Source organism: Leptidea sinapis, chromosome 18, assembly GCF_905404315.1.
Source record: "Leptidea sinapis chromosome 18, ilLepSina1.1, whole genome shotgun sequence".
NCBI classification, from domain to species: Eukaryota; Metazoa; Arthropoda; class Insecta; order Lepidoptera; family Pieridae; genus Leptidea; species Leptidea sinapis.
Genome location: NC_066282.1, coordinates 9,065,442 through 9,314,657, shown reverse-complemented (window position 1 = coordinate 9,314,657; position 249,216 = coordinate 9,065,442). Strand labels below are relative to the sequence as shown.

Below are 249,216 nucleotides of genomic sequence, written 5' to 3'. Positions count from 1 at the left end.
AAATGTTGTACTGAATTTCATTACAACACTCGTTTTGATGATGTAATGGTTATTAGGACATGGCTGTTTTAATGTTGGCCATAAGCTAACTGTTTTAGAATCTTTAATAGAGGATTTAAAGAATAGGTGTAGGTAAAACATTATTATTACATCTGCGTTTGCAAGGCATATTCACCATGCCTGCTCCCCTCTCTGCCCGCCCGCGCGATCGAAAATTGAGACACAATTATTGTTATTCCAAACTTTTTGCCTACTCGTATACATAGAAATTTGACTATGACATATTAAAAGTATTAGACACAAACATCTTAGTACCAAATATTTGTTGCTACATAAAATTAAATGGAATATTTAGTACCTACATCCAAGGATAAACACACTAAGTACAATCGGCGTTAAAATGGCGATTATTAAATCCAATCTGTTTAGCGACAGCATGTCCAGCGAAAGAATTCTGTCAGTGCTACAGACCTATAAATAAAGAAAATAGCTTTCTCTTTCTAGAGGGTTATCAATTTCGTGCGGGCATTGCTGCATATCTTTGTTTAAATCTCTATGTAATTTAATATGTTTTTTTATTTATCAATATTTGCTCAAACCATGCTTATAGCAGAATTGTTATGCCTATGAATCATTCATAATAATTAAGGCTCATAACTATAAGAATTATAACAGTTAATAGAAGCGATATAAAAATGTGCCTCAATGAGTAATCCTAGTTTTCACTATAGATGTAATAGCGCGGTATCAAAATACTGGCTTGGCGCCACTTTTGTTAAGTTGCATACAGCCACGTACGAGTTTTTGTTAATAAATAACTGGGCCTAATTAATCAATGATCTACAATCTACATCACAAAGAGTAGAAATCGATAAATGGATATAATTTGTTGCCAATTTCAGAAAAGCCAGAGCATGGCGCTAACATTTATATATTTTCTTCGTTACATTTTTCTATAATTAATGATGAAAATGAATACGAAATTAATTTGATCTTTCCTACTGGACTATTGTAAGTCTGTGCATGTCACACGGTCCTTATTGATATTAGTTCGTACGAGCATGCCTTTGTAATTAGCAAGGAAGGGATTTAATTAATTTTCAATCATCTTACCAAAATTATGGTGAATTGTTATCTGTCAATAAAATAAGAATAATAAAAAAAGGTTTAAAAAAAAACAAAAAAACATGCTTTGGTTACAAAGATAATGGTTGAAATTTAAAATGAATATCAATTCCTTATAGACGATAGATGAAAAAATTACATAAATTCACAAAAAATTTATTTTTCAAATAGATTTTTTTTATAATTTCATCAAATTAATGTATTGTCATCGCTCCCCGATGAATCTACGAAGTTTGGACGAAATCTGGCCGTTTAAAGTGGCTCAAAATCGCGCCCAAATGAGTCGGTTACAAACAAACATACAGTGAAGCTAATAAAAACCGTGTAAAAATAGAATTATACTATAAAATTTTGAGCGATTTCTACATAATTATGGATGAACAAGACTATTTGACATGTAAATTTAAATAATGAAATCGGCTGATTTTGCGAATAAATGCCAATTAGGACAACTTTAATATAAACATGTTCAACAGAAAGTTTGCTTCTGGACTCTTTAAAGTAACCAAAACTCGTACACAAGCCACATATACTAATAAGTGTTTAATTTATTATGAACCAGGTATAATATTATGTTATGATGTTTATGAAGAAATTATGTATATTATATAATAATCTGTAATAAATTACGAAAAAGATAAATAACCTCAATTTTGTAATGATGCCTTAGACTTAACAATATGGTAGATTAAAGATATCATAAAGTATTCATAAGCTTTTACTTATTTAGTAGCAAATTTTTGTATGTTCCAGTAATTTGTTTGTTTTCTTGAAATTACTAGGAAAAGTCTACGCCTGATTCTGCCTGATCAATAATTTCTGTATTGGATGTCAAAATAATGTTAGCGCTTGTCGCTTGCTATATCTTTACCTAGGATGAAGTATCAACTTGATTTGCCGTACGCGTTCACAAGAAGGAGACAAATAGTCCTTCAACCCAGAGAAAAATTAAAAAGCAGTGGACAACCGTCGCTTTTGTTCCGGGAATGATAATTTGAACTCATTATTGATTTGTTTCAATGATGTACTGATTATGTTTATGATAATTTACATTTTTAAACATTATATCTAATGTGGAGTTCTTTAACAGGCATTAATATGTTACTTATGTAAAGCACGAGCAACCTTCGCACGGCTCCGATCCGTATGGCAATCACGGAAACTGACACGGAGAGTTAAGCTCAAAATATTCCAACGTGAAGACCGTATTGATGTATGGGTGTGAGACGTGAAAGGTCACCAAGCTCATCTCTCATCAACATCAGGTCTTCGTTAGCCGATGCCTTCGAAATATCCTCGGTATTCACTGGCCCGACAAAATTTCCAATGATCATCTTTGGCAACGCTGTCATGTAGTCCCAATCGACCAACAAATAAAACGCCGCAAATGGAGCTGGATAGGCCACACACTCCGGAGGGATCCCAACCACATACCGACACAAGTTCTAGATTGGAACCCTCAAGGAAAACGCAAACATGGCCGTCCAAAGCCAACCTGGCGGCGGACTGTCATCGGAAAGACCTGGAATGAAATTAAGAGAGATACTCAAGACCGATCGCGATGGAGATGTACTGTGGATGACCTCTGCCCCACCTAGGAGATACAGGAACTTAATGAATTAACGAATATGTTACTTATTCTATCAATCATTTTCAAAAGCAAAAAAGTAAGAAAGGAGTATTTGTACTATATATCGTACTTACGTGTAAGAGGTTATATTTTTTGGTCTCTGCTTAGTGTGGCTCTTGGCCTAATATATAACACATCACAATGTTTCTTGAGACGACTTATATGCAACACTAAATAAACACAACTTCACCACTTAAATGACTCAATTAACTCATAATCACGGAAAATTTACAGAGAAATTACGATCACAACCGACTTGTTGGTTGCAAATTTCACTTACGTGCAACAAACAAAACAGAAGCTCTGACAAAGACATAAATTATTTTAGTAATGAATAAAAATTCATAACACTTTTTGTATCTTACGCACGGTATTATTATTTGGTTGCCACTTCCAGGTATACATGGTGCACACTAGAACTTTTGCACTTCTAGCTAATCGGAACTATTTGAATTTCAAATGTTATATTTTTTGAAACGTTGCAACCTTCTTAGTAATAAATAAAACAATTGGCTGGAAATCATTTGTCAATAATTGTTTTTTATCACACATCAAAGTTCTACGTACGCAACGAAAATGCAATGAAGTCGAAAAGATTTTAGAGCGATGATTTTTTATGATTTCAAAAGTTCTCTCTCTCCGCAAGACTGTGCCGCTCGTCTTCAAAATGCTTTTGGGAGAGAAGCACCTTGCTTGAGCACCACCGTGAAGAGATGGTTTGCTGAATTAGAGAGAGGTCGGGTTTTCTTCAACTGCTGTCTACGAAAATAATGTGGCTACTGTTAAGCGGTTAATTGAAGAAAACTCGCGAATTACCTATGAGACAATTCGAGGATTATTGGGGATTGCTATGAGTCAAATTCAGAAAATTTTACACGAAGAATTGAAAGTTCGGAGAGTTGTTGTCGTTCGTCGGAATGGTGCTCACAGTTGCTAATGAAGTACAACCACGGACATTCTAGTGCTGTTTATGACATTATCACAGGAAACGAATCGTGGATGTATTGTTTTGAACCAAAAAAAACAGCAATCTTGTAAATGGGTGTTTGAAAATGAGATCAGGCGAGAAACGTTGGTAAAAATGATCGCATTGTTTTGCTCAGGTACGGGTCCTATCTGCACAATTCCACTTGAAGATCAAAAGAGTGTTAATGCCGAGTTCTACCATTTGTTTACCCGGTGTTAAAAAAAGTTCGTGAAAGATGACCAAAAAGCCGGGTTCTCCTACATCATGGCAACGCTTTTTCACACACGGCCAACAAAACTAAGTGATTTTTAAGTTCCGAAACTCGTCACCCATCCTGCACATAGCCCCGACCTAGCACCCTGTGATTTCTGTATTTTCCCCAAAATCAAAGATTTGATTAGAGCTTTAATTTTTTATAATTCCGAAAAGGCAGTAATAGCGTTCAATCAGCACGTAGAAAACATGCCTTCAGACCTGTGGTCCTCCTATTTTAAAAAATGGCTCGATCGCATGAAAAAATGTTTAAAATGTAAAGGAGAGTATTTTGTACAGCAATAATCATAATATTTAACATGATATTTTTCAAAGTTACGCAAAACTTTTAGTGTGACCTGCGTATACTTCATCCTTATTTCTGTTTTATTATTATTTAAGTAGGTACTGCCTGCACGACATCTACACAAGGGTTCCTTCAATGACGTAAGTAAGATTTTTTCCAAATTTCGACTACATGGAGATGGACGGAAGCACGGCAGTCCGTCATTTTCAAAGCAATTTGTTAAGTAAAGTTGTCACAAATACACTTATGAATGTAAAAGATGCCACCATCTCGGAAAAGTTGAGCTTTGAGAAGAAGTGGCAAGAAACTCGTTGCCAATTTTTAAATGTAGATATGTTTGAATTTTCAGCATTTTACACTATTATTTATACAATATTATGTAAAGTGATGCACTAAAAAGCGGAACGCAAGAAAAAGGTTTGATTTTTTTTTGCTATAATTATTATTGTGCGTAATGACTGGAGCCGTAACCTGGAGACTTTAGTAACTCCGAACACAGACTGAAACACAGTAAGGCTTACACATTTCTGCTTCACGGCAGAAATAGGCGCCGTTGTGGTACCCATAATCAGCCGGCATCCTATGCAAAGGAGCCTCCCACTGGTTTCACCATTATCTTTTGCCATTCTTATAATATATATAACTTTCATGGTTGTCTATGAACAGAATGAGAGGTTGTTCTTTGTTAGGCTTTACATATTTGATAGAATGTTGGAAGAATATCACAAACATCACCTCGCTTGACCAACCGTATGGATTGGCTTCTCCAATACTGCCTTTCGGAGCTCCAATCATCATAGAATCCTTAGGCTGCCAGTCCACCAGAGCGGAGCGAGGCAGCGGAGCCGAGAAACGGACTAATGCGGAGTGGAGTTGCGTACTGTGACTGTCCACCGGAGTGGAGCGAGGCTGCGGAGCGGAGTGAGGAAGTAATGCGGAGCGGAGTTGCTGTGTTTTTCAATATGCGGAGCTAGGCAGCAAGTACGCGACGAGTGATTTCGAGCTCCCGGCGTGGGGCGATTGGTTTAATTCTACGCGAAATGTCACTGATAGCAGACATGCCATCGAAAAAGTTGATACATTATTACCTTACATTGCTTGAGGAAGAAGAGTTGGAGTCAGAAGAAGCCGAAATACTTACCATATACCATTTGAACAATTCTATGAGGAAACATAGATTTTGGTTAAGAAATCATATCAAACATCGTTCAGAACACAGTGAATATTTTACTTTTTTCCAAACAGCTGATGAAGAAACTTTCGAAAATTCTTATAGAGTTTCAAGATGTACTTTTTATGAACTTCACTCCCTGATTGAACCATATATTCGGAAACAAGACACAAATTACAGAAATTCAATTAGTAGCCGTGAAAGATTAGCGGTGTGTTTAAAGTAAGTACACATTTTAAATCAAAGTAACTTTTATTTTTGCATACAGTTATAGAAGCCATGTTATATTAATTTAAAAATCGTAATCTGTCTCAAAATTGACCGCATTTTCATTGGGTTCTGTTGGCTCTGCTGCAGATGTTTCAATATCCTGGGTTGTTGGAATTTGTAAAGCGCTAGGATTAATGATACTAGTGTTAATATTATCTGAAGCACTAGGAATATTGACACTAGTGTTGGTATTATCTGAAGCACTAGGAATATTAAGACTAGTGTTGATATTATCTGAAGCACTAGGAATATTGATACTAGTGTTGATATTATCTGAAGCACTAGGAGTATCGATACTAGTGTTGATGTTATCTGATGTAGGTGTTGAGCCTGTAGAATAACCATAATTATTCGGAGAATACCAACTATGTTGAAGATTACTTTCTTCAGCTGACATTACCGCATTAAAGCAGGTTTTTTTAATTTGAAGTTGAAAATAATACGGCAGCTTTTTTGTCGATGCAGCCAAATTTAAAAAAAATAAGTCTATTTCATCGTATTTATCACTGGCTGACATCATGTTTTTAAGTTCTATCCGTTCTCGTTCCAACACTTCGCGGCGTTCTTGATTTTTTTTTAAATAATCTAGAATTTCATCGTTCTTTCTTTTTTTGGATGTTGATGGAAGAGATTCCGAAGCTGTTGGATTCTTAGGATCATCGGCAGAAGGAAGATTATTTGAATTTGATGGCAAAAAATTGCATGATTCCCGTGAACTCTCTTCAATGGTATTTGGCGGATTTGAAGTTTCGCTTACTGAGTGGTCCAGGGGCGTAAAATTTGTTGACCGGTCTCTGTTACTCATGTAAGGCAATAAAAATGACATGGCTTTTTGATATTTCCATTCTTTTCGTTGTTTTCTAGCCTGTCCACTCCTTGTTGCATTTTGTCTTTTTAAGGCATCCCGATGGTTATCTCTCAGTTGTTTCCATCGCGACTTGGCAGTTGTAACTGAAACAATCAACAAACACAAAAATGTATTACATGGTCTATTTATGACAAAAATATTACATCACTTACGCGAAGTACAATTAAATACGTTTTTTTTTAGGTATTTAGCAACCGGCCAGTCATTTACAACGATGGGAGAGAATTTTAGAATTGGATTGAAAAGTGTATCAAGAATTGTTGAGGAGGTTTGTGATGCTTTATGGAATATATTGCAACCTCTTGTCATGTCACAACCAACAGAAAACGACTGGAAAGAAATCGCAAAAGATTTTGATGAACTATGGCAATTTAAAAATTGTATAGGTGCTCTTGATGGCAAGCACGTATATATCAAGGCTCCCTCGAAAACCGGGTCCTCGTTTTTCAACTACAAAAAGAGATTTTCTGTAGTATTGATGTGTTTAGCTGATGCCAAAAGGAAAATCATAATGGCTGATGTGGGATCTATGGGAAGATTTTCTGATGCAGGAATTTTTGATAACAGCATTTTCGGAAAGAGTCTAAAAGAAAAGAGATTGAATTTACCTCAGCCGGTACCATTTTATCAAGGTGGAGCAAAAATGCCGTTCGTATTTATAGGAGACGAAGCTTTTCCATTAATGGAAAATTTTATGAGGCCTTACCCACGTGATGGACTTAACGCAGAAAAAAAAATTTTTAATTACCGATTATCAAGAGCACGTCGTATTGTTGAGGCAACTTTCGGTGTATTGACGAGAAAGTGGTACGTGTATCATAAAGATTTTGAATGCAAAATAGAAACAGTTGACAAGGTAATAAAAGCAACATGTGTTTTGCACAATTATTTAATTCAAAGACAACCTAATTATATAAACAATATTGAAAATAACATGGAGCAATCATTATTATCAGTTGGTGATATTATAGAAACACAACATTCTAGTAACGATGGTTATCAAGTTCGTGAAATGTATTGTTCATACTTTAATAATCAGGGGAAGGTACCATGGCAAGATACTCGAATTTTGAAAAGAATCTATAATAGTCAGTGATGTGAGACAGATATAGATAATTTGGCCAGCTGCGGACATTATTTAACTATTTAGGCTATTACATTATATAGGCTTTTTTGTTAAATAAAAAAAAAGATATCAATATGTACCTACTAGAAGGTATTATAGAATAAAGATACATATTATTTACCATCCGATATGTTTGTTTCAATGATAATTTGGTCCCACGCAGCATCTTTTGTTTCGTTGCATTTGTAAAATTCTGAAGATGTGTTCCAAATGCACGGAAACTTTTTCACACTTTCAATAAGTTTTTCATCCATTATCTTCGGTCACATACGCACTGGTCGGAATACGGCGGCACACTGCCGGCGCAAAGTGCGCCCGCGCCCGCACTCGCTTCCCCGCTCCGCATCCCCGCACGTTTCCCCGCTCCGTTTCCCCGCTCCGCATCCCCGCACGTTTCCCCGCTCCGTTTCCCCGCTCCGCATACCGGTTTTATATGAAATTTTAAACTAGCTCGCAAGTCCCTGTCCACTTAAGAGGAGCGGAGATTTTGTGCAATCCTATTGGTTAATATTTCTCCGTTTCTCGGCTCCGCTGCCTCGCTCCGCTCTGGTGGACTGGCAGCCTTAAAGCTTACACAAGGGAATATCAGAATGGTTGGAACAAAGCCACCTCTTGCATTGATAGCCACTATCATTGTAACCATCGTTCTTCTTTAAGGCGAAGAGTAAGGAGAAAACTCCAAAACTAGGTGTTTTTAGACACGTTTTATGGTGAATATATATCATTTGGAGCTATGAACACTACTTTATCTTGTTACACATACCCTTAAGTTTTATTCTTAAGCTACCAATGCTTGCTGTTGGTTATAGTTAACACTCCAGAGTTATTTTTAACTACCATTTTTATTTACAGTTACGCACGCTATTTCTCGGTATGACGCATTTGTTTAGTACGAAACTCAGATGGGTTATTCTTATAGTTTGTACATTTATTGTGTAGGTCCATTTATTAGGATCAGTAATCAATAACAATGATTATAAGCATATTACTGTTTGCGCCTTACTTTTCGACAAAAGTAAAGTAAGAAAGTATTCGCTCGTAAAATATGATCAGGCGTTTCATTTTTCATGCTTTGCAAACCAGCCAATTGCCAGAGTCCAGACATCATTTACACAGAACTTCCCGACTGCCGACTATTTATTCTGTGTTGGTGTAAAAAATAATAATAATGGGAAATAAGACTGGACGTAAGCCGAGAAAATCAGTGAAGTTGTCCAGAAAACGTAAATCAGTTCTTGCAAACGACGTAAAAAGACGACTCCAGCTAATGCGTGATAGAGTTCAGTAAGTACATAACTACCTATGTATATTAACATAACTAATATAATAATTGGCATTTTAATTGATAATGATTTTAAAACCAACAAATTCTATAATAATATTGATATACCGAATCATGCTATTTTCGTTTGATAAGAACACCAAATAACAAATATTCTCAAGTCTAAGAGTAAACTACACAGCAGCGTAGTAGGTACCTAAGAAAAGTTCGAATTAGAGTTACAAAAAATACCTATGCGAGTGCTGATATTGGCATAGTAGTAGGTACTTATAGCTCTACGTACGCAAGTAGCATGACCATGAGATTTTATGTTTAATGATAATATCTTTTATTTCAATGACATAATTGATATTTTTTTAGGGGTATACCAAATAACATTGATTCTCGCGAAGACAATCCTGAGACGTGGTGAGTATTGAAATATAATGTTATAATTTTACAGCATTATAATACTATATAATATGCATTATATTATATGGTAGTATCACTGCATTAAATTATATAGGTAGTCAGCATTACAAAAACATATCAAGTGCCGGTATATTTGTAGGTATAGTATATTACGCACAACTAGAGAGTTACCTTGGTACCTATTTATTATAAGTAGTAGGTACAATTTTTTCGCCCATGCGTCCGTCCTTTATTTAGCGCCCGTGCCTACACTTACTTAAATTTAAATATTTTATATTGTAGCTCTAGTTGGACACAACAAGAGGAAAATTCAACACCAAATATAGAAAATGAAGACATGATCGCTGACAAGTAAATTCATACTTTTTTCAATATTCCGATTACAGTGTTATTAAAATCTTATTTACTTATCAAAATATTTAACGTAGCGTAGCCACCTATTATGAAGAATGATTTAATACACATTTTATGTATATAAATCATTATTTGATTGTTGTAGTTATTGTTGCTGTAGTAGTTTGTTGCGAGTTGCTAGTTAAGTTGTTGTCAAATAAAATCCAAATTCAGTCTTACATTGTTTGCTTTTTGTAAATATGTTTCAGATCTCTCGTTTCTGAAACAAAATTTACCAAGGAAGAATTCTTTCACATAGAGACAGAGTCAGCCGCTATCAGGTAAACTTTTTATATAATTTCATTTATTTTCAGTAAATATGTAAAATACACTTAAACACACAAAATATGAAACTGATGTGATGTGAAACTGATCAAATCAAAATATTTATCTATACACAATATAATAAGTATTTTTTTTCAGAAGGAACGAATTTGTAGTAGAAGGGATGCGAATACTTAGCATGACAAATTTTTTAAAAGACCTTCAGGAAATTTCCTCACATGGCAATATAGACTGTGGATTGCAGTCTGTTGAAATAATAGCTGAAAGAAAATTAGGGCTAGTTTCTTTTCCATCCATCCATTTATATTAACGGATCCATTTGTTGCAATGATCCTGAAATCGATTTAAATATAAACACAATTGCGGGTGGAGTAGGAATAGTATGTGGCAAAACACAATTAAATGAATTGTTAGCAGCTTTGGATTTGGCCCAAATATCTTCTAACATATTTAAAAGAAGAATGGACACAGTCCACAAAGTTTGGGAAAAAGAATTAGTCATTTCAATGAATGATGCTGCTATGGAGGAGCGTCGGTTGGCTATTGAAGATGGCAAAGTGAATGCAAATGGTATCCCACTTATTGACGTCATAGCAGATGGCTGTTGGGGGAAAAGATCATACAAAAAATACTCATCTCTACCAGGTGCAGCTGCAATAATTGGGAAAAGAACTGGAAAAATTATTTTTATGGCTGTGAAAAATAAATACCTAAAGAGCACGAATGTTACAAAAATTATTCTGGTAAATATCTTAAATATTTTTTTATTTGTTTAGAGGAGAACAATTATTTGGGGATTGCAATAATAACATTATTTTCAGGTACTTCGACTGGGATGGAGTCTTCAATTTTAGTAGAAGGTTTCAAAAATAGTATAAATATGCACAATTTAATTTATGCACGATTGATATCAGATGGTGACGCAAATACGTATGCAAAATTATTATAGGCAAGGCCCTATGAAAACTTAACGATAAAAAAAATTGAATACCGGAACCACCTGTTAAGGAACCTTTGTAATAAATTACAGGCACATACTACTGACACAAAATATTTAATTAAATACAGAAAATATTTTACAAAAAAAAGGATACTGTCCATTAGAAAGGTAATCGTTACAAGTATTAAATATCATAAGAAATCTGGCAATATTACTAGTTTACACAATGATATTATGTTGGCCGCAGAACATGCCTTTGGAGTATATAATACTTGCAAGACCTACTTTTGTTCTAAGGTAGGAGAAGATGATAAAATAGACAGAGCCATTTTCACAAACAGCAATATTGTAGAGAGATATTATAGTATTGTTGCAAAATTTAAATAAAAAAAAGTGTAAAATTTTCACAAAAGTACTAATATCAGATGCGGTGCAATGCAGCAGTTTTATCATTCAACACACATAAACATTTATCATTGCTGCAAAAATCAATAATAGGCAGATGTCCGAGAGGTGAAATAAAAAAGTTGGAGGCACGCAAACGAAAACGTCTTGAACTTTCAAAAAAGTATAAACAAAATAAAGAAAAGGTTATCACACTGTCACAGCACTGAAACTTCAAAAAATTATGGAGATCAATGTTTAAAACCGGACATGATAGAAGAGATGCTGGAACAATAAAAAAAAAATTTTGAATAATTTAGCGGAATCTGCAAGGAATAGGGATCAAATAAAGAGAGCCACAGTATTACAACGCGGATCTAGTGAGTGGTTACAGCTAAGGCGACAAATTTTAACTGCTTCAAACTTCGGACGTGTTATTAAAAGACGTAAAGATCTGAGTTGCAGCAACTTAGTAAAAGATATTATATACAAAAAGTCTATCGGGCACGTCAACTCTATAAAACATGGACAAGTAAATGAAAATATTGCCAAAGATCAATTATCGAAACAAGAAAATAATATTAAAATAGAACCATGTGTACTTTTTATTGATAGAGTCTTACCATTTCTCGGAGCATCACCAGACGGCATCATTGATGAAAATACAATAGTAGAAATTAAATGTCCAATAACAGCTTATCGGCTAGGTGAAGATGAAGCTATTAAGGAAAAAAAATATTGTTTTATAAAAAAATGCCAGATGGTAATTATACAATTAATAAGGAACCAAATACAAGGACAGTTGCATATAACTGGTAAATCTAAGTGCTGGCTTGGTATTTGGTCTGTGGAAAATTTTCCAGTGAAAACGGAAATAATTTATAAAGATGACGAATTTTGGAATACCAAAATGAAAAAGTAAAGTAAAGTAGTCAAAGTAAAAAAGAAAGGAGAGTAAAAAAAATCAAAGTAAAAGACGAGCGGTAATGGAAGTCAATAATTTAAAGAAACACATTGTGATAAAAGCAATCAAGATGCACATCGATCGAGAAACGATTCTGTGTGTGTAACCGTACTAAATTTTAAGGAATTTTAAAAGCAATCAATTACGTTAACTATTCACAAATTTTCATTCAATTAAATCATTCTATATTTTATATTACACTAGTTGACCCAACAGACATTGTTCTGTACTTAAATTTACTTTTTTTTTACTTACTTATGTAAGCCTTTCTGTTTTTGACGCTTGAGTATTTCTGTTGCGTTACTTTGCATAAATTGTAATTGAAATGATTTGTAAATTGCATTAAAAATAAACACTTGTAAAACCTAATCTGTTTTGAAAAGAGCAACCTTAGAGTTTCTTGCTCATAGGAAGCTCTGAGGAAAACTGTCTTCCGAATGAGCTGTATGAAAAAAAAATTACATATTTCAAGTGTAATATGATTTACCTATGAAATAAACATATTTTTGATTTGATTTAATATAAAAAATTCTGTTTTTTTATGAATTTCTCAATAATATTTTATAACATCAAGAATTATTTCGTAAACTATGCTCCCTGTTTGATTAATGATATTGTATGATATCAGAACTGTCAATTACGTTATATGGATGTTAAAAAATGATCGATTTTTATTTAAATCGATTATTAGAAAATAAGATTTTTTATTATCGATTTTTAGTATATCGATTATATAAATTACGTGTTTAAATCGATTTTCAGAAACAGCTCGTATCTATGAGAAGATTAACGAAAGATTGTTTTATATTTTAGTTTTTTAGACCATAACATAGTTGTTCAGGATTTTTGCTGATCCTTTTAAGTATTTTATTTTAATACTAGTCAAATGTAAAATAAGACTGGACATTTGTGTAAAATAATTATTATTTTATTGTTTAAACTTGAAGATTAACGAAAGATGTATATTTAGTTTTTAAGACTATAGAGTAGTCGTTAAGTATTTTTAATTCTCATTTTACGTATTATATTTTAAAACTAGTCAAATTTAAAAAAGGACTGGACATTTATGGCAATTTGTATTTTATTTATATTTTAGTTTTTGAGATAATAAGTTTATCATTTTTTTGGGATGCCATTTCATTTTTATTATAATAAATAAAACGTTTAATAATACTTAAATTTGTATAAATAATGCAATTTGGTTTCCTTATTCCTTACCTTGAAATTTTAAAGGAACATTGCCTTTGTTTTTTAGATTCGAATTGGTTGTTTTTTTATTCATATTATTTTATTTGATTTTTAATCTGATAAATTGTTAATATGAATCTCTAAGGATTATTATTGGAATATGAAAAGCATGTACTTTTAATTAAAACATAAATATCGTTTGTTTTCGCAGAAATCGATTATTTATTGTTACTATAATCGATTTTTGACAAATCGATTAATTTTGAATCCAGAAAAATCCATTTTCTATTTAATCGATTCTTTTCCATTTATCTCATATCCTGTGCTTCAATAAATTCTCTCATAGAAAATATATCCATACAAAACAAATATTGGAGATAAAAATAATTATGGGTCCCAAATCGTAATAAAAACTATGCTATCTCTCAAGTTGGACTAAACTGCACTCCATGAAGCATTCCATAATAAAAACCGTTTATTCGTTTAGGACTTAATTTGAAACAAACATCAAGACACTTGATTTATATATATTAACATTATATTAAGATAAATCGTAGTACCTGTGACAAACAACTACAATTAATATATTTTATATATGAAATCATGCCTGTTAGCCGTAATAGCTTAATTCAAATTGATTTGCTCTTAAAAGTGTGTTTAGTGTGTATAGCAACTAGCAAGCATGTATAAAAATATTAGCTTTCAAAAGAACAATTTCATAGTAAGTACTGTACCTACTCCGAGTAACGGGATCGTAGATAACTAGCAGTTTGTAATAATCTTAATTCTTATTAATTAAAAAACGCTCAGCTATTGGAAGAATTTATTATTGGTGTGAAAATTCCTAATTTGTTAATAATTACATGTCAACAAAATATGTAAGTAGTTAATTGCCAAAATAAATTTAAGCATTTTTTATCTCATTATTATGTATGAGTGTAGTCGAAAATATATTCTTCAAGTTTTTAGGCAGTTTTATTTACTAGAGAAACCCTGAGTCTCTACATAATATTATATATACCCATGAACCTTTTTCCCAACCATAATATACATAATAAATGTAATATTTCATATCTGTATACCTATTAGTTTTACTTACTACATGCAAATGAATCACATATTTTTTTTTATAATATATAGAAGTTTACTTATACACATAATTTTTTAAATTACCAGTAAATTAATACACATTACAATATAAATATTTAGGATAGAAATTACGATCACGTATAACAGTCGATAATACTATTTGAAACGTATGGTTACTCTACGAAGCCGTACGTTGCGGCAAAGAATAATATAATAATACTAGCTGACCCGGCCAACGTTGTTTTGCCATATAAATTGTATTGATCTTTTGCTTGCTAGTTGATAAGAGATGGCGCTAGTTGTATTCATTAGTAACAATCATACTTCTTTTATATTTTGTATAATTCGCACTATAGTTTTATAAATTGTAGCCTATTTGTTATTCTAGTGTGTAAGCTATATTATTATAAAGTTTCATCAAATTAGATTTTGCGTTAAAGAAGTTCAAACATACAAACTTTCACATTTATAATATTAGTAGGATTGTAATAGTACAAGGTCACGAGAGTCGGTACGTTGTGCCACGGGCCACGGCAATGTTCGTTGTGCGGTCGTTAGTCGTCACTCGTCGGGACTCGGGAATGAAACAAGCTCCTCCCATTTGCTCAAGGTTGCTAGCATTTTGTGTCGCCTTAAGCGCTAGTCATTGCCCCAACTTTATTTGCGCTAAAACGTGCTAATACCTTCGGAGGAACATGGACAGTCGACAATCCAGTTTCGTCCAAATTCCAGATATCAGTCAGGACATCGAGTAAAGGACTTTCTTTGAAATGTTGCCAGCACATAACGTACCCAAGTATTGAATATCTAAAACATTTGCATTAAGAACTGCAACTACTCCAAAATGTGGTAACGTACTAAATGTTTATTTTCATTTTTCTTGTAAGATTTTATAGTCGGTAAATTTTTCAGCAACACGACTTTTCTATCTGCTAATCTAAATTATAGCCGATTTAACAAATCAGTACACATACCGGAAACATTCGTACATGTGAATAGTATGAATTATAAGATAACTTCAAACTTATGTAGAATAAAAGGCATAAAAGGCCTCATTTTCTCAAAATTTAATTCTAAAGAATTCTTTTTGATTTCATTTCTAACATACTAGCTACTGCTACCGCTTCGGAACATATGACGCTCTGAGAGAGAAGAAGCGGCTCAAGAAACTTTCCCAGCATTCCTTTTTTGCGCTCTTTTTCATAAAATATACAATATTGTACTGTTTTTGTTATTGCTATAAAATAATCCTAATCTAGTCCCTGGCTGTCCGATCACTTAGATATTCAGCCGTGGAGTAATAGGATTTACGACAGAGACATTTCTTAATAAAACATTTAAATTTATTAATAGATAATGCCTGAACAGTAGTTGGGACTTTATTATAAAAGTGTATACTTTCACCCCTAATGCTATTATGTATCTTAAGAAGCCTACTAGAATTAGAATATACAAGCAATCCCTTATTTCTAATGTTATAATAATGAAACTCACTATTAATGGTAAATAATGCATCCAATAAAAAATAAAACTGCTGTGAACACACGATGCTACTGAAAACCTAACGTACCTATATCGTGTACGCTACAGCGTGAAATACTTTCATAATTTTGTAATTTATAGCTCGCATTAAATGTGACAGTTTTTCGTGCAGATCCCAGGTGAACGGTGTACCCTAAAAGCAGTTTCGTGTAGTGATGCCACGACACGACTCATTTATCATGAACGTACAAGCGCCATTATGAACGTTAAGTGCGCGACTGTACTTCAGCATTACCGCTGTATATTCTAATGCTGCAATTTAAAACAGTTGTGAATATTCAAAAACTCGCATTTTGAGTTTCATATGTGTTTTGTTTTTGATGAAAACTTAATAAGAAAATGAGTACGGGCTGATACGCTGTTATGTCTGTCAGAATACCAAAAGGATTGCTTTATAAATGCAAATGTGAGTTCTTTTTGTTTATCTGTTTGTTTATTGCGCTTTACCATTTCCCATTTCCCATGTCGTATTGTCCTTGAAAACCGCACTGTGAAGGAACCCCACATCTAGATGGTGGGGATGATAACATCCTAATTTGTGGCGTTTCGTGCCAAGGTGCAATTCGGCGGCAGGAATCAGGTCTTTGGAACACTCCCCGTTATTAATGTGGTAGAAGACACACAATGAAGCGACGTCTCTACGCAACGCCATGTGATCCAGCCATTCACAGAGCAGTGAATCCCTGACAATTCGCAGCTTTGCGTTGCACGCAGTCAAATGGTTCGAGCTGATATAATCTAATTGCGGGAACAGAGACCCCCATAGCATACCTTTCCGTCTGGTGCGATAAATTAACGCACCACACAGTCGATTGCAGCCACAGGCGGAGCTTCCACTAACTTCAACGCAACCTCGAGATACATGCAAAACCCGAAACAATTCTTACGTAGCCTTCGCTTAATACTTAGACCGGCACAGTAAGAGCCTATCACATGTAGCTCCACTCAGTTGTGTAGCAAACTAGCTACTAACTATAATGTCTTTGCAGTCTGACAAACAGTCATAAAACAGGTGCCAATCATATTGTCGGTACTTACAAAGAGAACATTCGGTAAAGCAAATTCACCTCACGTCATTCAATCACCAACGTCTCCATTCACCAAGAACTTGGCATAAAACATGGTGTTAGTACACAGTCGCATTCTTAAGTTCTTCGGAGACGTCTCCCGGCGCGAGAGTGAATCCATTGAGCGCTTTGTCGTTCAGGGCAAAGTGGAGGGCACCAGAGGGAGAAGAAGGTCGCCCATGCGATGGACCGACCAAATTAAGTCTGCTGTGGGCGGTCCATTGAACGAGTGTACCAGACTGTCGGCCAGCAGGGAAAAGTAACGAATGGTCGTGGGGCGAATCAAATCTGTCCCAAAAGATGTCACTTCGTGATGACCACGACCGCTCTGCTCCGCTCGAAGTGTGTGACGAAGAAGAAGAAGAATTCATCTGAACAGATGTCGCTGTCTACACTATAACATAAAAAACTACAAATATTTGTGTAATTTTTGATAGGAATAATAATCCGTCCACTAGTTACAATATGATTTTAGCAAATTAACAGAATAATTTTCTTGCGAAACAAGTGAAGATACTAACAAGATGTCCACCTGGTGGTAAGTATAAGTCTATTATAATGCAGTACCGCACAATTCTCGATTGAACCCAAAATTCGTCACTGAGACATAAGATGTTAAGTCTCATTGGCCCAGTAATTTAACTAGCTATGGTGACCTTTAAATCGATCAACATTACGGATAGACTTATATCATTTATACGTCTAGATAGATCTATATCGCGAGTGTAAGACGTACTTGTCACGCACACTAAACTAATATTCCTGGCCTGTTTTAATCGGTTGTATAACAGCAAGAGACTGTATCTAGACGTATAAATTACCTAAGCGGACACACAGTAATGCTTGCACATTCCATCTAGCTAAGTTTCAATTTTAGAAAGATGTAGTTTTATCCGTGTTTTAATGAGAAACACCTAATGTTTCGCATAGGTTAGTGTCGAGGACCGGAGGCCATCCCCCCCCCCAACTAAATATGAGATTGAGAATGGGTACCGGCTCTAGCAGAGCCGGAGAATCCCTCCCCGAGCACTCTCGCCCGGGCTGCCCTTCGTATTCTGGGGTGGGCACAGAATCGCGCATGACCGAGGACAAACGAGGCAGTAACACCACGGCACCCCGCTCCACGCTCAACGTGGACTTTTGCAATATCAGGGGAATTCACTCCAATTTAAACGCAGTCCACCACCACCTTGAGACGGCGCAGCCGGCCTTGTGTTTCCTTACGGAGATGCAGATATCTCGACCTAGCGATACGTCATATTTAACGTACCCCGGGTACAAAATTGAGCACAACTTTTTGCCTCATGCCATCATGTGAGTACGTTAGGGAGGATATCTGCTGTCGCCGTCTCGGCAATTTTGAGGGTAGGGTACCTGTCTACTCTCTGGCTCCGCGTAGATTTAGACGACCGCGTCCGTATCTATGCGTGTGTCTACAGGTCCCATAGTGGTAATGCAAAAACCGATCATCTCATGGGCTGCGTTCAGGCGGCAATTGACGACGTGCTTGCACAGATCCCCTCCGCTGAAATCGTAGTCTTGGGTGATTTCAACGGGCACAATGCCGAATGGCTTGGATCACGTGCCACAGACTACGCAGGGCGATCTGTGCATAATTTTGCATTGGCGTATGGTCTGTCCCAATTGGTTGAGTCGCCAACGCGGCTCCCGGATGTGGATAGCCACGTGCCATCCTTATTAGATCTTCTGCTGACTACACATCCCGATGGTTACCAGGTCTTTGTCGACGCCCCTCTCGGAACGTCCGACCATTGCCTGGTCAGGAGTGTAGTGCCTATCCGACGCCAACGTCGCAGACCACCAGCCACCCGCCGCGTTTGGCACTATAAGTCAGCAGATTGGGATAGGATGCGTCCCTTTTTTGCATCCTACCCTTGGGGCAAGGTTTGTTTCCCTTCGGATGATCCTAGTGCCTGCGCCATTGCAGTAGCCGATGTGATACTGCAGGGCATGGATATTTTTATACCAAGCTCTGTAGTACCGATCGGTGGCAGATCACAGCCCTGGTTCGATGCGTCAGTTAAAGCAGCATCTGACTGCAAAAAACAGGCGTATCGAACTTGGGTTGCGGCGCTGGGCACAAAGGATCCGAACTGCAAAGTTCTTAAGAGGAAATATTACCGTGCTTCCAGATTTTTTAAGCGGCAAATCGCCCGTGCGAAGTCTAAGCACGTCGTCAAAATCGGCGAGCAGCTTTCAAGTTACCCGACCGGAACACGCAAGTTCTGGTCGTTGTCGAAAGCTGCTCTTGGTAACTTCAACCAGCCGTCCATGCCGCCGTTGCACATCCGCCGACCATCCCGCGGTGTCAGAGCTCTATGCCTGAAGTACAGTTCAGACAGAAAACTGTTAGGCGAGCTCTGTTTTCGTTGGACGTCAGGAAGTCGAGCGGGCCGGATGGCATTTCTCCAATCGTGCTTAGAACGTGTAGCCCTGAGTTGACGCCGGTGCTAATGCGTTTATTCCGGCACTCTTATTCCAAAGGCGTAGTCGCTGACTCATGGAAGTCAGCCCTTGTCCATCCGATCCAAAAAAAAGGAGACAGTTCGGATCCGGCGAACTACAGGCCTATTGCTATCACCTCCCTGCTCTCCAAAATCATGGAGAGCATAATTAGCCGCCAGCTTTTAGTATACCTAGAGGGTCACCAGTTGATCAACGACCGACCGTATGGCTTTCGCCATGGACGGTCGGCAGGTGATCTTCTGGTATACTTAACACATAGATGGGTGGCGGCTATTGAAAGCAAGGGGGAAGGCCTGGCAGTTAGCCTGGATATAGCGAAGGCCTTTGATCGTGTATGGCACAAGGCGCTCCTCTCAAAACTTCCATCATTTGGGCTTCCCGAGAGCTTGTGAAAGTGGACCTCCAGTTTCCTCATTGGGCGTAGCATACACGGATATTGCTCGAACCCGAAGCCCGTGAATGCTGGAGTGCGCCAAGGCTGTGTGCTATCTCCTTCGCTGTTTCTGCTGCATATCAATGATATGTTGGACACCTCCAACATGCATTGCTATGCAGATGACAGCACTGGTGATGCCGTATAGACGGGCCATGCAGGTCTCTCTCGGGAAATCGTCGACCAGAGCCGGGAGAAACTTGTGTCTTCTATCGAGTCCTCTCTCGAGAAGGTCGCGGAGTGGGGTAAATTGAACCTTGTCCAATTTAACCCCCAGAAGACTCAAGTTTGCGCGTTTACCACTAAAAAAACCCCATTTGTCGTATCACCGCTCTTCGAGAACACTTCTCTTAAAGCCGCGCCTAGTATCGGAATATGGGTCTCGAAATCTCGAGCGATTGCCAATTCCGTGGCCATCTGGAGGGCAAAGCCAAATTGGCTTCGAAGAAGCTGGGCGTCATCAATAGAGCACGGCAATACTTCAAGCCGGCCCACATTCTAGCGCTCTACAAAGCGCAGGTCCGGCCACACATGGAGTATTGCTGTCATCTCTGGTCTGGTGCACCCAAGTATCTGCTCGATCCATTTGACCGCGTGCAACGTAAAGCAGCTCGAATTGTCGGGGACTCAGTGCTCTGTGAACGGCTGGATCACTTGGCGTTGCGTAGAGACGTCGCTTCATTGTGTGTCTTCTACCGCATTTATCAAGGGGAGTGTTCCGAAGAGCTGTTTAACCTGATTCCTGCCGCCGAATTTCACCTTCGCATGACACGCCACAAGTTAGGATATCATCCCCACCATCTGGATGTGTGGCGGTCCTCCACAGTGCGGTTTTCAAGAAGCTTTCTCCCTCGTACTACAAAGCTGTGGAATGAGCTTCCTTGTGCGGTGTTTCCGGGACGATACGACATGGGTACCTTCAAAAAAAGCGCGTACACCTTCCTTAAAGGCCGGCAACGCTCTTGTGATTCCTCTGGTGATGCAAGAGAATGTGGGCGGCGCTGATCACTTAACACCAGGTGACCCGTACGCTCGTGTGTCCTCCTATTCCATAAAAAAAAACATTATAATACAAAGGTAAATTTCGCCACTACATACAAGACTATAATAGCTCAGAAGGGTTGGGTGATCCGGAAAGCAGAAGACCCCGGTTCGAATCCAGATTTCCTATTGGTTTTTTTTTGTTCAAAGTTTTGTACATTCTTAAAAATCCGAGCAAGGCTCGGTCGCCCAGATATTGACTGTATAAAACGAACAGTTGCTTTTGTATTCAAAGCTGTTATTTTCATGTTAAAGCAACAGTTGTATTTAGTATGTACTCATCTATATCAAAAGCGCTGGCAGTTCAAATGAAAAAATACTTCAGTTATTGCTAAAATATATTTTAGTGTAAAAACATACGCATTTTAATTACGCTCTATGAAAGTAATCAGCTTTTGGAAACTTCTGTTGTTAATTTCGGGTGAAGCCAGTTGTTCACACTCATATCCCGTGGCTTAATAACGGGCTGAAATACCGGCTAATAGTTTACCTTAACAAAATGCTATGAGCCGGAATTAAAATAAATTTAATCTATAGGAAAAAGCTATTGTGTAGTTTTATAAAACCACGATGCGTGTCAAACCTTTTTTCACAAAATAACATATTAACATCAGCATTATATTCGAAAGAAAAATAAAAACAATATTATATACTTTTATTATCTATAACTTATTCATAATATTTATATCTAGGGAATCAGTGCTTGGATCTTACGTCTTAGATAATTTTTAATTTATTGTTGTGAGTGAAAAAGCGCTGTCTTGCTGTCGCCTTCACTTCATAAAAGGCCACCGCGCGTTGTTCAAGCCTGAACACTGACTATTGATAGCAACGACCTGTATAGCCGAGTGGTTAGCGATCCAACCTACTAAGCTAGAGGTCCCGGGTTCGAATCCCGGTAGGTGCAAGCATTTATATGATGAATATAACAATATTTATTAAATTGACACACTTTACACAAATTATCTTGCCCCAAATTAGGCATATATAGCCTGTGTTATGGGTTGCAAGACAACGATATATTTAATACAATATACTTACTTAAATATACATAAATACATATAAACATCCATTACTCGGAAACAAACATCCACATTCATCGTATAAATGCTTGCATCTACCGGGATTCGAACCCGGGACCTCTAGCTAAGTAGGTAGGATCGCTAACCACTCGGCTATACAGGTCGTCAGTTAATATGGATGTTTGTTTTCGAGTCATGGATGTTTATATGTATTTATGTATGTTTATATGTATTTATATATGTTTGAGTAAGTATATTGTATTAAATATATCGATGTCTTGCAACCCATAACACTGGCTATATTATATGCCTAATTTGGGGCAAGATAATTTGTGTAAAAAGTGTGTCAATATTATTATTATTGATAAATTCACATATCTCTGATGTATAAGTAACATACACAATAAAGAATATATCACATTATTTGAGTTAAATCCAGCTTGAATGGCTGCCCCTAGCATTTCACTAGTCCGGAGAGATGAACAGTTCATACATAAGAGGCTTTTGTCACGACGGACGCGTCGAACAAAACCAAATATACATACAATAGGAGTGTTACGAAAATCAAAATAGAATGGTGTAGTAATTTTTTGTACTTATGTACAAATTTAATTTATCTACAGAAGAATATGGACGTTACTTGATTCAAACCTGCGCCTCTGGGTATACGCCCCAGCGCTGCTTCGTCTATAAATTTATATTTGATTCCAAAAGTGAGGTAAATCACTTGAAACAAGAAATTATTATATGTACGTTAGATTGCGTAGGTTCACAGTTAAGTTCGAAAAAAAACGATATTTTTTTATGGGTAACAGGAGGACAAATAAACGCGACGCATCAGCCGTGTGCTATTTAATATAAAACATTAAGTAGAAACATAATGTAGGAACAAGAAAATGTCTAAATTTATATTTTAATTTTAGTTTTATATTGAAACATGAACACATTTTTTTAACTACTATTTCAGTGACAGTATCTACATAACTGAGCACTAATTTATATCCATTTTTTTTAATCTCATTTGATCAATGTGCAAAGAAAAAGTAATTCCATCTTAACCTTATTTATTCAACGAAGGTCCTACTTGACAACAATCTTCACGGATACGGTTGGATTTTTCACAGGGCTATTAACATTTCATATTATAAATTTCTTCTTCCAGTTGTTTTGTTAGGACAAATTAAGGGATACATCAAGAGGAGAGAGAGGGTAGTCCGATGCTGAAATGAAGAGGGATGAATTTGATTATGCGACTCTAGGAAACACTCTCCGTAAAGAATCTGTAAAAAGAAATCTAATAAATAATGAATCCGTAAATCTGTTATTACGGTAAAAGGAACTTAACTTACGAGGGAATTCAGATTTATAACAAACATCCAAATACCATAAAAGAAATTAAAAGTACGGCATTATTTAAAAAAAAACTAAAAGCACATATTATTATAAACAACACTATTTAATATGATAATACTACTTCATTTTAAGTATTTATAGATCTTAACTTTGTTACGAATAAAATAAATAATATGATTTAAAAAAAAATGCTCGAATGCACAATCACTCATATGTACTTACTTGTTTTAAGTTTTCGTATTTGTGTTATTGTTCAACCCGTAGGTATTATTTTAGTTTACTTCAACTGTTATCTTTATAAGTCGTTAGCCACATCCAGTCCTTCTTATTCCGGATAAATATAAAATATGTTGATGTTCTTTTGTTGAGAATTATTTATGTACCTTCATTTTTTGTAATTGTTCCCTTTATTTGTTTTGCATGCTTAGTCATAGAAACCTAAGGTAATATTATATTGTATATTTATGTAAAATTCTCATGTAAGTGATTTTATGTTAAATCTTATAAAAATAAATGTCTTTAAACCGAAAAAAAAGCCGATAAGCTGTTTATCTATCTTGCGTCGGTGTACCAAACATTGGGGTCTTCAATCGACTATTTACCGATTATCTTTGTTGTTCGGAGCTCTGCTCTAGCTGGTATTTGGCAGATGCTTTCAAAGATTGTTTACGTGTTATATGTTTAGAAGCTATGCAGATATAAAGTGTGGAGTAACCATGCAGTGCACCAGCACCCAGCGGCAGAAGTTGGAACCAGGCGTATATGTTACAGAAATAGAAATATATCTATTTACCGGGAGTGACAATCTAATATATAAAATTCTCGTGTCATGGTGACTCATCACTTTGAACTCCTCCGAAACCTGAACTTGGGTAGGTCTGGGAATCGGACAACAACAATTTTTCATCCCCCTAAATGTTAAGGGTGGTCCACACGATTTTTTTTAAAATTTTATTGACTTTTTTTTTAAATTTGTTTGATTATAAGTCAGCATTAAAAAATACATACAACTTCAAATTTTCACCCATCTACGATCAACAGTTACTTTTGTATCGCGATTTTAATATCGGCAGTACAACGTTTGCTGGGTCAGCTAGTAATAGATATAACTTAATGCAACTACGCTTATTGGTAAACGTTATGAAGCTACATCAGTTTGTAAAGGGGCTTTAACATGGGGAGAAGATATTTGACATATAACAACCTTGATCATTTGTACGTCTAGATAGACTATTACAGGTGTGAATACGTCGAGAAAGGTAAGAAAATTGAGTTTATTTATTTATTTAAAGGTGCTCCAACAACACATGCACAATACACTCTTAAACTTAAATATTGCACAAAAATTGTTCCAGTGTATGAGTCAGTTACAGGTGCACACAATATAAATGAGAATCATTTATATTGGGCACTTATATAACACAGAGACTTATACAGTATATAAAAAAATGAGGTAATAAAAAAAATATGGTAATAAAAAAATATGATGTAAGTAATTAAAGAATCACTATATTATAGTTGCAATACCTTACGTTTAAATGCTATGAAGTTATCGCAAAATGGATCAGCCCCGGATGTCTCCAAAATATTATTTAATGAATGACAGACACAATATAGTGGCGCGTTGCTGCCAACGTTAGTTCTTACGGTGGGTAGATAGAAAAGTTTGTGTTTGCTTCTTGACCCTTTAGAATCAACCTCTATTTTGAGCAATGCATGCACACTAACACAGTGTCATACAAATCGCGAGTGTGCCTAAGACGTAGCTTGTCACGAACACTAAAGTATTAAAGCTGGCCTGTTGTAATCGGTTGTTTAATAGTAAGAGACTATCCAATCAAATCAAAATCAGTTTATTCACGTAGGTCACGGAAATGACACTTATGAATGTCAAAAAAAAATATTTTTCTTAAGCAATCTAGATGTATTAATTATCTAAGATAACAACTTTGCCTTTTAAATATAATCTATACTAAACAATATGTTATGATTTTTAAAGTGATAACCCTCACTTCTAGGATTAATACACAAATAAAATTTGAAAAACAAAATTTTATGAACGATGCGGGATTCGAACCCATGACCTCCGGCGTTCCGTGCCGGTGCTCTAACCAACTGAGCTAACCGTTCGAGTACCGCCTCGTTATAATACAGAATTTTATTGTCAATTTCCTAATATGCATATATTGGGGTTGAGCAGGTTATCAACTGTAAAGTAGATACAGTAGATGAAGCCACAACCTGAGAGTTGAACAAAGCAAACAAGATTATGTAACGAGGCGGTACTCCAACGGTTAGCTCAGTTGGTTAAAGCACCGGCACGGAACGCCGGAGGTCGTGGGTTCGAATCCCGAATCGTTCATAAAATGTTGTTTTTCAAATTTTATTTGTGTAATAATCTATACTAATATTATAAAGAGGAAAGATTTGATTGTTTGTTTGCATTGAATAGGCTCCGCAACTACTAATTCTTTCACTGTTGGGAAGCTACATTATCCCCGAGTGTTATAGGCTATATTACATTTTCAAAAAATTAGGGATCCCTACTAAAAATCCAGTAATGTAACCCAATTTGTAAAAATACGTACGCGTACGACATCGCGGGGTATCAGCTAGTACTATACAATTTTAGATGGCCAGCACAAAAGCAAACAAGGTAAATACTTATATTAAATTAAACTCCAGAGAATGTGAACATAAAAGACATAATTGAAATGTGTATAAACTGCTCGACAATTTTTATATTATTACTAGCTGACCCGACAGACGTTGTTCTGTATATAATAAATAAAATAATGTTTTTATATGAATTTGTCAATAATATATCATAACATCAAAAATTACTTCGTAAAATATGCACCCTGCTGTCGTTATGAAATTTTACACCTTTTAAACCTTCTCTGAACTTCCACAAATAATTCAAGAGCAAAATTAGCCAAATCGGTCCAGCCGTTCCCGAGTTTTAGCGAGACTAACGAACAGCAATTCATTTTTATATATATAGACTAGAAAGCAATGTAAGCTAAGTAATGTAAGCTAAATGAAAACAAAGTACAAGGTAAACGTTAAAAACCAGCTTTGATTGTTATTTTAAATCATAATTCACAGAGAGCTTTATTGTTTGTGACAATCTGCTCCGACATTATAGAGATAAATTCATTACTCGTTTTATAAGAATCGTCTAAACTCCCAACCACAATATGAGTGTTGTAATAGTTATTTATGCAACTGTTGTGTAATAAGGGGTATTAAAACACGAATGTGGGTTTATCACATGAGTGTTTTAATACCTAATTATCAACAGTTGCATACAAGACTTTATCTACACCCAGAATATGAATCCTTTAAAAGATTCTGGAACAGTTAGCTTACTGTCCAGTAGTCCAGTCCTAGTAGTAACCTAATATTATACATTACTGATTTTATACAAATAAATTAAGTGTTAATGAAAGAATTATTTATTTTAGTAGTAATTTACATTTTGTATAGTGCAATTATTAAAATTCCCTTGAATATTATGTTCTTTTGCAGGGTTTAAAATATCCGGCGGTGTACTGTCAAAACTTGAATCGCTCATTTCATAACCTACTCTTTTTTTTTACGGCGCGCCACGTTCTGGTAGCGTGGAATGTGAGTAAACGAAAATGTTCTTTTTTTGAAATTCATACAGATACCACGCATCGAGCAATAAGAATGTGGATGTTTGTTGATACTATGCGCATGAAGGGATAGAAAAAAAAACCAAGGAGTGTTGTTATGAAATTCAGTACAACATTACAACACTCGTTTGGATGATGTAATGGTTATTACGACATTGGGTGTTTTAATGTTGGTAATAAGCTAACTGTTTCAGAATCTATAATAGAGTATTATAGTAGTATAGCATGGGTGTAGATTAATATAAATACATTATGTTTTTATATTCGCATGTTTGGGAGTTCATTGTCGTCAGCGGAGAGTTAGGTAGATATGCTATAATTTCTAAAATGCATTTAGATTAGGCATGGATTAACTGAGTGGTAATTCAGTGGTTTTACACCAATACTAAATAGGGTGGGAAATAAGCATAATGTTTTTTTCAATGTAGGTTAAGTTTTTGCATAAATATAGTCTCAAATGGTATTATATTATATACAAAAAGACGTCTATATAAAATAAGACACATAGAATAGTATATTGTTAACCTAGGATCGAAAGAATCAATTCCCGAGGTATTTAGACGCCCGAGCGCAGCAAGGGCGGCTGTAGTCCGAGTAGGAATTGATTCTTTTACCCGTGTTAAGCACTTTACTTTTCATTTCGATTATGAGGAAAATAAAACTAGTTGTTTATCTAAACTATTTATTGATAATATTAGTAGTATATATTTAAAATTAATTGTCAAATTAGAGCAATTTATGACGACTTTTTAAATGTTAAATATGGAACTTACCGCGTAATTGTTGCTGCTTATTCCGCACAAAGAAGTTTGCGCAAAGTTTATACTGGCTGTTTAGAAAGTCACATGGCCGCAGCTTTTTGTTTAATTAGTTTTTTTCACATAAAACTCTTCACAGCTGAAAGCAGTTCTATTTTACAAGTTCATTCCGGGCCTTAGGTGGGAAGTAATTTGTATGAGTTTTTCCCTTTCAATGGAGGGAAGCAGCATTTTCCACCCAATAATCAGACCAAGACAACATTACTATCCGAGTATGAGAAATGAAAACACATTAACGAACTTTCAAAAGAAAAGGCGTCATAAGGCAGCGTTTCAATTACTTTCATCTGAATACTCTTCAATTTCATGTTTATCAGTCATACTTTAAACACACTTTAACTCCCGACGCAAAAGAGGAGTGTTATATTAAAGCTTAAGGTGTGTTTCTGCGGCATCAATCATCCATGCTAGAAATTTCATCGAGAAACTACAAACCAGTCTCAAATTGCTGCAAATTCTATCTTCTTCCAATTCAAATTCAAATATTTTTATGCAAAATAGAATTTTAAGCCAAACACCCATTCGGAAATTTATGCAATCAGACCTGAAGAGAACGTATACTTAGTGGTTACGTTATATTAACCTTTACCACTCATCATGTGTTTCGATTCGAAGAGCTTCGTAGTTAGTGAAATTAGTAGGCCAATGAAACTTAACATCTTTTGTCTCTAATTGACGAGCGAAATTGCATTGTCATAGGTAGAACTAGTATCACTTACCGTGAAGGTCTTCCTCGGTTCATCACGTTTTCTTTAAAAAAAAACAGGTGTTTCGCCTAATACATGGTCACACTACCGCATAATTGGGTCATGTGTGACCTAGTTATAAAATATAGTTGACTTTATTAATACAAATTTAATTAGTACCAAAATTAATGAACGATGCGGGCCTCGAACCCGCGCCTCCCGGGTACCGTCCGAGCGCTCTTACCAACGAAACCAACCGTCCGAATGACGCATTTATCGTAAATCTTGGTATGTCATGTTCAAGACTCTGGTTGTGGCTCCATCTACATGATCAACTTTACAGTTTATAAACCTGCTCAAGTCTAATATTTAATTACTACATATTACGAAATTGACTTGAGATGTCGCTCTTTCAAATCTAAACAGTTTGTTATAACATTTCTATATTTTTTAATAATGTTAATATATTCTGTATAATTCCATCAAAAGAATTTCAACGAATTGCCAAATAGAAGGTTATATAATGTTACCAAAATATCTTACTTGTATAATACAAACACTTCCAAAAATAATTGTCAAAACCGGGATAAAGGAGTCTAAATATATTCGAGGGAAAGTACGGAGTGGATCGATTTTATCTTAGGAGTGGTGAAACACATTAGCGCAGTCAAAAATTATTTGCAATAGCCGAACACATGATTAAAGCCGGCACCAACCACTTGATCGAGCTGCATAACCCACGAGTGATTTCTGCTGAACGCCAATACATCCCACGGCTTATTAAGGAAGCTATCGAAATTTAAAAGCATGTATTCAGTCTACCGTAAACGTAGAATCCCGTTGTCTCACTCTGCAGCATAAATGAAACAAAAAGACCCGAAAGTATGGACGTCGTCAGTAGTGTGTGTCGTGAATTAGGGAATCAAAGACCAAGACGAATTAGGCACCACGTGGACAGATTGATATACTATTAGTGTCAAGTGTTAATGAGTCAAGAGTTTCTCGCCGCCTCCACAGTTCCGCCGCGACCACGATTCATGCAATTGGATCGAAATATCGGCATCAAATTAATAAAATATATATCGTAAGTACCCCTCATAATAATTACAGAGTTGGAGAAAAATTGTCAGAGTGATTTTTACGATCCGCGCGCACACGGACACCCAAATTCGACACCCTGCCGTTAGCTGGCCTTGTGTGACCAACGTGAGGGTTAAAAATAAAAATTGCTTAGATTTGAAAAAGCGACATCTCAAGTCAATTTCTTAATATGGTATTATTGGAGTTGTGCAGGTTATCAACTGTAAAGTAGAATCAAGATGGAGCCACAACCCGAGAGTTGAACAAGATATACCAAAAGTTACGACCCATGCGTTCTTGAACGGTTGACTCTGGTTGTTACGCCAAAGAAGATCTTCTTTAGTACGTACATAGTACATACACAGACACTTTTTTATGGTGGAGAAGCATAAACGAGCCTACGGGAACCATACCATCTAATGGGAAGCGACTTATTTGCAACACCAGGGGAATCTCAGGAACGTAACCGGTCTATAAGGTAGGTACACGCTCCTTATGAAAGTATCCATATTTGATCGTCCTGGAAACACAGCACAAGGAAGAAATATCCAAGATCTATTGAATATAATCAGAATTCTTAATAAATTTAGAGGTTGTACCGAAAGCGGCTTTAAGACGGTACTTAACCTAGTTTATGAGTTACTTCGAAAAATGATTTGGAGAAAAAGATTCAGGTCGATTTTATTCTATAACAAGTGATTTTCAAGGATTCACTTGACATTAGAAGTGCACTTGGCGGAGATATCGAGACCTTTCACTTGTCGTAGCAAGGTGAAACTTAAGTAGGTAACAAATTTCTATAGAAATATATTGTACGAATAATATTTGACGCAACGTAATCTGCTGCTTATAATTCATTAATATTAAACAATATATTATGTTTTTAAAGTGATAACCCTCACTTCTAGGATTAATACACAAATAAAATTTTAAAGATTACATTTTTTTAAGATTACATCCATACATATACGCAAGCACACACACACACACACCCGCATACATCCATACAGACGTACGGACACCATCGCGTGAATAGTCAGGGAAGCTTCCTAGGACCTTAAAACGTCGAGATCTGATGAAAACTCGATTTTCGAAAAACTGGGGTAAAACCCTGAAAACAAACGGGGTAAAAACAATTTTTTAAATTTTTTATTATCTCTTATAATCTTATAATAAAAATATTATGCATTGAGAGTTTACTGCATTGTGATGTAATTGTGACAATTTTTGGCGCTAATAATTAACAATAGATGTGATGATTGTTGGCATAATATCTAAAATAAATAGAAATCGAAATAGATTTTTTTAAAAGAGAATTTATGAAAATTAGTCCAAATACTTCATCAGAATTCCTAAATGCGAGTTAGCAATTTTCGACGAACGTATACGACAAATTTTATACGACTCTGCACTGGCAACTTTCCAATACTTAAATAATGTTTTAGGCTCTGTGGGTTCTAATCGACGGCTATTTCATAAATTGCGTTCGTCTAATTTTCATTCTCGTGATGGTATCGAAAATGGCTGAGTGCGGTTGTAAGCGGTCTTGTCATTAAAATGCAACGCTGGCCATTGCGCAAAGCTATTAAATATTGCCATCTCAATGCTCGAATAAGCTGTTTCCATTCTTTCACTGGCGAGTCCTTTGTCTTTGTTGAAAGGAAATGGAATTTATCGTCCCTAGCAACAACAGCTTTCAGGGATTTAATATAACTCCGTGATGACGACTCGTAAAACGTATTTTATAAATGGTACAATTCAATAGAATTATGTTCATTTATAATTTGAATTAAGCTTTACATAAATATCTTACAAATTTTATATAATTTTTGAAGTGATAACTTCTCTTAGTTCGGTACGCATATTTTTGGATGAGATAAAATCTCTGGACTCGCGACACCGTTACGAGACGCAACTATAGTGTGTGCATATATGTACGTACATATAGCAGACCGCAAACTCATTTAGATAAATAAAATGTAGATATATTGCTATGATATATTATTCGGATTGAAATTTTTTATTTCCTATTTTAGTTACCATGAACCTATACTTTATATTTTATATTGAACCTAATAATTTTAATGATAATGATGATGACACAAGAGTTGTCGAAATTGTTAACGATTATTCGTAAAAGAATATTAAATGTATTTTAAAGTTTCTAATAATTAACAAAATACAATCCATAACCTAATAACCCTAGTAGCCATCTAAAACATGTCTAACACGCCAAAATAAGTTTTCACTTGTGTTGGCAATCCCGGAGTGCAACCCGTATTTTTTTTATATAATATGTTAAGGTTATTTTGTTAATAGCGTAACAATCATTTCGCTTTCCATGATTTTCCACCAACCGACTTCAACCCGCAAAGTTGTTACATGCAGATCTCAGTTCAAAGTATATTTAAACTGTGCTTTCAGATATGAAACTTATTTTTAGCTTTCAAAGTAAGTCCCGCGAACACAACACTTGTAACGAAACGGAAATATCTATCTATATAGGGTCGAAAATAAATAATTATCCTGAAAGTGAATTGTAAATTTAATGAATAGGGTTAGTGTAGTCCCTAGAATCACCTTAAAGGTACACATACACCTTCCTTAAAGGCCGGCTTGTGATTCCTCTGGGGTTGCAAGAGAATGTGGGCGGCGTTGATTACTTAACACCAGGTGACTCGTACGCTCGTTTGTTCTCCTTTTCCATAAAAAAAAATCAACTGATTGGTACATTAAGGAATAATTGAGAGCCCCTGCTAAATTACGCTTATTAAAAATATCATAATAAGTGTTACCTACCTACAAAAAGTCCCGCTTCTTCTAATATATCCGCAAAAATATTTAGACGAATGCCGCACTAAGTCAAGAAATTAAATAGAATTTGTAATTTCATCTAATGAGAATATTATACAAGAGCTCTCAGGTCTAGTGATGTAACTAATTGAACCACTCTGTAACAGCCTTATCACGAGCACGAGGGTGGAAAGTGGGAAGTGGGTAGGCCCGCCTGCAACGCTACGCTGCTACGAGCTACGAAGCTCCCAGTTCGCGCGCGCATGTTGATGTAAACAGACGTGATATGCAGAGCGATCCTTCGACGAAACTTTCGACGAACATCGAACTATGCTGAACTTTAGTGTTGTGAATAATGATTAGTGAAGTGATTTTTTTGAGGACTGGGTTTGTGTAATGGGTGCGTAATGAAAGGTTAGTCTATGATATTTTTTTTATTAACGCTAGTGTTGCGGATTTAATTTAAAAAAATACTAAGGATTAACAATTAAAACGCGTCTACCTGAAAAGTTCAGGAAACGTCAGAATCAAGAAGTCATAAGTACAGTATTTTATTTTAAAAAGGTTAGTTTGTACTTTATTGATTACCTGTAAGTACTATTTTCGTTAATAAAAATCAATATTTGTTTTCTAATCATCCGTATAAATTGATCAGATTGTGAAGAAACATTGATAAACTGTTCTTGGGTTGCTGGATCAAAAAAAATATAATTGAATTTGATTTCGGAGTTTTCTTTCTTAATAATTAACGTAGTATTGAAATTTATAACGGACGTCGGATACATCTAGTTTGAAAAAAATAATATCGCTAAAGGTAACAAATGATTTTAATGGACATAGTAAGAAGTTAATAAGAGAAAAACATTTTATTAATTTAAAAAGACAATTCTCAATGTTTTAAATGAAATCATTCACGTGAATGACTCGTGTGAAATTGATTACTATTTTTTATGTTCCGCATTTTGACCACGTTTCGGGTTTATTCGAGATTTAAAAAACATTCAACGATCGATGCTACTTGCTCGATCGCATTCGCATAAATAAATACATATATAAACAAAAATACATCTATGTTTTGGTATATATAATATAATATTTTGAAAATTCAACGTCAAGCCGAAACAGGATGATAGGCTAGATGGTAAACACCGTCAGAGAAATCAGAATAAAAAATTCATGTTCCTAACAAATTATGGGTACTTAACATAAAAAGCAGATTTTCTCCATTTTTTAACAATTTTCCGGTTATTGTTTTTTATTTTTGTCCATTTCAAACGTGTCACCATAATCTTAAATAATATATCTTTAATCACAATCAATAATAATAATACAATTACCCCAGTTCTTTTTAGAAATAACACATTTGCCGAGCTATGAATTTAAATTTTTTAAAATATCTCGACTTTGACAGAGCCTCCTGAAAAAATAAAGTAGTAGAGTGCTTTTGCAAGTGCCATCAAAAGTTGTCGCCTTTAACCAGAATCCCAAAATGGTACAAAGGTTGATGGCTTAATATTAAAAAAAATATGGGTACAAAATAAAAAAAACTTGAAGTAATCCGATTTTATGCGAATCCAGTTTGCTTAGCTAAAATGGTTTTGATTGGCATAAATTATTTGATGGTCTTTAAGTTTACGGCAAAATAATGAGAGAGATGGATTACATTAATTATTTTGTTTTTCCCTGATCTTGTTTCTTGATCTTCATCGCGGACAAACAACGTGACACGAACTTTTATGTATTAGTAGCTGACCCGACAGACGCTGTTCTGTCAATAGAAAAAAAATGATGTTTACGAGAATAATGTAGTCTAAAGGCAATGTGTAATCTAATTTAATAAGTTAAAATTGAAACAAAAACGTATATCTGAATGAAGATATACATATACCATTGCGGGCTATTCTCTAGACCTATATAAGAAACACAATTCCACCATACATTAATTTGTTTTAATTTCTCAAAGGGCTTAGACAGCGTTTTCGTTGAAAGCTCCCAGACGACTTACTTTTTTCTGACACATCTATCAATCATCGTTAATGTATACAAAAATCTATACAAAAACTTAACAAATTATAAACTAAAACCTTCCTCGAAAACCACGCTATCAACCTATCCATTGGTGTAAAGAGCATGAAAATCAGTGCAATAGTTTTTGAGTTTATCTCGAACAGACAGACAGACTTGGCAGAGGACTTTGTTTTATAATATGCAGTGACTACATAAATATCAATTGATAACATTAAAAAACGACCCGTAAATTTTTTCACAGTAAAATCTGATCTGTGTCATAATTTCTTCTTTGGTATTGTAAACAAACTAAACATTCTCAAAAACTATAGGTACATGGCTAATTTTATTGAACTTTTAATATTAGGCGTCATGGCTCTAAACTAAGCAATTCAGTTTTCTCACATCCTTGTGTAGGAAATAATAAATTAATTATTTACGTGTATTTTATCATATCAGACGCGTCACGGCAAGATTCTCCTCGAAGTGCTTCTACACGGTACTGCGGTCATTTATGGGTATCTTTAAATACAGCGCCTCTAAACGTTGGAATGATTTGCCTCCACGTATTAGTGATCAAAAAGTTTGTTCTCTCTTAAAAAAATACTGAAATCTTTTCTATTAGAAAAGCAAAAGGCTTCAGAGGCATAAAAATAATAATAATCAGAAAATAAACTTAAATAATTGATAATAAAATGCAACTCAAAATAAGTATTATGTTCTATAATTCAATGCAATTCAAAAAATCTTTTAAAACATAAATTACAATTCAATCCTTTTTATTTTTATCTCTTTTTCTACTATTTTTAAGACTTTTATAACAAAAGGGTGATTTTGTGGGTTCGTGCTGTCTACGGCCGACGACTTGGTAGGTACCTACTTAAAATCAGTCTTGGAATTGGGGTAATCTCAAATCTAAAAATGCTGAGTGGGTGTCCTTTTCATAACACTATGTATATTTTATTATGTATTTAATATTATCTTATATTGTAATGTGTCATAAATAAATTATTACTTTACTTTACTTTATTATTAATTTTCCTTAGTTTTAACATGTATAGAAAGTATTGCACGCTGGAATGGTTTTAACTATCAAACTCTAACTTTAAATATATCAAAATTAATTTCAGGCGTTTGATTTTACCCCTTAAGCCTTATGTATACAATATATTTTCAGGGCACGTTCAATTACTGGTAATATTGCTTGCCATTAGTCAAGCAGTATGTACTGAGAAGCGGCCTCAATTCATTACTGAGCCACCTCCCCGTGTCCTCTGGCCTGCTACCAGAGGAGCCCACGCAGTATGTCGGGCATCAGGTCACCCCGCTCCTGATGTGCACTGGGTCACATCAGAAGGACAAGTTATTACCACCATACCGGGATTGAGGTAAGGAACACATTAAAATTCAAAATTCAAAAACACTTTATTCATGTAGGTCACGGAAATGACACTTATGTATGTCAAAAAAAAATAAAAATATGGTTTTTATTGAATTTACCGCTACTTCGTAAAGGGTTGAGCTAATGAGAAGAAGTAGCAAGAAACTCATTGCCACTCTTTTAAGTCAAGATTTACATTTTAATTGTTTTACAAATCATTTCAATTACAATATATGCAAAGTGACGCAACAAAAATACTCAAATGTCAAAAACTGAAAAACGAGTAAGTAAAAAAAAGGAAAAATAAAGTAAATTAATACTTATAAACACAAGAGTTATTGAGTATAGTAGATGCATCAATCCACACATACCGCAAATAAATAGAGGCATTGGGTGAGCATTTCATAAAATAAAATATATAATAACTTTAATCAAGCAGACCTCCCGGTAACAAGATCATCCAGCCACCACGAGTAGCATCTCTCACCATCTTTATTAGAATTAGCGCCCTAATGAGTGGAGCACCATCAGACAATAACCTTAGAGCCAAACTCAAACATTTTAACACTTATTCGGTCTACCACCTATTTGTATATATCCATAAGACCTGAGAAAAACGGGCGCTCTAGTGACTCATCTAGTGAGACTACAAAATGTGTGAGACAGTGGAACAAGTTGACTCACTGATGAAAATGTTGGAAAAAGTCAACCAATACATACATTCTGCGATCAGGTTGGAGATGTATTCAAAATGAGGCAGGGCAATATTGCCGAAAAGATCAGGGCATCATCTCCATTTAGCCGAAAGACGTTCACTGCTGGACAAAGGCCTCCTCCAAAGATCTCCACGACGAACGGTCCTGCGCTGCGCTCATCCAACCTACTCCCGCGATCTTGACCAGATCATCGGTTCATCTTGTGGACTATCAACATTCCGTATTCCAGTTCGTGGTCACCATTCGAGGACTTTACTACCCCAACGGCCATCTGTACATCAAGCTATGTGCCCTGCCTACTGCAACTTCAGTTTCGCAATAATCCGGACTATGTTGGTGACAAGATTTATAGATCATATAAAAGTTTGATACACTGATAATTTAAAATACTTCTTGGATTGATTACTTACTTCCTTAAAAATATTTGGATCTCAAGGTTTTTAAGAAACAATTTATTTTTATGAAATTAAGGGACTAGACGAGTAGTACGTTCAGTTGATGGTATTTGATACGCCCTGCCCATTACAATACAGTGCAGGATTCATGAAAAACAGAAAAATTCTGAGCGGTAATACAATAGTGCTCGTCACCTCGAGACATAAGATGTTAAGTCTAATTTGCCCAGTAATTTCACTAGCTACGGCGCCCTTCAGACCGAAACACAATAATGCTTACACGTTACTGCTTCACGGCAGAAATAGGCGCCGTTGTGCAAAGGAGCCTCCCACTGATAAATTAATAAATATAGGTAACAATACAATAATATATTTAATATTTGGCGATCAGCATATCATTCGAAAAAAAGCAATGACCCACATACCAAATTGAGAGACTACGTAACGATATTAACTCCATTACGTAGACAAGTTCGACACTTCATCGAATGTACTACGTATATTGTATATTGGTAAAGTTTTCAGCTTAAATCACTTGTAACGTTCGGACTTTAGCTAACACGAACGTCCAACAAGCCCTGATTCGATATTGGATACATGCCCATAGTAACACTATTGTGTTATGTTTGTTTAGCATCCACATCCGTTTTGTGTCAAAGTTGTCAAGTTGTCGTAACATCAGAACATAATGAATAACGACTTTCTTTGCTTAAAATTTTATATATATATATATATATATATATATATATATATATATATATATTTTTTTTTTTATGAAATAGGAGGACAAACGAGCGTACGGGTTACCTGGTGTTAAGTGATCACCGCCGCCCACATTCTCTTGCAACACCAGAGGAATCACAAGAGCGTTGCCGGCTTGCCAGAAAGTGTACGCGCTTTTTTTGAAGGTACCCATGTCGTATCGTCCCGGAAACACCGGACAATGAAGCTCATTCCACAGCGTTGTAGTACGAGGAAGAAAGCTCCTTGAAAACTCTGACATCGTGTACTGGTTTAGCGCCAATAACTTATTGTTAAATAATCATAAAACCAAATATATTAAATTCACCGCGCCAAATGTCAAAAATGTAGATGCGAATATTTTATTAAATGGAGAGGTGGTAAAACCAGTGGAATCTGCTATATTTCTTGGCATTACTCTTGATTCCAAATTGCAGTGGGGCCCCCATATTGAAGGATTGGCGAATAGGCTTAGTTCTGCAGCATATGCGGTTAAGAAAAACAGACGGTTAACTGACATAGATACGGCGAGATTAGTATAATTTAGTTATTTTCATAGTATTATATCCTATGGTATATTGTTATGGGGCAGTGCGGCCGATATTAATACTATCTTTGTGCTGCAGAAGAGGGCTATTCGCGCGATTTATAACCTAGGTCCTAAAGAATCATTAAGAGAAAAATTTAAAGAAATAAACATTTTGACTGTTGCTTCTCAATACATTTTTGACAATGTTTTGTATGTTCATAAGCACATTGAGGAATTTTCTAGAAACTGTGACATTCATAATGTTAACACGAGGAACAAACATAAAATTGTTATGCCTACTACTCGGTTGGGTCGAGTTAGTAAGTCTTTTGTTGGGCGATGTATATGCTTCTACAATATGATCCCAGAAAATGTACAAAACAAATGTGTTACGAAATTTAAAAGAATTGTTAAAAAACGTTTGTGTGGGAAAGGTTATTAAAGCATAAACGATTTTCTTAATGACACCACGGACTGGGATTAAAGCGAACACCCTCAGGCTCTTTAATTATAAATGTTTATTGTACGATATTACATTGTAATCCATATTTTATATAAAAAAAAAGCCCGCTGAGTTTCTTGCGCCCATTCTTCTCAGGTCTGAGGCAGTCTCTTTTGAATGGGTAGATTTTGATGTTCAATAAGTGATTATAAATCCTATTTTGAATAAAAATATTTGAATTTGAAAACCGCACTGTGGAGGACCGCCACACATCCAGATGGTGGGGATAACTTGTGGCGTGTCGTGCGACGGTGGAATTCTATTTTATTTTAAGAATAAGTAAAATTTATTCCATGTTATTTATTCCATTCCATTCCATTTACACATAAAAATACAATATAAATACTTAATAATATATTCCTAATCCTGTCTTAACTAAATGAAAAGTCAAAAGAAAAGGCTGATGCTTAGCTTGTGCTGTAAACCAATACTGGCTGCAGCACTGATTTTCAGCATCTACCTATTTTAAACACTAAAATTAAAAAAAGAAAAAAATACACATTAAAAAACACTTACATGCCTGCCATCTTTCATATGAAAATAATGTTGTAAACATATTTATGTAAAATACTATATTAAATATAATGAATGTGATAGAACAGAAATATATTAAAATAATATTAAAGTAGTGTACAGTGTATCTGCGATTTTTATATTTTCAGTATAGCTGTTTTTCGTTGAGAAATAGCTGTTTTGTATGGAATTCGTTTATTCGGTTGACACTGTTTGAGATCACTTGAGAATAATCCTTACGGATGTAATATATATATATATATTACATAGAAGCGCACTTGATTCATTGGGACATTCCAAGCAATTCAGTGAACATTCAGTGCGATATATATAACAAGAGATACATCTTCCAGGGTGTTTGATGATCAGTATTACTGTGTAACGAGTTGTTCCAACATAATCAGAAATATATTACCGTTTGCTACCTGTAATAAATTATTTGCAGATATTTCCTGGTGTTACTGAATCCAGTAGTACTTACTCGTAACAACTATTAAGTGTAGTAGTGTGGTAGTACACTAACTACTCAAATTGTAGAAGTTACTTTGTAGCTACCACTGACCTCTACTATATACCACTGGACTGGCGGCTGTGAAAGTGATTTGTGCCTGTTTAATATTCGCCATTTTGGCGCTGTTGGCCATATAGCGAGATTCTGCGGTACTAAAAATCGTGAAACCAACCTAGTGGACAACATAGATGGTGGGAAACTATTTACAATAAAATGTGTACTTTATTACGTTGATTCTTGAAGTATAAATATCACGGAAAACGACCGAAATTAATTCAAAACGCAAAAATATTTCAGAGTATTGTACGCTTCTCTCGCAGCCATTTGTATTATACGTCAAAATTAGTTCTCTAGACGCTCGCGAGTGGCGCTTCAATTAGGCAGGTCAGAGATAGGTACAGTTATAAAATATACACTTAAAACAAAACCCTCTCTTTATATTAAGAATGAAAATAGACAATCAATAGAACTAATTCAAAATGTTAAAGTATAAGGTACCAACGTGCTTAATAGTTAAATTAGTTGATCCTTTGCGACGGAAACTTATAAACTTTCAGCTAATAATTGGAGAACTTTGTAGGTAGGTTGTAATTAATTAAGTAGAACTGTATTAAGTCACACAAAGTTACTTGTGAAGGTAGATATACTCCATTTGAACATTTTGTACTTCAACAAAAAGCTGAGTGAAACTTATTTTAGATCTTGCATCAGTCCCCCAGAAATCAATTCAAAACTATAGACCAATCTCCATTTTGTACACATTTGCCAAAATTTTAGAATCCTTAATTTGTCCTTTCCTACAAAATCACTTCAAATTGTTCTTACATGAACATGGCTTTGTACCTTTGTGAAACTATAACCGAATTACTGGATGCACAGAAACAGGTTCACGTTGTATATACTGACTTCAGTAAGACTTTTGACCGAGTGTGTCATAGTGTATTGATCGCCAAATTATCAGCTTATGGTATATCCAACATATTTGTGGAATGGCTAAGATCACATTCTGTGGGCGGTTGCTCTATTCTCAATCAGTGGTATCATTACGAAAGTAATTTATATTATAATAGCCTTTGTTATTAAATAATTTGTTTTGAACATTGTCTGGGATCTTTTTGTAAAAGCATATACAACGCCCCACAAAAGACTTACTTACTCGACTTAGCCGGCATTATAAGTTTATGTTTGTTCCTGGTGTTAACACTATGGCTATGACTGTTTATAGCAAATTCACTTATGTGCCTATATACATACATAAATTTATCAAGAATTTAAGAATACATAACATTATTAAGATAAGATATCCATCTGTGGTGTCCCAAGGTGTCTTATTAAATCAACCCTAAATACATCATGTTCACAAGAGTGTAATAAACTCAAGAGCATCACTTCAGGCACTCATTCCACAACCCTAAACCAAGCCTTCAACAAGAAAGGTGCGCATGAGGGGAACATGGAAGCAGTCTTGTCATACTATCTTCCGTTAATTATTAGCGCCAAAAATTCACTCAATTAAATCACAATACAGTGTAAGGCTATTTTGAATGGGTGGTAGTTTTTGACGTTCAATAAGTGATTTTGAATAAAAATATTTGAATTCTTAATATATATTTATGTTGTCTATACGCTAGTTTATTGTCTAAGTCTACAGTTTCAAAATTGTAGCCGAATAAAGCAGTAATTGAATTAATTGATCCTTCGCGACAGAAAGTTATAAAGTTCTCGCTAGTTTTTGTAGAACTTTGTCAGTGCGAGTAATTCATTGAGTGGAACATCTTATCTATTAGCGATTATTGTTTATTATTATCCGTTCTGATTTTTTTTTATGACAACAAGGGACGAGACGAGAGCATTTAGCTGATAGTGATTGATACGCCCTGCCCATTACAATGCAGTGCCGCTCAGGATTCTTGAAAATCCCAAGAATTCAGACCGGCACTGCAATTGCGCTCGTCTCCTTGAGACATAAGAAGTCTCATTGCACAGTAATTTCACTAGCTACGACGCCCTTCAGACCGAAAAACAATAACTTACACATTACTGCTTCACGGCAGAAATAGGCGCCGTTGTGGTACCCATAATCTAGCCGGCATCCTGTGCAAAGGAGCCTCCCACTGGGAAAATGATGTATTTTTTTTTAATTTTGATTACTTAGTTTAAGAAAAGTTCACCATTTTCGAGGTACTTTATTCAAGATTGCTTGAGACTATAAATAAATGTAATTCTTCTATATATGTGTTCAAATATTTTATTTACTATAGGTCCAAACAGTTACAGTATATTAGCGTATAGACGAACATCTCTAACGGAGATAAATCAAGATAGAAAAGAAATATATGAATAGATTCAGTTACTGTAACCGATTTTGATTGACAACTCGAAAACAGTTAGCCACGCTTGGATATAGCTCCTTTGTATTTTGAATATTAAATTAACCCATATATCGACAAATAAAAAATAGTCATACATTATCGGGCTGTCAGGTCGTCTAACGATAGTATAGATTGTCCATAACAAAAGATCTTATGGCCAAACTGGGAATAATACAGATATATTTTTACTTTTCACAGCTGGTAAAGCGAAACCTATGGAGTACTTCCGACCTACAGAGTCATATTTTTCAAGAAGCAAAATCTCACACCTAAAATTGATTTGTCTGGACAAATCAATTTTAGCCCTTATATATATCACATCTAAAATACTTTTTATATGTTATTTATATAGAAAAAAAAAATATATGTATAATAACAATGAACCTAAAACTAAAAACCTTAAAACATATAATATGATAACTAAAGTATAAAAGGAGTCCCTTTAGGCAAGGTTCCGAAGATACTGGAAGCGTTCCCTCCTTGAATAGCTAGACTAATTCTTTGTTCGAGGTAGCTGCCAGCTCTTAGGTCTCCTGTGATGTCGACTAACCTTTTCACTATTTCTTTGAAAAGCCTTATAGCGTTAGGACCCAACGGACCAAGGGTCTCGACACTTAATGGGACAAAATTATATTCGGAGCCTAGACCCCTGTATTTGCATGCTTTAGCTTTTTCAGCCGCTTCACAAGGCGCACCAGCTCTGTTGTTGGTTTCATGGAGATGGGAAGGGAATCATTATAGATATTATATGTAGATCATGACTGTTCGTTTCGTATCTAATGCGGACTTCTCGGAGATTCATAATTTCATTGCAATTTTAAATAATTATTATTTATTCCGATAGTTTATTAGAATACCAGCTCATACCCGTGACTCCCGCTTCCCGTTTGTCCGTATTGAATAGTTACTTTGGGCAATTTATTTTTATTATTTTGTTTACTTTTCAAATAATACACATACAAACTGCACTTTCCGCTGCTGGCAGCCCTCTTCTAAGATACAGCGCATATCCCTTGTCATTGTGGACAGTCTCTTTAATAGTATTTCCCAGTGAACTTTAATCTCCTATTTCATCCTCACTTAGGTCAAAGTTTGAAAAATGCTCGAACAAGTGTTTATAAACTTTTTCTTCTCTAGTGTCCAAATACAAAGTTTCATGGTTTTATTATCCACAATGTCGAGGTTCCATGCAAACTTCCATCCCCTATTTAAATCCCTCCATTTATTTTTTTTGCAATAAAAGGTAGCCTATATCCATTTGCAAGCTCTTGTCTATCTCTAAATTTTATCAAAATCGTTTCGGTGGTTTAGACGTGAAAGCATAACAAACAAATTTACACTCACATTTATAATATTTGTAGGGATTAATTGCTAATATTTTCATCATACTATCTTATGACTATATAAGATATTGTAATTCATACAAATACCTTGGCCCGAAAAGTTACAAATATATTCAGAAAGTTTAAGGACTCAACTTATAAGCAGCATCTGTAAATGCGATGGAGTGCGGAAAAAGTTTAAAGCAAATGCTAATAACTAAAATTGAAGAGCATTTAATAGAGATATAAACATAATTCTTTAGAATTTCGTTTCTTATTGTTAAAAGGCTAACGACCAAAAGAAAACTAATGAAAAATCAAAATTAGTTTTACCAGTAGGAGGCTCCTTTGTACAGGATGCCGGCTAGATTTTGGGTACCACAACGGCGCCTATTTCAGACTTGAAGCAGTAATGTATAAAAATTACTGTGTTTCGGTCTGAAGAGCGCCATAGCCAGTGAAATTACTGGGAAAATGAGACTTAACATCTTATATCTCAAGGTGACGAGCGCAATTGTAGTGCCGCTCAGAAATTTTGGGTTTTTCAAGAATCCTGAGCGGCAATGCATTGTAATGGGCAGGGCATATCAATTACCATCAGCTGAACGTCCTGCTCGTCTCATCCCTTATTTTCATTAAAAATAGTATTTTCTTAGCATAATATAAAATTAATTTGTTCAAGTAAATTGAAGATTTTTTATTACTTTGTAAGCGCAAATATCTGTTACTACTAGATTTGTTTGTTTATTATTTATGCTTGTCCTAATCCAAATTTTCAGGAACATTTTAAGCTGAAATCAAGTTATGCTCATTATAAGCAGAGAAATACAACAAAGATTTTTTTTTAACCATTTCCTTGTCCGCTAGTAGGTCAAAGAAATCCAATAAAATGGTCTTATCCAATTGTTATTTTTAATATATTATTCAATCCAAAATTATAGGTTCTCCATTTGCAAGTAACATTTATAACTGCAGATGTTACAAATTTAGGACTAGGCAAATGTTTCGTCTTGACAAATATCTTTATATTTTAGTGTCTACCTTCTGTAATTAATAATAAAAATGTTGTAAATTGATCAATTGTAAAAAAAATCTCATCCGTAAACAATTTTTTTTCTGCGACCACCCTTTACATACCGCTTCAGTAGTTGTATCGATTTTACCATCCTATTCTTTTTTAATTTATGAGTTAAGACATGAGCAGTACATCTGTTATAGGCTACAAGTCCTAAGTCATCTTTTAAAATATAATTGAAAAATTAAATATGGTTGATTTTCGACCTCTGAGCGACTTGAATTTTATATTGACTTATTTATTGATTTATTGTGTGCTATCAATCTTAAGAACTATCAACGTAATTATGAGCATACGTAAGTGAAGAGCTCGCCGCTCTTGTAATGTGATGTTCTCAGTCCATGTGATATACGTTATATGATTCCTCTAGTGATCACCTAATATCATCTTACCCATATCTCTACCTGTATAAATACCACTGGACAGGCTGTTCCATATGTTTGATAGCAAATTTTTTGTGCCTATTTGAAGCGCCATTCACGAGAGTCCAGAGAACTAATTTTGACATATAATACAAATGGCTGCGAAGGAAATTACTCAGAAGTTTTTCTGCATTTTGAATTAATTTCGTTAGTTTTCCGTGTTATTAGTACTTCAAGAATTAACGTAATAAAGTACACATTTTTTTTTTGTAAATAGTTTCCCATCATCGGTTGATGTTTGCTGAGGTTGTCATCACTAGTTTTAGTACCGCAGACTCTCGCTACATGGCCAACAGCGCCATAATGGCGAATATCAAACAGGCACAAAACTAGACATCTGCCAGTCCAGTGGTGTATAGTAGAGGTGTACCCGTATACAATCAGTCAAAAAAGTATCGGTAATGGATGATGTGTTTATGGTTCCAAATTCAAATTTTTGTTTTTTTTTTGTTGTTATTAGACTGTTTTCCATATTGGCGCGGAGTTCGAGTTGCATCTGTTATCTGTTATTTATATTAAATACAGTGCTGTTTTTAGTATATAGTGTGTATTGCGAATTTCAGAATGGACGAAAACATCGAACAAAGAATTTGTCTTAAATTCTGCATCGCCAATGGAATTTCGTGTTTTAAGTCACTGAAAATGTTACAGAAGGCTTACGGTGAATCGAATTTATCAAAAATTCAATCAATTCTTGCCGGAAGGTTAAATGGCAAATAAAGAATATTATTTGAGCGTTATGCAGCATTTAAGAGAGCAAATTGTGTATGAATTCTTGAGCAAACACTTAACAAATACCATCGAGCAACGACCATATTCACCAGATATGGCTCCAGCCGACTTCTTTCTTTTTCTTAAACTCAAATAACCACTTCGTGGCACCCGCTTTCAATCGGTAGAAGACATAAAGGAGAATTCGTAGCGAGAACTGAACTCATTTCCGGAAACAGCGTTTAAAAAGAGGTTTTGATGATTGGATTATTCGTTGCCGTAAGTGTATCGTTTCCGAAGGAGCATACTTTGAAGGTACTTCGGTCGGAAGGGCGCCGTAGCTAGTGAAATTACTGGGCAAATGAGACTTAACATCTTATGTCTCAAAGTGACGAGCGCAATTGTAGTGCCGCTCAGAATTTGTGGATTTTTCAAGAATCCTGAGCGGCACTGTAATGAGTAAGGCGTATCAATCACCATCAGCGGAACGTCCTGCTCGTCTCGTCCCTTATTTCATAAAAATACTTTGAAGGTGATTAAATAAATTTTTGATCTTTTCCCGGTACTTTCTTTACAGAGTAGTACTTGTTCGCTCGACCTAATATTCAACATTATCATCGAGTATATAACAAACTATTACAGCTGAACAAAGTTCACAAAACTCGATATTAAACTTTTAAAAAGCTCTTAGAGCTCGACAAAGAGAATTCAACACCTCAAAATGGTGTCTAACTTAAGCGAGAAAAGTTTAAAGTTGCTTGCATAAATTTTGACAATAATTTACGTTGAATTCTCCAACGGTTGGGTGGTCTGTTCATTTCTGCTGAGGTAAGCTAAAGTTGGACACTTAGTCAGCAAATTAAGTACAACGTTGACTTAATTGACATTATTAAGTTCAGCCTAATCATACTTGGTAATCTTTGTGTTTAGTTTTATACTGTCATATTCAAAATAGCAATGTAAAGTTACTCCACTTACAGTTTAAAATAACTTCTACCTGTCATGTAATTATGTATTATAGTGATAAAGGTAAGATAAAAACAACAAGTTTTAAATTTGGAATAATTTATATTCGCGCTTATTAATAACACAGATAGGGTTTTGTTATCGACTAACGGCCGTTCCCAATATTCAGTCTATCTCTTACTTGAGATAAAAATCGTAACTATCGTTGACTTTTCTGTCCTAATAAACTTATGAACGGTAACTCACCTTATCCGTACACACTGTCTGTCAATGGGAGGACGTATAGCTTACCAGCGATAGAAGTTTGTATGGAAATTGCAATTCACGCGTCCCAATATAAGGCGATAAGAATGACTTATTGGGTATATTGGGACAGCTTCAGATTATTGACACTAGAAGGCAGTAATTTATCTCTATTTGTAGATAGTATATTGGGAAGGGCCGTTACAATATACTAGCGTAAAGACAAACGAAGCATGCGAGAGAGAAAAACACCTCCGTCAGAGATACAGCAAGATTGAAAAGGTAAGCGAATCTATTTTGCTGTAACTGATTTCGATTGACAAGTCGTAAATTGTCAGCCACGCCTGTCATTAGCTCCTCAGTATATTGAATGTGAAATAATGAAAAACGCATATTATACTGATACACAAAAAAAGGACAAAGACGATATCAAAAACTACAGATCCATCAGTTTACTACTGGTCAGGAAATCGTCGATCAGTGCCGGGAGAAACTTGTGTCTTCTATCGAGTCCTCTCTTGAGAAGGTTGTGGAATGGAGTAACTTGTACCTTCCAACCTTTGTACCAATTTAACCACCAGAAGACTCAAGTTTGCGCGTTTACCACTAAAAAAAACCCATTTGTCGTATCACCGCTCTTCGACAACACTTACCTTAGAGCTTCGCCTAGTTTCGGAATACTGGGTCTCGAAATCTCGAGCGATTGCAAATTACGTGGCCATTTGGAAGGGAAAGAAAAATTCGCTTCGAAAAAGCTGGGCGTCATAAATAGAGCACGGCAATACTTAAAGCTGGCCCACATTCTAGCGCTCTACAAAGTGCAGGTCCGGCCACATATGAAGAATTGCTGTCATGTCTGGTCTGCGCACCCAGCTCGATCCATTTGACCGCAACGCAGAGCAGCTCAAATTGTCGGGGACCCAGTGCTCTGTGAACGGCTGGATCACTTGGCGTTGCGTAGAGACGTTGCCTCATTGTGTGTCTTCTACCGTATTTATCACGGGGAGTGTTCCGAAGAGCTGTTTGACCTGATTCCTGCCGCCGTCTTCCAACTTAGCATGACATGTCACAAATTAGGATATCATCCCCACCATCTGGATGTGTGGCGTTCCTCCACAGTGCAGTTTTTAAGGAGCGTTCTTCCACGTACTTCAAAGCTTTGTAATGGGCTTCCTTGTGCGGTGTTTCCGGGACGATACGACTACTCCTTAAAGGCCGACAACGCTCCTGTGATTTCTCTGGTGTTGCAAGAGAATGTGGGTGGCGGTGATCACTTAATTACCAGGTGACCCGTACGCTCGTTTGTCCTCCTATTCCATAAAAAAAGATACGGCTATTTAAACCTCTTATTTTGACGCATAGATATAAGAAAAATTTAACACTTCAGAACAATTATAATTATTTTACATTAAAAAGTTTATCTCTCAGGAAATTTCTTCTCAAGGAATTTTCGATCAGGTCACTTATCCTGACGTGACTTTAACATTTTATGCCCATCCCAATAAAAGTGATTAACACCGCTAAAGAAGCTTTCATTTCAAAATAATAGTAGATTTTACAACGAGTGCACAAAATGAACCATTTATATCCGAGGCTTTTAGCAGCTGATAGTAATGTCGAGGATAAAAAGGTTTTGTGGACGATACATTGGCCATTTTTAACAATTTTAGCAAATTTTAAGAAATTAATAAACGGACGAAAAAACAAGACCTGTTTCCCGCCGCTTTTTTTTTAATCTTACGACATTGATATTAGGTTTGGGCTCTAGACCTATACAGCCTACTATTGAATTAATATGGTAATATATATATAAATATATATTTAATTAATTAAATAACCTACCGAATTTTAATTTAAATTTTAATATCTTTTATGTCTTAAAAAACACATGAGGCAAATAGATTAAAGTAAGTATTAAAAAATAACAAATTCTATCTCTGAACTATTTATTGTGTTTGGCTGTATAGCTCATTTTCTTTGCCTTAATAAAGATACATTTATGAGTAGATCCTTTTGTGCACTTGTTCACAAAAATCGATTTTGTAAAGCCTATATCGTGCACAAATAAACAATATCAGAGCATGAGAAGTGAAAAAATTTTTTAAGCCTACGAGAAACCGTAGAAAATTTTTTTAGTGAAAAATCACCTCTATAAGTCTATTGCGCCTCAATAAAATACACAGTCCACAATTATTTTGTTCATAATAATTGCCCTCGGTGGTTAAGTCAAACTCGAAGTTGTCTACTTTACCTTATTCTTAGACTTTCCATTAATGAGATAAGAAAGACTTACGCACCTGCGAACAAGTAAAGTATGTTTTAAATAACTATCCACTTATACGGACATTGTACTGAAGCCATAACAGTAAACGAATAAAGTCATGACACCTCTAGCTTCCGTAAATACAATTAAAAAAAGGTGTTTGAGTGTGAAAAAGTTATACGTTTAGTTATTCTTGTGAGTACTTGCTACTTATACAATTGTCAAATGTTAACACCAGGAACAGACATAAACTGATGATGCCTACTACTCGACTAAGTAGAGTTAGTAAGTCTTTTGTGGGGCGATGTAGGTATATGCTTTTACAACAAAATGTTCAAAACAAAAGTATTACGTTATTCAAAAGAATTGTTAAAAAACGTTTGTGTGGTAAAGGTTACTATAACATAAATGACTTTCTTAATGATTAAATAATAAGTTTAATTGTACAATATTACTTGTAAACATATTTATTCGATGAAAAAAATCCCGCTGAGTTTGTTGCGCCCATTCTTCTAAGGTCTAAGGCATTCATTTTGGAATGGGTGGTAGTTTTTTGACTTTCAATAAGTGATGTCACATCCTATTTTGAATAAAAATATTTGAATTTGAAGAAATTTTGAATTTGAATGTGACGACCTGTATAGCCAAGTGGTTAGCGATCTTACCAACTAAGCTAAAGGTCCCGGGTTCGAATCCCGATAGGTGCAAGCATTTATATGGTGAATATAGATGTTTGTTTCCGAGTCATGGATGTTTATATGTATGTTGAAGTAAGTATATTGTATCAAATATATCGTTGTCTTGCAATTCATAACACAGGCCTAATTTGGGGCCAGATAATTTGTGTAAAAGTGTATCAATATTATTATATAAATAAAATGACAGGCAATAATCTTTTAACGACCAGTTTCAAAAATGGGAAAAATGCACAAGGGCGACCCTTGATAGGGTTGCAAGTCCGAACAGAGCAATCGCGAAGAATGCGGCGTGCGCCAAGGAGGTTTGACCTCTCCCGACCTTTTTAGCCTGTACGTGAATGACCTGATTGCGGAACTGAGAGGCACCAGGGTCGGCTGTCACATAGGCTCCACGTGTATGAATAACTTTAGCTACGCTGATGACATGGTGCTTCTGAGTCCCTCTATCAAGGGTCTCCGTAAACTGTTAGCGATCTGCGAACGCTATGCCGCAGAACACGGCTTAAAATATAACGTTAAAAAGACAGTTGCGATTGTGTTCCGTTCAGGCAGAGGTCTGGAGTCGATCCCCGAGGTTTTCTTGGATGGAGAGAAAATCGATAGGGTTGAGCGGTTCAAATATCTCGGTCACATTGTGACTGAGTACCTCAAAGACGACGAAGATATTGAACGGGAGAGACGTGCTTTGTCTATTAGGTGTAATATGCTGTCGCGTCGCTTTGCTAAGTGTACTGACCCAGTGAAGGTGACGCTGTTAAGAGCTTACTGTCTAAGCTTCTATACATGCCAACTTTGGACGAAGTACACCAGGCGTGCCATCAACAACATCAGGGTGCAATACAATGATGCGTATCGTATCCTGATGAAGTTGCCTCGGTACTGTAGCGCGTCGGCCATGTTCGCCGAGGCCAGAGTACCGGATTTCTTTGCGATCATGAGATCGCGTATCGCAACATTCTGGAGCCGATTGCGAGAATCCAAGAATGAGATCCTGAGCACGCTGGCCGGGTGTCTGGATTGCTCAATTAACAAGCATTGGCGTTCAGTGCACCAGGAGGCTGATAGGAAATAAATAGACCTGAATACAGAATTGTATTTTAATTTATTTAATTTTAATTTTACTTTATACATATATTATTGTAATTTTAACTGGGTGCATACCTTTTAATAAAGATATATTATTATATTATTATTATAATCGTCTATATTAATATTGGTATGGGTTCTTTAGTCACCTATAAATTAAATTACAACCATAAACTGACAATATACCAACGTATAAACAAAGTGTGCGGTAGAGAAAAAACATCTCAAACGGAGATAGAGCAAGTACAGAAAAGGAAAGCGAATCTATATTTACTATTTTTATTTATTTACCAGCTGTCCCAGCAAACGTTGTATTGCCGATATTAAAATCGCGATACAAAAGTAACTGTTGATTAGAGATGGGTGAAAATTTGAAGTTGTATGTATTTTTTAATGTTGACTCATAATCAAACAAATTTAAAAAAAAATGTCAAAAAAAATAAAATTGGCGTGGACCACTTAACATTTAGGGGGATGAAAAATAGATGTTGTCCTATTCTTAGACCTACCCAATATGCACTCAAATTTTCATGGGAATCGGTCAAGCCGTTTCGAAGGAGTTTAACTACAAACACCGCGACATGAGAATTTTATATATTAGATTTATTCAGTAGGAAGTCCATGTTGTATACAATGTGTTGCTTTATGGTATATTTACACATTAATAACTTATATTATTTAACATCGTATACCCCATTTACGGGCTAACTCGACATGCAATTAATTAATTAAATTACAAGTACTTAATAACATTATTAAAATAGGACAATTTCCATGTTTACTTACTATCTAAATTGCTTTATAAAGTAGTTACACAAAAATATAGAAAACAAAATTTTATGTAAACTTAATTTAAAATAATTATAAAAAATAAACTACGTTTAAAAAACCGACTTCAAAAACTGAAAAGTATCAAATAACTAAAAATTTAATTTAATACACCTCTTATACAAACCTTTACCTTTAATATTAATAAAATACTTTTATTTGTATGTGCTACATATTGATAGCTTTGAAGTCAGTGCCAAGCCCTAAAGAAAATTAAACTTAATATTGTAAACAGCTTACTTACTGTAATTATTTACGTTGTCTGGCCACGCGTGTCTGTCCACTTGGGTTGTTTTCGTCTAGACGAAGCTATCCCGCTCAAAGTCACGCGTGGCGAATGTAGGAGTGTACCTTTATTACATTTGGCTTGGCACCGACTTCAAAGCTATATGTAGCACATACAAATAAAAGTATTTTATTAATATTAAAGGAAAACGTTTGCATAAGAGGTGTATTAAATTAAATTTTTAGTTATTTGATACTTTTCAGTTTTTGAAGTCGGTTTTTTCAAGTTTTTTAGTGTCAGTAATAATAATATATAATCAACTTGAATGAACACTCCAAAAAAAGCCGTACACAGAAAACAATTATGTCATCAAGGCAGACGAAAATTTTCATATAAATGTTCATAAAATGAAAACTATTAAGCAAAACTATGTAAAATTTTTATGGGACCAAATGGCATTTATTTCGCATCAAACAAAAGAAGAATTACGTAAATCGGTTCATAAATCTCAGAGTAATCGGTATACATACATAAAAAAAAAATACCGATCGAATTGATAACCTCCTCCTTTTGGAAGTCGGTTAATTGTCAAAAACGAAAGAACGAATGATTTTATTTAAGAGTTTCAAAATATGCCCAAATCTGCTATTTTAAATATATTGTTATAGGACATTACAATTCTGTTAATAGGAGTGGTCCTACCTAGGTTACTCTTTGTAATTCTTGACCTGAAAGTATTTTTTTTTAAATATTATATACTACTAGTTGACCCAGCAAACGTTGTATTGCCGAATCGCGATACAAAAGTAACTGTTGATCGTAGATGGGTGAAATTTAATGTTGTATGTATTTTTAATGCTGACTCATAATCAAACAAATTTAAAAAAAAAATGTCAAAAATATTAAAAAAATATGGAGTGGACTACCCTTAACATTTAGGGGGATGAAAAATAGATGTTGTCCGATTCTCAGACCTACCCAATATGCACTCAAAATTTCAAGGGAATCGGTCAAGCCGTTTCGAAGGAGTTTAAGTACAAACACCGCGACATGAGAATTTTATATATTAGATAACAGAGTTTGATTGACAAGTCTTGCCATCGTTGAATTAAAAAAGTAAAAGTTGCTCCTTAGTATTTTGAATATTAAGTCATCAGCTAAAGTACACATTGACAAATCAATATTCGTCACCACTGACCTGTATAAATACCACTGGACAGGCTGTTATTACATTTGTTTGACAGCAAATTTTTTGTGCCTATTTGAAGCGCCACTCGCGAGCGTCCAGAGAACTAATTTTGACGTATAATACAAATGTCGAAGAAACGTACAATACTCTGAAATATTTTTGCGTTTTGAATTAATTTCGTTCGTTTTCCGTGTTATTTATACTTCAAGATTCAACATAATAAAGTACACAATTTTTTTTAAAATAGTTTCCCACCATCTATCGATGTTGAGGTTGTCATCACTAGTTTTAGTACCGCAGACTCTCGCTACATGGCCAACAGCGCCAAAATGGCGAATATCAAACAGGCACAAAAGCTCTTTAACAGCCGCCAGTCCAGCGGTATAAAGTAGAGGTCAGTGTTCATCATGCATGATCGAGCTGTCCGGTCTCCTATACACTACTATATTCAAAGTCTATCATAACAACTATGACGACTTTCTCGAATCCTCTCAATCACAGTCTCCATGAAAGCGTGATCCTGCAAAGATCACGAAACGTCTCTTTAAATAAATAATAATAATATAAATGTAACTCTACTAAAAACCTAATATAGTTAGGTACAATTACACGCAATTTATATTTTTTTATTAAACTATTTTCTTTCTTGTTATCTTTAAGTGTGTCCAAGCGATTATTCTGTAACTATTAGAGATATCATAAAACTTTAAACTGATATCAAAAATACGTTACCTTATGAGTAAAATGACATCAGTATTTTATTTAATCAAAGGAGAAGTATCCAAAATTTTGATAATAAACACTCTCATACATTAAGTATGAGATTAGTAGAAAGGTATCGCACAAAAAGTATACAACTTCGAAATCTGCTTTGAATTCAAAAACAAAATATTGGACTTACTCAGGAATTAATACGATCCAATCAAAAGATAGCTTTTTGTTACATATATACAATAATCAATTTCTTTTAATTAAGGTATACTATAGATACATATAAATAAAATTGAAGTGTCTGTTTGTAATATTGAAATAACCGTTTTTTACTACATGTATTACGAATATATATACGGTACTGACACCAAAATAACATTTTTTACAATTGTCTGTCTGTCTCTGTTTGTTTGTTCCGTCTAATCTCTGAAATGACTGGACCGATTTTGACGGGACTTTTAATTGGCAGGTAGCTTATGTAATAAGGAGTAATAAGGAGTAGGCTACTTAGGTTTATTTTAGTTTTTTTTTTTAATTTTAGAAAAATAAAAACTGTTGCAATGTCCAAGAAACGGTCTAACTCTAAAAATAATTTATATGGCAAAACAACGTCTGACAGCTAGTAAAATATATGAATAATCAATGACCAGAATTTTTGCTATAATAAATTTATCACGGGGAGTGTTCCGAAGAGCTGTTTAACCTAATTCCTGCCGCCGAATTCCACCTTCGCACGACACGCCACAAATTAGGATATCATCCCCACCATCTGGATGTGTGGCGGTCCTCCACAGTGCTTTTTTCAAGGAGCTTTCTTCCTCGTACTACTAAGCTGTGGAATGAGCTTCCTTGTGCGGTGTTTCCGGGACGATACGACATGGGTACCTTCAAAAAAAGCGCGTACACCTTCCTTAAAGGCCAGCAACGCTCCTGTGATTCCTCTGGTGTTGGAAGAGAGTGTGGGCGGCGGTGATCACTTAACAACAGGTGACCCGTAGGCTCGTTTGTCCTCCTATTCCATAAAAAAATAAAAATAAAGTTTCCAGTCTCACAAAAAGCAAAACATTTCGTAATTGTAAACATAAGAACACGATTCTTTCATTTCACTTCGAACAACCTGGTGACTTTGTGGCATTATGTTGAACTTCAGTTGTATATCGAAGGAAGGAAACATTAACATCGCGTCTTTTACGAGTTTGGCAATGTACCATGATCTTATTCAGACCTTAATTGAGAAAGTTTGTTATTAATGGACTTTGAATCTATTGTTACTTCTGTATCGAAAAACTTGTGATATTGATGGTTCTTTTATCAATTAATTTTATACGAGACAAGCAAGTTGTTCAGCTGATGGTAATTGATACGCTCTGCCCATTACAATGCAGTGTCGCTCATGATTCTTCAAAAACTCATAAATGCTGAGCGTCACTACAATTGCGCTCGTCACCTTGAGATATAAGATGTTAAGTGTCGTTTGCCTAGTAATTTCACTAGCTACGGCGCCCTTCTGAGCGAAACACAATAACGCGTACTTATTACTGCTGCACGGCAGAAATAGGCGCCGTTGTAGTACCCATAATCTAGCCGGCATCCTGTGCAAAGGAGCCAACCTCTGGTTTAATGGAGGTAGGTAAATAAACTGAAGTATATATAATTAAAGTATTATGTCATATGTACGGAGCGGCGGAGCTAATGGGATGCTCTGTTACGCAGGATGCCTGATCTGTCAAGGATTTTTTTTCGGTATGATTAAAGGGCTAAAGCAACTCATACCTGTTCACCATCAGCGGCTCTTAGTATAATTCATCATCATAATCAGCCCGAAGACATCCACTGCTGAACAAAAGCCTCCCCAAAAGATATCCACGAGGATTTTTAGTAGGAAGTTTAGTTAGGTCCTGCGCTGTCCTCATCCAACGTATTCCGGCAAACTTAACCAGATCGTCAGTCTATCTTGTGGACAATTAAGATGCAATTAGTACAATTAAGATACTCTCAGCCTAAATTTTTATTTTACCAACAATTAGGCGCCACTTTCGACCCTTCGATAACCCTCACTTCTGGTATTAAATTTATTACACAAATAAAATTTGTTACCAAAATTTTATAAACGATGCGGGACTCGAACCCACGACCTCACGCGTTCTTGTGAGTGCTCTTCCAACTGCTCAATTGTTTAGATTTGCAAGAGCGACATCTCAAGTAATTTCCTAATATGCAATATTGGTGTTGAGCAGGTTATTAACTGTAAAGTAGATCTTGTAGATGAAGCCACAACCTTTGAATTTACTGAATCACAACAATTGAACAAAGCATACAAGATTTTATCAACGATACGTCACTCGAACGGTTGGCACAGGTAGAAGTGCGCATGCAAGGAACGCGAGAGGTCGCGGGTTTGAGTCCCGCAGCGTTCAGAAAATTTTGTTTTCAAATTTTATTTGTGTAAGGTTAAAATATCACGGAAAATACACAGAATATATGCACATATTCTAACAATATTATTATAACTTCAAACGGTATGTGCTAATCATAGAGATAAACTAATATTTTTGTTACACAGACATGTCTTGGCTGATGGTCGATTGGTGGTGGGTGCACGGAGATCGATGGTAGATGCTGGTGGTGGTGGAAGCAGTACAATACTTCGATGTAGAGCTTCTAATAAACTTGGTGTTACTTTATCCAGGCCTGTACTTCTTCAACCAGGTTAGTGCTTATTACTATAATCTAGAAAATCTGTTAAAAAGTATGCAAAAATACGAAAAGGCATAAATTTGATGAGAGAGACATTAATATTAAGAAAAAGACATTAATTAAATGAAATTTTCGTCTCGTTCCACATCCTTTGTTATAAAACTTATGGAAGTGAGGTGCTCTGCCAGGGAGATTAAATTAACGCACCATATGGTCAGTCACAACCACAGGCAGAGCTTCTACTAGCTCCAATGTCACCGCCCCCGAGATACATATGTTAGATTATTATATTAAAGGCAACGAGAGTATATAGGGAATAGAAGTTACAAGTAAAGTGAATATGAAAATCTAATAACCTTTATATTCAATTAAACCACTGAATTCTTTGAAATATATTTATTACTTCATGAAGCCACATCGGTTCGTAAAGGAGCCTTGACATGGGGAGAAGAACCGACAAGAAACTCCCTGCTCATCTTTTGAATTATACTGTACATCATACATCCAACAAGTCGAGGAATCTTTAATAAAATGTACTTATATTAAAATACTAAAATAACACTTCTAGCCTCATTTAATATTCACACGAGGTGAAGCTATTAGATTATTAATAGGTAATTAAAGGGATAATAATATCAGAACAGAAAATAGAATAATATAATGAATAATAATAAGTACTTAACTCTGAAGTGTCCGTTCGGTATGGCAGCTACGAGCCAACTGTGCCTCAGCACCACTGCGCCGATCCAACGAAACCTTAGCAGACTTAGGTTGGCAATTCTATTTGCTTGATCGCTGATTGGCTGCTCTACAGCCAATCAGGAACAATATTGGCTGTGTTGACTTTTAAATACAATTGAGCTACTTTTTAGTTTTAAGATGTCTAAACATATTTAATTAAATAACACATTCAGAGTTATTTACCTCTTTATTATTATTAAATAAATACCTTAAAAGCGCAATAAGCTTAATAATCTAACACATGCATCTATTATTAATACTTCATCAGTAGTTATAGCTTCTCTTTTTATTAAACATTCGTTTCTGCTTGTTTTGGAAATTTTCTTTCCGCACGCGCATTACGAATGGAAGCAGTATGGTTTATAAAATCTCATGTCGTCAATATAATATCTGTATTGTAACTTTCCAAGACTATTCGTGTACGCTGTCTTGATTTTATTTGAATTGAGCTAAATATTGTCCATCGTTTTAAATAAAACTACACCTATGAAAAAACATTGGCTTTAGCTTACGACGTACTTTATCGGTAATATTATACAGGTATATATACTCTATCAATCCTGATTACATTATTTCTAGATTTCACTAACTTATCGATATGTTTATTCATTTTCGTTCAACATTAGGTATTTTGACAGAAGTCAAATCTTGTGGCGGGTCGTGCAAAGGTGGAATTCGGTGGCAGGAATCAGGTAAAACAGCTCTTCGGAACACTCCCCGTGACAAATGCGGTAGAAGACACACAACATACGATCCGGCCGTTCACAGAGCACTGGGTCCCCGACAATTCGAGCTATGAACCTTAATAAATATAGCACTAGTGTCAAAGTTAATTTAGTTTAATTTGGTTCGTTACTTTATTATCAAACTCTTATTTAACACCGACTCATAAAATTTTCCCTTACGCTAGATACTAAATACCTACGGTAAGCAATATTTTCATATACTAAAGCTCTACTACGACTCGTTAGATCAAGAGTGCCTATTTTATTTTATTTTATTTAGGACAACAAACAATCAAACAAACGTGTTATTTATAACTAATAGTTCAAATAGTTAAGTATTTGTACAATCAACCCCGTATCCACGACTTACTAATAATAGTGGGGTCATGAACAATCCTATATAATATTTATAAACTAAGTACTTAACCTATAAACTAAGTTCGCGACATGTTTCCTGAAGCAAATAGTTTTATATATTATTTAACAATTTTAATTTATCCATGACTAAGCGCCTGTATTTGTGTTTTTTTTCATTAAAAATGTCGATTTCGTTAAAATATTTATTGTATAAATCTACTGCCCTATAGAAAGGGCAGCGACAGCCAGCGATCTAGAGATCGAGATATCTTACTAGAAAACCAATGCACGCCCTTGGTCGGTACTCACAAAGAGAACATTTAGTAAAAGGAATTCATGTCAACAGATGTCGATGTTTTCGCCAGTGACATCTTACATTAATTATTGACATAAACATTTGTAGTCTTTACACTAAATCATTTATTTAAGTATTTAACTCGTTCTGTTGGTCATAGTTCTACGTTTATTGATATAATACCTTCTTCCAGAAGGTTCGTACACGTATTGCTTGATCAAGTGTATGCTGTCTCTTTTATGAACAGTTACGAAGTCAGCGAAAAAACACCTTTCAGCTCGGATTTCGTATGAAGATAATTCTGTAATACGGACTTGAGTGAAAACTAAAAGACCTAAATTAGTAATAACACTAACAAATGAAGGCAATGGGTGAATTAATAAATTAAAAAAAATCAACTAATTGAAGGGAGAAAAATGGAGCTAGCCGACTAGGAGCTAGCAAATTATTATCTAAAAAGCTAGTTCTTGTAACCGGTTTTACGAACTAATGTCTCAAGGTGACGAGCGCAATTGTAGTGCCGCTCAGAATTTATGGGTTTTTCAAGAAGCCTGAGCGGCACTGCATTGTAATGGGCAGGGCGTACCAATTACCATCAGCTGAACGTCCTGCTCGTCTCGTCCCTTATTATCATAAAAAAAAGAAAAAACTAATGATAAACATTACATTGTGTTTGGATCAAAAATTTATTCAGTCAAGAACATTTTCAACGAATCGCGTTTTTCTTTTACCAGGCTTAAGGCTATTTCATTGAAATTATTCCTTTCAAAAATACAACACATATTCTTTTCATATTATGAGTTTAAATGAATTGAATGAGCCTTCGGCTAGTTGGATTAAATTTTTTGATCTTGTTGATGCGAGGGAGTCAAAATGGGGTGCGGTGTAATGCAAGATGTCCAAGCTAAGTGCGATTGCGGGTACTTAACCTGGTTTGGCCTATTCACAATCAATAAACATAAAGCGCCAAGTGGCTGAAGTACTCACCTGATACTGGTCAGCCCTTTCCTCAGTCAAGCACTTCACTTGGCACTACGATGACGCGAAAGAAGTAGTATAAAAAACCACGTGTGACAATGATGCACGAATGCGTAACGCGGCGCGTGCGTGGTCAGCGGTGTCCACTCGAACAAGATCAATCGGTAAGTGTCGCGTTGTAAGCGGCCAGAGAGTCGTTCAGCGCCCGATGCGAAGACCAGGGTGATGCCAATGCTCGGATTGTACATCAGCCCCCTAGGTGGCGTTAAAGGCTATTGAATGAGAACAATAACGGCGCAAACATATCTAATCGTGTTTTACTTTTTCCAGTTCTTAAACAATTTAAATTTAAAAACTAGAGATCGCTTCGTAAACTTAGTTGTCACCTAGATTTTGCTCGCAATAGGGTCCATTTTTACACGCTTTTTATTGGGTTCACCTGTATGTATGTTTGTTTGTAACCGACTCATTTGGGCGCGATTTTGACCCACTGTAAACAGCCAGATTTCGTTCAAACTTCGTAGACTTATCGAGGACCGATGACAATAAATTAACTTGATAAAATTATTCCTTTTTCAATTTGCAAAATAAAATTTTTGCGAATTTATTTAATTTTCACCAATCGTCTATAAGGCAGGAATTGATTTTAAAGAATCAAAATAAATTTTTTAGTTCAGTCTTCTATACAAAGCGTGTTTTTTACTTTTTTTTAGCTACTATTTATTAAATGTCGAATCTTGAGGATATAACGGAATAAAATAAACCTAGTAATCTCTTTTGAAGGTAAAAGTTTAAGAAACTAACTGAGAGAACTTATTTTATTTGTGGGACATCATATTTATATTGTTTTATGTGTTATCTGTGCAAACACGTTAAACATCCTATAATACAACTTGTAATCGACCAAAATCTAAATAATTAAATTCTATTCAAACAAATAATGGCTTGAATAGAGCCTTTTGAATCGGAAATGTGAAATGAAAATCAGGGTCTAATATTAATTTTCTATCAAAAAAGAACATCGCCATTTCAGTGTTATAATTAACCAACACAATGTATTAAAGATGAATAAAGATATTTCAATATTTTTCGAGGATATTTTCAGTCGAGATTTCCTCATTAATCTGGTTTTAATCTTTTACAAATCTTTTGTTTACTTGTAAAAAGAATCATTAGCATTATGGAAATTACCGCAAAAAACTGTTTTGTTAAGAGGAATATTTAAAGGAAAAACATTTTTAAGATCCAAGGGTTCGGCGTTCGAGATTGAAAAAATAATTAGTTAGCCGTAAATTGTATATGGTATCGAATGTACATTTATGGTGAATATTCTATATGTAGAATCGAGGTTTTTTACCCAGTTATTGTAATTTTTTTGGTATTATAAGATCTACAAAGCGCAGGTTCGGCCACATATGAAGTATTGCTATCATCTCTGGTCTGCTGCACCCCATTATCAGCTCAATTCATTGACCGCGTGCAAAGCAGAGCACCTCTAATGGTCGAAGACCCAGTGCTCTCAGAACGCCCTGATCACTTAGCGTTGCGTAGAGACGTCGCTTCATTGTGTGTCTTCTACCGCATTTATCACGGGGAGTGTTCCGAAGAGCTGTTCCACCTGATTCCTGCCGCCGAATTCCACCTTCGCCCACTAATTAGGATATCATCCCCACTGGATCCCATCTGGATGTGGCGGTCCTCCACAGTGCGGTTTTCAAGGAGCTTTCTTCTACGTACTACAAATCTGTGGCATGAGCTTCCTTGTGCGGTGTTTCCGGGACGATACGACATCCTTAAAGGCCGGCAGCGCCCCTGTGATTCCTCTCGTGTTCACTTATATACGTGTGATCACTTAACACCAGGTGACCTCGTTTGTACTCCTTTTCCATAAAAAAAAGAACTGGTAAAAGGCTCACATGACGGGAAGTGATGAGGTGGACAACCATGGACATCCATGGACATCTGCAACACCAGGGTTCAAGAGATGCGTTACCGGCCTTTGGAAGTACCTATGCTCTAATCACGAAGGTCCCTAACTCGTATCAGTTCGGGAAAACTGCAGCCGGTTGATTAGTTACCTTGCCTAGCAATAAATATTTTTAAAGTAAAAATACATTAAACATATTATTATTTTACTAGTGGGAGGCTTCTTTGGAAGGGATGCGGCTGCAGCCGTGAAGCAGTAATGTACAAGCAATATTGTGTTTTGGAAATAAGATCAAAAGGGTTTTTTATTTAAAACAAATTTTAATACCACCTACTAAATATTCACAAGCAAGTTAAGATCTAAATGGTTGCTGTAAAATTAAATATAAAAACGTTACAAAAAATTAAAATATATAAACTCTAACAGCCTTACAAATAAAATTGGCATAAAGTTATAACTAAGCATAAACCAAGAATATGTAAAATGTTTACAAATAGACATTTTGCTTACGAATGGTTTTTTCGGACGTATAACGTTTCCCGCGTTTATTTGCAAGGCAGCTTGTCATTCGGAAAACTTCAGTTTACCATTAGGTATAACTTAATACCAAGTTTATTTGTAAGGCCGTAAGTTTCTAAGAACAATTACGCCACTAATATTGCCACAATGATCGGGCAGAGTAACGCCATAAGATACATAATAGCTTTAAGGGTAAATGTACACACTTTTATAATAAAGTCCCAGCCACTGTTCAGGCATTATCTATAAATAAATTTAATTTTTTTTATCAAAAAATGGCTCTGTCGTAAATCCTACTCCTCCACAGCTGAATATCTAAGTGATCCGACAGCCTGGGACTAGATTATGATTATTTTATGGCAATAGCAATGACAGTACAATATTGTATATTTCATTGAAAAGAGCGCAAAAAAATAATGCTGGGAGAGTTTCTTACGCCGCTTCTTCTCTCTCAGAGCACCATTTGTTTCCGGTAGTAGTGTCTAGTATATTAGAATTGACATCAAAAAGAATTCTAAAGGAATCAATTTTGAGAAAACAAATGCCTTTTAACTCGTCAACGGTAACAACAGTGTGTCGACACTAAAGCGACATCGCCTTTTATAGACATCTTCTCCCTGTCCAGCTGTCACTATCAACAACTGATTTATATATAAATAGTTGTTATTCTTATATCGAGAAATCTTTCTTAGTGTAATTTTTTTTTATTGAATTATGCGTTACTTTGCGGAAGTCCATAATTATGCAAATGATTTAAGTTTTCTTTAGTGTTAATTCCGCCAATATTTGTTTTTAAAACAATTCGACACGTGTTTCGCGCGAGACTCAAATTGAGTGCCAGATTTTGGCGAGACAACACGTCCTGAGGATGCCTCGTGTAGAGGTGAAACACGTGTCGAATTGTTTTAAAAACAAACATTGGCAGAATTAACACAAAAGAAAACTTAAATCATTTATATCTTAGTGTATTAAATCATTTTTTTACGAGGATCACGGGGCGAGCAAGAGGCTGAATAAGTTAACAATAATCATATTATTATATCATGCACATTCAATGTTAGAAGAACATCTACAGAGTTATGTAGAATATTAAGTTTTCTACGTATAAAAAGTACATTGAGACAGGATGCTATTCATATTTTAAGTGCCACCCCAAGGAAGCATAAATTCCAGGGATAATGAAAAATCGTCGTAAAATAAAAGCAGCCTTATTTTCAATAAAAATTCTGGCATCTTTATAACGAGGCTATTCTCCAGACTCAGAACATAATGTCTTTCAATCCTTAATTAAAACTTCGCAGTCCTTGTTGAAAAAAAGGACCGAGGATGTTCTTTTAAAATATTTCGAGTTGGATTTAGTTTAAAACGAGATATTAAAAGTACAACTTAGCTTTTGGCGTCTTATTTTCATATAAAACCATAAATATATTCTTATATGTACAAAATGCATGAAGTAAATGATTTATTATTATTATTTTTGTTGCATCACTTTACATATATTTTAATTGAAATGATTTGTAAAACGATGAAAATGTAAATGTTGATTTAAAAGAGTGGCAATGCGTTTCTTCCTACTTCTTCTCATTAGCTCAACTAAAGAGTTCTTCATAAAGATGAAGTAGCGGTAAATTCAATAAGAAAAGATTTTTTTAGACATAAGTGTCATTCCCGTGATCTACAGGAATCAAGTGATTTTGATTTGATTTATTATTTTGTGTGATTGATTAATTTATCATACATCATCCTACGAGATATTTTGAGACTATTGTAATTTTGGTCCTTCGAGCCGGATAATAGGTGGTATGTTCGAAGCTTAGTATAATGCACTAAGTAGTAAATTATACTAACCTTCGAACTAGTAGTACTTCATGAAGCCACCCAGAGATGGCTCCCATAAAATAACTGGATATTCTGAATCCATTGTGTTTTCATTTATATTGACTTTAGCCCATATATTTTTTAATAACGGACTCTATTGCCTATACTGTATTTGATTAATTTATCATAAATCAAATAGGACTATATGATACTATTATTATAAGAACAGCATATTGCTAGAAGTTAATCAAAATTGTTATAAAAATTACATTATTTATTATTATGTATACCGCCGCTTCGTTGACGTGACATACAGCGTGCTCACAGGTGACTGAGTGACTGAAAGGAATTGTCTCCTATAAAATAAAATAACTGTCCAAGCGAAAAGGTAGTAAAGAAGGTAGTAGTAAATTTTACCGGCATTTTTTCACTTGGTGATATTTGAAGGGTCCAAGGGAAGAACATGCTATGTCCGGCGGCCATTGAACTGAAATAATGTAATTAAAAGATTTTAAACCTCTTTAAAAGATAAATTATATCTGTGATTTATTACACAAATGTCTTTGTTTTTGAATTAACTTATTCGTATTCATTCACTACCAAAAAAAACCTTTACATGAATATATTTTTAATGAAATATGCAAAAAACTAAACTAACTCAGAATATACAACCAAAAAACATGCAATGTCCAACCAATACACGCAAAATCTATGCAATGTCCACCTTTTCAAAAAAATAAGATACAAGAAGTGAAACCTAACTTATTATTTTATGTAAGATTTTGCAGTATACTTTTTGCTAAACATTACTTGACTATAAGATAAGATGAGAAATGAGACAAGGTAAGATAAGAAAAGCTATTTTATTAGGTAGGTACTTAACAATCTGTTATGTATTGATACACACAATAATTAGAGCACTTGTTTTTAATTATTCGTAAATTTAATTTGTGAGTAGTAGTTTTTGGCTTTTGTACCACAAAATTTTGACAAGGATTGGATGTCCACAAATTTTGCCTTCGACACAGGAAGACTCTCTGCATATGATTGCTCTGGAAGAACAAACTCTGAGGTTTTGGCCAGATTTTCGCTGCTGTGATCAATCGCTCCAGTCTTTTTTTTGATCCAGTTACCACAGCCGATGTCCACGTACTATTGTATTGTTCTCTGTGAAATAACAGTCTTGAGTATTCTTTTTCAGCCCTTATTTATTTTATTGGCCTAGACTGAAAAGGGCATGCTTTCATGGACAAAACATTTTTTTTCCGTGTACGACTAGGACCTTGCATGTTTTTGCATTGTATTAGTATTTTTAGAAGGCGATTACTCAGTGACTATGCATGTTCTTCCCTAGAACGTTTTTGCGTTCCCTTCTACCACTTTTACACTACAAAATGGCATTACCAGTTTAAAAAAAATAAAAATGTGACATTGCATGTTCTTTCCCTGTGCCCTTCATTTGCCATGAATGATTGACTGATAGTGTCTTCTTTTTTCTTAGAGTGTTTTAAATTGGAGGTCATTGGACCTCAAGAAAAATTTATACATAATAATCATCAATTTGATAAATAGATAATGACTGGTCTGTTGTACCTCTCTAACGGTTGCTTCTTCATCTCATAGATAAGGTTACTTCAGAATTGTGTCTTACTATTTTCTATGGAATTGTTTAGTCTATGTAGTTTTTGTACTGTCTCATCAATTTAACGCCATTATTGACTAACAGCAGCAGCAGTTGTCATCAATCCATCTTTGCCCTAATCGAAACTTACAAGAAGTCTCTTTGCCAGTACATTTAAATGTGTGTTCTGCACTTCACTTTTGGTATTTTAACGAGTTTTTGTTTCAGAGCATAGATTCTATGTAGCATTAGCATTTCTTTTAGCATAACCAAGCGCTGGCAGCTTTTTCGGTCAACGGATCAGCCTAGCTATCCAACGCAGAAATACTGCCAGTATTCTTGGTCCGCTTGCACATGATAGTTTTAATTTTATGTAGTCATGGTATTGTAAATAAAGTTGTAAGATTTGTTTTGTTTTGAATATATTTTGTGGTAAAAATGTTGCTTTAAAATTGGAGATCACTACTCAAATTATAAAACTGTTTGTTCAGCCGAATTATACCAATTTATTTTTTAATACAGCTTATATATAAAATTCTCGTGTCACAATGTTCGTTCCCGTACTCCTCCGAAACGGCTTGACCGATTCTCATGAAGTTTTGTGAGCATATTGAATAGATCTTAGAATCGGCCAATATTTATTTTTCATACCCCTAAATGTTAAGGATGGTCCACACGGTTTTATTTTTTTATTTTTTTTATTACATTTTTTTTTAAATTTGTTTGATTATGAGTCAGCATGAAAAAATACATACAACTTCAAATTTTCACCCATCTACGATCAACAGTTACTTTTGTATCGCGATTTTAATATCGGCAATACAACGTTTGCTGGGTCAGCTGGTTAGGTATAATATTTTAATTGTTGATCATTAATTATTCGTTGATTAAGTATATATTTATGATAATCGAGATATACGAAGAAGAAATAAAAAGATCACCAGTCGAACGACCTCGACAGAAACTGTAATGTACCTAAATCCTCTAGGTATTCCAAGAGCTGGCGGTTGTTACTCGTTTCCATAAGTTTTTAAATGGAGGTAAAAGCAATGGGTCTGTTGTTGGACGAATCCGAGCGTTTCCTCCTTTCTCAAATGTGCACTAAAGCCACCTTTCATAATTTTGGGACTAGTAAGTGGGGGAGCCGAAAAATACGGGTAAGTACCTGTATCAATTCCGGAGCACATGTTGCAAGAAAAATCTTTGTAAAACAATTTTAAAACTATGTAAAACATTATAGATTTGTGACTCAATTAAAATTCATTATACAAAAGTCCAAATTAAATAACTGTACAATGGATGACCAACAAACAAAGCTAACTTGTTTCCAACTCTTCGTTAAATGTCATTTTTAATCCCTTAATTAAAAGTTTAGCCGAGTCCCGGAACTGCTTCCATTTTATTTTCTTTATTTCATATTTCCGCGGAATGTAGCAGAAAGCTAATTGGCACAAAAGTTGAATTTTAAATTAAAGTCATAAATCTAAGCTAGTGAGATTATTGTTCATTTTGGAGTCGGTGCCAGCCAAGATACGTTTGTAACTAAAAACATACTAACTAAAATAATAAAACATAGTAACTTAAGACAGAATCTAACGATGACGATGTTAACACTTTGGAATAGGCAATAACAATACAATGCACGTACGTACCTTGAACTGCTACTAACACTCGATGATTCTCCACCAGCTACAGGGATTCTCACGTGGTCGATAGGATCTTGGAGAAGATGCGCGCGCGCTACGGTTTCGTTCTTACTGTTCGCGTTGACAGCCGTGTATAAACTCGCGGTAGAACGTTGCAGTGCGTTCGCTCTGACATACGTCAAGAACGTCGTGCATGACAGCTAGTGTTAGCTGCAAGTTGTCATTGCACTAAATTCAAGTGCCAACTATCATTCATCGGTGGCGCGAAATAGAAACGTTATGTGTAAAGTGTAACGGAACATAATGACATTGTAAAAAATACGTAATTATTTTTATACTTTTTAGTGCAAATTATATCTATTATTTAGAATAGTGTTTTTGAAGTCAGTTGTTCCTTGTTGGGTATTTTTTTTTATTTCTTTATACTATACTATACTAATCGGTACAGAAAGAATCTTAAGCAAACATAGCTCCGCACAACCACAGAACAGTTTAAAGAGATTAGAATGGCCTTGTGGGCGGGGCAGGCGCGCCGTGTATATGAGCGACGGACCATATTTCAACGAAATTAGCTTCACCGGCTGACAGTCACGCTCTTACTGTGATAACGTATGAAACTCTGCGAAAATGATGAATTTTTTGCACTATAGTAACGCATCAAAAAAGAAGCCTGGTATGTAGTGTAGCCCGAGAAGGAAGTTTCTTTTCATCGGAAAGTCCAAAAACCTTCAAATACCCACTACTGGTATTGTAGCTAATGTTGATAATTAATTCTTATTCACAAACTCTGTCGAAGAGGATATCTCGTGCCTAGTATTCTAATTTATATTTATTGTGGTCTTCGACTTTACCTATTCCAGCCATCTGTAGTAACCTTAACACTGGCATTTTCCAATAAGGTATTAAGCATTTTACTACCCGTAAATGGTAGAGATATATTTTCTGTTCAGCTGCACTTTTCTTGTTCTTGTTCTTACTCGAACTCTGGTCCTGGACTTATGGAAGTCAGCCCTTGTTTATCCGATCAAAAAATATAGAGACAGTTCGAGTCCGAACAACAGGCCTATTGCTATTACCTCCCTGCTCTCCAAAATCAGGGCAGGCTTTGTTAGCCTCCAGTTCTTGGTATACAGAGAGGTTACCCCCAGAAGACTCGAGTTTGCGCGTTTACCACTCATAAAGCCCAATTTGTCGTAACACCGCTCTTTAACCTTAGAGCTTCGCCTAGTATCGGAACAATTAATAGAACACGGCAATACTTCAAGCCGGCCCACATTCCAGCGCTCTACAAAGCGCAGGTCCGGCCAAATAAGGTAAAGTACTGCTGTCATTTCTGGTCTGGCGCACCCCAGTATCAGCTCAAACCATTTGAACGCTGCATGCAGAGCTGCTCGAGATGTCGGGGATCAAGTGCTCTTTGAACGGCTTGATCGCCTGACGTTGCGACATGGCTTATATTTTGTGACTAAAAAACCCATGCGAATCGATTATTTCTTACATGATTTGAATATATTCGATTTAAATCAAAATCAATTTTTGAAAGTCGGGTTGTTCGTTATGCGTTGCGCACATCACTTTACTCAGGTACCCATGGATCAAGGACCCATCCATGAAGTATAACATTAGCGGTATGACAGTTATACGAATAAAATATGAAACTTCATAGGCGTGAGATGTCAAAAGTAGGCGTGTGTATGCCAATTATCTATGTTTTAACCACTTATAGGGCTGCGTTAGTGGTCACGTATGTGTGCAAATGCTTGTGTTTATTTGACTAGGGCGTGTAGTATAACATTGAGTGGTGACAGTGGTTCCCACACAAATTAGCGTTCTAATGTCTTTTACCTATTCTGTGCACACAACTATTTAGACAGTTGGTCTGCTGGAATCATTTTATCATCAAATACGTAATTTAATCCTATATTGTTTTCTGATATGGTATTTAATGTTTATTAAACATAATAGTTCATCAATCAGCATAAAGCGCTAAAAGTCCAAGGATAAAATTATATGATTTATAATTCACTTTAATAATTTAATATTATTTTTGACAGCCCGTTGATCGTGTTACTATTTTGTATTTCGGGTATCACGACAATTCCAGACTCGCCGAAACAAATAGAGCTACAATAAATACGAAAAAAATGTAAATAGTATTATGCAATTAGTGAAAGAAAAGACGGATTTAAAGTGAAGTCCATAGATGAATCTCGAGCGTACCGAGTTCAAGTGTATATTCACGAACGATGCGAGTAACTCATGGCCTTCTTTAGTCTATATAAATCTTGATGACTACGAAAAAAAGACATTAAATTATTAAAAACTTTCGTGAGTCATTATTAAATTATTTATTACTACGGCTTTACTCACGTTTCATCGGTGTGGGTACCGACTAGTTTCGGACCATTCGGAGGTCCTTCATCAGGGTGCGTGTGGTTGGTTCGCGATAACGTCCCACCTCTTACTGCGGACTTTGGCTCGTAGTGCGCGGCTGGACAAGGCGGGGGGCGAAAAAAGTCCGACAGTTCACTACAATTCCGCGACCAATCCTTAATCTAAGAGATACACATATTTTTATTCAAGAATGTAAATTAAGAAAAATAATAAAATACATTATTAAAGTTTAAACCTAATGTATAATTTTAAGTTACACATCTTCTTAATTAAGGAGCCTAATAAAGTTAAATCTAGATTTATATTGTCGGAGGATGCCAACGCGATCTCATTAATTACGTAACCACTATCATTAAGGGGGTACCTCCTGTTCGCTTCTCAGAAATTCCCTTATAAAGTTATACTCCAACATAGAATGGGTAAGGTTAATTTTATACTAAGGCGCTATAAAAAACGTAAACTTAAAGAGTACAGCTTCGGTTATTTATTTCTACAGACTCTTCAATCAATTTCTTCGAAATTTATTATTATAAAAGAACTTTTATATTATGTTACTTGCTGCTTACCTCCTACCCTTCATGAACGAGTCCGACTCGCACTTGGCCGCTTTTTTCATTTTTGTAATGAAATTTTAAAATGTATCTAATTAGTAAAAAAGTGTGTGCGTGTAATCGTTACGCGCGATCGAATAAAAGTTCTTTGAAGTTTACGACACCTATCACTGAAACATATCATAATTTTATTATATCTATTATTATTTATATATTTTACAAAGAATGATATAATGTTATATTGATATTATTCATTAAAATACGAAAAGTAACACTCTCTTTATATCTCCACTAACTTATATCTCCCTCTCAACTTCCGTTCGCCTCACCCGATCACACTTTTAGTAAAGCTCTCGCCACGTATTCACCAGCTTACTCCCCAAGTCTAGCGTGCGTAAAAAAGTTTTACTTCAAAAAAGTATAAGCTTTGACATTGCCTTGACCTAAATGAATTCAGTGATTTTGATTTGATTTATGTAAGCGATGTCGCGGCGACCGTCTCGTCTATACTTATAAATATATATAGTATAATATAATATATACTCGTATACTCATGAAAGATACATGAAAAAAGCTATTACTGCAGGTATAACACAATATGTCCGAAATCAACGGAATTTTCAAGTTTTTTGTCAGTTTGATTACGCTTTTGCTTCTGGTAATCTCAAAAGCAGTTAATCCGATTTGGATGTATATCTTTTCACTTATAATTAAAGTATACCAAAAATAGTGTGTGTGTACTTATGTATGCACGCAAGAAGTTATACTTCTTTGGCCTAACGAAGCAAAAATCATTAAAATGATTTATTCCTCGTGCTATTCTACGTTTTTAGAAAGAAACAATTTTTAAAAATCTTGCATCGATGGCATTGACAATTAATTATTAAATAATGAATACGGCTGTATGGGCTTGAACCCTTTGCGAATGTCGCAAACGTCAGTAAATTTTTGGAAACAACTTCAACCAGTTACTGTTGTGTTACAGTGATGCGCGCGCATCTTAAAATTTCACTCTCATCATTTTTTCATAAAGAAGCATAACTTTAAATATTAAAGATAAAATTGTTAAATCAATGCAAACGCAGCGGCGACAAAAGCCTCGTCTAAAATAAATATTGCTGAATTTATTTCGAGTGATGGACTTTACTTAACATATTTTAATATTTTCTGCTTCGGTGAACTTCATCCTCAAAGAAATTTGAACTGAACAAAATATGGAACCCTTATTTGAATAATACAAGGAAATATTAAAATGTTTCATGAATCATGTCTTTGAATTATTGTTGAAATCTTCTCTTAGAACTTTTTGCACACAATATATTCATATTATATACGATAAACATGGTGTAGTAAGTTATATATCTATATATATATAAAAAGAATTCAGAGGGCGTTGGAATTTATATTCTTCAGCAACCACAATAAGTTAGACCCCCATAAAATATTGTTCGAAGGGTCTCAACGAGAAAAGCTTAAAATCAAATCTTAAAATTCTATAACCTTAAAACCTTATTCATGTTTAAACATTTCTTTGAGTTACATTGAAAATGAGGTTTGTTTACTAGAACGTGCCAATTGGTGCCAACAATGACCAGGCATGCATACACGAGCAGGAGGTGTGCGAACTACGGGTGGGTCGTCAGTAGTAACAAGAAGTACACATAAATAACAATAATTGTAACGACATTATATTGTCATAATAATTTGATTGACTTTAAGCAGGCCTGTCTCTCCCCGTGTAGGTATCGAAATCGTAAGTACGTGCAGCGGCCTCTACAGAGTAGACCAGCCAGTAGGGACTCACGGGACTTTAATGTCGTCCTGACGACGTAAGAGTCACGATGTAGAAAGAGAGGCAACTTCTAGGTGAATAAAAATGTAGGTTAGTAGCGCTGTGCGATCTGAACTACACCTTATTGTATAAACGCAAGAGTACCAATTTCTTTAATTGATTTTGCGGAGTGAGGAGTGAGGAGGAGACTTCCGTACTTATACTATTATATTATCTTCATTTCTTTTGGGTAGGCGAATTTACCCAATTTAGCGCCCGTCAGCTTGAGAAATAAGATGTTTAGTCTCGTTTGCCAAGTAATTTCACTAGCTACGGCGCACTTCCGATCGAATCACAATAATGCACACATTACTGCTTCACGGCACAAAAATGAGCGCCGTTGTGGTACCCATAATCTAGCCGGCATCCTGTCCAGAGGAACCTCTCACTGGTAAATACATAGACGAGAGATACGAGCGGCTTTGTCTGAACCCATAAGAATAAGTATACAGTGCGCCTAAAGAAGTATTCACATGCATATTATATATTGAAATGAAATCTTATAAAGTATAATTGAAAAAATATTTGAATTTATGTTTTTACTATGCAGCTGACGACAGTGTGCTCGCGCATTCGATCCGACAGCTGACAGCTGCCAAGTTAGGCGGTTCGGTGTTGCTCCGGTGTGAAGTGTCGTCACAACTCAACTTCCCGGATATAAGGTGGTTGCAGGATGGACTGACATTGGCCACAGGCTATATGGGAACAGGTATATATTTATCTTGTAATTCCTTACAATACTTACTCCATACAACTTAACTAATTCAATTCAATACAATTAAAAATCTTTTAACAACTTTGTATTGAGCTGATTTCACTACCATAGTATCATTGGCTATTACTCATGTAGGCCTGTGGTAAATGACCTTGACCATGACACATACACACGATTTACACTGTGACTAAGCAAACTTGGGAAGACAAATCTATTGAGTGCCACGCCGTACAACGCCGAGACTCGTCGCTGTCCGAGTTAAATTAGCGGAGCTTCGCTGTCCGTATCGTCAATCTTTTTGTATGTACCAATCCTTGTGCTCCGCCCAGAAAAGACTATTACTCATATTGTGGTCTCCCGGGATCCAATCCTAGTAGGTACAAAAATTAATATGATGAATATGAATGTTTGTTTCCAAGTCGTGAATGATATTATATATGTTTAAACAATTTGTTATTTTTTTAAAGCTCAAACCTGAGAGTTGAACATGACATACCATGATTTATGAACCATACGTCATTCGGACGGTTGGCTCAGTGGAAGAGTGCTTGGATGGAATCCGAGAGGGCGCGGGATCGAGTCCCTCATCGTTCATAAATTTGATTACCAAATTAATTTGTGAGAGGTGAGGGATATCGCTTTAAAAAATGATTAATTGTTTAGATTTGAAAGAGCGACATCTCAAATAAATTTCTTAATATACAATTATTAGGGTTGAGCAGGCTATCAACTTTATAGTAGATCCTGTAGATGAAGCTACAACCTAAGAATTGAACAAGATATACCAAGATATATGAACCATACGTTACTCGAACCGTTGGCTCAGTGGAAGAGCGCTCGGACGGAACCCGACAGGTCGCGGGTTCGAGTTCCCGCATCTTTCATAAATTTTGGTTGCTGTCTTTGGCAGTCGAAGTAGCAGCCCCAGTACTAAGTGACGTTACTTTGACGTGAGAAGGAGCCAGAGTGTCAAAGCAAGTTGAGTCCTACATCAGCGCTCAAGCCACTAGGGTCATTCCATCAGGACGCATGCCATCGCGGCAGGTAAAATACCATTTACCAGTGGCAGGCTCCTTTGCACAGGGTGCCGGCTAGATTTTGGGTACCACAACGGCTCCCATTTCTGCTGTGAAGTAGTAATATATAAACACAGTAGTGTTTCGGTCCGTAGCTAGTGAAATTACTGGGCAAATGAGACTTGACATCTTATGTCTCAAGGTGACGAGCGCAGTTGGACTGCCGCTCAGAATTTTTGGGTATTTCAAGAATATTGAGCGGCACTGCATTGTAATGGGCAGGTTGTATAAATTACCATCAGCTGAACGTCCTGCTCATCTGTAATTGTATTTCAATCTGTTTTTGTGCAATCTGTTTTTCATAGAAAAAAACACGCGGGCCCTTTCGTATTAGGTGTACGAAAGGGCCCGCGTATAGCTACACCCTACTAAAAAAATGCTATTTAATATTATGGTAATAATAAAAAGCAACGATATCTTATAGTTCACCTGATTAATGACACATAAAAAATAAAAATAAAAAATTTATTACTAGAAAGCAATTTGATTTTTCTTGTACTCATTTGTTATAGACACGCGGTGGATATCAGGTGCCGGTGGATTTCTTATGGGGTCGGATTTGTCACAAGCTGATGTCGAAGCAGAGTACACTTGCATTGCACTGGATACTCTCAGTAACACTCTAACCCTTGCTTCAGACGGTGAGTTTGAAATTTTCTCGCTGACTGCTTATTTTTCGTGGCAGTGAATTGAATTTAATTATTGAAGAGAACTATAAAAGAGAGGTGTTTGTGCTATGTATCAGCTTGGTTATAGACAGTCTCTCAAAGAAAAATTTAAAGAAATAAATATTATGACTGTTCATTGTCAGTACATTAATGAAAATTTAATATACGTTCACAAAAATCGTCACCTTTTTGCTCTTAATAATTTTCATTATTATAACACTAGAAATAAGGGATTGCTTGTAACTAATTCTAGTAGGCTTCATAAGATACATAGCTTTAAGGGTAAATGTATACACTTCTATAATAAAGTCCCAGCCACTGTTCAGGCATTATGTATAAATAAATTTGAATGTTTTATAAAAAAATGGCTCTGTCGTAAATCCTATTACTCCACTGCTGAATATCTAAATAATGGGACAGCCTGGGACTAGATTGTGATTATTTTATAGCGATAGAAATGATTGTACAATATTGTATATTTTTATTGAAAAGAGCGCAAAAAAAGAATGCCGGAAGAGTTTCTTGCGCAGCTTCTTCTCTCTCAGTTTGTTCCCGAAGCGGTAGTAGTATCTAGTATATTAGAAATGACATCAAAAAAAATTCTAAAGGAATCAATTTTGAGAAAATAAATGCCTTTCATAATAAGTTAAGTAATTTTATAATAAGATTCGTTCAAATAATTCTCACCATAGACTAATAACATACTAGCATACAGACAGACGGACGAGCTTGCAAAAGAGAAGAACATCTTTAACGGAGATACAGAAATATAGAAACTGAGAGCCAATTTATTTAAACTGTAACCGATTTTGATTGAATTCAAATTCAAATGTTATTTTTCAGAATAGGATATGAATTCACTTACAAGTATGCCTCAGACCTGAGAAGATCGGGCTCCTTTTTTTCTCATAAACATATTGTTACTATATTATAATATCGTATAATAAAATCTACAATTTAATAGCCTGCCCATAGGCTATTAAAGGGTAAATGCCCACGCTCAATTCCCAATCTATGGTATTATTAGGAAAGTCATTTATGTTAGTAACCTTTAACACTCAAATGTTTTCTAACAATGCTTTTGAATTTCGGTATACATTTGTTTTGAACATTTTTGAGAGCTTGTTGTAAAAGCATATACAACGCCTCACAAAAGACTTACTAACTCGACTTAACCGAGTACTAGGCATCATAAATTTCTATTTGTTCCTGCTGTTTACATTATGGTTATGACAGTTTCTAGCAAATTCACTTATGTACCTATGTACATACATAACATTATCAAGAATATATCGAGAGGCAAGAGTCAAGGTGTAAATCGTAAAATTATTCTCTCAATGATTCTTTAGGACCTAGGTTATAAAAAGCGCGAATAGCCCTCTTCTGGAGCACAAAGAACTTTGACAAAGTTCTTTATTTGCCAGAAATATTCACAAGTAAAGTTGTTACAAATTTAAGAGCAGGCACATGCAAAATCATAAAAGCAATTGTGTGGTTTTATGAAACCACGATGCTTTTTTTCACAAAATAACATAGGTATTAATATCAGCACAGAAAAAAAACAAATTTATATATTATGCTTTACATTTTCATAAAATAAAAAAACCTTTATCAAGTGTGTGGGGTTCGAACCTACTCTTCCACCCGACCGCAATTGCATCCAATATGAGAACTATAGGTGCTGCCCGACCGTCACACGACATGCAACACACAGACGAAAAAGTTTGAGACGATGCAATAAAGATTGAACTTAAAAAAAAAGGTTTCAAATCGCCATCACCATCGAATAGAAATCACATTAGATGTTACGTGTCTTGAAAATAAATAATCTCATTGTGTATTCCTTGTAGAATCAAATTGGGCGGAGGTTTTGGAAGTTAACTCTATAGAGGCCCGCGTCGGAGAAACAGTGATACTTCCCTGCACTTTACGACACATTAACCGACAGGCTATTAGGTGAGTCGTTGATTTCCATCGAAGAGAGTAAAAGAAATGTGAGAGTTCCTTTAACGAAATTATTATCCTGTTAAATTTCAACCGATTGGAAAATTGTGACAACGCAGTTCGATACATAAATAAAAGTGTGTGTCGACTTATCTATGCACGCAAGAAGTTATACTTCTTTGGCCTAACAAAGCAAAACTCCTTAAAATTATTTATTCCTCGTGTTATTCTACGTTTGTAGAATGAACAATATTGTAAAAATCTTGCAAAGATGGCTTTGGCAATTAATTATTAAATAACGAATTCGGCTGTACGGGTTTGAACACTTTGCCTGTCTTAATAATGGACGAAGAAACCAAAAAAAAAATAACGAATGACGCAAACGTCAGAAAATTTTAGGAACTAACTTCACACCAAAGAGTATAATAATATATAGGGAAAAAAGAGCCCTCTCTACGCATTATGAGCTGTCTATTTGAAAACTAGCGCCATCTGGAGATTGGCCCCGAAAATAACTATATATATGCACGAAATTATAAAAATCATTTTTAATGCTGTGACGCAATTAAATAACTAACTCTACTTTTTAATGTAGGTATTGCAATTTTTTAACATGTTGAAATTGCGCGTAGAGTTAGTTATTTAATTTGTCACAATATAGAACTTAAAGGATAGATTTAGTAGTGTAATTATGCAAAATGGACCACGAGACCTATATACATGCGCAAACGCTAGAAGTATCCTCCATTTTATGACCAGTGGGCAGTGACACAAATAAAGAAAAGTTTAAAGGTTTCAATGCGAAGTGCCAGCTGACAAAGCTTTCATTTTCGGGCCAACTAACAGATACTTTCTACTTTTCTTTTACAGTCACTTTAAGGCGTCTGTCCCACCCCTGCTTCACACTGTTACTTTTGTGTTACAATATTGCGCGCGCATCTTAAAATTTCAATATCATCACTTTTTTTATAACGCGCCTAAAGAAGTATAACTGCAATAAAGGAAATAGAAAAAATAATAAAACTGCTCTTTCTATGCATATTATGGGTATAACGTTACTTTTACAATAATTGGTTTTATCATTTATGTGATAGAGATTGTAAGTAGTGTGCTGATCGATGTCTTTCAGTTGGCAAAGACAGGATGCTACTGGTGTTTGGGTGACAGCTTCCGGCGAAGGTGTGGTCCAGAACGGAGCTCTAGTGCTGCCAAATGTGGGCACCCAACACGCTGTCAGATACGCTTGTGCACCCAGCAGTGAGGGAACACCCAGGCTCATTGTGAGACTTCTCGTGTACGAACCACTTGCTGTCACAGTTACTCCGAATCCAATGGTAAGAGTGTTTTTTTTTTTTTTAAAAATACGGGACGAGACGAGCAGGACGTTCAGCTGATGGTAAATGATACGCCCTGGTTATTACAATGCAGTGCCACTCAGAATTCTTGAAAAGCCCAAAAATCGAGTAGCACTACAATTGCGCTCTTCACCTTGAGACAAGATGTTAAGTCTCATTTGCCCAGTAATTTCACTAGCTACGGCGCCATTCAGACCGTAACACAGCAATGTTTACTCATAACTGCTTCACGGTTGAAATAGGCACCGTTGTGGTACCCATAATCTAGCCGGCATCGTGTGCAAAGAAGCCTCTGACTGGAAAATTATTCCCCATTAAAAAGTATTCTGCCGTGTCTTCGCTTATCTTTGTTGATATTTCAAATCAAATCAAACTAAAATCACTTTAGTCATATAGTTCAAGGAAAGAGTCTTATGAATTATGAATCTTAAAGTTTTCTTTTATATTACATTTACCAACACTACTGAAAAGCTTGAGCTTTAGTGAGAAGAAGTGGCAAGAAACTCATTGCCACTCTTTTTAAATCAATATTAACAGCTTCATCATTTTACAAGTCATTTCAATTAGATTATATGTAAAGTGATATATGATATATAAAGTGATATAATATACAGATGCTATGTAAAGTGAGCTGTCTTTCAAGTTTTATTTTTACTCTTGTAGTTTTTTTTAAATATAGATTGATATCCTTAACTTACTAATGTAAATTATAAGGTATTTGATGTTTGAGTATTTTTGTTGCATCACTTAACATAGATTGGAATTTAAATAATTTGTGAAATGATGACGCTGTTAATGTTGTTTTAAAAGAGCAATGGTAAAGTTCAACCATTTAGGACGTGGTGGTAAATGGTGAAATACTTGTAAAACTTTTGACACTAATAAGTGTGATTTTTTCGACCTTAATGAATACTAATAATATTGATTTGATTTGAAATTGATTCTAATCTGCAGTACTAGTCTGTTTACGTTCTGTGTCATAATTATTCTAAATAGTTGCAATACAGTATGTACCATCATCATCACTTCAGCCGAAAGACGTCCACTGCTGGACAAAGGCCTCCCCAAAAGATCGCCATGACGAGTAGTCCTGCGCTGCCCACATCCAATGTGTTCCGGCGATCTTGACCAGATCGTTGGTTGATCTTGTTGGGGGTCTACCAACACTACGTCTTCCGGTACGTGGTCGCCATTCGAGGACTTTACTGCCCCAACAGCCATCTGTCCGTCAAGCTTTGTGCCCTGTCAACTGCCACTTCAGTTTTGCAACCATGCGGGCTAAATCGGTGACCTTGTTTCTCCTACGGATCTCCTCATTTCTGATTCAACCTTGCAGGCAAACTCCGAGCATAGCCCGCTCCATTGCCCTCTGCGCGACAATGATCTTCATCCTAAGACCCATAGTTAGCGACCACATTTGCGTTCAGTATGTCATCACTGGCATCACACACTGGTTAAAAACTTTCGTCTTCAGACACTGTGGTTTTTTGGACGAGAAGATTTTACGGAGCTTCCCGAAGGCAGCCCATAGACACAGTGTAATTTTGTGTGGTAATAGTAGGTCATATTTTAGGACAAGCTGCTTAATGGGCTATCTTTCAGATGCTCGGTACCGGCGGTTCAGGCCAATTCAATTGCTCAGTAACGGGAGGGCGGGGTAGTGGGGTGACAATAAGCTGGCAGCACGAAGGAAGGACACTTCATTCTTCGCAGCCCAGATTAGCCGTAGGCCCGGTGCGAGCTCATCACGCAGGCCTCTACCAGTGCACTGCCTACGACCATTCTGATTCTGGCGTGGCTTCAGCTGAACTTGTTATTGCTGGTAATATTTTACACAATGTTTTGCATGCCTTTATCACTATTACTTGGCATTTCACGAGAAATAGATTTAAACAATTTGTTATATTCAAGTGATAGCCCTCACTTCTGGGATTAATAATAGAAAATAAGTTTGTAACCAAAATTATATAATATATACCAAATAATTCAAGAAACAAACATAATAAAGCAATTTTAAACAAGAAATACTAAAATTTACGACCTATTCGTACTCGAACGGTTTGCTCAGTTGGAAAGAGCGCTCGAACGGAACCCGAAAGGTCGCGGGGTCGAGTCGCGCATTGTTCATAAATTTTGGTACAAATTAAATTTGTGTAATTAATTCCAGAGGTAAGGGTTATCACTTTACAATAAAAAATTGTTAAGATTTGAAAGAGCGATATCTCAAGTCAATTTTCTAATATGCAATTATTAGGATAGAGCAGGTTATCAACTGTAAAGTAGACCCTGTAGATGAAGCCACAACCTGAGAGTTGAACACGACCAAGATTTAAGAACCATGTGTACTCGAACGAATGAATCAGTTGGAAAGAGCGCTCGGACGGAACCCGAGAGGTCCCGTATTCGAGTCCCGCATCGTTTATAAACTTTGGTTACGAATTTTATTATTTGTATAATGAAATAGATTTCTTCGCGCCACACCTAATGAGTGCGGGGAAGCATTGATCGGGCTTGTAGCCACGGGTGGGTGATTCTGGTAGAAGTGGATGCTTCTGGAGATCTTTTTAATGGAAATGAATTAATTACAAACGAGCGTATGATTCAACTAATGGTTGTTAATCAACGTCGTCTTACTCTCATGCAACACAGGCGTACAATTTTTAAAAGCACCCAACGGCGCTATTCACCAAATTTCCAAATGATTGACATTGAAGTTTCGATCCTATCCAAGTATTGCACTAGATAAGGGGTGCTCAAACGGTCGATCGCGAGTGCTTTTTGAGTCGAACTCGAGAAAAAAATCCGATATAAAACTATTCGCAGATTTTGTTTTAGGTAACTAAAATCAGTAATTACGTACCGTCTTATGAAAAGTATGCTCAGGACATGAAGTGTCATGCAGATTTAACACACAAAGAACTTTAGACACTAGAGCGCGTTTATTTTGTATGAACCAATAAACTAGCAATTTTGAATAATTATGACTTTTTCATTGACATTTTAGAGCAGACCTACACTTACCTTGACTAAAAAATTTATATTATTGTGCGCAAAACTAATATCTGTCATCGTGACACTCTACCTAGAAGACAATCCTTCATCACACATACTTCAAGCCTCTCAGAGTCGATCCATCATCATAATTTTGAGCCAGCAGTTCAAGCTTGAGCACCCCTGCACTAGATTCTTATTCTGAAAGCGTTAATTAAATAGCCGCTCGTCAACGGCATTTGAACAACAAACTTGCACGAAGTTACTATTATTGTTCTACCAAAACTTAAATATTTGTACTACTATTAGAAGGGTTATCTATGCTCTATTATAATACAATGCTTTAAGTTTTCAACTCAAACGTCAAAATTTTGCAAAATAAGCATGTATAAAACAAATGACGTTCGATCTTGTTACGATGATACGCATCGTACGATTTCCCTAAATCGAAACGTAAGTAACTTTGTCACAGTCGGAACTGAACCGTGCATTGTGATACAAGAATACGAAATTAAACTTTTTGACATAAAGTATTGATACGACAATAGGCCTACTGGTTGTTTCGTTCTTTAAAAAAACCAATTATTAACTTGCCAGCATTTGGTGGCAAGAATTAGGTCTAATAGCTATTTAGAACACCCCGCCATATAACATATAACAGTGGGAGGCTCCTTTGTACAGGATGCCGGCTAGATTATGGGTAACACAACGGCGCCTATTTCTGCCGCAAAGTAGTAATGTGTAAGCATTAATGTGTTTCGGTCTGAAGGGCGCCGTAAGTAGTGAAATTACTGGGCAAATGAGACTTAACATCTTATGTCTCAAGGTGACGAGCGCAATTGCAGGGTCGCTTAGATTTTATGGAGTTTTTCAAGAATCCTGAGCGGCACTGCATTGTAATCGCCAAGGCGTATCAATTACCATCTGCTGAATGTCCTGCTTGTCTCGTCCCTTATTTTCAATAAAAAATTAAAAAAAGTAAGTTGACAGAATTTTATATATTAGATTATTCGATTTTTGAGATCATGGGAAAGTATCTGTATTAGATTTAGAAACATACTATAATATAAGTATTTGAAATTAATTTCAACTTGATACGCCCACGAGTAATTAAAGATCAGATGAACACAAAAGGCATTTATTGTCTCAAAATAGATTCCTTTAGAGTTCTTTGATGTCATTTCTAATATACAAGATACTACTACCGCTTCAGAAACAAATGACACTCTGAGAGAGAAGAAACGGCGCAAGACTCTCCCAGTATTTGGTTTTTTTTCTTTTTTTTTGCATTGCACATTGCACAATTTTGACGATGTGATCTAATAATGTGTTTTTTTTATCGATGTAACCTTAAATACAGTATTGAAAGCTTAGACTACGTTTTAGACAGGCCTCCGCGGCTTGTGACCACATTCAGTGAAGCTGTGACGAGAGTGGGACAGACTATTGCTCTGCGATGTGCTGCTACGGGCATACCACCTCCCAGGATTCTTTGGACCTTGGACGACCGGCCTTTACCGGCGCTACCTGACAAGTAAATTTGTTATCTTTTTCAACTTAGAAATAGAATAACACTTTATTAGAAATAAAAAACACTCACACAAAAACACAACAATATCAAATATTAATTAAAATCTTAAAATACTAAATTAAATAAGATAACAAGTATTAATAAAAGTAACTGTGCGGCGCGTGATGCCTTGCTTAAAGGAGCTGACTCAATACATTGTTGGTCAGTGCAGAAGACACCAACACCACACTGGTTTTCAGCAGCCCCTCGTGACATTTGGAGTAGTCAGTTGCTTTACGGCCGTTTTCAATAACCTATCTATCCTTAGTTTAACTTACTAGAGGTAGACAAATTTATCCTTTTACGCTTACTTATATTTCAATAACCTATCGAGATAAAGCATTGGACTATAACTATATTGGACATAGCTAGGGATAAATAAGATCTTGTTATTACATAGGCTGCACTAAAAGTATCGGGAATGGCATAATTCCACTGTTCCTGTCATATTAAAAACTTTTTAATTGAAAACTCATTGGTTTTAAAAATCGAATACCATTTATTTATTTAAAAAAGGATCCTCGGTCTTGTTACAAGGTGTTGTCAAACTTGTTTAGTCGTTGAGAAAAACGAATTGACTCGAGAAAATTCTAGAGCGATGATTTATTATGTTTAAATTTTACTTTTGAAGTGGTTTAAAACAAAAACAGTGTGTTGACCGGATGATTTCTGCATTTGGTGATGAAGCCCCATCCAAAACCACAATTTATCGCTGGTTTGCTGAATTTCAGTGATGATCCCCGTCAAGGTCGTCCAAAAACTGCAGTCACAAAAGAAAACGTTGATGCTGTGCGTAAGCTGATTGAGGAAGATCGACATGTGACATACCGCGAAATTCAGGCAACTTTAGACATTGGCATGAGTCAAATACAAATAATGTTGCATGAACAATTAGGTGTAAAAAAGTTGTTTTCTCGATGGATACCGCACTGTGAAGAGCAAAAAGCGCCTCGCGTTCCTTGGCGCGTCAGTACTCTCGAAATATTCCACGCAGGATCCTCAAATGCTGTAAACAACATCGTATCAGGTGACGAATCCTGGATATACACGTACGAACCCGAAACAAAAAACCAGTCACGAGTTTGGGTGTTCGAAAATAAGTTAAAGCCAACAAAAATTGTTCGTTCACGGAGTGTTGCAAAAAAATGGTGGCCACATTTGTCTCCAAACCGGCCATGTTGCGACTATTCCTCTTGAGGGACAAAGAACGGTTAATGCAGAATGGTATGCTAGCATTTGTTTGCCACAGGTCGTTTCTGAACTCCGTAAAGAGAACTGCAACCGCCGCATCATTCTCCATCACGACAATGCGAGTTCTCACACCGCGCACAGAACAAAAGAGTTTTTAGAGCAAGAAAACATAGAATTATTAGACCATCCGCCGTACAGCCCCGACCTAAGCCCTAATGATTTCTATACTTTCCCTAAAATAATGAAGAAATTGCATGGTCAGAGATTTTCATTACCTGAAGAAGCTGTGGACGCCTACAAAACGGCCATTTTGGAGACCTCAACTTCCGAATGGAATGGTTGCTTCAATGATTAGTTCCATCGTATGGAAAAATGTGTCAAATTTCGCGGAGAACACTTCCAAAAGCAATTAATACATTTTTAAATAGTAATGTTGTGTCATTTCCTTGATTCCCGAAATTTAAGATACAATGCACATCAAGGATAATTATTTATATTATATACTAGCTGCCCCGACAGACGTTGTTCTGTAGATAGTAAAAAAACAACTGTTTTATATTTCAAAACATCAAAAATTATTTCGTAAATATGCTCTCTGTTGTTAGATTGAAATTGTTTCACAGCGGAACTGTCAAACCGTGCGTCACTAAATTCTCTCATAGAAAATATGTCCATACAAAACAAATATTGAAAATAAAAATATTTATGGGTCCCAAATCGAAATAAAAACTACCCTATCTCTCAAGTTGGACCAAACTGCACTCCATGAAGTAATCACCATTAAAATCCGTTCATTAGTTTAGGAGTCCATTGAGGACAAACATTGTGACACGAGATTTATATATATTAAGAAGATTATAACTTGTTTGTAATATGTATTGAAATAAGGTAGCTAATTAAAATATATTTCGCATTTACCAATTTTTCTTTGGTATTATTAGGTTTATATTTATTGATTTATAGTTTACTCACAAAAAAAAGAATCTTTAAAATTGGTACAGAATTAGCAGAGGAATCAGGTGAAGATGACACTTCTTTTTTACCAGTGGGAGGCTCATTTGCACAGGATTCCGGCTAGATTATGGGTACCACAACGGCGCCTATTTCTGCCGTGAAGCAGTAATGTGTAAGCATTACTGTGTTTCGGTCTAAAAGGCGACGTAGCTAGTGAAATTACTGGGCAAATGAGACTTAACATCTTGTCTCAAGGTGACGAGCGCAGTTGTAGTGCCGCTCAGAAATTTTGGGATTTCAAGAATCCTGAGCAGCACTGCATAGTAATGGGCACGGCGTATCAATTACCATCAGCTGAACGTCCTGCTCGTCTTGTCCCTTATTTTCATTTAAAAAAAAAACTACAACTGACAGTGGTCAAAAAAAGAAAAGGGCCAGAGTTTAATACAGTTTGAACCATAGTCTTATAGTATTTACGTATAAGTACTAGCATAGTATAATAAAAACACTATTATGAACCACTTGAATAGAATATATATTCAATTATTTCACTATAACCACAATTATATACAAGTAACACTAAACGACTTATATCAATAGGGCGACTTCCCTAGGGTGACCAACAGCCAGCACCCAAGTGCCCAATAGCTGAGAGCAATTCATAACAGTTACCTTACTACCAATCTTAATAATACGAAACTACCAACATCATAATAAAGTGACATCAATAAAATTTTAGAAAATTTATTGAATCAGGCGTTACTTTGCGGAAATCCATAATTATTTGGCGTTTATAAACTAAGTTGTGACACTTGTAACGGGGTATATATAGGTCAAACAGGTCGAACTTTTGAAATTAGATTAAAGGAACATATTGCCGCATTTAGGAATAATCATCCCGAAAAATCACAATTCGCGAAACATTCAATTTATACAGGTCACTCACTCGGAAACAATAATAATTTTAATATTTTACATACACGTGAAAAAGGATTTCGCTTAAATGTGTTAGAGCAATGAGAAATAATAAAACACAAAAAATTTTTACATTGTTGAATGAATAAACAAATTTAGTCCCATCACCTTTGTTACGTGTCTCTTCCGGGGGTAATACGTCTCAACAGACGACCAATCACAGCGCGTCATTTCATGGGACGAGGGTATAAGAGAGCGGCTTCCGGCTCATTCGATTCAGTCTTGTGCCAAATTTTGGCGAGACAACACGGCCTGAGGATGCCTCGTGTAGAGGCGAAACACGTGTCGAATTGTTTTAAAAACGAATATTGGCGGAATTAACACTAAAGAAAACTTAAATCATTTGTATAATAAGATTTTATACAATTACTAGAACAATATAATATTAACAGGTTACAAATGATTCTCTTAATATTATCATAACTGATTGTTGGTACTAATTGGAATGTCAAATAACTATAACAATAGAGACTAACAAATTGTGCAAGAGAAGAGATCATTTCTAATAGAGAGAGGAAGATAGAAGAGAAAAGCGAATCTATTGTTACTGTAATGCTCCTCGTTTGCTCACGAGTGAAACAACTAATCTTTACTATGTAGCTACACCCGGACACGTCTGCACTCAAGCAGTAGCCGATTAGAACTGGCCTTCCTCTTTTTTTTTGCGCCCAAACAAGGGAAAGGGCTACCCTCCGGGATAACGACGGGAGGGAGGTGGTGAATGCTCATGCATACCAACGCAGCCTGAGTCTGCGTTGGTTATGTGGGAATCACGTGAAACCTAGGTGGCTACCCACTAAACACCACCTGCAGTTGGCTTTGGGCAGGTGCCCTCTAAGCCTACATCGAAGGCGACCTTCTCTTGGGGAGAGAGAGGCGCAAGCGGCACTCCCTTTTGAGTTTCCGCTGGGATAAGGCCTTCCGCTGTACTGTGCATTCCTTATATAGCACTCAACGTCACACGGTTAATGTCACAGTCTATGTCGTGGCAGTGATAATGTTAGTTAACATATACTCTGTTAAGACTAGATGTCAGTACACTACAGTTACTGTAACCTATTTTGACTGACAAATCGTAAACGGTCATTCACGCTTCCAATTAGCTTATCAGCAAATTGAATATTTAACCAATACCTAACGCACACATTGACAATGACTGCACTATTACTAGTAGTATTGTTTTAAAATGTTATCATTTTAACTTATTTATCAACACTGCTTTACTCACGTTTTATCGGTGTGGGTACCGACTAGTTTCACACCATTCGGAGGTCCTTAATCAGGGTGAGTGTAGAGGGTTCGCGATAACGTCCCGACCGATACCCACACCGATAAAACGCGAGTAAAGCCGTATTAATAAATAAGTTAATAATGTCTCACGAAAGTTTTAATAATTTGATAATATCATTTTAATGTTAGATAAAGAAGCGCTTAACATAGATACATAAAATCACGCCTCTTTCCCGTAGGGGTAGGCATAGACCACTTCTTTCCAGTTGCTACGATCCTTACATACTTGTTTCGCTTCATCCACTTTCATTATTCCTTTCATACACGCTCTCCGGTTTAGGGTACTCTTGACCTGGTCTTTTTTCAAGACGTCCCTGATTTGATCTTGAAACGTCCGCCTAGGTCAACCCCTTCCAACACTTTCATTCACAATGGCCTTATACAATTTCTTCGTTAATCGTTCTTCATTCATTCTCTCAACATGTCCAAACCATCTCAGCATACCTTTCTCAATTTTTGTCACAACATCTTTCAGACAACAACGTTTCCTTATCTCACTATTTCTTATCCTGTCACTCAGTTTTACTCCTATCATACTTCTCAACGCTCTCATCTCAACTGCATTTATTCTGCTTTCATGTTTCTTCTGCCATAGCCAACTTTCACTTCCGTACATAAGTGTTGGAACCAACACCCCCTCATGCACAGCCAAACGAGCCTTATTAGACACCTTCAGCCTGTTCATAAAGGAGTGCAAAGCTCTATTCACCATGTTTCCTGCATTCACTCTTCTTTCAATATCACTCTCATACTTTCTACTAGAAGCGCTTAAGCCCAACACATTTATCTATAGTGAGGATTTTTTTGGACTGGCAACACGAAAACAGAGAAGGACAAATGGAGCAAAGGAATAATAGATTATTATGTAAAATTCAATAAGCGAAAAAAGAAAGATAGATGGATTTTGAAAGATGTGAGAAGAAGTTACAGTCAAGAGCGGGAATCAAATGATCTAAATTGGCCAGTCATCGAAAATAAAGTAAATATTACGAGGAGACCTTTCCCAGGAACGGACAAACAGACGAAGATGTCAGTATCTTCGCTAGAGTTATATATTAATTTAAGTGTATTATGTGAATCGTCTCTGAATAAAAGGCTTAAAAGTAAAGTACACTGAAGGATGAATGGAAGGAAGTTGGATGAAAATACGGACATACCACTTGGACGTACAAAGAAAACTAAAACTATTTCCACGTTAAATAGCAAGGCTGATCCGTTGAATGCAATGATGGCTAGCACTTGGATTTCAAATAGTCGCCCCATTGAAACTGGCTGATACTAGCACTCAGTACAACATTCGTGCCTCGCGAAATAATTTGCACTTCACTATCAACGTACGTCAATATCTACATTTTATATTAATAAAAATAGTTTAAAATAAACTAAAAAACACGCTTTGGTTACAAAAAAATGGTTGAAATTTAAAATTAGCATTAATACCTGCCTTAACGAAGATAAATGAAAAATATATATATATATTAACATAAATCTTATTTTACAAATTGAAAAATGGAATAATTTTACCAAATTAATGTAATGGCATAGGTCCTCTATAAATCTACGAAGTTTGAACGAAATCTGGTCGTTTATAGTGGGTACAAATTGAGCCCAAATAAGTTGGTTACAAACAAACATACATACAGGTGAAGCTAATAAAAAGCTTGTAAAAACAGGTAACGTTTATAAAGAGATTTTATAGGCGGATCTACTGAACAGATTTAAAAAAAATTGTTACCAATACGAAGATACATTATTTGTGACGAACATAGGCTATATAATATAAACCCGAAAATTTAAAAGACTTTTTCGTGGTAGTCAGATACTATCACCGCTACCATATTTTTGTTCTCCTGGTGTCTATGTAATACGTCGTGCACCTGACGTCAGAATATATTAATGTATACTCGCGTCATACAGAAGACAATCTCTTTTTCAACTTTGATCGCCTGGTACCAAACTGTATAATGCTTCTATCTCATTTTCTGAACTTGTATAATTAGGGTAGTATGTTAATCTGTAAAGTAATATTTTTGTTTGATTAACGCGAGTGGTTTAACATTTAAATCAAACACTTTTAAATGATTTAAACGCGTATAATTGTAACTGTGTTTTTAAATTAGATTTTTGCATAAAAGTTATATATTTATTATTATTTTAGTTAACGCGACGTTTCAAAACCTAACCTAAAAAAATAGTTTTCAGGGGGACTGTAAATAAAATGAGTCAAGATAGTATTTATCATAGTAGTCATTATGAAGCATTGCACCATTTATTGCCTCGGAGGTGGTATTTGCTGTAGATAGACGGGTTTTGGCAAATGGCAAATCTTATGTAAAAACACATTTACAATTATACGCATTTTAATCATTAAAAACTGTTTTATTTAAATAAGTAATCTTAACAAACAATTAAATAACGAAGAAAATATATTTCCAAATTCAAATATATTTTAGATACACTGTCAATACAAGAGCGGAAACAGTACCCGGAAGTGATGAAGGCAGTATAATATCAACGTTGAGCATCACAATACGAAGTGCCGATGAAGGAGGCCGATATGGATGTAACGCAACCAACTCTGGAGGATCCCAAGCCCATCACGCTAGACTTAATGTATTTGGTAATTGAAACGGACATAACCTCAAATGCAATACTTAAAACAACCAAAATATACTAATTTAATTTGTACCAAAATAAATTCAATCAAATCATTAATGTGCCATATAGGCCTATCGCAGATGACACACTGTTTTTGCAGATATTACATAGACTCTACGCACACGACGTACACTTTCGGTTATTTTGTCGGCAGAACTGTAGGGATGTACATGCAATGGATGTACAGAGATTGCGGTGTATTTATTTATTTATTTAGATTCACCAGTGGTAACTACAATAATACATTTATAATTATTATGCTAATTTACAAGGGTCTTATTACTAAATGCATTACCTTTTAAGGTGAATACCGCATGCTAAATTATGTGTGAAATAGTTACATAAAATAAGTATAAGTTATAAAACAACCATTCTATTATGTTATGAAATTAAGAAATTAACAAAATCTACTAAATAAGTCAAGATAAATGTATTAAACAAATCAAGAATACTTATAAATTATTTATTTACAATACATTTTTTTACATTTTTGCGAATCCTTGGCAAGGAATCACTGAATGGGTCTAAGCATTTATAATCGTTTATAATTCTGCATAATCGCGACACAGGTGAATTATTATTTCGTACTTGAGATATAAAAAAGAAGAAATAGAGAATTTTTGGTTCATCCTATACTTTCAGAAAGATTATTAAGGGACTGTTTCATATTAAACATTTAGTTCTAAAACTACATCCAAATAAATTTGCACACTTTCAATTTCTGTCATGACTCATGATACTCTGCCATAGATGTATGCAGTGCTGGTCTGTTTTCTATTTCTTGAATCAACATTGATGTCTAGCGACATGATACACGTCAATCACTAGCAAGTGCAGTCTACAGTCTAAAGTGAGCTTCGTCTCCGTTAGCATGTGTTGACGCGAACGTTACCTATATTTTTTGGCGCACTTTTTGTGCGGCGTGGTGCTGCGCGGTCTGTCATATCTACGAGGATATTTTGTGTGTCTGACATTATGCGCGTCGTATGCGTTACTGCATATAAGTCTATATGTTTTATTACCACAGATTAAAAAGTGCGTCACGGATAGTCTGTCGTCTGCGAGAGGCTAATTCATAACATTACACACCACATTATTCAATATGAAATTAAATAAAAAGAGTGAACGCTGTCCCGGAATAAGTAAATCTGTCATTGAAAAATGTGGTGTTATTCTCGTAAATTTAACGTTATGTATCGAAATATTTCCTTTTCAGGCCCACCTAATATTAGATACTTACCAGCAATCCACGTTAAAATTGAAACGGATGTTACTCTGTATTGTCCATACTCTGGATACCCCATAAAGTAAGTTTTCTGGCAGATTAAGTTGTTATAAAATCACTCATGTAATGTCGAATGATAAGTATATTTTTAGGGAAGTGGTATGGCGTCGAGATGATGGTTCTGTTATCGAGGCGCCGGGGAACTCTGTCAATGATCGTGGAGTTTTGAGTCTTAGTTCAGTTCGGGGCTCTTCAGCTGGTGGCTATACTTGTGAAGTTAAAGCTGACAGTGGGGAGTTGGCAAGAAGAACTGTACGCATAGATGTCCACAGTAAGATATGCAATATGAAATTGCCTGTTAGATTCCTTTAAAGCAGGGTATTCACTGTCTGAGTACACTCAGATGACTTTTCGTGCTCGGACGCTACTTGTGTAAAGTGTAAACGTGATCTAAACGCACTCAGACGACGGCATAAAATGTACGGCGATCATTCTATAAAACCAGAATAGATTCTGGATGCGCCATAATTATCTATTCTCTCTTCGTATCATTTTGTTAAGGCAAATTATAGTGCAGACGATTTCTGTAAAAAAAAACACAGAGAGATACCATAGACAACAGACGCATTGGCTTTGCAATTTTAATACCATATGTTTTCCCACGCACGCGTTAATACAGATTCCTTAAAAAAAATTTTTTGTTACTATTAATTAATGTTAGATGGAAAAAGTCTTATTTGGCGGTTTTCAATTTTTTTTTTTCGCTTTTCTTACATTTGAGTTTGTATAATATATCATATTGAACTTCTATAATATTGATTGCATCTTCGGTTCCTGGCACCAACAGAACAGTTGTTCTCAAATTGATATTGTAAGGAGACCAACGCTATTTGCACGGTGGAGTGGTATTTGTGAAACAACATCCGAGTGTACTCTTATGGTATCTAGATCGTAGGAGTGCACTCGTTTCGAGTGTACTCGGATAGTGGAAATCCCGCTTTAGATTTGATTAAGTGATTGTGATAACAATATAATTATAATAATTCAATTAAAACAATGATAATCTATACATATAGACAAATCACGTCTTATAAAAACAAAGCCGAAATATGAAACATGCCACAAATTACACCATAATACGCTTAGATATACATTGCCCCATTTACTCCAGTTGTTTAAAATGTTCTTAGTCAATAAGCAGCAATGTATTACATTTGTTCCAAAACCATTTCTTAACGGTTTATATAAAGCTTTTATTTATATAAAAAATAATTATATGTCTACAGAATATGAGAAGAAAATAAATTTTTTCCTTACATTTCTATCTTTAATAGACATTGCGAAAAAAAATTACAAAGTACCTTTACAGTTGGAGCCATGTCAATCATCCATCTAGATAAAAATTGTTTGATAAATTATTAACTGTTAACCAATACTAAAACATGACATGCTTTTGTTTTTTTTTATAAAGAAAATTGTATTATTTTTGTAATAAATTAAAAATGCATCTAATTATGAAATAAAACGACGGCGATCTTGTGTAAGAGAGGTAAGCTCCGCTCGATAACTCAAGGCGTTGTCTTGGTCCCACAGCCTTAAGCACCGTCCTCATATGTATGTAGAACTTGAATTAATATTATAATTATTACTATCGTGCGTGCTCCGATTCGGGTATTCTAGTGCGAAGTTAAAGAATTGTTCTATTACTGTATTGTGCTAATGGCATTGAACGAGATAATGCATCCCAAAGTTTTTAGGGGCTATTTGTGTGTCAGCTATCTGCAATTATTGAGATCATAACCAAAATTAGGCACCTTATGTTGTTTCATTTTTATCTCGGCTATATATGCGGATGACAATGCCATTAGCAATGAAATTATATTGAGTACATTCTAGAACGATTCTATAATTTGGATATTTTTACAGAGCCACCAAAAATTATGCCATTCCAATTTCCTGAAGAATTAGAATTTGGCGGAAGCACGCAGGCTACTTGCAGCTTGGTGTCTGGAGACAAACCTATTCAGTTTTCCTGGCATAAGGACAATTTACCAATACCATCAGTGCTAAAGGTAGGCATAAAATATAGTAGATATTTAGTATTATGTGTAATAATTTTTGAAGTTATACTTCTTTAGGCGCGTTATGAAAAATGATGAGAGTGAATTTTAAGATGCGCGCGCATCACTGTAACACGAAAGTAACATTATGAAGTTGGTTCCTAAAATTTTCTGACCTTTGCGACATTCGTTATTTTTTTTTGGTTTCTTCATCCATTATTAGGACACGCAAAGGGTTCAAGCCCGTACAGACGTATTCGTTATTTACGTACAGGCTGATCCGTGGCCAAAACAACTGCCACCTCTTCGATTTCCCGTAGCATTATTGAGACCCCTATTGTATTTATTAATATTTCTATTCCCTTGTTAGGTGGAGCAGAAAAACATGGATTTCTTCACAATTTTAGTAATTCAAGACCTTAACTCAATGCACAGCGGAGAGTATTCTTGTCGGGCTACAAATGATTATGGATCTGCAACCCATACTGCTTCACTCGTAGTTAAAGGTACATTACTTTCTATTACTTATCAATAACATTATTAATTAATATGAAGTCTTTCGACTATTATTAGGGCTGTTAGACATCTTCGGATAGGCGTGGATTATCGGGGAAGGAGACGGAGTTCCAATAATCACTTCACTTATAATTTGTTGATGTTACAATCAATAACTTTACAGAACAATCGCGACTGTTAAAATGAATTTAAACGTATCGTCCATCGAGTACGTAACGTGCGCACTCCGAGACGATCCAATAGTAACTGCCAAAGAGAATTTAAACACTACGTTCGTAACTACTTGTTTCCATATGACACCTTTTATAAAATGGCGCCCCAGAGTAGATCAGTGTTATCCGCTTCGTTTTTTGTCTAAAGTGACAGATAGCGTATTACAAATATGTTATCTAAATTGTAAATTAAAATGAGAAAGAAGTAGTTAATGGGTGATTTGATCAAATGAAGATTGTAAAATAATTTTAAAACAGACAATGAAGGAAACTTTAGTGAGTCGTACCTACATGAATGCAAGCTTAAATATTATTTTTTGTTCGTGAATACATAATTTGTTCCATTTTAATTGTTTTCTTTTTTATTTTCTTTAATATCTGAGATTAATGTTATATGTTTTCTAATAATAATAATTGTCGTGAACCTAGGCCGGCAGGAATCTATTTTTTATATTTATATTCATAACATTTTTTTTTTTTGTAAAAATATGTAATATAATAAATATAGGAAATAAGATTAGTAATAAATTTTAATAAAGAGTATAACAATAATAATCATAAAAGTACTTATATATTATATTTAAGTATTATATTTATAAGCAAATTATATGAACAGAATAGTCAACATACACAAAAGTTTTTAGCGTCTGGAGCCGAACTAGGAGGAACCTGTACTTCGGCTTACAGTGCCAATCCGCGTCATTATATGAGATAAATTACTTCTAATGCTTGCATTTACAAATACTATTGCATATTACGTAATTGGTGCAAAAATACCTCAGTACTTCTGTGTATCTTCTGGTGCAATGAGATCACGCATAAGCTTGTTGGCCTTCTGTTCCATACAGAACATATACTCTGGCATAATCTGTTTCATTTTCAACACCTTTATTCCCTTAAGGCTGGGGAACGAGCCAACGGCCTTGAGGAATCGAGCAGTGCTAGGGTATCTCTCTCGCACAAGATCGTCATAGTCTTAATTCAGAATTAGAGGCATTTTTTAATTTATTACAAACATAATACCATTTTCTTTACAAAAGTAACAAAACCATTAAATATAGTATTGGTATACAATTAATAAAGTTTTGTACAATTTTTATCAAGATTGAATGAATCGAAATGATTGCCGATTGAATGAATACCAATTGTAAACGTTAGGGTTATTTTGGTGATTTTTTTCCGCACTGTTATAGACATAAGAGAGAAGAAAAAATGAATTTTCTTCGCACATTCTATAGATATAAAATTATTTTTTGTAAAAATATAAGCTTTTATAATATAACTTGAATTAGATTTTTTTATGTAATAGGAGGACAAACGAGCGTACAGGTCACCTGTTGTTAAGTAATCACCGCCGCCCACAATAGAGAACACCAGAGGAATCACAGGAGCGTTGCCTGCCTTTAAGGAAGGTGTACGCGCTTTTTTTGAAGGTACCCATGTCGTATCGTCCCGGAAACACCGCACAAGGAAGTTCATTCCACAGCTTTGTAGTACGTGGAAGAAAGCTCCTTGAAAACCGCACTGTGGAGGACCGCCACACATCCAGATGGTGGGGATGATATCCTAACTTGTGGCGTGTCGTGCGAAGGTCGAATTCGGCGGCAGGAATCAGGTAAAACAGCTCTTCGGAACACACCTCACTTCGGAATTAATTGGCGGCCTTAAGATCACATCAGCGTGAATAATAAACAAAGCAGTGTTTACGCAGAGCCACCGTCATGGGTGTGGAAAGCACAAAACACATCAGTGTCAGCTGGAGCAGCGGTTCTGTTGCCCTGTTCTGCTAAAGGGCAACCATTGCCCCGAATATCCTGGGAGTATTCTACGGGTAAGTGAAATACTTTAGTTTTACTAGATTCAGGATACTAGATGCAGAAATGTTCTTATGGTGTCAACTTAAATATATATAAGAGTCAACGAAGCAGTTTTAAACATAACTGTGACGTTAATTTTTCACCATTCACCAGTATTTTTGCTCGGATCTTCTTATTTTTGAATCTTCTAACTAAACGAACCACAATATAAAGGTCATGAACTGTGGAGTGTTCATTGCGACTTTAGATTTGATAAAGGTTGAATGCTAGACGTTGGAAGAGAAGATCGATAAATCAATAATGTAATCAGTGAAGATACTAAATTACTTTACATTGATACCTTCCTCTTTCAAGCAAATGGGAAATATTACCAGGGTATTAATGGTCTTTGAATCTATATGATCAAGCACTGATTGAACTTAAGGGGTTAAAGGGATTGCTACATAAAAAGTTTAACCCAAAAATGTGAAAGCTTCCTGAGCTTCAAGCGGCCTCTTTTGTGACTATGGGTAGATGTTTTTTTTACATTCCTTAAACGGCCGTTCCCAATATACTATCTACGGGTAGAGATAAATTAGTACCTTCTACTGTCAGTAATTAGCTGTCAATAATCTGAAGCTGTTCCAATATGCCCGATAAGTCATTCTTATCGCCTTATATTGGGACACGTGAATTACAATTTCCATACAAACTTCTATCGCTGGTAAGCTTTACGACCTCCCATTGACAGAATATTTGTTTAAATGGACTGTACTTTATTATTTTATAATTGAGGGATTAATGTGAGTCCTCTTAGATCCCTACCTCAATGTGCAAAATCGGAACAAAGATGAAATAGCGACCACTAACCTTAAATTTCCTCGCCTCTTCCTGCCTCGGATCCAGCACTTTAACTTCCAGCTCGATGCACCGCACTCGTAGCTCAGTAGAAGTTCGTCACGGACGTTAAAAGGAGCTTTATGAATCGAAACCGTTACGTAAGACGCAACAATAGAACAAGGGGGTTTTCAAAGTACAAAGTGGCAGCACCTCTTCTTCACAGTGGTCGAACGCGGACTCACGACTCGTGTCTGTCGTTCACACAAGCCGGTGGGCGTTGACAGCTGTCACTTCGACAAGAGGAGGGTAGTTAGAAAATATAACTTTAGCGGTCACTTCTATCCACAACCGTTATTTGCACATTGATCGAACAGTTACCGTTGATAAGTTTTTTAGGACAGAAAAGTCAACGATAGTTACGGTTTTTATCTCAAGTAAGCCACAACCGGAGATAGACTGAATATTGGGAACGGCCGTAAAATTACTTCATGCAACGTAAGAAAGAGATAACAGGAAAATAATGCGCGTATAAACACGGTAAAATGGGTTTTCCCAGTGATTAAACGTGGCCAGAACGTTTTTTTGCCTCCAAAAATCAATGTGTGGTCATTTTTCAAAATCCGAGAGTATATATTTAAGAATATAAGAATTTCTCGCTTAATAGTAATACCGAGTATACCAGCTCCAAATGTAAAAGCTCGACAAAACGCGTATTACGATCTGATCTAGATTTTTGCACAGAAGAAGTGTGAGAAATATCATCCAAAATTTTGGAGTCGAGTACGAGATATGCAGAATATATTTACAAATTTGCTGCTTTAATTATATAATATATCTAATATCCATAGAAAGGCCTTTTGAGGTAGGGTAAAACATATCTTTAAAAAGATTGACGGCCTTATAAATAAACTTGGCATAAATTTATACCTGAGTATAATCCAAGAATATTCAAAATCTTGACTGTATCGCTTACAATGTCAATACAATGATTATTCTTAAGTTTTCCGAATGTCACGCAGCCTTTCAAATAAACGCGGGAAATGTTATACGTCCAAATAAACCAATCGTAAGCAAACTGTCTATTTGTAAACATTTTGCATATTCTTGGCTTATTCTCAGGTATACCTTAATACCAATTTTTATTTATTTATTTATGATTGAAACTGTTGTACAGATGGTGAGAATTGGCGTCATATAATGTGGGGTCAATCCGATACGTCGGAAGTGAACGAGGGTTCGATACTTTCTGATGGTACAGTTTGGTTGAGAGCTGCTACTCCAGAGCATGAAGGATGGTACCGGTGCACGGCCAGGGTGCAGCATTCATATTTACATCACGCTTTCTATTTAGATGTTAGAGGTATGTAAACAAATTTATTCCAATATTTTGACTTTATACACCACCGCCACCGCTTCCAGCCGTTTTCAATAGAGATTACTAGAGGTAGACAAATCTATCCTTTTACGCTTACTTACATTTCAATAACCTATCGACAGATAGCATTGGACTATAACTATATTAGAAATAACTATGGATAGATGATGATCTTGTCATTAAAAGGTGATAGCAATATATCCGTAACTAGAGATACGTTCTTGACAACGGTTTGTTAACATTAAAGGAGCCTCTATCTATGTTTTCTTCTTCACGTTAAAGTATCTTCTCATAGTTTGGTCTGCGGACAAGGTATATCTGCTTTTTTAGACTGTTTTTTATGTGTTTCCTACATATTTCCACGGTAGATTTTAAATTTTCTTTTCATTTTAAAGTGTTGGGTACTAGATTGTTCAGAAAGTAAGTTACTTTAACATGTTGCAGAGATTTTTTTATTCTCTTTAGATATTTTGTTTTAAATAAAATGTCGGTATTTCTTAACTATATTATTATTGATCACCTCCTTTATAAAACATACTATATAGTGTAAGAACATATTATACTAGGTGTTATCATGGTAAATAAATGCTCCTGGTCTATTTAATATTATTTCTTCAATAAATTTACCAGTAAGGGGCTTCTTACGACAGGATGCCGGCTAGATAGATATATACCAAAGCAGTTATGTGTAGGCATTATTTGTGTCCAATTAATATAGTTAATTTTTGAGTTTTTTTCATGACAATAAGGGACGAGACGAGCAGGACGTTCAGCTGATGGTAATTGATTCGCCCTGCCCATTACAATGTTCACCCACTCAAGTTTTTCAAGAGTCCTGAGCGGCACTACAATCGCGCTCGTCTCCTTGAGACATAAGATGTTAAGTCTCGTTGGCCAGTTTTTTCTCTAGCTACGGCGCACTTCTAACCGAAACACAATAATGCTTACACATTACTGCTTCACGGCAGACATAGGCGCCGCTGTGGTTGCCATAATCCTGTGCAAAGGAGCCTCCTACTGGTAAGTCCAATAATCCAATTAATATGCAGTTATCTTAGTAATATGACTGGATGCTTTTGTTGAAACAGAGCCCCCAAGAGTAAGCCGTGGCAGTGTAGGTGAGAGTCTGTGGGTTGTGAGAGGATCTAGCGCGCATTTGTCATGCTCCGTGCGCGGGGAACCTGAGATACATGTGCACTGGACGCATGACTCCAGACCTCTATCTCTTCAGTAAGTATAATCAATATGATTGTACATAAATTATATTAGCAGGTTTTCATGCTCCGATTCTTCACTTATAGCGCCATTTTATTTCCGAAGCTGTGGTAAAATCACTATAAATTCTGGCTTTTAGCGTTCTAAATGAAGTTTGAGAAAATAAATGACTTGAAAGATTCTATTTGAGTTTTGTGTATTTCACTAGCGCATACAGAGTAATAAAAAACCGGTTAAATGTTAATTGTGCGGTTAATTATTTTGTGTCGATGATTTGGCAAGAAGACAACATGGGCAGGAGAGGTAAGAGAAATAAAAAATTGGGAGTAGTAGGAGACTTAAAATTAAATGGACGGCTGAAGAAAATAAATTGTATGTTATTACTCAATCATAATTGATAGATAAAATAAAATAGCCTTTATTATTACTACTAACTTAATTTTTCTTGTAAATAAAACTTAAATTAACTTAACTAGTAATTTGTCTTCCTCTAATGACTTCCACTTTATTCGGTCTCTAGCTACTCTCATACAGCCAGGTCCTGCTATCCTTTTAAAATCGTTTTCCCACCTTCTAATTTGTCTACCTTTCCTCCGTTTGCCGTCTCTTGGATACCATTCTGTTACGGTTTTTATTCATTTCTCTTTCTCTTCCCTCAGAATGTGTCCAGTCCAATAATTAATTAATTCAAATTCAAATATTTTTATTCAAAATCACTTATTGAACGTCAAAAACTACCACCCATTCAAAAGAGACTGCCTTAGACCTGAGAAGAATGGACGCAAGAAACTCAGCGGGCTTTTTTTTTATATATAAATATAAAAATATAGATTACAATTTGATATCGTACAATAAACATTTATAATGAAAGAGTTACAATGTACATTTTCTGGAATCATATTGTAGAAGCATATACATCGCTCATCAAAAGACTTACTAACTCGACCTAACCGATTAGTAGGCATAACAAGTTTATGTTTGTTCCTCGTGTTAACATTATGAATGTCACAGTTTCTAGAAAATTCCTCAATGTGTTTATGAACATACAAATACATACTAAAATAATTGATAGCTAATGCACATCAAATAATGTTATCGAGTTAATAACCTGGTATTAACTTCCCAAGCTTATTATTAAAGTGTTAATTCCGTTATGAATATTCAATTCAGTGACTGTCTTTAGTAATTTAAACGAGGGTGTCAAGCTTAGCGTGACCTAATTCCTAGGCTACCTGGCAGCTTTACTCAGTAAATTTAACAGTAATACATGTGCAATGCTTGCTCTTTGGATAAATGGCACCCGAGTACTATTCATTCGCTGAATGTTATTTTAAGCTGAAAAGATCGTGCAAAATGCAGCGAAATTTAAACCGTTACAATTTCTTAGACTTTCGCTGTTCATAGCAAAAATTTCAAGCTTAAAAAAATGTTTCTAAGTTGAGCTTATGTGCATCTATATATATATATAGGAATTGAGTAAATTAATATTTTTTTTTATGGTAAAAGGAGGACAAACGAGCGTACCGGTCACCTGGTGTTAAGTGATTACCGCCGCCCACATTCTCTTGCAACACCAGAGGAATCACAGGAGCATTGCCGGCCTTTAAGGAAGGTGTACCCGCTTTTTTATAAGGTACCCAAGTCGTATCGTCCCGAAAACACCGCACAAGGAAGCTCATTCCACAGCTTTATTATTTATAAAATAAGATCAAAAGGGATTTTTATCGCAAATACCAATACCACCTACTAAAAATTCACAAACAAGCTAACATCTAAATAAATTACTGTAAAATTAAAAAGAAAATTCTTACTTAATTTTAAAAGAAACAAACTTTGAAGTTTAAATAATAAATTACGTATAATGACACAATGACGTTATTAATTACGTACAAAGTAACGTCCTAACCCAAAGAGGACGTAAACACTACGTAATAAGAGGCGGGAGTAAAAATTTTAATTCAGTTTAGTATGAAACGTACAGTGATTTGACATAAGTTTGAAATAGTAATAATTACAGTATGGCGATTGGCGACGAAGTATAATCCGGCTAAGTTTGAAAGCGAACAGTTGCTTAAAACGTAGTGGATTTCGGCTGTCTCCGCTTTTTACAAGATTATAGCCGTCATCTGTCAATCTATCAATGACTGCACGTTTCATATAATCGAGTGAATCACTTATTTCGTAGAGAGTTTCGCTAGGCTGCCCTAATCAGTCAAGTTGAAGAAGCGGTTGTGTGTCGACGCCAGGTAGACATTGCCTATTATAGACATCTCCACTCTCTCCTACTCTCACTTTCTACAATATACGTCAAGCTTACGAAATAGTTTTAAAACATAATTTATGATTCTATATTTAACACAATAGTCTTTCTCTGTGCCAACCTTTTCATACTTTTTAAATAGCCTCAGTTTTGGAAGATGCGTTTAAAACGATGCGCGACTCGAACCCGCGACCTCTCGCGTTTCGTGCGAGCGCTCTTTCCAACTGAGCCAATCGTTCGAGTGACGTATCGTTGATAAAATCTTGTATGCTTTGTTAATCTTGTAAGTTAGGATATCATCCCCACCAGATGGATGTGTGGCGGTCCGCCACGGTGCGGTTTTCAAGGAGCTTTCTTCCACGTACTACAAAGCTGTGGAATGAGCTTCTTTGTGCGGTGTTTCCGGGACATGGGTACCTTCAAAAAAAGCGCGTACACCTTCCTTAAAGGCCGGCAACGCTCTTGTGATTCCTCTGGTGTTGCGAGAGAATGTGGGCGGCGGTGATCACTTAACACCAGGTGACCCGTACGCTCGTTTGTCCTCCTATTCCATAAAACAAATAGCAATAATACTTTACACATAAAAATCTTCTTTTACCAGTGGTTCCGGTGGTGTTGAAATGCGAGACATTGGTAATGGTGGTATAGTGTCGGAGCTAACCATAAACCACGCAGAGCCTGAGCACGCCGGCGACTATCGCTGCTCAGCTAGGAACTTGTATGGAACAGACGATGTACTCTTCAGACTGTTTGTCAAAGGTAAGTTGTACAAGCTAAAAAAAAATATTGAAGTAGGCGTTACCTTGCGGAAATCCATAATTATCCAAATGTTTTGAGATTTCTTTAGTGTTAATTCCGCCAATATTTGTCTTTATACAATTCGACAAGTGTGACATGTTGACTCGCCAATCTCTGGCACGAGACAATTTGTTTAAGTCAATATCTCCTGAGGATGCCTCGTGTAGAGGCGAAACACGTGTCGAATTGTTTAAAGACAAGTATTGGCGGAATTCACACTAAAGAAAACTCAAAACATTTGGAAAGTTAAAAAAAATATTATTTCGCGTCAATTGAAGTTATCGTAAAGCATTTAATGCAATGAAATAAATAGTTCTAAATCGCAACGAAAATCTATAATTTAAGAGGCTCATCTAAATCTTCATGAACCTTTGAATGTAGATTGGAATAGTAAGTTGTTATGTAAAAACGATGTTGATGCTATGGCATATTATTGTATAGAATATTATAAAAAAATATTATTTATTAACTATATACTGTACGTCCATAGAATTAGATCATTTATGCGACTAATAGACTGTTTACAATTAACCTCTATTTTAAGCAATGCACACACACTAACACAGTGACATACATATCGTTAGTGTAAGACGTAGCTTTTCACGCACACTAAAGTAATAAATAAAATTGGCCTGTTTTCATCGGTTGTTTAGCAGAAAGAGGCTCTATCTAGACGTAAAAATTATCTAAGGGCTAAATTAACACCAACAGGCTCAAAAAACTCATTATGGAAATATGTAAATATCGTAGCAAGTATACGTGAATTGGGAATCCAGTTAATGAAGTTGAGTTAATAATTGCTACAGCTAGAAACCATTATCTAATCTTAAAACTGTTGGAGGCGACTCCTGAAGATCCCTTGGACGACTTTCCGAACCAACAATTCCATCTCAAAAGACCTGAAGATAAAAGAAACACTATCGTCGACTGTGCAACTACGAATTCTGAAGTTCTTTGGTCACATCTGCAGAAATGAAGAATCGATTGAGGGGTTGATAATGCAGGGCCTGGTGGAGGGGAATGGAGCGAGAGGACGCTCACTCATGAACGGATCTTATCAAAGCAGTGACCCAGACACCTAAGGTGGAGTACTCCCGCAATGCTACAAACCGCCAAAATTGGAGGAGCATCACGAGAGAGGCAGTTCGACGAGGCAGGAGACGAACGGCAACTAATGTTGCATCATCTTAGCAGCCACGACCACTCTGACAAGAGTGACCGATTGAGAAGAAGAATCTTAAAACTCTCTCACTCTCTTCTTCTCAGTTCTATAACCCTCCCCTGCTATAAAAAACTTACTTTCCGTAAACCAAATATGGAATCAAAGTTTTTAGCAAGATACGACTGCTGATAATATATTAATTATATATACGAGGGGTGGCTGATATAAAATCTACTTTGTTAAAGAAAGTTTTGAAAATCGAACTGGCCACTGCAAAATCATATTCTATATTTATTCCTTTTTCAAAATTATGACGCTTATTTTTTTTCGCTTGCTTTTGTTTTTTTGGCGTGGCTTTGATTTCACCATGTCGAAAGAAAATTGTAAAATGATGAAATTTGAGCATCGAGCAGTGATTAAATTCCTAAGTAAAGAAGGAAATACGCCTACGCAGATCAGAGAGCGCATGTTAAAGGTGTTTGGTGATTCAAGTCCTTCTGAATTCGTCATAAAGTTTTGGTCGAAGCAATTTAAACATGGCCGTGAGAGCCTGGAAGACCACCCACGTAGTGAAAGGCCAATTTCTGCTGTTACCGCAGATAATGTTGAAAAGGTGAAGAACCTGATTCTTGCAGATCGGCGAATCAAGCAGTGGGAGATAACCAGAGATGTGGGCATTAGCAAGGAACGAGTTCATGAAATTATTCACGAACATTTGGGCATGTCCAAGGTGAGCGCGCGTTGGGTCCGTAGAATGTTGACCCCCTTTGACAAACAAAGGCGAGTAGAATGTTGTCAGGCATTTCTAGACCTGGTCAAAGGTAAAGAACTATCTCTCGAATTGTGACCTGTGATGAAACTTGGATTCGCCAGTGGGATCCGGAAAGCAAACAAGAGTCAATGCAATGGAAATTTAAAGGAGAAAAGCCGCCAAGGAAGTTCAAGGTTCGGCCGTCGGCTGGAAAACTAATGGCCACCGTATTTTGGGATGTCGAAGGGATTTTGATGATAGATTATTTGCCTAAAAATACAACAATGAATGCTGAATATTATGCAAACTTGCTTGACCAGCTTCGTGAACAAATCAAAGAAAAGCGGAGAGGCAAACTCAGCAAAGGTGTTCTGATTTTACAAGACAATGCACCTGTACACACAGCCTTAACGGCGAGGTCAGCCCTGAGCAAAAACGGCTTCACAGAAATTAACCATCCACCTTATAGTCCAGATCTGGCTCCCTGTGATTATTTCTTATTCAAAGATTTAGAGAAAAAATTGAGGGGTCGCAGATTTTCGACGGACGAAAAAATGAAGGAGGCTGTGACTGACCATTTTGACGAGCAAAATAAAAATTACTATTATAACGGCATGATGTCACTTGTTTGCAAATGTCATAAGTGTATTTCACTTGCAGGAGACTATATAGAAAAATAAAAAAAAAAACTAGCCATCAAAGTCTTTTCTTTCATAGTTAGGTAGATTACTTATCAGCCTCCCCTCGTATATTCAGTTCTATCAGTGCTTCTAGTTTTAGAACGACATAATCTATATACCTCTCTTGGAGTTTTCATATATAGATTCTTAACAAATAGAGTATTACGACAGAGCAGAATCAAAAAAAAGTGCGAGTCAGATTCGCCCTTGGAGGGTTCCGTAGCTTCCTGCTAATAACTGCTAGTAACATAATATAAAAGTTCTTGTAGTTCGTTGTAACTGTGATCGAAGTTTTAATAATAGTGTATTCTTTATATTTCAGTTGATTGAATGAAAGGTAAATTACGGTTTACGATTTATGACGTATTAAAAAAAACTACTTACTAGGTCTTGTTTAAACCAATTTTCGGTGGAAGTTTGCATGGTTAAACCTATCCATAGATACTCATATGGATTTGATGAAAAAAATTTTTGAATTTCAGTTCTAATTATGAGGAACCCCCAAAATTTATTGTTTTTTTTCTTTTTTTTTTTCTATATTTGTGTGGAATGTTTTGTATGGATCTTAATGCGGTTTAAAGAATACATCATCTTACCAAGTTTCAACAGTATAGCTCTTATAGTTTCGGAAAAAAGTAGCTGTGACATACGGACGGACAGACAGACAGACATGACGAATTTATAAGGGTGTCGTTTTTTGCCTTTTGGCTACGGAACCCTAAAAATGAGAAAATCTTGCGTACTAAATTAATCCGTTATATGTCTCTTCAATTCACGTGAAAATATAATATTAAATAGAATATTCTGAGCACGTATTTCGTATAATGATAAGAGAAACAAGATATTACTCGTATACCTACTTATCATTTAAATGATATTATAATACAAGCGGACACTTTTGGCTTTGCCCACGTAAATTGGGGCGTAATATCATTAAAATTACCTTTTTTAAACCAATCTTGTCATAATAAATCAATGAAAATAGATTATATCTATGTAGATATATCTGCTCAGAAACTGGTAGGCCCACCAGTTTCTGACAATTGCGTGCATTAAGGCTTCAACACACTAACCTAAGCTATAAAAGAATAGTTATTTGTTCAACAGGTGAGCAAAGTTATTTTTTGCTGCGAGTGTGAGGAAGTGAGTGTTTTAAAGGCACGAGACAAAAAAAAATTTGCTCTCGTGTGAAACATACAACTTTTCACCTCGACTAGCGAGAAAAATGTTAAAGGTTATATGGTAAGAGAAAGCTTTTGATTTTCTTAAAAAATAAAATAAAACAAACAAACAGACATTAAGACAAAATTCTAAAAACTATTAAAGTAAAACTTCTCTTACATCGCCTCAATTTTTTTCGATCATCTATCGCATATAGCATTTCAATCCTACGATTGTAGTATGAATGAAGTTGTATCATTATAGCCCCGTATAATTGATACTGCAAATGCGGCGGTAGCTACGACTCTGATTATGAATATTATATTATAATATTACTAATCTAATATATAAAATTCTCGTGTCATGGTGTTAAACATTGAACTCCTCCGAAACGGCTTGACCGATTCTCATGAAAGTTTGAGTGCATATTGGGTATGTCTGATCTATTTTTCATCCCCCTAAATGTTAAGGGTACATTTGTGTGCATTTTTTTTAAATTTGTTTGAGTATGAGTCGGCATTAAAAAATACATACAACTTCAAATTTTTACCCATCTACGATCAACAGTTACTTTTGTATCAACGTTTGCTGGGTCAGCTAGTATTATTATAATATTGCTAATATTATTATATTCTGGATCAGAAGACATTATAAATTGAATAATGATCAATTTTCATAAGCTCCTATCTAATCTCCAGTCACTGTTATATTAAAAGATATTAAAAGCAATAATGTAGAGCAAGAACGTTTAATAAAATGAACATTCCAAACTTTTAAGTCTTGTGAATGCTTTAATACAGAGTTGAATAAATTATTTATATAAAATTTTATACAATCTCGGCTTATTGCTGAAGGGTTAACTAACTACAAAAGCTTGAGACTACTATATCTTGCCTGGCTGACTCTGTCGTTGGATACGGTTTGTGCTGTTATGGCAGAACGTATAAAACATACTTAGAAAAAATGCATAACTTACAAATAAGATTACTTGAAACCATTGAGCCTAATCATGTTAAATATAAATTTACTAATATTATCAAGAACTATTTTCCTATTGTAATGTCATGTCGATACACTCTAAATTAAGGTTTGCTATATTAGCTTTAGAATTTAATAACACATATTGTATTCTTAAGAAATATGAAAGAAAAAAAAAATATGAGAAAACTAGCCTACCTTTAAAAGTTAAAGAACGAATTAAAAGAACCTATAACTATGTATTACCTAGGATATTAAATACACTACCTGATAATCTTATAGATATCTACAAAAGAAAAATTCCAACGTGAAGCTAAAAAAATACTATCTAGAAACTAATAACCAGGAATACCTTTGATGTATATTTTAATATTACCTACTTATATTTGTTATATTAAGCCTTATGGTATTTATATCTATATATATAAGAGATTTCCACGTATATACTCACTCATCACGATATCTCTGGAACCATTAGGCGTAGAGACTTGAAATTTGGTAGGAATATTCCTTTCGCCGGTTAGCTTTAGCCGGATTTTACGAAATTCCACCCGCAAGAGTTTTTTTTTTATATAAACAGATCAACGTCTGTCGTCAGCTAGTTGTAAAATAATTATAGTAATGCGAACTTATCTCTCGCACATAAACCTTAAAGCAACAGACGTTTGGGTTACACGGCTCATTGTTGATTAAATATTCTAACAATCTCTACATACATTAAATTAAATTTGATTCCGCACTTACATATTAAACGTGGTGCGTGATTTTCTTTTTTTATGAAAATAAGGGACGAGACGAGCAGGACGTTCAGCTGATGGTAATTGATATGCCCTGCTCATTACAATGCAATTGCGCTCGTCACCTTGGGACATAAGATGTTAAGTCTCATTTGCCCAGTAATTTCACTAGCTACGGCGCCCTTCAGACTGAAACACAATATTGCTTACACATTGCTGCTTCACACACAGGTTTGGTCCTACACACAGACTTCGAATATACTAGCGAATAGACGACCTGACAGTCCGAAAATGCCTGACTAAATTTGATTTATTAATGTGTTAGCTATTGGTTTAGTATACAAAATCGGTTACAATAACAACAGATTCGCTTTCCTTTTTTTATTATGCTATATCTCCGTTACAAAAGAAAGAAAATATGTTTATATTTTTAGTTGGAATGTTATATTATACGCGTTACAAAGTGGTCCCAACTTAGCATGTTTGCTGGTTCGAAAACCAGCGCTGGTCTTCCGTTGGGCAATTTGGTGACGTTGCCTTATAGATGATATAAAATAATGACTTATTTTACATTGTAAGTTAAGACTAATAAAAAAAAATTAGAGATGCACCTCTCTATAGCATGCTTTGTTTTTACCCCAGTATAATAGTCTATGGTCGTACGGAATTCCTATTTGATTTTCAAATCATAAACCCGGAGACATCTTGTAGCTAATCTAAGTACTAACAGTTCGACAGCTGTTTATGATGAGCATAGTAATGAAACAGCAGGAAGACAACACTGAACTTATTGATAAGAGACGCAAAGATATTGTTTGTCCTCAAAAAACAAAATCAAATTTTGTTTTTACATCAAAGTTTTATATATTCCTAGGACCGTATCTTTACAATAAATTAAACGCAATTATTAATATATTCATTGTAAGAAGGCTCTTCATGAAGCACTTCAAAATGTGTCAAAAAGTGTTAAAATAAACATTATCTATATTTTATTTGTATTAGTTAATAGACATTACTTTGAAGATATCGCTTACTTATATACTTAACCTGTAGATTAATTTATACCTTTTTACTTTATTAATTTTCTCTTTTTTGTGATTATTTAGTTTTAATATAAGCTCTTTACGCCTGAAATACAGGTTTACCTAGTTCAGGCACAGTGTTAACTAGCTTTTAAGTAAGAATTGTATTATTACTCTCATTTTGTAATTTTATAATCTCTTAATAAATTAATTGAACTTGAATTTAAATTGAATCTTAGCAAAGTATCTATCTCTACTCTGTGTCTTAACTGAGCAATTTTTTCCTAAGAACGACCTAGCGTTCCCGAAGAAGTACGGATATCAGAAGTATGGTCTCGTAAAGCGCGGCTTACATGGCGCGTGGCTCGCGGCGCGATGGTCTCCCACTACTCGCTGCAGTACCGCCCGCTCACACGAGACTTATCAAACGCTCCGCTCAACGCTCCGCTACCCGCCCTCGACATGTGGAACTCTGCTGAAGTTCTCAACGTTACGCTGGCTAATTCCGATTTGCTTCATGTCGCGTAAGTTAACTCAAGCTTATGAATATGATAATGTACCCGCGCTTCAATTTCGGTACCGCTAATGTATTTATGTATGTCTGTCGCATCCTCATTTGAAATTTGATAATTCTGTGTATTCGTTTTGTGAATACTAAAAACCAATACCCTCGAAAATTTCGATATGAATATTTTTAAATGTTACGATTTTTATGTTATCAAAATAAAGCAGGACGAAAAATTCAGACAAATATAATTTTTATTTAATTAAGATTTTATATATATTTTATTGATTGATTTATTTGCTCATACTCTTTCGACTGACAGTCGAATGACGAATGAAAGTATGCATGAGGACGAGAGTGATAAAAGTAAAAAAAAAATATTTCATATATGAAATTATCTGATAGTAAAATGCACTTAAAAATATATTGATAAAAAGGGGTAGATTTTTATGAAAGGAAAAGTAAAGCAAAAATAATCACAAAAGCGGAATTATTTATTATTATTACAACAAAAGCCAAAAGTTAATAATGCAGGCTAACGTCATCACATATGATCTAGTGCTCTTTCTGGATAATGTTGAAGAACAATGACGGTGAAGGTTATTAAAACACAAGAATTCTAAGCGGCAATACAATAGCACACGTCACCTTGAGACATAAGATGTTAAGTCTCATTTGCCCATTAACTTCACTAGCTACGGCGCCCTTAAGACCGAAACACAATAATGATTACACATTACTACTTCACGGCAGAAGTAGGCGCCGTTGTGGTACCCACAATCTAGCCGGCTACATTACGCTCGGACTAAAAAAATATTTGGATATTATAATTTGCTAGGAAGCTACTATTACTAGCATCTAGATTGTCCACTGATTGTGAACATAGAATCGTTCAAATTGTAATAGAACTTTGGTAACAATTACGTTTGAAACAGGTCCGAAGGTCCCAATAGGGCCGGCGCATTAGTGTCAGCTCTATCTCCAGACACTCGCTACGTGCTACGAATGGCAGCTTACAACGACGTTGGGGCCTCGCCTTATACAACACCGCTTCACTTTACAACCAGAGAAGAAGGTATAATATATCTGTTACTATTAACAACTATGACATTAATCACCGTACTCATATAGTCGTTTAAGGAATACTTAAAAAGCTACTATTTTTTTATGACAATAAGGGATAAGACGAGCAGGGCGTTCAGCTGATGGTTATTGATACTGCCCATTACATTACAGTGCCGCTCAGGATTCTTGACAAAACCAAAAACTCTGAATGGCACTATAATTGCGCTCGTCACCTTGAGACTTAAGATGTTAAGTCTCATTTTCTCAGTAATTTCACTAGCTACGGCGCCCTTCAGACCGAAACACAATATAGCTTACTCATTATTGCTTCGGTCTGAAGCTACTGCTTCACGGCAGAAAAAGGCGCCGTTGTGGTACCCATAATCTAGCCTGTGCAAAGGAGCCTCCCACTGGTCCCACGACAACTACATAATATTAAAATGTTCACTCCTATATATATAGTCACCTCTCCTCCTCACTTCTTAACCGCCGCACTCATACGCGTTCTTTATCTTAGTGCTAAGGAATATTTAGCTAAGTATACATTAATCTACTAAGGAGAGTTCTATCCCAGAGGCGTCACTTTTGGTTTCCTTAGCTAAAGAAACATTTATGTAAGCATATAGCTGAACTTTTATATGCTTATGTTCAAAACAAAAGTATTACGTCATTCAGAATTGTTAAAAAACGTTTGTGTGGTAAAGGTTACTAAAACATAAATGACTTTCTTAATGATACCACAGATTGGGAATGGAGTGACCGCCCTCAGGCTATTAAATAATAAGTTCAATTGTACAGTTTTACTTTGTAAACATATTTTTTCGATGAAAAAAAAAGCCCGCTGGTGATGTTTCATCCTATTTTGAATAAAAATATTCGAATTTCATCATCGACAGGATATCGATAAATTATTTATGATACCAGTATAGATAAATTAATTTCTTAGCACATAATCTTTAATTTATATAATAAATAATTTTGATGTCCAAGTATCTTAAAAAGCAGGAAAGTCCATAATTATCTGAAAACAACGAATAAAACGAAAACTGACTATTATTATTATTTTTTCTGTAACAACAATATATATCCGAAGTCCACTCAGTTAGTGTCATGTCAGTGTCTTCGACTGTGACTTGTGATTTTGTGTTTTGGTAATAAGTTTTTCGTGAAATTCGTTACAAAAGATAAGTTAGGCCTATGAAACTCGAGCAAATGAACGTAGGCAGCCTGTTTAAAACAGGATAGGACATAATAATGCCGATGAACAGCAGTTACTATCAAATTCCAAACATAATTTGCTAACGCACATAGAAAAGTACTTATTTACTTCTAATGAAACCTCAAAAAGCTTTTTTATCTCTTTGAGGGATTTCCTATAAGCAGCTGTGTTATTAAGAATTTCTTCTCTCATATTTTTCTGACTGAGATCAAAGTAAACAGATTTTTAAGGGTTGATGTTGCTATCTTCCGTGAAGAGCTTAGAGTTGCGTTAATATAAACAAGTTAATCTTATTTCTGGACTCTTGGGACGGTAGTAAAATTTTTGTATTAATCTAAATTAGTAGTGTAATAAATTTTAATCTAAATCTAAACTTTAGATTAAGGATTAGTCTCCGCTGAGCTACAACTCGATACCGCACTACCTAAGAACAATAGCTATTTTATTGAGGCAACTATTAGATTATTGTGTACGTGGCATCTTCATACTCAATGGCATCTTTCAAATTGTGTAACATACGCTTCGTGTTATTTTACATTGAAATTAATAAAATACAAAATACTAACTGATGAAAAATACATAGTACTGTGAAAATACATACTGTGATCCCAGTGTCTTTCTTATTTCTTGTAATTATTTTAACAAAGTTATACTACGCAACTGGGCATTATAGTTTCAATTATTGGCTAAGTTTAACAGTGGCACGTCAACGTCACACATTGTTCGAAAGTACGGCCACTTGGGCGTTGTATTAGTTGCCGCACTTTGCGACTACGCCTGCGGTATCTAGTAGCAGAGCAGCGGAGACCAATCCTTAATCTAAGATCTAAAGTTAAACTTTTATAATTGCTTATTTCATTAAGGTTCTCACAATATTCGACACAATATTCGCTACAGTTGCATGGGTTACGGTCACAACATTGCGTTGAGGAATAGTTTCACGCGGCCACCGCACTTTCAAATGTTCTATTATTGATTTATTTATTTATTAGCATCGCCAACACAATAATCACTAACTAATTACATTAAATATTATTCTAAATAAGTAGGATTACTATGATTTTGATTTTCTTGAAAGTCCATTATTTAAATTATTGTTGTTAAATGGTGGAAAGACAGAGCATGTCAACGAGTTATTTTCTATAAGAGACGACAAAGGAGAGTTCCAAATGTAGAGTGTTGAGTTCTGTAGCAACTTTCTCCCACTTTTGCCGAGAATTATCTCTGTTGTGATCATTTTTGTCTCTCATATCCCACAAACACCTGTTCTCGTACACGAGACTGATCAATTTATCATTATCCATGGTGGAAACCAAATCACTTGAAATTCACACACGCAGGTGGTGCGAAAATATCAAACTCGTTTGAACGCTCGAGTGGTTCTGACGACGTCGTGCATGTTCTGACGCGTTCGTCGTTGCCAGTATAAACACTGTCATTGGATACCAGGCGTTTGTTTCTTCTGACGAATCCGTCAGAATTCGTCAGAACAAATTTTCGTCAGAACTCGTATCCATAGTAACCCTAGCCTAAGTGTTATTGCACTGACAGGCAACGACCACATGCAATTATAACATACATATTTTTTTAATTTTAACAACATAAGAACTAATACTAAGATACAATATAATACAATACAATTATATAATAAGATACAATAAAATTAAAAATTAGTTTCTATAAAGTGAAAATTAATTAAAATGAAAATGAACAAGACCTATTTTACATACGGCAGAACTAAAGTTTTACATTAAATGAATAATTTTTGTTGAACAGATAATTATATTCTTGACTAGCAACATGTAAATTTCCGAAGTTTAAACCGAAAAGCACAGCTTATTATTAATAATGTCTATACTTTGATCAACTTTCGGAAGACTTTATATTATGCATTACTTTATATTCCCACATATTTTCTCACATGAGAAAGTAAATCTAAAGTATTACTACCAGATATTATGCGGTATTATTCAATATGTGGAAGTAAAAGATTTTGGCCCAATCATCATCATCAGCCGGAAGACATCCACTGCTGGACCACAGCCTTCCCCAAAGATTTCCACGACGATCGGTCCTGCACTGCCCTCATCCGACGTATTCCGGCCATCTTGACCAGATCGTTGGTCCATCTTATCATTATCACAGCATAAATAACGAAACGTCAATTGAAACAAAAAGTTGTGTCCTAAAAAAATAATGTACAGTGGAAAATAATAATAATAGTAGAAAGAGTAAACAAGTTATTTACAAAACAGCTAGGTAAGTCACACTCGACCTTAGCCTGTGAGTAATACGGTAGAGTTCGATTCGCCGGGAAGCAGTATTCGTGTTCTATGACACAAATATTCTGAATATGTTTGTAATATTTACTCGCAAATTTCATTTAAAATAAAAAGCATAAAATATATACCTAAAGTATTGGCAGTAAAACTTTTAGATTTATAAGGCCTTAACTTAAACACAAATTTTCAAAAACTTTGAAAGCAGTATTACTTTGCAGAGGGAAGTCTACCTTAAACTTTTCGAGTTGGTATCATTTTGTCGGTGAGAATTTTAGTAATTTGTACTTGAATAAAGTTTTACGTTCGCTCCTCGATAAATTTCAAATGTTACGAAGCTAATATGGTTAAATACTAAACATTAGTGAGAGATATTTGACTGGAATATGCATTTTTTTATGACAATAAGGTACGAGACGAGCAGGATGTTCAGCTGATGGTAATTGATACACCCTGCCCATTGCCGCTCAAATTCTTGAAAAACCCAAGAATTCGGAGCGGCACCACAACTGCGCTCGTCACCTTGAGACATAAGATGTTAAGTCTCATTTGCCCAGTAATTTCACTAGCGACGGCGCACTTCAGACCGAAACACAGTAATACTTTCACATTACTGCTTCACGGCAGAAATAGGCTGTTGTGGTACTCATAATCTAGCCGGCATCCTGTGCAAAGGTGCCTCCCACTGGTACTGATTTTTTCTTTTAGATAATTATTTGTAATATATTTTCTCTACTTTGGGTGCCAATGATGCTGCAAATATGATGAATGTAAAATCCATAGGTTGTGCAAAACTTAAATGAAAATCCAAAAACTGATATGTATATAATATTTTGTACTGTTCTTATATCTAATGAATACAGATGTTTAAAAACCAGTGACCAACATGTCCAGTTTTGCGAAGTTTTGGAGAAAAATTTAGGCTTCGAAAAAACATTTGGTCGAATCGAAACTATGTATTCATGAATCTATTGACAAATTTTTGTTCCAAGAAGTGTTAGAGCGCTTTCGCACTACATCCGATTCAAATCCGTACCCGTGAAAATACGGTCCGGTGTAGTCGTAGAACTATTTCTACGGTTACGGAAAGAAATCGGATGACGGAAGCCGGATCTAGTGCGTAAACTACCATAGAAATAGTTCTACGACTACTTCGGACCGTGTTTTCACGGGTTCGGATCGGATTCGGTTCGGACGTAGTGCGAAAGGGCTCTTATCGTCCGTGTTAATTTTTGTTTGTATCAGCAATAATATGAAAAGAAATAAATATCAATTTTTTTCATATACTTCTTGATTTTTATTTCATGTAACATTTAAAAATAAACACTATATAAAATTGCAACTTTTGTTCAACAAAGTTGACTTGGGCTATGACGATAAACGCGGGAATCTTGATTTCTAAAGGCCAAAACCAACAACCCTTTCGAAAAGATATGCCTCAGACCTGAAAACAATGGGAAAGAAACACTCGACGCCCCATTTTTAGTTTATTTTCTTATTTTTTCACTTTACTTTAAACTCTTGAAAATATTGCAATGAGCGATATTACCGATGTCATGAGTGGGGATTTTTTTAAATGAAAATTAGGGACGAGACGAGCAGCTCATTCAGCTGGTGGTAATTGATACGCCCTGCTTATTACAATGCAGTGCCGCTCAGGTTTCTTGAAAGACCCAAAAATTCTGAGCGGCTCTACAACTGCGCTCGTCACGTAGAGACATAAGATGTTAAGTCTCATTTGCCCCGTTATTTCACTAGCTACGGCGCCCTTCAGACCGAAACACAGTAATGCGTTTATCGCTTCTAGGCAGAAATAGGCACCGTTGTGGTATCCATAATTTAGCCAGCATCCTGTGCAATGGAGCCACCCACTGGTAAAAAAAAACATTTACTAGCTGACCCACCAGACGTTGTTCTGTACATAATAAATAATAATAAATAAAATACTGTTCTTTATGAATTGGTCATTAATATTTCAATTATTTCGTAAAATATGCAGCATGTTGTTAAAATGAAATTGTTTCACAGCAGAACTGTCAAACCGTGCGTCAATAAATTCTCTCATAGATAATATGTCTATAAAAAACAAGTATTGGAAATAAATCTCTCAAGTTGCACTAAACTGCACTTCATGAACTAATCCCATTTAAAATCCGTTCATTAGCTTAGGAGGTCACTGGAAATAAACATCAGGACACTGGATTTATATATATTAAGATATGCCGATGAAAATCCGGTTAAAACTGGTTCTGAAAAACCTGAGCAAAAATTGAAATTTTGGTTTCATAATGTTAATGCCCTGTTCATATATAAAATATAATATAAGTATTTAGTCGTATTACATTTCGATACAAGTGCGGAAACTATGTCACCTCTTCTCTTATGTGAGTGGAAATAAAAAATTGACAAAACCGCACGTGTATCGAACACCGTTTTTCAATACATTTGCGAAAAAAATACCGAAAGGAAATCAATTAAAAATTAGTTTAATCCTTGGACAAGTAATCTACAGTTGCAACAATGAATAACGAAAAAGTTAGGAATGTCCAGTTCAATTAAAGAAAAAAATCTAGTGCGGAATATAATAAATTTCCGCACTCTAAACACTCGTGGGTCTATTTTTCTAGCAAATGTGTTAAAAATGGTTTTATTTTTACAAAAAAAAACGAGACGCTTGTAATTTATTATATGCATTGAGTTGAATATTGATGATGGTCTACACTATTATTATTATTTTTAATATTTTCCTTAATGCTAACAGCGCCCGGTGGAGTTCCCAGAACTATAACGTTACGTCCACTTCGAGCCAGGGAGCTGGTTGTTACATGGCAGGTACGACTAACTATTCTTGGTTACGTTATTGATAGTTGCATTTCTGACCGTCACTGTAACAAGTAACCGCATAGCATATTGAACTTTCTTTAAGCTTTATCTAGGAACTAGTCCATCTAGTATTTGATAGTTTTATTTATTTATTGGTCTACCAGCGATTTTATAAGAAAACGTGTGTGTGTACTTCTTTGGCATAACGAAGCAAAAATCATTAAAGCGATTTATTCCTCTTGCTATTCTATGTTTTTAGAAAGAACATTTTTTTTAAATCTTGTAACGATGGCTTTGACAATTAATTATTAAATAATGAATACGGCTGTATGGGCTTGAACCCTTTGCCTGCCCTAATAATGGACGAAGAAACCAAAAAAAAAAATAACAAATGACGCAAACGTCAGAAAATTTTAGGAACCAACTTCCACCTGTTACTATTGTGTTACAGCGCGCGCATCTTAAAATTTCACTCTCATCATTTTTTCATAAAGCGCCTAAAGAAGTATTACTTCAAAAATATTTCTTAATCTATTTACAATTTAAATAACATACACAGGGTATGCAAAATCATTTAAAGGAAAACACTGCATGCTAATGTAGCTTATCATTACTTTATAAATGTAAAAGTGAATTAAAAACTAAAAAAGAGAAAAAAATTATACAAAAATGCGCCAAATCAATATTAAATAGTGGAATATCTAAAATTGTTGCATCATTACAGCAGTTGGGTTGAAGTTACGTTTCCGTTAGCCTCATTGAGACCAGTTGAAAGCTCTTAACACAACCGCCGCGCCTGTCTCCTACGGAACAAGTGTCTCTAAATTACATGGCACAAACTATACCTAAATCCTAAGAGATACCAACATTGAAGTAAAATGATCGCTTACTTTCGTTTTGGTTCCCTATTCCCAATACACTCTGGTTCCCTAATAAACCAAAAAATCGGTAAAAAGTTCCGTTCACTGTGATTGCAAAAAAAAAAAAATGTTTTCGAAATCAGTATATCATTGATACTTGTACAAGTACTTTGGGTACGTAACACGAAACCAAAACTCCATGGAACGACTCGTCGTTGGACGATGAGTGGAAGGCAAGCGGTCACGAGGTCGGTCACCTACGCGTTGGACAGACCTGCGACACAAACCACCATAGTCCAATGTTCCCGTAACGCTGAAGACCGTGGCAAGTGGAGGCGCATTGCGAGCATTGCTGCATTATCCACCATAGATAAGTCTTGTGTGTACCTACAGTCTCGTAATGCAACCACGACCACTCTGTCAAGAGTAAACGACTAAGGAGGATATCATTAATAGATCCTGAAGGTGTACATTTCCTTAGGTCGAACTATTTATGATTGCCACTTGGGGTGAAGAATAATACTTTTAACCTAAGTGCTGCTCTAAGTGTCTCAATTTTTCTTGGAGCGAGTTGCCTTTGATAATAAGGTAACTCTAACAATATAGTGGGGGGTGGAGCTATACCACTCTTGCCACTTTTCAGCCAAATTCTTTGATGAATACGCTCTCTTACTAACAACCAATAGAATATGCAATGGACAAACCCCTCAAGCTACAGATACTCATAGTCGAAAGCATTGACTACGGGTCAGTCCCGTCTAAACAGACATGGTATCCGTATTATAGTGAGTGTAAGTAGCTGGGTTAGCGGACAGTTTTATTTTTTGAAATTAAAAGAAAGTACGATTCATCGGCTATAACTTATTATAGTTATGGCACGGACTAGTAAAAAAAAAGGACTCCGTGTCACCTTACATAACAGTGTAGCACCAAAACAAGCCGATTAACGTGTAAATACATAGCCCCACGCACACACTTACACTACTACAGGCCGATAGGCGGCCATTATGTGAATTATCATCGTCTGTGACAGATCAGTTTGCGTCTCAATAGAATATTTTTAAAATGCCGTCGTGCGTTGTGAAAACGTTTAAAATAATAACATAAAAGTTTTTGTGGATATATGATTATTTATGGGAGAAAAAAATGTGTAACTGTTATACCCCGTAACCGCACACACACTAGCACAAAGGTGCTTCACTTGCTAATATCACGGCGCGCAGTCCTTCTTTTTTTCCTAGTCCGTTAAATGGTTGAAAGAAAAATACATGATAAATATTCTCAAATAATAAATTGAGTCAGGTTTGATTTAAATATTTTTATTGGTAAGATATTCAATAAAATAAACTTAACTGAAATATGAATAACAATACGCTTCAATTACTCGTAGCAACTCTCAGGTATCAGTGCGCCGCTTCCAAATATGATTATAATATTATGCCAACTCGTTTCTGAGGCGTGACGTCAAAATCCATAACACTACCCGCGTTATTCAAAGTACATTCGTAGAAATAAATTAATTTCCAATATAGATTATTTAATTTGCTGATGTAAAGTGTTCGAAACTAATAGACAGTGGGCCGATGTAATAAATGAGAAATTCAAAATTTTGTCATCATGTCATTGATCGTATGCCATCTTTGTCAATAACTCAAATTTACTTCTGTCTTTACTTTACTTTGTCTTAAGAAAGGTGCATAATGTGGATATATTGGGTAGACTTCATTTTTTGTTCTGATAGTGGCGTCCGCGCGCACCAACTTATTAAGCCAGGCAGCGATGACGCGTGAACTTTGTACAATTAACGAAATAGCCTCACAGACGGATCTGTTTTGTTACTTCACGAGAGTAGCATTATTTGTAATATGTAATAAAATTTAAATATAAAAATGTAATAGTGTATGTACTGTCGCATTGGAATATTCTGTAATAATAGTGTGTATTTTGATAAAATAAATAATTAAAATATTTATCAGGCTCCATCTCGAGAAACCTGGCACGGTACACTTCTGGGCTACACAATTAGATGGTGGGAAGCGACTGATGATAGTAAAGCCAGTTCGGAGAAAGGTTCCGAAGCTGGCGCCAGTGCTGACTCCACTACAACAACTATTAGAGGACTTAAACCAGCTACTCGATACGGTGTCACTGTGCGAGCGTACAACGCGGCAGGAAACGGGCCATTGTCTCCACCTCATTATAGACATACCCTGGAATCACGTGAGTTTATAGATTTTTTTTTATGAAAATAATGGACGAGACGAGCAGGACGTTCAGCTGATGATAATTTAAAACATAACAAATTGTTTAGATTTACAAGAGCGACATTTCAAGTCAATTGCCTTATATGCAAATATTTGGGTTCAGCAGGTTATCAACTGACCACAGCCTGATTTTCCCCTAGCTCCATCGTAATCGCATCGATACTACAACTAAGAGTACATTCGATAAAGTGAATTCATGTCAATAGATTGTTCTGATTTACCAGTTGTTTCGTAGGAATTCAGCGTGGGCAGATTCTTTAGTGGAGAACGCGTGCAACCCTTAACTCTTAGCTCTAAGTATATAGTCTTACAAATCTTACTGGATAATATAACACTTGAGATAACTAAATACATTTAGATGATTATATCCTCATCATCATTTCACTCGGAAGACGTCCACTGCTGGACATAGGCCTGCCCCAAAGATCGCCATTACGGTGCCTGCGCTGCCTATTCCGGCTATTCTATTCATCCAACCTATTCCGGCAATCTTGGTCAGATCGTTGGCCCATCTTGTGTCTTACCAACACTACATCTTTCGGTACGTGGTCGGCATTCTAGGACTTTACTGCCCCAACGGCCATGTGTCCGTCGAGGTATGTACCCTGCCCACTGCCACTTCAGTTTTGCAACCATAAATCGGTAATTTTGGTTCTCCTACGGATCTTATTTCTGATTCGATCTCGCAGGGAAACTCGAGCATAGTCCTCATAAGGCCTCTCTCTATAATAAAAGATTTCCACAAAGTAATGCCTAATTCAATTAAAGATTCTACATGATACAAGAGAATATAGACCGCGGCGATTCAAATTCAAATTCAAATATTCTTATAATTATTCAAAATGGGATTCAAAATCACTTGTTGACCGTCAAAAATTACCACCCATTCAAAAAAGACTGCTTCAGACCTGAGAAGAACAGGGGCAAGAAAAAATGTTTTTTTGTTTACTTGACGCGTGACTTCATGTGCTGGCTGGTTTTCCACGTCCATAGAAAAGAATAAAAAAAAATATATTCTTATTTCTAATCGAAAAATATTATTTGAATGGAAGGAATTTGTAGCAAAACTCCTAGCGGTACTAAACAATACATCAATACACACGAAAATGTTCATTCAGACGAATTTTAATCAACTGAAGTAAGGAACAAGTTTGTTTCTTGTTCTGTCGAAAATGAAAAGCAATTTTTGGATCGAATTATTCATGTGTAGTTAAAAAGGTTTAGTAGTACTCTCGTGTTTCAAAATAATTTGACACTCAAGTCAACAAATAATGCAGTAGTTTCGAAATATTGTATGAAATTATTTATTTTACTAGCTTACCCACGACTTACATGTGCGAAGGAAACGATGGCTGGTCCATGCGTCAACTCGTGAACGGGTGCTGCTTGTGGTGCCAGGTTGACCTGTTATAGTTAATAACTCATTGTATTTCATCTACATCCAACAATATGTACATCATGTACGTATCCAACATACAAGCAATGAATTCTGCTCTAAAAGTTGATACATTCAATATACGATCATTTATATTTATACAGTAAACTTATTCTAAAATAATTTATATTATTTAAACACGATTCATATATTGGATGAAGCACCTTCCAAACTTATTTGTTATGTTACATTACAGCCATTTTAAATACTCTATTTGATTGAAAAGAGTGACCATTGAGTTTCTTGTATTTTCTTCTCACGAGCTCAACTTTTTATAAAAATATTATGGTAAATTCAGTAATTTAAATGAAATATTTAGAGTGACTATTCAAAAGCGCTTAGCGCTTAGCTTTTAAGCCTTGATTATTCAAGGCTTCATATTTTATTGGACTGTGACTTCATCCACATTTGTCAGTGTGACAATATAAGTTTGTGTTCCAATACTGCCACACGCATATGTAAAAAAACATTAACTGCCTTATTCATAATAAAACGCTTTTCGAAGGTATAAAGCTTTATTTGTTAAAACGTGTTTTAAGCCTATCATACATTCGATAAAATTCCTTATTCATATTCGTTAGATAAATCCCCCATAACTAATACGTCTCTATAGCACGCAATGTTGCCATTTCGTACAAAAAAACATGATTTTAACTAATTTAATGAGGAACTGTCAATGAAAACAGACATCTTTTCAATGTCAATGGCTTGTCAGTTGTCAAAAGTCGATGTCATCATTCTACAAGACTTAACATCTTTAATCGATAATTCAACAGTCTTACAATAAAATCAGTAATGAAAACGTAATATTATCAAGATTACCACGACTTATTCATTTTCCAATAAGCATACTTCTATTTCAAATTATATCAGTATGAGTTTTGTATTGGAAACTCATATCTTTTATATATGAGCACGCCATTTCATTTCGTTTTAAATCAGCGTATTTATTTGATTTCATTCCAGCGCTCATAAGTCCGAAACCCTTCAATATATCTGCCACAAGCGTGGCGCTAGCATCGTAAATTTTCCTATCAAAATGCAAAATGGCTTAATTGTACCGTCGCTCCGATCCAGGTCAAACGATTCGGAACAAATTGATAGTACCTTTTTACGGAACGTAATTATAAATACGGGCTTTTTTCTTTTTTATGTCAATCATTGATAGATCAAGAGTTTTTCGAAGGTAGAAGATACCTAGATGATTATCACTAAAGAAATAAAGTGACAAAATGAGCATGAAATGGGAAATGATAAGCTATTGCCTATCTCGGTGCGGTGCCAGTCAGGATACTTGATCAAACCTTAAATGCGGAGTCACATTGACACAAGATGTTAAGTCTTATTAGCCCAGTAATTTCATTTGCTACGGTGCCCTTCAAATCGAAAGTCAATTCTAGTACATTATTGGTGAATATTTGGTCTCTTATCGGTGGCACAATACTAAGTAGTGTTGACTTTTACAACGGTGTCCCGGTTAAATTTTTTCCTGCCATGTAATGTGTTTTCAGTTTTCAAATTATTCATCGATACGACATCGCTTTTGTCTTATCGATCGCTCTTGTGATTTCTGATGTATGTTAATTCAACCTGCATTTCCATATAAAAACGAATAACATGAATGAACGCACGAATGACATTTTTATAATCTGGATAACATTATTGCTTACGTAGACCGTAAGTAGTATATAATGTAGGTTTGTAAGTATAATATAGGTTTAATTAAATAATGTATGTTTCTAAGTATAATGTAGTTTTGTATAATGGCCTATTTAGACAGAGAGACTTTCTCGCACGTTTCGGTTCAAGATAGCGTACGCTAATATCAGAAGAAATAATCGTCATAATATAATCGTATCAAAATGTTTATATTAACTAAAATCTCGCCAACGATTATGTAATACGAGATTCGCATATCACTTATCGCTAGGCGAGGATTGTCTACGTTTGTTTAGACAGTGAAATTACAGTAAGAAGATTCTTGCATATGAAAATCTTTACTTGTATAAATACGATCTCGTATGTAATTTTTTTAAATTTTAACGAGTATCGTGCAAATCAGTTTGAACCGTTTTGAGTGCGGGATTTGTAATTCGAGTTTAGCGATTTTTTATAGGATACTAGAATATTGTTCTTATAATTATTTCTTCTCGCTATCCATTTATGAACTCAACACCTTTTTGTCTTTTGCCGTTTACTTACTTCTTGCCTTAGAAGAGCAGAAATAATTAAACCAAATTCGCGTGCTTGGGACTATGGGAGCTAGGACATGGGAGCCACTGGATTAAAACCTTGAAATACGAGCATATCTTTGAAATTCTGTATATAACACAATAAATATTCAATTCCGATGCAATTGTCGCCAAAATCAACTAGCTAGAAGAGCAAATGTTAAAACGAAAAAAATGTTTTATATTCCTTTAATAATCGTATCTTCGAGACGAAAAAATCTCTCCGTCTAAATGGGGCTTAAGTTACGGATTTTAGTTTTTACGTTAAGCCATTACAAGCAAACAAAATAATATAAAATACTTTCACTTTTTAATATAAGTTTATATTCTACAACTCTTATTGACTCGGGAACCTTTTGACTAAAATACGAACACAATGAGGACCTGGTTCATTAAGGAGTTCCTTTTTGATTTTTTAAATAATTTAAAATGGCCGCGAGACGCAGCAAGGAAAATGCTATCTCAACTCGGGATCCCAACTTACTTTTGCTGTTTTTTGCTTAGCTTTTTAATTTTAGAATTTCGTGCAGAATTAAAACTGCTTAACTTTGATGTGTTGAATACTGGAAGTTGACGAAGAAATCACAATCCATTGTACCTTACGATCGCGTTTTACTTACAATATTTAAAGATTATACTTAATCGAGACCATTAAAATTGAATCTATGGCTAAAACAAATTGAAATTTCCACAAACAAGAGAAAATATAATAAATGAAATATTAAAATATGTTAACCAACCCACGCATTAACATAAAGAAAAGTTGACAGACATAATTACTCCAATATTTGTTACTTGATTTCTTGATTGATGTTGTCAAAGGAAAGTAAGAATTCTCATTTGAATCAGCGAAACAAATATACAAAAGAATTTTCTTTAACTTCAAAATAAATCAATTTTCTGCCTGTGAAAGCTCAAATATTCTCAACGTTTTAAGCTCTTACATTAATGAAAACAAGTAAACAAAAGAATACGATTATTTAATAATTGATTTGAGGTATGATGGAACATAACATAAGTATCAGTCTATTTAATTCATTGCTACTTTTTGGCTGTAATATGTTCTGGTAAGAACGGCATTATCAAAATATATTAGACTAGATGATACCCGCGACTTCGTCCGCATAGAAAAAGGGTTTTTAAAATTAATTAGCAAGTTTGGAATTGAAGATTTTCTCATGTTCTATTCCAGTTCCGGTTCCCGTTTTCGCTCATGTTCCCAACATGTTATATGAATCTTTTTTCGAGGAAGATTGCTATAGCATCTTTCATGACACACTCGGCTCCCTTATCATGTAATAAATACCTTGAGCGTATGAAATATCTTTTATATTCCATTATTTGGTTACTAGCGCCTACAGGCAGTCCGGAAGGCGTTATTTGTGTGCCCAGCGGGTCTACTTCACTACGGGTGTCATGGCGGCCGCCGTTAGAGGACGACCGGGGCGGGGTCATCACGCACTACACCTTACAGTATACTCGGAGAGATGTTGATCCATTGATGCCTTTACAAGATGCACATTTAAGAGTCCAGGTACCAATTATAGTAAATCAAATCAAAAATATTTTATTTCGTAGGTAAATTGCATTACACTTGAAATATGTCATTTTTTCATACACCTCGTTCGGAATGCAGATTTCAGAAGAACGAGCAAGAAACTCTAAGGTTGCTCTTTTTAAAACAGAATGGTATTACAGGTTCTTATTTTCAATTAAATTTACAAATCATTGCAATTATAATATATGCATAGTGATGCAACAAAATACACAAACATCAATTACTAAATGCCTTACTCGTGGTAAGTCAAAAAAATATAAATTAATAAGTAAAAACATAGTTATAATTATTGAGTACATACTTAAAGTACAATACAGAAGATACATCAATTCACACATACACGTAAATAAATAAAGTCTCGTATATCATAAATCAGTTTTACATCTCCAAAACCACCATGTAGTAAATGTCATACAAACCCCATAGAGCCATTAAAATTTAAATATTAAAAAGGGCACAAATTAAATTTAGTTTGGTTATTTAAAATATAAACGCTTCCCCATTTTATAAATATTTTTTCCTCAAGGTTTGAGGAAAATTTTTGAAAAATTTCCAAGATTGGGCGACTGTGAAGTAGCTAGCTTGTTGTCACTATCCTTGGTCTTCAGTGACACTTTTGTCAATGTTCCAATTTATTTTAACTACTGCTGCGCGCTAGTGATAATTTTATTGACGTTGACAATCATTCAGAAAAAAAGCCCAGCCAAGCCGTAGAAATTGCTTTATATAATAAAGCTGCAGTAGGTATTAAATACACGAATAATTTTAATACAGGGAGAAGAAACAACGATAGCACGGCTAACACCGTTTGCGGAGTATGAGATAAGGGTGCGTGCACACAATGCAGCTGGCGATGGACCAATGGCGGCACCACAAATTTGTAGAACCGATGAAGATGGTGAGTTTTTATGCAGTATTAATAGTAGTACTTGAAATGAAATGAAAAGCGATGAAACTGAACGGGAAAACGATCTGATGTTGAGTGGCTTTATGCGTCCACAACAGTGATAATGACAACAGTGAAATTACTTCACCCTAGTCACATCGCACTGTGATATTGTCACATTGCCAACTACATCTTTTAATCTAGAACTTAAACAGAAAGATGAAATGTTTCATTTTTTTTCTGATTTGGTCATAAAACGTCAGAGCAGTATTGCCGATAGTGCCCGTCGGTTCGCACTATTGGTAACTTGATCGTTTTTTGTTAGTGATGATTATTTAAACATTTGCTTGTATTTCGGAAATATTTTTGCCCCATATTTGTACTTAAATTTAAAGTATAAAATATGTGAGAGTCCTGTTTACTTATCAGTAAATAATATTATCATAAATCCATTTATTAACTTATTATTAGTTTATGAGTCAATCGCGACAGAATGGCTGATTACATCTCAATTGAATTTGCCACAAAGATAGATTATAGTCAGGAATAGCCCGTAGGTTCTTTTTTAAAGAGGGGGGAAACGTGCAAGTTTCAAGTCATGTGAAGTATTAAGGCAATCCCCCATTATCATCCCGCAACACCAAGGGCCAAGAGATGCGTTATCGGCCTTTAAACTGGGAATATACACTAAGCTTAAAGGTATTTAAATCATATCGGTTCGTGAAAACCTCAGCCGGTGATTGATTCGACAAAGTGGTTGTGAAAGGCAAACAGTTCCTCATTAAAGTATACGATATGTGTTTGTTTTTCACTGGGCAAGTCAATATGACATTGTGGTTGGCATATTAAAGTTTCCACACGAACGACCTTGCGCTCAACATATATATATATAGTGAAAATGGTCATTGTTTGAGGCTGTTTATCGCCTAAACCACTGATCGTATCGATATGAAACTACCACCATTCAATGCGAAATTTATCTAAGATGGTTTATTCTTTATTGTATTTGTATTTCCTTTTAAAATTCGCCCAGCGAAGCGGGCGGGGACGGCTAGTTATATTATGATTTACAAACCGATATAACTTATCCTTGACGTAAGGAGGGAGAGTATTCCCTTGCTATTAAGTGAGCTCTGTCTGTGGCTGATAATGACATACTGCCATTAGTTCCAAGTGCACCAGGAGGCATCAAGCTGATAGCTCTGAGCGAGAGATCTCTACGTGCATCCTGGCTACCACCCGTTGAACCCAACGGGAAGCTTACACACTACTCCCTCTATATTAAGGATTTATCTGGGTGAGTGAGAAGTTACAATCAAACTATGCAATATTAATAAATAGGTCTCATACTTTGCCAGGCCTCATTTAATTTATGTTTTTTATTTATTTTAAAACCGGTTACAAAAATCATCTCATAATATTTTATTCGAGTTGACTTTTTGGAGAAATATTGAACTAATTTATTTTCACAAAATGCCGTATTCTTTATTTAAACTTAAAAAAAATAAGAAAATTTTTTATCTACAAAACATCTCCGTCCTCGTTTTCATTTAAGTCTCAATTTAGATTTTTCTCTTGTAGATCTTTTCATTCATCATTATAGTTATATAATATTATTGAAAAAAAAAAACAGAAATGAGAGTAGTTTTCCAAATGGGGCTGGATCTGCACCCTATAGTTATGTTTCGCATTGATTACCTCGGTACTGGAAATTGCTTGAAATTTATTAGAGAGAACAGAGGTATGGAGAGAATTGTCAAAGAGCGGTAATGCGACAATTTTGTTTTATTTGCTAACGCGCAAACTTGAGTCTTCTAGGGCTCACACAGAACATTGAAGGTTCATTTTTCCGTATTTTGTGGTCTTCTCAAAAGAGGCCTATAGATGATACAAATATAGTATTTCCTAATACTACTTTGTGATCTTTGCACCTTCGATACGCTTTATAATTAGTATAATCAAGTCCAACAATAATTGTAACATATTAATAAATAATTACAGTCTATTATCACCCATAAATGCAAACAGCATTCCTCGTCTCTTAAAAATATCAATATAGCTTAACTTCAATAAAAATAATACTAAAAATTTTGTCAGTAGAAACTATGCTTAGTCTGGATTCCTGCATGCATTTATATTTTATGACGCTAAAACGTAAACGTATTACAATTAGTATTTCGTATTTATTTATTGAAGTCTCGGCAAAAAAAGATTGTGTTTGAACTGTGGTTTTACAGTAGATTTTTGCGTAAAAGTTACATTTTTATTATTATTTTAGTTAACCCGACGTTTCAAGACGTTTCTAGATCTCGTTTTCAGGGGGACTGCAGATAAAATGAGGCAAAGATGGTATAGAGAGGATGTTTAATCACTTAAAAAGGATTTATTTAAATTTATTTGAAGCGTTTATGTTCGGAGTGTCGTATGAAAGGGCATTGGCACAAGCTCAAACAGATTATTAATTATTTTTATAATCCATACCTCTCGATTTATGACGAAAAATTGAAAATTAACTTTAACACTATCTGGAATTACTTTTTGCTTTAATGCAGGCCTGGAATTTGTCGAATCTATGGATTTACGCATTTTTTTACATGGAAAATTTCGTTAATGCTTGTTATAGACTTATTAAGCGATCCGATGTCGGCTTGACATTAAGTGATATATATCATTGGAACACCACGAGGCACAACAGTCACAGCTACCAACAAAATATATACAGCTCTATAGAAAGTAACTCATCTGGTGTCCGTTTAGTTGCGCAACGAACTTGGTGGCGTGACCAGCTCGGACGCGTCATGACTCTGTTGTCTAGTTTAGTTTTTTTAATGAAAATAAAGGGACGAGACGAGCAGCACGTTCAGCTCAGGATTCTTGAAAAACCCAAAAATTCTAATTCTGAGCGACAGTACAATTGCGCTCGTCATCTTGGGACGTAAGATGTTAAGTCTCATTTGCCCAGTAATTTCACTAGCTACGGCGCCCTTTAGACCGAGATACAGTAATGTTTACACATTAATTCTTCACGGCAGAAATAGACGCCGTTGAGGTACCCATAATCTAGCCGGCATCCAGTGCAAAGAAGCCTCCCACTGGTCAGTCGCGCCTCCGCGGTGTCCCGGTGTCTTCTAAAACGGATCAAAATTTGTCAACGTAATCCGTAAAACATAAAAATTTATAAATTTTTTAATTGTTTCAATATTTATAACCCACACTAGTTATAAATTTTGCAAAGGTTATTCTCTCCTTCTACATTTAGGTCTCAAGAAGCGAACATCACGAGAGTGAGCGCTTGCACAGAAAATGAGGGCGTATCTATAGAGTGTATGAAGACTTTGCGTGGTCTGCGAACAGGTCGGACTTATGAAGCCTGGGTCAGAGCATCTACTAACGCTGGTGAAGGGCCTACGTCGACCGTTGTCGCTTGTCAAACAACTGCGTTAGGTAAGTCCTTGCATTACTCCTAAGCTTCAGCAAAATAAATACTTTCACTCTTGCCTACACCTGTATCCACATTTGCTGTTTTAATTTGTGCAGTTTCTCTTAACATTTTATTATGTTTTTAAAGTGATAACCCTCACTTCTGGCATTCGCACACAAATAAAATTTGAAAACAAAATTTTTATGAACGATGCGGCCGACGATCGATGCACGATTAATCCCAGAAGTGTGGGTTATCACTTTAAAAACATAATAAATTGTTTAGATTAGCAAGAGCAACATCTCAAGTCAATTTCCTAATATGCAAACATAGGAGTTGAGCAGGTTATCACCACGGACTAGTAAAAAAAGAAGGACTCGCCGTGATATTAGCAAGTGAAGCACCGTTATGCTAGTGTGTGTGCGGTTACGTGGGATACTAGTTACACATTTTTTCTCCCTTAAAAAATCATATAAAGCCACAAATACTTATATAATATCGTTTTTACACTTTTTCACAACGCACGACGGCATTTTTAAAATATTTTATTGAGACGCAAACTAATCTGTCACAGACGATGACAATTCTCATAATGGCTGCCTATCGGCCTGTAGTTGCTTGTTTTGGTGCTACACTGTTATGTAAGGTGACACGTAGTCCTTATTTTTTTTTACTAGTTCGTGGTTGTCACCTGTAAAGTAGATCCTATTGATGAAGCCACAACCTGAGAGTTGAACAAAGCATACAAGATTTGATTGTTTTCAAATTTTATCAGTTTCTCTTAGACGACCAAAGCGAACCCTAAAAATATCTTAGGGTATTTTTTATCAAATAGGAGGAATAAGGTTCGGGTCTACCTGATGGTAAGTCATCACTGTAGCCAACATTATCTTCTAACATCAGAGGAAACATACAAGAGATTTTAGCCGGGGTTTTAGGTAACTGTATGTATGTGCTTGAAATGTGTGTGAAAATTTCTATAGCGTTGAAAATTTTTGCGTGTTCGATTTTTTCTTGGGATGGGTATAAAATATTAAACTCACGTCAGGACACATGACCTGATCGAAAATTCGTCAGAGAGTCGTCGAAATTATGGATAAAAGTAACAGTTCTGAAGTGTTAAATTTATTTATATTACTACTATTATGCAATATAAATTGTCATTTTCTTTAACCACATAAATATTAATACTTTTATACTGATGAATGAACAGACTTAACATCTAGTCTCAAACTGATGAGGTGCAGCTAAGAATTTTGGGTGTTTCAATAATTCTGAGCGGCATCGCATTATATTGGGGCGTATCACTCACCATCAAATGAATGTCTTGCTCCTGTCGTTATTTTGTCTCATAAAATAAAATTCCAACAGCAAACAAATTATGTTGCCCCAAACTAGGCATAGCCTGTACTATGGGTGCAAGACAACGATATCTATCTATATATATATAAAAATTAATTGCTGTTCGTTAGTCTCGCTAAAACTCGAGAACGGCTGCACCGATTTGGCTAATTTTGGTCTTGAATTATGGTAGGGTTTCATGTATTCATAGCTCCTGCAAGGATTTCCTCGTTTGGTGGAGTGGCTGTTGGCTCTGCTGGTGGGTCGCTGTCACTACGATGTGTGGTGGGTGGAGTCCCACCACCTTCTAAACGATGGCTTCGAGCAAACAGCCCATTGCACACGAGAGCGCCCTTCCATCTAGATGGCGATGCTTTAGTGATCAGGAGTAAGTAATGATATCTCTTTTCGTAAGTTTATAAATAAATCTAGATTTTATATACATACTTGAAATTATTTTTTTCTTTCCTTTAGGGAACATAATAATATAGTTATTATAATGTTGCCCCAATTTCATTACAATCTAGCCCTAACTTAGACAAATAAGTAATACTACTTTAACTTAAACTGCTAGATAGATTAATCTAAGAATGTGTCCATTATCACATTTCTTAATGTCTCTATTAAGGGGAAGTCACTTTGTTCATGTGTCTTTTATAATCCACTAGCACTACACTAACTCAAAAGGTTTTGAACCAACTTGAAATATATAATTTAGGTCGTACATTATTACATAACAGTTAAAGATACGTCAGTAAGCCCCCTGTTAATTTTGTGTGTGTGTGACCCGTCCCCATCTTTGCACGTCCATTCATAAATATTTTTTTTAATTCTAATTTAAAACACCGAATAAATCCAAATTTATTTTTTAATTATAAGCTTTTATGTAAATATCAACAGGTATCTTTTTCATAAAAATACAATGAAACAGTTTACCGATTACATATTACTTGAACTTACTGACAACGTTTGATATTTCTGTGGGTCTTGAGACGATACGTCGTATAAGTCGACAATTGGGTGGGTCTTATTAGGGGGGGGCGTACGCAGATCGCAATGAACGTACAATCGCATGCGTAAACCGTGTACATATGATATAATTTGCAGGATAAGTCGCTAACCTTCTTCTTTGTCTGGCCCTTTCCCATTTTATTTGGGGTCGGCCCTCCGTACCATTGTCTCCAGGTGGCTGTGGCATAGTGGCGGTGGCATGTTTATTAGGGCTTCTTTAAGGTTCTTATTTATTATAGACATCCATGTGATTCGGGGTCTTCCTCGTCCTCGGGGTTTGGTTTGTGTATCTAGCACTTTTCTGCTCACGTGGTGGTATGGTCGCCTCATAACATGTCCGTACCACCGCAGACGGCTCTCCTGCAGTTTATCTGGGATAGGTCTCACTTTGAAGGTGCCTCTTATGTGTTTGTTTCTGACCTTATCCAGCCTTGTTACACCACCTGCCCACCTGAGCATCTCCATCTCTGCGCAGTGCAATTGATTTTCGTCCTGCTTTTTGGGTAGCCAGCATTCGGCTCCGTATATCATAGCCGGTGCGATTGCTGCTCTGTAAACTCATCCCTTTATGTGTACGGGCATTCGGTATTTATACGATGAGTGATATCAGTGTCTATTGACCCATCTTTACTGATGACTGACGACTATAAGTCGCCGACCCACAGAGGGTAACAGTGTAATATGTGGAAAGGCTCTTATAGTTTTACTACCTATACTACCTATAGTTTTACTCAAGTTCAAATAATATCAGTATCTCTCCTTTCCCAGGTCTCGAACTCTCACACTCCGATAATTATACATGTGTTGCTGAAAACCCACACGGTTCCGACTCCATTACTTGGAGAGTGTTCGTTCTGAAACAGCCGCCACCTCCCGGACTTGCCTTGATTGAAGCTCGGTCTAGAGAGCTCGAGCTGGACCTACGACCAGCTCCTAGGACACCTGGACATGCGATTGCGAAGGCATTTACTCTACATTTTCGTCTTGCTTCACCTGAAGTAAGTAATTAATTAAAACACACATTTCACAAGGCTCTTAATGTAATATCTAATCTCTAAAAGTATATTATAATATTGTATTTTATTTTGAGGGGAGTCCGCACGGAAAACCATAATGGATAAATATCTGGGAAATAAAATTTAAATGCATCTTTACAACAGCAAACCTAAATGTAAAAATAATTTTTTGTGCAGATTTTTAACTTGAATGAATGGGCAGAAAGTATGATATATTATGTTCTAGGATATCTTAGTAGAAAAATAAAAAAAATTGAACCTATCCCAACTTATGGCCGATTTTTATGCTCGCAAGTCATAGAGTAATATTATTAATTAGTAATATTATGGAGAGATACAGTTTTGTTTAATACAATTATATTTTATAATAACAAGTACATTTAAACACATTTTAAATAAAAAAAATGCTATAATGTTTGTATCTAAAACTATAATGAAGGGAGAATGGCGGATCCAATCTGTGAACCCCGGTCCTGTTATTCTGTCGGGGCTCCGTTGCGGCTCAGCGTATCGCGCTTACGCTTCTGCAGGCGGAGCGCCAGGCTCCGAGATCTCTGTGAGGACCTCAGGAGGCCCGCCTGTCGCCCCGCCAGATGCTAGGTGAGACGTAACCACCATATTGCTCATTGGTTACACTAAAAACTTCTATATTACATTTTCACGCAAGAGAGACTAATGAATGTAACTAGGTAATATATACAGTATAAAGTGCCGTTCAGGCACTATCTATAAATAAATTTAAATGTTTTATTAAAAATGGCTGTGTCGTAAATCTTACTACTCTACAACTGAATCTCTAAGCGACCGGACAGCCTGGGACTAGATTCTGATTCTTTATTAAAAACAGTGCAAAAAAGAATGCAGGGAGAGTTTCTTGCGCCGTTTCTTCTCTCTCAGAGCGCGATTTGTTTCTGAAGAGGTGTTAGTGTTTGAACTGACATCAAAAAAATTATAAATGAATCAATTTTGAGAAAATATATGCTGCAAAATGGAATTGAAAAAGATTTAATTAAAATCATTGAAAATCGAATGTTCAGGTGATATGGTCTAGAGAGGATGGATGAAAAATGGTTGTAAGGCCACACATATAAACAAATTTGGATGGCATTTTTGATAAAGTCAAGCTTACCATTATTAATACAGCTTGTATGAAAGGCTTGATGCAATTGGATGAAGAAGTATGGATGCCTATCAAGATCTACCTTCATACACTTGATAAAGGGCAAACACTTTCAGATATTAGAGTAGGACCACAGATCTTATATTAATCTACAGTAGCTAGTAGATATTGTGGACAATCTGATGTGATTATTAATTACCTAGCCAATTACGATAAATTGTAACCGTTACCTGACCAATGAGCATTCAGTATACAATATATATTCCGCTCACCTCAGTTAGTTGACTGAATTATTGACATTCAAATTCAAATATTTAAATTTACAATAGGATATAAAATCACTTATAGAAAGTCAAAAACTTCCACCCATTTCAAAAGGAATGCCTCAGACCTGAGAAGAATGGGCGCAACAAACTCAGTGGGCTTCAAAACATGGTAACAATGTAAAATTGTCTGTAATTGTATGTAATTTTGATGTATTGTAAATTTGTGTCACAGTGTCTGGGATCTTGTTGTAAAAGCATATACAACGCCCCACAAAAGACTTACTAACTCGACTTAGCCGAGTAGTAGGCACTATAAGTGTAAATTTTTTTTCCTGGTGTTAACATTATACGAGTCTAGTTGGTTATGAGGTCAATGATCAAGACTACAATCAAGGGATGTCGATGATCCATTATATCTTATAACAACAATGTAATATCGTATCGTATATCAATAAAGTAATATAATATTCCTTTATGAAGGTGGATAAGAGCGAATTCGAGCCACGCGATATTCGACACGAGCATGTGGTCTGATGCCGGCTGCGGTCCTCTCGCGTTGAAGCTAGAGTGGGCTGGCTCCGGGGTCGCTGGCACAAGGGACGTCCCCGTTGGTGGTGAAGTCGTACTAGGTGGTAAGTTGGCTAAACTTTAAACTGTGCCTAATATCTTAGGAATAATATATAAAATATCACACAATGTGATTGCTAGTCGGGACATCGTGGGGCGAGTTGTTCACTTTTCTAAGGTGCTACTTGTGGTAGCCGATCCTGCCATCAAGAACTCTGCTGATACTGTTGAGTTTAAATTTATGTGTTTCCAAAAATATTTAAATTGAAAGTTAAATATGACTTCACATAGTGATAAAATTTTAACACAATACTTTTTTTAACCTGGTACACTCATCAACAGAATCTAGGTAAACTTTACTCTTAAATTAATCATGTCTTTCTAAGTTATATACGGAAGGAAACCTCTTTAAATCTATTTTCAAAATTTAAAAATATTAGATAAGAAACAAATTAAGAAACAAACAAAAAGAAAGTTTAAAGGAGGACCACCAGCTACTGTTAAATGACCAAACTGTTCTAAGGATGAAGGTATTTGAGGTCAGCGGCTTTTATGGTCTCATTTGCCATTGAGTGGCCAACAGAGATTTTTGGTACTGTTCACTGATAAGTCCTGCTTTGGTTTCAAGAACTCCAGGCAAAATCAGCCATCTACAGCATCCATACCAAGGCGGAATCGTCATGGTGTTTAATTCGATAATTCGTTTCAGTAGATGTACAAGGACTTCCTTATTGTCCTTCACAGAATACAAATGGGCCATTCCTACTTATTCACGATAATGCATCTTCCCATATGGTTTGGCGAGTGTCAGCTTGTATTCGAGATTAGGATTGGCCTGTTTAGCCGCCCGAGCTAAATCTAATTGAATATAACTGGGCAATGTTAAAGCGAAGGCCTTTCAGGGATTTCCCGCCTTTTCCCAACTTTTCAAACGTTTACAAAGAACATGGACAACAAGAAATTGGCAACCTAATTTTAAGTATTTTTAGTATGAACAATCGTTGGTGATGAATTTATTACGATTTTTCTTTTATCGACTTAAATTACTAACTTATAAGAAGAAACATAGTTCCTTTTTATTAATTTTCTGTCGCTATGGATAAAATAACAATGTTGCCTGAAAAAAAAACAATATCGTTTAGTATTATATACTTACTAGCTTTTACTCGCGACTTCGTCCGCGTTGAATAGTTACTTTGGGCATTTTTTTTATCTTTTAGGATACTTTTCAAATAATACACATACAAACTGCTCTTTCCGCTGCTGGCAGCCCTCTTCTAAGATACAGCGCATATCGGTAGGTGCAAGCATTTATATCATGAATATGGATGTTTGTTTCCGAGTCATGGATGTTTAAATGTATTTATCTATGTTTATATGAATTTATGTTTGTTTAAGTAAGTATATTGTATTAAATATGTCATTGTCATGTAACCCATAACACAGGCTATATATGCTTAACTTGGGGCAAGATAATTTGTGTAAAAAGTGTGTCAATATTATAATTGTCAATATTATATCCCTTGTCATTGTGGACAGTCTCTTTAATAGTATTTCCCTGTGAACTTTAATCTCCAATTTCATCCCGATGTAAGTCAAAGTTTCATAAATGCTCGAACAAATGTTTATAAATTATTTCTTATCACGTGCCTAAAAGCAAAGTTTCATTATCTATATTTTATCTTCGATAATGACGAATTTCCATACAAACTGCCATCCCCTATTTCAACCCCTCAATTTATTTTTTTGCAATAAAGGGTAGCCTTTGTATGTCTTTTTTCAAGCTCTAGTCTATCTCTGTAGTAAATTTTATCAAAATCGGTTTGGTGGTTTAGGCGTGAAAGGGTAACAAACAAACTTACATTCACATTTATAATATTAGTAGAGATAATTGAAGGCTATGAAATACCAAATAAAATACCTGTAATTATTTCTTCATTTTACTTCACCAACAAAATCTTCATATTTTCATGATTATAGATTCATTTACTGTATCCAATAAATTTAAAGTTTTTATAGACTTATTTACTTTTTTATGATTACGTATAATCGAAATATCTGAGAATACACATTCACACACATCATTCATCACAACATTCTTCACAATAGTGGCTACGTTACTACGCATGTGCATTAATATTTTATTGTAAAATGTTATAATATAGGATTTATACTGATATTTATATGTAAGGTCTATCTCCGGGGTCCCGGTACCGCATAGCAGCCCGCGCGTCGAACGAAGCCGGTTGGACCCGCGAAGTCTACGAATTCACCACGACCGCTCCTGAGGATTATGCTCAAGAAGTAGATGCTCCATTCCCGGCCACAGCTGGAGAACTTGCTCTGTTGCTAGCATTGTGCGCTGCTCTATCTGTGGCGGCGCTAACTATACTTGCTATTCTGCTAAGGAGAAAAAGGTGAGTTTTAAGGTCCCAAAACACAGGACTCTACTAAAACCATACTCTAAATAGGATAGGACTTTTAATAGGACTCATGTTAGGATTAAATTGAGAGATCCAACTCGCCTTTTGATGCCATACTATAGAACAGCGCTTCATCAAAATAACGCAAGTGTTATGTGTATTAGGTTCTTTAACCACCTTCCAAAGAATATTAGAAAGATACCTAAAACAATAATGCATAAAAAATTAAAATTATGGCTACTAAATAAGTGCTTCTATAGTATAATTTCTATAGCCAAAAATAATAGTATATAAATGTTATTTTTTGAGAGGTACCTACACACAAATGTTTATTTTTTATTATATTATTGAATTAAAGCAATGTAATGTGTATTAATGACGTTTAAATATAAAAATTACAATATTGACATTCAAATATTTGTATGCCGGTATATTGGCGAATTGTTAAGAACTATGTTACCACGATTCATACAAATAAATCATATCATTTCATTTCATTAAAAAAAGTGTGTGTGTACTTATGTATGCGCACGAAGTTATACTTCTTTGGCCTAACAAAGCAAAAATCATTAAAATGATTTATTCCTCGTGCTATTCTACGTTTTTAGAAATAACAATTTTGTAATAATCTTGCAAAGATGTCTTTGACAGCTAATTATTAAATACTGAATACGGCTGTATTAGCTTGAACCCTTTGCCTGTCCTAAATAAAAAATAAAATAAAAATAAAATAACAAATGACGCAAACGTCAGAAAATTTTAGGAACCAAATTCACCCTGTTACTTTTGTGTTACAGTGATGCGCGCGCATCTTGAAATTCCACTCTCATCATTTTTTCAGAACGCGCCTAAAGAAGTATAACTTCAAAAATTTTCTTATTCGTTAAACTCTTTAAATAAGTAAATCTAATACAAAAATACGACTATTTATTTCTGTTTTATTTCTATATAAATCGAATGACGATTTCAAGTTACTATCTAAAATCGACATATGTAATGTAATTAAATAATATACATGCATAAGACATAGTATTTAAACATTTTTAAAGGATTAAACGCGTGTAATTGTAACTGTTTTAGATTTTTGAGTTAATGTTACCTTTTAATTTTAGTTAACCACACGTTTCAAGACCTTTCTAGATCTCGTTTTCAGGGGAAATGCAGATAATGATTTCATCTGCAGTCCCCCTAATAAAAATGAAACTTTTACGCAAAAATCTAATGTAAAAAACACCGTTACAATTACACGCGTTTTAATCCCTTAAAAGTGTTTTATTTCCATGCAACGTTTTATATAAAAGACGTTTAAAAAATAAAATTATTATTCGTTTTCATACGAGAAAGTAAAATGAAAACAAAAACTTTTTTGCACACTGTACATTGCACAAACGACATTTGAGCCAGAACGTCTACTAGCAAAATCGATAACGATATATTGGGAACGATACGATAATACCTACCCTACTCTAACAAATGTTCGTATTCCATATTGTTTATCGTAACAACATCGTAACCATAAATTAATAATTTGATTTTTTTACGATGTTAGAGTGAATGAATTATGCGCAAACTATGTCTAATCTGTGCTATGTCGCTGCTAAGTGTCACAAGTCAAAACATAGCTTAGGCGCTTAGAACCATGCCAGACTCTGCATCAGCAATTTGCATCATTTACACAAAATGTAAATATTCAAAAATTATGTAATGAATATAATAGGACCATTTTAAAATTGAAAAAATATTACAAAACTTGCGGATAATAAAATTTAAAAAAAAGTAACTCAACCCTTCTCGTCGACCTCCTATTTCTCAGGCGGCCATTTGCAATACTTTCTACGCAGAAACGATCAACAAAATAACTTAAATTACTTGGTAGTAAATAAATCCTGTTGAATAGTAAATCACATATAATTATTTTAATTTTATTTATTAAGTATGTAAATTGTATGGTAAATATATCTATACAACTTGAAACGATAATAGCAACGACAGCCTAGAAGGTGTCGTTGAGATTATCGTAAGTGACGTTTGATTGTTTGTCGAATTCGAATATTCGTCTCTGACATTTACAACTAAGAGTAGGGCTAGACCGATAATATCGAAAAATGTTTCGTTCGTTCAATGATCGTTTCGACATTGAATACGATGTAACTAAGAGTAGGATTCGACACGACTAATGCCACGATATATTGAATATCGATTTTAGGAGTAGGCCCCCAGGTGTCATGTTGATTCGCCTGTTTAGTATGAACAATCACTGTTGATGCGTTACTAATGCTAGAAGGGGCAACACTGATAATACAAAGTACTCTTAGTAGAGCACTCTTGATCATCATCTTCAGCCTCTACTTGTTTTAGATATTGTAACCACTCACGTCATGTCCGTGCGATATATTTTACTCCTTATAGAAAAGACGCTCTGCGGACTATAGGTAGCAATTAAAAAGTATTATTTTGTAATTTATATCGCAAATTGGTGCAGGGAAGTTCGCTGTTGAAACAGTCACGGGGCGGTCTGACTGAAATATTTAGTGTATTTGTTCAGACTGCTCAATTATACAAAGCATTCACTCAATGAATATTTTAATCGTATCGGCATTGATACCGTTATGGTACGTAGATTAGCCATTAATATATTAAATCAAGTAGATACATGTAAAACAACAAGCAATTAAACTGATATCAAAGAGCATCTTTGATGCAGTTTTGCTGTTAATATTGACAGACGTACTCTGACCTATTAATATGCCAATCAGTGCCCTTTCTTCCGAGCACTAAAATTCCCTTCCCCAGTTTTTATTTCTGGTCATTATCACCACAATTTGGCTGCGTCAATAAATTTTATCTAAGCCAAAAAGGTAATTGTAAAAAGTTTTAATCCGGCTTTATAAAATATACGCATAACATTTCAATTATTAAATTTATTGGTACTAAAAGTTGCTCATGAAATCAATTTAATACTTATCTCCACTTCAATATTGACTAATTAATAAAAACTCTCAGAGATGTTGAAATAAAAGTAGAACTTAATTAAATTATTTATCTTGCAGCGTCCTTTTTGTTCTTGTATAAAGTGAGTCAATTGATTTGTTTATCTTAATTAAAATGATTAAGCTGTGACTTTATTACACTGGGGCTTTTAATGAAATGAAATAAGGCCTGCAAATGACGAGGAGTTGACACGAGACCCTGTCAGCGATTCAACTTGATTTGGCCGACCCTTTTCACCTGCCTCACCTCTTTTGCTATTCGTAAAAATTCCTCTTAGCACACAATATTCGCTGTAATCGAGAATTTCATTTAGCTTCCATCGTTTCCTTGTGGAATATTTTTACAGGATAGTTTTTTGAGAAGGGCGGTGATGGCCAAGCCGGAAACTAGTGTATTAGAGAAAAGTCGTGAAAACAGTCATGCCCTCAAGTTTTAAGAAAACAATAATTGCATATTTAGTTTTTTAAAATTTCTTGATCTTTTGACGGAAATCGACCCGAACGATTTTTCAAAAAAAATTACAATCTGTATTATTGGACCAATGGATTTTGTATACTAAAAATCTTTGCTTATTCCAAACCTCAAACATGACTAATTAGAACCACAGTGCCTACCTACTAGAAAATCAATGCACGCCGCTGATAGCTACCAATCGCAATCCAATAGTAAGGTTTAATAATTTATATCTTATAATTACCATAAAGTGTGCCAACATCATATTATACTAAAGTCGTAGCAATCACATGTCTTACTGCACACCAATTCCTGATTTACTTCACATCATTACGATAGGTATAAGGTAAACGTTAGGTAACGCAAGCTGATTGTATTAAGCGTTCGAACGATAATAGTGCAAAGGATAACTATAACGGCCTTACAAATAAACTTGGTGTATGACCGCGTGCGTAGGAAAACATATGATATTATTAAAATTGCAAATCAGTTATGGCTAAACAATAGGCCGACGTACCTGAGATTCCGAGGCACAATGGTCTGCAGCTGGGGGCCCCCTCTAATCCTCTAGGAACTCCTGGTGCTAAGGTGCGTGTTACTTCCTCTCGGCGTGTGTAGGAAAAGGATCTACGCGTTGCGTTACACCGAGAACTTAATACGAGGTGATTAGGCCGTTGACCACTGAATAAGTATCAATTTACTATTATAATACGCAAATTGCCGGGAGAAACTTGTGTCTTCTATCGAGTCCTCTCTTGAGAAGGTCGCGGAATGGGGAAAATTGAACCTTGTCCAATTTAACCCCCAGAAGACTCAAGTTTGCGCTTTTACCACTAAAAAAACCCCATTTGTCGTATCACCGCTCTTCGATAACACTTTCCTCAAAGCCTCGCCTAGTATCGGAATACTGGATCTCAATATCTTGGAAGGCAAAGCCAAATTGACTTCAAAGAAACTGGGCGTCATTAATAGAGCACGGCAATACTTCAAGCCGGCCCACATACTAGCGCTCTACAAAGCGCATGTCCGGCCACACATGGAGTATTGCTGTCGTCTCTGGTCTGGCGCACCCCAGTATCAGCTCGATACATTTGACCGCGTGCAACGCAGAGCAGCTCGAATTGTCGGGGTCCCAGTGCTCTGTGAACGGCTGGATCACTTGGCGTTGCGTAGAGACGCCGCTTCATTGTGTGTCTTCTACCGCATTTATCACGGGGAGTGTTCCGAAGAGCTGTTTAACCTGATTCCTGCCGCCGAATTCCACCTTCGCACGACACGCCACAAGTTAGGATATCATTCTTACCATCTGGATGTGTGGCGGTCCTCCACAGTGCGGTTTTCAAGGAGCTTTCTTCCACGTACTACAAAGCTGTGGAATGACCTTCAAAAAAAGCGCGTACACCTTCCTTAAAGGCCGGCAACGCTCCTGTGATTCCTCTGGTGTTGCAAGAGATTGTGGGCGGCGGTGATCACTTAACAACAGGTCACCCGTACGCTCGTTTGTCCTCCTATACCATAAAAAAAATGCAGAACGCAATATTGCCTATATTGCGTTATGCGATTTGCGAACGAACTGTTTGCTTGGTTACAATTTTGTTACAGACCGGCGCAAGAGACAACTGTCATTAGATTAGCCTCTCAGATGACAATGCGTCTGTTGTCTATGGTATCTCTCTTCATTATTTGCTTTCTACAGGAAACCGTCTGGACTATAATAAAGTTATACCTGAGAATAAACCATTAGACATCTTGCTCACACTCAGTTTATTCGGGCGTTATATTTCCCGCGCTTATTTGCAAGGCTGCTTGACATTCGGTAAACTTCAGAATTACCATTGTTGACAGTGTTGTCAGTAATAGTAATTTTTTTTCATTACTCATACTCGGAAAGTAATGTTGTTTTGATCTGATGATTGGGTGGATAAGTGACTGCTTGCCTCCATAGAGAGGGAAATAGTCATACAAATTACTTGCCACCTAAGGGCCGGAATGAACTTTAAAAATAGAACTGTTCATAGTAGTTTTATGTAAAGAAGAACTAATAAAAAAAATCTGCGGCCATGTGACTTTCTAAACAGCCAGTGTGAACTTAGCGCAATCTTCTTTGAGCGGAATAAACCGCAACAATTACGTGGTAAGCTCCATATTTGAAATTTAAAAAGTCGACATAAATTGGCGGGATACTACTTAAACTGTGCTTAGATAAACAACTAAGTAGTTTTATTTTCCTCATATTTGAAATGATTTTTTTTTCATATTCTTGGTTTATTCTTAGTTATTAGTTATAACTTAGTTATTCTTAGTTATAACTTTATATTTAGTTTATTTGTGAAACCGTAAATATTTATTACTAGCTGACCCAGCAAACGTTGTATTGCCGATATTAAAATCGCGATACAAAAATAACTGTTGATCTTAGATGGGTGAAAATTTGAAGATGTATTTATTTTTTAATGCTGACTCATAATCAATTAAATTTAAAAGAAATGTCAGAAAAAATAAAAAAAAAAATCGTGTGGACCACCCTTAACATTTAGGGGTATGAAAAATAGATGTTGGCCGATTATCAGACCTACTCAATATGCTCACAAAATTTCATGAGAATCGGTCAAGCCGTTTCGGAGGAGTACGGGAACGAACATTGTGACACGAGAATTTTATATATAAGACGAGAATTTTATATATAAGATAATGTGGGTAATGTTATGAGTTTATTTTCTTATGGAAGACGTTTATCCGTCTTCAAGACAAACGTGTTATTTAGTGATCACTCTTTTGGAGCAACAAAGGAATCACAAAATCGTTGTCAGGTCTTAAGTACTTACGCTTTTTTTGAAAATAGTCTTGTCGTGTCATATAGGAAACACTGCGCAAGTAAACTTAATCCTTGGATTGAAATGGAAAGCAATTTGAGAAAATTACCGTTTCATAGCCAGAAAAATGTGCAAACCATTTATCAAGTCAAATCATTTTGTAATTTTAAGATAAAGTACTTATACTTAGTAGCTGTCATTTCTCAAAACTTACGCTGCGAGAGATTTCTCTCAACGTTGAATTACTTACAATCTGTTACGCAGACGGACTGTCGGTTGTATTAACGTTTTCTTTGTTTTCAGATTCTTATTATTAATTGATTTATATTAATATTTACTGATTTCCGATATGATATTGACTAGGTATTGTGAGAGCGATTCAGTATACAGGGTAACCAACCCGGTTACGCGATAGTGCTGTGTGGTTGACGCAGCGGCTAGCCGGCCCGGTTGGCTATATCTATTAGGACGCATTAGTTATTGATGCGGTTGGAAGTTTAGATTTGCAAGTCTTTATACATCGTCATAGATATAGCCAACTGAACTGGCTAACTAACGGTAACTCGGGTTTAATAATTGAGGCGTCTGATCCGTATAGGGTCACAATGAAAACAAGTGCAAAACACTCAATTTCTGTACTGACTCTCACTTTGCGTCTATCCAGGTCACTAAACAGGTGCTCCAAAAATTCGTGATCTAAATACTTTAGGGAATACGGGCCGTTGAATCATTCCACGTATAGAAATAGATTGGAAAAATTATGTTTAAATTGGCGATCGAATATTGCGGTTGGTGAGTGGAATTTGGGCATTGGCTGTCATTTAACTAATTCATCATATTCTATCGTTCCCTAGTCTGCGTGACTAGTAAAATTGTATCATAAATGGATTGTATTTCTCGTCCACAGAACACTGATAGTTATGATTTGACATAATTATTCATTTAGAAAAATCAACAGCTATTAGCTATCTTATATGTCCATTTACATAACTGTGACCTGTACAAATGTGTGTGACTGTGACCTGTGAACTGAACAGGCTGTTCCATATGTTTTACAGCAAATTTGGTGCGCGAGCGTCCAGAGAACTAATTTTGACGTATAATACAAATGACTGCGAGGGAACGTACAATACTCTGAAGTATTTTTGCATTTTGCATTAATTTCGTTCGTTTTCCGTGTTATTTATACTTCAAGAATCAACGTCATAAAGTACACATTTTTTTTTGTAAATAGTTTCCCACTATCTATCGATGTTTACTGAGGTTGTCATCACTAGTTTTAGTACAGCAAACTCTCTCGCTTTATGGCCAACAACGCCAAAATAGCGAATATCAAACAGGCACAAAAACATTTTGACAGCCGCCAGTCGAGTTGTTTAAAGTAGAGGTCAGTGACTGTGAGCCAATAATAGGGTAGTACCCTTAGTTACAGAATAATATAATTCGATACTACAGTATACATTTAAAATATAATGCACAATCCCTACCAATATTATAAATGTGAATGTAAGTTTGTTTGTTAAGCTTTTACGCCTAAACCACTCGACCATTTCGATGAAATTTAATACAAAGATAGAATAGAGCTTTAAAAAGGACAAAGGCTACCTTTTCTTGCGATAAAAAATGGAGGGGTTGAAATAGGGGATGAAAGTTTGTATGGAAGTTCGTCATTATCAGAGATGACTCGGATACCTGCTGTATCTTAGAAAAGAGCAGTTTGTGTGTATATTATTGGCAAAGTATCCTAACAAATAAACAATGCTGCCCATAGTAATTATCCCACGCGGACGAAATCGCGGGTAAAAGCTATCTTAAAATAATTACAGAATTAAAACAGTTAACACACAAGTGAAGTTTCAAAGTATCATTACTCAGTTCTATTTATATAGTACCTTAACTTGCTTCTCGATGACACAATGTTAGTCTGAAAAAGATCGAATATATTATCCCTAGATAAATTATTAAAATTATTACTTGCTCGCCAAAGGAATGTGTTTTGTCGATAGTTGGTAGGTACTAGTAAGAGGAAGATATAAAAGTGGGTAAAATAACTATATATATATATGGTAAGATAACCGTATAGACCGTATAAATGATTTAGATAAGGAGGTCTCTAAAGTTAACAGCTATCAAATCGAATTAAATGATTTAAAGCAAAAAATTAATGAACTATCAGAAGGCACCTTAAGAAACGACCAGTGGGTTCGGCGCTCGAATATTCAGATTAACGGCATCCCACACAAAAAAAGCGAAAACTTAATTCAAATTGTTAAAAGTTTAGCGTCAAAAAGTGGTTACTGCTTAAATCCAGATACGGACATAGATTTCGTGATCAGAGTGGCAATTAAGAATGACTCGGTAGAAAATAAACCCCGCCCAATTATATTAAAAATGCAGGCACGATATAAAAAGGATGACTTTCTTTCATCACTAAGGAAAATAAAAAAATTAAAAGCTTCCGACCTTGGACATACCGGTGTTAATACTCCAATATATGCTAATGATCACCTATCAACCTATAATATAATTGCTGGGTCCGTAACTGTACGATCAAGGTTCGGAAAACTAGCAGCTCACCGGTTATTCATATAAGTTCAAGTGAATGTTTAAAGAAAATCACATAAGTGCTACCATACTAAACTCATACATGTTTGTCTTTGCTTTGATATTAATGACTTTTAAAATTATTTATAGATATTATAGTTTTAATTGTAGTTGCTGTTTTTGCAAGCTTTATAATGTGGTTGGTTCTACGAGGAAATGTTTCTATAAGCTAGTTATTTTATTATTTATTATAACTGCTTTTATTTATTGCTATACAATTTTGTGGTGTATGTTTTTAAATTTATTTTGTAGAAAACTGTTTGAACAAATTTTGGATCGAATTATTACTTATGATTACTATTTATTAATGCTTCTTCTAACTTAGTATAGTATTAAGTTAAGGGTTTTCTGCTGTTATTTTCCACAAAACACACAACAAAGTAACTCTCAAGCTACATTTTTTGAATATTTATCTGATCTAGTAATTAAATTCCCAAATGATAAATTCATAGTATTAGGAGACTTCAATGTTAAGGATGCAACATGGCTGCATGTTCCTGGAGGACATATTACCATTGTAAACACTTCTTATAATAATTTAGTTAATCAGCTATTCGCATTTATGACATTTACAGGATTTAATCAGTATAATAATATTTACAACAATAATAATAGACTATTAGATCTTGTTTTATCTAATACTGTTTGTGTGGTCAATAGAACAAAACCATTAGCATTGCCAGAAGACGGTCATCATCCATCCTTAGTGGTGAAGGTTGAGAGTGAAAAAAATAAAATGTACTTACGAGCACCGACTCGTGTTGTTCGTTGTTATCACAACGCCGACTACAATGCAGTTAATGATGAATTATCAAAAATTGACTGGGTTGAAGAGCTCTCATCAGAAGATATAACATGTGCCGTAGGAAAATTTTATTTTATACTTAACCATATTATAGATCGAATTGTCCCTACAAAACTAGTGCATGAAAATGATAAGTTTCCGTCGTGGTACTCTAGATCTTTAATAAAGTTAATTAAGAAAAAACTGATAGCTCATAAAAAATGGAATATATAGGAATGTATAAAATATAGAATAATAAAAAATGGACTATAATAGGTTCTCGGAATTAAAACAAAACGTTTAGAAGCAGAATGCTATGATTTATTTATTAATAAGGCCGAAAATAATATTTATAACAATTCTAAAAAAATCTGGGCATTTGTAAAATCTAAGCGAAGTAGTAATTGTATTCCAGACTGTATGTACTATGATGATGATACTGGATCAGACGGTCAAATGATAGCTAATATGTTTAACACATTCTTAAGCTCCGTTTATACAGCCGATTCTAATACTAGATTTAGCCATGATAACTTACCATTAAGCTATACTCAAACTTTGTGAAAAGGTAGAAAAGTACTTGTTAAAACTTGACCCAACCAAAGGAAGTGGTCCCGATCATTTACACCCAATTTTACTGAAGGCATGTAGTAGACAAATTTCAATACCTTTGGATATACTCTTTAGGAAATCATTACATTCAGGTAGTTTACCATCAATATGGAAAATGTCTTTAATTGTTCCCATTTTTAAAAGTGGTGACAGACATAATATTAAAAACTATCGTGGGATTTCAAAGATATCGGTCATCAAAAAAAAAAATTTTTAAATAATTATCTATGACACTTTATTTCCTTTATTACGACCACTAATTATTCCACAGCAACATGGATTTGTAAATAAACGCTCGACGGAAACTAACCTTTGCGAATTTCTAGATGAAGTAATGGATGCCTTAAACAATGGATTCCAGGTAGACACAATTTATACCGACTATTCAAAGGCGTTCGATAAAATTTCGCATGCTCGACTATTATTTAAACTTGAGCGTATCGGTATACAAGGATATCTTCTAAGATGGCTGGAGTCGTATCTCCGTAACAGAACACAAGCGGTAGCTGTTAAAGGATTTATTTCTAGTTTTGTCCCTGTTACATCGGGCGTTCCTCAGGGCTCTCACCTTGGCCCATTGTTATTTAACATATTTATTAATGATGTTTTGCAATCTTTTCAAAATTATAATATTTTACTTTATGCGGATGACACCAAAATATTTAAAATAATAAAAGAAAAACAGGACTGTATTGACCTACAAAGCGATTTAATTGAGTTAGGAAACTATTGTTCCGCTAATGACTTTAACCTCTATGTTGACAAATGCTGTATGATAACATTTTCGAGGAAAAAAATGCCAATTTTCTTCAAATATAAAATAAACAATAAACCCCTTAAAAGGGTGTCAGAAATAAATGACCTTGGGGTAACGCTAGATTCGGCTCTCTTATTTGAAAATCATATAGACAATATGACAGCAAAAGCTTATAAAATGCTTGGTTTTATATTCAGACAGGGAAATGACTTCAAAAATATTCATACTTTTAATCTTTTATATAATGCTTATGTCAGACCATATTTAAAATATGCCTCGACTGCTTGGAACCCACGTTATACAAAATATATAGATGCTATAGAAAGTGTACAAAATAAATTTATTAAAAGAATAAATTATATGTTTTAAATTGTAATACTCCTAAATTTAATTACCTATCTTTACAACAGCGTAGAGAATACAGAGATCAAGTTTTCCTTTTCAAAATATTACATGACTTAATTGATTCCAATCGTATTTTAAGTAACATTAAACTTAACTGTCCAAAACATTATACACGTTCTATAGATACATTCTTTATCCCTGTTCGTAGAACTAATTATAATATTATAGTAGCAATTGTTTTATTATAAGAGCATGCAACACTTATAATAATAATTATAGTCACTTAGACATTTTTCATAGCAGCTATCCAACTTTTACTAAAAAAATTAAAGAATATCTTAAACATTCTTAAAATATGTCCAACCGATAAATTTGATAAATTTTGTTTCATTTGTATTTTTGTGTACTTTTTTCGCCTTATGTTTAATTGTATATAAAATCGTTATATTTTCTATTATATTCACTCCTACTTTGTTTATATTTAAGTGGAAACTTTATTGGCTTGTGTTATATAAATTATGTGTTACAATGTGTATATAACTTAAGCTGTTTGTTTTCCAATAAATAAATAAATAAATAAAATAAATAATATTTATAATAGCTGATATAAAATGACTTAGACCTGTTCTGAGTCTAATTAAGTACGGGACAGTCTATAAGACCAGAGGCAATCTTCATGAGAAATATTGGATCAGCGATTTAGCGCCTTTTTTCAAGCGGAAGCAGACGGTGCCTTTTGCAAAGATTTATATATTCAGAGGAGTCGTACTGTTGACCGGTTTGCAACCGTAGATGCCGATATTATGTTTTTCTTTTATGATAGTAAGTGACGAGACGAGCCGGACGTTCGGTTGATGGTAATTGATACGCCCTGCCCATTGCAATGCAGTGCCGCTCAAGATTCTTGAAAAACCCATAAGTTCTGAGCGGTCCTACAATTGCACTCGCCACCTTGAGACTCTTATGTCTCATTTGCCAATTAATTTCACTAGCTACGGCGCACTTCAGTCCGAAACACAGTAATGCTTATACATGAATGTTGTGCAAAGGTGCCTCCCAATGTTAAAATATATTATGTTGTTCGTAACAGCAGCGATGGTGCCGTGCCTCGCGTGTTGGCGAGCGGTGATAAAAATATGTGCGGGACGTACAGGCCACCGCCTCCACACTGCACCCCGAAACTACCACCAGATCCACCAGGTATTTTGACATTATCACTGTCTTCTTCATTTATATGTTTTGTATATCTTTAGAAAATGACTTTGTAATTTGTTCATAAATCTCAAATGTAAAATCAATTTACGGATGGTAAACATAATATTCAATTAAACTCATCTATTATCTACACACACACATAGTACAATTAAAAAATGAAAAGAGTCCTGGCCCGAGTATCAGCAAAGCAGCTATAAAAACGGGAGCACCAGTCCTACTACACCACCTGACTCAATTATTTAAAATGATCCTGAACACAGAGACGTTCCCAAAAGTTGGTGCTCGTCAGACATAATTCTTCTTTTTAAAAAAGGCAATCCGCAAGATATAAGCAACTATAGACCAATTAGTCTTCTATCAAGCACATACAAACTCTTTGCTTCAATAATTCTGAAACGAATAACTCAGGAAATTGACAACGCACAACCTGTAGAGCAAGCAGGCTTCCGCTCAGGTTTCAGCACTATTGATCATATACAGACAATTGAACAAATAATAGAAAAATAAAGAGAATTTAACAGACCACTCTATGTGGCGTTTATAGATTTTAGAAAACATCGACCAGAAATATATCAACATTATAAAAAACGTGTATGAAAATAGTACAAGCAAAGTTGGACTGGAGACCAGTGGACAACCCTTCAAAATTGAACGAGGTGTAAGACAGGGTGACCCACTGTCACCTAAACTTTTCATAGCGGTTCTTCAAGACATTTTTAATAAAGTAAATTGGAAAGAAAGAATTCTGATAAATGGTAAATACGTCAATCATCTAATATTTGCAGATGACATTGCGATACTGGCTGAATCACTTAAAGACTTAGAAGAAATGGTAACGACACTCGATCAAGAAAGTAGAAAAGTTGGTCTTGCAATGAACACAAACAAGATAAAAATAATGACTAACCATTACAGAAGGCCAATACAAGTCAACGGACACACAATAGAATATGTTGACAGTTACATCTATTTGGGGAAACAAGTCTCATTCAATATAAACAGCAACTCAGAAGAAGTTATGAGGAGAATAACATTATCGTGGAAAAAATTCTGGTCGCTTAAAGAAATATTAAAAGGCAACTATAGCCTGCATATGAAAGAAATTGTGATGGACAGTTGTATTATGCCATGTCTGCTATATGGCTGTCAAACCTGGGCATTCACAAAAGAAATAAAACAAAAAATAGAAAAAACACAAAAAGCAATGGAGAGAAGCATAATGCGGATCAGGAAACTACAAAAAGTACGTAGCGAAGATATAAGAATGAAAACTAAGTTTACCGATGCACTAACTCACGCGCTAACATTGAAGTGGCAATGGGCTGGCCACATTGCACGCTACACAGACAGAAGATGGACAATAGAGACCACCAAATGGAAAGGACCACCAGGTAAAAGAAGCACTGGTAGACCAAAGCAGCGATGGGCAGATGACATCGTGCAGGCGACATGGGGAGAAACTGGATCGATCAGGGCAAGGACAGGGAAAAATGGAAAAAGTTGGAGGAGGCCTATACCCAAAATGGGGTCCATAACCAAGAAAAATATAACTAATTTGGTCACTTTAAATAGAACTAACATTAAATTTTAAGAATTTTCAACTACTAACATTTGTTTGTGAAATAAGGGTTATGGAATAAATGGCTTATTATTATTATTTATTATTATTATTATCAGCAGTATTGCACGTTCAATTAAAATACTTTTTACGCGCGAGTTAATTTACTAACAATAATTTCATCAGATCACAGTCAGATTTTCTATGTTTGATTTTTTTGACAGCAACAAACAGCCGATTTAGGAAATTTAGCATCGTAGCGTGCAATTTCAACCTTAGCTTATCAGAATCACGACTGTAAATATACTGAGCTATTAGACATAAGTCTGTATTCCAATATGTAACAATTATGATCAACTGAAGTTATGAACAAAGTGACATTGCCTTAATGTACTTATGACATCTTCTGACTCTTCAAAGGATTATTATTATTATAATTCTGACCATAGCATCGTATGTATCAAAGTGGTAAGCAATCACGGTGGTGGATAGAATTTCTGGGTTTTCAAGAATCCTGTGAATCGGCGGAGCGTATCATTTACAAGAGTCGTTCACATTATTCTGCAACACTAAAGAAATCACTGAAGCACATGTCATATCGTTCCGGAAACACCGCACAAGGAAGCTCGTTATACAATGTTCACGGCTGTTGTGTTAAATAACTGGCGCTGTTATTTTGATAAAAATATTTTTAAGTGGACCTTATTTGAGTTAAGTTGTGTGTGAAGAATTAACGTGAGTCCTACTTAAATGTGCAAAATCAGGCCAGAGATAGAATAGAGACCAATCAACTTAAATTCCTCTCCTAGTCCTTCTACGGATCCAGCACCTTAACTTCCTGCTCGATACATGGCGCTCGTAGCTAGGTAGAAAGTTGGTCACGGACGTTAAGAGGAGATTATATAAATCGACACAGTTATGTTCGAAGCAACAATTAGTACGAGTGGGTTTTCTAAGTTCAAAGAGATAGCACCTGTTTGTCGCAGCGTTCGGACTCTGTGTCGCTCACACGAGCCGATGGGCATTCGCAGCTGTCATGTTGCCAAGATCAGGGTAGTAAAAATAAATTTTATCAGTCACTTCTATCCATCATGGTCATTTGCACATTGATCGAATAGCGGCAATTCTGCGATAAAAATATATAATAATTATAATATGTTCTTATAACGTCGTGTAACCGACATAGTCCAAACGATTGCGAAACTGTAGTGGCAGTGGGCAGGGCACATAGTTCGACGGACAGATGGCCCTTGGGGCAGTAAAGTCCTCGAATGGCGACCACGTACCGGAAGACGCATTGTTGGCAGGCCCCCCACAATATGGACCGACGATCTAGTCAAGATCGCCGGAATACGTTGGATGAGGGCAGTGCAGGACCGATCGTCGTGGAAATTTTTGGGGGAGGCCTTTGTCCAGCAGTGGACGTTTTCAGGCTGGTGATGATAATGAATATGTTCTTTTTAATAATGTTCATTTAGATGTTTACGAGATAAGTCCATACGCGACGTTTGCGGGTGGAGACGCAATGAGCTCCGGGTCGCGTGCGTACACGCTACAGCTACGGTCACTCGCCAGACACGACGATGACGCGCCCGCACCTCCCGCCGTACAACACAGCTGCGAGGGTAATTGTTAATACGAATATATCGCTTAAAGCGGCTTTCACGTCGCTTTTTCACAAATCGACCCTTCAAATTCAAATATTTTTATTCAAAACTAGTCGACCCGACAGACTTGTTCTGTATATAATAAATAAAATATTTTTTTTTATGAATTTGTCAGTAATATATCATAACATCAAGAATTATTTCGTAAAATATGCTCCCTGTTGTTGTATTGAAATTGTTTTACAGCAGAACTGTCAAACCGTGCGTCAATAAATTCTCTCATAGAAAATCTCAATATCGGACGACGGGGGATACGTCATAGGAAAAACAAAATCCTTGTTTTTATTTGATTCCAAACACTTTCATATTTATTCACCTTTTAAACCTTCCCTGGACTTCCACAAAAAATTCAAGACCAATATAGCCAAGGTCGGTCCAGCCGTTCTCGAGTTTTAGCGAGACTAACGAACAGCAATTCATTTTTATATATATAGATAGGATTTAAGACGAAAGTATTTATTTCATACTTTAGTTACCAATAAGCCTCTTGTATGGTTTATTGAAAATGTAAGTTCCGAGTCTGAATAAATCTATGTAATATATACGAATGAAATGTAACATTATTATCAAAGCTTGTATCACCATGATGACTCAAAACCTACAATTATCTTGAAGCCAAAATTTATAAAGGTTTCATTTCTACCACGTGTGAATTACTCACACATGTTCTTTTTTATTTATTTGTTTAATGAAATTCATAGTTATTGTATGTAATAATTATTAAATATTACATTAGCAAAAATAGTTTTTTACATACTGAAGTCTTACGATAAGATTTTTAAAAATCTCAAACAATGTATACATCTTGATTGAGCCTCTTTCTGTTACGTGTTCTGTTACTGTCTTACACTCGCAATATGCCAGTCGCTTTATTTAAGTGTGCGTGCGTTTACTGAAAATAGAGGTTGACAGTTTGCCGCTATTTTACTTGACGGTTTCACAAGTGTCAAATCTATATTGAATCTATCACCCGGGTCCTATTTGTAATTAAATTAAAATTAGTAAATTTTTAATTGCAAAGTACCTACTATATACTATACCTATAAGCGTAGATAACGCGCTTTGATAAGGCTAATGGAAACCCAAGCGCTGGCAGCTCTTTCGGTCTACGAACGCTGCCAGTGTTCTTGGTACAATTCCACATAATGATAGTTTTAATTTAATGTTATCATAGTTTTGTAAATATAGTTAGAAAGAGTATAAAAAAATTAAAAGTTCTCATTTTATTCCAGAAGAAACCTGTTTGGACACATGTGACGCTCAACGACGTAGAAGACGTAGGAGGCATTACTGCCCGGATCATGGTAATCAACCAGATAAAATGCTCCACGGACGAGTTAAAAAAAAGAAGGACTCCGTGTCACCTTACTTAACATTGAGACACCAAAACAAAGCCGGTAAACGTGTAAATAGATAGCCCCACGCATACACTTACACTAATACAAGCCGATCGGGCGCCATTATGAGATTTGCCATCGTCTTTGACAGATCAGTTTGCGTCGCAAAAAAAAAATTAAAAATGCCGTCGTTCGTTGTGAAAAAGTGTAAAAACAATACTATTAAAGTATTTGTGGATATAATTATGATTATTAAAAGGAGAAAAAATTGTGTAACTAATATACTCGCACACACACTAGCATAAAGGTGCTTCACTTGCTAATATCACGGCGCGGAGTCCTACATTTTATACTAGTCCGTGAAAATACTCTAATTATTTCCTGTTTTCTCATACACTGATTTCGATTTTCTTATACAGGGTGTTCACAAGACTCGGGAAGCTAGAGAACGCTAAAGGGGTTCGAGAAGCTACTGCCAAATATTAGTAAATATTTAGTACAACATAGGAAATTCTGTTAAAACATATTGAATATGTATTATACAATTTTTACAATTATATCATTTATATGTATTGCGATGGTTTTATTCTGTTTGATTCCTAATTTGAATTCCGATAACACCATTATTTATTTTACCATATTTGGTACGTTGTATTCAACGTTCGATTACTTCCAGAACTTTGACTGCATCTTATTCAAAGTCAAAGTCAAATAAACTTTATTCAATTGGTCTTAAACTAGGCGTTTTTGAATCATAATTAAAATTATTTCTTTTAAGTTACTGAATTTACCATATGCTCGTAATAAGTTGAGACGTGAGAAGAACATACAAGAAACTCAACTTTTCAATCAAATAGAGTATTTTACAATGGCTGTAATAAACATAACAAATTAGTTTGTAAGGTGTTGCATCAAGAATTATGAGTCGTGTTTAAATAATATAAATTATTTAATAAAAAATAATAAAGAATTAACTGTATAAATATAAATTATCGTATATTTGATGAATCAACCTTTAGAACTTGAATTCATTGTTTGTGAAAGGATGCTTCGTGATTATGATGGTCGTGATTCAGTAATTGTGACAGTTCACAATTAGTAATTGCATCCAATACAATGATCTATTAACTACTAGCAGTTGCCCGCGACTTCGTCCGCGTATAATTTCCGGTTTAGATTGCGCATTCAAATAATTAGAGCGCCAACTTTGAGGTTTAGGATGTGAGGTGGTATTCCTGGTGGTTCAAGAGTGTGAAGAAACTCTATAGGATAATGCACAGCATCATCGACCTCCAATACATTGTGAAAAGATTCATATTTTATTTGAACTAACTAAAAAATTATTAATACTGTTGGCTGAGTCGTTTCTTGGAGAAAGAATAGCTCTTTCTCAGCCATGCAGCGCAATTTTCTACAGATGGAACAATATTGGGGTAGATTCCATCCGTTAAGTCTGATCTCTCACAACATGACCAAGATTACTAGAAATTTTTATTTTACATCCCTCCTCCAAAATGTTTCCATCACCAATGTCTAGCAACAAATTGGAGAGCTCCTCTGAAATTGAATAATGTTGACGAATGACACCCATATTTACTTTTAAGGACAAAATATTACACAAATAAAATTTTAAAAACAAAATTTTATGAACGATGCGGGATTCGAACCGACGATCTCCTCAGATGAAGCCACAATCTGAGAGTTGAACAAAGCAAACAGAATTTTATAACGAGGCGGTACTCGAACGGTTAGCTCAGTTGGTTAGAGCACCGGCACGGAACGCCGGAGGTCATGGGTTCGAATCCCGCATCGGTCATATGTTTTTCAAATTTTATTTGGGTATTAATCCTAGAAGTGAGGGTTATCACTTTAAAACATAACATATTGTTTAGACTAAATATTAACTTTTAACCATAGAACTGATGACATAAGGCAACGTCTGTCTGAAGTCACCAGCCAATAGTTCCGTGACTCCGCCCATTGGTCGATTACAATTCCTTATATCTTGGAGAGTCCTTTAGAGCTTCAATGCCTTTCCTATGGGCTATAGTACACTCATCCCATACAATAATTTTGGCTTCTAGAAGCACGTGTTCAAGTTCAAAGGTAATTTGTAAGCAGAATGTGCCGTCAATCTTGACTCCATCAAGCAATCCCTCTTCTAAATGAGTAAGTATAAAAAAAATACTTAATAATTTTATCATCGAAAGGCGTAGGTGTCAAAGGTACTGTAATTATATTATAGGTACCTATACAAAAATACCACTAGGGCCGAACTTCATAAGACTTTCATCCAACATTTCATACCCAATTCCAACCCCTTAGGAGGGTTTTCGTAAAATATTTTCTTAGCTGATACCTACTACTAAAGAGACTTACAAACTTCAATTTAATAAATAATTAAAATTTTGCCCATACAAAATTTTATACCCTATTTAACCACCCTTAAGGGAAAATTTTGTAGAATAACGTATAGGTAAAGATTTTTATTATTTATAGCGAGTAACTTAAATTATGATTTTTACGACTCTAACTTCAAAAACATAGGACTTTCATACAACCTTCAACTCCCCTTAGGGGAGGAGTTTTTCAAATCCGTTTTTTAGCTGACACCTAAGTCCTAAAAAGAACCTACCTTCCAAATTCCAAGTTTGTAGGCTTTGTAGTTTCTGAGATTTCGTGATGAGTCATGGAAATACCGGTGGAAATCCCTTTTATATATATATATATATATACACATATATACATCACCCGTTCACGAGTTGACGCAGGACTATTTTCCGATGAAATCCATTCCATCTCAACGGGCTGTGTTAGTATAGCCATAGAACAGCAGATAAAAGCTTGTTAACATAATTAATTTTATATTAAATGTCTGAAAGGTATTAAGTAAGTAATAAGACCTGGTAATCCGATCAAAGTAATATCCAATGAGCGGCTCATTCACTTGATCTATCTCGCTATTGTTCTAGTACTGTTTCGATAAGCCTCTTAGCTCAAGGTGATCGGCTTGGAGATTATTATATTTCGCTTCGTTTAATGTAACTTAATGGATAGATATTGAATATTAAATATTGAAAGTAATTCTATCCGACGGGATTTAGATTTTGTACTCAGGTCAACCAATATGTACCTACTGTTATCGAGGTTCAAGTTTTAATTATGTGTTTAATTGCAATGCTCATAGTTCGTTTCTGAGTCCTCTTCATACAGTGGACAATATTTAGATAGTGGAAATTAGAATTACACTGGCCTGCAAAAGTAAGTATCACACTTTTCAAATTAATTTTTTTTCTTAAGTATAGAAGGTACAGATTTAAGATTAAAAACGTTTTGTTGCAAATTTTATAGGCTTTAATTCTTAGAAACTAAAATTATACATTAGTAACATTTTTAACTTAAAAAAGATAAAACAATGAAAATAGACATTTTTAGTTTAGTGTAAAAAAATCAACTAAAATGTATTACATGTTATTTAATTTTTAATAACTGGTATTGCCTCCTCGACCTCTGATTACAGCTTCGAGCCGGTTTGGCATACTGAACACTAGGTTTTGGAGCCGATGTTGGGGAATATTCTCCCATTCTTCTACCAGGGCCTGCTTTAGTGCCCTGAGGGTAGTAGGTGGTGGTCTGCGATTTCTGAATAGGCTCCCAAGCTCATCCCAGGCGTGTTCAATCGGGTTGAGATCAGGACTTCTTGATGGCCAAGCCATCACGCTGATACCGACCTCCTGAATATACTCTTGTACGATATGAGCCGTGTGTGGCTGGGCATTATCATGCATCAGCATCGATCCATCACCCATATTTGCTAAATACGGCCCTGCATACTCATTGAGAATCTCTTGAGCATATCTTTGCCCAGTGAGGGTGCCACATTTTCTATGGCTACTAGCTCTGTGCGACCTTCTGAAGATATGCCAGCCCATACATGTACACTGCCTCCACCGTATTGGACTCTTTCTTTCTTTCTTCTCACCAGGTCGCCTGTAAACACTTCGCCTTCCATCAGAAGTGTAAAGGGAGAATCGAGACTCATCTGCAAACAAAATTCTTGACCATTCTTCTTCATCCCACTGCATGTGTTCACGGGCGTATCGCAGTCTCGCTACTCGATGCTGTCTCTCGAGTTTAGGGCCACTCGCTGGTCTTCGGGGTTTCAAATTTGCTTCAGCAAGTCTTCTTCTCACTGTACTGTCACTAATGTAGTCCCTCCGGGTCTGAAGTAGCTGTTGCTGGACTTCAACTGCATTTTGGTGGTGATTTCTTAACACAGTGGAAATAATATAACGATCTTCTCGGGCACTGGTACACCTGGGTCTGCCATTACAAGGTCTCCTCAGATGGTGTCCAGTCTCTTCGTACCTTCGCTTTACCTTCTGGACCGTTCGTACCGTCACACCCACTATTCTTGTTCTGCCTAGTTCCAGAAAAGCCATGATCCTAGCACATTCTTCAACTGAAAGAGTTATGTGCTTTTTAGCATAAATTTTTAAAACAAGACCCATCGATCTTGAAAAAAATTTAAAACAGAAAGAAAAATGTGAATGGTAAAATTATAATTCGGAAACGTCCACTTTGAAAAAGGAATAGTTTTGTTTTTGAAGTTTTTTTTCGGCCAATTCTTAAAAGAAGGTTACCGACTATAAAGCCGACTATAAAGTTCTTATGTACAAAATTAAATTCTCTTTGGAGTCCTTTTTATTTCGAAAGTATATCTTGTGAACTTAAAAAGTTATCCCAATTTTAAAAGTGTGATACTTACTTTTGAAGGCCAGTGTAGATAGTGAAAATAGATAGTTATATTTCAACATCTCTAGTAAATATTTATTTATTTGGTGAACTTTGTTGTCAGATGTATTATTACTACACTTTTAAGTCTTAAATGTAGTTTCTGTATCAAAAAGCAAGTGTATTTTAAATTGGGCGAAAGTAAAAAAAAGGGTTTTTAGAATATAATTGACGATTTCGGAATGAAAGGGGATAGAATATGTAGTTAGGTATTACAAATTGGTGCTTTGTCGTACTTAGAAATGATGTTTACTGACAATTCTTATTATAACAACGATTAAACCGGGTCAGGTATACCAGTGGGAGGCAACTTTGCACAGGATGCCTGCTCGATTATGGGTACCACAACGGCGCCTATTTCTGCTGTGAAGCAGTAATGTGTAAGCATTATTGTGTTTCGATCTGAAGGGCGCCGTAGCTTGTGATCTTACTTGGCAAATGAGACTTAACCTCTTATGTCTCAAGGTGACAAGGGCAGTTGTAATGCCACTCAGAATTTTTGGGTTTTTCAAGAATCCCGAGCGGCACTGCATTGTAATGGTGGTATCAATTACCATCAGCTGATCGTCCTGCTCGTCTCGTCCCTCATTCTCATAATAAAAGGTAGTTTGACACGAGGTGGATAGGTACATAAAATCTGACGAAAAGCTTAAAAAAATCTCGTTTGTTTTCTTAACACCTCAATGTGGCTGGTATATTGATTTACTCATTGATAGGAACAAAAATGCCCACAAAATGACGGGAAGCGAGCAACATTTAAGGTAGATATGACAAGTGTCATCAAAAAAGTCGATCTGCAATGCCTAGCCTGGGCCATACAAAAGAGTCTGAAGAAATGAAAACTTTGACATTCATAATTAGTGTCATTTCCTTGACCTACATGAACAAAGTAATTTTGATATTTTTTGATTTGAAGAGTTGAACTTTTATATGATGTCTCCACGTCCAGGCGCAGCGTAGTTGGATTTACAATAAGTGAAGTATGTACCAACTAGCTAATATATATATCATGACTGATCTCTTTATTACTATAAATAAAAATATGTTAATATCTAATAATGGTTAAATAAATAAATTACAAAGTTGAGTTTTTATTTAAATAAAACACTTTTAAAGGATTAAAACGCGTGTAATTGTAACGGTTTTACATTAGAAGTTTGCGTAAAAGTTACATTTTTATTTTAGTTAACCCGACGTGTTTTTTAATCCTTTAAAAGTGTTTTATTTACATGTGTAACACTCGCGTTTATCAAAGAAAATACTATGAAATTTTATCATTTTTATTAGATATAGTAAAAAATTCTTTTATTTTACCTCTGTGCTTGGGTTCAAAAATTCCCCACGAGGTAACCCTCGAGTGTTAACACACTCGCGTGTAACTTTTTTAAAGCGGTTAATTTATTAAGTAAACATTTACGTTTTAAATGCAGTTTCTTATACATAATAATCAAATAAGACGCATTATACATATCCGCCATTCGAAATACATCTCAATTGTTATGGAACTTCCATTTAATTTACTCTAAATATTTTTATGGAAGGCAATAGTCATAATGCGCTACCAAATGAATATACATTCAGGTAAAGCATTTATCCGTGGCGTGTATTCCGAGAACACCATTACAACAGAATCACATTAATTGCAATTTGTAAGAAGCAACAAAATTGTTTTACAAATGGCGCAATTCAGTACCATACTATTGTATGATGTATTTGTAATATACTTGGATGACATATATGCAGAATTTTTGAAGATTATCCATTAAACAATTAAAATCGATCAGTGCCATTTGGCACGAGATCTTTCATATATATTGGAAGTGCCGTTTGGCGCACTACGCCCTGACCAAGGTCTGACTCTCATTTTGTTTATAAGGTAGATTATTTTGTATGGTCTTATAGCTTGTTTCAATAGTTTTCTTATATTTTGTCTCATATCATCCTAATTAAAAGAAATCTTTTAATGCACGTAAAATAAATGCGCTAAAATAGATGCAGCACGCGCGCCAAATCGCCACTTGCCGATCGTGGAAGGTGAATAAGTGTAAAACAGTTAGGCAGTTGAAATTTGCAGGCAATATTCAGAAAGTACCACCGAGTGACTCTGTGATGTTGAGCGCTTAGCAATATTAAGTAGTGGGGCATCACTAGTATTATAATATACATAATATATACTAGTGATGACCCACTACTTCCTCACGTGTCTCCTGCCCGTGTATGCATGCCTGATTAAGCATATGCAATGGTAGTAAAAACTAACTCTATGGAAAATGTTTGAACCTGAATAGCCTATGATCCCGACCACCTAGAAACCCAAACTCGAAGCCATTCTCATCAAGACCTTTCCAACGATATATTATGGGGGTCGTTACCTATTGTTGCTGAGGAATAACATTTCCAACGCAGTATGTGTGCTATATATATATATAAAGGGCATATGAGCAACAAGCGAGGCATCTGTCCATGGACATCTGCAACATCAGTTGCGTTGCCAGCCTTGCAGCAGTTGGGAGTACGGTCTATGCTTGAAGTTATCAGTATATAGGTATGAGTCGTATCGGTTTGAGAAATCTAAAGTCGGCCATTGATTCCGCTGGCTGTGTGAGACAATAAGTTCCTTAGAAAATGTGCATTTGTAGAATACCTGACATCAAAATTGGGTGAATCTTTGCTTTGTCCGGTGGTGAAATTCGACTGCTAGTATATACCTGAACAAATTCTTTTTTTATAAAAATAAAGGACGAGACGATCAAGACGTTCAGCTGATAGTAACTGATACGCCTTGCCCATTACAATGCAGTGCCGCTCAGGATTCTTGAAAAAGCAAACAGAGCGTATCAACCACCATCAACTGAAATCCGGCTCGTCTCGTCTGTTATTATCATAAAATAAAAAGTCCTTATTACATAAACTAAGGTAAAACCGGAGATTCATCGGAACAAATAGACAGATGGACCTAAACAAATGGTTTTTGGTTTGAGTAGATACCTACAGTAAAAAAAGTATTTTTTTTCGTTGAATTATTGACGTGTTATAAGTTATTTACATCCAATAAAATTTTATTTTCAGTTAAATTAAATTGAAAATTTTGATATGCGCTAAGTAAACATCCTTTGTTTCAATATCAAACATAATTAATATCCAGGAAAGTATCGCTTAGTATATATTATGAACATGATATTTAAAATTTCGTTGCAAAATTTGTTACAATTGTTATTTTAAATTCGGTCTAAGCCACTAAGGATCATAGTAAACATATTCAGATTGTTGAAAATCATGGTTTTCCGGAGGAGGTCATTTTGATTTTCAAGAATTATCCTAATTTCTTTTTGTTCTACTCCGAGCAGGGAAAGGATATCCATATTGATAAAATTGCGCGGCGGCCATCTTGGATTGCTAATACACACATACTGGAGGCGCCCAGTGCCCTGCTCTTGAATGATAGGGAGATCTTAGCGTCCAATTAAAAAGTAGACTGTAATTAATATATTTAATTCGTGAAGTTAAATTTACAAAGGTAATATTACGTTCACACGACTGTTCATTCGTCCCAGCAGCCACATCCAAAACCGGTCTGTCCGCGCGACCGTCTTAATTCGGCCGCTTAACACAGCGACTGTGTCGCAAACACATACATACATTCACACATAATCACAAATATTTTTCAATCAATACCAATCACTTATAAGTCTATCTTTGACCATCCACTCGTAATATTTATTTTGCATCAAAATTGCTTATAATTTTAAATACTTTTGATGAAAGTCGATCATAAAACGCAGACATCAAACCAAATGTATTAGATTGGATTTGCGACGATTTGAATCAGCCAATATTCAGCGAAGCGAAAAATCAGTACTTCAATATTGCCTCCATTTGGATATCCAGCGAACACATTGAATATAATATGATATTTTTTATTTGCGACGTAAAAAACTTTAAGCATTGCATATAATATTTAATGTTAGGAATAATAATTCGCAATAAGAAAATTGGTTAAGATGTTCAGTGCTTATGACACACTAAAGAATAATGACTTGGGGTCTTGTTATTTTTTTAATTTTCATAATTTTAATCCAAAAGTAGATTTTAAATATAATTAGAACATGTGTATAATTATATTTTAATATTAATAAATTATAATTTATTAGTAACGTAAAATATTTTTAATATTGATTAGGTCACTATACGATATTCCTATGTTAGCTAGTTACGTAATAACTTAAGACAGAAGGGCCCTCAAAATGGGACGGATAAATTGACAGACTTGGTATCTCAAAGCTTTTTACGGTAGAAGAACTGAGTTGCGAGACGTGGATTTTTCATGGCATTTAGTTTTCAAGTACAAAATGAGAAATGAAAAGAATGAACTGCTGAATGATAGAGGAAAAAAGAAATATAAATGATACAATAGCAACAGTTCCAAAAGAATAGAATAGAATTCGTTTAAAAAGATTTTGCCATGGCTAAGCGCTACTCTTATCCCTTTTAGCCGTTTCCCCCATTATTTAATGATAGTAGGCTGAACAGTTTCCCAGTTCAGGAATGTTGGGAGACAGCCAGCAAGATGGACGGACAATTTGATGCAGAAAACTGGACCGCACAAAATAGTCTAAAATGGAAGTAATCTCTTCCTTCTCGTTAGGTCTGTAAAAATGACCGAACACGTATTGAAATTTAAAATGTATCAAAATAAATGGACGATGCGGCACAAGTTCGCGCCTATCGGGTGACGCATGAGTCTTAAATCTTGGTACCTTTGTTCAACTCTTAGCGCCCATAATACTTATTTTTATTAAAACTTGACTAGATAAGAAGGATAAACTGACACTCAATACAACAAAATTTCATTTTATCAAAGCTCCTAAAATATACCAAAGGAAATGCCTGAATTATTTTGCAAAATTTTCATTAAAGTATAAAAAACGTTAATGTATGCATATTGCAAGCGGCTACGAAAGAATATTTCATTTGAGGCAAGATGAACAGGCGGCCATTTTAGTTGGTTATTTTTGCCGGAGCCCGCGAACAGAGCTCTCATGTAATTAAGAGATTAAAAGATCACACAGGATGTAGCTGAAGGCTTTTGCGGAAATTTCCATCATTTTCCATGTTTTTGTACGTTTTGATGCTTTAATTTACGTAGTGTTATAAAATTTTAAAGACAGATATTCATCTCAAAATCAATAAAAAAGGATTGTGTGGTTTTATGAAATCACGGTAAAAGTGAAACTTTTTTTCACATTATAGACATTTAACTAAAAATTTTTGGAATAATATTCCATTAAGGGTATAAAAATCCCTTAATCAATCTTAATTTTATACTTGGAAAATTGGAATGATATTGGGAAATAATAAAAGTAGACTAAGTCTCCAACTAAAAGAGTAATAGTCTATACACTACACGGTCAGCTGCTGCGAACTATAGGCGCCGCCCGACCGTCAACACACAGACGAAAAAGTTTGAGACGATGTAATACAAGTTTCACTTTAAAAACTAATCAGTTTACAAATACTAGTTCTACGAAGCTATCACCGGATCTTTTTTTAATCTTCGTATTTTTATTTTAAAAGAAGCAAATTTCAAATTTTCGTTTGTTTCTTTTATTTATTTATTTTCAAGTTTCCTCTATAATCTTTAACTGTAATATTTTGTGTCACGTTGTTTGTCCGCGATGAGCTCCTATTACTGAACCGATTTAATAAAAATTTTGCGCATTGTGTGCAGTTTGATTCAACTTGAGAGCTTAATTTTATTTCTGTATGAATCATTATACGAGATTTAATATTAGTGACGCACAATTTGACAACTTTGCAAACAAACAATTTGCTGTGACATTATTTCATTACAAGAACAAAGAAAACGACATAATTATTTCGATGATTGAACTTCTACAAACGTAAATAACCAAAAAAGTTTCAAAATTTGATAATATGAAATTTTGTATAAAAGCATCTATTTAGGTGAGGCAAAGCGCACCTGTCACCAGCTAGAGTAATATTTTTTTTATTAAAATAAGGGACGAGTATATAATCCCTTTATAATATCCCTATATCCTCCCTTCTTCATAAGATATAAATATATAAATAACAAGGGAGGATGTGTCATAAAAATCAGATGCATCGCTCAGTGGGAACGACATACCATAAAACGATCACAGGAAAGTTTTTTAGTACAAATATCCACTTGCATTTATATGACCTTTTCTGTTATGAAAATAAGGAACGAGACGTGCAGGACGTTCAGTGATGGTAATTAATACGCCCTGCCCATTACAATGCAGTGCCGATCAGGATTCTTGAAAGACCCAAAAATTCTGAGCGGCACTACAACTGCGCTCGTCACCTTGAGACAAAAGATATTAAGTCTCATTTGCCCAGTAATTTCACTAGCTATGGCGTCCTTCAGATCGAAACACAGTAATGCTTACACATTACTGCTTCACTGCAGAAAAAGTCACCGTTGTGGTACCCATAATCTATCCGTCATGCTGTGCAAAGGAGCCTCACTGGTTGAGGATAATGTGTAAGCATTATTGTGTTTCCGTCTGAATGGCGCCGTAGCTAGTGAAATTACTGGGCAAAGGAGACTTAACATCGCATGTCTCAAGGTGTCGAGCGCAACTGTATTGCCGCTATAGTATAAGTAAAAAAAACGAGTGAGCCTCGGGACACCCGTCAGAAGTGATAACTTAAAGAAATATAAGTTGAACTATTAAATATTGAAATTGTTTTACTTGAAGAAAGCTCAGGTTCTTACTTAAATTTAATGTATATTAATATGATAATGTAAGGAATGGTTATTTATTAATACAATCTTTTCTTGATTATAAAATATATTTTATTCTTAGTTACTCTTCTCGAATATGTACATTAGAATTTTGTATATGTACATTATTAGTTTCAGTATTTAATCCTATAAAAGTAACAATTGGTTAGAGTGAGAGAGGTGGAGCCTGCCTAGCGCTGCCGTATGCGTGAGAGAAAGGGAAAACAGACAGACTGTTGCCGTAACGCGTTACGTTACGAAGTGGTTTACCCTCCTATAAGAAGTTATCACTTCAAAATTATCTTCAGGCAGCAATAACTTTAAAAAATCGTAGAATTTCTGTCGGTCAGTCTATAGATTATATATGTGGATAAATTATACCATGTGTCGCCAATGAACTTTAACTTTGATCACAGTGGAAACAAAAAAGCCCTTGTTAATAATATTGTGTCATTCGTTCATTTTGCATCTGAATGTAAAATTACCTTTTAATTAAGACAAAATACCTGTCATGTGGGGATAATACACTCGAATCCCATTTTATATTCACGTATTAATTAATAAGGTGGGGATTATGTAAATCCCACACGATTTATAGCTTCATCTCTCTTGCTGAAGCTCGATACGGCTACTTCATTAAAATATTTTATTGGATAATGCTTAAAGAGCGAGGTATATTTCTTTTCAATTTAAATATAAAATATATTTTAATTTAATATTTGATATGTTTGCGGTTGCGAAGCACCGTAAAATCTTCTCGTCCCAAATACCACAGTGTCTGAAGACGAAGGTGCTCAAACCAGTGTGTGTGATGACTTACGGTAAGCAGACGTGGTCGTTACATATGGGCCTTATGAGAAATGCAATGGAGAGGGCTATGGTTGGAGTTTCCCTGTGAGATCGAATCCGATATGAGGAGATCCAAAGGAGAACCAAAGTCATCAACATAGCCCAAACATGATTGCGAAACTGAAGTGGCAGTAGGCAAGGCATATAGTGCAACAGACCGGTGGGGCAGTAAAGTCCTCGAATGGCGACCATGTACCAAAAGACGCAGTGCAGGTAGGCTCCCCACATGATGGACGGTTGAGGGCAGAGAAGGACCGATCGACGTGGAGATCTTTGGGTGAGGCCTTCGTCTAGCAATGGACGTTTTCCGGCCTATGATGATGATGATGATGATTAGATTTGTATAACTCTTTCAAAGTCAGAATCAGATGCTAGATCCAACAGAATATGTTCGATAGGATGAGCATTACATATGTGAAAAACTGGTGCAAGGAATTCAGTGAACCTTGTCATGCCGTGATTTTTTTATGAAAATAAGGGACGAGACGAGCAGGACGTACAGCTGATGGTAATTGATTCGCCCTGTCCATTTCAATGCAGTGCCACTCAGGATTCTTGAAAAAATCCAAAGATTCTGAGCAGCACAACAGTTGCGCTCGGTGAGTAATTTCACTAGCTTCGGCGCCCTTCAAATCGAAACACATAAATGCTTACACATACTGCTTCACGGCAGAAATCGGCGCCATTGTGGTGAAATTCCAATATTAAACTTCACGCCAGGTCAAATCGAGAAAACGTTAAAAATCGAGACGCACGAATGTCAAAAGTCAAAAATTTCATTTTACCAGTGACAGTAATCACGACCATCATGTTCACGAAGCATCCTTACATAAACAATGAATTCAAGCTCTTAAGGTTGATGTATCCAATATAATTTATATTAATACAGTAAATTCTTTATTATTTTTTATGAAATAATTTATATTATTTAAACACGACTCATATATTGGATGCAGTACTTACAAACTAACTTGCTATGCATATTACAGCTATTGTAAAATACTCTATTTGATTGAAAAGAGCGGCCGTTGAGTGTCTTACACGTTCTTTTCCCGAGCTAAACTTTTTACGAACATAATATGGTAAATTCAGTTATTTATAAGATATATTTTAAGTGGCTATTCAAAAGCGCTTAGTTTAAGCCTAATTGAATAAAGTTTATTTGACTTTGACCACTTCATCGGAAAACTTTATTTATTTCTTAACAAAGCTCAATTTTCACAAAATTTTTAAAATGGCAAAAAAGGCTTTGCGATTGGCAAATATTTCATTTAATTTTCTTTAATAGCGAGTGGATAATTTATAAACTCATTGATATAGTTTAATGTTGTATCTTCATATCCAACATTAACTTTAATTGTACCATTAGATAGCTGCAGAATCAGAGAAATATTTATCTTGGATGAGGAACGTGAATTATTGCATCCGGTGGAGGGAGAAACGCCGCCATTTTGGGGTGTTCCGTTTCGTGAGTATACAGAGACATAGGACATAGAGTATTTAGATGAGTACACATTAAGATGTATCGATGTGACGAGCGAATCTTTAAGTTGAAGTTATACTTGAGTGAAAACAGTGTATGCCTAACTAAGACATTAATTTCAAAGTCAAAGTAAAAAAAAACTATATTTAATTAGGCTTAAATTTTGGCATCGTTAATCAAAGTCAAGTCAAAGTCAAAAAAATCTTTACTCACTGTAAAACTTTATAAGTAATTTAGTGCAAGTCATAATGAAGTACAAAAGTAACAATAGCATTCAAATGAGTATAACAATATTCGTTAACAAAATTTAGAACATTAATTCCAACTATCTTTATCATTCAAATAATCTTTCACATTATAATTGGCCTTATATGTTAATTTATTTTTTACGATACATTTAAATTTTTTAATAGGTCATATTTTAATTTCAGTTGGGAGTTTATTATAAAATATAACACAATCCACTTTAAAAGATTTAGCAATTTTATGGAGCCTAGTAGATGGAATTGCGAGTTGCGAATCTACCATAATATGTTCAGAAATTGTAGAGCTTTATGGCTAAATACTCAAGGGCCACTCTTTTCAATCAATAGAATATTTTACAATGGCTGTTATATACAAAACAAATATCGAATATTACATAAAAAGTAATAAAGAATAAACTGTATAAAATATAATTTATCCTATATTGGATGGATCAACGTTTACTATAACGAAAGTTTAAATTTAACCAAGCCGAGGTTAATTATGCGAAATCCAATATTATTTTTTGTTCTGTATTCATGTAGAAATAATATTAATAATACATTATTGTGTATAAATATAGACAGTATAATATGGAAGGGAACAAAAGGTAAGAGGGATAATTGGTAGTCTAAATGTTAAAATGCCATAGTAGAAAATATGGTTAGTAGTTGTTAAAAACAGTCTTTTTTTTAATGAAAATAAGGATCAAGTAGGACGCAAAGCTGATACTAATTGATATGTCCTGCCCATTACAATGTAGCGCCGCTCAGGATTCTTAAAAAAACCCAAAAATTCTTAGCAGCAATACAATTGTGCTCGGTGAGTAATTTCACTAGCTACGGCGCCCTTCAGATCGAAACACATTAATGCTTACACATACTGCTTCACGGCAGAAATGGGCGCCATTGTTGTACCTATAATCTAGACGTCATCACGTGCAAAGGCACGTGCCTCCCACTGGTAAAACTCCCACCCACAGCCTAGAAGGAGGAAAAAAATAGAACCAAAAAAAAAATAATTATAATTCAGCCAAAGTATATTTATTATACTGACAAACTAACTTACTAACAATATAAATACATAAAATTAAAAAAATGTACTTGGATGGTTGTATAAATTACACGTAAAATATTGCTGCGACAAATGGCGTTCGTTCATACGACTTGAGCCAAAGACTTATGACATACTATACTTTCGTCTAAAATATTGTTTATTCATTTCCTTAGACAACATTTTCATCTTAGGAAAAACCTCATTCCGGAAAATTTGTTAATCGTCAATTATTTTCCTCCTAGTGGATATTTTTCAATGTTGGGTTAGTGACTCATTAAGCAATTATAGGAAGCAATTAGTAATTTGAAGTTTTTAATGGATTTATAATATTTGTGGCCTAAAAATCAAGGAAAATTGGGCACAGATAGGAAAACTATAGAACATTTTCTTGTTTTAATTGTTTTCAAAAATTATAGGTAATTTACCAGTGGGAGGCTCCATTGCACAGGATGCCGGCTAGATTATGGGTACCACAACGGCGCCTATTTCTGCCGTGAAGCAGTAATGTGTAAGCATTACTATGTTTCGGTCTAAAGGGCGCCGTAGCTAGTGAAATTACTGGGCAAATGAGACTTAACATCTTGTCTCAAGGTGACGAGCGCAGTTGTAGTGCCGCTCAGAATTTTTGGGTTTCTCAAGAATCCTGAGCGGCACTGCATTGTAATGGGCAGGGCGTATCAATTTCCATCAGCTGTACATACTGCTCGTCTCGTCCCATACTATCATAAAAAATATATGGTTTTGAAGATAATCATGTCATATCATAATTGGTTGTAATTAGTATAAAGTTGGAGTTATTTTGGTTGTATTTAGTATAAAGTTGGAGTAAGGGTAAAACTTTTGCATGTACCTTGTGATACGATGAAGGCATTCTGTGGCGAGAAGTTTATCTAAAATATGTGCTTACTGTCTTATTCATAATGACTTAGCGGAGATTTAAAACATCGCTAATATACGCTTGTTAAAAAAATGGTATTCTTAATCGCATATTAGAGCTAAAACGCTCATTATCTCTTCTATAAAGCTGACGTGACTTATAGTAGCTAGGACCCTTCTATAAACCTATTCTAAGCACTCGAACGTAAAAAAACATCGATCAGCTGTTCGTTAAATAATGTGATAAATAGCTTCCCGCTCAAAGTTGTTGGATATCCGTCATAGATTGACAACCGACAGTCTTCAAATCTTTGATTTTTGAAGTTTGAAATTATTTTGACATTGACTTTTGACAACTGATAAACCATTGACACTGAAAAGATATCTGTTTCCATTGACAGTTCCTCATTAAATTAGTTAAAATCATGTTTCTTTGTACGAAATGGCAATATTGCGTACTATAGAGATGCATTAGTTATGGGAGATTCATCTAACGAATATGAATAAGGAATTTTATCAAACATTCTTAAAAGACGTTTTAACTAATTTAGCTTCATACCTTTGAAAAGCGTTTTATTATGAATAAGGCAGTTAGTGTTTAAAAAAATATGGGTTGCACTCCGGGAGTGGCGGTAGTAGTGAAAAGTTAAACATTAACGTTGTGCATTTTTGAATATTTTGGAATGATAAGGGAATAATTTCGCACGAATTGCTTCACTTATCAGTATAAAAGTACTAGTATTAACGTGCTTAAATACCATATTCATTTATTGCGCTATCGTACACAAAAATGACAAATTATATTAAGTACATAAAAAATTTAACGCTTCAGAACTACTACAATTTATTTTATATTATAAAGATTATCTCTCGGAAATATCAACTTTTATCCATAATTTCAACGACTCTTTCACCAATTTTATTACCAGCATCATTATCACCAAATCTCTTAAACTGATACAATAAGGTAGCTGAAGTAAGAAACAAAATAATAAAATAAAATAAAAAAATTAAACAAAATAATAAATAACAAAGAAATAGTAATAACTATTGCCTTTAGGAGAGTCCTCGCTAATGACAAAGATTTAAAACCAAATAATTAAACTGTAAAAATAGTTCACGGCTGAGACTCAATCCCTCAACCTCACGGTATTTCCGTTTCACAATCACAATGATTCAACCACTGGTCCAATGACCGTATGATTATAAAGTTGAAATAGCCGAACTATAATTAGTTACAAATATATCTTTCAACCATAATTTCAACGACTTTTCGATCAGGTCACCTGTCCTGACGGGAGTTTAACATTTCATACCGATCCCAAGAAAAGTGCTCAACGTCGCCAAAGAAGATTTCCCTACAATTACATTAATGCTTTCATATTTCTTGAGTTATCTCTGGAAGAGGCCTTTACCTTTCATTGAGAGGGTTATTGCCAACCATATCAGATCAATTAATTCAATATAGTATATTAATATTTTTTATTTAAATCTAACATTCATCTAAGTATCTATATATCATTATATATATATTATGTTTATATCACGTTGTGTTACGTAGGTACCTTACTAATATTTTTAAAACACACTTCACACCTTTACCTTAACCTTATTATTTTTAACGTTCTTTTGAAATGCATTAAAATAAGCTAAATAAATTGTATCTACTAATAACGTAACGGACATTGTTTTTTGAAAAATTGTACTAGATTTAAGCAAGAAATAAAAGGCTTTTAATTTTTTATTTATTAGTTTTTGAGTACTTGGCCATTATTTTCGCCAACAAAGTTAAGAAAAGTTTAATAAACACTAACAAAATAAAGCACAATGTAAGCCTGACTGTTATTATTTCACAAATATAAAAAACTAATTATGTCGGCAGTTGTAAATTTTTTAAAATAGTTGGCAAGACTCACGTGAAACGGAAGCCAAACAATTCAAGCGGCAAGTTAGCGAACAGATCGGTCCAAACCCACAATTTATGTTTTTAATAACGCTTTCGACATCTCACTGCATTCATTACAAGCTCTCCATTTCTGCTTACGAAGCCCTGATAAATATTGAGACACAAGATTTATTAAAAGGAGGAAACTAGAATCTGTAGCTCGGGAAATGGACCAAAACGTTTCGGTTATATTGTTTTTTACGATCATTTTACTGATGACAAAGATGATATGGTAACAACTCGACTTAGCCGTTAAATTTATGGTTACGTTAACACCAGTGGGAGGCTCCTTTACACAGGATGCCGGCTAGGTTATGGGCACCACAATGGTGCCTATTTCTGCCGTGAAGCAGTAATGTGTAAACATTGCTGTGTTTCGGTCTGAAGGGCGCCCTAGCTAATTAAATTACTGGGCAAATTAGACTTTTAACATCTTATCTCTCAAGGTGACGAGCGCAATTGCAGTGACGCTCAGAATTTTTGTGTTTCTCAAGAATCCTGAGCGGCACTGGCGAAATTAGTTGAATGCCGTGCTCGACCCGTCCCTTTTTTTTAAATAAAATAAAAAATTCTGCTGGAAAAAATTAAAAAGCTCTGGAAATTGACTAAAACGTTTCGCTTATACTGTTGTTTAGTATCATTTTACTGATGCCAAAGACGATATTATGGTAACAGGTCGACTTAGCGCTGTTTTGGTAATGTTCTCTGCACTTAATACAAGATGGAAATAAACTGTCTACATGGAAGCGGCTTAAAATTACCGCTCCTGAGGTAACTGCATTATTATAGTGAAGAACAAAGACAGAAAAACGATCTATAGATAATAGCCCATCAGAGTTTACAGCAAATTTATTGAAGTAGGCGTTACTTTGCGGAAATCCATAATTATCCAAATGTTTTGAGTTTTCTTTCGTGTTAATTCCGTCAATATTCGTCTTTAAACAATTCGATTTGATTTAATTCAGTCTCGTGCCAGAGTTTGGCGAGTCAACATGTCCTGAGGATACCTTGTGGAGAGGCGGAACACGTTTCGAATTGCTTAAAGACGAATATTGGCGAAATTAAACCTTAAGAAAACTTGAAACATTTGGAGAGTTTACAGCGTTAAATGAACTTTCATTCAAAAGTGTAAAGGCCGAAAATGGCTTCAAATCAGATCATTGCATTTGTTTTCTTATCAGGTTGGAGGCATTTCATTGCGATTTGTTGGTTGATTCTGATCTGATAACCAAAACAGTAAACGATTTTAATAAAATTATTTGAATTTGGACTTCATCTTCATCATAATTTCAGCCGGAAGACGTCCACTGCGAGACAAAGGCCTCTCCCAAATATCTCGATGACGATTGGTCCTGCGTTGGCCTCATCCAACCTATTCCGGCCTTGACCGGATGATGTTGACCAGATCATCGGTCCATCTTGTAGGGGGTCCTACCAACACTGCGTCTTCTGGTACGAATTTTAATTTATTAGCAATTATGGCAATTTAAAGAGCCAATAATCACGAATATGCAGCACTAAAAATTATTAGTGTACAATAAATTTGATATCTATGCCGTGCATCTGTAGATAAATTATTATTTTAACAAAATTAAAAGAATATGGCGTATCAAAAAGGACACCCACTCAGCATATTTGAAATTTAAATTAGGAAAACCCCAAATCCGACACTGATATTTAATTCCAGCCAAGTTGATCTTTTGACAGCAGCCGTGGACAAACACAATCCATCTATAGCGAACTAAAACGTGACTGTATATTTTAAAGTTTTTAATTTGATTAACGAAAATTTCTAAATTTTGACCATTTCGAAAGTTTTTAAAAAGGAGAGAAATTTAATGTATCAAAAAAAATTATAAACTCTTTTGGTTTTGATGGGTAGCGGCAAATCTTACCAGCATTTAGAAGTGTTGTCCCTGAAGCGTTCTATAAATGTTACGGTTTCATGTAAATACATTTCCATGAGTAATTCATCATTCATCATTTCAGCCGAAAGACACACTGCTGGACTATGTCCTCCTCCAAATATCGCCATTACGGTCCTACGCTGCCATCATGCAACATATCCAATCCAATGATCTTGACCGGATCATCGGTCCATCTGGGGCTCTACCAACACTACGTCTTCAGGTTCATTTCCATGAGTACTATGAGTTAAACTTTTATAATATTCAAAAGATCTGTCACCCCAATAAGGAAAATATACGAAAATACCACACAACAGACAGCCTGGGACTAGATTATGATTCTTTTATAGCAATAGCAGTGACAGTACAATATTGTATATTTCATTAAAAATAGCGAAAAAAAAAGAGAATGCTGGGAGAGTTTCTTGTGGCGCATCTTCGCGCGCTAGTATATAAGAAATGAGATCAAAAAGAATTCTAAAGGAATCAATTTTGAGAAAATAAATGCCTTTTATGTCAAGATGTCGTAATTATTACTGCAATTGGAATTTTAAAATCATATTAAAATAAATGTATGAAATAGATGGACTGTTAAAGTAACAATGTTTTGAAATGTTGGAAAATGAATATGTACATATTCTTTTGTCACACTTGAAAAGTAAAGCTATTGTAATTGGTTAATAATATGTAAAAACTGTCATGTACAGAAAAAAATTGAAGAAGGGAAAGACAGAGAAAATTTAAATAGTTTATACGATGTACCTATGTAAGGTCATTTGACCAAAATTACTCACACGTTTTGACCTTAGATTAAGAACTGGTCTCCACTGCGCTCCAATTAGATACCGCACTACATAAGAAGAATAGTTTTTTCATTACGGATGTATTATCTATTAGATCCATGTGTGTTATTAGATCCATCTTGACACTCAATGGCATCTTTCAAATTTTGTAACATACGTTTCGTGTTATTTTACATTAAAATTAATAAAATTCAAAGTACTTACTGATGACATGTGATCCCAGTGTCTTTCTAATTTTTTGTAGTATTATTTTAACAAAGTTATACTATAGACCAGTGTCGAAATTTTTAAAAAACTAAAAAAAATAATAGTAGGAAGAAACCAATTGGAAATGGAAGAGAATATAACAAAAATGAAAGGAAAATAAATTACGGGCCACCTGAGTTTGGGAAGTGGAAAAAGGGGGATGATTAAGGGTAAAAAACGGTTTATCTCGATTTCCGGCAGAACTGCAAGTCCTATGGAAAAAAGTTAAATGGCAAAGTTGTAGGTAATAAAACAATTTACAATTTTATACTTTAAAAATAAAAAAATAACAAGTTTGTGGTTTTTTAATTTTAACTTTTTAAAACTAATTTTTTTTTCACGAAATTAGGTGTTAAGTGATTTGGTGGCAAGTTTAACAGAACATGTGGCACGTCAACGTCACACATTATTCGAGATTGTCTTGAGTCGCCCAGTACATTGTATTAGTTGCCGCACTTTGTGACTACGCCTGTGGTATCTAGTTGGAGCAAAGCGGAGACAAATCCGTAATACAAGGTTTTGACTTACTCATTGTATCAATTAAAAAAGATAAAAGAACACAAACACTTTAAATAAGTAAAGGTATAATGCGAGCAATTACATAAATATTTAATCTTATAACTTAAAAACATTTAAACAAAAAAAGTTTTAAATGATCGATAGCTGTCAAAAATTTTGTATCAGTCGCGTCCCGTACAACCGCTTAGAAATATGAACGCCGTTGTTGAATTTACAATCATTATAGCGATAGGTGAAAATTTCATTAAAACTACGTGGAAGTACGTCCATGATATCACTTTTCCAATAACTGAACGCACCCGCGAATCGGGTTACCTAAAATAAACAGAGTGCTCCCATATGACAAAGGTTTCGTGTGTCAAAGGCCTCAGTAGTTAAAGCTATGTCAAAAATAGGTTTTAATATATTTTAAACGAGTGCTGAACCAGCAAACGTTGATTTGTCATATTAATTAAATACCCCGCACTCGCTCATTGTGTGAAGTGTGATATGTAGTGAAATGTCATTGCCTGAATTATTTATATTATGGTATTTCTAAGTCTGTATAGGTTCTGGATAAGTAATCACTGACATATCTCATACCAAAACCTTCTCCGAAACACGCTGTAGCTTATCGTATAAGTATTGACACGAGAGTGGGTCAGGGATTGGAAATAATAACTCCGTTTAAAGGAACGAGTCTTTATTTGCGTTCACTTTTAAGACTTGCACTTTGTCGGTCTGCCGCTGTTCCTCTTGTCGATGGCGGTGCCTTCAGCAGAAGACACCGCACCGAACACTCTTCTATCTTCTTCTTCGTCTTTCTTCTTAATCACCTTCCACTTTTTACTACTTCTTCTTCTCTTCCTTCTTTTCCCTTTTCACTTTTGAGTCTGAACTAGATCTGCCGTAGGCGACGCTTAGTACGGCTTATATACCTCCGGATCTATTCTATTTTCAAAATGATTCTCCCATTCTATTTTTAAATTTTAATGGTAATAGAAATTTCTTTTAAATATTTTTATCCTGCTTAAATATTTTCCATCCTTTTTTCTCTGTTCGATTTGATCCTAAACTTACTAGAAATTTCCATTAGCTTTTCAAAACCCAAAAAAATCATACACTGGTAGGTGTATCGATCCCGGGTCTACAGCGTCTGAAGTATACGCTTTTCCACTGAGCTACGAGTATTGCTGACAGGCCTATCGAAATTACTTGAAGTTTGACAACTCAAATTGTTTAAATTGATCTAAAATCAATTTCCTAATATGCAAATATTGGGGTTGAGCAGGTTATCGACTGTAAAGTAGATCCTGTAGATGAAGCCACAGCCTGAGAGTTGAACAAAGCCAATTTTATTTGTGTATTAATCCTAGAAGTGAAGGTTATCGCTTTAGAAATGTAACAAATTGTTTAAAAAAATATTAATTTATAAAATTGTTCTAGAACGAAATAAATCTTATTCTCGTTTTGTTAAGAGAATAGTGCTACTGACCCTTACTAACCATGTAACTACATTGGTGCTTGATTGTTTAGTAAGCAGACACAGCGGCCTAAATTGTTAACAATGTTTGTAGAACAAGGATTTAATAACGAAACACTTAATTAAGAAATTGTTTCACTAAATATAATTACAATTTTAAATAAATACTGTTAATAAACTATCTACGTTCCCAAAAAAACACACACATACACTTCAAATTTTGTGTTTTAATATCCACCGCCGCACCGTGGCTAAAATTACGCGATCCCTTAACACTCTGGTGGGTCTTCCGCGTAGGTCCTTACGGGCCTCGGGGTAACTGTTCGGGGCGATGGCCCCTTTCAGTAGTATAAACGCCGCCTGCAACTACAGACGGGGCACTGGGTGGGACCGGTTGGTCCGTGGTGTCATGTCCGGTGGTATCTTGCTACAGTGCGATCAAGCCCGCGTAGTGTCGCGAGCGATCTGCGGACTGCAGCCGGTTTGTAGGTCTGTGGTTAGCTTGCGCCCGCCGCTCAGTGAGGTCGAGCCCGCCGGTAGTGTACCGGTGAGCGCCCATCAGCCAGCGGCGAGAAAGCAGTCGTGTCCTAGGACACTAGGTCACGTGGTAGTCCTCTTCTGTCCGGTGGTTGTCGATGGTATGGCGTGATGCCACGCAAATGCTGGGATCGCGCTCCATCGGCGCGCGCGAACATAGAGGTGCTCAGGCGACGAACGAAGTCGTCCAGGCTCTCCATGCGCAGGTCTCTGGAGATGACCTGATTTCGTACGAAGCGTGGTGCTCCGGAGATGGTGCGGAGCGTCAGCGACTGCTGCACTCGCAGCGACTTGCGACCCGTCTCGCTTGTCAGCGCAAACCAGGCGGGGGCAGCGTAGGTGAGTCGCGTGCGAACGTACGCCTTGTATACGCACAGCTTCGTACGGAGAGGCAGGTGGGACGCCAGCACGGGGCGGAGAACGTTCCGTGCGGCGCGCGTCTGGGCAACCACGTTCTTAACATGGGGCCGCATCGAGAGTGTCCTATCGATGGTCACGCCGAGGTATTTGGCCTTAGGGGACCATACGACGGTCTCGCCCATGAGTGACACCGGGGGCGGCAATAGGCGCGCCCACCCGATGGAAATCGCCTGAGTCTTCGCCACATTGACCTTGAGTCTCCAGTCCTTCAGCCAGGTGGGAATCGCGTCCAGTGCTCGCTGCATCTTCAGCGCTGCATGTGGGGCATTCAGCGAGGTGGTAATGAACGCCGCATCGTCGGCATACAGCGCTAAAATGGCGCCGTCGGCGACTGGAATGTCGTCCGTGTATCTGCTGTAGCAGACGGGCGACAGGCAGCTTCCCTGGGGCACACCAGCTCGGATGGGGCGCTCCGTGGACAGAGCGTCTTCAACCGCCACTTGAAAACGTCTGTCTTCCAAAAAGGTGGCCACAGTCTTAACTACTCGGCGGGGAGTAGTAGACGTGGACAGCTTGTACACGAGGCCGGCGTGCCAGACGCGATCGAACGCCTTCTCCATATCGAGGAATACTGCAACAGACTGCTCTCGCTTGTTGTAGGAGGTAGCGAGATGGTGCAGTACCCTTGTCACTTGTAAAGTGGTGGAGTGTTCGGCACGGAAACCGAACTGTTCATCGCGTGGCTGAAGATGCGGCGTGATGTGCAGCAACAGTAGCTTCTCGAAGACTTTCGAGGTGGTGGACAGAAGAGTGATGGGACGGTAACTCCCAGGTAGCATGATGTTCTTGCCTTGCTTGGGAATCAGGATGACTCGGCCCAGCTTCCACGATGATGGAAAGTGCCCGGTACAGAGGATTCCGTTGAAGAGCCGCGTCAGCGTCGCGATTGCTCGCGGAGGTAGGTGACGCAGGGCTTCGTTGGTGACTCGATCAGGGCCGGGTGCTTTGCGCAATCTAGTTCGCCGAATCATCCTTTGGACTTGTCAGGGGGAGAACACGACGGGGTCTTCTATTGGTACTATCGGCGACTCGAAGTAGTTCTTCACATGTCGCTCGATGGTCTCTACGTGCTGCACATCTGCGGTCGGGTTGGGTGTAAATTGCGTCTCCAGGTAGTCCGCAAATATCTCCGCTCGATCCTCACCTCGGTAACGTGGGGTCCCGTCACTGGCCATGAGGGGTCTAATCGGGGAGGGCTTCCCGGAGAGTTGGCGGCAGAGGCGGTGCATGCCAGACCAGTCGTCACCGGCTCGCTCAATGGCGGAGTGCCAGGATTCGTCTGCAACTGTCTCCAGTGCGTCTGAGATCTTGGCAGCCAGAGCGTTCAGCCGCGTCTTCATGGTCGGGCACCGCAGGTTTTGCCATTGCCTTCGCAGCTTCCTCTTCTCCTCGATCATCACTTGTATGTAGGCAGGGAGCTGGGGTTGTCTACGAGTAGATGCAGCGTCGAGTCTGGACTCTCGAAGCGCATTGGACACTGTTGCGTTGAATCCGTGGCGAGTCGATCAACGTCTGCAGGGCTCTCTACTCTAAAGGACGGCGAATGTTCGGCCATTTGTTCGGCGAAGATTCGCCAGTCCTGGCGATGCTTCGGAGAAGGCAGCGATGTCGTCATCGGGGTTGTCTTCAGCGTCAAGAGGACTGCTTGGTGGTTGGAGATGAGGTGGTCATCCAGAACGTCTAACGACGGTGCGGCAGCTAGGCCGCACGTGACGGCTATGTCAAGGACATCTGGCATGTGGGCTGCACAGTACGGGTAGTGCGTCGGGACCTCTGGTCCTAGCACCTGGTAACCGTGGCGATCTGCGTCGTCCAGGAGGCGTCTGCCATCTGGGCTCACGATATTGGAGTTCCACGCCAAGTGTTTCGCGTTGAAGTCGCCCGCAACAATCGTGAGCAGCAGCGAGTCCAACAAGGTGTGGACATCAGCCACTGCGAGTCGGTTCTGTGGCGGCTTGTAGAAAGTGAACACACGGGTGGGCTGATGCTCGATGCAGATCTCCACGCCTAGGGCGTACGAGGTCCGCAGTTGAGGTACTGGCAGTAGTTGGTGAATGACGTTCCGACAGACCAAGACTGCTAATCTCCTGTAAGCAGTCCCGATCGGCGAGGCGTGGTCCTCCCGGTAGACGTAGTATCCGGAAACCTTCAACTTGTCTACCGGTCTGAGGTGAGTCTCGCTGATCAGGCCGATGTCCACTCGACGCTGAGAAAGCAAAGTCTTGAAGAGACGGGCTTTTTGTGATGAAAGCCCGTCGGCGTTCCAAAACACGATGCGGAGCTCAGCCATAAAAGGTGCAGAGCTCCGTGATGCAACCCAGGATCAGCGGAAAAGGGTCACGCTGCTCCTGGATGGTCATCAGCACATGATTCAATGTGCTGATAACTTTGGTGATTCGCGGGTCCAGCGGCGTCACTCGCTTCGCCTTCGTCCCCTCTGCGGGGGCGGGGACCACGGTGGGCTTGTACGATTTCGTACTGCGTTCGGTAGGCTGCAGTGCGGCGGGCGCAGCAGCGCGTGTCGCAGTAGGTGGTGCGGCAGGTAGGGCGTCTTGGCGCGCTTGAGCGCGTTTCCCGCGCTTGCGTCGGCGTTTAACCGGTTGCCGTGGCTGGTTGGCGGCAGCCATGAGCGAGCCGGGCGCGTCGACCTCTAATACGTGGGCAGTGGGAGGATACGCGCGCGCTGTTGAGGTGGTGCGTGCGATGGTGCCCGCCCGGCGGTTGCGCGTCTCTTTGCGGAACACCGGGCAGTTTGCGTTGTTCGCCGTGTGCGCGCCACCGCAGTTGGCGCACGTCGCCAGCGATGGCACTGCGCTGGTCCCTTTCTGCCGTGCCACGCCTCGATGGTGATCCCGGGCGTACAGAGGAGCTCGTACACCTCATATATACCCGGGATGAGATTTGGCGTACGCTGGAGTTGCACGAACATCAGACATCCTGGTCTGCCTGGGCGCGCGGGGATCACGCGCACGTGCTCCGGGATGTATCCGAGCTCACGCAGCTCCGCGTCCACTTGTGCCGGCTCTGTGTTTGCCGGCAGGCCCCGTATTGCTACTTTAGCGCTCCTCTCCGCGGGGAGCCAGTAGCAGAACCAGGAGATTCAAGCTGCGTGAGGTAGCGCTGGATGTGGCGGAACTCCTGGTCCGACTTGGGGATGAAGCGGACGCCTTTGCCAAACCGGCGTCCGTTAGGTGTGTGGCCGAGTAGCTTTTTGCCTTGCCTTTAGGCGCGGCCCAAGCGGAGGTGCTGGCACGCCAGCACCCCACCGGGCTGGTTCCCGGGGTTTGCCTCAGGAGGCAGACCGGACCCAGACCGAAGCGGGTATCGTGTTTACCCAGAACACCAACCGTGGCAAAAACAAGGTTTCATTCAGTACAAAGTAGCACAGTATGCTGAAACACTATAAGGGCCCGAGCGCCGTTGCGAGTCGCTAGCAGACTCAGCACACGAAGGCAATCGAGCTCTCCGATCCCTTAACATTGTAATACTTAGCCTTACCCCCAATACACAAAGCACAATCATAGTCCGTTTTAATCTATAGCTAGCGCCATCTAGGCATCTAGGACGTAAACTGTATTGATAGAGTCTGTGAACTGTGTGGAGGTTTACCTGACATGAATTTGAACAAATACTATGAATGTCAACTTAAACGAGTGTCTAATAAATCAATAACAACCATTTCGCGAACTTGCAAGTTGAAAGGTACGCATTAAATAAAGTAATTTCTCGGCAGCTACATCTTTGAGTAATAATGACTAGTAATATAGAAAGTCTTTTAAAAAGTATTTTATTTATAAGCCTTTCACATAAAGCTTATATAAAGTGACTACTTCAATTTCCTCCATGGAAATTGCAAAAGCGGTGAAAAATATACAAAGCAATTTTTGAAATACCTTAAACTTCAATTTCCGTTGTGTGCCAAGTAAGTAAAGGCTGCATATGTCGACTAAGTAGAAGCGAGTCAGGTTGTTTTTTATATGACAGTAAGGGACGAGGCGAGCAGGACGTTCACCTAATAGTAATTAATACGCCCTGCCTATTACAATGCAGAGCCGCTCAGGTTTCTTGAAAAACCCACAAGTTCTGAGCAGCACTTCAACTGCGCTAGTCACTCTGAGACATGAGATGTTAAGTCTCATTTGCCCAGTAATTTCACTAGCTACCTCACCCTTCAGACTGAAACACAGTTATGTTTACACATTACTGCTTCACGGCAGAAATAGGCGCAGCTGTGGCACCCATAATCTAGCTGGCAACCTATGCAAAGGAGCCTCCCACTGGTATATACTCGTATATCGTGCAACTAATGTGACTACCTCAAAAAAATGTTGAAATAAATAAAGATTTAGGCTATTGAGATCTGAATCTCTATTCTAGAGTCTATACTCTGGTCTGGCGAACCCCAGTATCAACTCAAACCATTAATTGACCGCGGGCAATGCAGAGCTGATCGAACTGTCGTGGATCCAGGGCTCGGTGAATGGTTGGATTACTTGCCGTTGCGTAGAGACGTCGCTTCACTGTGAGACTTCCACCGCATTCCGGGAGTGTTCCGAAGAGCTGTTTCACCTGATTACTGCCACCGAATTCTACTTTCGCATGACACACCACAAATTACGATATCATCTACACTTTCTGGATGTGTGGAGTTCCTACACTGGAGTTTCTCAATGAACTTTCTTCCACCTACAACCAAGCTGTGGAGTTTCCTTGTTGGGTGTTTCCAGGATGATACGATATGGGTACCCTTTTCTAAAAGGCTTGCAAGCTGGTGTGACCAGGTGATTCATACGCTCGTTTGTCCTCCTTTCCCATAAAAAAAGTGTTTGTGTACTTATGTATGCACGCAAGAAGTTATAACTTATATATAAGAAGTATACTTCTTTGGAATAACAAAGCGAAAATCCTTAAAATTATTTATTCCTCGTCCTATTCCACGTTTGTAGAAAGAACAATATTGTAAAAATCTTGCAACGATGGTTTTGACAAATATTTATTAAATAACGAATACGGCTTAACGGGCTTAAACCCTTTGGCTATCCTAATAATGGACGAAGAAACTAAAAAAAAAAATAACAAATATCGCAAACGTCAGAAAACTTTAGGAACCAACTTCACCCTATTTTGTGTTACTTTTGTGTTACAATGATGCGCGCACATCTTAAAATTTCACTGTCATAATTTTTTCATAACGCGCCTAAAGAAGTAGAACTTCAAATATATAAATTGAAGTTTTTAATTGGCCATGGTATGTTCTTAGCGTTATTTATTTTTTTATCATGTCTTGTTTACATTTATTTCAATGCTTTGTTGATTGATGTAAAAATTGTAATTTATTATTTTACGAAAATTATTTAAACCTTTTTAGTTTCTTTGTTATATTATACTACGTATGATATATGTATATATACTATACGATAAAGTACCAGGGGCCATCTCTCTTTCAATAAGTTATTCACCTAGCTAACGTTACCTCTCAGTATTGTATTTTATTTAATAATAATCTTTATAAAATTAATATTTGAATTTGGCTATTATGACTAGCTTAAAATATTTATATACATATAATAAAATGGCCATAACATAAAAACTGTACATTAATTATTTACATACTGAAGCCAAAAAAGGTAATGGGCTCATATGTATTTATGTTCTAACTTAACCCAACCTACCATTTGTTTCTGGAAGAGGATTTGGTTTTCAGATAAGTTTTACCTTGGTATACCTATAATCTTTAATCTCATCTAGATTCTGTTTTCTGAAATATTACTATAAATAGAGGTTGTTGACCGGCCTGCGACCGGGCTCATATATATTTATGTTCTAACTTCTCTAGTTTCTGGAAAAGGATTTGCATTATTATTATTTTATATGAACAGAATCATAAACTTCATAAAGAGGTTATCATCAATAAAATATTTAAAACTTTAAAAATTCATATCTCGTAAAGTAAACGATTCCTCACAAAATGAATACCACCGTTGGATTCCTGATTTTTTTGTGATATACTAGTAGTCTTGTTTTATCAAACATCGTGCCAATGGATTCTAAAACCCAGCCCAAAAAAAAATTATGTAGAGTTTTTGTGTGTTTATCCCTTTATCTATTCGTCTATATGTACATCCAGGCATAACGCAAAAACTTCTGTATAGCTTTTTTTCTAACGCTGCTAATTGTAATTCCTGTTTTATAACGTCCACATGGACAACGTCGCGAGCAGAACCTAGTTAATGACATTTGAGCTTATTTAATCTTAGCTTAGTGTTCGACGGAATCTTTTTTCCGGGTATTAATTTGATGCGGGCGCCATCTTGAGATGTAATTAATCCTTGTTCCAACAGTGGAGTACTATATATTCAGTTTTTCTTGACCTATTTCCGCTATCCGAATATGTGTTAGTCACAATAACTATGTGTGATTCGAAAGCGCTCTTCTTAAGAGGCCTCTATAGAACATTGAATGAAATTTTTTATATTTTTTAAAACTTGAAACATATTGATATGAAGTACATAACACGAAAAAAAATGTTTTTTTAAACCTAGTTTAATTAATGTACTAAGTATTGAAGCACACGTACAGGGAATTTAATTTTCTAGACACTTCGTGAAAACGTCGAGAAAAATGAGGTTGACAGTTTACCTCTATTTTCTAAAATATACGCACACTAACACAAAGTGACATACAAATCGCGAGTATAAGACGTAGCTTGACACGCACATTAAAGTAATAAACCTGGCCTGTTTTCATCGGTTTTTAACAGCAAGAGGCTCTATCTAGACGTATAAATTATCTAAGCTTATAAGTGTATATGGAAAGGTTACTGTGAAAATAACTTTTATTTCTCTTGTGATAGCCTGGCCTTCTTATTTCGGTATTTATCAAAGTTGTAGTTGAAGAAAATCTGCCCTACCAAGGAGCCAAAACCGCTATTTTTCTTAAAACTTTGGAGATAGTTATATTACACTATCACTTATCACTACAAATTGATGTATATCGTAGAAATATAAAAGGACATGATCAAAATAATAAAATACCCTCAGCACATCTTCATCAAGATTATACTGTATAAGTATCTACTGCCATTAAATTAATTTTCAATTCTTTTATATTTTTTGAGTTCAAGCATAATTTCTTTGTACTAATAACTCTAAAGAGACTCCTTTTTCCGTTTTCGACCGTGCAAATATGACAATTATTATGACATAATTAATTATAAGTTCCTACTTTACACTACACGTAATCTGGATGGTTATGAAATTACAAATATTAATGAGCACATTATTAATACAAAATAAATTAATAGAAAGATTTAAAAATGTTGCGAAGCGTAAGTGACCCGTCTATTGGAGCTGGGTAAGCATTTAAGTAAAATATCACGAAAAGCTTAGGTATGGAAAAGAAAAACAAGTTCGTACAAAACTTGCAATATAATTATTTACCTCTGGGATAAAGAGCTTAAAAATATGTATAAGAAAATTTATCTGAGTTTTCTTTAGTGTTAATTCCGCCAATATTTGTCTTTAAACAATTCGACACGTGTTGACCTCTACACGAGACTGGTGCCAGAGTTTGAGTCTCGTGCCAGATTTTGGCGAGACAACACGTCCTGAGGATGTCTCGTGTAGAGGCGAAACACGTGTTGAATTGTTTGAAGACAAATATTTGCGGAATTAACAATAAGGAGAACTCAAATCATTTGGATAAATATGTATAAGATTTCAGTCCAAACTGGATAGCAAATTTTTTCAAAATCCTAAATTCACAACGTCTATCATATAAAATTTTCTTTAATTGCAAAAAAAGAACAATTAATTAATAATTTCCTCAGTGTATCTCTACTCTTTTGGAGCTATAATTACCAAATAAAAATAATCGTTACATTAAGTTTTGTGTACATGAATCTACTACTTAGTAAGGACCCCGAAAGCATGGAATTCCGTCCTAAGTTGTTGCAAAATGTATGATTATTTATTATAATAGACGACGCTTTATATATTATCAAATAAAAGTGTACGTGTCCCACAAAAACCGGAGTTTTTAATGTTTTTTTATTTTTTAATAAAAAACAAATTATATATGGAGGTTTCAAAGCAATAAAAACCACTTTGGTTTGTACTATTGCTAAATTAGTCTACATCAATAGAGTTAAATGAAGAAAAGAAAAAATTGTTCACAATCGTTAGAATTGATACTTAGCTAAACAGATAATACATAATGTTACAAATAAAAGCTATAGTAATTGTTACAAATAATTTTTAAGCATAATTGTTAAATTTGTTTTTTAAATTTATCTGATTAAGGTGATCGGTGGTCAGTCAAGACTTAAACAGTATTTTTTTTAATTTTTCTCTGTCAACGAGTCGGTAAAGTCTAGGAACTATGTAAGCTGTTGTTATTTCACCGAATGCGTTGGATGCACGAGGCATGTGTAACCGGTTTAGACTAACAACGCGCGTATACACGGGGTGATCTATGACTGTTTTTATTATTAAAATAGTTTTCCATTAATATTGAATACTCAATTTGCTTAAATATTGACAGCACTTGACAATGCTTAAAAAGTGATTGAACAAAAACGGAGGTAGCCTTCAACTCATAAAATAACCAAGGAATACTAATGTACAAATAAAAACAATGCTAGATGTAAACAAAACAATTCACCAGGTGTGACTTCATCCAAAAATAATAACAACTTCATTCAAATGCAGATTATTATTTCGATTAACTTATCCCATGTCTATACACAAATAAATAAAGTCGCTATAGTATATAAAGGTATCAATCACATAATTATTTTGAAAAGACTTTTTATATAGTCATTATTTAATGTTAACAAAAGTACATAATAATATGTAGTACATATAAAATTAGCAGAAGTGTCATTATATTAGGTACCAAATCTAAAAATGGAGCTGGAGAATTTATTATTAGTATTGCGGCCCACGCTCAAGAAGCTAGTGAAATTACTGGGCAAATGAGACGTAACATCTTATGTCTCAAGGTGACGAGCGCAATTGTAGTGCCGCTAAGAAATTTTGGGTTTTTCAAGAATCCTGAGCGGCACTGCATTGTATCGGGCAGGGTGTATCAATTACCACCAGCTGAACGTCATTATTTTCATAAAAAAAAAACAAATTATCGTATCACAGCCCACAGTTCTTTTTTCAACCTACAGATGTCATAGACGCAACTGTCCACGCGTCAAACGGAATTCAATAATAATTACTATTGTTAGAGACCCATAAAATATTAATTAAAAACATTGCAAAACGAAGTAAATTTCCTATTGGGTTATTTAATATATTTTTTGCTATGCATTTGCTTAGTTACTTGCTTCCTTACTTACGTAACTCGTACAAAGAAAAGTAACGTACATATTTTGACTTTTTACGGAAATAATACGTAGCGAATGTTAACATCCTCTTTATCCTTAAAAAATAATTCCGGATACGAAAATAAAATTCCTGGAGTAAAAACATTTTAAAAAATAAGAAAATAATTTCTATATTATTTTCACTATGCAATATGAAACATTGCTTGACCACTTTTGGTCAATTTCCTTTGCTGGTGTTACAAAAGTTACATAAGGACCATGCCATTAAAAAAAACCTGCATCGAAATGAAGTGCTATGTTATTATTAACATAAGTAACAACAGTTGTTAATATTTTTTCTATTAAATTATTTAACATCCATATTGTAGGACAATAGCAACGGTGACCACAGCGAGGGCAAGCCGAGTTAATTTGTACCAAAAGAAATTATATTTATTTCGAGGACAGTTTTTGTGGGAGGGCCGATTAAGTCCAGTAATAAAAGCTGTCACAATGCTTGCTTGGAGTTTATGGTGGCAGGTAATGATACGAACATGATATAAAGAAAATATGTATTACTTCTACACATCTTTTTAAAGTTTGCATAGTATTTAAGTATATTGGTATCAAGTAGTGAGAACAAATAAATATTGATTTTCAGGAAAATAGCACATTTAAAACCATCATTAACCCAATCATAAAAGTTTGGACACCTCTGCTTGCTGCCATTTTAATTTTTCCCAGCGCCCACACACCCATTTTATTCATGTAACATGTGAAAGGCACGCGGGCGGCGGTCGGGCGACGGCAAAATTTCTATTATTAATAATAATTAATAAACATCACCCGCCTTATTCATTTGAGTTCGATTGGACCAAGGCCAGGGCGATGACCTTAATTTACTTATAGAATTAATAAATCAGGGGTTCTCAAAATTTTTTTAATCAATTAATATGAAATGTTTTTTATTGTAGAATTTAATCTAAGAGGGTTTAAATTTTTTATTTTATTTTTAGTGATGTCTCCGCATTCAACTTTATATCCGTGACAATTATCGTACGGGGTTTTTTTAACATTGTGTATATCGTCATTGTATAGATAGTTCTCTTTAAAATCTTTAAGTAATACTGCTTTCCCAATTGTGTCAATCCCTTCATTCAAGCCTAATTTTTTTTGGTACTTTCAAATTTAATAAGACCCAATCAAATTTGTAAATTCAATTGGAATTTTTGTAAATTTTGTGAAGTTAGTCAAAAGCATCCCGAAATTTCTTCTTCAATATCTGTTACTACATCTTATTTAACACACAATTGTTTGCTTAACTTTCTATAAATATAAATAAAATATGTAAAAGTGTTGATAAAATAAAAATAATACAAATTGATCCTTACGATGACACAATTTTAATATGTATAAAAAATGAAAAAGTACTGATAAGTTTCTTATGCCCATAGATCATACTTCATAGGTCTGAGGCAAATTTTCCTTGCGAATGGATTATACATTCTAGTGTTAATTAATTAAATTAGGCAATGAAAACATGGAACGCTTTGAATCCTTTATAAACAATAATAATAATATGTGCCACTGCTCCAGCACAACTTAAACATTCATTAGAAAACTATCAAGACCTAAGTGTATCCCCATTAAAAACTAGTCAAAGTATGGATACAAGTGCATCAAGTAGGTTTATATTATTTTCAGACAAAATTGGCCAAGGGTTTGGACCTTTATTAAATAATGCAGTTACAAAGAATTGTGAGGTGATAAATATATGTAAACCCAATATAACTTTCAATAACCTCATAAATTCCATACCAAAAATAAATCTAAAAGAAAAAACGATCATAAGTGTAACGTTTGGTAATAACTCTCATAATATTAGAAGTAAGGACCTAATTAAAAATATAGAAAAATTAATTTACATTTCCAATAACACAAAATCTAAAGTGATGATGTGTACATTTCCATACACCTTGGATTTGACACAGGAGCAAAATAGAAAAATATTTAAATTAAATACAACTATGTATAATGCGACATTCCACAACAATGAAAATTTAATTTTATTTGACACAAATAAATTCATTAATTATCAACTGAAAATAACCAATGGTAACCTATACATACCATTTAGAATTAAGCGACAGCTGGCTACTTTAGTAGCTTATAGTCTTAGTCAACAAACTACTTCCTCTGTAGTATTATTTAATAAACATGCCTCTATTGGGCAAAATTGTAAAATAATCGACATACAAGCCTCTATTGGGGATGTATTAGTGCTAATGTACAAAAATATAACAATGAAGATTTTTCTTCAATTAATTTAAATTAAGTTATTTGACAAGGGAGGACAACTCTTGCAATAGCATTCACCAAATATAAATCTTACTGCTACGGATAATCATAATATAAAGCTCATCAGTATTGTTCACCAGAATATACAAGGTATCTCAAGTAAGGAATTAGAAATTAAACTGTTTTTGAGCTGCTGTAATATAGATATATTATGTATTACAGAACATTGGCGTAAGAGTCATCAGCTCCAGTTTAATTTTAGAGAACATAAAGTAGTCAGTTCGTTTTGTAGAAGTAGGGCAATACATGGAGGTTCCCTGATTTTTATTAATAACAGACTAAAATGTAAAAATATAAGAGATATTGTTAATCTCTCTATAGAACAACTAATTGAGATAGCTTGTATAGAACTGGAGCAATTTATTATTGTAAGTGTATACCGCCCCCCCACTGCATCATATGAACAATTCCAACATAGAATGGAGGAGGTACTATCAAAATTTAGCAAAACTAGCAAGTCAATTATAGTGTGTGGAGATTTTAATATAAACTTGCTTGAACCTTCGGCCAATTGTACTAGCCTTAAAAATTTATTTCAAAGTTCTAATTTGTTCAATGTATTTTGGGAACCTACTAGAATCACTTCTACAACAGCAATCTGTTTAGATAATATTTTTACAGATGTTACTATTACTAGTAAACTCATAATTAATAATCTTCAGTCCGACCATAGTGGGCAACTTATAAAAGTAAATACAAGATTGGACAATGTCAGACCAAAAAAGGTGACGATTATACCAGTTACGGGTCTTGAGAGGTTTAGAAATAATTTGGTAAATACGATACCATTTTTACACTGTGGTGAAACTGCTAATTTTCATTATAACTTAGTCTTCAATTCCTTCTGTGAGGAATTTGACAGGATTTTTAGTCCAGTAACGGTGACAGTAAACAACAAACACTGTTTTAATGATTGGGCAACAATGGGTATTCACAAAAGTCGTAAACGCTTATATGACCTTTATTATGAGAAACATTACAATAATAGTGAAGAATTTAAAATATATGTAAAAAAATACTCCTAGCTCTTTATAGTAGTTTGTCATGAAGCGAAAACACGTTTCATTGCAGATAAAATTAAAAACAGTAATAATAAAGTAAAAGCGACTTGGAGTATAATTAACAATGAAACTGGTAGATCGAATTGCCGTAACACCTCTACCTGTTTAAATATTAATAAACGCGTTATAAATTCGGAAATAGAAATTGCAAATGAATTTGATAAATACTTCTCCGAAATCCCGATTGTCACGACCAAATACCTTAACTCTTCGCCAAAAGCAGCATATGATATGCTTAAATTACACGTACCAGTATCTTCTACTGACTTGAAATTTAAGTATGTAGGTAGCGATAAAATAAAAATCTTCAAATTAATTAACCTAAAAAACACAAAAGACCTATGGGGCCATTCGACTAATATTGTTAAATACATACTTGACATTATAGCACCTGAATTAGCAATAATATTTAATGAATGCATAGATGAGGGTGTGTTCCCTGACCTCATGAAATACAGCAAAGTTATACCTTTGTTTAAATCGGGCAGTTCTTTTGACCCTGCTAATTTCAGACCTATTTCAGTGCTGCCTGTTTTTAGTAAAATTTTTGAAAAACTTTTGCTTCAACAGCTACAAATGCATTGTTGTAAATTAATGAACAAAAATCAGTTTGGTTTCACTAGGGGCTTATCAACAATTAATGCGGGTACTAGACTCATTGAGCACATCTTTGACGCCTGGGAAGAGTCACAGGATGCATTGGGCATTTTTTGTGATTTGTCAAAAGCATTTGACTGCGTCCACCATGAAATTTTACTCCTAAAACTAAAGCATTATGGAGTGAAAAATAGAGCCCTAAATCTGTTAAAATCATATTTAAGCGAAAGAGTTCAGATAGTCGATGTAAATGGCAAACGGTCTTCGGGTAAACCTGTGGGAATAGGTGTTCCACAGGGTTCTATTCTCGGTCCTTTCTTGTTTCTTATATATATTAACGATCTACCGTTTGTGGTAGATGATAGCCATGAGATTGTATTGTATGTTGTTGATACTTCACTTATTTTTAAAGTGAAGCGACGTGCGGATATTGATGACGAGGTAAGCAATGCACTCCCAAAGATAGTAAAAAAACAAAGTGTTTACGGTTCATTACACCAAACACAGCGGAGGTACAAACCAACGTACTTATAAATGACCAGAGATTGGAACTTGTGGACACTACGGTCTTCTTGGGTATCACGTTAGATAAGAAGCTTCAGTGGGGTCCACATATTGCCCATCTAGCAGATAGATAGCTCTGCGGCATATGCATTTAGAAAGATTAGAGAGTACACAAATGTTGCGACCGCTTGATTAGTGTACTTCAGTTATTTTCACAGCATCATGACGTACGGTATATTACTATGGAGTCATGCTGCTGACATTGATATAGTGTTTGCTCTGCAAAAGAGAGCTGTTCGTGCTATATATCAGCTTGGTTATAGACAGTCTCTCATAGAAAAATTTAAAGAAATAAATATTATGACTGTTCATTGTCAGTACATTTATGAAAATTCAATATATGTTCACAAAAATCGTCACCTTTTTGCTCTTAATAGTGATTTTCATTATTATAACACTAGAAATAAGGGATTGCTTGTAACTAATTCTAGTAGGCTTCATAAGATACATAATAAAGTCTTCTATAATAAAGTCCCAGCCACTGTTCAGGCATTATCTATAAATAAATTTAAATGTTTTATAAAAAAATGGCTGTGTCGTAAATCCTATTACTCCACTGCTGAATATCTAAATGATCGGAGAGCCTGGGACTAGATTGTGATTATTTTATAGCGATAGAAATGACTGTACAATATTGTATATTTTTATTGAAAAGAGCGCAAAAAAAGAATGCTGGGAGAGTTTCTTGCTCCGCTTCTTCTCTCTCAGAGCGCCATTTGTTTCCGAAGTAGTATCTAGTAGTATAAGAAATGACATCAAAAAGAATTCTAAAGGAATCAATTTTGAGAAAATAAATGCTATTTTATGCCTTTTTGATTTAAAAGAAATAACCAACAATTAAAGTTCATTCCTTAGACAGTAAGTGAAGGTAGTTGAAATTGTGAATAAAGTTATAAAACTGCCTCAAGTTATTATGTATACTTTCAATACTTTTATTTTTTCGCAGTCAATAGTTGGACTCAATTATAGGTCCAAACTCAAACCCTCAAGTTTTCATTCTGCGATAATTGTAAAATTTGGTTTTTAATCATTTTTGTTTATTTCTTTATTGTTCATCAAGTTTTAAGTATCCGCTAATGAGTAGCGAGATGTTCCTATGACAACTTACTGGGAAGTCTCAACCACTAAAAATGTATATGTAATCTTTGAAATCAACGAAATTTTATTATTTATCTTGCAGACACTCGTCTTATGTGTCGTCATCTACAAATACATTCTCAACTTCCTCATCGCGTATTATTTGAGTGACGACTGGAGTTTCTTGGACTTCTTCATAATCGCTGGAGAAAGCATATTTATAGCGGACGTATTCATTTGTTGCCTTCACGCATTCTGGCCAGTGTTAAGATTGTACATAAGAGTGTATAGAAGAAGCAATCTGCTATTTGCCTATGACTTGTTTTCATTGTTACCCTTAACGGTTATCTGTTAGTTAACTTTAAAATTTATTTATACTTGCAGTTAGTGATTAGTTCTTAAGATTTTAGGGTTTTTTTATTCATAAGAGCTATTAAGTCTATATGCAGTCTTGCTAGAGATGTTAATTTCAAAACCATAACTGAAATAATTCTACCAAGCTTTGTACCCACATTAAAAAGCCGGATGCCTGGATAATATTAGGCAAATATGCTATGCTAAGACCATGGAAAATTGAGGATGTTATCTCTGCCTGCCTCTCAGGAAGGCTGGCGTCATTATTTTCTTCTAAAATTTTGTTTTTTTTTTTTAAATAAAATTAATATCAGAATCTCAATATTTTAAATGAGTAAATATAAAAGTATTGCTGTGCAAAGAAACATATTATAAGATGATGATAATGATTTTTATTATTAATTTCTTGGTCGATTAATTATTTTATTAAAAGAATGTCTTAAATACCCATATCTAAGTACAAAAAGGGTTAATACTAAAGATGGAGCCAAATGAATTATAGTATAGCAGTAGTAATTGTGGCCAGAAATAAGAGTAATTTATTTATAGCCCATTCTGATAGTAAGGCGGTGATAACTAGTGAGCTGCTTAGTAATACTAAATTGTTTTTATATTGGACGGGTCTTGAGAAACAGTTGGGTAAGTATTTTAGTATCAAAAAACGTGGGCGATATATGCAAATCACGCCCAGCGTAACAAAACTGCTGCGACTTAAAATACCTTCAAGCATTAAGCATTCATACATAACTTAAAGGCTGGCAACAAAGCTCTTGAACCCTAGTGTTGCGGATGGCTATGAGCGGTTGCCTCACCACTTCTAATAAAAAAAACACCCCTATTAAAAACCTCCTGAATAAAAAAATGTATTCTACACTATAAATTTTAAAATTATGTAAAGTCATAAGTAATATGATACATTTAATTAGGTATATTTACTTTTTTACAGCCAAGTATCGAAATGGCTATGATAATCTATTGCTGCTGGGACGTTGGTTGGACATTTGTCGTATTTATCGAATGTATACTTACTTTCAACAGTTAAATACAACGGTAAGTTTTTTCATAACTACTTGACATTGAACAAAGTAATTTTGTACTTAGTATTATGGCAAGGTTGTAAATACAAAAAAACGAAGATATTTCTTTAGGCGCAAAGCCAGCAGCTTAGGAAATAATTTGGGAGCTTCATATCTAGCGAAACTATATTAAGTTGATCCCAGAGTATTATTTACTAATTAATTAATTAATAAGTCATTTGTGCAAATGTCTCCTAACTCTTGCATGTATTGATTGTCTCAAATGTGTATTTTCGCCAAATGCCTAAATTATTTCTATATAAAGTTGAATATTTTTTTATTGTTGTACAGGCATGTTCTACATACAATTCTAACTGAACGAATAAAATTACTAAGACAAATTGGAACCTCACATAAATAATTTGACGTTAAAAATGGAGTCCTGCTCATAGACTTAAAACAATTTTTTAAAGAAAATAAGGGACGAGACGAGCAGGACGTTCAGCTGATGGTAATTGATACGCCTTGCCCTTGACAATGCAGTGCCGCTCAGGATTATTGGAAAACCCAAAAACTCTGAGCGGCACTACAACTGCGCTCGTCACCTTCAGACATAAATTGTTAAATCTCGTTTGCCCAATTTCACTAGCTACGACGCCCTTTAGACCGAAACACAGTAATGCTTAAATATCACTGCTTCACGGCAGAAATAGGCGCCGTTGTGGTACCCATAATCTAGCCGGCATCCGGTGCAAAGGAGCCTCTCACTTAGAACATACAAGCGAAACATATAGATAACTTTACAGGCCAATAATGTGTGACCAGGTTTATATTTATATTTTTCCATGTGTGCGTTAGCCAGTGGTTTAATATGGATCTATAGCCAAGGGTGGCTCACTGCTAGCGACTTGTCAATCAAATTCGATTAGTGTAGCAATAGATTCGCTTAATTTTTCTATCCCGCTATATCTCCGTCTAAATTTCTAACATATCTAAATATGTTCTTCTCTTGTGTAGTATTAGAATATTTGAAGTCTTTGATCCTTTCCAATTCTCACCTTGCAGCAATTGTATTTATTTGCAGTATCCATCACTAACTATTTGTCTACCCTCTTATCCAAACTAAATATATTTATATGTTCTAGATGGGAAGCTCTCGTATTAAGCTGTATATTATAGAACACGTGGCTCTTGTCTTATTGCTTCTACACGGGTGTACTTGTCTCTGGTACTCATTCCACGACGCAAAACTTGACGAACTTCAGCAGCATCTACTTGGTTTCTCCTCACAGATTAATATTCAGAAACTACAGTTCAACAGGTAATTTTCATGGGAGCCTTCATTCTTCATTTAAAAACACATGCATGGTGTAAATATGATCTGCAATTGTTTCATGTAATTGGTTAAACTTAGTAAGGAAAAATAAACTAAGGGCATGGACTGCTCGAGCAGTTAACGGCTGAGCGACGCGACGTACACGGACAGCTCGAGTGGTCGGCGTCGCCTGCTCGACCGGTCGGTTGTTTTGTTTGCTCGAGCTGTCGCTACCAACCACCCGAGCAGTTGATTTACTACCGCAGTCGAGTCATAGATTCTGACGAGGAAGCACTGCTTCTGCTCAAGCGGAGACGAAGGCTGCGACGTCAAATGAGAAAATGTTGGGTTCATGCAATTTTGGAATTAAGAGAACAACATGAACAATTCAATCATTTGTTTATGGAACTTAGAAGTGATGAAGAAAATGATTTCGACTTTTTTATCATGTCAATGTCTTCGTTTGATGAATTGAATAATATACTAAAGTCTAAAATTAAACGTGAAGGCACAATTATGAGGAGAAGTATACAACCAGAAGAAAGACTGGCAGTAACATTGAGGTTGAGCGCAGGCAACGGCTCGAGCAGTCGGTGTATACCTCACGACCGTTCGCGAGCGGTCGGTGCCACGATGGAATTTCGTCATCCAGTTGACGGCTGATTAAGTGGTCGTGACTGCTCGAGCAGTCGTGTGTACGGAAGCGAATGAATCACTATAGTTCACCGCGCGGCAGCGTTAGCAACTTGAAGTGGACTGACTATCGTACCAGGGGCGTAAAATTATCGTACATGGATCGAAATTATCGTATTTTTTAGGATAATGTCTATTATAGATAAATAAATCATATAAATTGTAATATTGATATGCATGCAAGTACTCTATATTTTATCTTTTTGAAAATTACTTCTTTCTTCACTTAATTTGAATAATTCCGTTTGTCAGAGCGAATACAGACATATAATCATAATAATATAACGAAATAACTGCCAACTTTTCTTCACAAAATATACGATACATATGAAGTGTGAACATAATTGAAATATTGAAATATCGAACTTACGAGTATATTCTCTTGTTCGCATTGGTAGATGCTATACTAACCAATAAGAAAGCGTGTACAGCAGGCGCTGGATAAAGTTACAGTATCGGCAGTGGTGAAACTTAGTAGAGCGGATCGTAAGGACCAATAGGAATAGAGAACTTGTATTTCCCGGTATTTTCCCAAGATTTAATTGGACAAAATAAAATCATGCTACTGCGAATGACTATCAACGCATGAGTGAAATAATATAAATTCTCAAATTTTGCATCACGATAGAAATTATCGTACAATCTGCGTACGATAATAATATGCTATCGTACATCGTACGTAGGCACAAAATTATCGTATGTGTACGATAATTATCGTACGGTTCCGAACGCTGCCGCGCGGTCGCGGCTTCAAGTAGTCTGTCTCAACTGCTTGAAGCAGTCCGTGTACGGCAGCTCTAATTGCAAATTGCTATTTCAAAGCGTTTGTGAATTGTTGTTGGTTGAGCATCATATGTATCTAATACACCTTATCATAATTTTTTTAACGGATTGCAATTGGCAATACCACTTTATAATTTGGGGGTAGTAATCAACCGCTTTCAAATGTGATGCATTCCCAGTGAAGTGCGGATTAAACTTATCCGGGCTAGTGGGGTTCCTCAATACTCAAAGATGAACCTAAAAACAAATGATTAAAGACAGAATATTAGTAATGATGTACTCATTCACCATCAAAAATCCACATCCTCATTCGTTGAAGAATCTTTTCCAGCTTGAAAAACTAAACATACACCCAGAATTGCATTACTTGCAATCATTCCAAGTGAAATCAACCCAGCAACTTGTTGCTCAATAGAATGGTTCTTATTACATTGACTCGATAAACGAGCTGAGCATATTATAGGGTTTTCTTTTGTAGGTAAATTAATAATGAAACTAAATTATTCCGTTTTGTTTTGCTGTGGATAGTGAGAAGAGTTGCAGCTACAATTCTAACTTTTATTTGATTAAAATAAGATATTTTTTATACGAAAATCAATTGGATGGATAGGGGCGATAATTGCTTTTAAGAAGCAAAACTAGCTCATTCTTATTTACCTAGGGGAAACATTATTTGCCACGTATCAAAAGGTCGCACTACCTATATATATTTTTTGCACCATGTTCGCTACTGCAATAAATATTTTCAGTAATTTAGCATTTCACGTATTAACTTTTCTCTCATGGAACAAGTCAACTCACATCTCATCTGGTATATTAACGGCCGTTTTCAATATCATATCTCTAGTTACGGATACATCGCTATCACCGTGTAATGACAAAATCTTATCTATACATAGTTATGTCCAGTATAGTTATAGTCCAAAGCTTAATGTCGATAGGTTATTGAAGTGTAAGTAAGCGTAGATCTATCTCCCTATAGGGTAGTTTTTATTTCGATTTGCGACCCATAATTATTTTTATTTCCAATATTTGTTTTGTATGGACATATTTTCTATGAAAAAATTTATTGACGCACGTTTTGACAGTTCTGCTGTGAAAAAATTTATTATAACCACAGGGAGCATATAATTTTACGAAATAATTCTTGATGTTAAGAAATATTTTTGACTAATAAAAAAACAGTATTTTATTTATTATGTATAGAACAACGTCTGTTGGGTCAGCTAGTTATAAATATAATCTATATATAAAAGACAATGTATGTTTGTATGGTCCCTAATAACTTCTAAACTATTCAACCGATCTCCATGAAATCTTTTGTAATAGATTCGTTGAAGCTCAAGGAAGGTTTACATATATAGTTTATATTATGGCAAAACAACGTTTGCCAGGTCATCTAGTAATGAATAATACAAAGACTAATTCATTTTTATTGTTATTTACAGTTACATGAATTGTTGGTACTATTGTGCATGTCGCCTTTTTAACTGCATTTTTGGTGATGCTTTTCCCGTGGTAAGTTCAAATAATATTTCTGATACAAATATCATTTTGTTATTAGGGTTATATTTTTTTGAACTGACATCAATATTTAATATCTCTCTTCTGTTTAGAATAAATTATACAAATTCTTTTCATCTCGATAATAAGTTGTATTAGTTGTAATTAAGTTGGTTATAGAACAGTATTAATTATTTTTTTACATTACATGCTGTTGCAAGCAAATTAGTAGATTATTGGTATATGGACTATTCTAGAAGATGGTCTTTTATAACAGCCTATATGCAATGTTGCCAGAAAATGTTTAGATTTATTTTTGTGTTAGCTATTGTGGTTGGAAAACTAGATACTCGTATAGTAAAAAATATTCTTAGTGAAAATATATTTCCTAAAGTTCGCGGCTAATAAAAGAACAGTTAGTCTGAGTTTATAATAGATATAAACAAATTACATTAAATAAAAGAAGGAAATAAAATGGTTCTTCAGCTGTTCGAGATAAATTTACTGTTATCACGTTCTTTTTTATGACAGTAAGGGACGAGACGAGCAGGACCATCGGCTGATGGTAGTTGATACGCCCAGCCCATGACAATGCAGTATCGCTCAGGATTCTTGAGAAACACAAAAAAATCTGAGTGGCACTACAATTGCGCTCGTCACCTTGAGCTTACGATGTCAAGTCTCATTTATTAATTTCATTAGCTATGGCGCCCTTCAGACCAAAGCACAATAATGCTTCACGGCAAAAATAGGCCCTGTATCAAATTCAGCTTATATTGAAAATTAAAAAACAATTATAATTTCAGCATAGCCAACAGAAGTGGTTGACGTCATTTTTAATGCTTTTCGGATTTGTTTTTGTCCGTTACCGATTCATCGGCTCCTTAACGTGGGAGTTTGTATTAAATAAATCGAGATGGTCCACTTTCGTCGATCAAGTAAGTTAAAAGAATATAAATCAAATCAAAATGTTAGTATTATTTGCAGCAGAACTAATACATTCAGAAGACAATCTTGTTGGTCCAGTAGAATTCGAGTGTTCCTTAAAAACAACGAAATGAAATAAAGCACGGTTCTGTTTGTGGCCTACTATTCACATTTGTGTCCTACATTAGGGCCTCTATTCCTCCAGCACTCTTACGTCAATGTCTCTCGAGAGAGTCAGTATCGTTAAATTTCGATTCCTGTGCCTAATTCTTATCTCGACTTTTATATTTTTATATATAAGTAACTAGTAACGACCCGCTCGTCTATCGCATGGCTCCTGCCCCAGTATGCATGCCTGGTCCTTTATTTACAAACAAAAGCACGTGACTTACAATGTAAGCAATTGAATTTGTTCAAAATGGCCAATTTTGTCACGTTCTAGCGAAGAAACTTCATTTTCTATGTAATTCCATAGGAAATGTTTAAACCTGAATAGCTTTTGATCCTGAACTCAACAATAGTTAAGCTTTTCTTATCATGACCTTTCCAACGCTATATAATGGGGATATGTACCTATTGTGATTGCTAAGGAATCAAATTTCCAACACCTATGACTGTCTTTTGATAAATATAACTTGTTTACACTCCACAATAGACATCTTCAGCTTGAGATCATGATGGTATATGATATAATATGTTATAACAGGTACGACTGCAATACTCTTAATAATATGTTGCACTACTCGGTTCCACCTAACACGCATAGTCGTAGATCGGCCCCGTTATTTGCTAACAAATTCTGTTATAGTGATGCTGTAAAACGATCACCTATTCATCGGCTGGCTACTACCTAAAATAACAATTTTACTCATCATTTATCGTTTAAAAAGATCTTAGTATTTGCCTTGAAAGCATTATTAATATTACTGTTAAGCTACTTAATAATTTTATCTCAGAACGTTTAATTAACTTTCTTCACCGTTATTCAACATTCTATGACAATGTAATATAACCAGCGGTTAACGGTGCTGGTGACACAATTACTTTTATCTTATATTAATACTATATTATAAGTAGGTACCTATTGTGAACACTGTTTGTTGGCCCAAATAAATAAATAAAGTCGTCTTAGTGGGGTTATATATATAGATGTGTTTTGGTTGCCAGTATCACCACATCAATCGTTACCTAAACTTCATCGGAGCACCGCAGACATTGACGCAGCAAGCAGCGCAATACAAGCAACAGCTGTGGCGAATGAAAGACGGTGTTCTGACGTCACAACACTTAAAACAACTGCCGCTCGCGTTCCAAATGGAACTTATATTTGACATCAACGTTGGACACTTTCATGACTCATTATTGCTTAGAGATGCTGGTTGGTATTGATAAAGTTCTTTTGCTTTCTCGTTTAAGTCATTTATAAATTTGAAATGTGTTCCATATTGATTATATTATCTTCTTTTTACAATTCAAATTCAAATATTTCTATTCAAAATAGGATATAAAATCACACATTGAAAGTCAAAAACTACCACCGATTCCAAAAGGTATGCCTCAGACCTGAGAAGAAAGGGCGCAACAAACTCAGCAAAAAAATCGTACAATAAAACTTAATATTTAATGGCTGTGGCCGGTCGTTCTATTCCGAATCAGTAGTATCATTAAGAAAGTCATTTATGTTATACCTTTACTACACAAACGTTACAATTCTTTTGAATTTCGTAATGCTGTAAGAACTATGTTTAAAACTTTGTTACAATAGCTGAGGACACTTAAATAATCATTTACTGGATATTATCCAAGGCCTTCGATAAAATCACGATATTTTAATATTCTTACAACCTCCATAGTACAAGGGTTCGCTGGAAAATATGGGGGGTTGAAGGTCTTGAAAAAAATTATTACGAGTGCCTAAGTTCCTTATTCCTTGTCTCCTTTATGGATTTCAAATTCGATGAAATTCAAATTTCGAACTGTAATTAAAGTTATGACAAATCATATTCACGTTAAGAGCGAAGTCCGAAGTAATTGTAGAACTATTTCTTTCTCTCTTACAGTAAGAGCGCTCTCTCAATACAGCCGATCTGAACCCGTGAAAAACGGAAACGGAAAGAAGTCGGATGTCGGATGGTAAAATAACATAGAAATAGTTCTACGACTACTTCGGACCGTGTTTTCACAGATACGGAGCGGATTCAGAGCTCTAACAGTGATTTTAAATAATTTCTTCTAGATGAAGCCTTCATGCGTCACATATCTCTCCATATGAAGCACGAAATATATTTAGCTGGACAGTACATTTGGAACCAAGGAGTAGTGAAGCCTGGATTGATATGTGTAAAGCGAGGAGTAATCGAAATGCTTTCAGATGAAGATGATGAAAGTCCAATGATTGCTTTTAAGAAGGGGACTGTAAGTTACGAACTAAACCATTCTTATTTTTACTTATATTTTTACAAGCTAAATTACATCGGTCGAATTCCGCATCGTCTATAAATTTTAACGAACAATGCGAACATTTATTTATATCTTACATTAGACACATTAAAAATCTTCAAATTTGGTTGATTAAATATTTAGTATTTAAGAAAGAAAAAGAAAGTATGCTATGAAGGGTATTAAAAGTTATTTTTTATATGTAAAATACTCTTCTTGGTCGTGTCCGTACTTCAAAGTTTTTATAAGTAGGTTACTATAGCCTTCCATTCCTTTCGGTCCACGGCTTTCCTTATTGCGGTCGTAAGTGGTAGGCCAGTGAGTGTCTTGATCTGGTCCGACTAGTAGTACTGATAGTAAAGAAAGTCCAATATAATAAAAATACTTAAATATAATTAGAATTATTATTATTGTTATTTACATATTATCATATATATATATATATATATGATAATAAGTTTAAATGTACGACATTACTTTGTAACCATATTTTTTTTGAAAAACAAAAGAAGCTCGCTGAGTTTGTTGCGCGCGTAATTCTCACGTCTGAGGCATTATTTTTGGAATAGGTGGTAGTTTTTTACTTCCAATTAGTGATGATTCAAATAAAACATTTGAATTTGAATTTATATCAATATCAGTTTCTGATCGTCTGCCAAAGTTGGAAGTGAATGCTTTAGTTTGTGTAAAACACATAAACTGGTTTTTAATTGGTAAGCAGGCAAATATTAGTGCTAATAAGATTAACCCTGATTCCACTACAACTTCTATAATTTCCAGGTTCTTGGTGAAGTAAGCTTATTCATTTCGATACCTTCAAAGGTTTCCGTGAAAGCGGCTACTTATGTGGAATTGCAGGTAGTTTTTCTACATTATATCGACAAACAGATTATTGAATTTTAGAAGAAGATGGTAAAGCTATAAGGTGTTGCAAGAGAATGAGCATGGCGGTGATCACTCTCTTTCATTAAATACATGCGGGACACTGTCAGTTAATTTTGCCATAAACCATCTATCTACAGTAAAATATACCACCACCACAATACAAGTGATAGAACAGTAGGGTAACTCAGCGTTCTCCTTGAAATTTACACCTACGTTTGGGCAGAGTGCTAGGGATTGACGACGCGGGCCAGCGATCAGTGTCGGCGGCGTATTGCGTGGCACTCAATTGTTTTGTCTTCCCAAGATTGCTTAGCGGTCGTGTAAATCGTGTGTATGTGTGCGTGCGTCGTTTCGGGCGCTCTAGTATGAAATTAAACTACTGCGGGCCTACCATGAACTCTTATTGCGATTCAATTGACAGCCTAAAATGAACTGCTTTTCTGTTTCGTACCACGACGTGATTAGAGCTATTTTATTTAGGTTGACGTCAAATCAACTGATTAAATCGCAATGATGTCTATTGAATGTCAAAATGATTTCAATTGAATCGCAAACTGATTTAGTTGATTCATTCGTACCATGAGGTAATATTTCAACGTAAACTGGATAGCTTATGTGTCAAAGTGAGCGATTCGAAAAAAATGCTACTTCCTTAGAGGAAAGTGAACCGTGTTGTTAATAACTTTTAAAAAATAGTGAAAACATACAGAAAAGGAAAATTTTATTGATGAAAGATGAGATGAGAATACTATATTGGACTTTTTTGTAAAACAAAATACTGAAAATAAACGAAAATGAAAAAACTAAAGACGAGGCAGTAAGGGCCCGGGCTATAGCCTGATCGCAAGAACGAATAAAAAAAATGTACTCTGTGCTCCTGTCAAATCAAACATCAAGGGCACCTCCATTATTTCTTTTATTATTTACGTTACATTACATTATTTACGTTCATAACTCGTTATTTTTACGAAAACAAACATTTAATTTGTACTTCAAAGAACTATATATATTTATATTTCTATTATTTAATAAGTACAAAAAAGACTTAGTGGTTTATAGTTTGACGCTATAAAGCGCAATTTTAAAATGTATTTTTAGTATTTTTTACGCAAAAAAACCGCGAAAATCATATAATTTTAGGTTTCGGAACGCAACGCATATGGTTCGAGTAAGAGAGACAAACTTATGCAACGACTGTAGAGCGTCATTTCTTTCTCACACTGCGGACCACAGACAAATTTATTTCGTTCAATCTTCATAAGCGATCCAAACGCCATTCAGTAAAAGGCATTTCATGGTACGAATTTTAGTGATTCAGTTTGGGTACCTAAACTGAACTGCATTGGAATCGCATCGCTTATTAAAAGTTGATGGTAGGCCCTCTGTTCTATTACTGTATTGTGCCACCTCCAACGCAACAAAATTTCGCTATACTTCATTATGACGTCTATGACAAGTCGACAATCTCGACCTGTAAACCACAGTCCCCCTAAAAACGTGGTCCTGCAAAGTTCAAGGCATTTTTATTTAAATGTGCAAGAATCATGTTAATTTAAGAAAATATTATGCAGAAACAGTAGTTTTTCCGGATTGAACTCTTACGCTTTTCGACATATAAAAAGCCGATGTGATTTATTCTTCAGGTCGACTTTGTATGAATAGACAAATTTAAATAATATTAAAAAATATGTTACTTTATTATATATTCTTGATAATGTAACGTATGTTCATAGGCACATAGGTGAATTTGCTAGAAACTGTCATAACCATAGTGTTAACACCAGGAATAAATTTATAATGCTTACTACTCGGCTAAGTCGAGTTAGTAAGTCTTTTGTGGGGCGATGCATGTTATGCTTTTACAACAAGATCCCAGAAAATGTTCAAAACAAAAGTATTACGTTATTCAAAAGAATTATTAAAAAACTTTCGTGCGGTATAGGTTACTATAACATAAAAGACTTTCTTAATGATACCACAGATTGGGAATGGAGCGACCGCCCTCAGGCTATTAAATAATAAGTTAATCGTACAATATTACTTTGTACACATATTTTTTTGATTAAAAAAAAGCCCGCTGTATTTGTTGCGCCCATTCTTCTTAGGTCTGAGGCATTATTTTTGGAATTGGTGGTAGTTTTTGACTTTCAATGAGTGATGTCACAGCTTATTTTGAATAAAAATATTTGAATTTGAATTTAGGTGTTGCGAAGAATTGATTTCTTACGAGCTATGTCTGAAAATCCCCACATGCTGAAGAAGTTGCGTAATAAAGTTAATGAGAGGATAATGGATGCTAGTAAAAGACAAGTAATGTTTTGTTTTTAATTATGTATATACCAATAATTTTCTTATTCCTTATGAGGAAGCTTATTGTCGCTCAGAGGGCAATCGAGAGGGCTATGCCTGGAGTTTCCCTGGGAGATCAAATCAGAAATGAGGAGATCTGCAGGAGAACCAAAGTCACTGACATAGCCCAAATGATTGCGAAACTGAAGTGGCAGTCAGCAGGGCACATAGTTCGACGGACAGATGGCCGGTGGGGCAGAAAAGTCCTCGAATGGCGACCACTTACTAGAAGACGCAGTGTTAGCAGGCTCCCTACAAGATGGACCGACGATCTGGTCAAGACGTGGACGTCTTCCGTCTGATGATGATGAAGATGATGATCAATTTTCTTGGAAAAACTGCCACCTCACTAATAATTATAAATATGTGGGGATAAAATAGCACTGGTTTCATGAGCCAAGGCAACGGCGCATCATACACCAATATCAATATTATATAAAAGCTAATATTTTCGCTCTAAAGTCAGCGTTACTGTAAAATGTTAAATTTGACTTATACCTTAACTATAACAGCTAATAAAATACAATGCAGCCTTATAGTACTAATAGTTATAAGCTATGTAAAATAAAAAGAACTTTAGCAATTTTATGTTCTCCTTAGAACGCCATTATAAGGTGCGATCAAAGCGACTCTCGATTGATTCGAACCCGTTACCGTCCCATGAAAGTACTGAAAGATCATTTGTGGGAGGAAGAAGAGGAAGATCCGACGTTTGTCGATGATTCCCACATGTATTATAAAGGTATAGTTGTGTTATTGGAAAATGAACCTTAATATAGTTAGTTAGAGAGCATATTTAAATGGCTACCATCTTTACTGACTAGCATGTGGATAATTTTATGTTTGAAGTTATTTTTAGTATCTGATGATTGAGATTCTTGAAGGACAAACATTGGAGGTAGTTTCAAAGTAGAGCTGAGATATATAATTTTTATTTTTGAATATTGAGGAGTTTACAAAAGGGAAATTTGGTCCGAATGCCGATGCTCGATAATTACACACATTAATTAACTTTTACTTAATGTTTGAAACAATTTAATCTTTCATCAGTTCTATTACGGATTTCAATTTTTGTTCAAGGTGTAAGTTTGTTTCTCTTTTTATGATGTTTCAAATTGTTTAAGCAAGTTTGTATTATTCATTAACGAGAATAATTGCTTATCAGAATGTCTGTTAGCGGAAGAATCTATAATTGAATAGTTACTAATTTATTTGCGTTTCGATTGTAATTCAAGGTTCGGAGCTATTCGCTTTTTTATTTTATTCTTATGATAGGGGACGAGACGAGTAGGATGTTCAGATGATGGTAATTGATACGCCCTACCCATTACAATACAGTTCCGTTTAGGATTCTTGAAAAACCCAAATATTCTGAGCGGCACTACAACTGCGCTCGTCACCTTGAGACATAAGATGTTAAGTCTCATTTGGCCAGTAATTTCACTAGCTACGGTGCCCTTCAGACCGAAACACATTATTGCTTCACGGCAGAAATATGCGCCGTTTTGGTATCCATAATCAAGCCGGCATCCTGTGCAAAGGTACCTCCTACTGGCGGTTTATGATAAATATTTATTGGTATACATTCCCAGATGAGAACAATGTAAGGCATCGAAAATTTACAAAGGACTACCTAGAGTTATACCAGATTACAAATAATGTTACAACTGTTGACTCTCCGCGACTGTGTCTCCGAGCAACCTTCCCTTGGATTCTAGAACCTGATACTGATTTTGTAATTATAACATTATTTTTATACAAAAATAACATGTTAATATTTTTGAATGAACAATCAAATTTGGTCTCTTCACCATTGTAACGTATCTCTTCCGGGGGTAATACGTCACGACAACCGACCAATCACAGCGCGCCAATTCATGCAACAAGGGTGTATAGGAGTGGTTTCCGGCTCATTCAATTCAGTCTCGACTCTCGTGGCAGAAGTTGGCGAGTCAATATCTCCTGCGGATGCCTTGTGTAGAGGTGAAACACGTGTCGAATTGATTGAAGACAAATTTTAGGAGAATTTAGCTCAATAAATCTCACAAAATTTGAAAAATTATAACATTATCTTATGTCGCCATGCAAGGCTCAGTTGGAAAGAGCGCTCGGACGGAACCCGAGAGGACATGGGTTCGAATCCAAGCAACGTTCATAAATTTTTATTACAAATTTGATTTGTATTATAAATCTAAGAATCATTTTATTCAGGTTATCACTTAAAGATAACAAATTGTTTAGATCTTATTTAACTTGTGAAAATTTGCCGCTCATGTTTCCTCTGATAATGACAGGCGCATGAGATTCCATTTCTTATGAATACCATGAACTGTTATTGCGATTCAATTGACGACCTAAAATGAACTGCTTTGCTATTTCACACGACGTTATTGAGCTGTCCAATTTAAGTTGACGACAAATCAAGTCGGAAATTGAATCGCAAACTGTATTAGTTCGTTCATTCATTAGTACCATGAGGTAATATTTCAACCTAAATTTATGTGTCAAAGTGAGCGATTCAAAAAAAGTTGCTTTATTCTTAGCGGGAAGTGAATAGTGTGTTTAATAACTTTTTAAAATAGTGAAAACATACAGAAAAGGAAAATTTAATTGATGAAAGATGAGATGAGAATAATATTGGACTTTTTTTTGTAAAACAAAATACTGAAAATAATACCGAAAATGAATTTACTAAGGACAAGGCAGAAAGATCCCTGATGACCCCTGAAAGGGCCTACCATGGTTATTAATGATTCATAAATGTTTCATATTAAATCGAGTTAAGGCTTTAAGGAGTTGAGCCAATAAATGCCTAGTATTGTTGCGCAACGCATCTAGATAGAGCATCTTCCTACTTAGCAATGCATGATAACAGACCAGGTAATAAACCTTTGTAAAAACTTTGGTGTGCATGCCGTTTACACCAGTGTTGTTATGGATATATAATTTCGGATCCGGATATGGATATGGATATTGGTAAAATATAATATCGGTTTCGGTTACGCTTATGGATATTAAATTATTTCGGATTATCCGATAGTTTCGGTTACGGATATTAATTTTTTAAGGAACTGTAAAATGAAATACAAATAAGATTATATTCGACTTTAATTGTACCTTGTAGGTACCTCTAAACTCTATATTTTAGACTCTAAAGTTACGAATAAACAGGCGTGCGGTAGTCTGCCAGCCGGGCAAAAACAAAAACTTGTCACGACGGCGACGTGTCATATTCTTAATATATATAAATCTCGTGTCACAATGTTTGTCCTCAATGGACTCCTAAACTAATGAACGGATTTTAATGGTGATTACTTCATGAAGTGCAGTTTGGTCCAACTTGAGAGATAGGGTAGAATTTATTTCGATTTGGGACCCATAAATATTTTTATTTTCAATATTTGTTTTGTATGGACATATTTTCTATGAGAGAATTTAGTGACGCACGGTTCGAGAGTTCCGCTGTGAAACTATTTCATTCTAACAACAGGGAGCATATTTACGAAATAATTTTTGATGTTTTGAAATATAAAACAGTTGTTTTTTTACTATCTACAGAACAACGTCTGTCGGGGCAGCTAGTTTACTATAAAGTATAACCCGGACGAATTAGCTGTGCACCTCGCGCTGTGACGTCATTAGGTAGCGGGAGAGGTGTCGCATTCCAGCGGAGTGCATAGTTAATTCGTACGAGTGTAGTATTTAGTTAGACTCCGCTCTATCTGAAACTATCCAAAACTTTTATTTCAGATTCGGTTACGGTAACGAATATTTTTTATTTCGGATATCCGATAGTTTCGGTGACGGATATGGATATCCATAACAACACTGGTTTACACTAGCGATTTGCATGTCACTTTGTTTTAGTTTGCGTGCATAGCTGAAAATAGAGGTTAACAGTTCAACGCTATTTTATTCGACATGTTCACAAAGTCTATCTAGTACTATAAATTATCTAAGTATTGTTGTTTACATGACGAAATGCCATTTTTAATTATTAAAATTCTTTATCATTTCCCAGACCCACGTGTTCGATGTTGTACATTTTTGTATGGTGTTGTACGTTTGCTGGAAGTCGCCACATTTTGCTCTGAAAGCAACTCAAGGCGAATGGCAAAAAGTGATCGGAACTATCATGATGGCAGGGTTATTACTCAATATCTATATACAGTTGACTACTGCGATTGTCTTAAAAGTGAGTGTTTTGGTTATAGCCGCTAGTATTCAAAGACCTCAATTAAGATAAAGACTAAAATATATTTTTTTATAATATAGTAGAATGTAGAAATATCTAATATATAAAATTCTCGTGTCATGGTGTTAAACTTTGAACTCCTCCGAAACGGCTTGACCGATTCTCATGAAATTTTGAGTGCATATTGGGTAGGTCTGAGAATCAGACAATATCTATTTTTCATCCCCCTAAATGTTAAGGGTGGTCCACACGATTTTTTTAAATTTTTTGACACTTTTTTTTAAATTTGTTTGATTATGAGTCAGCATTAAAAACAACTTCAAATTTTCACCTATCTACGATCAACAGTTACTTTTGTATCGCGATTTTTCATCCCCCTAAATGTTAAGGGTGGTCCACACGATTTTTTTTAAATTTTTTAGACACTTTTTTTTAAATTTGTTTGATTATGAGTCAGCATTAAAAACAACTTCAAATTTTCACCCATCTACGATCAACAGTTACTTTTGTATCGCGATTTTGATATCGGGAATACAAGGTTTGCTGGCTCAGCTAGTATTATAATAATAATCAAAGTAATAGTATACATTAGCATCAATAATATATTATTATGTATATTTCATTATAACATTATTACATCTTAGCAAAAAAGCTTTAAATCATTCGCTAACTTGTCTTGCTTATAATGAAGTGGAAAATCTTCTGATCAGACTGACATGACAAACACACGCAGTCTATAGATGGAACCCAATTATTGGTCCAAACTCAAACCCACATGCACACACTCACTCTCATACTCACACACACACAGTTTTAATTGTGCGATAATTGTAAAATTTGGTTTTAAATCATATTTGTTTTTTTTTTCCATATTGTTTATCGAATATTATGTATCCGCTAAGGAAGTTGCGAGATATTCCCAATACAAGTGTCCTTAGACAACTTACTGGGAAGTCTCAACCACTAAAGTATAGTATGCAATCTTTGAAATAATCGAAACTTGTTATTTATTATTAAACAAAATTGTACCTACCTATTGCCCCGAGGTGGGCGTAAATTGCGAAATTTTCAAGAATTGTTAAAAAACGTTTGTGTGCGAAAGGTTACAATAGCATTAACGATTTTGTTAATGAAACCATAGCCTGAGAATTAAGCGAACACCCCAGGCTCTTTAATTATAAATGTTTATTGTACGATATCACATTGTAATCCATATATGAAAAAAAGCCTGCTGAGTTTCTTGCACCCGGTCTTCTTAGGTCTGAGGCAGTCTATTTTAAATGGGTGGTAGTTTTTAACGTTCAATAAGTGATTTTGAATCCTGTTTTGAATAAAAATATTTGAATTTGAATTGCTGCGACACAGTTAAGCTAATGCAGCTACTTACCATTTTACTATTTTGAATATGTGGGAGGAGTGGGAGGCTCCTTTGCACAGGATGCCGGCTAGATTATGGGTACCATAACGGGCCTATTTCTGCCGTGAGGCAGTAATGTGTAAACATTATTGTGTTTCGGTCTAAAGGGCGCCGTGGCTAGTGAAATTACTGGGCAAATGAGATTTAACATCTTATGTCTCAAGGTGACTAGCGAAATTATAGTGTCGCTCAGAATTTTTGTGTTTTCCCAGAATCCTGAGCGGCACTGCATTGTAATGGGCAGGGCGTATCAATTACCATCAACTCAACGTACTGCTCGTCTCCTCCCTTATTTTCATTAAAAAAAACTCTTTTATCAAATATATTCATAAATACTATATTTTTAGAATGTTCGAAAAGAAACTGTTAAGGAAATTGCAGAAGAAAAAATGGCGACAGTCGGATTTTACTTGGATGTGTTATCAGTTTTTCCGGCGTATATATTTACTGACACGATGGATCCTAAAGGGGAAACATTTGCCAGTCATGTCGCTGTTCTGTTTCCTATTTTACAAGTTTGGCACATTTGGGATTATATTGGTAAATGGCAAAAAAGGTTTAACTCAAATGCCAAGGTAAGTCAGTGTTAGAAAGCTTATTATATACTTACGCATTACTTTAACCTTTTATTTGAATTATTTCGATCAAAAAAATCACTGGATATCTTTATATACAGGATGTTATAGTTAAGTGTGACCAGGTTCCATTCATTCCATTACTATTACAGATATAAAAAAAACTTTAAACTGATATCGAAAGTACTTTCGTGAATCAGTAAAATGACATTAATAACTTTTTTTAAATCAAACGAGAAGTATCAAATATTTTGATACGAAAAACTCCCATACGTTTTGTATAAGATTGATAAGTATAAAGGTTTTAGTTTCAAAATCAAAACCACTTTATTCATTCATCACTGCATTGTAATGGGCACGGCGTATCAATTACCATCAGCTGAACATCCTGCTCATCTCATCCATAATGACACTTAGGTATGAATGCCAAAAAAAATATTTTTCATTATTGAATCTAACGCCACTTCGTAAAGGGTTGAGGTAATGAGAAGAAGCCCTATTCTTTTAAATCACATTTACATTTCATCGTCTGACAAATCATTTCGCATGGGCCAGCCATGGCCTCCCTCGACCATATATTAAGGATGGGAACGACCCGTCCCACGTCGCCGCCAAAAGCAGTGACATATAATGAATGTTCATCTATCCTTCCTGTCATCTATCTTTCTTTCCTCATTTTTAAAGGTTATTTTAGCTGAGTAATATCAGTATATCAAATGAAGCTGTTTATTAATTTCACAACGTAATTAAACTATCTTTTAATCGAATACTAATTATTTCTTAATAATTATAATTACCTGGTAACACTTATTACACCCTGTATATAAACACCATCACGGCGTTAGAAATTTATTCCTCAGCAACCACAACAGGGATGAGACCTTGGTCTTGATGAGAGAAGCTTAAAATGCTTGATTTTTGATTTCTAGTTGATTGGGCTTAAAATCTATTCAGGTTCATACATTTCTCATAGAGTTACATCGAAAATGAGGTTTGTGGACTAACAAATAGCGGCTACATACTAAATCACTACAACACAACAAGGCTTCAGTTCGACCGTCAAGGAAGGGGTCTTCTTCTCGCTTGATACGCACTTGTCAGAGCGGTCATAAATTTGAAGAAAATCAACAGGGGCGGATGTCATTCGCCTCACAATTTCTCGCCATATTTCTCTGTTAGAGGTCATTGAAGTACACTCATACACGTGGCCACCCACAGCAGCTTTGATCTAATCGGTCCATCGCAAAGGCGAAACACAGTAATGTTTAGACATTATTGCTTCACGGCATAAAGAGGCGCCGTTGTGGTACCAATAATCTGTGTAAAAGAGCCTTCCACTGGTACGTGTCTAAAGAAGAAGAGTATTCGGACACATATACATTAAACTTGTCATCCCTTTTTGAACTAATGGGAACATTTTTTCTAAGTTTTTAGTAAAATGGTAGTACATTGCATATGCGAGGGACAAGTTTCGCAACACGTCTTCAAAATAGTCACTAGTTTCATAATATATATAGTATTTAATATTAATCTAATTCTCTTTGCAGTTTTTGTGTTTTTTGAACTATAGTTTGCTGTTTATAATATTTTGCTACTGGTCCGGATGTCTTTTATATTTAACAGCGTGTCCAAATAATCTCTGTAAAGAAGTAAGTAATAAAAATTTCAACAAACCTCACCATGGACATATTTACATATTAGTCGTTCATTACTATAATTATTTTGACGGTCATTGTTTAGTATTTTTTAAACTCTTTATTACATTCATTTCAATTAACTTGATGGTTCTAATTTCAAGAGTATTCTTTCGTTATATACGTACATATGTAGTAGTCAAACAACAATCCATAATCAATGTTTATAGCACTGTCAGATCTTAATATAATATAATAATTTTTTTTTTACGGAATAGGAGGACAAACGAGCGTACGGGTCACCTGGTGTTAAGTGATCATCACCGCCCACATTCTCTTGCAACACCAGAGGAATCACAAGAGCGTTGCCGGCCTTTAAGGAAGGTGTACGCGCTTTGAGGGTACCCATGTCGTATCGTCCCGGAAACACCGCACAAGGAAGCTCATTCCACAGCGTTGTAGTACGCGGAAAAAAGCTCCTTGAAAACCGCACTGTGGAGGACTGCCACACATCCAGATGGTGGGGATGATATCCTAACTTGTGGCGTGTCGTGCGAAGGTGGAATTCGGCGGCAGGAATCAGGTTAAACAGCTCTTCGGAACACTCCCCGTGATAAATGCGGTAGAAGACACAAAATGAACCGACGTCTCTACGCACCGTCAAGAGATCCAGCCGTTCGCAGAGTACTGGGTCCCCGACAATTCGAGCGGTCAAATGGATCTGATACTGGATGGAGCTGATACTGGGGTGCGCCAGACCAGAGATTACAGCAATACTCCATGGGTGGCCGGACCTGCGCTTTGTAGAGCGCTAGAATGTGGGCCGGCTTGAAGTATTGCCGTGCTCTATTGATGACGCCCAGCGGATGGCGGCTGATTATGCTCTCCATGATAACAAAAATATGATTACAAAAAAGGACATAATATAATATTATCTTCTATATGTTTAAATCTCTTTTAAATATATTGATAGACAATCTGTATGGTTGGATTGATTACACAAATAAAACTGAAAACGAAATTTAATGAACGATGCGTTCGAGTGACGTATCGTTTATTAAATCTTGTATGCTTTGTTCAACTGTCAGGTTGTGGCTTCATCTACAGGATCTACTTTACAGTTGATAACCTGCTTAACCCCAATATTTGCATATTAGGAAATTAACTTGAAAATCAAATCCAAACAATTTGCATTTAAGGGTAATTGTAAAGTAGATCTTGTAGATGAAGCCACAACCTTTTTTTCAGTTTTATTTGTGTATATTGATAGACTTCAGTAAAGAAAACGACTGTTTATAACAGCTGTGCATGATTTTTTCTCAATAAGTTTCGTCTAAATGATTAAATTTGTGTTTTTTTATTAATTTTTTTATAAGAGGGGTAAATTGAGCAAGATACTCACGTGATGGGAAGGGGCGAGCCAACCAGGGGTTAAAAGATGCGTAGCCGGTGGGAGTATACTCTAGGCTTGAAGGTGGAAAAGTCGTATCGGTTTGGGAAAACTGCAGCTGGTAATTGAGGCAAGAAATTCCTCGAATGTCAGAGGTCAGAATTATGTGAGTGGAATTTCACATAACGCAATGTCCGGTAGAATTCCGCTGCTGGTATCAATCCGAAGAACTCCACTGAGCACTGCCCGTGATATATGCGGTAGATTACAGGGGTGCTCAAGCTTAAACAGTTGGCAATCTACCTGAAAATAGTTGCACTACGATCGATCGACTCTGAGAGGCTTCAAGTATGTGTGATGAAGGATTGTCGCCTAGGTAGATTGTCACGATTAGTTTAGTTTTGTGCACAATAATATGCATTTTTTAAGTCAAGGTAAGTGTAGGTCTGCTATAAAATGTCAATGAAAAAAGTAATAATTATTTAAAATTGCGAGTTTATTGGTTCTTACAAAAAAAAAACGCGTTCTAGTGTCTAAGGTTCTAAACTTAACTAAAGAGTGACTTTGGATGTTGAATCTGCATGACACTGCATGTCCTGAGCATACTTTTCATAAGATGGTATATAATTACCGATTTAGGTACGTAAATCAAAATCTGTGAATAGTTCTATATCGGATTTTTTCTCGAGATCGTCTCAAAAAGCACTCGCGATCGACCGTTTGAGCACCTCTGATGAAGAAGATGCAGAGGGAAGTCAATTGAAAAGAATTTAGTTGATTGTTGATTATTAATAGTTTTGCTTTAATTGGTACTAGATTTTACTTCATTTCAGGATTCATGGTTAGCTCAACTTATTTATTGGGAGTCGAAGGTGTACGTTACTAAACACGCTAAGCATGAAATGACTCTGATGTCTTCGTTTGCTTTTGGAACAGCCATGTTCACTGGGAGTGGTTATTCTGCTATTTCGCCAGGACATTCGGATTTATTATTGGTAAGTTCTAAAATTAGGTGTATGTTATCAAATATTAGTTTTTAAACATAATATACGCGTTCTAAATTCAAATTAAAAAAAAATAAGTTTTAAGGTTATTTTTTATATAGATCTGGTCAAGATCGCCGGAATATGTTGGATGAGGGCAGCGCAGGACCGATCGTCGTGGAAATCTTTGGGGGAGGCCTTTGTCCAGTGTACGTCTTCCGGCTGATGATAATGATGCTGATGATGAAAGTTTTTAAAAACAGAATAGCCTCTCAATTCTTCAAGTAATTTTTAATTATCGACTTAAGTCCGAACATTATAAAACAAAGCCTTACTATTCTATGCGATAATATTTTATTACTATACTAGACGTTCCCGCCCGCTACGCTGGTCGAATTTTAAAAGGAAATAAATTAAGGAAGAACATTGAAATTACAAAAAATAAGTAGACAAACTATCTAGGATAAATTCAGCATCGAATGGTGGTAGTTTCATATCAATACGATCAGTGGTTTAGGCGTGAAAGAGCCTCAAACAAAGATCATTCTCTTTATATATATAAGGTAGGGAGCAATAACTTATTATATAAATTTTATTCGCTATTTTGTTGCAGGTAGTTATCTTAGTAGCATCAGGCGCATACCTGGCCTATTTCTACATAGCGAAGATATGCAGCCTATACTTACTCAGTGCACAACGAGAACTAAAATTTAAGGTATTACCACTACTTTTTAATATTATTGTTTCTGATTTGAGACGAAGTTCCTTTACGGTACTATATTATATAAAAGTGCTGACCCAGGAAACGTTGTTTTCCCATATAAACTAAGTACCCCGCGCCCGCTCATTTAATGAATTATTTGTGTTTCGAATATATAGGTATTTCTAAATCAAAAAAATATAGGATCCGCATAAGTGCTTAATCATCAAAAAATCATAGGTATATGGATTAAGTATATGATTGATGATGATATACTAAAAGTTTGGCGTAACTTAAAAAAACTGCATGTTAAAACCGAAATATTATTTGTATTGTTTTTCAAAATACTCTCTTTTACATTTTAAAAATGGTTTCATGCGATCGAACCATTTTTTAAAACATGAGGACCACAGATCTGAAGGCATGTCTTCTACGTGCCGATTGAACGCTATCATTGCTTCTTCGGAATTGGTAAAAGTGAAACCTCTCATCATATCTTTGATTTTGGGGAAAACACAGAAATCACAGGGTACTAGGTCGGGGCTATGTGCAGGATGGGTGACTTGTGCTTTTTCGGAAGCATAAAATGACATAGTTTTGTTTGCCGTATGTGAAGAAGCGTTGTCATGATGTAAGAGAACGCGGCTTTTTGGTCGTCTTACGTGAACTTTTTTTAACACCCTGGGTAAACAAATGGTAGAATTCGCACTCTGCAATTCCACTCGGCATTAACACTATTTTGATGATTGTGCAGATGGGACCCGTAGCTGAGAAAAAAAGCGACAATTTTTATACCAACATTTCTCGCCTGCTCAATTTTGTTGGCCTGTTCTTATTTTCAAATACCCATTCAAAAGGTTGCTGTTTTTTTCGGGTTCAAAACAATAAAACCACGTTTCGTCTCCTGTCAAACGTCAATGTCATAAACAGCATTAGAATGTCCGTGGTCGTACTTCATTAGTATGTGTGAGCAACATTCCACGCGAGCCCTATTCTGCTCCGCTGTCAATTCATGAGGGATCCAACGACAACGATGTTTTCGAAATTTTAATTATTTTTGTAAAAAAAAAATTGTAGCCACATTATTCTCATGGACGGCAGTTGAAGGCCGCCATTTAAATGCTTCACGAAATTCGTCATTTAAAGAAACCGACCTCGCAAATTCAGCAAACCAGCATGATGCTCAAGCAAGGTGCTTTCCTCCCAAAAACATTTTGCAGACGACCGGCACAGTCTTGCGGAGAGAGAGAACGTCTAAAATCATCGCTCTAAAATCTTTTCAAATTAATTTCATTTTCGGATGTGTGATGAAAAACAATTGACAAATGTTTATCCGCCTATTGTTTTTTTTTTAATTACTAAGAAGGTTGCAACATTTCAAAAAATATAACATTCGATAGTCAAATAGTTCCGATTAGCTAGAAGTGCAAAACTTTTAGTGTGCCCCATGTACCCACAATGCTTGAAATGGAAATGGGCGGGACATATTGTGGTCTACAAGACCAAAGATGGACCAAAAAGGTGACTGACTGTATAGAAAAGACCTCAAGGGTTACGTAAAAGAGGCAAACCTTATGCTAGATGGGAAGATGAAATTATTCGTCGGCTGGCAGTAATTGGTTTCAGCCAGCACAAACCACAGACGTCTGGCAATCCTTGGAAGAGGCTTTAGCAATTAAAAAATTTGTAACTCTTTAGTGCAAGAAATATGGAGCTTTTTATTTTTATTTTATTTTATTTATTATTTCGATTGGTTCAGTAGGTTTTGCAGTAAAACCGAAAGAAAAAACCGGGTCTCCATTTATTAGTATAGAACTGGAACTGGCAGATAATATCACGTAACGAAAAAGCGTTATGCCATTCCAGGCGCTCGTTTTGTTACTAGTGTCATATCGAATTTATATTCACAACTTTATATATAACTGTTTAGAAATTAATATTTTAAGTAATAACTTATTTATTAATAACATTTAAATTGTTATGAGTTCCGTATGATAACGCCTAGTTATTTTTTTAATAATGTTATTATTATTTGACTGCGCCGGTGGGGTAGCAATCTGCAGTCACGGTTTTGGATTCCTCGTTCGATTGTGAAAATTAAAGTACAGCACCGAATCTGGAATTGTATCTTTTTTACCTTTTATCGAATTTTTTTGAGCAGACTCTCAGTAATATAATGCTTTTCTATGGAAATATGATCACAAATAACCTACACACTGGTGACCCATACATATCAACTATACAGAAAAAATTAATTATTTTCATTACAGAACACCATGCGAGAACTACTCTACTTCCTATCCGTAAATCATGTGAGTGATAAAATAAGGACCAGAGTGAAAAACTTCTTTAGCGTGCAATGGTAGGTGCGGACTTATGTAATTTTTTTGATAGTGAAATTGATTATATAGCATTCATAGTTAAAAAAAGACTTAATATGGTTTTGCTAAGTTTTTAAATTGTGTAAATAAAAAACCAAAATATTTTGATAATTCATAACTTTAAAAAAAATGTATTGAAGACAGAAAAATCTGAAAAAAAATTCATTTTTCAATTTTTTGCAAGCAGGACGTTGTCACCTTGTCACGCTCGTCACCTTGAGACATGTCAAGTCCCATTTGCCCAGTAATTTCTTACACATTACTGCTTAACGGAAGAAATAGGCGCAGTTGTGGTACTCATAATATAGCGGGCACCCGATGCAAAGTAGCCTCCCGCTGGTCGATGTAAAGAAACTGGCGTTTTCTTTGCAATATTGATTTTTAACTGTTAAATACTTAATGCACAATTTTCAGAGGTTCTGAATAATTAGTGATACAGAAATTTACAATTAATGAAATGAAATTTAAACAGGTATTACAACAATGCAGTCACCAATGCAGAAGTATTTAAAGATATGTCACTGAATATACAACAGGAAATTTCATGCGTGGAAATGATGGAAACTTTGCTCAGTTGTCCTTTGTTTCAGGTAAAGACACTGACCTGTATAAATACTATTGGACAGGCTATTCCGTATGTTTGACAGCAAATTTTTGTGCCTATTTGAAGCGCCACTCGCGAGCGTCCAGGGAACTAATTTTGACGTTTAATACAAATGGCTGCGAAAGAACGTACAATACTCTGAAGTATTTTTACATTTTGAATTAATTGCCTTCGTTTTCCGTGTTATTTATACTTCAAGAGTCTACGTAATAAAGAACACATTTATTTTAATAGTTTCCCACCAAATATCGATGTTTTCTGAGGTTGTCATCACTAGTTTTAGTACTGCAGTCCACTACATGACCAACAGCGTCATAAATAGCGAATATCAAACAGGCACAAAAACAATTTGACAGCCGCCAGTCCACTGGTACATAGTACAGGTCAGTGGGTAGAGATTACAAAAAAGTGCAAAATAGATCCTTGAAATGGGTTAATTAATAATTATAAATGGTTTCTTCCATTGCGTGGCCACGATAGCTTATTATCATTTATCATTGGCTTAAATATTATTGCAGTGCATGGTCTTAGTTTGGCATCGCTAGATGGTGCTGGCAAGATAATCGGTCGGTGCTCTCGTGCTATTGGCTACTGAAAACGATTCTTTTCAATCGCAATGCTAATATCCGCTCGCTTGTCCAAAGGAACTATGGTCTCTTTTTTGAATGAACTCCGATTGCCAAAGGGACTGCCGACTGTAGTCCCTTCTAGCGATTGCTGTTGTTGCCTTTTTCCTGATGTTTATAGGTACCTAAAAAACATAAAAACCACTGATGCTTATTATTTAAATAGGACATTTTGCCCTTGTCATAAGCTCTAAAATAAATAACAATAATATTGACACACTTTTACACAAATTATCTTGCCCCAAACTAGGCATAGCCTGTACTATGGGTGCATGACAACGATATATTTATTACAATATACTTACTTAAACATACATAAATACATATAAACATCCATGACTCGGAAACAAACATTCATATTCATCATATAAATGATTGCACCTACCGGGATTTGAACCCGGGACCTCTAGCTTCTTAAATACCACTTTAATTTCGAATTTCGACATACCAGTCATAAAATATATTGTTTATAAAGGCATGAGCGTCGAGACGCAGCGGTTAAAGTAAACGATTAGCGCTCAACTGACATTTTTAGAGCGATTAAATTTATGTGTTGGTACACTTTGTAATTGATACAGAAAAATCGAGATTCGAACTCGAAAAAAAAAATAACATTAAGGAAACTTCGTCAAAGAGAGGGATAATACGAAATACAACAAATTTTACTATATACTCATACGTTAATGACATTTAAAATATATTATATACACTGGCCTTCAAAAGTAATTATCACACTTTTAAAATTGGGATAACGTTTTAAGTTCACAAGATATACTTTCGAAATAAATAGGACTCCAAAGAGAATTTAATTTTGTACATAAAAACTTTATAGTCGGTAACCTTCTTTTAAGAATTGGCTGAAAAAAAATGTCAAAAACAAAACCATTCCTTTTTCGAAGTGGACCGATCCGAATTATAATTTTACTATTCACATTTTTCTTTCTGTTATAAATTTTTTTCGATGGGTCTTGTTTTAAAAATTTATGCTAAAAAGCACATAACATTTATTTATCATGCCTCTTTCAGTTGAAGAATGTGCTAGGGCTTTTCTGGAACTAGGCATCAGTATGCGTCGCACTGCAAGAATGGTGGGTGTGACGGTACGAACGGTCCAGAAGGTAAAGCGAAGGTACAAAGAGACTGGACACTATCTGAGGATACCTTGTAATCGCAGACCCAGGTGTACCAGTGCCCGAGAAGATCGTTCTATTATTTCCACTGTGTTAAGAAATCGCCACCAAAATGCAGTTGAAGTCCAGCAACAGCTACTTCAGACCCGGAGGGACTACATTAGTGACAGTACAGTATGAAGAAAACTTGCTGAAGCAAATTTGAAACCCCGAAGACCAGCGAGTGGCCCAAAACTCGAGAGACAGCATCGAGTAGCGAGACTGCGATACGCCCGTGAACACATGCAGTGGGATGAAGAAGAATGGTCAAGAATTTTGTTTGCAGATGAGTCTCGATTCTCCCTTTACACTTCTGATGGAAGGCGAAGTGCTTACAGGCGACCTGGTGAGCGATACCTTCAAGCCTGCATCTCAGAAAGAATTAAATACGGAGGAAGCAGTGTACATGTTTGGGCTGGCATATCTTCAGAAGGTCGCACAGAGCTAGTAGCCATAGAAAATGGCACCCTCACTGGGCAAAGATATGCTCAAGAGATTCTCAATGAGTATTCAGGGCCGTATTTACCAAATATGGGTGATGGATCGATGCTGATGCATGATAATGCCCGGCCACACATGGCTCATATCGTACAAGAGTATATTCAGGAGGTCCTGATCTCAACCCGATTGAACACGCCTGGGATGAGCTTGGGAGGCTAGTCAGAAATCGCAGACCACCACCTACTACCCTCAGGGCACTAAAGCAGGCCCTGGTAGAAGAATGGGAGAATATTCCCCAACATCGGCTCCGAATCCTAGTGTTCAGTATGCCAAACCAGCTCGAAGATGTAATCAGAGCTCGAGGAGGCAATACCAGTTATTAAAAATTAAATAACATGTAATACATTTTAGTTGAATTTTTTAACACTAAACTAAAAATGTCTATTTTCATTGTTTTATCTTTTTTAAGTTAAAAATGTTATTAATGTATAATTTTAGATTCGAAGAATTAAAGCCTATAAAATTTGCAACAAAACGTTTTTAATCTTAAATCTCTACCTTCTATAGTTAAGAAAAAAAAATAATTTGTAAAGTGTGATACTTACTTTTGCAGGCCAGTGTATTAATACCTTTAGTCACCTCGAGCTGAATTTACCAGATCAAGCATTACGTAAACGACTGGCTTAGCCTCATTCTACATCATATAAAATAAAGTATTTAAAAGTAAAGTTAATCGCTTATATCGCTATCAATTCAACATTTGAAAAAGTTCTCCGAAATAATCGATTTTATTACATATATATTCATTATATAACATTTAAAGGACTGTAGTCAAGACTTCTTACAAACGATCGTGGAGAAAACTAAGATAATACTTTTGCCGCACAATGAAATAGTTCAACACGGAGGCGACATAGGAAGAGATATGTATATCATACAGAAGGTAATATATACCCACATATAATATTATCATAAGCATGATGTGCTTTTTTTTATTCAAAATAAGGCACGAGACGAGCAGAACGTTCAGCTGATGGTAATTGATACGCCCTGTCCATTACAATGCAGTGCCACTCATCATTCTAGAAAAACGCCAAAAATTCTGAGTAGCACTACAATTGAGCAAGTCACCTTGAGACATAAGATGTTAAGTTTCATTTGCACAGTAATTTCCCTAGCTACGACGCCCTTTAGACCGAAACACAATAATGTTTAATAATCTAGCCGGCATCCTGTGCATTGGAGCCTCCCACTGTTAGGTCTGGAATAAAAACAAAAAATTTTATTTTTTTTTTAATTTTACCAATTTTTGTTCTACACTGATTTCAACTCTATTTTCGATTAAGTTAAACATTAGTGATACACTGTATTCGAAGTATTTGTTGCTTATTTCATTACAATCCAATTCAGTTTTTTTCAACTTAAGTAACCTAATATTAACCGTAGGCAGATGAAATTAAATATCAACTTATCCCTACTAATTTTAGGAAATTTTATTGAAGTAGGCGCTACTTTGCGGAAATCCATAATTATCCAATTATCTGGCACGGGACTCTTGCCAGAGTCTCGTGCCAAATTTTGGCGAATCAACACGACCTGATGCCTCGTGTAGAGGCGAAACACGTGTCAAATTGTTTAAAGACAAATATTAGCGGAATTAACACTAAAGAAAACTCAAATAATTTGGATACCTACTAATATTATAAATGTGAATATTAGTTTGTTTGTTACGTTTTTACGCCGGTGCTACCGAACCGATTTTGATGAAATTTGGTACAGCGATAGACTAGACTACTACGATGAAATTCACGTCGATGAGCTTTAAGCATACCAATAGTAGGTTCAGTTTGCTGTAGCCATCTTCCTAAATAAGATTCATAAAATATGTTAGTATGGCAACCGGAACTGGAATAGGACATGAGATAATCTTCAATTCCAAACCTTATTATTTAAAAAAACCCTTTATCTAAGTAGACGACGTCGCGGGTATCAGCTAGTTATCTATACACATTTAAGACTCGCATATGTAGCGATAGTGAAATAAATCAAATTTATGAGGATAAATCCTACATTTCATACGATTTTATTTGTTTCTTTTTATTTGATCTCGTGCATCGAAGGTATATTTAATAAGTCACGTCTTTCTTAATGGGAAATAAAAATATGCTCGCTGAGTTGTATGAAAGTTCAAAAAGTGGTTTTAAAATCCTATAATGAAAAAATGTTTGAAATTGAATCCACTGGATTTTGAAATCCGGATGCTCTTGTTTCGTCTCAAATTACACACTACACATGCAATGGGGATTGTGCCAAAGAGCTATTCGCCTTGATTCCTTCACATTACGAAGTTTTCAACTCTCTTCCACATATAACCAAGCTGTGGAATACACCGGTGTTTCCGGGATGATACGACATTCCTTCAAAAAAAGCACGACATATTTCTTAAAGGTCAGCTAAGCTCATGTAATTCCTCTATTGATCACAACATCAGGTGTACGGGTACGATCGTTTGTCCTCGTCTTCCCTAAAACAACAAAAGTTTGATTAAGCCTTTGTGCCACTTACAGGGTCACTGCAATAAATTGAACAGTGAAGGAAAAGTGTTCAAATCAATAGGACCAGGAAATTTCTTTGGATCGACAGAAATGCTAATCGGACTTCCGAAGGTGAGGTTTGGTGTAGTGAGGTGAATAATTGTCGGTCTTTCAAGTTGCTATTTCTGAGAAACGTATGGTGATATTTTTTTTATGAAAATACGGGACGAGACGAGCAGGACGTTCAGCTGATGGTAATTGATACGCTCTATCCATTACAATGCAGTGCCTCTCAGGATTCTTGAAAAACCCAAAAACTCTGAACGGCACTACAATTGCGCTCGTCACCTTGAGATATAACATGTTGAGTCTCATTTGCCCAGTAATTTTACTAGCAACAGCACCTTTCAGACCGAAACACAGTAATGTTTACACATTACTGCTTTATAGCAGAAAAAGATGCCGCTGTGTTACCCATAATCTAGGCGGCATCCTGTGTAAAGGAGTTTCCCACTGGTGAGTTTACACTTTGCGGGACATTTAATTTTCTCTTCGTGGATTTTAAAAACATTTTTGATGCATGACATGTTATTTCATCAATACAGAACTCGTGATGTTAGTAGTACCTGAAATCCGTTTCTATCGCTTCGAATACCAGCGGGTTCATATGGAGCAGCGATTTTAGTTTAACGACTTACATTGCTCAACAAAAACTTGGAAACTAATTTGAATGAATATGTTCAGATGGTTTGATTAAAATCGGTTTAAAATGGGTAATAAAATAATTGGGCAAAGCAACATAATATTGTTTTCGTCCTAATTATTACTAACAGTTTTTGTATGTTGTGATTCCATTCATGCACGGTGATTATAAATTATGCTTGTCACATACAAGTATATATTATTCATCCTAGGTTAGAAAATAGCAACAAGTTCAGACGGTGTCAGACTTTTTTGAAGTAATTTTTATTATTTTCATGTCATTGAAAGTCTGTTGGATGCTTTAAATAGCTTAATCAGCTTCTTTATTATGAAAATAAAGGACTAGACGAGCAGGTCATTCAGGTGATGGTTATTGATACGCCCTGCCCATTACAATGCAGTGCCGCTCAGGATTATTGAAAGGCCTTAAAATTATAAGCGGCACTATAACTACGCTCGTCACCTTGAGACATAAGATGTCAAGTCTCATTTGTCAATTTTCAATAGCTACGGCACCTTTTTTTTTTTTTTTTTATGGAATAGGAGGACAAACGAGCGTGCGGGTCACCTGGTGTTAAATGATCACCGCCGCCCACACTCTCCTGCAACACCAGAGGAATCACAAGAGCGTTGCCGGCCTTTAAGGTAGGTGTACGCGCTTTTCTTGAAGGTACCCATGTCGTATCGTCCCGGAAACACCGCACAAGGAAGCTCATTCCACAGCTTCGTGGTACGAGGAAGAAAGCTCCTTGAAAACCCCTCTGTGGAGGACTGCCACACATCCAGGTGGTGGGGATGATATCGTAACTTGTGGCGTGTCGTGCGAAGGTGAAATTCGGCGGCAGGAATCAGGTTGAACAGCTCTTCGGAACACTCCCCGTGATAAATGCGGTAGAAGACACACAATGAAGCGACGTCTCAACGCCAAGTGATCCAGCCGTTCACAGAGTACTGGGTCCCCGACAATTCGAGCTGCTCTGCGTTGCACGCGGTCAAATGGATCGAGCTGATACTGGGGTGCGCCAGACCAGAGATGACAGCAATACTCCATGTGAGGCCGGACCTGCGCTTTGTAGAGCGCTAGAATGTGGGCCGGCTTGAAGTATTGCCGTGCTCTATTTATGACGCCCAGTTTCTTTGAAGCCAGTTTGGCTTTGCCCTCCAGATGGCCACGGAATTGGCAATTGCTCGAGATTTCGAGACCCAGTATTCCGATACTAGGCGAGGCTTTAAGGGAAGTGTTCTCGAAGAGCGGTGATACGACAAATGGGTTTTTTTTAGTGGTAAACGCGCAAACTTGAGTCTTCTGGGGGTTAAATTGGACAAGGTTCAATTTACCCCATTCCGCGACTTTCTCGAGAGAGGACTCGATAGAAGACGCAAGTTTCTCCCGGCACTTGTCGACGATTTCCCGAGAGAGACCTGCATGGCCCGTGTATACGGCATCACCAGTGCTGTCGTCTGCATAGCAATGCATCTTGGCGGTGTCCAACATATCATTGATATGCAGAAGAAACAGCGTGGGAGATAGCACACAGCCTTGGGGCACTCCAGCGTTCACGGGCTTGGGATTCGAGCAATAACTGTCGATAACGACCTGTATGCTGCGCCCAGTGAGGAAGCTGGAGGTCCACTTGCATAAGCTCTCGGGAAGCCCAAATGATGGAAGTTTTGCGAGGAGCGCCTTGTGCCATACACGATCAAAGGCCTTCGCTATATCCAGACCAACTGCCAGGCCTTCCCCCTTGCTTTCAATAGCCGCCGCCCATCTGTGTGTTAGGTATACCAGAAGATCGCCAGTCGACCGACCATGGCGAAAGCCGTACTGCCGGTCGTTGATCAACTGGTGACCCTCAAGGTATACCAAGAGCTGGCGGTTAATTATGCTCTCCATAATTTTGGAGAGTAGGGAGGTTATAGCAATAGGCCTGTAGTTTGCCGGATCCGAACTGTCTCCTTTTTTTGGGATCGGATGGACAAGGGCTGACTTCCATGAATCAGGGACTACGCCTTTTGAATAAGAGTGCCGGAATAAACGCGTTAGCACCGGCGTCAACTCAGGGGCACACGTTCTAAGCACGATTGGAGAAATGCCATCCGGCCCGCTCGACTTCCTGACGTCCAACGAAAACAGAGCTCGCCTAACAGTTTTCTGTCGGAACTGTACTTCAGGCATGGAGCTCTGACACCGCGGGATGGTCGGCGGTGGTTTTCCGTTGTCGTCAAGAGTCGAGTTGGAGGAAAAAAGAGTGCACAGGAGATCGGCTTTCTCTTTTGCCGTATGGGCCAGGGTGTCATTCCTCATGTGCAACGGCGGCATGGACGGCTGGTTGAAGTTACCAAGAGCAGCTTTCGACAACGACCAGAACTTGCGTGTTCCGGTCGGGTAACTGGAAAGCTGCTCGCCAATTTTGACGACGTGCTTCGATTTCACACGGGCGATTTGCCTCTTAAAAAATCTGGAGGCACGGTTATATTTCCTCTTCAGAACTTTGCAGTTCGGATCCTTTGAGCCCAGCACCGCAACCCAAGTTCGATACGCCTGTTTTTTGCAGTCAGATGCTGCTTTAACTGACGAATCGAACCAGGGCTGTGATCTGCCACCGATTGGTACTACAGAGCTTGGTATAAAAATATCCATGCCCTGCAGTATCACATCGGCTACTGCAACGGCGCAGGCACTAGGATCATCCGAAAGGAAACAAACCCTGCCCCAAGGGTAGGATGCAAAAAAGGAACGCATCCTATCCCAATCTGCTGACTTGTAGTGCCAAACACGGCGGGTCGCTGGTGGTTTGCGACGTTGGCGTCGGATAGGCACTACACTCCTGACCAGGCAATGGTCGGACGTTCCAAGAGGGGCGTCGACAGAGACCTGGTAACCATCGGGATGTGTAGTCAGCAGAAGATCCAATAAGGACGGCATGTGGCTATCCACATCCGGGAGCCGCGTCGGCGACTCAACCAATTGGGACAGACCATACGCCAATGCAAAATTATGCACAGATCGCCCTGCGTAGTCTGTGGTACGTGATCCAAGCCATTCGGCATTGTGCCCGTTGAAATCACCCAAGACTACGATTTCAGCGGAGGGGATCTGAGCAAGCACGTCATCAAATGCCGCTTGAACGCAGCCCATGAGGTGATCCGTTTCTGCGTTACCACTATGGGACCTGTAGACACACGCATAGATGCGGACGCGGTCCTCTAAATCTACGCGGAGCCAGAGAGTGGACAGGCCCCTACCCTCAAAATTGCCGAGACGGTGACAGCAGATATCCTCCCTAACGTACACACATACCCCGGCATGAGGCAAGAAATTATGCTCAATTTTTTTACCCGGGGTACGTTAAATATGACGTATCGCTAGGTCGAGATATCTGCGTCTCCGTAAGGAAACACAAGGCCGGCTGCGCCGTCTCAAGGTGGTGGTGGACGGCGTTTAAGTTGGAGTGAATTCCCCGGATGTTACAAAAGTCCACATTAAGCGTGGAGCGGGGTGCCGTGGTGTTGCTGCCCTGTTTGTCCTGTGACATACGCGGTACTGTGCCCTCCCCAGAATACGAGGGGCAGCCCGAGCGCGAATGCTCGGGGAGGGATTCTCCGGTACCCTCCTGGGGTAATTTATTTTTTAGGACCGCTCTCATATTTTGTTGGGGGGGGGGGGAAGGACGGGGGGGAATGGCCTCCGGTCCTCGACACTAACCTATGCGAAACATAGCGGCACTAGGCCGCTACTTCACGCCGGTATTCTGTGCGAGTGTGGTAAGTAACCCGGACGAGTCTGGCCCTATTGTGCTGACGTCATAAGACAGCAGCGTGACTCTCCCACTTTCAAAAAGCCCGTAGTCGCCTCTTACGACACCCTTGGACCTGGGACTACCCTATTCTTTTTACGCCCCGAGGCAGCAAAGGGCCCTTCAGACCGAAACAAAGTAATGCTTACACATTACTGCTTCACGGCAGATATAGGCACCGTTGTGATACCCATAATCCAGCCGGCACCCGGTGCAAGGGAGCCTCCCACTGGTAAAAGCTTAAATCGAACCGTGTGTTGGGTTTTACTTTACTAACATAAAAATCTATTTTCAGATATTTACAGTGGTGACAACTACAAACTGCATATTACTTCACATACAGTATCGGTCACTTGTCCAATGTTGGAGCGCATTTCCTGATATATCCAATTGTATTGCCAAGGTATTTGAATTTAATTAAATCTAGAATAATTTCTATTTAACCTTTTTTTATGACAATACAGGACGTTCAGCTGATGGTAATTGATACGCCCTACCCATTACAATGCAGAGCCGCTCAGGATTCTTGAAAAACCCAAAAACTCTGAGCGGTATGACAATTGTGATCGTCTCCTTGAGACAAGATGTTAAGTCTCATTTGCCTGGTTATTTCACTAGCTACGGCGCCCGTCAGACCAAAACACAATAATGCTTACAAATAACTGCTTCACGGCAGAAATAGACGCCGTTGTGGTACCCATAATCTAGCCAGCATCCTGTGCAAAGGAGCCTCCCATTGGTAAAATAAACCTTTGTTTACACTTTCGTCTTGGTCCTTTCTTCACTGCTGAGGATCGTGACTCATATTCAATTGGTCAACAAGCTGTCCATCCATCAGTTCTGCACCGTCGGATGGTGGAGTACGCTTTATGGGAATCTTCAGGTTTTCAGAAATTTGATCCGACCACCGTTTAGGAGTACGGCTTCTAGATCTTTAACCCCTTATTTTTCACGTCATCATCAAATGCTCAAAGTTGTCGGCTCCTCTGCGTGCAACATGGCCAAAGCATCGCGTGGGGCCCACGTTCCCCACGGGGGGCATCTGAAAGTTAAGGGGGGCAATTTAAAAATGGTATTGATACGACTTTAACCCTTTTGCTTTGGATTTTTAAATGCAATGCTAGATATCGGTGACAAACAAAAAAGGCAAATTCCAATGGAAGAAAACTTTTACTACCGTCTCCATCTTTATATTTAGCTCAATGTGGATTTAGTGTTTTAATGACTTACTGATAAATAAATCGACTAATTGATATAACACAACACGGAGTCTCTTGATATTAAAGCTAAGTACCTAATATAAAATGTCAGCATCTAGCGCAAGGATCGCACTAAAAGAATATAGAAAATGAAATTATTTTGAAAAGTGTGTTATTGTATTACTAGCTGACCCGGCAAACGTTGTTTGACCATATAAAGTATAATTCACGCGATAGATTTATAAATAATAGCCTATGTGCTATTCTGGTGTGTAAGCTATATTATTATAAAGTTTCATCAAAATCCATTGAGTAGTTTTTGTGTTAAAGAAGTTCAAGCATACATCCAGACATACAAACTTATAATATTAATAGGATTATGTTTTGAAATTATACTTACGATGTCTCGATAACAATTTTATAGTGATGTTTTCCTAAAAATTATCATTTATATTTCTTAAGTTAACAAAAAAATTTTAAAGGTTAAAAATTATGTATGGATAAAAATTTTAGAAATGTTAAGGTGGCGCATGGCCTAAAAAAGGTTGCGAAACACACTATGCGCTATAAGCAGACTGTGTACAGACACTGAGCACCCTTTTACATAAGCTGATTTAAGATGCAGATGTTTGCATTACGATACCAACACAACGTTCTTACACATATCAATGTAAATCTTTCATTTAAATATTTTATGGCCCACCAGCTGTTGAGCGACCTGCGGCGGCATCTGTCTAAAACAGTGTGACTAAACAGCGTTGTAATGACAAATTAAGTTTTTGTTTATGAAAATAAGAGACGGGACGAGCAGGAGCGTTCAGCTGATGGTAATTTGATACGCCCTGCCCACTACAATGCAGTGCCATTCAGGATTCTTGTAAAGCCCAATAATTCTGAATGGCACTACAATTGCGCTCGTCACTTTGAGATATAGCATGTTAAGTCTCATTTGCCCAGTAAATTACTAGCTACGGCATCCTTCAGGCCGAAACACAGTATTGTTTACACATTACTGCTTCATGGCAGAAATAGACGCCGTTGTGGTACCCATAATCTAAATGGCATCCTGTGCAAAGGAGCCTCACACTAGTGAGTTCACACTTTGCTGGAAATTAATTTTCGTGGATTATAAAAACATTTTTAATGCATGATATGTTCTGAAGATCAACTAACATCGCCCACTGAAGTTCACATAAAGTTCATACAATTTGATATTTATTAGGTTGTGAATGACCCTAAAATACGGTCAATAGCATCGGAGTTCGAAGAAGCTAAGCCACTTGTCGGAAAGATAAATGAAAAGATGAATAGACTTGCTGTAAGTGAAAAAAATATTTACACTAAGTTTAAATAATTCGTTATCATATTTTTTAATAGTAAGGGCGAATGGGTTATTCAGGGTTTTCCTCCACCTTATGTTACATGAAACAACTGCCCATGAACGTCGGTAATGCTGGAGGCAACAGAGATGTATTTTAAATTAGTGAATGCTCCTTGATTATTTCTGGGTCATATGTGTAATAAATACAAAAGTGAGCCAACTCAACGACTCGAAGGAGCAACGATAGGGTGCGGTACGGTGGTGGTTTGAGGTGAGCGGGGTCTCCCTCCTGCGCGCAACCACTAGGCTAGTACCGGTTCGCTCACTTGCGTACCGGTACTTGTATTTAAGTCACGTACACGAAATCAGTTGCAGGTTTTTGGTGTGCTCATGTTGCAATTTTTTAGACACATCACACAAGCAATTACAAAATATTACATTACATTTGCAAAATAAAACAAAAACAGAAGATAAAAATAAATAAAATTGTACTCAGAAAAACGCTTATAAAAACTAAACTTTCAATGCTATTTAGTACAAAAATAAAAATAACTGAGCGGGTGATGCAAAAATGGGTAACACTTAACATATGCTTCAGCAAGTGCTACAATGCTGGCTTTCAGCGAATTCCATTGCGATGCAGTTCGCGACGTGGTTACGAGATGTTTGACCATAATTGAAAAAAAAAATGGGGAACATATGATTGTGCGTCAACTACTACAAATTGCACACAGACTTCTTCAGATATTTTTTAAATTGAATGATGAAATTCATTTGTTAGGTGGGAGGAAATTCTTATAAGAAGGTTTTCTTAATGTACATGATTTACCTGAGCCCCTAACTGAGGTTGATGATGATTTTTTTAAGCAAGGCAGTTTCCACTAACAATTGTTCAATTTTCACCTAACATCTTTTTGAGGGCTTTTTTTAGCTTTATAAAATAATGTTGACTTTTCATCAAATATAGATTTACTAACAGAGTCGAACTTTGGTACAAACTTGCAAAAAATTACCAGAGGTCTTATACCTCTTGCGTCCCAATCAGTTTTAATATCCGCCAACAACGAAAAGAAAACTATATTATTTATTCTCTGAAAACTATTTCAGAATATTGTATTGTACGACATTTTCAGAAAGAAATTAAGGAAAGTTTTGTTGTACTGAACAATAGACAAGAAAGAAAGATGTACGTACAAACCTTTGAAGTATTGGGAATAATGAAGTAAGTTTAACATACAGTTTCATTGTAGTCACATGTAGTTGTAATTCAAGGAAATAAAAAAAAAAACATTATTTCCCGGTTGAATATTCTAACTTCGTTAAAATATGATGATAACTGTATTAAAGAAGAAAAAGCGTAAGAAAGAAAGACTTATAAAGAAGAAATAAACGTAAATGGAGCAGGAGATATAGAGACGTTTATCATTGATTCATCAAGAATCACAATATATTTAGCGGTAAAATAGATTCTCCATACTTGCTATCAAAATTCAAAATCAACGCTCCTCCAAAATTAATAAGAAATAATGCCTAGTTATTGTTTGTAGTACCACAGTCTAGGACTAATCTGGATCACAACGCAACTATTTCTAGGCTCTGTAGGTCATATAACTCACTGGCCAAATAACAGAACATTGATTTATTCATTCCGCTTGCTCAATATAAAAAGAAAAAACCTAATTTACACACGTAACTTAGAAATCTTGTTTTCATGTTTCATTTTTATTTTTCTATTATATATTACAATAGATCTTAGTTTTATATATCAAAATTACTGTACGTACGTAGTAAAAATTATGAATGCTGTGGTGGCTTATAAGTGAATTAACTCTTATCGATATTATTATTATTTTTTAAGTTTAAGCATGTAAAGAGTGTAATTTGTTAGTTGCCCAAATGAATAAATAAATTGTCTTGTACCAAATATACGTAACACGTAATTATTCTTTATTAGGTGCCTGTAAATAATACTACCAACTGCCCGCGACGTTGATCGCGTGGAAGCTTTGAAGCAGCAAATATAAATTTGCCCGTACCCCAGCGTGATAATTTTTACCTCTTTATTAATCTCTTGAAAATTGCAATAAATCTAATCAGTAGTTTTTTCGTTTTGCACGCACAGTTTTTACTTATTTAAAATTTTATTATATGTATAAATATAGAGAGCAGATAATTGATTTAGGAATTAATAAAAAATAAAATAAAAATAGCCTTTTTTTCCGATACTAAATTACATAATTAAATTAATCTAAATTTAATAAATTAAAAATGAAATAGATGTTGACAAATAATAGGTAAAAAATAAATATCGATTTTAATTAATTTATTTCATTCCTTTTTAATACTGTTATTATTAACACTACATATAACGTGTACCTTTATACCTAACAATTGCAATGAATAGGTTATAATATTATGGCTGTATGAAAACGCTAAAAGCTTTTCACATAATCCTGTTATTTAAAACCTGTGAAGTGTGAGATGACAAAAAGAATACCATATCATATTGTAAAAAATAGATATATATATATATGAATATATGAATGTTTGTTTCCGAGTCATGGATGTTTATTTGTATTTATGTATGTTTAAGTAAGTATATTGTATTAAATATATCGTTGTCTTGCACCCATAGTACAGGCTGTGCCTAGTTTGGGGCAAGATAATTTGTGTAAGAGTGTGTCAATATTATTATTATTATAGATAGATTATTATTAACAGGTGCAAAATCGATTAAACGAAGCTTCTTAATTAGTTATTGTGCAGCACTGATTCGAAACATTCAAATAAATCGTCTTATTGTAGTTTGTATTGTAAAATATCTTGCGTTACCTAATCATTTTATGTGTAAAAGTGCAGCAATTTTTTTATATATTAATATTTTTATAAAAGAAAAAAAAATGTGTATAAGTTTTCTTTTTAAATAAAAGTAAATTACTGGGCGTTTGATAGCCTAAGATGGGCATTCCCGTTTACTTGGAAAGGAAGTTTGTTACATAAATAAACCTAATTATTGTACTTATAAATTTGTGTCTTTTCAGACACATTCGATACATATTTCTACCTGGAACTATAACACCTCATGGGATATTTTTAAAAATTTGGTGTGCCTTAAGATTCCTTATGGCTGTGTATTATGTTCTAATAATACCGTACAATATTGCAGTAAGTATAACGATACTAGAAATTTACTAATGGATAAAAACAATTAGTTGATTACTTTATAAGGCAATAATAAAGTTGTAATATTAATTATATATATCAGAATTTCTATCCTATTTAAGATTTAAATTTGTTTTAGTTTACGAAGATTAACCTTTATAATGGTTATCGTTAATTAGCTCTTCTAATTTTTTTAGACTGTTTTTTTTTTAATGAAAATAGGGGGACAAGACGTGCAGGCCGTTCAGCTGATGGTAATTGATACGCAATGCCCATTAAAATGCAGTGCCGCTCAGTCATTCTCAAAAAATCCCAAAAATTCTAAGCGGCACTACAATTGCGCTCGTCTCCATGAGACATAACATGTTAAGTCTCGTTTGCCCAGTAATTTCACTGGTTAAGGCGCCCTTCAGACCGAAACACAGTAATGTTTACACATTACTGCTTCACGGCAGAAATATTCGTATCATAAGATTTCTTTTACTGCTCTTGTACCTTTTTGGATTAAATTTTTCTCGTTAGTAAAACCGTGAAGAAATAAGCTATCAAAAATTTATTTAAAATATTAAATAATTTCAATATTTATGTGGTCAATATAGGATGTTGTTAGGTTTTTTTATGATTATAAGATTTAAATTAGTTTTAGTTTACGAAGATTTCTCTTTATCATGTTTATCGTTAGTTACCTCTTCTAATTTCTTTAACTGTTTGTTTTATGAAAATAGGAGGACGAGACGAGCAGGACGTTCAGCTGATGGTAATTAATACGCCATGCCCGTAACAATGCAGTGCCGCTCAGGATTCTTAAAAAATCCCAAAAATTCTAAGCGGCACTACAATTGCGCTCGTCTCCATGAGACATAACATGTTAAGTCTCGTTTGCCCAGTAATTTCACTAGCTTCGGCGCCCTTCAGACCGAAACACAATAATGTTTACACAGTAGCTTCACGGCAGAAATAGGCGCCGTTGTGAAACACATAATCTAGCCGACATCCTGTGCAAAGGAGCCCCCCACTGTCCCATAAAATACTATTACATCTTATGTCTTAAAGTGACTAGCGAAATTCTGATAGCACTTAGAATAGATGGTTAGTAACAATAATCCTAAGCAGCACTGCACTGTAATAGTCAGGGCGTATTACTCACCATATGGTGATCACTCGCCTTGCCACTTTTTCTAGTAAAATGAACGACGATCAACTTCAGCCATCCTTCCACTAATTTTCAGGTCAAAACTTTAGAAACTCTATCATAGGGAGAAGCGGTACAAGATGCACATAGAAGCAGTCAATGCTTCTTTCTTCTCTTCACTATTGTTAATCATTTACCAGTGGGAGGCTCCTTTGCACCGGATGCCGGCTAGATTATAGGTACCACAACGGCGCCTATTTCTTCCGTGAAGCAGTAATGTGTAAGCATTACTGTATTTCGGTCTGAAGGGCGCCGTAGCAAGTGAAATTACTGTGCAAAATATGAGATACGACATCTTATGTCTCAAAGTGACGAACGCAGTTGTTGTGCCGCTCAGAAGTTTTCAGTTTTTCAATAATCTTGAGCGGCGCTCCATTATAATGGGCAGAGCGTATCAATGACCGCTCATCAGCTCAACTTCCTGCACGTCTCGTCCCTTATTTTCATAAAAAACATCATTACTGTTTGTTTCAGACGCATCAAGAGAAACGAGGAGCCGGCTATAACTGGACAGATATATTTTTGTATTTGGACATTTTAGTAATGTCCTATGTAGCATTTTATAATGAGCGGTCCTTACTGATCACTCATCCTCTGCTGACATTATACAGATATTTAAAAAGTGCTTTCATTCTAGACATTCTAACTGTGTTTCCATTTGAAGAACTGGTATGAGTCTACGTAAAATTAAATCTAACCGACAAATTATCATTCATTCAGCTGGGCATTACGCTTTTATATTTAACTTGCTGTTAACCGCGACTTCGTCTGTATTTACCAGTGTTACAATATTATATGTCATTAGTTGGGGTTCCAATACTGCCACATGCATATATACAAAACAATCATATTATATTCGACTGCTTTTGTCCGACTTTGCAAATCCTACAACAACGAAAAAAAAATTTCATATATGGCCAAAGACACTCACAAATAATGTTGCTTTCTATTAGTAACAGAATTTTCAAAATCGGTTCAGTAGATTCAGAGGTTACTATTCCTACAATCTCACAAACTTTATATTTTTATAGTATTAGTATGGATCTCTTATATTAATTTGCAGTGACCACGATCACAATTTAGAAATATTATTTGAGTTATTCTTACCTTCAAAATCGGGAAGTGCCCTTTAGCACTAGATCTTTCACATACACCAAAATCGAATATCCTGACCAAGTTCTGACCGTCATTTTGTTTATAAGATGGTTTATTTTGCATGGTCTTATAGCTTGTTTCAATAGTTTTCTTATACATTCTCTCATATCATCATAATTATGAGCAATCTACTAATACACGTAAAATAATACACATTGACAGGACAATATATATTTTGATGATAATGCTATGGGGCAACGCTGCCGATATTAATACAATATTTGTGCTGCAGAAGAGGGCTATTCGCGCTATTTATAACCTAGGTCCTAGAGAATCATTGAGAGCAAAATTCAAAGAAATTAACATCTTGACAAAAAAAAGCCCGCTGAGTTTGTTTGCTCCCGTTCTTCTCAGGTCCGAGGCATTCATTTTGGAATGGGTGGTAGTTTTTGATTTTCAATAAGTGATGTCACATCCTATTTTGAATAAAAATATTTGAATTTGAATTTGAATGTATGCCTTTTAAAATAATTATCTTTATCAGTTAGTTAGTTAGTTCTTTGAAATCTAATTTATAAAATTATACTTGCAATGATTTCATTTTTCAGTTGCGAGTTATAAATGAATTCATTGATTACGATATGTGCAGGGTAAATAGACTTCTTATGGTAAGTTGAACGATCTTATACACCTAGGACCATTGACATACAATAAACAAATAGACTCACAATTACCGTTCAGTTGTGTTTTGACCGCGCTTTGAATACAACGCCACGCAATGACAAAGTGTTTAGTGAAAAGCTTTCCAAATAACAGCATATCCAAACTTAACTGCTCCATTAACAAAATTGTGTAACTTGCTTGACGTTTTAAATCATTTTGGTGAATAATAACATTTTAATTGAAAGAACAAAATACATCGCCGACGAAATTTCGCACCATAATCAATGAGCTATGTGTACGTACAATAGACTTTGAACATGCGACGAAAAATAAAACGATAGACTTTGCGACGAAATAAGGTGTTAACTTGAATAAATGTTATAATGCTATTTATATAAGTTAATGTTTACCTATATATATACAATGGCAGTCGGACATATTTTGACGACCTTTTAATAGGCGATTGGGAGTCTAGTTGTTTAAGGTTCGTCAATGCCTACGACGCAATAGAAAATTTAGTTGCAGTGGGCAATTATTTCGTTTGTTTCAGGTTACCCGAATTATTGGTACATTCTCCTACTGGGAAAGAGATATAATGCGGGTTAATCAAGCTGTAATTTTGATGAAATTTTTGCCTCTAGCTGTTATGATTGTAAACTCAGTGACAGCACTTATATTTCTTAACGGCTGCACGACTATTTTAACACCAGAATCATATTACATCACCGCAAAATGTACAAAACATGCAGCACTTGAATCTTCAACCGAATCAAGCATTATTTCCGATAAATGTGAATATATTTTTGAACTACACCTTCTAGAATAGTGTCTTTGTATTGATGGAGTGGGAGGGTCCTTTTCACAGGAAGCCCGCTAGATTAGGGGTACCACAACGGCGCTTATTCGTGAAGCAGTAATGTGTAAACATTAATGTGTTTCGGTCTGAAGGGCGCCGTAGCTATTGAAATTACTGGGAAAATGAGACTTAACATCTTATGCCTCAAGGTGACGAGCGCAATTGTAGTGCCGCTCAGAATGTTTTCATTTCTTTTTTGGATAGTGGAGGATAAACGACCATTTATTTAGGCGAGTTTGCAAAAACGGGGTTTTATATTTTTGAATTTAAGTGGACTGTATACAGACGGAGGCTGGTAATTCGCTTGTAGAACCATACAGATAGATGCAATCATAGATTGAGAAATAAGGAAGATATAGCTTACCTTTACCTTACTTTTATCATAAATAGAAAATAAAGTAAATTGGAGGTTAGCCTACTTAACGAAACTTTTGCCAATAAGCCTAATGGCAGTTTTTCCTGTTATGTGTATCGAAAAATTATTTAAATAAGATTTTTCTATTGTATTTTGGTTATCAGAAAGACTTCAAAGAGCTTTCTGCGTTTAATTCGAAAAATTGGTAGGTAGTTGTTATATATTTGCTTTTAATAAGATAATTTGTTTTTTTGATTTCCAATACGTCTTGTGACTTTATTTGTCTGTCAGTTCTTATTTAGTTAAACGATCATCGAGAAATTGCTGTTATTAGTTCATGTCATGTAAAGGAACCTTGACCTTTATATATCTAGCTGTTAGCTGGAGTAACCCGAGTTGTTAACAAAAACAGGTTGAATTTGTTTTTCTTATTAGATTATTCGAGAGCAGCATCATTATCATCATCATCCGGTCCTGCGCTGCCCTCATCCAACGTATTCCGGCGATCTTGACCTACCAACACTGTGTCGTCCGGCACGTGGTCGAAATTCGAGGACTTTTCTGCCCCATCAGCCATCTGTGCGTCGAACGATGTGCCCTGCCCACTGCCACTTCAGTTTCGCAATCATTTGTCGGACTTATGGTTGACTTTGGTTCTCCAACGGATATCCTCATTTCTGATCCGATCTCGCAGAGAAACTCCAAACACAGCCCTCTCCATCCCTGCAGACCTGACCTTAAAAAATACTAGTATAAGTAGGGTTCGAAAAGCTTAATCAGCAAATCCTAGAAGCAAACATATCCTAAGCGTTGAATGCATATGCATTACTATTTGATTTAATATTATCTAACAAGCCTTGCGAAATAACACCAAATTAAGTTCAAAACCTTGAAATAAAACCTCTATGTTTACAAGATATATTACTTTTCAGATGCCGTAACGGAGTATATAAGTGTCTTTTTCTGGGTGTTGGAAGTTTTTGTAGGTAATATTTAATACTTTATATTTCATTCGTTCTTAGGTTATTGATTATTCTAACTAATAATAATCACCGTATCTAACGCAATGTAGTGTTGGTATGGATGGTAAGGACAAACAATTACGTTAAGTTATGGTAAATAGTACAATAATCTTGTAGTACAAGAATACTTTCAAGTCAGTGTTTTTCATTCTGGGTCAAAGGAAAAAGGCAAGGTAGATACAATAAACCACAATTTTAGTCAGAAGAATTATTAAGAATTAAGGCATTTTCTAATTAATATCTATTTCTCTTTTTAATTTTTAAGTGGTGGACGCTACTGTAGAGAATGTTAATTCACACAGGTATGAAGTGTCCATTGGTACCAATAAAATGAGAGCTTCCCTTATTAGCTATAGAGCAGGGTCGATAATTTTTGAATCCAAAACATTAAACCAATTGGAAAAGAAATAATTGACGATCTGAGGTCGGGAAGTGGAAAAAACAAATACAATATCAAGCTGTCATTGCAAGATCGTGCGACATCAATCTTGCCAAGCTATTTTCTCATTTACAGCAATTGCAATAGGAGCAGATCGTAATAATAATATATCGTTGGAAGGGTCTTGATGAGAAAAGCTTAAAATTTTTGAATTTGGGTTTCTAGGTGGTTTGGTTCAAAAGCTATTTAGGCTTAAACATTTCCCATGGAATTATAATGAAAATGAGGTTTGTTCACTAGTACGCATTGGTATCGCATGTCACAATTTGATCCAATATTCCTTAATTTCTGTATCGATTCAACAAGGCAACACAAGTTTCAACACGCGTTTCTTTCTGCACATCAGTCAAATCATGCATAGTACCTCATGCACCCATTTTTCATATGTTTTTATTTTATTGATTTGACTCAAATGAGTTAATATTGTTGGTGAGGTATCGTTAAACCATGCCGCTAATTCCTGGGTAGTTCGGCTCAGATCGGCTTCCACCTCTCTTTCAATTCATTGTTATTCACCTGGGTGGGCGATTCTACACGTGGTTCGTTCTTCAAATCAAAGTTTCCATCACGAAAGCGTTAAAACCAAAGTCGCACGGTTCATTCATTAGCAGTCCCCTCTCCAAACGAAACATTGATATTACGAGCTGTTTGTGCCGCGTCGGAACTCGTATTCAAAAATCACACGAATTTTCCAGAATCCATCTTTCTTGTCTAAGCGGAATAACAAAGAAACAACTAAAAGTCGATAGTAGAATGTTTTTTAAAAGAAAAACAACAACCAATGAAAAAAATTCTATTACAATAAAGAGGCAATTTCATGCTTTAACCCCCTAGTATTATGTAATTTTATTTTATAAACTAGCTGATACCCGCGAGTTCGTCCGCGTACACACATGACTAATCACGTAGTACTTATAAAGATCTTTATATTTTAAGACTTTATTAACTTTATATTGAATGAAGGTATCGCCATATTTTATCAATTAACATAAAAACAATCTGATAGATAGTTAAAAAATGTAAGTAACCTACCAACTATGGTTAGCTAAAATTAAGTTTCTTTTTTACCTCTAGTTTTACCTTTTAGTTAGAAAGTTATAAAAATTCTAATTAGTTATTCATTTTAAACTATTATATTAACTTGATTTCTAAACGACGGGGGACACATCGAAGAAAAAAATTAATATCGTTGTTTTTATTTAATTCCGAGCATTTTCATATTTAATAACCTTTTAAACCTTCTCTGGACTTCCACAAATAATTCAAGACCAAAATTAGCCAAATCGGTCCCGCCGTTCTCGAGTTTTAGCGAGACTAACGAACAGCAATTCATTTTTATATATATAGATTATGTACATCCCTTCTTATCTTTATTTCTATGCGTGTACTATTGTCTCAATATTGTCCTTCGGTGAAGTATTTTCGATGTTTGTATAGTTTCACAATATTCAAGTTTTATGTTATTTTTGATTGCAGGTTGTGGTTCTACATCTATAACATTTACAGACAATCTGGATGTCACTTTAGTGTGTATATTGCAACTTGCCGGACTCATTTACTTCGCTTTCATGTTTGGTTATATTGCGTCCACAAGATCAACAACCATCCACTCACTGCTCGAACATAATGTAATTAAACTACAGTTTAATTTAGATAATTTTAAACTAACAAATTAATTAGTTAACGCTGTTCTGTCAATAGAAAAAAAAGTGATGTTTGTGTTTTGGAATGATGTAGCCTTCATGAAATATGCAATCAAAGTTAATGAGTTAATAATGAAAAAAAAAAACGTATTTCTGAATGATTTTACAATAAGAATATGTAGTTATTAAATTTTATTGATTAGGTACTACCATCGTATTGGTGTAAGCATGTCTTACAATTGCTTACAATTAAAATGGATATAGGTGTACCTAGTATGTTACCCTTAAAAGATAGACATATGCCCTTTTCACGGACTTTTCTGTCGAACTATATAAGATACACAATTTCGCATATACATTTCATTGTTATATCTCAAAGGGTTTACGCAGCGTTATCGTTAAAAGCTTCCAGGCGGCTTATTATTTACGACATCTCCAACTAATATCCTTAATGTATAGACAATTGTAGACAAAAACTTAACAAATTATATACCAAAACATTCCTCGAAAATAGGTGCAGTAGTTTTTGAGTTTATCGCAAACGGACAGACAGACAGACGCGGCGGAGGACTTTGTTTTATATAAGATATAAAAGGCATTTATTTTCTCAAAATTGATTCCTTTAGAATTCTTTTTGATGTCATTTCTAATATACTAGACTAGATACTAGCGCTTCGGAAACAAATAGCTCTCCCAGCATACTATTTTTGCGCTCTTTTTAATAAAAATATACAATATTGTACTGTCATTACTATTGCTATAAAATAATCATAATCTAGGCATAATCCAGGCTGTCCAATCACTTAGATATTCAGCTGTGGAGTAATAGGATTTACGACAGCGCCATTTTTTAATAAAACATTTAAATTAATAATATGTAGTGATTATTTCAACAAATAATCTAAGTGAAGACTTCAAATGTTAAATTAAATATAGTAAACGCAAATAAGCTTTCTTCACAAACACTCACACAGAATAATAATTAATATGAATATTTTCTACACATGTTGTTGTTTGTGCTCAACTTTCATCATTAAAAACGCTACGCGCCGGTACTACAGTAATTATAGTCAGTTTTAATGAGCTCGCATCTCGTTGCTTTTAGGAAAAAACGAGAGATTTGGAGAACTTTCTTTATCAAGAGAATGTTGATCCCGTCCTCACTGTCAAAACATTGAAACACTTTGAATATGTATGGAAAAGGACCCACGGGAGTAATCCACAGGTTTAAGTTTACCTTAATTAATAAAGTCATTTATTCTACTACATCATTTACAACTAAATTTACAATACTAAGACTAGATAAAATTAAAGCTATCTTTACGTGGCAGCGTACCAAGAATACTGACAGCATTTCCGCGCTGGATAGCTAGGCTGATCCGTTGGCCGAAATAGCTGCCAGCGCTAGAGTTTCCAGTAGCCTTATTGAGGCGCGAAGATAGTATTTTGATCATTCTCCGCGTCTCTGGGCCACACGGGCCAAATATCTTGACACCACACGACAAAAATACATTAAAAAAATAATGTTTTTATATGTATTGTACAGTAGTCACCTCTTTGGCGTAGGCCTCCCCTAACTCATTCCAGTTTTCCCTATCCCTGGTTTCAATGATTCAGTCCTATCTTATCCTTTAATGAATAGGTCTGTCCGTATTTTTCTTCGGTAACCTCTTGAACTTACTATAAGCCGTTAGATCCATTCTATGATTTTCTTTGTCCATCTATCGCTCCGCATCCGACATGTGAGACCAGCTTAGTTCCACTTCAGAGTCCTCACTCTTTTCACAACATCCGTAACCTTTGTCCTATTTTTAATCTCATGGTTGCTTACTCTAGTGTTAAGTTTGCCCTACTGATCTATTATAATTGAAGTGAAAACTTCTTTAGCGGCGTTGAGGACTTTTCTTTGGCTGGGTAGAAAATTTGTAAGACAGTCATTGAAATTATGAATGCAAGATTTATAATTTTAACTAATTATAGTTCGGCTATTTCAACTTAATATTCTTACGGTCATTGGACCAGTGGTTGAATCATTGTAATTTCAAAGCCGAAACACCGCGAGATCGAGGGGTCAAATCTCAACCGTGAAATATTATTTCATTTTATTCAGGATCAAAGTTGATTTTTCTGAGAGATAAACTTTTTAATGTAAAATATATTTAATAGTTCAGAAGTGTTAAGTGTAGTAGTTTTTATGTAATATAAATTGTCCTTTTTCTGTGCTAAATGCTAGTACTTTTATACTGATCAATAAAGCAATTTGTGCGAAATTATTCCCTAACCATTTCAAAATATTCAAAAATGCACTACGTTATTGTTCAAGTTTTCACTTCTACTGGAACTCCCGAAGTCCAACCCGTATTTTTATTAAAGATAGGATGGCCCTCATTTTAAGTCGATTTTTTTTTTAAATTAAAATTAAAATCATTGAATTTACTAATTTAAAATGTTTAGTAACTTTTTATAATATGAAGTATGTATCAGTGAATGGGCCGCAACAATTATTTTTAAATAGTTATTTATTCGTACTTTTTACGAGTCAATCTGTAAAAATATATATGGATTTAGTAAAAAACGTTGAATGCTTAAAACCATACGACGGAACACAATATTTCATCAATACGATATTTAGCTTTTAAAAATTTATTAATAAATTCAAGTCATCAATTAGTCTCATCCGTTTTGTATAAACGTATTTGCAGGAAATCTGTCGAGACCTAAACTCGGCTCTAATGGAAGACACTCTAGTATTCATGTACGAAAAGGCCCTCCGAGAGGTTCCACTATTCGGGAAAGTCGAGCGCTCCTTCATAAGGGTCATCACGCAACATCTACATGAAATGTATTTCCTCAAGGGTGACACAGTTGTGCAGTGTAAAGATGTACAGAAACACATTTATATTATTTATAGGGGAAAGGTTTGTAAAACTTCGCCTTATTATATTAAATATAAGATATAAGTCATGGGTTACTTATATAAAAAAAATAGTAATAAGGTGTTTTTTTGGAAATTGTTATGAATAAATTCAAATTCAAATATTTTTATTCAAAATAGGATTTATAATCACTTATTGAACGTCAAAATCTACCACCCATTCAAAAGAGACTGCCTCAGACCTGAGAAGAATGGGCGCAAGAAACTCAGCGGGCTTTTTTTTTTATATAAAATATGGATTACAATGTAATATCGTACAATAAACATTAATAATTAAAGAGCCTGAGGGCTTTAATCCCAGTCCGTGGTGTCATTAAGAAAATCGTTTATGCTATAATAACCTTTCCCACACAAACGTTTTTTAACAATTCTTTTAAATTTCGTAACACATTTGTGTTGTACATTTTCTGGGATCATATTGTAGAAGCATATACATCGCCCAACAAAAGACTTACTAACTCGACCCAACCGAGTAGTAGGCATAACAAGTTTATGCTTGTTCCTCTAACCAATCCAATAATATTCAGTGCAATTTTTTTTTTATGAAGACCGCCACACATCCAGATGGTGGGGATGATATCCTAACTAGTGGAGTGTCGTGCGAAGGTGGAATTCGGCGGCAGGAATCAGGTTAAACAGCTCTTCGGAACACTCCCCGTCATAAATGCGGTAGAAGCCACACAATGAAGCGACATACTCTACGCAACTCCAAGTGATTCAGCCGTTCACACAGCAATGGGGCCCCGACAATTCGAGCTGCTCTACATTGCACGCGGTCAAATGGATCGAGCTAATACTGGGATGCGACAGACCAGAGATGGCAGCAATACTCCATGTGTTGCCGGACCTGCGCTTTGTAGAGCGCTAGTATGTGGGCCGGCTTGAAGTATTGCCGTGCTCTATTAATGACGCCCAGTTTATTTGAAGCCAATTTCGCTTTGCCCTCCAGATGGCCACGAAATTGGCAATCGCTCGAGATTTCGAGACCCAGTATTCCGATACTAGGCCTCGCCTGAGCCTTCGAAGAGCGATGATACGACAAATGGGGTTTTTATAGTGGTAAACGCGCAAACTTGAGTCTTCTGGGGGTTAAATTGTACAAGATTCTATTTACCCCATTCCGCGACCTTCTCAAGAGAGGACTCGATAGATGTTTCTCCCGGCACCGCTCGACGATTTCCCGAGAGAGACCTGCAAGGCCCGTGTATACGGCATCACCAGTGCTGTCGTCTGCATAGCAATCTATGGTGTCCAACATATCATTGATTAATTATATATATAATATATCATTATTTCCACTAAGTATTACTATTATACACTTGTCGAATGAGCTGGCGCGTTGTGATTGGTCGGCCGTTGTGGCATAGTATCCCCTGAAGAAATACGTAACAACGTTGAAGAGACTAAATTTATTTGTTGATGCAACGCTAAGTATTATTAGTAACATGCAGAATGATGGCACAGCCATTAAAGTTAGGGTTTATACGCGTTATACGTTGAAGAATCGGCTTCCGCTGTACTAGTGATTGAACAACCGTGTTTTGCACACAATTCGACACTTGTTTTGATTCTATACGAGGCTTCCTCAGGCACTGTTGTTTTAATATATCATGTATAGATAATATTTATGCAAATGCTAATAGTATAAATAAGAAATTAATTTGTAACCTTCCGTCTGACCATCTCGGCCAATTTATAAAACTAAAAATTAAAACAAAAATCCCTGTTAAGCGAAAAATTACCTATGTACCTATGACCATGGGTAGACTTGAAAAACTGAAATTGAATTTGTCATCTATACTACCATTTCAATATGACACCAATAATCCAAATCAGATGTACGAAATATTTTTTAATAAATTTAGTAATGCATTCAATTCCATTTTTACAGCCAGGTCTATTATGGTCACCGACACCATAAAGTTTTTTGACTGGGCTACAGCAGGCATATATAAAAGTAGACTAAAATTGTATGAACTTTATGGTGAAAAGCAGTATAATTTTAGTCAGGAGTTTAAAGAAAAAGTTGGAAATTATTCAAAATTTTTTAAAAATGTTTGTCATGAAGCAAAATCGCGTTACCTAAGCTCAAAAATTAAAAATAGTCAAAATAAAATAAAATCCACTTGGAAAATTATTAATAATGAGACTGGAAGAGTTAAAATTAGTAATAAGAAATTTTATTTGAAAATTAACAATGCAGCCATTCATCTGGATGAGGAAGTAGCTATAGCGTTTGAACATTTTTTTACAGACATTCCAATCTCTACTACATCATCTTTAAACTCCTCTCCCCTAATAGCAGAATCTCTATTAAAACAAAACGTGTCGGAGTGCAAATCTCAATTCAAATATAACTATATTAATAGTGATGATATCATTAGTGCTTTTAAACTTATTAATGTTAAGAAATCAACAGACCTCTGGGGCATTTCTATTACCGTTGTAAAACCAATAATTGATATGATTGCACCCGAACTTGCATTAATTTTCAATGAATGTATCGACAGTGGTGTGTTCCCTGATTTAATGAAACACAGTAAAATAACTCCACTTTTCAAATCAGATAGTTGTTCTGACCCTGGTAATTTTAGACCTATCTCTGTCTTACCAACATTTAGTAAAATTTTTGAAAAAATAATTTTAAATCAATTATTAAGGCACTTTAATTCGCATAATTTATTGCATTGTAAGCAGTTTGGTTTTACTAGGGGTAGTTCAACCATTGACGCTGGTGTCGAGTTGATATCACACATTTTTGATGCTTGGGAAGAATCGTACGATGCTCTGGGCGTTTTCTGTGATTTGTCCAGGGCATTTGACTGTGTACACCATGACACATTGATCAGGAAACTACACCACTATGGTATTAGGGATGTTCCTTTAGATTTTCTCTCTTCCTATTTGAGTGATAGAGTCCAAAGAGTCGACGTGAATGGAAAGCGTTCCCCAGGATCAGCAGCTAATTTAGGTGTGCCACAAGGCTCAATACTTGGACCATTTTTATTCTTAGTATACATAAATGATCTACCGCATTTTGCGAGGGACGATCATGAGGTTGTGTTGTTTGCAGATGACACGTCACTTTTATTTAAACTTAAGCGACAACAAACGTTTTCGACGATGTAAACAATGCAATCTCGAAGGTAGTAAAGTGGTTTTATATTAATAATCTTCTACTTAATGAGAATAAAACAAAGTGTATTAGATTTATACTACCAAATGTGAAACAAGTAAAAGCTAATATTATTATTAAAAACGAAGAATTAGCTCTCGTGGACACCACTGTATTTCTAGGTATAACCCTCGATAATAAGCTTCAGTGGGGCCCTCATATTAATACATTGTCGAAGAAGCTCAGTTCTGCAGCATACGCAGTCAAAAAGATCCGTCTCTATACAGATGTAGTCACAGCTAGACTAGTCTATTTCAGCTACTTTCACAGCATTATGTCTTATGGTATACTGCTGTGGGGAAGTGCTGCAGATATTAACATCATCTTTGTGCTGCAGAAGAGGGCTGTACGTGCAATTTACAATATGGGTCCCAAAGAATCACTCCGTGAAAAATTTAAAGAGATAAGTATAATGACCGTCACTTGTCAATATATTTATGAAAATCTGATGTATGTGCACAGGAATATTAACTTGTTTAAGAAAAATAGCGATAGTCATAAGTTTAATACTAGGAATAAAAATAAGCTTGCTGTTACCACTACCAGGCTCCATAAAGTTGATAAATCATTTAAAGGGCAATGTATACGCTTTTATAACAAACTCCCAAGTGATATGCTTAATCTGACAATAAACAAATTTAAAAATTCAATTAAAGGGAAACTTTATAAAAAAGCTTACTATAAAATAACGGATTACTTAGATGATAAAAATGCTTGGGAATGAACATGCTCTAACTCTGTCTTAATAAAACAAAATATATATTATAATTTTCTAGAGTATAAGTATATGAATTATTTTTACAAACTACATTATGTAGCTCTTATTATTATAAGAAACCTTAATTTGACGATTCAAAATGATCAAATATGATCTCAATGAATAAAGATATTTTGACTTTGACTTTGACTTTGAAATACACTTGCCGAATGAGTTGGCGCGTTGTGATTGGTTGGCTGCTGTGACATATTATCCCTTGAAGAAATACGTAACAACGGTGAAGAGACTTAATTTTTTTGTTGATGTAACAGTGTATATTATTTTCAACATCTGACTACTTCATTACCAGGTGTTCCGAAAAGATATTTCATCCATGGCGCTGAATTTCACATATTACTTTACTATCTCCATATGTGGCGTGAAGTTTTTCCCCAGTTCGTTTTTTAAGAAATATTCAGTCATTAATCACCATTTAAGCAATATTCCTTGTAGTGTTAACAGGTACATTCAGAAAAAGTATATGCTAGGAGCATATACTTTTTTAAAGGCAGGAAACGCTGCTATAACTCCTTTAGTATTTCAAGAGAGTATAGATGTTGCTGATTACTTGCCATCAGGTTAACTATACGCTGATATACCCTCCTGGTTCATAAAAAGCCGCAATAATCTCATGAAAATCTGTCGAGCAAATTCTCATGGTGATCATTTTCCCAATTGCAATCCCAATCCCAGAGGACTATAATTCAAGTCTGTAATAACAGAGGTCAAGACATGTGTTGCCAGCATTTGAAGTGAGAGTTTTCTCTAAGCCTCGGAAGTCGTTTTGGTTCGGGAATACTTTAGTCGACAAATGATTTCACAAAGTGGCTAGAAGGAATCACTTCCCAGGACTCGTTCTTTCACTGGCCCTCCTTCTTCGAGATGTTTTCTTCTTAGGTCTTCTCCAACTCAATCTTTTTACCACATCTGCTTGGCGTCATAAGAGTTCCATTTGGATATAATTATTTGAAGATAGTAGCAACTGTGTTCTGAGCTAACAGTCATTTCTTTATTAATTGCATATAAATAACAATTAAATTTAAGTTTTATGTACAGGTTGACGTTTTAAGCTCATACAATGAAATGATAACTTGCATGGGCCCTGGAGGAATGTTCGGAAACTTTACAGGGGTGAGTACTAAAAATATTTCTAAAAACCTTCAGATAGAGTTACTTCAATATGTATTTCTATTAACTTCATTTTTTGGTTTTACCTTTATTTGTTGGAGTTTGGTGTACAAGCTAAGTAAATATTTCTGACTCCGGCCACCAATTTCACTTAAGCACGACACATAACAAATTGAGATATCTTTCTCACCATCTGGATGTATGGCGTTCCTCCACAGTGCGGTTTTCAAGGAAGTTTGTTC

General features: G+C 35.8%; 4 protein-coding genes across 4 annotated transcripts; 3 read left to right on the top strand and 1 right to left on the bottom strand.

Moving 5' to 3' along the window:
* The first annotated feature begins 5,186 nt into the window (after positions 1–5,186).
* Positions 5,187–7,753, top strand: LOC126969571 (uncharacterized). The gene is made up of 2 exons (XM_050815100.1): positions 5,187–5,674; positions 6,774–7,753. The coding sequence occupies exons 1-2, from the start codon at positions 5,322–5,324 to the stop codon at positions 7,684–7,686; spliced, it is 1,266 nt and encodes a 421-aa protein (XP_050671057.1). The 5' UTR covers positions 5,187–5,321; the 3' UTR covers positions 7,687–7,753.
* On the bottom strand, positions 5,686–8,272 carry LOC126969579 (uncharacterized). The gene is made up of 2 exons (XM_050815113.1): positions 7,838–8,272; positions 5,686–6,673 (listed from the first exon to the last, which is right to left on the bottom strand). Exons 1-2 carry the CDS (start codon positions 7,968–7,970, stop codon positions 5,745–5,747), a joined length of 1,062 nt encoding a protein of 353 aa, XP_050671070.1. The 5' UTR covers positions 7,971–8,272; the 3' UTR covers positions 5,686–5,744.
* A 24,627-nt stretch (positions 8,273–32,899) lies between these two features.
* On the top strand, positions 32,900–82,417 carry LOC126969574 (cell adhesion molecule Dscam2-like). Its single transcript, XM_050815106.1, has 9 exons — positions 32,900–33,047; positions 35,818–36,028; positions 56,604–56,749; positions 72,691–72,849; positions 74,444–74,572; positions 76,450–76,555; positions 77,673–77,877; positions 79,501–79,720; positions 82,280–82,417. Exons 1-9 carry the CDS (start codon positions 33,041–33,043, stop codon positions 82,294–82,296), a joined length of 1,200 nt encoding a protein of 399 aa, XP_050671063.1. The 5' UTR covers positions 32,900–33,040; the 3' UTR covers positions 82,297–82,417.
* On the top strand, positions 82,264–154,314 carry LOC126969523 (cell adhesion molecule Dscam2-like). Its single transcript, XM_050814988.1, has 27 exons — positions 82,264–82,423; positions 89,323–89,489; positions 90,744–90,834; positions 90,905–91,083; positions 92,679–92,824; positions 93,183–93,318; positions 95,252–95,371; positions 97,351–97,536; positions 98,640–98,781; positions 101,628–101,785; positions 108,605–108,839; positions 109,756–109,895; positions 116,145–116,215; positions 119,043–119,286; positions 124,349–124,530; positions 125,329–125,452; positions 126,608–126,737; positions 128,700–128,884; positions 130,414–130,590; positions 131,982–132,211; positions 132,669–132,829; positions 134,096–134,247; positions 136,374–136,599; positions 149,055–149,164; positions 152,216–152,362; positions 153,637–153,708; positions 154,161–154,314. The coding sequence occupies exons 5-27, from the start codon at positions 92,693–92,695 to the stop codon at positions 154,184–154,186; spliced, it is 3,486 nt and encodes a 1,161-aa protein (XP_050670945.1). The 5' UTR covers positions 82,264–82,423; positions 89,323–89,489; positions 90,744–90,834; positions 90,905–91,083; positions 92,679–92,692; the 3' UTR covers positions 154,187–154,314.
* Positions 154,315–249,216: the final 94,902 nt, after the last annotated feature.

What these genes read in the sequence shown, in the direction of transcription:
- LOC126969571 (XM_050815100.1), top strand. Translation starts at nt 5,322, where the DNA reads ATGTCACTGATAGCAGACATGCCATCGAAAAAGTTGATACATTATTAC. An exon ending in AGATTAGCGGTGTGTTTAAA is followed by an intron (nt 5,675 to 6,773) that starts GTAAGTACACAT and finishes GTTTTTTTTTAG; the next exon opens with GTATTTAGCAACCGGCCAGT.
- LOC126969579 (XM_050815113.1), bottom strand. Translation starts at nt 7,970, where the DNA reads ATGGATGAAAAACTTATTGAAAGTGTGAAAAAGTTTCCGTGCATTTGG. An exon ending in TGAAACAAACATATCGGATG is followed by an intron (nt 6,674 to 7,837) that starts GTAAATAATATG and finishes TGATTGTTTCAG; the next exon opens with TTACAACTGCCAAGTCGCGA.
- LOC126969574 (XM_050815106.1), top strand. An exon ending in GCCTGTACTTCTTCAACCAG is followed by an intron (nt 56,750 to 72,690) that starts GTTAGTGCTTAT and finishes TTTACTATGCAG; the next exon opens with CTGACGACAGTGTGCTCGCG. An exon ending in CAGTTACTCCGAATCCAATG is followed by an intron (nt 77,878 to 79,500) that starts GTAAGAGTGTTT and finishes GCTATCTTTCAG; the next exon opens with ATGCTCGGTACCGGCGGTTC.
- LOC126969523 (XM_050814988.1), top strand. Translation starts at nt 92,693, where the DNA reads ATGCCATTCCAATTTCCTGAAGAATTAGAATTTGGCGGAAGCACGCAG. An exon ending in CAATACCATCAGTGCTAAAG is followed by an intron (nt 92,825 to 93,182) that starts GTAGGCATAAAA and finishes TTCCCTTGTTAG; the next exon opens with GTGGAGCAGAAAAACATGGA. An exon ending in CGATGCTTTAGTGATCAGGA is followed by an intron (nt 130,591 to 131,981) that starts GTAAGTAATGAT and finishes CTCCTTTCCCAG; the next exon opens with GTCTCGAACTCTCACACTCC.